This window comes from Phalacrocorax aristotelis, chromosome 11, assembly GCF_949628215.1.
Source record: "Phalacrocorax aristotelis chromosome 11, bGulAri2.1, whole genome shotgun sequence".
In the NCBI taxonomy this organism is placed as follows: Eukaryota; Metazoa; Chordata; class Aves; order Suliformes; family Phalacrocoracidae; genus Phalacrocorax; species Phalacrocorax aristotelis.
The window spans coordinates 11,226,439-11,434,779 of record NC_134286.1 but is presented as its reverse complement, the minus strand read 5'-3'; the positions used below and the strand labels follow the sequence as shown (position 1 = coordinate 11,434,779).

Genomic DNA, 208,341 nt, shown 5'->3' with positions numbered 1-208,341 from the left:
TGGGTGTGCAACAGTTTCTATTACCTTGGATAAGATAATGCATAAAAAAATAGTGATTATACATTACTGGGCAGGGACTAGCTGCTATTATTTGCATAATACAAACCCAATTTACAGACAGAATTTAACTTGTTTAATGGAATTACCTGCCCTAGCTGAGAGGTTTTTGGGGACAGATCAGAAATGGTTTTCATCTCTGGTCCTTTGTTAGGACCCTAAGAACAGGTTAGAGAGCATCAGCCATGATCTCCTTAAAATGGGAAGAAAGCCTATCATAAACACAGGGAAGGGATTTCCTGGTTTCTTCCTCTCTGAAGTGCTCACTGGGCCTTTGTTTTGCTTTATACACTCCTCTATGGAGCAGGTGACAGGAAAGGGAAAGTTCATCTAGAGGCTGCTGATATGAAACATAAGGACTCATCTTATTCAGAGCAGCCGTACACTTTATAAGCAACTTCCTTCTGACATCAGCCATCAGCTATTGCAAAATAGAAGAGGAGAAAAAGCCAGTACCAAGATGGAAGCTGAGAGAAACACGGTGAGTCTCGTGCCCCCTTTTAGTGTCAATCTTTGTGTTTGCGAGTGACAGCAGCTTTAAGGCACCAACAGGAGATGTTCCCCCCTAGTTTGTGTCATAGAGCAAGTGGTTTTGATGCACAAACTGCAACAGGTACAGGACGCACTGTTGTAGTGGGTTGACCTTGGCTCGATGCCAGGTGCCCACCAAGCTGCTCAGTCACTCCTCTCCTCAGCAGGGTGGGGGGAGAAAATAAGATGGAGAAGAACTTGTGGGTCAAAGGCAGTTTAATAAAGCAAAAGCAAGGCAATGTGTGGAAGCAAAGGAAAACAAAAGATTTATTCTCTATTTCTCATCAGCAGCTGATGTCCAGCCGCTTCCCGGGACATAGGACTTCAGTAGGTGTAGAGGTTGCTCCAGAAGTCAAACATTGTAATAATGAATACCACGCCCCACCCCTGCCCCTTCTCTTAGCTTTCATTGCTGAGCAGATGTCATATGGTATGGAATATCCCTTTGATCCGTTTGGGTCAGCTCTCCTGGCTCTGTCCACTCCCAAGATCTTGCTCCACCCCAGCCTACTGGGTAAGGAGGGGAAACTTTCGAGAGAGAGCCTATTCCATACCATTTGTGTCATGCTCAGGTCCCACATAATTTACTACATATATCTTCTAACCATCCCATTTTATTTAATTCTTATTTCTGAAATCCCTTCTTACCAACATTTACAACTTATACTATATACTTAAACCATCTTTATACTCAACATACAGATTTATGTACTCATTAACTACTATCCCCTGTCCTTTAACAAATAGGTATTATTCTCCCATTCCATGGGCTTCCTTCACTCCTCCAAATGTTCGTATCAACTTGGGCCCGTCTGTCAAGTTGGGTGCTCAGGACAGGAGAAGCAGTAGGCTTGATTGTTGGGCTCCAACACCCGTTTGGTTTGGGTCATCATTGCACTTGTCCAGTTCCTTGCAAAACCTACTCTTCATCACTTCAGGTCATTCCTGCTACATCACTTCCTACAACGTACAACTTGCACCACAGATTATTTTACCTCCAAGGTTAAATCTTGAGGCACACACTGAGTATCCCCATCCTTCTGCATTATCCACCAAGTACACCCAGGTCCTTGAGCAAAAACAATCCCACAAATGGGTTTGCCTTTTCCCATGGGAGGAGCAACCCACACTGCCTTCCCCAGCTGCTTCCTGATGTGCACTATGGGGATGTTATCTCTTCCCACAGTACGTAGGGGTTTTGTTTGGGCAGGACCAGGACAGTTAGCAGATCCTCTGGCGTTAACCAGCCAGGTGACTTCTGCTAAATTTATATTTCAGTGCTTCCATGCCCCATTGCCCAACGCTCTCAACATGGGCTTTAACAGTCCATTATATCTCTCAATCAATCCAGAGGCTTGAGGGTCATAGGGGATGTGATACACCCACTCAATGCCATGTTTCTTGGCCCAGGAATTTATGAGGTTATTTCAAAAATGAGTCCCATTGCCTGATTCAATTCTTTCTGGGGTACCATGTTGCCACAAAATTTGCTTTCAAGGCCTAAGATGGTGTTTCAGGCAGTGGCAAGGTTTACAGGGTATGTTTCTAGCCAACCAGGAGTTGCTTCCACTATGGTGACTATGTAGCACTTGCCTTGGCATCAGTCTAGCATAGTCAATTTGCCAGGCCTTGCCATATTGAAAACCCAGCCACTGCCCTCTGTTCCAGGGAGAACTTGTGTGGGCCACTTGATTGCAGCGCATTTCACATTCATGAGCCCTTGATCACTAGCCCATTTGTATGTTGCATCTCTCCCTAGATGTCCCCATGTTTTGTGGGCCTGCTGAGCTACAAATAGCTCACCCTTACACTCCCATCCAGGTCTGCCTGAGCTACTTCAATTTTAGCAGCCTTGTCTACCTGTTCATTGTTTTGATGTTCTTCAGTGGTGCAGTTTTTGGGCGTGTGAGCATCTACATGACATACCTTTAGAGCAATGTTTACTACCCGGGCAGCAATGTCCTGCCACAATGCAGCTGCCCAGATGGGTTTATCCCTGCACTGCCAATTGGTCTTCTTCCACTGCTGTAGCCACCCCCATAAGGCATTAGCCACCATCCTTGAATCAGTATAGAGACACAGTACTGGCCACTTTTCTTGTTTAGTAGTCTCTAGGACTAGTTGGATGACTTTCAATTCTGCAAACTGTCTTGACTCACCTTCTCCTTCAGTGGCTTCAATGACTTGTCGTGGGACTCAACACAGCAGCTTTCCACTTCTGATGGTTTCCTACAACACAACAGCATCCATCAATAAACAAAGCAAAATCATCTTCTGATAACTCATTATGTGGTGGTGCCTCTTGGGCACGAGCCACCTCCTCAGGCAGTTCTCCAAAATCTCTGCCTTCTGGCCAGTCCATGACCTCTTCCAGGATTCCTCTGTGGTTAGGTTTCCCCAGCTGAGCTCATTGCATGATCAATACTACTCACTTACTTCATGTAGCACTGGTTGCATGATGTTTAGAGGGGAAGTTTCCTTTGAACATCCAGTGTGGCACGGGCAATCGCAGTGCCAAGAGGAGATATGCTTCTGGACCAACAACTTCTGAAGTGACTTGACCCCCCTCGTATCCTGCTAGTATCTCTTTTTCAGCTGGGGTGTAATGGGGTTCTAATCCTCAATACCCCCAGCTCCAAAACCCTAATGGTCAGTCTCAGGTTTCTCCTGATGTTTTCTGCCAGAGTCTCCAGGTGAGACCATGCTCCCCAGCTGTAGTATAGAGTACATTTTGCACAGCTGGTCCTGCCTGGACAGGCCCAAGAGCTACTGCCTGAGCTATCTCCTGTTTGATATGCTCAAAGGCTTGTTGTTGCTCAAGGCCCCACTCAAAATAGTTCTTCTTTCAGGTTACTCGATAGAGAGGGCTGAATATAGCCTAGAATATGCATTCTCCACAATCCCACAAGGCCTAGGAAAGCTAGTGTTTCCTTTTATTAGCTAGTGGAGACATAGTTGCTATCTTGTTGATCACATCCATAGGGACATGATGACATCCATCCTGCCATTTTATTCCCAAGATTGAATCTCCTGTGCAGGTCCCTTGACCTTGCTTCTTTTTTTTTTTGGTGAAACAAGCTTTCAGAGGAATCTGAATTACTCTTTTTCCCTTTTTGAACACTTCTGCCTTTTTTCCCCACATGATGGTGTCATTGATGTATTGTAGATTTCAGGAGCATCACCCTTTTCCAGTGCAGTTTGGATTAGTCCATGACAAATGGTAGGGCTGTGCTTCCACCCCCTGGGGCAGTCGATTCCAGGTGTGTTGGACACCCCTCCACGTGAAAGCAAACCATGGCCTGCACCCTGCTGTCAAAGGAATTCAGAAAAACTCACTGACAATGTCAGTTGCAGCATACCACTTGGCTGCCTTTGACTCCAGTTCATACACGAGCTCTAACATGGCTGGTTACAGCAGCACTCAGTGCTGGTGTCGCTTTGTTCAGGCCTCAATAGCCTACTGTTAAACTCCACCCTCCATCACACTTTTGCACTCGCCATGTGGGACTACTAAAAGATGAGTGAGTCTTGCTGATGACTCCTTGGCTTTCCAGTTGATGAAGCAGCTCATGGATGGGAGCCAGGGAGTCTCAGTCCGTGCAATATTGCCACCAGCGCGCCATCCTGGTAGCAATTGGCACCTGCTGTTCTTCAACTCACTGCAATCCCACAATGAAGGGACCTTCTGAGAGGCCAGGCAGGGTAGATGATAGCTGTTTGATCTTCTCTGTGCTCACAGTAGCTGCACCAAAAGCTGATCGTACCCCTTTGGGTCCTTGAAGTACCCTCTCCTGAGGTAGTCTATGCCAAGAATACAAGGGGCCTCTGGGCTGGTCACAATGGTGTGCTTTTGCCACTTGTCCCGTTAAGCTCACCTCAGCCTCCAATATAGACAATTTTTGGCATCCCCCTGTCACTCCAGAGATCCAGGTGGGTTCCTTGCTCCTATAGCCTGATGGCACCAGCGTACACTGTGCACCAGTGTCTACCAAACCCTTATATTTCTGTGGTTCTGATGTGCCAGGCCATTGATTCCACACAGTCCAGTGTACCCGGTCAGCCCTGTCCTCCTCCTGGCTGAAGGCAGGGACCCTCTATTCCTGTTCCTGGTCAGAGTACTCACTGTCTGACCCTTGCAGTGCCAGACCAGAAGTCCTGTCACCAGGATCAAGGGAGGTGATCTCAGACCTTCGATGCCTGGGAGATCACTGGTTGCCTTCATGTGTTTCTGCAGCAACAAAGCTGACAGCCTTCTTGGGTGATCCCTTCTTAACAGCTATCTTCCCTCTAGTTTATGTACATGGGCTTCCAGCTTAAAGGTGGGTTCACCATCCCACTTCCTCATGTCCTCCCCCTGGTCACACAGGAAGAACCACTACGTGGCATGTGCCTGGGGGTCCTTTTCCCTCTGACTGGGCATGCAGGGACTGACTTCTTGGGGTGCCCCTGGCAGCGAAGGCACTGACCTGTAGGGATGAGGAGGGACAGAGATCTTCAAAGTTTTGGAGCAAATAGAAGACACTGTCTCCACAGTTGGTGTATACATATCTGGGCAAAACATCACTGCCAAGCTGTTAGTATGACACTGGGGCACTCTGAATCACCTTCATCCACATGGCCCATGCACAGGACATCCTCTGGATCTTTGGAGACCTCATAATTGTCTAGATCATTGTAGATGACTTCTAGCACTGCTAATTCTCTCAGGTACTGTATGCCTTCATCTGTGGTAGTCCACTTTCCTGGGAAGTTCACAAGATCTTCCTTGGACGGATATCTTGCCCTCACACTTGAGAGGAGCCATCTCCGGAGACCGCAAATTGCTGCCTTTTTTCCAGTTCCTGTCTCAATTCCCCAGTTTCTGGCAAGAGATCCCAGCTGTTGGGCTTCCCTACCTTCCAATTGCTGACTGTGGTCCTGTTAACCCAGTATCAGAGCAGCCAGGCAGCAATCTGCGTACCTGGCTGGTGGCTGTAATCTTTCCCCATGTCTCAAAGCTCTGATGAGATCAGGGGCCAGGTAGTTTCTGCTTCTTGGCTGAATTCTTTCACTCCTTCCTCCAATTTCTTTGCTGATGGACCAGCTTCTTGATCAAACCTTTCCTCTTCTTCATCCTCCCTTACTAATGGATGATATGGACCTATTGACCTTTGTCCACTGTTAGTTTTTCACTACTGGGGCAGTTGTTGTTGTTTGGGTCCCTACCTCTACTATCATGCCCTCAGATGTAGTTTGCACCTCACTCTCAGTCAAGGTATGTTCTCAGATGCAGTTTAGGTCCTTGCCTTAACCACAGTCCTTCGAGAGTACTGAACTGTGGCTCAGTAGGCACAGGCCAAGCCCCAGTACAGTGCTAGAAGCTGCTGGTTTTCACTGGGGCAGGCAAGGCACCCTTCTATCAGGTGGTGTGCCGGTTTGCCAGGGTTGCTTGCCTGTTCAGGTGTAAAGTCCCAGCCTACAGGAACGATAACCACCCTAGGCACCAGCCCAAACACTTCCACACATGCTGCCACCCAGGGACTGACTGCCTCAGGGCACATTTCAGCATTGCCTCACCCAAAAGTTGTCTTCTCGTACACCAGGAAGACACCAGATTCTACAAACCCCATAATATGCCAACACTATTAATTACTAGTATTAAACAGCTCACGTAAGGGTGAACAAGGACCTTGGGCACCTGCATAATAAAACCACCCACATCAATCCTGGGTGGAGAGGAGATGTATTCCCTCATCCTCTCCACAAGATAGCTCCCCCAGCACAGCAAGGCCATTAATGCCAGGGGAAAGCACACAGCCATTGTTTGTACTAGCATGTTCCCAAGCTCAGCAAAATAAAGAGATAAGCAGTACAGCTAACAAACTCCGTGACCTGCACAGAAGCTTGCTACTTAATAACTACTATAGCTATAGCACGCTTAATACAAAACTGCCATTGTCTCAGGCCCCATGTTGGCCGCCAAAAAGGACTGTAGTGGGTTGACCTTAACTAAATGCCAGGTGCCCACAAAACCACTCTATTACTCCCCTCCTTAGCAGGGCAGTGGGGGAGAAAATCAGATGGAAAAGAACTCATGGGTCAAAGGCAGTTTAATAAAGCAAAAGCAAAGGCTGCACATGGAAGCAAAGGAAAACAAAAGATTTATTCTCCAAATCCCATCAGCAGGTGATGTCCAGCCACTTCCTGGGAAGTAGGCCTTCAGTAGGCATAGCAGTTGCTCCAGAAGACAAACATCATACTAATCCCCACCCCCACCCTCCCCCCTTTCTCTTAGCTTTTACTGCTGAGCAGGCATCATATGGTATGGAATATCCCTTTGGTCAGTTTGGGTCAGCTGTCCTGGCTCTGTCTCCTCCCAAGATCTTGCCCACCCGCAGCCTACTGGGTGAGGGGTGGGGAAATGTTGGACAGAGGGCCTTGATGCTGTGGGAGCACAGCTGAGCAGAAGCCAAAACACCGGTGTGTTATCAACACCTTTCTAGCTACCAATACAAAGCACAGCACTATGAGGGCTGCTGCTAGGGGGAAAATTAACTCCATCTCAGCCAGACCCAATACAACTGTTTATTTAAAAAATTAAAAGAAACTTTTAACAAAACCACGCCAAACAGTGAGGATCTGAAAAGCCAGGCAGCACTGGGGCGTCATAAAGAGAAATGCTTTGCAGGCCCTGACCAATGGGTAGATGTGCAGACAAGCACCTCCAAGTGGATGATAAGATCTCGTTCCACTTTTCTCATCCAAACAGCGATACTGCTTTGTAAGCAGATGAGGTTGTAAATTAGAAACCTGAATCTCTTGTGCATTCCCACAAGGTGCCCAGGCACCTGGACGGTTCCAATGGTGGTAAGCTTTTTAGAAGTTCCATTTGAAAGCAGTCGCAGCTTGGGGGAAGCCATTTGCTTAGCTGCAACATGTAGAGTACGTCATAGCACAAGTGTGTGTGACATGCTGTGTTTCTTCTTACCCAGAATCCTGCAGAGCTGTCCATTTTTTTTTTCCCCCCTGTTGCCCTGTATCAGCACAGAACATCCTCTCAAGCCCAAAGGAAGGGGGAATGAATACATGTATATCCACAGTCTAAGGAGGGTCACCTTTTGCTGGAACATGGATCTCACTCCCTACCCCAATCCAAAATGTGAGAACAGGGCTAGCTCTGGAAGGACAGAGCCCTCTACGAGCTAGGATCCACAAGGCAATTAATAGATTGCAGGTTGATGATTTGCCTTCTGCATCTGAATGATCTTGCCAAATCCACCTCTTCCCACATCGTAGTCTGTCCGGTACTCATCTCGCACCTGTAGCACAGCAGTAACACAGATATTAGTACCCTGCACTGCCTGTCTCCTGCTAGACTTCAGAATCATCAGCCCCTCCTTGCTCAGTTGGTGGGGAACTAAGATTTAGGTTAGAATCATTTTGACTCATTTGAAATCTCTTCAAATAACCCACCAAAAAGGTGGTAATGGTGGTGAAAATAACAAATAAGGATACATCTGATGGCTGAGTTCTTTTTAGACAAGAAGCACAGACGACCCCAAATTACTTTCATTCCACTTTGCAGTCCAGCTTTCTGAATTGCTGGGCTTGGCCTCCAGAACATTTCTCCCCTCCACCCTGGAAATCTGCAAAGGAACCACAGCTTTGCACCAGGGCGAACTGCTGTGTTACGAGATTGGCCTAGCAGCTATGGTGTCCACCTCCATTCAAATTCTGCATCATTTTAAGAGTACTATTTTGGATTAGTAAACATTCTCGTTGCATTGCAGGAAGTTTGGAGTCCTAGACAGAAACGGCCTTAAGCTCTATTTCTAGCTTTCAACACCAGGCATCAGTTACCAAAACAACCTGGGAGAGGCTAAAGTTCATTATCAGGCCCCTACAGTCTACACATTGTTCTGCATGAGACAAAACTAGCAAAGCAGTTTACAGTCTTAGGGGGATCAAATTCAAGGTATGAACTAGTGTTGCCTTTACCTGTCCTCCAGTCTTTCCTCTTCCATACTGTCGCCCCTCCTTAAACCCTGCATCCCAGTCAGTTCGAATGATGCGGTCATCTAGTCGTGTGCCATTGATAAATCGCATTGCATGTTCAGCATCTGCTCTTGTGTAGTATCTGAAGCATACTATAAGGAGAAGTAAGTGTGCTATTTTGTTGGGTTTGCTGTATTTGAGAAGCAGAAAAAACCTGCCTTCCAGCCTTTTCTACTCTTCTTGCTCTTCTCTATAGGATCAAAAAATGTGCTTATATAAATCCAAACTAAAACCAGCTCCCACTCAGAAAGGATTCTGAACTTCAATGCTAGTACCTGCACAGACAAGAAGTAGCTTTGGATCACTTATTTCACAGGTAGTTGAAACAAACACATTAAAGCCTTGCTAAGGGCAAGAAATATGTAATATGTCTCTTCATAGTATGTGAAACTTGACTAAGTTTGAACAAGAGGGGCAGGCCTCACAGGAAAGCTTTGTAAAGACAGTTCTGGGTAAAACTTGTACAAGCGTGTACCTTGTGCTTGGGAATACTGCCATGGCTCATTCTGCTACTTCGTTCAGGTGTAAAGTTAAGGTGAGAAAGTGAACATATGCTCTGGCCGTGCAGGAGCTCAGACTGACGACTGTAACAGTTCTCATTTTGGCCCTAAAATCATTAAAGAAATTAATAAAAAGAAGCACTCTGCCACCTCCAGAAAGCACATCAGCAGTAGCACCTTTCACCTACAGCACCACTGTACAGTCTGTCTTGGTTAAGGTGGTGGTGGGGAAGTAGCAACGTTGGAAGGGAAGCACCTGGTAGAAAGCACCTGACTACCAAACTTCTCAGGTTTTCCACAGCAGTACAGCTAAGCTTGCTGTGCCGAGAGGAACTAGAGGTGGCAACCACCCACGGGCTGACAGTAGCAGGGAACCAGAAAGGATACTCGACAAAGCAAAAGCCACAGGGGGTTTTCTTGATCTTGTCCAGCCCCATGACAATCCTCTTGACATCTCCACACTTGGAGAAGAGCTCCTGGATCTGCTCCTCGGTGGTGTAGAAGGACAGGTTGCCAACATACAGCGTAGAGGAAATTTTCAGGGATTTTTCCTGCAGCTGCCTGCTACCCTGAGGGCAGAGGGGAGCACGCAGCGGGGTGAGCACGCCTGCCGCCCCCTCCCGCGCCAGACCCCCGCGAGCACCTCCCGCCGCCCCGCAGGTGCGGTGCCTTCCCTCTCGCAGGCTCCTCGCGCGGCCTTGCCCCGGAGCAGCCCGCCCTCCCCCGCAGGCGCTGCTCTACCCCATGTCCCGGCCGAGCCCGCCGCCGCCCCGGGCCCGCCGCCGCCCCCACCCCCGCGGCTCCGGCCCAGCAGCCGGGCGCACCCGGAAGTGCTGGTCGCGGTACTGGCTGATCTCGCAGTAGGAGTCGCTGTTGAGCCCGCTCAGCGTGGTGTGGAGCAACCCCGACATCTCGCCCGCTCCCGGCCGGACCCTGCGCCCGGGATCCTTCCAGAACCGCCACGGCGTCCACCGGACAGCTAAGCGGGGTAGCCGGTCCGCCGCGCCGTGCGATTGGCCCCGGCGCCTGTCGCTCGGGGCGGGGAAGCGGGGCGGTAGTGCAGGACAGCCAATCGGCGCGCGGAGTCACCGGAAGCGCTCTTTCGGCGCGGCTGTCGCGCCGGGCCCGGCATGCCTCGCGGCGGCGCGCGCCGGCGGGCGGTGGCTTTCCCTCCCCTCTGGTCTCCTGACGGGGCGCGGAGGGTACTGCGCGGCGGCTCCGGTCATGGCGGGAGCGCCGCTGGCGGCCGTGGAAGGTACCACCTGCTGCGGGGCGTGGGCTCCCGTCCCGGTGAGCGCCTGGGAGTCGCCGCCTGCTGCCGGGCTGTATCTCACGCCCCCCTACTGTCCTGTCTTACAGGGCTGGTGCGGGAGCTGCTGAGGGAGGAGGCTCCGTCCCGCATCGCCGCCCTCACCGAGGAGCTCTTCCAGGCGGCGGCGAGCGTCTCTGAGGCGGGTGGGAGCGCGGCCGAGGTAGCGCCCCGGCCTCCCGGCCCGGTGCCCCGCTCCAGCCCGCCTGAAGAGGCGCGGGTTGGTGGCTCGGGCTTCCCCGCGTTGCGGCGGCGCCGGGCGCTCATCTCCAGCGCTGCTGGGGTGTGAACGGACCGTTTGTTTTTTCACCTTTTAACCCAATAGCGTGGAAGTCCAGAATAAAGTGGAAAATGTTATATTTTAAAAGTCGCTGCAAAATGTTGATCCTAAATGTAAAAGTGTGCATCATAATAAGAAACGTCAGGGGTGTCTTAGTGATGTTAAGGTTTTTTTTTATTTCAACTTTCTAGTAGAATCTACTTGTAATTTCACATAAAAAGGCAAACATAGAGCGCTGGTGTATTACGAGTTGGTGGAGGGTCAGAGGAGAGGTCCTTCTCATCCTGTATGTGGAGTATGGTAGTCATAGCAGATACTTCAGGAAGAAGAAAGCAAGCATGTTAATTTACCTGCCAGGTGAACCCAGTACGTAACATTAGAGTGGGAAGTACTCATTTTCATACATTGAACTGGGTTGTTTATAATGTTTTAAATTTTGTTTTTGGTTTTGTTTTTTTTCCTTCTGTATATTTCTTCCAGAGGAGTATTTATAAAGTAGTAAATGTCTACTTGAAAAGACCTTTTTCAAAAAGAAGTCTGATGAGTGTTACACGAATCTGGAATGAAAACAAGATCAGCTGAGATATTGTCCAGCCTTTTCCTCCAAGGTTATATTTTGAACGGAGATTTAACTCAAAGTGATTATCATCTAAGGAGGACTGATTTTGAAAATCCTAATTTGTGACAAGGAGCAAGATAGTTTAGCAAGTGTCACAACAGAAAGTACGCTTAATGCAGTCTGTAAAGAAATAGAGGAGCGTAAAACTGGTATCCTTCCGTTCTTCCTCAGTCAGTTGGGCTAAATTATTTTTAAAGAAAGGAGAAGCCATTAATTTGTGATCAGTTCTCTTCAATAAAAGGGGCCATAAAATGTCTCCTAGTTAGACAAGAGCATATTTGTAGGCAAGATCTATGAAAACTAGGATTTGTAGTGGTGGAAAGTGCAGCCCTTCAAGTTTGGTTATTAAAGGAACTTCCTGCCTTTATGTAGGACTGCATCATCTTTTTAATAAGAGTATATAGTCGGTAGCCATTGCTTGCTAATATCAGAAGTTTCCCAATGTAGGTATTTAAAATAATTAAACTACTTAGTTTTCTTTTTGATAGGCAGAAAAGGTGAAGCCTTACTATGGATGTGTTTTCAAACCTGATACAATTCTTACAGCTCTCTTCCAATCCCTTCAATTTTTCCAACATCTGTTTAAAATGTATATAATGTATTCTGAAAGCTGCTAGTGAATCAGTTGTATTTTGGATGTTGTGAAGTGCTATTACCCAAATTTTGGTATCTATGAGTGTTTGTGAGAAAACTTAATCCCAGATGGATAGCGTAAGTGAAGTCATGTTATGCTAAGTTTGGAAAAGGACTTGTTAGAAACATAGATTAGGACGTTTCGGTAGTAATTAATAGGGTTTGTTTAGGAATGCATTTGAATGTTTCTGAAGTCCACCAGTTACAGAATTCGCTATTATGCATAATTTAAAATTGGTGCTGAAGGCAGTGGTGGATGATGTGACATATATGTGCTAATGGTCATGTGATTAATGAGTCGTTCGGTGCACCTGTTTTCGGGTCACTCTCCCAGGTCTCCTGTGGGATGATGTAACAGTTTCATGGAAAACACACCTTTGACTCCAATGTAAAAGGAAGTTACACAAACATGTGGACAGCTCATTACTGTGATACATGTGAAAGATGGTTCCTTTTCCAGCAGTAAATTTTAATGTGACCCAAATCTAGGACAAAATTAAATCTAATGGAACTCTCCTCCTTAGGTTGAAGAGGGTGCAATAAGCCTGTGGAACTGGGTTGTGACCAAACACACAGGTTCAGTTGTCAATGATGAGCAAAGAGCTAAACGTATGTATGTGTTCTATACCTTCCTAAATGTGTTTTGTGTAATGTAGCACAAAAAGGAAAAACTCTGCTGACAGGCATATATGTAATGCTATAGACTTGTTTGGATCTTTGCAGATAGGGTATAGATAGAGGGAAATGCACAGCCAGGCTTATAAACAGTGCAGGAAGGAGCATACTGGTGTAATAGTGATCTTATGACACAGAATCAGTGTAGGCATACTTATCACTCGCCCTTTCTGTGCCAGAGCATCAGTAAAGAGGTGATGTGACCAACAGAAACTGTAATATGCCTTCTAATGCTATGGTTTTAATCTAAAAGTGTATGGAAATAACATAGATGTAAATTTGAGACTGTTGGTCACTTAATTTATATCAAGTGAGATTGATGAGATACTTATATTAAAGAAACAACGATTACATACAGAAAACCTCTAAATCCTCTCTTTACTTCCCTGCTTTAGCCAGGTACACAGCTGGTGGGTTTGCTTGGAGCCAGGAGCAGGGCTGGGGGAAAGCAGAAGTGAGCTTTTGGTCTTTTCCCTCAACCTGCTCTTTATGTGGTTTGCAGGATTGCAATATCTGGCCTACTTTTTTGTCTTGAGGGATTGTAGTCAAAATTATCTGTAATCTGCATCATAGATATTACATCAGGTAAAGGGAAAAGGGTAAGTTTACACAAAATAAGTAGTAATTGTAGAGCATTATGTTCTCAGATCTTGTATTCAGCTGAAGGGCCAGGGAGAGGCTATTTTAAATACATTAAGTGGTGACTTTTCCATCCCTGATGTGTAAGGAAGGCCTGAAAATATTTTTGCTTTTTACTTTGAAAATGTAAAGATTATTAAACTTCATTTCCCTATTTTGCTGAAGGCTTTTCTGAGGCTTTCAAGACATGTTACTGTAAACACCTGTAAGGTAATTAAGTCTTTGAATACCATATTTTTAACTTAAACTCTCTCTAAAGTGTTTAATAGGTGTTTTGATGAGAATACTTGGTTTTTTTTCTTACTGCCTAAAAAGCAGTTTTAAGCAGCTTGGCTAAAATTCAGACTACTTTGACTCCTGAAGTTTTCAAAATTTTCTCTCTTGTAATTTAAAAGAGCAAGCAGTCTTTCAGGTACGGCAGGGCCAGACTTTCAAAATAAAAAAAGAGAGAGGGAAAAGGGAACTTACGAATGTCTGCACTGTTTTCTTGCAGTACGGTTTGTTGCTTGCAGACTGGTGTGCCTTTGTCAAGGCAGCGATCCTCCAGAGGGGACTATTCAAAGACAGATTTTGGTAAGGCTAATGGTGGGTGAGCAGTGAAGTACAGCTGATCACCAAGGGAAAGCTGATCACTTCAAACCGTACTACAGTTGCTTTGGAAAGGGAGTGAAATATCCCTGTAGTTCTGGGGAATCTACATGCTGAAGGGGGACCTCTGTTATCACAGGGATACTTTGCTGAGCCAGTGCAGTTAGGAATTTCTGGACAGTGTGGTTAGGATCACGTCTTTGTCGTATGGTAAAATGTTATATGAGAAGCATATTTATTTATTTCAGTATCTTATAACGTCTGGTAGGGCACTGTAACTCTTAAGCTGCATCTAAATGTTAAGGACTTCATTCAGATGTGAGGGGCTTGTCAGAAATTGAAGAGCTGAAATACCCCTCTCCTACATTAGATACATGAATCAACAAGATGAGATCTAACATTGCCTTTATTGAAAGTGACTGTACTTTCACAAAGCACTTATTTTCTCCTTCAGATGTCTATGAAAACTGGGAAAGTTTGGATAGATATCGGAAAAGCTGATCTTGCTGATGGATTTCTGGAGACTGCCATGAATGTAAGTTCTCTTCCAGTTTTAATTTCTTACAAACACACCTATTTGTAAGTTCCATGGGTGATTCCTATACTTTGTTTTCCAGGGGTTAGAAAAACTGTATGCGAAGTTACTTAAGGGAAGCAATGGTGAAGCAGACACTCATGTCTATAAAGCTGATGTAGAGAAGAACCTCTTCAAAGTACTCACTTACCAGGCTGAATCAGTATGTGCTCTTCCCAGTTTTCCTTATAAGTCACTAGGGGTATAGAGGGAAACTTTGACCCAGTTATTAGATGTATGAATACTTGGCATCGGAGGCTTGCTGAGGGATATATTTCCTTCACTTAGATGTAAGATAGCAGATCTTGTGTTTGCATTCTGTGTTGCAATCATTTAATGATTTTTAATTTGCCTCATTTATCGCAGTCATTTCTGCTGTGGTCTTTATATCTTCTAGTTCAGATTTGTTGTACTATGATTTGGCTGCCATGGCTGTTTATAAAACAAATGGCTGCCTTTCTGAATCATCAATGTGTCAGTTCCAAACATGTCCTGTGCTTGACTGAAGAAGTGGGGTAGGACTGGTGTAGAGCCTGGGTCCCCCAAACTGCATTCGTGTAACATGTACACAGCAAGACTAGTCACTTTAGAAAGCTCATCACACTGCACTAGTATTTGCAGCTAGGCTGACTGAAAGTATATGAAGGTAGTATTCATCATGGCTGCAGATAGCCAAGGTTCGTATCTACCGAGTAGATATTATCAGCCACGTGTACGAAGTATTCTGTAACTTTCAGCTTTCATGACTCTGCAAGCTCACAAACATCATGAAAGCTATTAATATAATATTCCATCAGACAGAGGTATTTCTGTACATGAATACTCTCTCTTCCATGACCTCGTACATGCTGCTTTCCACATAGAAAGGCTTTAAACAGTGGGAGAATTAATACAAAATTACAAGATCTGTAAATAGTGAGTTTCATGAGATTTTGTATTTTCTTTAAAGTTTCAACCTCTGGCATCGTACAATGAAGTAAGAATCATGGTGATAATTAAAAAAAATAAAAGCCTAGTGCAATATGAGAGAAGTCTGAAAAAGCACTAAAGGTTTTCTAGAGGATCAACAACACAAATTCCAATAATTCAGAGTCTGTAATTTAGAAATTCTGAGTTTTGCAAGGCATTGTTGTGCCTGACTGAAGTTCCTGAGTACGTTCTCAATGCTATAGAGTGTTACAGGTATATGAGGGTAAATATGAAAATGTAATTGCCTGCATTTGTTGATATGACGGTATCTAGACGGGGAGTACTATCTCCAAAACTCTCAAGAGCTTCCTTAAACAGGCCAAAGCAGTGGCCAAAATTTTTAATTTGATCATGGAGGCAAGAAAGGTCCTTAAATTATTGGAGAGGGGGTTTAAGAGTTGCTGAACTATTGTATCCTCTTAACATCTGAATGAACTTGTCCCATGCATCTGGCCTTTTCACACTACCTAAGGACTGCAGTGTTTTTCTGGATGTCTCTATCATCTAGGAGTATATAGAGATACACAGAGTTATTGTAGCTATGTAAGGACAGATATCCAATTCCAAACCTATCTTTACTGAATGTGAGAAACCCAAGCCTTCTTTTAGAGGATCAGTCTTTTAATGAATTTTGAAGTCAAGTTGCTCGCTAACAGTTTGTTGGCATGCTCTACTGCTTTCTTAGGCAGTTGCTCAAGGGGATTTTCAGAAAGCGGTGATGTGCGTGCAGCGCTGCAAAGATATGTTGATGAAATTGCCAAAAGAGGTAAATGAAATCATCCCTTCTTTATCATTCCAAACTTTGAAAATCTGCTTTCCTCTATATGTTAAAGAATGACATATGCCATATAACATTTTGAAAAGTACTCCGAACAGCATATCTCTTCTGTGGTTGGTTGCTTCTTTGAGATATTCTTCCTAAAAAATTTGCAAGAAAACAGCAGTTTTTTTCCTCAAAGTTCATTTTTTTTCCTTGTTTCTCATAGTTTATGATTCATAGTAGAATGATAAATCATAAGAACAGAGCTTCTCACTGCAAATCGTTGAAAATGCTCACTGGGATCTTTGCATTACTGTTCCTCATTTAATTTTAAATGAATTTCATGCTCTCTGCTTAAACTCCTCCATTAAATAATATTAAACTTCTCGTGATGAGCGCTTTTTGCAAACTAGGAGCATTGATTCAGACAAGGAGAAGGTTTCTGATCATGAGAGATACAATTTACTTCTGTTTTAGAGTGTTATTTAAATAATGAGAAAAAAGGAAAGAGCTAGTGATTGCTGAGTGACTTCGAAACTCTTGGACCACTAGGTGGCCATCAGTCCTTAACTCTTCCAGGCTCCCATTGTACCAGAGCGCACTTGCAGAGTATCACAAGGAGATTGCTGCATTATGGAGATATATGGTACCACAGAGGAGCTGGAGCGGATTTGCAGCTTGTGGATCATCAGTGGTCTGTGAACCATAACTGGGAACTCTTGCCCTACAGGGTGAAATGCCAGAATTGTTCCAAACACTTGTTTTTCAGAGAGGCGCAAGGTTTATGGGGATATTCAGTGTTACGTTTGATGCTTGGAACACAGTCATTAGCTGAAATAGTATTTTAATTATCCTTTGAAATACTTCTTTTCCAAGCATGCAAGTAAATGACTGGGGTATGCCACAGTATGCCCACAGTGTTATTCTAAAGACTTTGCATGAAACCCTCTCAATACAGTAAACTTTTCTGGAAAGAAAACGTTCACAAATGAACTTATGAAAAATAAGGGTTTATATCTGAAAGTGATTTTTCTTTTTTTGTTCATGCATGCTGAATCTGTGCTTTTGCCTCTGGATTGCAATGAGATGAACAATAAATTTGAGGCAAGATGTTGTGCTGCCTCTCTCATTCTTGCCTGAAGATTTGAAATCTGTAGTCACTTGCAAGAAACATCATTTATACTTGGAAGAGAAAGTTACCGCAGAGGCAAAATGGATGTAAATATTGGCAGCCTGTTAGCATATAAAATGACTTTCTGTCTCTTCTTTGGATGACATATGACAGCTGCAAATCATTTCAAAAGAAAGACAAGTTGTTATGAACAGACATTGTCAGGGCTGACTGATAAAGCAGAAGGCAGCAGTACTCTGAATAACCAAGCATTCAAAACTAGTTTTATCCTAAAACTTGTAATGTGGATGATCCTTTCTTAGCCCCAAAGAGACACGCTGGGCAGAAGCCTACCATGGAAGAGGTGGAGTCCTCTTAACTGTGTAAAACTTTTGTCATTTTTAAAAATGAAGTTGTGATATTCCAGTTTTTCCTCTCAAGTTTTTATTGTTTACTTTACACAGTTCTAGTGCTTTCAGTGTGATTTCTTGAAGAACTGTTCTACCTCATGTGTTCTAAGATTTCCGCTGTTTTGCATGTCCTGGACTGATTAATGATGCTTCACTTCCCCGCATAATGATGATTCCATTTTAGTCATGCTCAGTTATCCCCTTGTGTAAGGTCAGAAGTGAAAACAGTGGATATATCTTTAAAATAAAACACATTTTAAAGAACCTGAGACTGGAGTGCCATAGATCTAGTGATGTTTCTAGAAGAATATTATGGAAGCAAGAGTCTTTTATTGCAGGCCTGTTACCTGTCCATCCTCTGTTACAATTTTGGAGTGGAAACCTATGAACGGAAGAGGTATGAACAGAGCTCCTTCTGGCTCAGGTAATGTGTAAAGGCAAACAAAATAAAATCTGCTTTTGAGATGTAAACATATGTGTGAAGAAGGTGGGGAGCAAGGGAAAGAAGAGGTTTAATTAAAAATGTAAGAATCCAAGATTTTAGCTGAACCAAATTAGCTGGGCAGATACTTGGTGACTGTTACTCTGTTGCCGACCATCTGTGTCTGCTTTCTACTTTGGTTTTTCTGTCATTAAAATGAAAGTCTTCTTTCAATGGTTATTGTAAATTCTTTCCCTAATACTTCTTCCAAAGAGATTATTTTTATGAAGAGGCTGTTTCCAGTTCTTGTGCCATTCATAAAAGATAGTGAAGGGATTTTAAAGCTTTGGAAAAGAGTAGATTAATTATTCTGACTGGTTTTAAATGTATTTGTTTTAAACAGTATTTGAATTTCTTATAAAGGAGGTGCTACATTGAGAGCAAGCCCTTGACTGATGAAAGACACAAACATCAAGAAGAAGAAGGAATAGTTAGAGATGGTTTGTGTAGGATCCAAATAAGTAATATGGTACTAGTAAGGAAGAAAAAATATAGGCTATGGGGAAGAGTACCCTCATGCCAAGGTCACAGTCTCAGCTCAGAAATTTCTTTTTATTTATTCATGTTCTTTTTCTTTCAAATAGTTGGAAGAGAATGGATGGCAACATATCAAATTCAAAATAGTTATGGTCACATGTGTTGTCAAAGAGGATTTGTAGAAATGCTTAGGATTAATTACAGCTGGTGCTTTGGAGATTATTTTATATTTTACTCTTGTGGAAAATTGAATACCGAGTCCTGATGACAAAATTTGAGGAGGAAATAAGCCTTTGCAAAGTGCAAATAATAATCTGGAAAAAGAGAGGTAGCTCCATCTAGTGGGTTAAGGTTTCCCTGTACTGAGAATGTATTAGATTAGGAAACAAATGCCCAGTTACTGTTGTTTCTAACAGTTCTTCATTCACAGCATCTGCAGTCGAATCTGGTTTTGTGGAATTACCACTGCATTTTTTCCTAGATGGTCCTTTGTGCTGTCATTTAACTTTCAGAAAAAGAATAGGGAATCATCACTCCCAGGTTCTGTTTCTGTCTCTGCTATTGATTTGTTGTGATCCTGAGACCAGGTCGTGTATAACTTTTGTGTATTACTATATTATATGTCAGGTGAGAATGAGAACACTTGCTCCTTCAAAGCTCCTATGGTTGAAACTGATAAAGCCTACTGAAATGTTTGAATAGAAGATGTTACAATTTTTAATGTGAGGATTTAGAAAGAAAGCATTTTCTGTTCTGTAGGAAGAGTGAGTACTGAGATTAGTTTGTGTGATTTATATAGTTTCTAATTGCTTAAGAAGTGGGAAAGGATAGGAGTGTTGTGCCTATGAGGTTCAACAAGGCCAAGTGCAAGGTCCTGCACCTGGGTCAGGGCAACCCCAGTATCAGTACAGGCTGGGGGATGAAGGCATTGAGAGCAGCCCTGCGGAGAAGGACTTGGGGGTACCAGTGGATGAAAAGCTGGACATAACCCAGCAATGTGCACTCGCAGCCCAGAAAGCCAACCGTATCCTGGGCTGCATCACAAGCAGCACAGCCAGCAGGTCAGGGGAGGTGATTCTGCCCCTCTGCTCCGCTCTGGTGAGGCCCCACCTGGGGTGCTGTGTCCAGCTCTGGAGCCCTCAGCACAGGAGGGACACGGACCTGTTGGAGCAGGTCCAGAGGAGGCCACAAAAATGACCCGAGGGCTGGAGCAGCTCTGCTGCGAGGACAGGCTGAGAGAGTTGGGGTTGTTCAGCCTGGAGAAGGGAAGGCTGCGGGGAGACCTGATTGCGGCCTTTCAGTACTTAGAGGGGGACTAGAGGAAGGATGGGGGCAACCTCTTTAGCAAGGCCTGTTGTGACAGGACAAGGGGTGATGGTTTTAAACTAAAGGAGGGTAGATTTAGACTGGATATAAGGCAAAAAATTTTTACAATGAGGGTGGTGAAACCCTGGCCCAGGTTGCCCAGAGCGATAGTGGAGGCCTCAGCCCTAGAAACACTCCAGGTCAGGCTGGACGGGGCTCTGAGCAACCTGATGTAGCTGAAGATGTCCCTGCTCACTGCAGGGGATGACCTCTAAAGGTCTCCTCCAACCCAAAGCGTTCTATGATTCTGTGATATCAGAAGACTGGCTGAATTTATCTCTCTCATCCCATTTAATTCTTTCACTTATCATTGGTAGCCAGAGTTATGACATTGGGAAGATGGACATGAAATATTCTGTTGGCAAAGAAATGCAGGTAAGAAATAGAGAAGTTGTTTGTAAATGGGAGGATTTTGTTATCCTGACTCTACTGTGTCATCTGCCTCTGTTGTGCCAAACCTGACCAGTGTTCTTTGGCCTCCTCTTTAGTACTGTATGCTATGAAGTTTGGCAAAGTTGCAAGTTCATATGCTACGAGTGTCAGTCTGAGAGTTTAGTCACTGATGGGTGCCCTAAATCACATTTGAATCTATTTCACAGAAAGTAAGGCTGAAGTAGACCCTGAAAGGCCATCTCTTCTCTTCCCCTCTTCTTTCAAGGCATCATCAGTTTCATCTGTGTCATTTCCGATAGATGTTTGTCTGTCTCATTCCTTCCTCATTCCTTCATGTCCTCATTATTCCTTCTACTACCTACAGTGGATATGGAGAAGATTGTAATCTCTTCCTTTATATAAATTATTTATATATTTGAAGGCCATTATCCTGTATGTCTTTGTGTTTTTTTTTCTCCCATTGAAGTTTGTACCTCCTGTTCCTTCAATTTCTTCTTTCGTTCTATTTAATCCCAGATCTCTGATGTTCCTTGCTACCCTTCTGTTCTCCTCTGAACTCTAGTTGATTCACATCCTCTGTGAATTGCAGTACTGAAGAGTGAATATGCTTCAGAACTGAGCAATCACTTTTTATGTCTGATACCAGGCAGGCATTCTTTTGACTCCAAGAGCTTTTATTTTTCATGACCTTAAATTTTAAGTCTTTTGTATTCATATACACATTCATGTGTGGCCATTTTTTTATCAGATGGCATTTAAACTTCCAGTTTGTTTTTCTTTCTAGGCTAAAGTGCTGCGATTGTTAGCTACAACCTATTTTGAGTGGGATTGCAATCTGTATCTTGACAAGGCATTGAAAGCTATAAGCTTGGCAAATCAGGTAGTAATGTGTTACTGTATTTATTTATGGTGTGCAGTAGTCAAAACTCAAGCATTTATTAACATAATAATATGGACCACATTAATCATTGCTGTGTTATCCTTGACATCAGACAGAGGTGTGTTTTCTTTGCTTTGGCTGTTGTACTCATAAGTATGTTTTTGTGTTCCCAGCTTTTTTTATAGAGAAATACTTCTTTACATGTAGATGTTGAGCTGTCTTGCTGCTTCATATCTATTAATAGTGAGGTCCTTTGATAATGATATGACTAAAATTTCTCTGTCATGTATTCTTGAAAACTGTACAAACAGAATAAACTACAATGTGGTCCACGTGAGATTTATAGCAGCTGGCTTTTTATGCACCAGACTTTTTGCCTTGCTTTGGGTTATAGTGGGTATGTCCATATTACATTTTGAGTCCCCATCTCATTATCTGTACAAATATTTGAGGAAGCACCAAACAGAGTTCAGTTTTGAAAGCTGTGGAGTCATGCTACATCTTATTTCAAACAATTAATTTAGCTATTGCACTTCACTAACATGACTATTTATTCTGGAACCTGAAAAAAGAGCTGTATAAACATCTCAGCTACCTCGAATAAAGTTCATGTATCTCTAAGCAGTCTCTACAGTGAGGTCTTTTGCTCTTGTACAAATTCTGTTTCCCACATAAAGACTTGTATTAATTTTGTGCTTCTCTCTTTTCAGGTTAGAGTAACTTAAATTTGAAATACGTAGATTTGTCTTCTGTTGACAATTTTTAAATTTCCATTATCTGTTTCATACAAAACAAGTTTTAAGTATAAAATCTTGTTTAAATGAAAGCTCAAAATCAGTTTTCTGCATGCTGTTAAAACTTTTAGACAGATGATGGTACACGTGCTTGTGAGATCAGGATAAAAGGCAGTGTATTTCAATCATTCAAATAACATGCTACTACAGTACTTAAGCCCTTTGCAGTTTTTATTGTATTTACTTTCGCAAAACCTTTTGAGATGGAAAGTGTTTTTATCATAATTTTTGTTAATGTGTGTTTTGAGGGTATGGAAAACTAGAAGAAAATTTTTATTCTAGAGTCTGAAACATGCAGTGTTATAGTGAGAGCTGTAGTATACAGTCTTCATTATTTCCATTTGCTCCCATTGCTGTTCTCCTAAATTTCATATTATTATATGCTACTTCAAATTCTGCTCATATTAATTCTAGAGTAATCCAGCCAATTCACACAGAAAAGCAGGAAATGTTTCTATCATTCAGTATTGTTCAACTTCTATTTAAATGTATTGGAAATGGGCCACAGCAAAATGAGCATCATGGATCTCTTGCTTTCATTGTCCTCATGGTCTTTTGGCAGTATAAGAATAAATAATAAAGATGCACGTTGCATTTAAGAAGAAAATATTAGCAGTTGCCTACCTATTGCTTCAGTCATTAAAATGGAACTGAAGAATACAGAGGAGCGTATGTGATTTCCTGATATTTATCTGTGTTATGAATGTGCTGGACTCTCATGGGATCTGTGTTCTAGAAACAGCTGTCCAAGTAATGTATTGTTTTTCATTGTGCAGGAGGATTTGCATCCAGCAGGCGTTTTTTTGAAAGTTAAAATTCTTCTTAAAAGTGGAGCATCAGATGAAGATATCAACTCAGGTATCACAGCTCTGTATAAGTTTCATAATAAGGTCAGTCATACTACTCCGTATCCAAGAAGATGGCTTGAGTTGTAGATAAAAAAGAAAAAACATCCCTGTGTCGTGTGTTTTAGAATCTTCATTAGCTAAATGTCATTCTGGTTTTGGAGCGTGAGAATAGTAGGCAGTGTTCACAGGGGAGTTATCCAGGTGCTAATGTAAGTTTGAACTAAGCATGACTTTGTTTTTGTTGAGAATTTAAATAGACTTGCTGGAAATAGGGAAGGGGGAAGACTAAAGCCTGTTGGAATGAAGACAGTGAAAATATAGCAATGTAAAGATATGGTTTATTTTTGACTTAGGGCTAAGGTTACTCAAAAAGGGTGAAGGTGGATTGTCTCTTACAGTCAGGATGAAAGAAAGACTTGTGAAACACTGCTATTCTCTGCGTGTGATTTTGCAGATTTTGGCCAAGGGACATCAAGTGCTGATCAGTGTGTTGTGGTCTGGTAACCTGTGTTACCAGAGTTTATTTAGTTTATCTAGGGCATATAAACTTTTCTCCTTATTCCTCAAATTTGTCATTTGAAGAGAACTGATTTTTCTGTTGGCATGAGGGGAAAAGAAAGATTTTGTGGGGACTTCAATATAGAAAGGGGATGTTTCAGCGGAAATGTATTCCCATAAATAATGAAATCTTAAGGAAAAGAGGCTTTGTACTCTTCATGGGTGGAAAGCATCAGGTATGTAATGAATGCTCTGAGAAATAAATGTATGATGAGATGAGGAATTTCTTGCCTGGAGCTGAATGGTTTGAATGCTGCCAGACTAGCAGGAATGGAAACGCCACTTCAGGTTGCTCCTGGGGAATTTCAGCCAGCTTTCATGTGGACAGTTATTCAAAACTGACCGCTGCAGTTGCTGGCTTCTGTTCTGCAGTTCAAATTGTGAAGCCAGTGTTCCCTATCAAAACACACTCTGCCTATATTTAGTAGCACTAAGACTTCAGTAAGTTTTTCAAGCAAGTTTATTAATCAGTGGTTGTCTGTCTTTTCTTGCGTGGCTGGCATAAAAGAGTTGTTTCCATGCGTTGCAACTTCTCTTGCTTTTGAGTGAAGGTTCCTGCTAAGTTTTAGGTATTTGACTAAAATCTTTTATTGTGCACTTGTACACAGGTGCCTTAGAAATGCTTCCTTTAACAACTGTTACAGTCGTGTCCCTATGTGTTCCTTTTCTCATCCAAGCTACAAATGTATAAATATTGTTATTAACCATTCAGCACAGTCTAGCAATTTTTAAGCTTTATCTGAGTGGTCTAAAAATGATACCTACTTAACAGCACCAGCCAATTCAACAGCTGATGCTAAAGGCATTAGGCTTAAGTAGTTCCTGTTGCAATGTGATATCACACACAGCCTGAGCGCTGACCTCAGTCTTAAGTGGTTCCTGCTGGATAAGGATGAGACATTTTGATGGAAAGCAGCTTGAGGCAAAAGTTTGTGGTACTAATGCCTATGCTGTTCCTGTTGAAAGAGACACAGGGCTAGAATTCCAGAGCTATCAGTCTGTCACCTTTCTGTATTACTACATTAATTGTACAATGAAAGGAAAGTCAAAGCACAATAGACATGTTATAGTCTTCCTTTTGGTTTAGAACTATTATATTGGGGGTTTTTGGTTTTGCTTTGGGGTTCTTTTTTTTTGTTCTTACCCCCCCCCAATAAGCTCTGAGAGGCAAATGGTAAATTGAGCAGTTAAGTGTCTAAGTTGATTAAATAATCTCAACTGCTTTGTGTTTTGTCTAGCCGTTGCAGAATTCCTGCATCATGGGATGTCTTTAGACTTTTGTTTGAATACTGCCAAACTGCTGCTGGAGCATGGACGGTATGAAAGCATCACTAAGTGGGGTGAACACAATTTTTGGGCTTTGCAGGTGTTCTTTTATAAGCAAAGAACATCTATTATACAATGATGCTTTCTTTTAAATAAAAACTCAGAGGTAAGTAAACCGTTTTGAGAGGGGGCCTGTCTTTTCTGTAGCAAGGTGATACAGATTATGGCAGCAGCAGAACAGGATGTGAAATAATGCTAAGTGGCAATCTGCAGTGCTGTAGCCTTACTTTGGAATGATTAAGATTCTCCCTATGTAGTTTTGATATATATCTGGAATAACATATATATGAGTCTGGAATTACCTGACTGAAATCTTTCTTCTGTATTAACTAACCAGCCCTTAGAATGAAGGAGTTTGGAGTCCTAGAATCGTTCTTGCGAAAAACAGTATAAGGATGAACAAGTTACTGTAAAATAAATTGAGGCATGAAATTTCACACTGTTGAATGCTCCATCATGATTGCCTATGTATATGCTTCTATCCTGCAGTAAATTCTTACTCTTTCATTGTGAGGAGTAAACTCTCTTGTGAATACAGTGGAACAAGCATATGCTAATAGGAATTTATTACTGAATAGATGAACTGCAGTAAATTCATACCATGTCATGTGATGATACTCTGTCAGTGTGATTGTGTGCCAGTAGTATTCATGAGAAACATGCTGTATGGTGTGAATATGTTATTTTTTAGAATAGAAAATTAGCAGCTCTTCTTGTGCAGCCTCTTAAAAATGCATCTGTGTGAATAGGGAATCAGTTGGTTTTGATTTTCTGAAATCTGTTCCTGAACGATTTGAATCTTCACCTGACCTTGGAAAAATTGTCCTGCTCCACATTGAGTTCCTGTTGCAGAATAAGAGGGAGCTGCTTGCTAAGCAAAAGGTTGAAGAAATTATTATAGGTCTGTATCCATCTTCTGCTGCTGTTTTCTGAAAGCTGGATTTAGTTGGCTAAAATCTTGAATTCTGATTTTCACTTTTTTGCTTATTCTCATCTTTCTATTTGTGTCTATTTTCCCTGATGTTTCTTCTGCATGGCAACTCTCAACTTCCATAATGAATGACAGTCATGATAAAGCTCAGGGTTAAATTAACTTGCCAGAACAATTCCTTCTTGGTGTAGACTGTGTGACTGATATATGTAGGATTAGAAACAATTACCGTAAATTCTGTGGTTTTGTCTGTCAGTATTAAAACAGGTTGCATATCCATGTTTGAGCAGCTGAATAACAGTTTCTTTTTCAGGTCTGTTGCACCTGTACCACTGTAGGTTTTTTTTACTGTCAGATCTGCTGGAAATCAGACCATATTTTATGCAGCACCAAGCTAGGTGCAAGACCCACATTTTACATTGTTCAAGCATAAAAGTATTCTCTTACCCACTGTTTTTTTGGGGGCGGGGGTTGTTTGTTTCTTTGTTTTTATTTGGGTGTTGGTTTGTTGGTGTTTTGGTTTGGGTTTTTTTTTTCAGAAGCAGGATATGAAACACTGGGTCCTGGCTGAAATTATTGCTGTATTAGTGTTGTTTGTTGTAGGCTATGGGACAGTTTTTCTCAGATAGTTCTTAGGAGCTTCTCAGTGTGCTGCTTAAATTTCTTGTAAAGTGATGATTTGCAGTATCTTTTCAGGTCATTATACTGGGAAGCAGCTGTTGCCTGAAGCCTTGAACCACCTGCACATCATCTTGTGGGACAGAGCTGCCAAACATTATGAGGTCTGGGACCAAACAGTAGTGTTGTTATTTGTATCAGTGAAAATGAAGATCTGTTTCTTCTGACCTCTTTCATATGTCTATTTTGGTTAGAGTGCAAGTTGTCACTAAGATCCCTGTTCCAGTTGGCACTAGTTTTATTTTCATCCAGCTGGGCGCTGTTTTCCATTACAGCATCAAGTTTCAGGTAGCCTCACCTCAAGGTTTGTACATGGGAACAGTTATGGCCAGAACTGATCAGCCAAGGAACCTGTGCAGCCCATCATTCTGGTTCTGTCCTGGGCAGGGTACAAGAAACTGAAAATATTATTTACACTGAGCTGTTTATTTTACAGTATCTACCCTCTGATGGTCAGTTGTTGCTTTAAGGAACATGAAGTGTTATCATTTATACAGTGATTTTAGCCTGTACGAAGTAGCTTTGGATGCTTACATTGCATCTTAGTTCATATACATTTGTACTGTGAGCATATATAAGTTCTGTTATTCAAAACCAAGTACCTTCTTATTCTTTCAGTATTTGCAGAAGATGAGCTCATGTTCTATGCTTGTTTCTTGAATATATAAAGAAAAACACGTGCCATTTTACTACATCTCATCTGTGTAGTCAAGAAGGAATTTTGCTAATGACACAGCTTCCTTCCTCCTCATTTTAAAATAAATTCTGTGTCAGAATTGGAACTATAGTTGGGAATACCATCTTCAGCATAGTACAGTTTATGTTCTAAATGGGATAAACACTTTTGTCTTTTTCTCTTAGTTTCAGTTGCTTTATAATATGAAGAGAGAGGTTTTTTGAAATAGTATTTCTGTTTTGTATTTAGTCATAAGAATGTCCTTTCTGGGTCAGACGAAAGACAGACCTAGTCCAGTGTCCCGTCTTTGATAATGGTTGTAAGAATAAGGGAACAGTAGGAATAGGCAAAGTGTCAATTCTCCTAATGAGTTTTACCTGCATTGGGGGACCAATGATCGCTCTTTTGGGGGAAAGGTTACACTAGAATGTACTTGATTATCTAAATCTTTCCATTTCCTGTGACTTTTTTTTTTTAAGTTTGGGAAAACATAGGCAGTTTAATCACCCAAATAAAGGTGTGTTTGTTTTTTGGTTTGTCTATTTTTTTTTAATTCCTAGGCAAAAAACTATTCTGAGGCTCTTCACTGGTATAATTATTCTGTCAGCTTCTACACACCTGGGCAGATAGATCAGAACTTGGCTAAGCTGCAGAGGAACATGGCTTCTTGCTATCTTCACCTGAAGGAAGTTGACAAGGTATATATAATATATATACACACCTATTTATTTATTTGCATTGTTTTTATTTTTGTAGCTATGTCATTGGGAATTAATTGACATCTTTGTCACTGTACCTCTTTGCTTTGAGAGAGGGAACTGTCTTTGCCTACCTTGCATCATCTGACAGAGAGATGTTATTCATCATCTTAGCTGCTATGGGGCCTCTTGTATCACCTATCATTCTAATGGGAGACGCAGTCCATGAGTTGTGTGACCATGCGTCAGTATATCGGGTTTCTCGTCAGATTAGAGGTCCTTCTCTCTTGAAGACAGGTGGCAGACAGATGTTAGCCCTCACCTCTGCAGAGAAGTGTGCCTGCTTTACCTATGCCTTCTGGTTTGGGGTGTTAAACTTCACAGTTCAAAGTGGCAGAAAGGATTTTAATTTTTCAGCGTTCTCAGGGCTTCTTTTGCTTTCTGTAGCTCTAAATTTTGAGGAATTGTTTTTTCCATCAGTCTGGTTATTGTCAGCCTTTGGTGCCATCTTTTGCTCTCATTGCTTTTCTTACCAAACCAAACTTCTTGACTAATTATGCAAATATCAACAATGTAATCACTAGCATTTTATGTATCTTTTTAGCTCTCTGCTATTGCAAATTTTATTACTGATTTCAAGGTGTCATTGTACTGATTTCCTTTAATCTCTTGTATGAATAGGCTAAAGAGGCAGTTAAAGAAGCAGAGAGGTGTGATCCAAACAGCATCTTCACTAAATTCAGTGTCTATAAGATTGCAGTGATGGAGAAAGATACTGATAAAGGTAGAACTTGAAAGATAAAGGATCCACTACCAGGAGCAGAAGTACCAAATATATTAGAAAATACTAAGCAGATTTGGACTGCTCTTCCTGAGAAAGACACAATACAGAAGGGTCTATAAAGTCATTGAAACTGTCAGGCTGGAGATTTAAACTGTCAGTGTGGGATGCTTTTTGCACACAATATATAAGATGTGGAGTCCATTGCCATATCTGATATAGTCTGGATGAAGCCTCTGGCTTCTCATGGGCAGAAGCTATTGCAGCATCCCAGGGTGAGAATCGTTGTATACCTACTGTTTCTAATATTCTTTTGTATGCATACACAATATAAAAAAAAGGATACTGAGCTAAATTAACCTTAACAGAAGCATTATTGCTGCTCTTAATTTCTCTGGACAAGTAGAGCCTGAAGTTACCAGAAAGTACGTGAATTCCTGAGATGACTTACAGAATGACATATCTCTGTAGTCTCTTTCTTCTTTATAATCAGTTCTGCCATTTCATATTTTCATGAGAATCTTAGCTCAAGTAATGAAAATTGAGAAATACAGTCTATACTTACTTAGAATAGAGTAACATGCAGAGCTGCTTTTTCAATGAGTTCCATGCCAATTAATTGTTCTCTATACATCTTTTTAATGACAGCATAATTTGTTCACATGTTACAGAGTGGGAACCACAGCACAGTGTGAACATAAAAGCAGTAGCACCCTTAGCGTAAGCCAAGATGTGGGAGCTTGGAATCACGCCCAGACAATGTATTAGAGAAAGTCGTCTGTCTTCGGTGACAAACAGTTATTTAGTAGAACAAAATTAAGGATGTGAGATAGAGTTTAATTTGTATGGCATCCTTGTTTCCTTAGATTAGTAGCTTGGAAAGCCTTTTGGCACCTCTCTAGGAAGAAATGCATAATTGTGGAGAAGTGCTGGTGTATGGGCAGGTTTTCTTGTCTTGGTTTTTCATATTAAAAAAAAAATTATAGTCTTTAATAAGTTGTTTCTAAAGCCTCATTAAAACAGCATTACTTTCCACCTTCCAGTTCCTTCTGTGAAATAAATTTATTTTTCCCCTATGTATATTTCAGCTGTTGAAGCAGTTATTGAAATGGGGAAGCTAGCACAAAAGCCATCGCAACATGAAGACAAGCTGAGAGTGGATGAAGATACGGACACTAACCTCCTGAGTTTAGCTGCCCAAATTGCTTTAGAGGTAGAGCAGATAATGTCTTTACTTTGCTTTATTGATATAAGTAGGACAGTTGTAACCTCTGTAACCTGGCCTACTTTTAATATTTCTATACATTTCATGCATTTCTAAGTATTTCATACTTCTGTGACCAAGGTCTCACTCAAATGCGTTGTGTAATGCAAAGTAGAAATTGATTTCACATATTGTATTTTTTTTAGTATTTCTTCAGAAGAATAAAGGATTCTGAGTTACAAATGTTGGTATCTGGAAATGACATGGTGTATTTCTGTACAATTCTCCTTAGCAAAATGTTATGTCTTTTTCTGCTTCTGGGATTTGATCTTTGACATGCTAGGGGGAACCTGTGTACAAAACACACGTAGGTCAACGATGAAGGACTGAAAAGTCATTTGACCTTCCTGTTTGCCTCTTGGTTGGTGACTTGAGTGATGTCTGAACTGGCAGATTACATTGGCATAATTAGAAGAGGCTTTTAGGGCTTTGTTCATGGCACTGTAATGCATTAAAGCTTTGTCAACCTGTTCTGATCCTGTTCTTGCCATAGGCTCTTCGTGCAGAGTCCTTTGTTCTTTTTCCTGCTAGTAGACTGCATGGATTTTTGGAATATGCTGTTGCTTTGGGTTGGTGGTTTGTTGGTTTTTTTTTTTTTTTTTTGGTGGTAACTGAGGTAGTGCAGTTTATACAAAACATGTTTTAATTTTTTTTCAGAATAAACAACAAGTTGTGGCTATCAAAGCTTTGGAGTATTTGTCCAAACATTTACAAGACTGCCGACAATTATTTGCAGCTTTAAAGTAAGAATTCAATATATTTCAAGGAAGGAGAATTTTTTCTGGTTTCCTTTTCAAAAAGAATTTATTATATTGAGGAAGGTGTAAAACAGAGTAGGTGAAAGATTAGTTAGCAGTCTTTTTGGTCCTGCAGATGTCCTGAACTCTTGATATCTACAGATAGTATTAGTTGCTCTGAATTTTGTGATTACATTATGATTTGAACAGATGACCAACAGTGACTCTAATGAGACTGAAACAAAATATTTGGTGCAAATACCAGTTCGTATCCTCTGAAGCAGTATCTTCTCACTGAAATATTCCATCATGTTTATCAAAACAGATATTGTGAGACAGATGTATCTATTCCAATATTTGCTTAAAGTCATTGTTAAAGTTCACTTATTTTACTTACTATTACATGATTTAACAAAGTGATATACAAAATAAGGCAATATGGTGGGGAATAGTATAATCTTATTCTCAGTGTGACACTTTGAATTCTTCTGTGAGTTCCATGGGCTGATAGCATAAGGAAGAAAAGTGGGATCCTTTCTGGAAAATTAGGACAAAGTACACATTGGAAAAAAGTGTCATGTTTTTTCATTGCGTGTTTTTCTCATATTTAGATGTTTGGTTCGACTTACGTTGTCAAAGGTCATGGCAGAAAATGAAGAGAAAAGGTGAGTCCATTTGCAAAATAATTTTTTCTTGTGGTGGAGCTGTTGTGCAAATTGTGTAATATTTTCTTGCTGGGCTTATTTTCTTGCAGAGTAACCAAGAGATCAGCTTTTATGCTAGTAAGATGTCTGCCTAATGACATCACATAGGAACATCTTTTCTACTTGTATAACGTTTCATTTAAAGATTTGCTCTTTGCCTTCCTCTTTTGTTAATGCGTAAGACTGTCAAGTATTTCAGATCGGGGATGTGAGCTAAGCAACCTCTTTAACTTTGACGCTAGGATGTGGTAGCTTTCAGAAGTTCTGAGAACTTCAGAGTGGGACCTCCCTTGCTGAAGACTAGCCACTTCACAAATGGTGTGTTGGCATAGCAGAACTGTACTGCTGGATTTTGACTGTCAAGGAAACAGCATAGTGTCAGTGGAGTTTGAAGTTTAACCTACAGCCCCAACATATGAGAAAATCTCCCACTGCACTTCTACAACAACCTTCACTGCTGCAGATCAATAAAACTTTTTGCAGGCTTTCAGTACTCTTTCTGCATCTTCAAATGCTAGAAGTTTCTAATGCCTGAGATGTTTGCAAGGGGAAGAATGATTATATACATAATTACAGAGATGATGTATTCCAATATAAATAATGTGTTCTATTGTAAGAAAGCAAATTAAACACTTTCTAAAACTTAATTTTTCCTCCATTCTAGAGATGAAGATATCAACTCAATGCTAACTTACTTAACCTTGGGTATGCTGTTGTTTTATTTACTTTTTATGTAGTTCATCCATCTGTGAACATTTTATTATATGATTAAGCCCATATCAACCAAATGTTTAGACTCCTTATTTCAGTCTGGGTTCCCAACTTCCCACTGAAACCAATGAAAATTAAAACTGGAGATTCAACACTGTTGTGAAGTGGATCTCAGTGCTACAGGTTTTTGCTACAAAAGCTTGCAGATTAGTGTTGGAAAAACTGTTTCTAGTAAAGTCTGTACTTGGGAGTGTCTCCTAGACAAAGGGGCAGTTTCTTCTAGGCAGTTTCCCTTTAATCCTTCATGAGGCCAGGCATGCAAACAACAGATATTTGGGTACAAGCCACAGTCTGGGTGGCCTCAAGTGACAGTCTCCTGCTCTGACTGCATTGGCAGGAACAAAGTTAGTATCTTTAGTAACAGGACTGCAACAAAAGGAAGAAGTTTGGTTTTGTAAACTGAATTAACAGCATAACCACCTACTGGCATTAATTAAATTACAATAGTGGTCTTTGTTGTTGTAGCTGTTTAAAAGGTAGCATTTTTAAAATTAAGTTAATGTTATTTTTTTTGCCCTGGATGGCTTAGAAGACTGTAAGGAGTAACAGCAAATTGCTGAAAGACGGAAGAGGCTTGTCAAAATTGGTTCTCACTTTTAGGTTGTGCTGTCCTTTGGAAAAGAGTTGTCTTTTTTTGCATTGGAAAGGGGACAGGAGTTCTACAGAGGACTTTCCTCCATCTGAAGAAATACTTATTTTCACTAAATCGTTTTTTACCCGTCTGTTCCTACCTTGGACAAGAAAGTTAATGGGATTGTAGAACTTTTTCTACACTAGCCATTCTTACTGCAACTAGGAGATTAGAATGAAGACTAGAATGAAATTAATTAAAGTTTCCTTGAAAGGCCTCAAACCTGTTACTAAATTTTAAAACTCTCAACTTTTCGTGAATGTAAGCAAAACTGCTCTGCATTAGACTTCAGTGTCAATAAATTTGAAGAGGCAGTACTTGTTGGCAGCCTTATATATCTTATCTAAAATGCTGTTTGAAGCAGCTTTTGATGTTTTTTATAAGCCTCTCTGGACAAGCATATTAAATTTAAGTTGTGAGAATAACTCTTCATCAGGAATTATATGGGAGTTTTGGAAACCTCTGTTTTGTAGTGTAGTATAATTATTAGACTTGGGAATGTTTTTATTCTGCTCAGAAAGTTTTACTTATGTATTGAACAACACATTTTCTGCAGCTCACAAGAGACTTGCTGAGTCTTTCACAGATGAGAAATTTACAGGGGACGTGAGGATCCTTGAAGCTCACTGGTTTAGAAAAGTTGGTAGGTTGCACTCTCATAATCTAAACTGAAACCCTTCTACCTCCCCTTAGCCAGACCTTAAGGAAGAAAGAACTGTTTAAAGATGGTAGTAGATTTATAAAACTTGTCACCTTTGGCAGTAGCTGTCTTAACTAGTCTTAAAGTTCTCCTACTGCATTTTCTGTCTTCTGAGACTATCTGATATCACTCATCAAGAGAAATACTCACACATGGTCTGTTTGACTGATGGGATAGCTGATATGTTATTCCCTTCACCACAGGAATTGATGTATGTGTCCATGATACAACTCTTCAGAGTTCTCCATTTTTCTCTTAGTTAGCCCTTCACTACCAAGACTGTGTTACAGAAGTAAAATTTAAGATCAGGCAAATGGAAGGAATAACGGTGTTCTCCAGTGTCTGAAAAACAGTGCTGCTAAGAGCAATTAAAAAGCCTTCCTGCCAATCCTGAGTATGCATCGTATTCTGTAGGCAAAATATGAATTAGGAAGTCCAGGCGGGTGTACTGGTGTGACTGGCACAGGATGAGCTACCTCTGCCACCCAGATACACTGTCTTCCTTAGTCCCCTAAATCATCAGCCCTGGAGTTTGCCTTGAACTACAGTATAAGAAATCTAAACAGCAAACATTATCATAAAGTGTTTCATAGTGGGAAATACAGCTCCCATGGAGCTGTCCTAAGCACTGTCTGTAACATGTCTCTGGACCCTCATTTAGTAGTCTTTGTTACACTGTTTTGGTAAAGGAGTCAGTGCATTTGCTGTCTATAAATAAAAATATAAGCGTAGGATAAGGGGTTGAAGCAATTTTTCAGATTCTTGCTTCTGCTGGAGCGTACAGGAGAGAAAATAGTTGAAATCAGTAACAAAACATCTGCCGTGATGAGCTTTTGCACACATCCTTACAATGTAGCTAAGCTCCAATAAAGAGTAGCAAAGGAGGGAGAGAAGCGGCAGAGGTCAAATATAGGAACATGAATGTGAATGGAATCTGTGGTGACAATGACCTTTCCAAGGCAGCATTCTCACTCACAGAACAAACAATTCAGAGACTACAAAAACGTGTCCTAGGGAATAAATTAACATGAAAGTTAGAATCTGTGAAAGTCACTGTAGAATCTAAACATTTAATTGGGTCATAGTCTCATACATAAATCATTTGATTGTCTTTAGATGGCTCATCCATTTACTAATTGGAATTGTGTGTTTAATTGCCACGTACTTGATCCTGCTGCAGTAAAATGGAGAATGTTTCAAATGTGTTTTTTTCCCTTTTTTTTTTAATTTGTCTAGGGAATATTGTTCAACACTTTTATTCAGATACTAGTTTTGTTTACTAACATAAGAAGATGCTTCTTCTAATTCATGGTCTTGTGAATAGGGCATGTGGTAGAATGGATACTTGGTTATAATGAAATTAAGACAAAATTTGAAAACATGGATAAGCTATTTTAACAAATCACTAATAACTATTTCTTGCTCTTGTTAAATGAGCTGTTGATATTTTGATGAAGAAATTGAATTGTAGAATGTGAACTGCCTGTTACTAGAGTTTAGATGGGTGTAGCTGTAATGTTGAAGATTTTTATTTAGTCTCCATTTTTTATGTCTTTGTTAGCTTGGAACTTAGCTGTACAATTCAGGGGCTGCCCTGAAAAGATGAGGGATTTTTTTCTACTGTCTTTCAAGGTATGTACTCTTGCTAATAGTATCCCCGATTGAGGAATATTGACATCTCTCTAGTTCTGTTAGAAGTTACATGTATGTATCTGGTATCTCCTTGGAGATACACTTGTATGCTCTGAAGATGGAGCACTTTTGTCAGAAGGAGATTGACTTGTAATATGTAAGCATTATTGTCGTACCTTACATTCTGTTGCTTAAAAATGTCATAAGGAACTTAGACTTCAATGAGAACTTTCTTAAATAAATGGATTGTGATGTTTGGAAACTGTATAATTAGTAAAATATGTTAAGTACCTGAGTCCTAATCTCCGTACAGAACTTCTACCAACACTGTCAGTTTTGAATGTGTTTGTAGAGAGGGGACTCCAACACTGCTTTACACTTTATATTTAAATAATCTTCTTGTGTAATTGTACAAGTAAAATTGCAATATGAATATATACTATTCATGACTGATTACTAAAAGTGTCATAAGGGAGACTCAGCAGTCATCATCCGTCCATTAGCAAGTTGCTTTATATGGGCAGAATTCTCATCATGTTTTCCTATTTTTGGTGTCAGTTGTCCCAGTTTTGTCCTTCTGACAAAGCTATTCTAATGGCTCAGAAGACATGCCTGTTAATGGCAGCTGCAGTTGATCTGGAAATGGGGAGACAACAAGTAACACCTTCTGAACAGGTAGGGCATGACTCTATTAACTGATTCTGTATGTATCAGTGTACCATTTTTTTCTTTTGATTTTGAAGTCTTAGTTGTTTCTCTCAGAACAGGATATTGACAATGTAAGCATGGGAATCTTTCATAGTTAATTAGAATGAATGTGCCTAGTGCTTTCCAGGCAATTGTAAACATTGGATTTATCTAAATTAGTTCTGTTGACTTCAGTGGATTTGAACAGATTTATATCAGCAAAGGGTCATGGCAGTACCTTCTCTTAGAGGAATTTCAGTCAACCTTATATATTATGTAAGGAGTCTGCTGCTAAACATTGGTTGCTCAGGCAGATAATTACTGCATATTTAGGATTATGCCGCTGCTGAAAGTAGTTACCAGTATGGTTGTGATAAAGCTCACAAGCTTTTTGGGTTTTTTTGCATACATCTGTTTTTTTTGGGGGTACTGTACTTACTGTGGTAAGAAGATTAAGGAAAATGTACAGTGGTTATGAAGGAAGTATGGAAGTCTGCTGTGCAGTGATTGTTGTAGAAAATTACTTTCACGGAGAGCAATGCACAGTGATTTGTGCTGTCGTGTTTAGTGGTTTGTCAGTCTCAGTAACACTATTTTTTGCTTGGGAGCTAAAATAAATTATGTCCCATAGGTTCTTTCTGGACCAAAGGAACATTCAGTGTGAAGAGGCTTTGTCTGAGATGTGGAGGTCTTTGAAAAAGAGAGAAACTCCCCTCCCCCGCCCCCCAGTAATTGGTGTAGATGATGTACTAATTAGGCTGATTCTTAATTTCTTTTACAGTTAGGTGTAAAGATCCTCTTATTTGGGACACGTATATTCCTTTCACTTTTGAAACTATGACAAAAATAACTTCTTAAATTTTGTAAAATAGACAGAGCTTTTGACTCAGGCCCTTCAACATCTCCAGGCATGCAAAGAGATATGGAAAGTTCTGAAATTAACAGGTAAGCTATAAAGTGTGTCTGTTCAGTACATGTAACTCTTCGACTTAGTCACTGTATTAATGAAAAATACAGGGCATATGGAATTGCTGACTCAGCTGAAGAGTGTTGAAGCAGATATATGGCGTTATGATAAAAGAACTGGCAAAGCCAACTACTGTGTTTTTTATGTCATTGCAGGCTTTTTATTGTATAGGTGCTGTGAAGTATGGAACAATCTTTCAAAGTGAAGCTGGGTTGACTTTCTGTCTTAAATGTTAGGAAACCAAGCTTTTTGCTTGAGTGGAGTTGTTCTTGTACTGTTTTAACAGTTTTACTAGCCCCCTCCCATATAAGGCATTCCAGAATGCGGAAAGACCTGTTATCATACTTTGAAGCGCCAAAACCCATCCTCTGTTCCCTGACTATTCCATGCCAATTTAGATCAGATATTACTGGAGACTGGTGTGCTTTCCGCTGACAGCTGTGATGCTGAGGATGACTAGAGGATGTATGCTTTACTTTTTTGGTAGTATATTGGTAGAAAAAATCCATTAGGCATTCCTTTTTTGGCCTGTGGTCTGGTTTCTTTTCAGTTATAGGTTTGGGACACTGTGCAGTTTTCATTGTAAGATACATTAGTATTTAAGTTTTGTCAAGAAATCTACTTGCTGGTTTTTCTTCCACTTAACAATTCAGAATGAAAGGTTCATTATATGGCCTGTATCTGGGATTCTCTTTGTCCTTTTGCACTGAAGACAAGATAACTCAGGAAGACTTCTTCCCTTTTAATTTCCATCCTTTAAATCCCATGGGGCTGATCATCTCAGCACAGGGACATACTGATATTTCTCCTGCAGAGGTCTGTGTAATGGTAGCCTGGTGCTTCCTTCATTTCTTCCCTAGACCTCAACCAATGTGTGGACAATTCTGTTGCCCCGGAAGAAGCTCAGAGTGTCTTTTAGATGTAAAAACAAAGGTCTTTGTGGTAGTTCAGTATAGGATTGTTTGGCATTTCTGTCAGGTTTACACCTTCATAGCAGTTCTGTTGTTCTCCCACGCTTTTTCTGTGTTTAAGGATTTCCTGAGGGCTTTTCTACCAGAAAGGGGACAAGTCCTATAGAAAAATTTGAAGCAGATGATAACTTCTTTCATAAGCTGACCTCCTGAGCTGGTGGCTTTCTGTTATTTCTTTTACCTGTCTGTGAAAATGGCTTCCCTAGTAACTATTACCTTGCCTTGGAAGGTTGCATGAATTCAGCCAATTACAGGCGGGTTTTTTTTTGCCGGGGAGACATGGTGGTTGGTGGTGTTCTTCTTTGCACATGTGAGGTTTCTGGCCAAGACTGCTTCAGAGTTCCACTTGCTCTACTGTTATATCTGAGTACCTTAATGGTTTTCTTGCCTGTTGGAAGCAAAATTTATACCTTATGGTACACCATGTGGCTTTAAGAAAATGAATCATTACATACAGGCAATTCTGTCTCTTCTGTAGGAGATTTTGCTAAAGACCCAACAGACACATTGTTGCTGCTTTACGAATTTGAAGCAAGATCCAAACTGAATGATCCAACACTCCACAACCTTATGGAGTCAGTATGGGAGCAGCCACAAATAGAGGTCAAGACGCTAGAAATCATTGCATGTAAGGACTGCATTTGTACTATCACAGTCATGAATCAAGTCATGACAAACAGCTTTTGTTGCTCTTTCCTGTTCATTTGGGGTGACCAGGATTAATATGTATTGTACAGCATGCGGAAAATGGGTCTAACCGTGTATTTTTGTGTCCTGAAGCAAAGATGCTTAATATCTCATCAACATTAGATCTGTATTTTGAAATACTGTATTACGTGAATGATGAGTCAGAAATTTGTGACATCCTTCCACTTCTAGACCCTGAGACATTTATATAGGTTGTGAGTCTGGAAAAGGTTATTCAGATAAACTTTTGCAAACTCCAAACTGGCAAAGGCCAGAGAATGACCCCATGCCCCAACACAGAAGTTTTAGGATGTGGACTTCAATAGATATGCAGTTTCAACCTAAAGTTAGTGTAGTTCATTTGTAAATAGATCTCTATACTGTACCATACTTCTGTATGATACATCATGTACATATCATACAGTATGTATGATCTGTACATCACAAAACTCTAATCACGCCTCCTTGAGAATCTAGAGTAGGATCCAAGGAAGGTGAGTAAAATTTAATGCTACCAGATCTTGCAGATCTTGGGAGGGAATTCTGTAGGATTCTGTAAACACCTACTTACCTCCCTTGTCTTGAGGGAGTGTACACCTGGGCTTGAAAACCCAACACTGACATCTGGCTACTGCCTCATTTTTCCATACAAATTTTCATGTTCATGGAGACAAACAAAACAATAGTCCTCAATTTAGACACCCCTCAACCCCCTGCCCACAATATTTTTAGGTTACTGCACCAGGAGTAAACAGCAGTGAGAGTACTTGTAAGTTGTGAAATCTTCTGTGCTTCTGCCTTGTAGTTCTTGTTGATGATGTGCACAGTAAGAAAGCAGTAGAGAAGCACTAGCCTGTAATCAGCCTAGGCATTAAGCAAATCTCAGTTGTTTATCACAAGGGATCTGGCCACATGCAGTAGTTTATTTTAGTGATCAATGAGATTAAAGTCTGACTGCAGTAATTTCTTTCTTTTTCTCTATTTTCTTTTGCTTTTAAGCACTAGCAATGGAATCTCCAGCTCGGTATCCTGTACTGTGTAAGAAAGCTCTCAAGAGTGCACTAAACCTTCACAGAAAGGAGACTGTCATTGATACTGTGAAATTTAGGTTAGTGTTATCACATAGCTTTGCCATGAGCCTGTGACTGGAAATGCTAACAGGGAATAAAGCCTGCAATGTAAAAACAATGGATTTTAGCTTATGCACAAGGTTCCACTTCCTGCTGGCCAAGCAATGTACCTCTCAAGTATGACTGTCTAATAGATGTGTTAATTCCGATTTGTTTACTGGGCATATTTTCTGAAACAGCTCTATTTCCAATAAATGAATCTGTTGAGGAAGGAGGATGAAAATTGGATCCAGAAGCGGTCTCTGGCTGTTTCTTGTGAGGAAGGTGTTTATTTCAAATGTTACCCTGCAGTAGTGAAGTAGGCATTTCAAAAACAATGAAGTGAAAAGAAATTCAGGGCTGAGAAGAAAGCCATGAGTTCTAAGTTAGTGATATGATGCCATAGTACGTATGTGATTTATTGTGCTGGGTAACTGGATCTCTAACAGCTGTACCTTAAGGAATCTAAAAAACAACCTGGTGTGTCCTTCTGTCTCACTTGTATCCCATAAAATATTTTTTCCCTCCTTTCTGAGTTCCTTGCAGTAACCACTGGACAAAAGCAGCTGTTAATATTGCCTGTCTCACTTCACACGGAGAAATACAGACCTGGTTTCAGAAACCACGTATTTGTCACTGATTTTCTGAGGATGCTAACTGCTTAGTTCTTGCTGTCATGTGTAGCACCCTAGAAAATGTTATGTCTTTCCTTCTGTGTTACTTTAGAGCCCAGCAACAAAAATAATGAAGTACATGCTGCTCTTGCTCTCTTTTTGTGTAGTTTATATGAATGAGATCTGATACTTGGAAAATGGATATTTCTGTTGTAAGACTCTGAGTGTCATAAGCACCAAGGTGAATCTCTCTGTCTGACAATCATAGAGGCATAAGTTAGTGTGCTGCTGATACTAAAGAGTAGCTGTTTGTGCACATGGTATTTAATGTTTCCTCTTTTGCTCTGTTTCATTTCTCAGCAAATGTATACATAGTTTGATTAATCTTTCTTTGCCAACTGGATTAACAGACTTGGGTGCCTCTGTACTGCAGGAGGTGTGGGACTACTTTGAAGATGCTCTGAGCGTAGTCAGCAGCACAGTAAGTTGAACAGGAAAACAAGAGACTGGGAGATGATCCTGAGCACATTTAAAAAAAATTCTCATCAGACTGAGAGTAATTAGTGGACTGAACATTATATAGTGTTGTATGTGGAGCAGCTAAGAGTTCTTCAGTTAGAGATACACTGAAAATACGTCAAAAGAAAAGCCTATTGGATATTTAACACTGAATTATGAAATTCCCTGGGCTTTTTTAGAGACACTTAAGGTGAAATTTTTAGTGCCTATTTTAGAAACATTTTGAGCTAGAACATCCATCTTTCCTCCTCTTGCTTTCTACGTTCTTACGCTGAATATGTTTTTTTTAAATGCAGATTACTTTTCCAGATCAGTTTAAAGCGGGCTAAAATTTGGATACCGGTCTTTCTTTTTTCTCAGCTCTGTTTTGTTAAATGCATTTAGGAACTTATATGTTACTATTTTTTCCAAATGACCTTGAACTAGATTCTTGTGCTCTCAGTACTTGTGGTACCACGTGTCTTGTTTCTGTGAGGACAGGTATATGGAGAGTAAAATCTTTCTTTCACTTAGCATTTCTGCTGCTCCTTTCAGGCCTGAAGCATAATGCTGTACAGTGAAGGCAGTTGTACTGACGAAGTCAGACATTTCTACTTAGAATTTCATAGGTAAAAATCAGTTAAGGAGTATTCTTGTTTAGGACTAATGAAACCAATACTATGTTTCATAGCTTCATTCCATTGCATGGCTGTTTCTTTAGTCAGGTTTGAATGTCTCTGTTATAAAAGTGGCATAAAGATATGCTGTTACTGACTTCCCAAAAAAAGAATGTGTCCACATTTGTGCCTGCTTATCACTGAAGTTCTCATTATAACTTCAATAATGTTCTTGTTGAGGGATACAAATTAAATGTTGGTGTGGACTGATACTCATAACAGCAAAGTTTCACAGTACTAGAAGGCGACCTTTTGCGGTCTTGCTCATGGCAGCAGGTACTAATGGTACCACGCTAAGAGAATGTCACTGGCACAGCACATCAGTACATTATCAGTTGGAAAGCCTGGCACACCACTCATGATTTATACCTCCTGTTCCAAAATGGATGCTGCAGTTCAGAAATTTACTCTGAGCCCTCTTAGGATGAGAAGTATCTATCGAAATGGGGAAAATAAGTCCTTCCAGCCTCCCCTTAAAGATTGGCATGGCAAATAAGTAATTGCTTGTCCTTCCCTTCCCCAACTGAATCAGTTCCCCACCACATTCAAAGTACTGTTGGGTACTCTGGCTTCTCTTCTGCAGTTGTAAGGGCACTTTCACTCTGGCAAGCCATTGCCACAGTGCACAGAGAAATTCTGAAGACTGCTGCTTCTGATCTGTAGTGAGCAACTATGTCCTGCTGTCCAGTACTGTTTGGATAAACTGGAAATTACTGTGGCAGCAAGTGCGGCCTGTCTGCAGATAGGCTGTTGGAAAGCATGCTTCCATTCTAGCATCATTCCCAGCCTCAGAGAATTGTATTTTCTGACCTAACTTGGTAATTGCAACATGACTACCCATGTTGGAAACAAGCTGTTTGACAGTAGTGCAGATGAACTGTGAAGTAGAGGATGGCTCCGAAGGAATTGTCCTTTGCTTAGGAGAAAAAAAAACCAACCTGTTCTCCCACTCTAAAACTAAACTCTAATGCACGCTTGACTTCTCAGGTTTAAAGCGAAGAGTCTGTTTTCTGATGAGCTGCTGCTTCTTGTTTGCTACTCCAGGATGCTTACCCGGAGATGGAGATCCTCTGGTTGATGACAAGAGCCTGGAATACAGGAATATTTCAGTATACTGTTGGTAAATACAAGGAAGCTGAGCAGTGGTGTGGATTAGGAATGCGTTTCCTCAATCACTTAGGATCTCTGAAGAAAAGCTATGAAGGGCATGTAAGTGTAAGCAGATGGATTTGAGGATGTGGGATTGGATGTCTCGCCTGAATTTGTGATTCAAATATGGATCTGGGTGAAGAAACCACTACAGAGGATCTTTAAAGTTTCAGGAGAAGCGTGGTACCTAAATATTTTGGGGTAGCTTGATGCTAATTTTTTCAAAGTGAGGCCAGAGAAGTTTTGATAGACAATAGAAAGAGTAATGTAGTGTCCTTTTACTGGAAGGATTGTGTAAATGGCTGACTGGAAATCAACTTCTGACTCTTTGTGGCCATGGGGCAACTTTTATACCATTTTAAGTACATCAGTTAAGACAATGAGAATTGAGATCACTCCCTTCCAACCTCAACCGTTCTGTGATTCTGTGAATTGGTTTATTCAGTGAGGTAATACTCAGCTATAAACTATGCTTTAAGTCAGTATAAATAAACCCACCTTTCTTAGGTTGCACTGATATAACTATTTTTTTCTTAAATATCTGTATTTAGATCTGTGCCAAAATCTTTACATCAATCTGAAATTTTAGATTTAGAAGCTGATGGTGGTCTCCCACCTATTCACTTGCTTCTGTTCCTTGTCACTTTGTTGTATTATCTAGTTGAATGATATAACTTTATCCATCCTTGTTGACAACTGTGGTGCTTACATTCTCCAGATGATCGGTCTTTATAGTGAGGTTCTGGACAAACTGGACAGAGCAAAAGGGTTTCTTCCAAATGAAGAAGAATAATGGCAGCCGCAAGTGCAAAAAAGGAGGACAGCAGTCTGCTGGGAATATTCTCCTGAATGAAAGAGGCCGTTAGCTCTGCGAAGGCTTGGGGTCATGGGAGCAGTGGAAAAGAAACCAGGATCCCCTTGGAAAATAAATTACATACTTTTTAGGAAGTGTATATTGAATAAGCATAATTGTTTTCCTCTAGGGAATAATTTTCGTTCTCTGGAGCTATATAACAGAAATAAATACTTAACTTTTTCATTAGATCTGCCTGCTGTTGTATAATAGGTTGGTTTAAATACCTGATTTTAGTAGTAAGTGGCAGTGAGAACAATAAAAGTATTCCAAGACCAGGCATCTCCTGGTCATAGCTTCCATAAATATTTATCAGATTGTTTAGTTTTCAGTCCATTTCAGTATGGACAAGAATTCAGAGCTGTTTGGCAGTTTTGCAATTTAGAATAAAAAAGAGCAGGTACTATTTAGCTGACAGAAAAAGCTAAAGCTTTGACTAGGTACTGCTGCTTATAGACTGCTGTGACTGATACATTCCTCCTGTTTGAATTAACTGAACTTTGGTCCAGGCAGATCTCAGCAAGTTGGCCTAATCAAAGTTAATCCTATGTGTGAGGCTATCAGTGAGAACTCAGCACCAAACCTAAAAAAATTGGTTTGACTGGAGACTGGGCTGATAAGTGGCCAAAACTGTGTTAACACAGCAGAAAATATGACTACAAATCAACCACTTCACAGTATAAATATCTGCAGCCATCAGGGTCCCTTGAGCTCTCCCTCCATAGCAGCTGGCTGCACAGCGGTGATCTCCCCGTGAGCAGGGATGTCTCTCAAGGTTACCCCTCGAGGCTGAGAGATCCCTTACCTGACACGAGACATTGACTGGGTGGTAAGTGACATTTGTTGCATGCATGTAACATTTAAGATGTGTATAGTAAGCTTCAGCGATAATCTTTGTATCCTGTACTAACTTTAAGTGTAGTAAATAGTACTGACTGCCACTCCATCTGTACTTATTAAATATCTTACGTACCTAAATTTACTGATTAGAACTCAATAAACTAACTACTAGTTCAGATCTGTCTGAGTGGTCTCTGACTCTTCTCCTGCGACAACTACTAACTGTAACATACCAGTCACAGTTCAGCATGAAATTGCCCCAAATCCACATCAAACACAGGCTGGTAAACGGATGGATCTCGCTGCAGCTGAATTGAAGATACATCTCCCACCTGAAATTCAGTGTGGAGAGGTGGAGTGCGGTTAAGAAATGTAATTATTTCTATAAAACTGTTGCTGTTTCGCGGGCCTGAGTATTGTCTTCTGTGCTGTAGCACAGATGTGCTCCATGACACCTCCTGGTGTCCTAACTCTGAGTAACAAATTGTGGTTGCTTTTTGTGTGTACCAGGCACCACTTGGCATCCTACGGCTGAAGCTAGAAACCAGCCCTTAGCATAGCTGCCACAACCTCATGTCTGTTGTGTGGCTGGATACAGGGTCATTTCCTGAAGACAGGTAACACGCAGGCACAGAAGCCCATGTGGCATTTACAGCAACATTAAGTAGGAGTATATTATATTAGATGCTTTGGATACTGCACAGGTTAGTATCAGCTTCTGGATAATAGTGTGAGGATGGGAATCCCTGAAGGAGTGAATGATATTGAAGGTGGCAGCCAGGGAAGTTTGTAGGATCTGGTGCCTGTGATAGCAAGATACTGGATGCTATAGCTGAGGCTGGTGCTGCCTGAGCTGCGTCCCTGCTAGAGAGTTTGTTGTGAAGTGTCTTGTTGCTCTTCAGGCTCAGCGAGATAGACCGATGTATTGGTAGGAACAGGAAGGTACCTTTGTGGAAATAGTCAAGCAGGATGCAAGCAAAAAATAATTACGTTCAGCTGGAGGTTATGTACATGTTCTTATTCCTGAGGTCTATCACAGGGCCTTTATTCTTCAGGCTGAGGTAGTCTAAGCAGTGGATGCCACCTCCACTGAACTTCAGTGATGTTCTGGTTATGGTACCCAGACAAATCACCCAGGCTGCCTGATGCAGATGGCTCCTGTGAGACACACATAGGAGGATGGATCTATCTAAATTCCCCACCTAGTGTGCTCAGTTCATCAGGTCTGATTCAGATATCTGTGAGCCACTGCTTTCAGCTCTTTGTCTGTTTAACTAAGGAACACCTTTGAACCCATAAGAATCCAGGCCTCGAATGCCACAGAAAATTCCTTTAGAGTCACAGTTTTGGAGATGTATGCTGCATCACACTAATGCAGGGACTGTAGATGATGCCATAGAGTCAAAGGCAGCCATTGCTGCCTGTAGTAGCTCCTTGGTGCCTGCCGGGACGCCTTTAATTATTGTTCTCGGTGCTGACTTGCACAAAGATACAAACAGGTAAAGGTGTCACACTATACCACCTGAGAAGGTCATGTTTGCCCAGTAAGTGTAGCAGGTAATTACATACAGCCACAGAAGGCAGCAAGTGTTAAATGTGTCTTTGCCTACAGCTAGAATTGTTTGAACTTTTTTTCCTTGGAGATGCTCCATTTAATTTCTTTTATGCTACAGACTTCACTAAGGAGTCCAGATCGGACCACTTACAGACTCTGCTGATAGTACTTAACACCTCTTCTCTGCACATTTCTGCACTGTAAGTTTTATTCCAGGCTTAGTATTTACCATAGGCTGTAAGTAGGGCAAGAATTCCTCTCCTTCAGACCTTGATTAGCTAGATTTCCAGGCACTATTCCCAATAGGTAGTTTGCATGCAATCACTCTTTGCAGGTATTTGTGCACTGCATTTACTAGTGTAGATGCAGGCTGGTCCAGTGTTTATTTTTACTAGGCTAAATGTTGTTCAGTAGCCCAGCTAGGATTACTGTGGGATAGAAAACTTTTAAAGCCAGCAACAGCTGACCTGGGAAAAAAAAAAACCACCCCAAAAGCCACCCCAAAACAACAAAAAACCAAAACCCAACCAAACCAAAAAACCCCACCCCCCAAAAAAAAACAGTGCTGCTCGTTCCTTCCCCAGTCTTCTCTCTTTATGGATCACTGTATTGTTGCAGCATCGTTTCAGCTTAGAGTCTGCATACTCATCCCTGAGATGTTACCAGATTGCTCCAGAGGGTGGCATTGCAAGAGTAGTTTCTGACTCATAGATCATCGTGGAAGCTACAGCACATGCTGGACACTTACTCTGTATCTACAAAGTTCTTCCTTGCTTCTGAGAACACAAATGTATCCTCCAGGGCAGTAGTTCCCAAATTTCCTCCCTTTCCCCAGCCTGTATTTTATGCCCTGTGTTTTTTTCTTAACTACTTGGGGAGCAGCTACAGCCTGGAAGCACATGGGAACTGCAGTGTCAGTTAGAGAACAGGTCTGGGGAGAGGGTATTTTTACCACAGAGCCACTAGGACCGTGGCTGCCCAGGACAAAAAAGTCCTTGCTGAGAAGAGTTTGGGAATGGGGCAGGGCAGAGACGCTAGAGCCATTCTGCCACCTCTCACCCAGAGGCACCTGCAGTAGGAGCACGGCCTCTCCAGCAGCTTTCCACTTGGGGTGCCCCTTGGGCCACCTCCCACCATGCAGTCTGAGAAGCGCTTCGCTGCTGTTACAGTCATTGCTGCACTGAGCATGCTGGAGAGGCAGGAAGGAACACTAGCATGTAGACTTGACATGATCACAGTAATCAGAAATCAAGGTAATTGGAAGAGGGCTGAAGCTCATTAAAGGATTGGGCATAAGCTTTTGCCAAGTAGTGCACTGGAACTAAGGGAGGAACTACCACTGCCACCCCTGTGGTGGGCCAAGTGTGGCTCCGACAAAGTAGTGCTAGTGCCGCAGTGCTTCTGTGTGCTTGCGCCATTAACAGATGCTGCACTGACTGACCCAAACAACTTAATGAAAAAACTCCAGTCAAGCAACATGACCCTCGTTTTAGAGGCAAGGTCAGGGATCCCTAAGGACTCCTCAAGGAAAAAGACAACTTTAAGATGATGCTAACTTTACCTGCTTCACAGCAGCTGCTTTAGTGCCATGAAGCCTGCTGTGACAGCTTGAGGAAAGCGGAGAATAGCAGACCTCGAAGCTTATGCTGCCAAGCATCATTAGCAAGAAAAGCCACACCTAAGCCACCTGTCCAGGTGCATGCATCTCAGGCCCCAATGGGGAAAAATTTTTTGAGACGACTATTAGTAAATTTCTTTAAACCCCCTCTTCCAGCAGCCTCACGGACCCTGTGCCCCTCTGCCTAACGAGGACTAAGACAATCAGCCGCAGACAGAAGCATAGACATGTTGCTGTATAGCACAAGCAGCTTATGATCTAATTTTCTAGAAGTGTCTTAGGGCAGATTAGTTTCGTGCCTGTTGCAGGCATCTGTAGCAGGAAATCTCAGGCGAGAAAAGAACCAGCCCCTCCCCCATTTCACAATCAGACAGGACCTTTAACAGGACAATGCTCTGCTATTGTGAGGTCCAGAGGACTTTGCTAAGATCGTGACAGGCAGAGCAGTTTGTCCTTAGCTAGAAAATTAGCTTGTTCAAAAGCTTCAAAAGAGCAAATAGTGCTTCCCCTTCACGCCACCCTCATTCTCTTAGCATGTGGGTTCCTCTTCCAGTGGTTCTCACACCATACAGGAGTGGCATGATTTATTTGAGAACATATCCTCCCTTCCTCTCGCCTCTGGAACCTTAACGTGTCACTGTCAGAGCAGATCAAGATGACACATCAGCTCAGGACACATGGATTTTGTAGGGAGACTTATTTGCAGATCCACATACTGCAACTCTGAGTTACTGAAACTAACTCTACAGCCTGGACAGAGAAGCCTGGCAGCTACCATGGGAGCTGCCAATGGACAATGGTCCTGTGATGCTTTACATCAACTTCATCATTCCAAATCCATTGATTGATTTTTGGGAGCGGTAACACCAGCATGAGACTGGCTTAGCAATTGTTCAATCTTCCAGTGGTCTATGGACAGCCACCACCACAAGACTCTTGATCTGCTCAGTTAAAGGAATTTCTAAACTGTTCTATTTGTCCAATGAACTTCATAAACCATGACCTGTCTGCAAACTGTATGCCAGTGCTTTGTACAACACCCCGTTCCCCTGAAATCTCACTTTACTTCTCTTGTGTGCAGGCTGTACTCAAGATTTAAAAACCAAAGCCATCTCGCCTTTCAATTAGCTCAGCTAAATGACAAATCAGATTCAGGCAGGGATGTATAATGACAACCCTATTAACCACATTTGTCTTCCGGTGAACACTCCTGTTCTCTGCACTTAAAAGGTACTAGAAAGAAATACTAGTTGTGTTTACTTCTTTCTTCTTCTCTCTGATGTCTAAACAGCATGTTAAACTGTAAAAAAGATGCTCTATATTAGCTGGACTATATATTTACTTTGCTGTCTTTATATCCAATACAGGAACAATTATGTAGCAGCATACAAACCCTATAGTTGATCTGCATTTGTAAAGCAAACGCCCCACAATTCAAGCCGTGACCCAAAATACATTTATGATGTAAAGTCATCAGACCAGAGTCAACCTGTGTTACAACAACCCAGCCAAAAGAGCTTTTGGCCTGGTTATGGCTGTAAATAAGCCCACTTCCTTTTTTTTTAAAAATTTCTTATTTCCTTTTTCTTTTAGGCACAGTCTCAGTGACCACCTTATACTAAAAGAAGTTTTTTTTAGAAACCATTGTCACTGCTTAAGTTTGCCATGGAGAGACCATATCAATAGTTGCTGAGATCAGTGCCACGAACCAGCTCTGGCACACAATGAAGGACTCTACAAGAAGGTCTCAAAGGCAGAGTTCTTTGCAACTCTCTGTTTATTAAAAATATATGTCTCCTTGGAAGAAACACTGGTAACCAACTAGTGTTGTCATTATCTATTCGATACTGTCAGCTATGCCATGGAGTACATAATCTTTTTCTTCATATGACTCGATGAGAGGGAGACAGGCTAGTAGAAAAAAAAGAGAAAAAAAAAAAGAAAAAAGGCAGGAACAGTGTGACCAGCATCTTAAGGACTTCTGTTTCACTTACTCCACTTCTCCAGGGACCAATGTTTATAGCATCTGGAGCAGGATCAGCAGTGCAGGGGGCTAGATGCCAAACAGGAATCCACTGCCAAAGTTCACTCCTCTAGGGTCAGTCCCACTGACAGCAGACGCCTTCCTGCCTTCACCGCGCTAGCAGCTGCATCTCTTCTGCAGCACTGCTTTCTGTCGCAGGAAGCTGATCGGTCCCTGCAGGGCTTCTTGTGATGCAGGACAAGTACAGACAGCTTCTCACCAGACAGTACACGTACAGTCTTACAGTAGTTCTCATTCAGGCTAAAACCATGGCCTGTGCGCACCATGCACCAACTGACACGCCGATAACCATTACCTTCAGGAAAGAGGACAGGCGCCCTGTGATTTCACTTATCGCTATAAAAGAGGGGGAGGGCGAATGGGCCAAGACTTACCTGCTCGTGCTCATACGGCAACCTCCTTTGTTCTGGTGCTTGGCACTGTGTCTGAGAAACAGCATTCACCAGCTCTTTGTGAGGTGGGAGTGCTCTTCTACCTGTACTATGAGTACCCAGGAACATAGCTCCTTCTCAAAGGCTACACGAGTTTCCCACCAGCTTCACACAAGGCTCTGTTCCCATAATGGAGTCCCATTCAAGTGTGGAAGCCAAAGTGTCCTCAAAGACAGACGTTTCTCAGCTTAGGGCCAACTGCCTGGGCCCCAGCATTCACCTCACCTGAAAATTCCCAGGGCACAGCAGACTGGTGCAGCTCTGCATCCCCCTGCCCCACAGACATGTGAGCACCAGGCATCCAATTTGGTTTTTCTAAGGTGACCTTGTGAGAGGCAGCAGCGCCCAATTTCAGAAAGAAGATTTATGCAGAGGTGTCAGAGACAGAACCAGGTGACGCAGCCACGCATTCACCTGCCAAGCCCCAGCTCCCAGAGCAGCAGGCAAGGTCCCTGCTGTGCTGGAAGGGTGGTCCTTCCTCTGGGAAGGCCGCCACCGCCACCACCACCTGCATGCAGAAGAGCTGGGAATTTGGCATGGAGCAGGAAAGAGGGAGGAAGTTTTTAAATTCTGTTACCGAGTTGAAAAAGTGTGAGCGTCCACCCAAGGCACAGCTGGGTACTTTCCCTGCCAGTGGCTAATGCAGAAGGGAATGCCAGTGTGCTGCCGCAAACTAGAATGGGTCATTTCACCTGCACCCACAGGTACAGGGCCAGCCCAATGGCCCAGGTTTTCCACAGCAACACAGGACAGCGAGTACATTTGTTCCATGTGCCTGGTAGAGTATTTCCTAACTAAACACCACAGATCTAGATTCTATTTACAATAGAGCCAGCTTAAAAAATAAGTTAAAAAACCAGATTTTATACCCATTCAGTTCATTATTAACAAGAGAAAAATGGAATAATGAAAAAAAAAAAAGCCAACACAGCAACACAATATGGTTTTGGTTTAAAATCAGCTTAAAAAAATAGAACCAAAAGGAAACCTCTCATGCAAACACATAAGGTGGTGTGTAAAACAATGTGCAATTTAATATGTAGTATCATCCATTCTCTTGCTCTGCAGCCTCCTGCTCAGTCTCTGTCTCCCAGCCTCGCTCAGATCAGCTGCTGCTCCTTGCTGTGTTCTCTGGACCTTTGGTCCCTTCTGCACAGGCAGCATACCAGTCTCTGCTCTGCCTCATAGACCCGGGGCGGCTGGCAGGAGGCTGGCCCCGATGGGAGACCCTTCCGAAGCACCTGTTACTGTTTTGAGCTCTTCCTGCCCAAGTGGACTCCCTATGCCCAGCGGTTGGGACAGAGAAACTGAAAGATCTTTGCAATAATACAATACCTTTTAAGAGAGGTCCCTCAGGTTTCCTAGTCCACATACATATAATATATATATAATATATATAATATCTCTCTATATATTATATATAAATTACATATACAGATAAATAAAATGCTTTCTGCTGCCTTTCTGTTGCACTGTTCAGAGCTGCTAGACAGTCACACTTGGAAAAATGCCCCTGGAGCTCTGATACTAGCTCATGTGCTCAGAGTCCGTTGTTTCACTTGTTTCTTACATTAGTCCTTAGCTGCCGCCTCCCATCTTGATTCTTGGTTTAGTTAATAATAATAATAATAATAATAATAATAATAAAAAACAACCTTGAGTGGGTTCTCATCTGTCTCTAATGGAGCAGTGGGAAGGTCCATGCAGGAACAGTGGGAACAGTCACGTGATGAATGAGATGAATTCATCCCAACAGAAGAAACAGTACTAGAAAACTCAATTTTGCGACAATCTAAAAAAGGGGGCAGGAATAGTTTTCATATCCCCCCTCTTTGGGGCAGAGGGCTTGGGTGGGGTGGGACTTCAGAGATCTTCTGCTCACAGCAGGTGGGGACATCTTCAGAGTTTCTCTGGGGACGGGACCCAGATGTAGTGCCCAGACTGGTCCTCAATGATCTGTTTGATTTTGCTGTAAATCTCTTCAAGAGAGTCTCCTTGTACGATGGCTGGAAGAGGAGAGAACAAGTGAGACCTTGAGCATCAGGCAGCACTGTGCCTTCCCCGCCACGAGCTACAGGAAAGGCTTTCACTTTGCACCAAAGAGGCTGGTGTGGCATGGCCAACAATTAATGAACGAGACAACCCGTGTCAAAGGAGCTGTAGCAGGCACCTGACAACACAGAGGGTTAACCCAGTGTGTCCAAGGGGATCAGCAAGAGCTGATCCTATGCCAGCAGAGCTCCTCGTGCGTGTGAAGTGCTGGCCGGGTTCTCCACAACGGCCTGCTAATCAGCTTTGCAAACTGTGTCACGCCACTGCACTGAGACTGCGGGCAGCTCTGCAGCTACTCCATCATGGTGGATGGGTGGGCCTGGCGCAGATTAGCCGGTGCGCGCCAAGCACGTACCCCGAGGTGCCGGATTTGCCCATCTCCTCTGGTTGGCTGCCAAGGGCTCCTTGTATTTGTTGCTTCCTCTGCTGCAGGGTGGGAATAGCAGCACTGTCAGGCTGGAAAAGGCCAGCCTATGGCTGTTGCTCCCAGCAGTAACTCCCACCCAAAGACCAGCGACAGTCTCGCTGCTTGGTACAGACACAACACAAAGCACTCCACTGTGCTTCCTACATCAGAGGAGGAGGATGCACGTGGAGGGCCAAAGCTTTCTGGTAATTTAGCCTGCCTCTGTAGCTCAGCCAGGACCATCCTCCAGTGTCTCTGTTCCCTCATTATAAGCTCCTGGCACAGAATGTGCTTCAGTGACCATCTCTTTGCCCATTACCCACTTCTTTCAACAATGGGTTTCAGCCAAGAGCATTCCTTCACCAGGCCAACTTCAAACTGCTGTCCAAGCACACGATGGCATGCCAAGGGTCTGGCAAAACTACAGCGCATGCTTCCTTTGCGCTCTTCCTGGAAGAGCGGCTGTCAGCTCTGGAACTGCTGCCCGGGACAGGAGGTCTGGGGAAAGCTTTTACCCTGTTTGTATCCACACATTTGCTCAGCTGAGATCCATTTTTGGAAAGTGTTCTGCTTGGGGTTTTTCCTGGTAGCTGTTAGGTGGGTAATACAGGGTTTGGCAGGATTATCACTCCTCAACTTTAAAGGAAACAGTTACTGCACTGGAGGAAAGATGGAAGACCAGTTTCTCTGCCTCTTTGCCTGCCCGTGATTTTCCTGAATTAATCATGTTACAAACATTAGTTCCTTAATGCACAAGGATGCCTGTGTCATGAGCAGCTCATCTCTGCAGGCACAAAGTGCCAGGCAGCCCCCGACTGGCTCTTCAGCAAAGACTACTTAGGAAGCCAGCCAAACTTCCAGTCTTTTTTTAGGAGATATTTTGTAAAAACTCAGGACAGTGTCTACCATTTCGGTCACTAATTTTTTATCTCTCCTCTTTAAAATGACTCTATTTTTTTTGAACACAACCCCCTTTCCCCTGTGCAGGGAGTTTTATTTTCTGTAGCCTTGCAGCACCCTGAATATAGGCTGTGCTGCCCCTGCTTGGGGCTTTTTTTTTTCCTTTTTTTATTATTATTAAAGTTAGTGGTAAGTTTTCACGAACTCAGAAAATCCTGCCTGACAACTTGTGTCCTCCTCTAGACCTGGTTCAGTCTTATCCACTGATCTTGGAGCAGTCCCTTTGCAGAGCCCTGCTGGCAAAGTGCCATTTCTTTTTTTCTTTGATGAAGCTGGACATTTTCCCATGACCCTGCAGTGAGACAGTGCTGGTAGAGGGGTCACAGCTGCCAGCTGGAAAAATAACATAAATCAGATACAGGACACTCACCTGTAAAATACTCTCCAAACTCTTGCTCGAGTTTCATGGCTTTGTCAAAGACCTTGTTGGCCTGTTCGTACGTCTGTCTCCGGTTCATCTCCCTGCCATGCACAAAAAAAATAGAAAAACTTAGCTCTTTTTGTTAGCAATGAACAGAAGCAAAAATAGCCCACAGAGCCAGGGTGCCTGGGAAGCCTCTGCACACCAGGAATGGAAGCTGTGCAGGACCCAACTCTCAAAGGCAAGACCCTTCCCCGCACACTCTTCGCTGCCTTGGCACTTCAACTTCCAACAGTTCTTCCCATCGCCATGACCCCCCACTTTCACCATCACATAGAAGTGGACTAAAATCCAGGCAATCCCCCAAATTTGGAAGACCGCTGCAGGATTTTCCCTGCTCTTCCAGAGCCTGTCACCACCCTCCTTGCCCAGGTACCCTCAGCTTCATAAAACACCCAAAAAACCAATTCACCCCTCCTGGCTTGAGAAGGGGTTGTCCCAGTCACCTTGGTGCCAGCAGAATCTCTTCTGACCTCAGAGTCCATCTCTAGCTACTGAATCTCCTCACAGATAATAGTCTCTGCTGCTGCCTGGAAGAGTTGCAAGCTCAGCTCTTACTTCCTTTCCAGCCTGCACTCCACAGGACCAGGAGCAGCAGGACAAGCAGAAAGTCCCCCTTAGGTACACAGGAAACATATCTCTGCTCCCCAGGGCTGTCATGGCTCAGCCACTATCCAGCTGTGATCCACCACTACAGGCTGTTGGCAGCTGAACAGGTAACATCAGGCTCATTTGGAAGCATTTTTAGATTTCCCATGGATAATCCTTTTTGGGGTGAATGAATGCTTTAAGCCAGAGCAATCCATGGAGCACAGATGCACCATGGCAGTAGATGTGGAGGGACACCAAAGGGACAGCAGTGGGCCCTGCTCCTCTTAACAAGGGGCAAGTTTGGCACCAGTAGCAACCTCCGCTTTCTAAAAAGCAGAGGCAGCAGACATAAAAAGACCCAGCATGCCAGAGCTGCTCGCCCTGGAGAGGCGCAGAACATGGTGTTGCACTTACATGAGAGCTTCAATGGATTTTGGTTTGATGAAAATGGCAATGGGATAAAGTTGTGCTTGTTGCAACCTCTTGATAGCATTGCCAGACACATCCAGGATGCAGTGCTTCCCCTGGAAAGGAGACGATCGGGGTCAGACCTACCCACACAGTCTACTCCGTGCAGAAAACAGCTTGCTCATACAGGTGTGCTTACAAAAGAGAGGAGCCACAGAGATGAAACACCAGTCCTGAGACACAAGGCAACTCCCAGTGGCCTTACATTCCTGCCTGCTTAGGGCAGGACAGAAGTACTGCAATGGGACTGAATCCTTCTCTGAACACATGAAACTATTTACAAGCCATCAGTACACTCCAGTACTCTTGCCGAGGAAATGCTGCTGCTTCAAGGAGGGCAGCTGGGCACCTTTGCCCTGGGAGCTCCTGCGCACGAGGCTAGTGCTGCCAGTGCTGGGCTTTCAGGTGGAGTTTGGATGACAGAGATACGACACCAAGGTGGAGCGACGCGTCTGAGAAGAGCAGCTACGTGGCTTGGCAGGACTCCTGGGGGAGGAGAGGCTCGTGCCACACTTGATTAATGTGGTTACAGCCCTTCATTAGCAACACGGGGAGAGGAGGGGAACTGCCAATGCATCCAGGTTTGGGCTGGATATGTCCTGGTCCTGGGAACAGCAACCGACACTCACCCTCTCTGCCACTGCCCGCACTGACTGAATGCTGGTCCCGTAGAGATTGTCATTGAACTGCCCAGCCTCTATGAACTTGTTGTCCTGGATGTCTTTCTCCATCTGTTCACGGGATATGACGAAGTGGTAGTCTTGTCCATCCACCTCGTTCTCGCGCCGAGGCCTAGTAGTGTCTTGAGGAAAGCGGACATCATGAGCGAACCCGGAGTGATGCACACCAAACCTCCTGGGAGGGAGAAAACCCACCCATGCTCCCAACCCCCTCCTCACACCATAGGCTAGACCCTGCAAATAGCAGAGCTACCCCGTTCCCCTCCCTCCTGCAAGGGCAGCGAGCACCAGCTGGGACTTACGTGGCACACAGGAACCAAACTTGTGTGGGAATTCGGAGATGAGGTCATCGTTAATCCGGTCCTTTGTCGGCCCCAGGATTATCACCGGCCTCGCATAGTGAACTGCGAACAAGAGCCACAACCTGAGGCCCCATCTGTGCTGTGGACAGCTGACCCTACTGCCACTTTTGGCACCAACCTGCCTTCTCCTGCACGACCCTGGGGAAAGGTGCTGTGGGTCTCCAGGGTCACAGATGAGCAAAGCTGCTCTCTCACTCGGGGCAGGAGCCAGACAACCAGGACAGCTGGGCAAGGATGCACAGAGACTAACAGGAGCCTAAGAGTCTGACCCAGCTTCTGGCAAGGAGAGACCGCCAAGGCTGGGACCATTCAGCCTGCAAAAGGGTCTGCAGGGATTGAGCACTGGGGAGGCTGCTCTGCAGCAGGGACCTGGCCTGAGACAGGAAGGGATAATCCCATCCTCAGCTGGGGTCTAAAGCCCAGCTCAATTTTAGCTCTGGTTCTCTCCCTTGGTCTTGCCAAGGGACCAGGTCACAAGTCTTTTCTGTTGATTAAAAAGGGGCAATCAAGGCCAGGGAAGACCCCGCAAGGTGGCATGCATGCCTGCCTCCCCTGCTGCATGCAACAGACTAGAAATTCCACTTGTGTTCACCCGGTATTGTGCTGGTACGGCAGAAGAGGGGAGGAGGTCGCACTGGCTGCCCTGGCTGGGCCGGGGACACAGGTGTCCACGCTGGAACAGGCACAGGGCAGCTCAGCAGCAGGACTTACTTTCTTGCCGCGTCACTGGCTCATATGACAGGATGGTGTCCTCTTGTCCTTCTGCAACAGAGCCAGGGAGAGACAGGTGAGCACTCACAGCAGCTTTCCAGCACCTCTGTACCCACGAGGAACTGGTTCCTGCCCCTGCCACCTTCCCACAGACCCAGGGACACCTCCATGCTGCCCCTGTCATGCCACCAGCTGACACAGAGCATGACAGACATGCAGTTACCAGCCCTTGATCCATGTTAATTATGCATGTTCCAGCTCTAGGTCAAGCCTCCTCTTTCCCTCCCTGCTGCTGCAGGGCCTGCTGTGACACACCATCTGCCCTGTGGGGTGGGGGGTGGATGGGCTACAGATATTTAGAGGACCCGCTGGGGATAAAGGTAGCATTCACTGCAGCTGGACCCCCATGCTCCTGTACAGGCTTGGGCTCCAGGAACCACCTATGTTATAGATCTAGCTTCTGGCCATTACTTCCTGCAGCAGGCACTTGAGGATGGCAGAGCATTATGGACTGGGAACTCACCACCCAGCCTCGGAGCAGTGCCCTGCAGCCAGGAGGTAGCAGGGAAGCCTGCAGGCTTGCTCCTGCCCCCCAGCCGCTGCTTCCCCTGAGCCTGAGGAGGGAGGTGACTGCAGCACCTCGGTGTCACTGGCAGGAAGGACCAGCCTCTGAACAGGACCACCACCGGGAGAAGATGGAAGGGCACACACGTACAGACACACGCACACGTGCACAGGGGCAGGAGAGCGGGGGGACGCACACTTACTGGAACTGCTCTCGCTGTCACTGGTGTTTGATGTCACACCCTCTGCAAAGCAACCAGAGATATCACCTTCAGAAGCGGCACGGGCGGAAGAGACGGGCACCCCCGCTGCCACCCAATGCTACTGACCCAGGGCAGGGCAGCACCAGCCTCCTGAAAAAAATGCGCCCCAGCACACGCTGGGACCAACCTGCACCACATGGGCAGGGCAGCACCTCTCGCCCTTTGCTGGGAATCTGAGGACATGCAGGGGGACGTCTGGCTATCCTGGGAGAAGGCAGGGATGCCAGGAAGGGGCTGCTTGGCAGACGCGGGCAGGCATGTGCAGGGGCTGGGCTTCCCAAGGTGAGAGAGGGAAGGTGGAGTGCATGGGGAGGAGGGTGCTAGTGGGGGCAGTGGGGGCAGCATGCACATGGAGGGCAGGGGAGGGCATGGCTCCACGCCAGCATGGGGATGGGGCTAGGACTCACAGAGACAGGACAGCAACAGGATGGGACAGAGTTTGGGACTTTGCTTGCTCAGGCTGATCCCAGTGCTGCAATTGCCCCACAGAGGCCTGCTGGCCACTGCATGCCCCCAGTCGGGCTCTGCACCAGTCAGGGGTTGCAGAGCTCAGTAGGGGACTGATGCCCAGCCGGGAAGGCCGAGGGATTCCACCGTTGTTTTGTGACTCTGAGTACATGCTGCTCCAGAGGAAAGTGGCAACACTTTAAAATGCTGTCACCCACTCACTCAGAGGGGACCTGTCATGGTCACGGCCACCTCCTGCCCACACTGGCAGTGGCTCTGAGCATCCAAGTGCTAAACCAGTAGCCAGCCCAGCAGGAAGAAAAGGATGAGGAGGTGCAGCTCATCCCTGGTGCAGCAGGCAGCCCTCAGCTGGTCATGCTTAGGACACAGTCAACATCCCCAACCAAACCACCCCACCCCTCCCACATGCAGCAGCAGCACCTCCTCAAGACCAGCAGCCTCCACCAGCAGATGTGGCAGGAGCGGCACCCACCGGGCTCCTCCTTCCCCACACCCAGAGAAGCACAGCTGCCCCAGCCGGAGCCCGGCTGTTCCCCAGGCACCAGCAGGCATGCCAGCAATGGAAGGTGAATGATGCACATCGAAATTTGACTTACTCAGGTTCTTTGCTCCATAATAATCATCACTTAACCCAGGGAAGTCCTGATTTCACAGACAGAGAGAAGGAGGAGAGGGGGAGAGAAGAGAGCACAGGAGAGGGCAGTCAGAGGGATGAGGGAGACAGAGCCAGACCAGCATTAGTGACAGGAGTGCAGAACGGCCCAGAGCTGCAACTGCAAGTGAGGTTAAATGTTTTCAGAGCTGACGCCATCAGCCTGCTGCCAGCGTCTTGCCTTGTGTGGCTGGACCCCCCCACCAAGCTCATCTTCTCTGCCAAAGAGCCCCAAGGGCCACCGTGGGTCTGGGGAGAGCAGAGCAGCCACAGCAGCACCTGCTGGCGCCGAGCAGTTGCAGCTTCAAGCTGCTCCGAGCTCCCCTGGAACAGCCTGGCTGCTCTGGGGGCAGACGCAGCACAGCCAGTCCTCCAACACACGGCAGGGGGGCATGGCTTTCCCCACCTGCATGCATTAGTTGCCCACACCCGTGCTTGCATGGGCTACGGAAACATGGGGGAAGGACCCCACTGCCAGCTGGGATGGAGAGTGGCAGAGCAGGGGGAGGGGGCTGGCTGCACGTCTGTGACATGGGCTGGCAAAGGGTGTTGCCTGCCCCATCCCTGTGCCGTACATCACTGCACTGCAGGGCTGGCTGAGAGCAATGCCCCAGAGAGCCCCCAGCTCCAGCACAGACCTGACTGGAGCCCAGTCGCTGAGAGAGATATCCAGACAGACAACCTTCGCCTCAGGCCAGAGGCTCATGCTGGCCGCTAAGCTCAGTGGAAGCTGGTGCCAGCCTGGCATGGGCAGCAGAGGGATGCAGGCAGCTCCCAGAGCATCCCAGCATCAACCGCCTGCCTCTGCATCACACCAGGAGAGCCACCAGAGGGGAGGGGCCACATTCACGGCTCTGCCTTGCCCACCTCCTCCCCCGAGGAAGGACCCGGGCTGGGCACTGGCTGAAGGAGTGGATGCAGTTTAGCATCTGGAAGGAGGAGAGGCTGGGTTCAGCAAGCAGCTCCAGTGCTTCTTACATCAGGATTTGGGGCAACAAGCTGAATGCCCTGCCTTCACTGGGAGCCCCAGGGTGCTGCCAGGTGAGCTGGGGACCCCCTGTCTGCAGCCAGCTACCAAAGATATGCCTCAGTCATATCAGCTCCTCCACCAGTCAGGGCATGGCTCCCCCACGCCCACAGGGTTTAACCTGTGGGAAGGGGTCTGAGACGGGAGTAAGTAGCTGCGAGTCACTTCTAAGGAAGATGGGGAGCACAGCCAGGACCCCGTCAGCCCTGACAGGGATGGGAGAAGCTCTGCAGGAGGTGGCCAGCCCCTCGCTTGGAGGGGAGTGGCTCTTGGCAGGCAGAGGGAGGGAGCAGAGCCCACAGCAGAGGGGTGGAAAGCAGGGGGAGGCAGAGCAGGGGGTCAGGCAGGTGTAAAGTTGGATGAAAGGATGAAGACGTTGAACATGAGACAGAGAGAAAGAGAATGCCAGCCCACAGCCATTGCTTTTGTTTCAAGCTCCAGTTTCTCCCTAGCTACTGGCACAACTGGGGAGCACAGACCCGAACATGGGCAGACAACAGGACCTCTGGCTATGGAAATGTGCTGAATCTCTCCTCCCAAGGCAGGGGACTGAGAGTCACACACTTGCCCTCTCTGGCCAGCTGCTACTTACGTTCCTGTCCGCCGCTCTCCTGGGCCAGGTTCTCTTTGCTCTTGTAAAATGGAAACTTTCGAGAGAGGCGGAAACTCTTTTTACGTTTCGTTTTGATCGACTGAAGAACATGGAGATGGAAGGGAGGACAGAAAAAACAATGGTGTTTAACACATGTGGGAAAAATTAAAATGAAGAGACAATGAGGAGCTGTGTCAGGGCAGTTACTGTCAAATGAAATCATGGAGATTACATGAAAACTGTAATGCAGGAAAAAATTAAGCAGGGAGAAAAACATGTGGTAAGGATGCTGGGAAGCTGATAGAGCAATCAGCAGCTCTGCAGTGGTAGTCAGGCCATTCTCCCTTCCCTGTCCGCTTGCTAAGCGCTCCACGTGAGGACAGCTACCTTCACCTGCATGAGCTGCCTGCAGTCAGCTCCCAGCCATAGAGCATGATGGGACAGGCTCTGCTCCCAACCACTCCAACCAGGGGTCCTTCGCCAGCACTTTCACACATCCCAGGCTCCTGCTCACCCCTGCACAGTCACAGAGGATTCGTGCCGAGCAGATGCAGGCCTGGAGCAGGTCCAGTCATGCTGCTCTTTGCTTTGGGATTGCTCCAACTGCCCCACCGGGAGCTCTGGCTGCTGGGACTCATCCTGCCCATGCTAGCTACCGGCTCCAGGCGCCCCACTGAGCCCCAGCTCAGCACTTACCCTGTTGGACTCAATCATGCCAGTCCTGGCGTGGAACTTCACCGTTTTCAACCGTGCTCTCTCCTTCTTTTCCACCCTGATTGGAATTTAAAGGGGAGAAAGAGCCACTAGTCCCATGCATGTGCCCTCCGTGGTACCTGCTTGGTTCCCTAGGTGGCTCTGTGCACCCTTGGGTGCAATGGGGTGGTGGCCCCACTGGTGAAGGGCAGCTCCTTCCCAGAGGAGGGACAGAGGTGGAGCCACCTGCAGTAGGAGAGGGGACAAGCGAGCCTTCCCTAGAGGGAGGGATGGAGGACAGAGATGGGCTGGTTCTGCAGACCTGAAGGCAGTGGCAGCCAGCTCCTCTGCTCCCTGCAACTTCCCATCTCATGGGACCTGGCTCACAGACCTGAGCAGGTTGTCAAAGGACACAACGAGCAGCCCACAGTCACTACTGTGACTCTGATTTCACTTGGAGCCCCAGACTGGCTAATGCCAGCTCCCCATCCTCACGGTGACCACAGAGCAGACTGAGCCCTCCCTTCCTCACCTGGAATCTCACCAAGATTTGGAGAACATCTCCCCAGAGTCCTGTACACAGCCCCAGCTTGCAACCAGGGTGCCCTTCACATTGCATCTCCACAGAGGGGCAGGTGGGCTGGGATCACAAGGAGATCCTACCCTGAGCAGACCCCCCAAGGGCTCCAGGGCTCGCAGAGGCTGGGGAGCTTCATGAGGCACCATGCGTGACAGCTCCTGCTGACACTCACCTCTTCTTGCTGGGGATAACCCCGATCTGCTCACTCTCGCCGTGGGGTGTGACAAGCCTGGCTTGCCACCACTCATCGTCGGAGGCGTTGATGACATGCAGGATGTCCCCGTAGGAGAAGCTGAGCCCCTGGCTGGGCAAGCAACTGTCCCGGGTCCGGTCATAGTCAAACAGGGCTCTGCGGAGGAGCAGAGAGAGCAATGCCTTTTCCGAACACAGTCAGGCAGTGAGGGCAGCAGCACTGCCGACCGCCTGGGGCACTGTGACCTTCATACCTTAAAGGATTTAAACCCAAACTTCAGGGAAGCCTCCTGCCGAGGACAGCGGTGCCATGCAGCCACCAGTCCACCCGTCCCACTAGGAGGCTCAGCACAAGCCCCAAACCATGCAACACAGGAATAACAGTGCTGAACCAAAACAACTCGTTCTTGACCTTAGTGTGCTTAGAGGCATGTGAACCACAGATGCACTGAGGCAGCTATGGTTAGCAACCAGGCTACGCTCACGCAACCTCAAGAAAGCAGCAGCGTGCAGGAGGGCAGCAGGGAGGCGGGGTGCAGGGCTGCTCCCCACCATCCCTTCCCAGCAGTTGCAGGGCCAAGGAGCAGGATGGGGAACATCAGACCCCACTGCTGGTGGGTGGTTGCACAGGCAGAGACCAAGGGCACTTTGAGAATGCACTTTATTTATGTACAGGCATACATTGGTCCAGAGCCTGTGAATTAAGAACACATCTGAGGGTATATATCTGCTTCCACAACCAATCCCTTTAAGACTCCTAAATACTTCCCCCGAGAACAGTTTATTTAGTTTAAAATTATCTTCAATATTAAACGAAGCAGCTACAGAAAAGATTTTTGTTTTTTAAACTAGAGGAACACTAGAACCCTTGTGTGTACACTTTATCACGCAGCACTGCAGCCCGTACCCACAAGCTGCTCTCAGTGGCTTCACATGCAACTCACACTACTAATGTCAGATCTCAAACCACATCTGCTTTGGTAAATCCACTTTGCAACAAACCAAACCAAGGGAACAGTCACTAAGAGTACCACCGCCAGCAGCACAACCTGTGTTCACTCTTGGGACATCAGCCTGCTTGCTCCCCAGACTGACAAGAGCCCAGGCACCACAAACACTGGCTGGCTGCTAGTTTAATCCTGGCACTAACAAGCCTTCCTCAACTAGGAGAGACACCCTTTGCCCTGCTCATTACCCCCTTCCACTGTGAGGACTCCTAAGGGGGTCTGAAATCACACAGTGCAAATGGGAAGACCGAGGGACAATGCAGCAGGTCCCCATGGAGCAGCAGAGCTGGGAGGGCACTTCTTCAGCAGGATCCCAGCTCCAGCACTGTGTTGGGCAATGAAACCTTTCAGGTCATTTGGGACTGGGTCAAGGTCTCAAACAGGGAAGAGAAGAGAGGCTGCCCTGTGGCTGGGCAGGGCTCTTTGAGACAAGACCCACTGCAGCCCCCTACATGTCCAGGTACATCCAGCACGCAGGTTGCTTCCCCTTTCCCAGCTTGCTCAGGGTTGGGGCAGCTCTTGTGCTTGGTCCCTCTGCACCCAAGCTCAGCCCCCCACACACTGGAGAGGGCAGCAAAGTGCCACAGGGTGCTTTGGCTGGAGGCAAGCAGCCCTCACAGGCAGCTCCAGGCCAAAAGATAAGGCTGTATATGGCCAGCAGGCCCCTGCAAGGCCAGTGCCCTCGGGAGCAAAGCACTAGCCAAGGCCCCAGGGAACTAGTAAGGCCAGTTCCAGAATGGAGGAGCGCTACAGGGCACCCTGCCCACACCCTGCCCTGCAGAGCAGCGCTGGCCCTGCAGCTCCCTGCCTCCTCCTGCAGCAGCCACTGGCATCCCAGGGCAGGCACAGCAAGATTTGTGCAAGGGCCAGACACCTGCAAATCACAGGCACAAGGCATTTGCTTCCCCACAGCGTGATGCTCCTGGAGACCAGCCTCTGGCTGCATCAGCACCCAGGACCCACTGTGGCTGGGCACTCCCCAGGGCACACAGCGTGCACCGGCCAGATGGCAGCATGGTCACTCTGCTCTGCCCCCCATCCGGCTTGTCACACAAGCAGCCAGGAAAGCAGATGGTTTGGCCTGAGGGCAAGGGAGCAGTGCCTGGGACTTGGCACAGCCTCCTCCGGTACCCAGGCACAACGCCCACCTGACCCCCATCCCCGCCCAGCACAGCCCCGGTGCCCGCGGACTTTGCCCTGCGGCAGCACAGGCAAGTGGCAGGCAATGCATGAATCTGCCTTGCCCCTGCTGCGCAGCTGCAGCTCTGACACACGTGGCAAGCATTGGCACCACCAAATCAGCTCCAGCAGGCATTTGGGTGCCCAGCTCCAGCCCTGCTGACAGCACACGGGGTGCAACAAAGCCTCACAGGGCTGACTCAAGCAGTTGGGTAGCAAGTCCTGTAATTGATGTCCTGTCTGCAGCACAGCAGCTCAGCTGGTTTCGGGTAAACTGTGCTCGAAACTACCCCGCCCAGAAGAGTTGGGGCAGCCCAGGCACCCAGCAGCTCTCTCAAGCACATTTGTGGGGTGCACAGCCATCAGAGCCAGGGAGGATCAGAAAGGGCCGTGCTGGGGGAAAGCTTTCCCCTGGGACCACCCCCTCAGCAAAGTTCTGCCCAGCTCCCATCTGAAGCCATCAGGGTGTATGTGAGGGGACACAGCACTGCAGAGGCCACCAAAGCCATGTGGAGGGATAAATCAAGGGATGCGAGATGTTATAGGCAGCCCAGAGTCAGCAGGAGCTCTCTGGCTTGCAGGCATGCCCCAGTATGTGCAGCACCTATCCAGGCAGGGAACAGGAGACTCACAGGCTCAACTCAAGCTGGACCCAGCCTAAACCCTGCTCGACCCACGAGGGTGTCCATGGGACAGCAGGGGAGCAAGGGCAGGACTATCACAATGATGTTTATTCAACAAGGCACCCAGCTTGTTGCACACCCCCAGCACAGAGCTCTGAGATGCTAAATCAAGCAAGATGCCTGTAAAGCCTCATGGGAAGGCATGAATTGCAGGAACCCAGAGCTACAGCTCTCCCCTCCTGCCAGGCTGCGCTTGCACCAGGTCCAGCAACAGCCTGAAGCCCCTCTACATGGAGCAGCCACACAGTGGGAGATGGAGGCTGATGGAGGCTTGGCCCTTGTCATCCTTCCCACAGGGAAGGAGAAGCATCCCCTGCTCCTGCTAGCCTGCACCCGCAACAGGTTGTGCAGGATGAGGATTTACAGGGTCATTTTAATTACCAAGTTAAAATTACTCATTAGCTGTCACTTCACTGGGGCTGTGGCAGGAGGCAGGCAGTGAGCAGGGGCTGCCCTGGCGGCGCAGGACTTGCAGCAGTTAGAGCTGCATGGCTGCTTAACCCCTGCCTGCCCCATGCCTGGCTCTGGACGAAAAAGTGCATCGAGGGCTCAGAGCAATAATCCTCCTAAAAGCTCATCTCCCCTCCAGCCAGATCCTGCTGCAGAAGTGGCGGGAGGAAATGGGGAGCCTGTTAGCAGGGAGTGGTTCAAGGAGAGCACACTGAATGGTAACCCAAGCTGCCTGGGGCAGAAGTGGTGCTGGATGCTTAGCCCTTCCCTGTTTCCCAGTGTGTTGGCCAGGCCAGCAGCCACCTAGGGCTCTGTAGGGAGACCAGAGCTTTCCAAAGTGGAGCAGGCCTTGGAAGAGGCACTCGAGTGCAAAGCAGCCAGCCCTGGCAAACCAGCGCAAAAGCACTGCTCTCTCTGCTGCATCCTCTGGACTTCATGATGCATCTATCACACTTGCCTCCCTGGCCTCTGAAACACCTGTCCACAGAGGTGCTGCATGGCCCAGGCTGAACCATCCCACTCTGCATCCTGCACTGCGGGGATATACCCATCCTACCCACCCCCACCTGCCTGGAGCAAGGGGGCAGGCAAGGCGGGGCTGAGCCTTACCGAACATAGAGGGATCTCTTTTCGCTTGTCCGGAGGGAGCCGGAGCCAGAGCTCATGCTGCTGTTCATCATCTGCTCTCTCAGGTCGTGGATCTTGGACTCGAAGCGGCTGTACTCTGTGGGGAGAGAGGTGGTCAGTGCAGGCAGAAGCTGCCCCCGAGCCACCCCTCCACACCAAGTGGGGTACAACTGGTAAGCACTGAGAGAGGCAACGACAGCCTGTCTGTGGGGCATCTTGCCCATGAACCCCCCTGTCCCTGAACACGAGGGAGGATGAAGCCGAAGAAGCTGCAGCACCCTGCAGGAAACCTAGGCAGGGCATCTGGAGCAGGCAAGGCACCAGCTGCTCCCAAACCCACCCCAAGCCCCTGCACAGGCAGCTTGGGCAAGGGCTGCTGAGACCTCCAGTGCTACTGAGCTGCAGCTCAGCAAGGCAGGGATCAGCAAGCTGCTGACCTACAGAGCAATTCCTATGCAGGGAAAGAGAGCCCCTCCAGGAGACCATCACCCACTGGCTGGAGCAACAAAACACAGCTGCAGCCATCAGGGGTACCCACCGCTCTGCCAGCAGCAGAGCCCCTCTCCCCACCAGGCATGGGGAGAAGGGAGGCAAAGCACAGGTCCTGCCCATGAAAGGGGAGTGGGGAGGAAGAATTCACCTTTCCCTCATACATCCTGGTGGCAGAGACCCGCAGGAGGAGCCAGGGGACCCTCCAGAAGCCACGGCTGCCACCTCCCTGCCAGGCAGTTGGACAGGAGCAGCCGCCACCCCGGCACCTGCTGCCACGCCAGCCTGACCTTCAGCTGGGTGTAAAGGTCAGGCTGGCAAGCAGAGGGTGGAGGCACCAGTCCTGCTTAACCAGGGCTGACTGGGGAAGGTTTGCCAGGCGGTGAGCAACTGCGGCACCAAGGAAGCTGCCGGTACCACCACAGCCAACCCCAGCAGCTCTCACCTGGTACCCTTGATTTTGTCCCCTGGGCATACCCTGCAGTTCCATCCCCATGTCCCAGAGAGAGGGAACCAGCCTCATCTCTGCTGTAAGACTTGCCTAGTAAGCCTCCTCCACAACCCAGCTGTTTAGATGTGGCTTGGGTTATTTTTTCTTTGTCAGTCAGAGCACAGCAGCTCAGCAGCGGAGGCAAGCTCGTGCTGCAGAGCAGAGCCGAGCCCCAGCAGCGCGGGGGATCGCGCAGGCTGCTGCCTGGCCTGCAGAGCTGCGTTGCACAGGGGTAGCAGGAACAACAGACTTCTAAGAAATACAGTGCAGGCTGCACTTGAGAGCCAGCCCCTCACCGTGCAAGGGGAGAGGTGATTCTCAGTGCAGACACATGTGGGGCTGGGATTACGGGGTTATGCAGCTGCAGCTTAGCATTTCCTGACCCTCCAGCCCTTCACTCTGCAGCCAGAGGTGCCTGGGCATCCTCCTCCTGCACCCAGTTGCCAAAGATACATTTTACTTAAAGACTGAAAAAAAGGTGATACACACAAAACCCACCAAGCAGCACACAGAAACTCCACATGAAGCCCCTTCCACTGCCACAGGGCATCAAGAGGTGCCACACACCAAGCAAGGTCAGCCCACTTAACCTGGAGGTCACCAGAGCCCCGCCGAACCCAACTGTCCCACACAAAGGGGTGCCCACTGCCCCCACCTGCCTTCCTGCTAGCAGAGGGAAATGCAGAAGCAGCCAGGCATGGGTAGGCAAAGCTTGTTTTATAACAAAACTGAATTCTGACAGCAAAGCAGCACCTTTGCACTTCCCGACCTGCACCACGGTTTTACAGCGCTCCTGGCAGAGCTTCATCCTGCTCTGTACCTCTTGCCCCACACCAGGGTGGACGACAGCATCTACAGCACAGCTCATTCTGCCCCAGGATGCCCTGAGCTCATATATCCCAGCAAAGCATCAGTCAGAAGCAGGTACAGCTGCTCTGTAAACCCTCCTTGGTACAGAAGGGCTATTTCCCCCAGAAAGCTGCTTGACTGGGCACTACAACCCAGCCTAAACCCTGCCAGGGGCACAGACTCTCTGCACACTGTGCACTGAGAGGGCCACTGCTCCCTGCCATGCGGGCTCACATCCCTCCCGTGACACACTTCTCCATGAGAAGCCCAGCCCAGAGTATCACTGCCCAGGAAGGGGCAGGCAGCAAAGGGTAAAAGCAGGTTTAGCCACCACCAGCATCAGGGCGGGGATGTCAGGAGGCCAAACTTTGGGTGCTGCTGCCCTGCCAGCAACTGAGTCCCTTTGTGCAACCCAAGGGCAGAGCTCTCAAACACCCCCACCTCGGCGAGAGCACTCCATGGAAAAGGACTTTCCAAATTTTGCTGGAGAGGCCATGCTGCTTGGAGGGATTGGGAAAAGCCCACTGGCATGACAAGAAGCACCAGCCAGGCTGGATGCAGCAAACTGAATAAGGATGTGGGCTGCTCTGGCTTTATGCCCTGGAGAACAAATGAAATCCCATCCTAGGAAGGGTCTCCCAAGGAGCCACAAACCTATATTTGCTCTGACTGCGGGAGGACACAGAGGCAGCCAGCTCCAAAAGCAAACCCACCACCTCTTCCCAGCACAGGGGAGGCAACGTTAACCCAGGAGTGAGCATGGGCCGCTCCCAGCTGCCACCGGCTGCCCTTTATCTGCACACTGGAGCACCCTCCGAGACAATCACTGGCAGATAACCTCCAGCAAACAGCGCTCCTGCCTTTGCTCCCTGGCTCATGGCCACTTTGCCTCCTTATCCTGGAAGAAAATGAAACTCGCTCCAGAAGCCTGACTGTGGCGTGGCAGGGAGGTAAGCCACGGCTGATCCCCACCTCCCTGGCATTCCCACGAGACCCAGGTGCCAGCTGTGTTCAGGACACACTTATTAACACTGAAAAATATGCAACAGGTGACCCAGCACCTCTTGCTGCAAGTGCCACACTCCAGGAGGCGCAGGACTTTTGCTTTTCCCACTCAGCAACTCAAAAACATCGCTCCACCCTCCCACCATTCTTCCCTCCCCAGGGTGCAGGTGCCCCAGGAGCTGGGCCTGATCCTGCACTTTGGGTGAGCTCAGCACCGGGAGCAGGATGTGGCCCTGCATGCCCAAAAGCGTGCAGGTTGCAGACCATTAAGATCAGGCAGGAATCGCCTGCCTGCACCGAGAATCCCCAGCACTGGTACACACCCCTGGGGTGCAGCTGCAAATAGACTCAGCGGAGCCAACAAGACAGTGGGTCTGCAGGTGATTTCTGGGCACCAGGAGACAGTGCAAGGAGAGAAGGTGCTGGTAGAGAGGGGAGCTGCATTGGAAAGCAATCCCCAAGCATGCATAAAGCCTCATGCAGGTGCTCTGCTATCTCTGGCATAGAAACCTGCCTGCCCAGGGGCAGGTCAGGGCTATCAGCAGAGCCCAGGGATGCTTGGCCACAGGCTCCAGCCCAGCCACCTGCAAAAACTACCCCCAGCTCCATCCTGGCATTTTATTGCCCTGACATCTTCCAGCTGCAGGGTTGAAGTGCAGACACCTCCCTGCACACGTGCGGCAGGCCAAGGCAAGCAGAGGGAAGTACAGCCATGGGGGAAGCTTGGAGACTTTTAAAAAAGTCACCATGTGGCTCTGGCAATTCCATTTGAGTGGCCAGCTCAGAGAAATGCTGTCATGCAATTTTTTTTTTTTTTTTTGCATTTTCAGGTGAGGAATACCAAGGCTTCATTGCATGGGGAGTGAGGAGGGGGAAATGCCAAACCCAAGTGCTAGTGACAGCAGCAGGCAAAGGTCAGGGAGAGAAGTGCTCAAAGGGAAGGGACATCACAAACAGCTCAGAGGCACCATCACAGGGAGCAGCCTCCGCCTCCTCCTCCTCCTTTACGGCATGCAGCAGTGGTCAGAGGCACTGTGCCAGGCACAGGTGCTCAGAAGAAAGGCAAGACAGAAGCTCCTCTTTCTATCCTTCCCTGGTTTTGTTTGCTTCTTTCCACTCCTAGTGCCTGGCAGGACCCCCCAGCGAGGGCACGCCACCCCCAGAGACCTGTGCAAGCAGCCATTCTGCTCCCTCAGAACCTCAGTGAGGTTGGATGCAGAGCACATGTGCACTCATCCAGCAACCCATTGGCAAGCCCTACCTGCGGTCATGTATGAGACACAGGTGCCATCCTAGCAGAGAGGAACTGCTCAAAGCCCCCTTCCACCAGCAAGTTCTCCTCTGGGCATCCTACAGTCCGCCTCTCCCGCTCTTTCCAGAGCCATGATGCACATAGAAAAGGCAAACATTTAGGAGCACATGTTTTCCTGAGGGGACCCAGCCTTACCCACAGCTGGGGCTCACACCAGGGAGACCTTTCTCTTTGGCTCCCAGGCTTTCAGGCCTCTGGAGCACTGAGGTCAACTCCCAGGACACAACAGCCTGTGTTTCACAGCAGCAACACTGCCTCCCAGGATGGCTGTGGCCCGTGTGCCGGGTGCTGCTGCCCACACGTGCCAGGAGCCATTGCAGACCCAGAAAGCCACCGGCTACAAAGCACTGACATTTCAGCCTTGGTCTAAAGGGGTTTCAAAACATTTTGTCCTGTTTGACATTTAGGAATCACTCTTGGTTGGCGTCTTTGCCAAATCTCAAGTGGCAAAGGGAGCCAGGAATATGAGAACATTAAGTGCTTCCTGGAAAGAAAGAAAGAAAAAAAAAGCCAAAACAAACAAACCCCACACCCACAGCACACCCGTGAGTGGCACTAACGGCTCTACGCCCTCTGCCATGGGATGGAGGAGGAACAGCAGGAAGAGCAGGGACAGGGACCCACAGGGCACTGGCCAGCGATGCCACCGAGGAGGCACCAGGCAAAGGGCAGGCAAGGGGCAACACGTTGGCCTTGGTGGCGAGGACCAGAGTTGCTGGAGAGGAAACCAGAGGGGCCCAGGAGAGACACCCTGATTAGGGTACGTGAATTGCTGCATGCTGGCACTGGCACGGTGCTGCTCGGGACAGGGTAACAGCGCGGCAGCAGCCCCAGGCGCAGCCCCCAGCCCCTGCCCGCCGGCGGGACGCCCTCCCAGCGCTCGCCCGCCCAGCCCGGGGAGCGTTTGGGCAGGCAGCGGCCGCTCCCCTCGCGCCGCGACCAGCCCCTGGCCGCCCCACGCAGGGCCCAGCCGCCCCACGCAGGACCACCGGACCCCGACGCCTTTGCCGACGGAATTAAAAGCCACCACTAATAAAAGGCAGTAGCTGGGTTAGTGCAGCAGGCGGGATGCTCAGAGCCCCCACCCAGCACCGAGGCCCCGGTTCCAGCTCCGCCGGCCCGCTGGTCGCAGGGGGACTCCCGGAGCCCACTGCGCTGGGGGGGAGGGGGCGGGGGAAGGGAGCCGCCCCCCTGGACGAGGGGCGGCCGCCGCAGCCGCGAGCCCCGCCGCAGCCCCCCCTCGGCCCCGGGCCCCACCAAGGCCCACGGAGCGGGGTCTCGCGGCGACGCCCGCCGACAAACAGACACCCTCCCGCCCCCCACACGACCCCCCTCCCGGCGAGGCCCCTCGGCGGCCCAGGCCCGGAGGGGGCGGCGCGGCCCGTGCCGCAGAGCCAGCCGCGGGGCCGGGGAGGCGCAGGCGAGGCCGGCGGAGCGCCGCTCACCTGCAGGCCGGAGGGGGGCGGCGGCGCCGCCGGCAGCAGCCCCGGAGCCGCCCGGCCCGCACACAAAGCCGCGCAGGCACCGCCGGCGGGACGCCGCCGCCCCGCCCCCCCGCGCCGCGCCGGCCAACCGGCGCCCGCACCTCCCCCCCTGCCCCGCCCCGCACCAATCGGCGCCTCGCATGCCGCCCCCCGCCCCGACCTCCCGGCCCGCCCCATCCGCGCGCCAGCCGGCGCCCCGCCCCCGGGTCCCGGCCCCCGGCGGCTGTACCTTCGGGCCGGTACTGGGCGATGATGGTCACCGTCTGCCCCGCCCGCTTCAGCGCCGCCGCTGCCTGCTCGTGGGTGGCGTTGCGGAGGTTCACGCCGTTCACCTGCCGGGACAGAGAGGCTCCGCTGGACCGGACCGACCGGGGCTCGCACCGACCGGGTCTGCCGCCCGCCCCGGCCCTCGGCACCGCTGCCCACCCCCCGGTACCGGCGCCCGCGGTACCCACACTCTCAGCGCCTCGTCTCCCAGCCGCCAGTACCGCTCTCACTACCGGCAGCTCTAGTGCCGGCATCGCCGGTACCTGCCCCCGGCCGGCCGGGGCACCGGGGTGCCCTCCGCTGGCGGGCGGGCGAGGAGCTGGCCAGCCGCTGCTCCGCCGCAGGGCAGATCCCGGGCAGGCTGCTGCTCCGACCCCCCGCACCCGAGGGACCACTGGGGATGAACCCTGCCGAACCGCGCCCTGGGTGGCAGGGACAGGTGTCCCGCGCACGCCTCGCGGGGCTGGGGCGGCCATGGAGTGGCAACGGGTGGCCCCGCCGACTCACCGAGAGGATCCGGTCTCCCCTCCGCAGCTCCCCACTGAGGTCGGCTGGGCCTCCGGCCAGGATGAAGGACACAAAGATCCCCTCGCCATCTTCCCCCCCGACGATGTTGAAGCCCAGGCCGGTGGAGCCTTTGTGCAGGATGATTTTCCGGGGCTCCCTGGAAGGACAGACACGGGACAGAGAGACATCAGGGTGAGGACAGTGAAGCTGGCAACAGGGTCGGCCATGCCCAGGCTTTCCGGCACACTGGCAGGGCTGGAGTCACCCTGAGTGTAACCCGGTGTGACTCAGCCCCCGGCACCAAGGAGGCTGATAAACCAGGAGGGGTGCGGGAAGTTACATGAGCAACATGAGACAGAGCATCTGCCATGAAATCACACAGAAACATTGGACTGCAAAGTGGCATTGGATGCCACGAGCCTGGGCATTGAGGACAGCATGGCTGTGCCGGGTGAGGGGGATCAAGCCTCTCTGCACCCGTGCAGCACATCAAGAGTGCCTGCAACCCCACGCACCCCTATGCCACAGGCCCTGCATGGCCCAACATAAGTCCTAAATTTTTTGATGATGACTTAATTCTTTTGCAGCTCAAACAATAGGCAGGCAAAGGCAGAAAGGCTGCCTGGCATCATAAAAATCCTGCGAGATTTTTTGTCTAGGAAAAAGCCCCAAGTCTGATGGGAACCATGGCAGCTCCCAGCTCAAGCACTGTATTGAAATAAGACGGAATAAATTATGCCAGACAATTAGCACAGGCTGGCAGTGATTATCAGCCAACACGACACTGAGGACCATCAGCGCATCCACTGTGGTGACCAGCTGGATCACGGGTGCTTCAGTGGGTACTGCAAGGACTGAGGACCTGCCACTGTGCTCAGCAGCATGACCAATCCCACACCTGCCAGGACGCAGAGGGAGACCTCTGGAACATAGTAGGAGAGATGCTGGAGCCCCAGACATACCACTGGCCGAGGGCATCCACAGTGGACCCTAAAATGCTGGCAGACTTGTGCTAAGGGGATCTTGGGGCATCGGTGGGGCTGGCCCAGTGGTCCCCCTGTCTGCTGGCGACAGCCAGGGACAGAGTGGGGCTCAGGCAGTATAAGCAGAGCGGGGACCCAGGGAATAGTTTGGCTGAGCAGACAACACAAAGCCCTGCAGCCTGGCAGCATGCTCCCAGGCCACTCTTGCAAGAAAACATCTTTTTCAGCCCCCCTGGGCCAGGGTGAAGCATCAGTGCTGGATGGGGGAAGGTTTTGGTGCTTTCAGGGATGCAGGTGGCAGGATTTACCTCCAGACACATGTGCCAGCACCCCAGGAAAAGTCTCCCACCATCCTTCCCTGTGGGGTGGGGGAGTTCTGATGGTTGAATGTCACTTAGCTCCAGACAACCACCTTATAAGGAGCAATAAGAGCAGAAGACAGACAGACAGAAGTGTAGGACACCTTGCAAGGTATTGGTGGGCTCCTGCCCTGCTCACATGCCGGCTTAGCAAAGCCTGACCCTCTGGCTCTCCCAGCCACTCCTCTCCTGGTCCCCACGCCTCACACCAGGCAGAGCAGCATCCTGATCCCCTACCTCTGGTCATGCTTGCTCCTGTGGCCTCGTTGCTGCCTGGAAGGGGACAGGGATGGCTGTCTCCTGTGGGACACGGACGAGACATTGACGGTGAACACTGCAGTGTGACAGGCTTTGCTGGTGGTGCCGACCAGGAGGCACAAGGGGCAGGAATGCTCTGAACGCTCCACGCCACAGCCGCCCCTTGCTGCCCGTCTCTGTCTCTTGCCAGCCGTGGGGCCAGTGGCTTCCCTCACCCACACACAGGGTTTTTTATGGAAGTGCTGAAAGGATGCAGCCTTCACTCTGCTAGACCCTACAGACTTAACTCCTTCCTGCCCCTGCACGCATGGACAGCATGGCCCCAACAGGGGGAGCACCCAAGCGAGGGCAAATTCGCATCCCAGCTCCCTGTGCCTACAGCTCCACACACACCACACACTGCCACGGTCCATTGCCTTCAAATGCAGAGGTACAGCAGAGTTGTAACTCCAGCTACTCATTTCTGATAGGGCAGAGGCTGAATCTGCCTCGTGACCTCCAGGAAATACCTGCTTTATCCTTATGGCCTTTGGATGCGTTCGAGCTCTGAGCTAAGCAGGGCTCAGGACTTGGCTGGACCATAGTGTGGGGCTGGGATGTACCAGGACCAGGAGGAGACCAAGGAAACACTGTGGAAACACCATCAGGGTCAAAAGATGCTCAACCCCAAGTCCTCAGGATGCCACCAGTGCTTGGCTCAGGGTTGGGTGGGAGGGGACAGGGAGGGCTACAGCCATCAGTCCCTCTGCAGCAAAGCTATGCTTGGGGCTAGAGTTCTCCCAGGGGAAGAAATAGGTCAGATTTCTGGGTCTGCAAAACCTGCCTCCAACCAGCTGATGAACTTGCTCTGCCCCTTGGGTTTTGCTGCTGCCTGAGCAGAGTGCAGGCACCACCACCCCAACTTGGTCCAGTGGGAAGCATCCCAGCACCCATTTGGTTTGGTGGAAGGCAGAGAGAGGCTACAGGAACTGAGGAGAGGAAATAAAGCCCCAGACAGGTACATCTCAGGTCTCAGTCGTGACACGCACTCTCCGCTTCCATCCTTATCGAAGGAGGCAGGACATGGATTCTCTGGGCAGATCCCACACGGGACGTTGCAGCGTTACCCTGGGACTTCTGCACAGTGACTGTGGGGATCCTGTGGGGCTGTGCCAGGTCTGGGTTGCAGTGGTGGAGCTCAGTGGAAAACAGATGCTCCAGTCCCCAGCCCTGGGTGCTGCAGGACATGAGGGTCACTGGAGCCATGTCCACGTCTGCAGCAGCGGGAGGGGAAGAGGCTTGGTACTGATCCAGGCCAGGACCTCTGCTTCTCCTGGGGAATGGCTGGCAGGAGCCTCCTGGGAGACAGCTGCTTTTTCAGGGGAGTCACTGCCTTTCCCCACACCAGTCAGATGCATTTGGACCACACTGGTCCCAATGCACAACCTTGGTGATGCACAAGCCAACAGACCAGTGGCGATGAAGCTGTCCTGGGGGGGTCAGTGATGCACATGAGGTTTTCAGCACTGCCCTAGGATGGATGAGGGAGGTGCTGGGCCCACCACAGGCTGCACGTCTGGCAGGAAGCAGGAGGCTGTGGCTAGGGGCAGTGGCTGAGCGGTGCCAGCCTGTCTGCAGCGGGGCCCTTCACAAGGCAGCACCATCCTCTAGCGGCCACCGGCACGTGCTGCACCGGGTCCACTGCCAAGGCCCTGCTGAGCCTCTGTGAGCCATCACTGTGCCATTGCCACTGGGAAGTGTCCAGCCTGGGCTGGGCTGCTCTCCGCTCTCAAGGATGATTGGTGCATGTAGGAAGGGACACCCTGGTGGGATCGGGGTCCCTGGCGAGAGACAGATGGTGCGTTTTCCAAGCGCTGGGACTCAGTCTCTTCTGTGGTGCAATCTAGTGGCAGAAAGCACTGCTCCTGTGTGTGGCGTTGTCCCCCAGTGCCCTGACAGCAGAGGACTTGCTACACCCAGCGAGGATGCAGCACCGGGAACAGGCTGGCATCGTTGCCAGGGACTGGCATCATTGGTGCCAAGACCAGATGGGAGAGATGGGCCACAGGCAGAGGCCAGTGCTGCACAGGTCATAGAGCACAGAGACACCTGGCTGTGGACGAGCACCAAGAAGTGAGAAATCCCTATGACAAAGGTGAGCGCAGCCGCTCTCCGGGACAACAGCAGACCTGACACTGGATGGCAAGTCAGGATCTCCCACTCCAACATCCACCAGTGCCCCGCAGATGGGACAATCCCAGCTGAGGCTGTGGCATCTTCCACTGCAAATGCAAACCTAAAACCAGCCTGCGACCTTGCTCCTAACTGCGGAGCCTGCCCTAACCCTAACCTGAGTGTCAGTCCTAAGCCTGAGCCCTACAGCCCTGTCCCTGGGTATACCAAACCCAGAGCAGGCTCAGCACTGGCCCCAAGGCTGCTGCAAGTAGAGGAAAAGCTGTGAGCCTGGGCAAGCAGAGCAGGACCAACTAGGTCTTGCTCTCCCATCATCAGCATGAGGCTTTGGAGAAGTTTTACACCGTGTTTAGGCTCAGAGCAACGTCTCCTTTGTGCTCCTCTTTATTTCCTGAGTTCAGGAAACAAACCTGCTCGTGCAGCATAAATGATGCTAGTGGGGAAAAGGGGGCTGTGCCAGGGCTTTGCAGGAGGCTGTCAAGCCTGAGGCTGTCAGTCAGTGAAATGGCACTGGGGTGCAGGTGGTTTGGGATGCCAGGCTTGGGGAGCACGGGAGGAGAAGCCCTACTTGTATCTACAGCTATGCCCCCATTGGCCCTCAGCCCCAACACAGCTCCGCTTGGGGACAGCCTGCTTGCAGCCTGGAGCCTGCAGCGCTGCCAGTACCAATGGCACCGTAAGGGCAGGGAACATCTTGTATTCCAGGTATTGTAAAACAAGTAAGATAACGAAGCTGAAATGCAGACATGTAAGGCTCGGGGAGGAGCAGGAGGGCAAAGGGGAAGGGAGGGATGCAGTGAGCCAGGGAGTGACACAGCAGGGCTGGTCTCAGGGTCAGTGAGCATGGAGCTTCCTGCAGGGGCCCCAAGCTTTGCACCATACATGCACAAACAGGCTTTCGGCCAAGGCTCTGCACTGGCAGCGGCGATGAGGTCAAGCAGCCAGGGAGGGAAAGAGAGGGAAGGAGAAGGAGCAGGCATTAGGGATTCTCATGCCTGGTACTCACCTGGTGAAGTCATCGTCCCCGATCATGTGCCGAGGGATGGGTGAGTACCGGGATGGAGTCACCTGGGGAGGGACGGGGTAACCAGGCTTGCTCTCAACACTACCCAGGTAGCCCAGACTGGAGTTATGGCTTATGTGGTTGTCAGCCAAGGCTGAGAAGGCTGCAGGGGACGAGAAGGGCATCAGGAGCAGAAATCGATTAGCAACATGGATGTGGAGACCAGCCCAGCATTGCCCGCCACCCCAGCCTGCTCCACCCGCCTTAGCCCCGCGGTGCCCAGGCCGCTGCGCCAGCAGCTGGCAGCGTACGTACTGCTGGCATAGTCGGGGGGCGCATACATGTCGTTGAGGTGGATATTGCCGGGCTTGGCCACTTTTAGGTACACCATGTCAGAGGTGTTCTTCAGGGCGGCCACTGCTTCCTCATGTCGCACATCCTGCAGGTTCGTGTTATTCACCTGCCGGAGAAGAGGGCTGGGTGACACGGCTGCAGGCAGGAGGGTAGGGGCTGCTGCAGCCCTGCGGGAGCGGAGTGGTTTCCCACAGGGTAGATGCTGCAGTAAGTAGCTCCAAAGACAGGGTCCCATCTCCATACATTTGGCCCTCCCACCTGCAGCCAGTGCTGCACCTGCCCCTCCGGCAGCACCGTCCCAGCAGGGACCCCCAGGGAAGGGGCATGGGGCTGCCAGCAGGAGGGGTGCTGGCATTCAGGATTGGCACTATGGCATGGCAGAGACTGCCTGGCTTCATCTCACAGCCAGCTGTGGGTATGGGCCTTACCGCAAGCAGCCGGTCCCCGATCTGCAGGCGCCCGTCCTTCTGGGCAGCACCCCCCTCAATGATCTTGGTGATGTAGATGCTGTTGTCCCCAGGGATGTGCTGATTCCCGATGCCCCCTGCGATGCTGAACCCCAGGCCTGAGGGGGAGTGAGAGGGCAGGTGAGGGGTGAGGGACAGACTGATAGACGGAGCCCTGGGCTGGCACCACAGCCACTCTGCCTCACTGAGCTTCCCACCCTGCCCCAAACCCAGCAGGCAATGGGGCACCCCGCTGCTGTGTGGGGACAGCCCAGACACCATGCACTGCATGATGGGGCTGTCCCACACCCCATGCCCCATAGCATCTCATGCTGCTGGGCCACCCTGTGGCATCCTGCACCAGTGGTGATGCCACCTCACATCCCACATCCCCCTTGCACCCCATGGCATGCCACGCCAAGGGTTAACCCCACATCATCCCGTGGCACACCGGTCCTGCAAGCAGAGTGAGAGGTTCACCTTTGGGGCCCTTCATCAGGTTGACCTCCATGATGGTCTCTGGCGGGGGCTGCCGGCGGCGCACCACGAGCCTCACCACAGGGCCCGCTTCCTTCAGGGCCTCCACGGCTTTGCTGTGCACCACCTCAGAGACATCCACGTCATTCACCCGCAGCACGCAGTCGTTCACCCTGCAGGCACAGGGTGGCCCTGAGCTCCCCCGGGGAACCACCAGCCCATACCACCATCTGTTGGACACCTCTGCCACCCTCCTCCAGCTGCGCAGACCCTTGTGTGAAGGAGGGCTGCTCAAGCTGGCCAGATTCTGCCCTGCCAGGGTGAGAGTGGGGTGCCTCTCAAAAGGGGAGGCAGTGGGGCTGGTCCCCATGGTGCTACCCTGGTGGAGATGGGAGATGAGGGGAGAGGCTGGATCCTGCCCCAGGCTGCAGGGGGAAGGATGGGAGCTGGAGCTGGTGGAGGGAGGGGAGCAGGCATGGCTGTAGACGGGACGTGGGTGGCAGGGGACTGCGGGCATCCCTGCACTGAGGGGACCTGGTTGTGGGGAAGGGACTGGAGGGGTCAGGGACCGGAGGGGTCAGGGACCATGGCAAAGGAGGGGGTCAGGAGCTGCCTAGAGGGCCCTTGGGGAGATCCTGGGTGACACCCTGATGGGGCTGCTCCCCTGGCCCTGTACACTCACCCCAGACGGCCGTCCATGGCTGCTGCTCCCCCTGGGATGATTTTGGTGATGAAGATACCTGGGTCATCTGGAACGTGGGGGTTGTCGATTCCTCCTGCTATGCTGAAGCCAAGGCCAGAGTTACCCTGCAGGAAATCAAACACCATGTCTTTCCCCCGTGGGCAACTGCTTGCTGACAGCCTTCCCAAAGCGGTTCCCTGCCAGCTACGGCTGCCCGGGGTGCAGGAGCCCTTACAGCATCTGTTGTGCCCCAGGATGTCTGGCTCAGGGGGCAGAGAGCTGCGTGGCTGGAGGGGAGGCCAGTGCTCATCAGCCGAGGCGCTCGATGCAACAGCACAGAGCACCGAACAGATGGAGCGGGAGAGTGGGAGCCGCCGAGGACCTCGCTCACTGCCGCGTCTCCGCTGAGAGACTCTGAGGCAGGCGGTGAGCTGGGGGAAGAGGGGGTGGTCCTTGGCGGAGAAAACCTCCCCTTGCTGGCTGCTCCCCAGGAGGAGACACCGAGCCTGCACAGAGCAGTGGGGCTCGTGCCAGTCATCAGCATCCCACCCCCTGCCCCCTGGGATGCAGCCCCAGCAGAGAGCCAACCCAGGGACCAGCAGTGCTGATGCCAAAATTTGCAGGATTGGGTGGAGGGGGCTGTCAGGATGGAGTGGGATCTCCAGTTCTGACTCCTCTTCTTCCTGGTCATGCTTGGAGCATCACTTGAGCTTTGTCCTGCTGAAGTCTGCCTGGGAGGAATGCAGGGGCCATGCTGTGTCTCCAGCCTCATCCCATCAGCATCCCAGTACGAGCAGCCATGGTCCTGCGCCACCTCTACCGCTTACAGGATCCCTATCAATGACACACTCACAGGCACTGCTTCCAGCTCCATGCTTGATGCAAGTGGACAATTTCTGTGTTTTCTGCTCTGCCTTGAAAATCAGATGGCTCCTTGCCTTGTTTTCTCATGCGGAAGAGCTGACACTTAGTCACATCCTATTGTGCCCGCCTCGCAGGCACAAACAGGCTTGGGCCAAGCACTCTCCTGGCTGCCCACAGTGCCAGTGCTCTGTGTTAGGCAATGGGGAACTCTGCCCTTCTGGGGTACCTGTGTCCAGGAGGGCCACACCAGAGCTCAGGATCCTGGGATCATCTAGCACCAGCAGCTGGCTGGGGCTCATGCTTCTCCCCAGCAATCTGGGCTCAGTATCAGCTCTTGCGGTGATGCACAGGTATCCGCTCTGACTTTACACCACTCATGACACAACACGTGGCCAACATCTCCAGGAGCCAACAGTGCCTCTCGCTATTCAACACTCCTAGATGCTCTCCTGCCAGTTGGGATTTGGTTGGCACGTGATGAGGAGGCACTCAACAGTGAAAGGTCTGAGGCCACTCGCCTTCCTCTAAGCTGGGTTCTGGTTACCCTGTGCCCAGCTCAGAAAAGCTGCTTATGGTCACTGGAGACCCAGCCTGGCCCCAGCAAGGCAGGTGAGACTGTGCAAAACCGTCTCCAGCCGTTCGTCGTGCCTGTGTGAAGGGTGTGCTCTGATGCTAGCTACAAAACCTGGAAATGATCCCGGAGGTGTTGAAATAGAGTTCAATGGATTTCTTAGCTGGCATCGGGGTTGATGTAGACACAGGGGCAGCTGCTACTGCGGACACATGTGTGGTGGGTATATCCAAAGCCACATCACTCTGCAAACGGCATTTCCTCAGTTGTTCCCCACAAAACATTGCTGCATTTGCCCTTGTCGTTCCAACAAGAACAAGGATTAATAACAATGACATACAGCAATTTTGGGGTACACTGGGGTACATCTCTGGGAGCCAAACACCCCCGCATGGGGACAGCCTCACCCGCAGGCGCCAGAGTGCTTCTCCTGCAGTAAGACGAGGCTGTTGGATCCCACTGGGGACCAGGTGAAGGGGAAGGACCTGGGTATGGTCCATGCTGGCCCTGGCTGCTAAGCACTGAAATTCCCTCATAGTTTCTCTTTGCTGGAGAGGGAGTTGCTGCCTGGGGCTTTGAAATGAGGGCAGCTATGAGTGCTGCCTCTCCATGTGACCCTGCCAGCCCCTCGACTGCTCCTGCTGTGGGCTGAGGACAGAGGATGCTCTGAAGAATCCATGAAAACAAGGCTTTTGCCTCTAAATTGGGTCCAGAGCGAGAAGCACTCAGCTCAGAAAGGAAGCATCCCCTGGGCTGGTTTTGTCAGGCACGCCGGGGAAGCGGTGGGTGAGGCGGCAGCCCCAGATAACCTTCTGTCCACCCACCTCCATGATGCAGAGCCAAGGGGAGGAGGGAGATGACTAAAGGCAGAGAAGAACAGAATAATGAGTGATGCGTGCGTCTTCCCCTGCGATGCCGGCCACACGGCAAGGCCGAGCCACCCGGCGCGGCAGCGAGGAGGAGGCAAGATGTGTTGTGGAGTGCTGGGGGCAGCTGCCTGCCCCAGCCATCCCCACTCAGCAGGGCTGTGCCCACCTCTTGGAGCAAACCTTGGGCCAGCTTTTCCTGCTCCGTCCCCATCCCTCCATCCCTGCCGCTCCCTGGTGCCAGGGGAAAGCCCTCCCTGCCCTGCAGTGTCAGCTCACCCCTTGATAAGCCCCAACCACAGGGGGAGCTAATTTTAGCCATGGCCAGCGTGGTGCACGTCATCAGCTCTGAGTTACCAACAGACAATAAAAGGCTTGAGCAGAAAATACCTCCACTGTGGTCCGGTTTACTAGAAAACCTGTCTTTGCCACTGAGTATCCCTGGGCCGCATACCCCAGAGTGATGGGGAGGTATCAGTCCTCTGTGCCCGGCTGTGGGGTGTGCCTGCACGAGCAGAGCTTCCTGCACCTCCATTTTCTGGCAAAGGCAGTGACAAAGAGTCTCCCCCTCCAGCTCCACACTGGCGGGTTTGTGGGGGCGAGGGTGTGAATGAGGGAGGCGAGGGAGAAGCCCTCCTCCCTCCCTTCTGGAGGGGTCTGTGGCGGGGGAGCAGCAAACCCACCTCTCTCCATACCACAGGGGCCATGTGGGGAAAGCAAGCACAACACCCCCAAAAGCCTCCAGAAAGAGCAGGGAGTGGAGACCGACCTCTCCCCATCAGCTGGCACAGGGATGCAGGGGGTGCTAGCTCCTCCGGTGGGAGGGCAAGTGGGAAGACGCAGCAAAGGCTGCCGGCGGGCGAGTGAAGAGCACTTACCCTTTCCAAGACGATCTCCTCATATTTGAACATTCCATCGCTACCATTCACCTGGGGAGAGGGAGACAGTGCGTTACAGCTCTGTGCCAGTCCCTGGGGGATTCGCTTTTCCCCTCTGATAGCTGAATATCAAGAATCCAACCTAAAAGCTGTGCCATCATGGCTGAAAAAACCTTAAATGCAGTTGCTCAAGTCTGCCCTGCAATTAAATTGTGTGCTGCTTTTCTTTCTGGGCATGAGCGAAAGCCCACTGACTCTAAAGTACTTCAGCGCAAAGCCTTTATTCTCCTGGCTCATTTCTCCAGCCATGAAAAGGAACACAACTGAAGGCACAAAAAGAAATAATGCCTTTGTTACACAGCATGTAATTAACCTCGGGAATTCACTGCTGCAGGAAAGAAAGAAAGGGGGTCGGTCCTTTTAGAGGAAAAAAAAATAGTGTCGGTACATAAGAACATGATAAACACGTTTAGCAACTCATATATTTAAAATCTTTTAGTATCATGACTGTTTTAAGGGGGAATTAATAATAATTTATTCTATTTAATTAGTTGGGTGCAAAGGAAACAAGGTGTGAGTGTGGGGCACAGTCAGAGGGGAGAATATTGCAATGTCCTTATATAAAAATCTGATGTAGTCTGTCTCTCTACTGTACACCATACTGATCCCCAGGCTTAAAAATCTCCCACACCCAGAGTGTCAAAGCAGGGCTCTGGGAATTGTAATGGCTTGAAACAAAAGGGATGCAACTGTAGGCTCTAAAATAACAAACGGTAAAGGTACAGATCAAAACCTTCCATTTCCCCCATAGCAACAATGCACAGGAAAATAAGGCAGCAGTTTTACTCCAGGTCATCAGGATCAGACCATAAACAGCTGCCATAAACAGCTGTCTAAAATTCTGCAAGATTTGCAAAGCAATTGGCTATTGGAACATCCAGAGCTGTTATGCTCAACAGCAACAGTTTTGGAGGGGGACTGGACTCAACCTCACAATTTGAGTCACTCTGGGAAACAGGACGGGATGCAGGCAGGTCTGCACGGCACGGCAGAGGCAGCAGGACCCGGGGCTCAGCAGGCAGATGCCTCTCCTGTCAGGCAGCCCTGCCTCTACCTGCTGCCCCTGGACAACATGCAGGCTTCCTCATGTGGATTTTACATCCACCATTAATTGATGCCTTGTAGATTTTATGGAGCCACTTTCTGTACGTGCTCCATATCCCACACCGGAGCTGCTGTGCCTTTGTTTGGACACAGGTCCCCTTATCTGGCACCAGCGCACTGGCTGTGTCCTGCTTGCCCAGCTCCCTGCTATCTGACCCTGCGGAGGTACAGCCTGGGCCATCCTCCAAAACCCCGCAGTGCTGGGCCATTAGATGGAGGAGACAGCAGTCACCATTTATGCTAAAGTCATCTGACACCATGGGAGGAAACCCAGCGAGGTGGCTGTGAGGCCTTATTTATAGGTAGGAAGAGGAAACAGGAATTTTTCTACGTGGGAATAATCAGGTGCCCAAGTGGAAGAGCAGTTCTGCATGCCAGGATCTGGGATGGGGCTGTGCCGCCTGTGACACAGAGTCCCTCATCCCCTGCCTGGCTCAGCCCTGGTGAGGCCAAAGCAATCCCACACCCTGTTGTAGGTACCATGCTTCGAGAAGGATGAGGCTGGGGAGAGTCTGGAGTGGACAGATGGATGGGGGCTCCAGGGAACACAGGCTGAGAGGGTTGTCCCTCCTTGGGTGTGCTTCATGCCTGGTGCCTCTCAGCCATGAGAAGATTCCGGTGCAGGGTTCAGGGTTGGGACATCCAGATACTTTAATATTAGGATGGTCTGATCCTCCCAGCACATTGAGAAAGGCTTTGGCCAGCTCCTGAATAGGACCCCTCTGCAGAAGAGCACCAGGAGTGGGATTAACCCGCAGCAGGATCCCCAAGAGCCTCAGAGGGACAGGGACACATGGTCGGTGCCACCTTCTCCCACAGCACTACCCTGGGCCGTGCTTCCACAGGCAGGGGGGCATCACTTCCCTTGTCACAGGCTCCCCCTCTGCCATGGGTTGCCTTTCCCTCCTTGCGTTCCACCTTACTGACTAATCCTGAGCGGAGCCGGCTCGCTGGCCCGCGCCACCCTCACAGCCTCCCTCGCGGCAGCCTTCGGGCTCATCGCATCTCCGCAGTTGGCAGCCTGGCGCGTGGGGCGCGGCGTCGCCTCTCCCCGGCTTTCCAGCAACTCGGATTCCTGGCACCTTTCACTACTACACACATTGTCCTCTCTGCTTTGGCATTCAACACAGTTGCCACACAGCCAGCCATATGCACACCCACGGCCGCAGAGGAACAGCACATACATACCTACAGGATGGGGATGTGCAGAAAACTTTGACAATCTGTGAGCCGCAGGGAGAGCCAGGAGCGCGCGAGCCCCGCCAAGCGAGAGGCCGCTGCCTGCATGTGCTCGGGGTGCAGATACACCCCAGCATGCAACCCCGTCAGGCACCCCGCTGCCAGGCAGGTGAGTTTGGGGCAACCTGCTTCCCAGGTCTCAGGGCTGCCAATGCTGAGCAGTGTTTCGCATCGCTCCCTGAAAGCAATTGGTGCTGGTGCCCACCCAGCATGGCACATGCTGGGAGCAGCCTTCTCTGGCTGGGCATGCCAGGGTCAGCCAGGCCTGACCATGAAGTTTTATCTCTGATTATGTTTCCAAAATCCATGCAACAGAATGCCAGTTAATTGCATAAGGAAACCAAATGGAGAACTTAATATATACCATGTAACCAAGGGAACGAGCCAACAAAGCAAACGTTCCAGCGTTGGAAAATTGAATACCAGTCACTCACTGATGGCAAAACCTCCCTGTGGCACCCACTGGAGCTGCCACGACCTGGCTCTGCTGCAGGCTGTTCCCTCTCTCCTTCGCCGGTGCCCTGCACTTCACCCCAGCTTCCATTTGGAGCCATCTCAGTGCTACAAGCTCAGTGCGGAGATGCCCAGCTCCATCACCCCCAGGTAGGGAGAGTACACCCCACCCTACTCCCTTCTCACCATCGAACACCTGCAGAGCTGACGGGGGTGTCGGGAGCTAATTAGCTGTTCCCAGCGTATCCCAATCCTAAGCACCATCTGATTTCTCATGGAAAAGAGTAAGGGTACTTTTTTCCCAGCCCTTCCCATGCAGCAAGCCCACCTGAGGGCTCAGGAAGAGGCCCCCTTTGCTGGCCTGCGTTTCCCTTTCATGTCTTGAGCAGCAGGGAAATAGTTAGTGATGATGACATTTAAATCATCAACAGAAGGCTGCAGAGTTAACACTCATTCGATAAACAGAAGAGCACACACCTTCCAGAGCTACTGCAAGCTGTCTGCAGGCTCAGCCGGCCAACACTGCACCAGCGCATGTGGAACACGCTTTTCAATTTGCTGGAGAGTTAGGATTTGTTTTGTGGAGTTTTTTTGAAATAAAAAAAGGAGGCCAAATTTAGAAGACTAAGATGGGTTTCCTCAAACCCAACCCAAATAGCCCACCAGGCTGCAGGAGGAAATAACCTGCAGGGAATAACCTGTCCACAGCCACTTTTGGAGCAGGATCTAGCCCCTATCTTGTGGTTAGGATGGGGTGGGGACAGGCACTGGGATGTGGTGTTGGAGCAGCTGTGTACCAACAAAATGAAGAGAGTCTGAAGGCTGGAGGCTCAGCCCTCAGTGGTGCCAGCTGGACTCAGGGGTGGAGGGTGCCTGGCGATGCCCCAAACCCGCCCGGGTGAGGGGAAAGGAGAGCAGCCCCGTGCCAGGGGAGCAGGTGCAATGGGCACCAGCAGCGCAGGCGAGGGACAGCTCTCCCTGCTTGCACATGGCAGGGGCCCCGAGAAAACAGGTCAAGAGCTTCCTCTCTTCACCTCCCCACATCCACGCATCCTGCCGCAGCACTGAGACCTACTGACTTGCTTCCAGCTTACCCCTGGCCTCAACCCCCTTGTGTGTGTTGCCCACGATGTTGGCCTTGCGCACAGAGTAAATAAACACCGCATTGCTGGTCAGCTTTTTGTCAGAGGGCCATGGGGAGGAGCCAGCTGAGCTCAGGCGGAGGGAAGGGGTTTGAAGCCTGACAGCCCCAGCACACAGCTGGGAGGGCTCCACAGCCACACTGCCTGTGGGAACTGGCAGCGGAACGTGCCACCACCACAGCTTGGGACCAAATTGTGAGGATGGCAGATTAGTTTTGATTTTTTCTGTTTTTTTCAGGCTTACAAGCAAGTTTTGCCCTGTTCAAAGGCACTGGACCGTGGTGGCCATCTCTGCTGCCCCCCACCCTGCTGTGACCGCAGCTGGGGATCCTGGCAGCAGAGTCAGCACTGCACAAGGAGGTTGTCTCTGTGCTCACCTGTGGCAGAGCCCAGTGCTCCCATGGGACTCACTGGCCAGGATCAGGCCTGGGAAGCACTTGGCTTCCTCAGACCTGGCTTTTAGAGGTTAAGGAGGTGGTGGCACCTCACTGCTGGGCAGTGGGGCACCAAAGGAGGGCTCCAAGGACCCAGGATATGAAACCTTCAGCTCTTCAAAGGGCTTTGGAGTGGCCTTCCCTGCTCACTTTGGGACTGCCTGGCAGCAGTTGTCATGCACCCTGAGCAGCAAGAAGTTGTTTCAGCTTCAGAGAGGCAGCTCTGAAACCCAGAGACCCTGTCCACCATAGGAACTGGGCTTCTGATGCTCCATGCCCCTGCTATGGACATGCTGGGCAAAATACACCAAGGGGTTAAACTGTGAGCTACAATCTGGAGCTGGCACGGGTGATCCCCCATGGCACCCATCCTTATCCTTCAAGAGATGCTTTTAATACAGCAGGAATGTTATAAGGATTTATTTGGGTTTTTACACCCTGGGGGTGCTGGGCTCTGCACAAGCCACAGGCAGCAGAGCTTAGCCCTGGCCCTGGTGGTGAGTAGGACCCGGTGCTGCAGCTTGTACCTTACCGTGCTGCTGGTGCCACATGCTCTTGGGGATGGAGGTGGGTGGACAGAGAGATTGAAATGTGGAGCAGACTTCTTGATAAACAGCCGGGGCCAAATTCAGCCCAGCAGCTAGTCCAATACAATCAATGGAGCTAGAACAGGAAGGAACTAGAATACATCCATCTGTTTATCATTAAGGAAAGCACTGAATAGTTAAGTAATTAAAGACTGGAAGATGTGACTTTAACTCTTCCAAATACATACTGTACCAACAGGCTTCAGCTTTTGGGTTTGTATAAAAACATGCTTCCAAATTTGCCAATGTGGTGTGCTCTTCTGCAGCAAGCCCCTGGTGTGGCTCCTTTGCTGACCTGGGAAACTGCCAAACAGGAGGTTTTGGGGTGTGTTTTCCCTGGAGCCTGAGGAGCCCAGCACCCCAGAGGAGGAAAGGATGGAGCAGGGCTCATTTCTGTGCTGGTATGACATGAAGTAGAAAGCAAGAGGGTTTCCAGGCTGGAGGCTGAGAGGAATCGAAGTGAGGTGTCTCCCCTGCGCTGGGCACAGGCTCCTGTGGTTGCCCTGCAGGTGGCACATGCCTGGGCATGGGGCTGGTGGTCCCTGCTTTGCCCAGCAGATGACAGCCACAACTTGCCCCTTCCTTTTGACCACCACAGGGCAGTTCCCCCCGGCATGTGCTGCTAGGGTTGGATGGATGGGTTAGGTGACTGCCATCCCCAGGGTGATGCTGGTGCCTGACAGGGGTGCAGAGCAGCCCCCCAAACCCATCCAAACCCACCCCAGGGGCTGCAGGAAGAGAGCTCCTATCCAGCATGGCAAGAAGAACCTGCAGCCAAGGTGCAGGAAGGAGCGGATGGGGATATGGAGCTAACAAGATGGAGAGAGAAGGGGTGGGAGGGATATGGCATTAATGAGATGGAGTTGGGGGAGGCAGCCAGGAGGGCAGGAAAGTGGAGTGCGCTGCAGTGGGAGAAGGCAGCTGCTGGCCCCACAGGTGGGCTCCCTGCTTCTGGCTTCTGCAGGGCTCAGGAGACTGCCTGGGGTGACAGAGCCTGTCCTTGGCCCTTGGGCTTACCCCTCACTGCCCTTGGGCCCACAAGCAGGGAGGAGGAACAGGCATGGCTGGAGCCTGGTGAAGAATGTGGTGCTGGTGGTTGCAATGGTGAGTAGGCGATGTTCCTCCAAGGGAGGGAGGGTACAAAACAGATGAAAGTAGACTTTCCCTCCAGGAATACCTCCCTGCCCTGCCCACAGCACACCCCTCACTTGCCCCAGTCCAACCTTACTGTCTGTCCTTCCCCTCCAGGAGACATTGCCCTTTTTCCAGTTCCCTGTAGAACAGCACCAGCTGGGTAAGTGCAGAGAACAGACTGCAACACAGCACGGCCCTGCAGCCAGGGTGCCCAGCATGCAGTGAGAAGCCTCCAACCCCACGAACACCCTGCCATGCCATGCGTTTGGAGAAGGAAACCTTTGGGGACAGCAACTCTCTCCTGCCATGTTCATATAAGGCTGCTGGACCCAGGACCACCACGCTGAGAGGCACCATCACCTTCCTCTCCAGTGCCAGGTGGCTTTGGTTCAGCACCTGAGGCAAAATTAAACCATACAGCCAGGATTGCAGAGGTCTCAGCTGCGCTTTCCTTCCTTTTCATAGCCTTGCCCAACCAGCCCAGCACAAGTCTGATGTACACTGACCCCACCACAGGCTGTGGGCTGAGATCTGAAGTTCTTTACAAGGAAGGTTCAACCACCAGAAGTTACCTGCAGCCTTCCACTGTGACTCCAAAGACAAACCAACCCCAGCTCTGAGTCCTGGTGCCGCTTCATTAATGTGGAAGGCAGCTGAAATTTGCTGCATCAGAAGCAAACCACGTGCAAACCACCCAGCCCTGGCAAGCTGTCAACTGAGTTTTTCCTGGAAACATTCAAAACCCACCTGGACGCAGTCCTGTGCACCCTGCTCTAGGTGTACCTGCTCAAGCAAGAGGGTGGGACAAGATGATCTCCAGAGGTCCCTTCCAACCCCCTACTGTTCTGTGATTCTGTGGGTTCCCTTTGGGGAAAAAAAGGGGAGCACCCCATGAGCATAGAGCTCGTGCTACAGAAATCCATGGTGGTCACCCTGCTCCCTCCATCCCCCTGGCAGGAATGATTTGCAAATGTTCTGGGAAGGGATGCAGCAGCACACAAACCCTCTCTGCAACAAACTGAGGATTATCTTTGTACTACGCCAAGTGCACTGTGGCTGCAAACACTCACAGTCACCAAGCACTGCTCAGCTGCTGGCAGCCTTCACTGGGAGAGGAGTAGCATCTGGTGGGTCCTGCTGTCCTGAGGACCAGCAGGTGCGATGCCAGCAAGCACCGAGAGAGCCCTGCATCCCTCCTGAGGGGCTCAGGTGGCCAAAGGGGGCTGAGGCAGTGCAGGAAGGTAAGGGATGCCCCAGCAGAGCCTCATGGCCACCCTGCATGGGATGTTCAGGAAATGGCTGTGTAGGTAACCCTTAATGCAGCCAGCCCAGCTCCCCCTGCTCCACTGATGCCTGCTTACCCAACAATGTGCCCCTCTGAGTGCCTCCTGCCTTGTACCCTCCCTGTGCTGGAGTCCCCAGCATCGCTTGCTGCCAGCCTTGGCTCTGCTAAGCATCACCCACCCCCAGCAAGGTTTGGGGGCGAGATGTGCTGTGGGGACATGGTGCAGGTACCAGGCTGCCACCTCACTGGGGCCTCCTTGGGTTGCAGGGGTCTTTCTTGCCCTGCCAAGCGGGGAAAATGCATCACTTGTTCAAAGGAAGTGAAACAAAACCAGGAGACTTACAGAGAGCCCTTGTTCCAGCGAGTCTGTGTTCACGATAATGGGAGCAGGGTTGGCCTGTGAGGAGACAAAAGCGGGATGTCACTGAGCTGAGCGATGAACCCAGCCCTTCGCAGTGCACTGCCTCTCTGCTGGCTGTGCCACCACAGGCAGAAGAGAGCAGTTCAGGAAGGGCTCTGCTCTTGTCCCTCCTCCAGGTGCCCAACAGCCCTGGGACAGGAGCAGGGCCACAGCATGGCTCTGGGCATCAGTCCCCTTCTCAGGCCTGGTCTGTCACCAACATCCCATGGCCTTGGCTACTGGGAAGGAGACAGGAAAGACTGGAAACTCTCCCAGACTCAGGGCAGAATCCCACCAGTACCAAAATTTACTTGAAATTCACATTACTGAGGGATTAGGAAATAGGAGGAGCAGGGAGGAAGTCCTTCTGAAGGAGGGATATATTGTCGGCAGACCAGCTCCGAGGCCTTCACACACCTTCCAGCAGCTGCTGCTGCCTCTCCTAAGCACAGGGCCACCATGCTCTGGGAGAGTGGCAGCATTTGGTCCCTCATCCTCGTTACCCCTGGTGTTAACCCTCTGCTCAGCAGCCTCAGCTCATCCCCCACCACCACCACATGCATCCTCCCTCTCTTGCAGAGCTCCCCATAAACGTCTCTCTGGGTCCCCTTCCTCCTGGGCTGCCCTCTGTGCATTAGCTCGTTGAACATCGTAGGAAGGACACAGGCGCAGCGGGCAAGTGCAGGCAGGAGAAGGCAGGGACGAGGCCCCAAGGGGAGGAGGGCTCTCCCGGGCTCTCTCCCTACTCTGCACAGGGGAAGCTGCAGCGCTGGCGGCCGGAGGGACGGGGGTGGCCGGGGAAAATGGGGTGGCCGGGGGCAGCCGGAGGCACGGGGGTGGCCGGGGGAAATGGGGTGGCCGGGGGCAGCCGGAGGCACGGGGGTGGCCGGGGGAAATGGGGTGGCCGGGGGCAGCCGGAGGCACGGGGGTGGCCGGGGGAAATGGGGTGGCCGGGGGCAGCCGGAGGCACGGGGGTGGCCGGGGACAGGGGGCGGCCAGAGGCGGCCGGGGGCAGGGGCCGCGCCGGAGCTGTCCAGCGCCGCAACCTCCTGAAGGCGCGGTGCCCCGCGGAGCCACAGCGCAGCCCCTTCCCCCGGGAGCAAGCCCTGCCGGCGCGGCTGCTGGGGCAAGGCAGCTGAGGAAGGCGTCTGTCTCTGAGCGGGACCGTGAGGGAGAAGTGGCAACAAGTGAGAAATTTAAAATTAATTACAGGGCCGACATTCCTCGCCAGCACGCAACAGCAAGTGGTGCAAAATCTGGAAGGTCAGGGGTGAGTCAGGATTCACATCATCATTCCAAGGCTCATGAGAAGAACAACAGCCAGAGCGAGATGGGGAAACGCTAAGAGACATGATCTACAAGGGGAAGTGAACCCTCTGCCTTAGGGCATCAGAAACATCAGTCAGGGTCAGGAGGAAGAAAGCCAAGGTTTGGGCTAGCGCAGCAATTAACAGGAACCACCGTCTGGTTGGATTGCACAGCCCAATGGCCTCTGTGAACCTGTGTTATTTTTGCAGGAGCAGGCTACCTCCTCATTGCCCTCCTCTGGGTTTATACATCCCCGACAGAGACCAACCTCCTCACACAACCCAGCATGGCAGTCCCCACCATTTCCTGTTTCAGTCAATCATATTTCTGGACTTTTCACTCTCCTCATTTTGTAGGTGGGAGAGTTAGGGGATTGTGGTTTAAATCTTGCCCTGAAAGGTTCTGCTCTCATATGGATGGAGCAGGAGATAGTTAATTTGATTTATTCAGATGCTTTCTGATCTTTCCTGCAGCTGTAACTATTGGTTACAAAACCAGAGTTTTTATGGCAATTAATTCTCTAGCTCAGGCAAATATGACCACTTCCAAGCACTTCTGCCAAACCCCTCCCACACACATAAGAGAATTGCAATTTTCAGGTCCAGTGTCTTGGGATCTCCATGGCCCAGAAGCAACGTTAAGCTGGGAATATCCCCTCTCTGGCAGTACACAGCCATTGTATTTAATCCAGATAATTTGTGAGATAGCATATATTAAACCTGGCACTGGCTTTTATTAGTCCCCAGTGCAATTCTAGGACGGGATTCCACATTTCAAGGCAAAAAAAGAAGCATTTCTACTGCCAGCAATTAACAAACGATGGATGTTTGAGCCTTTATGTGCCAGAGGCCAGCTCTTATTAGATGAGTTTCCAGGAAGGATGCAGAAGAGGCAGCCTAAGTGAATGTAGCCCATCATGTGCCCCATGATTTATGACATGAATTCAGCTCCACAAATGATGCCTTGGATCCTTCCCAGGGAGAAGTACTCTGTATGATAATGTTATAGAGGCTTTTGCAGGTCCAGCCTGAGTCCTCCACTGAGCCCCACTGCAGTCTCTTTGTTGAATTACTAATAGCCCACAAATCACACATCACATTGCCTTGCTCACACAGTGGTGAGCCCTAAGGACATATTTTGTCTAGCCTGCTCACTGCACACTGAGCATCCTTCGCAGCCATTCCACACTAGTGATTTTTACATCTCAAAATACTGCTAGGAGCACAATTTCCCACTCAGGCTCCAGATGGGACCCAGGAGATGCTGACTGTGAGTGGCTGCATAAAATAAAGTCACACATGGTCAGGAGGAATTCAGACCAGGAAATCCCCACTTGCCTCCTGTGGCCAGCTATTCCAGATACTACAATAAAGGTGTTTGGACATGAGCTCTGACTTCCACTTGCAAATATTCCGACATTTGCATCTTGCCTGTTCTACTGCAGAGTCAGACAAGACCTAAGACCCAGAAATAAGCAGAGGGCCTGAAAATGAAAAGCATCTGCCTCCCTCCATCAGACAGGCACCTATACAGAGGCCTTTACTAGCCAGGGTAGAAGAGAACATCATTTTTTGCTGGGCAGCGGGAACGTGCTGGTGAATTAACCATGCCTTCAGTTCTACAAGGAATGGTAAGAAATTTATGCCCTAAGGAGTAGGGGGTTGATGCATGCAGAAAGGAGAGGGAACAGGGCTGTGCATTCAGGTCACATTCAATGGGGGCTGTCAGATCTCTTCCACCTAAACCACTTCATCACACTATTATTATTTACTAAACCCTGTTTGTGCTTGGGGGTTTACAAATGGAAAGAGAAGAGGTCCGAGACTTATAGTATTCATCCCATGGCAGCAGGACCACCAAAGCCCAGTGGGGCTGGGGGTGCCTCATATTCCCTCCATCAGACAGAGGCACAGGGGGCTTCACAGATGCTTGGGCTCAGGGGCTGGAGGCTGCAGGGAAGGTGGGACTCAAGGAGGACCTTGGGGAGCGAGTGGGGGTCATTGCACAGATGCAAAGAGATTGATCTAGGCATAAAGCCAGTGAGGCAGAGGACAGCTGTTGGGAAAATCTGGGCAGCAACATGAGTCAAAGGGAATAGCAGTGAAGGGGGATGAGGTTTGAAGGTCAGGATTCAAGAGCTCTCTGATCTCATGGGGCTGTGAGAAGCAGAGCCTTGCATTCACCTGTGTCAAGGCATCAGTGCTCAAGAACTACATGACGGTCCCAGTGGCAGCCACAGCCCAGGTGCTAACAAAGGGAGCAGCAACCTGCCCTGTGCAGCCCCCAGCGAGAGGCTGGCTCCCTGCAGAGGCCCCGGGAGAGCCCAGAGCCTGTATGGAGGCAGATGCCTCCATGGCTAAAGCCAGGAGGAGGCTGCGGATCTGCAAGCAGGGCAGGAGGGATGCCTCCTCTCCAACAGCCCTCAGCCCTCTGGGGCTGGAGCGATTCCACTGCAGCATGTACAGGGAGCAGCAAGACAATCGGCAGCACTCGGACACACCTCAGGTGCAAGATGCAGCCTTTCAGAAACACCTTTAGATATCACCTCTGGGCAGTCATCTGAGAGGGACTACTGCTGTTTGGGCTGTATTTCCAATGGGTGACTGGCCTTGGCAGCCCAGGGGCACTAACACAGTCATCTGGGGGCAGCCAAGACCCAAATGCCTATAGGTATCACCCTTCACCTCCATTTCTATTGCTGTTATCTGCTGGGGCAAAGGTAGGAATTGCAAAACATGATGATTTTTTCCAAAACTTCCAGCCAAAAGAAAAGCTGCAATTAAATGCAAATGGAGGAGGTTCATTAGCTTGCTTCTGAGGACCGAGGCTTGCCCTGTGGCATTTCCCCAAGGACTGTTCTCGGGGCTGGCACAGGGGAGCCAAGCAGGGAGACTCTGAACTGAAAGTTCAGTATATTCTCTCTGGAGCTGAAAACCTGAAGCTTTGCAATAGCTTCACGTCCTCCACAGAGCTGGCACGGGGGCCAGCCCACAGAGGTCAGGAATTACATACCTTCCCCAGACAGAATAAATGTGCTGCAGACATCCCAGGCCAACAGCAACTGAATTGTGCCCACATATAAACGCATTTCCATCTTAATCAGCAACAGGACTCAAACGGGAGCCTCCAGAACTGACAAACACCAAGCCTAACACACAGAGCTGGTCTCCGCAGGAGGCCAATGTGCCCCATGTATCTTGCACAGAGGGATGCACAGGACAGGGTGACTATTTGTGATGCTGGGCTAGTGCATGAGGAGCAAAGTACTAACTTCTTTATTTCTGCAACTTTCCTGGATTGGATCAGGGTGAAAAGTCAATCTGCCTTATAATATCCTTTGCTTCACACCATCTGAGGTACAATGGTAACACTCAAAAGGAAATGGCTCTGGAGATAAGTGAAATTCAATATTTACATCCTTTTAAAAGCTCTCAAGGACAGAGGCCAAGTGGGGAGATGCCCAACAGAAGCACCTAAACAGGGTGGACACGCTGGGCTGTTTGTAGCCCAGCTCCATCTCCTCTGATTTTTTTTTCTTAAGGGCGTTAAACCATGGAGAAAGCTATACATTTACAGCTATGAAAGCAGCTGCCCTGTGACAAGACCCCACAGTGCTGGGTGCTAGCTGTGAACACACAGGTACTGGCTCGGGGATGCCAAGGAGTGGTGCAACGCTGCTGTGGCAGCAGGGCTGGCTGCAGAATGTCCAGGCACCGACAGGCTCCTGCTGCCAGGGGGAGCGGGTTCACACAAGCTAATGCATTAATTTCACAGGAGCGAGCCCAGGTCCTGCCGGCGCAGCACGCATGGTGAGCCTGCGCTCACTGCCACTCACCCTGATAAGCACCGACACACTCATCTGCTTCGCACCAGACTTCCCTGCTCTTTGCACAGACGCGGGTTTTCCCAGCGCCAGGGCTGCCTCCTGCACCAACCCAGAGCCCAACATGTAGCTGCCAAAAGCATCACCTCCTAAAGCACCTGAGATGACACAGCTCCTCCACAGTAACCTGGGGCACTTCTGAGGTCGAAGCAGGACAGAAACCTGCTGGAGGCTCCCCGTGCCCAAGGCTGGTGAGTGGAGCTGAGAGGTGCTGGCACTGTCCCTCCAGGCTCGTCCAACCCGCCCACTCCCCCCCCACACCCTACCCCACCGCCCAATGCCTGCATGCCTAGAGACCCCCTCAGGTTTCAGCTGACCGTGCCACATCACAGACCTCATGTTAAGAAATAATGCCTGGTACATCCCTTCCCAGGCTGAAGCCTGGCTCCCAGCTGGCCCATGAGATGTAGGGCATTTCCTACATCTCAATAACAAATCCATGCTTTGGCCTTCATATGCCTTCCCTTCTCACGGGAAGAGGTACCACACTGCTGCCAGAGGCTGGTCCCCTTCTTACAGATCCCTGTGCTTGTTTTACCTTCACAGGCTCTTTACATGGTGGCCAGAGCCAAGGGCACTTGGGAGCATCAGAGGTCTGTAGAGCCCCGAGGGAGAGCTGCATCCCTCAGCGCTCCCACAGGCTGGGACGGGGAAAGAGAACAAAAGAAAATGGAGGCTGGAAACTTCTGGAGGTTGAAGAATTTCTTGACCAGAGATAAGTCTCCCTTCCTTTTAACTGGGCTGGACAAAATAACCCTTTGCATTTTTTTCTCCATACTGCAAAAGCAACCTGTTGGTTGACACCATCTGGCAGGGAGAGGCACACACCACCCGACAGTGTGCCTACACAAAGGGGAGTGACAGGCTGAGCCTGACCCCATGCCCTCCTTCTGCACAACTCAAAACGTGGCATAAATGATGTAGGAGACGATGCCAGGGCTGACCATGGAGCTTGCGGGTGCCCAGACCTCCTGTGTCGGTCCCGGCTAGCCAGGCACCAGCGCTGCCCGCGACCCTGTGCTTGGCTCCCAGCCAGCGTGGCAGCCCATGGGTGAGAGCAGCCCTCCTCTACAGACTGCCTTGGGGAAACATCGGAGCTGGGCCATTTCAGTGGCATGAGCAGGCTCTGCAGCCACGGCAGCAGAGCCCCTGCCCTGCGGCTGCACCTCGGCACCAGCTCAAAGCACCGTGGCCATCTGGAAACGGAGAACGTGGGACTTGAAAGGACCTTGGTCACAAGGATCTTTGGCAAAGCTGCTGAAGTGCCCAAAGTGTAATGTGAACACAAGCAGCTACTGAGGGTTTAATCTTTGTTTTGGTCCCTCTTTTTTTTTTTTTTTTTTCTTAAGAGTAAGCTTAAATAGGGACTGGAAAAAGCCTTCACTCAGCAGGGAAGGAAGAAAGCTTCCCCAAACAGAAGCTCTGTGGAGTCTAAGTTTCCATTTAGAAACCATTAAGGCCAGCGTGCTCATACTTGAAAGTTAGACATCCTGTTCCAGGCTCAGCCCACTAAAATAAGTGACCCAATTTGCAGAGGTGCTGGGCTCCGGTAGCTTCCCTCTGACCTGGCAGTACCAAATAAAATTGACTCAATTCTTTTTTTCACAGGAAGACTTATTATCATCTGAAAGACTCACGTGCTTTTTTCCTCCTCTCAGACAAATATGTACGGGGGGAAAAAGAAAAAAAAGAAAAAGAGAGTGAATAAGGGACAGTGTTAAAATAAAGATTTCTTTTGTCCCTGGGATTCAAATATCCTGTTTTCTTCTCTTCAGTAAGTTCCAGTGCATGCCTAGTTACAAAGTGTTAAGAAACACATGTTTCTGTGGGACAAAAGCAAACCAAGATCCATCAACAGAGCCTCAAACTAAATTCCAGTTAATACGAAGGTGATGAAAGGGTATTTAGGGACTGGTCCAGGATGCTCTGAAGCACCACATGTCCCCAAAAATAATTACACCCTCTGACCAGTCCTTCAGCAAGCCCCATCCAAGTGAGTTTCTGCAGACTAAACTGAACTTAATTTCTAATTCAGGTATTCTGAACTTGTTAAATGCTGTACTAAAAGTTTTCATCTTCAACTCCCTATGTTCATAGCATATTGTTGGGTCTGCAATGAAGGCCCTTGAGGGATCCCTGTATCATTCCATCTTTGCGTTTGTTAAAACCAGCTGCGAGCATTAGCACAGCCCATTGAACCCGCAGCACTGGCACGACCTTACAGCGAGGGTTATGCCCATTCCCGAATCACAGCTGCGATGCTGAGCCACAGACACACCACTCCTCCTGCCACCATGCAGGGTTTGGGATGGCAGGCAGAGCCCTCACACCTCAAGCACACCAAGTTCCTTGTGCCCCAGTGCAGAGGCCCTGGGACCCAGAGAGCATGGTCCCCTTGGAAAGCATCCTGCATGGGGGTGTGCGCTGCGGGCACGCGGCACACCACCACGGACACAGCTGATCGTGGCCTGGTTAGTCTTAATGACTTCCTCTCTCTAAATGAGCATCCGCAGCTACAGAAGGAGCGGAAGCTCCTCTCCTCCAATCACAGCATATTACATACCAAGGGGCTTACCCAAACAAGGCAACTCTCCGGTGATGGCTTCTGCTTTGCTTCCACCTCCCACCCACCTCCACTCACAGGGTATCTGGACAGGGCCTCTGGTACAGCCATCCCCTGGGTTTCCCTCTCATGCAACTCACTGTGGGACCCTACTTCCCTGAGCACACCCTGAGGACAGCTGGCAGATCCCCACCGAATCCCCAGCACTGGTCAGGGACTGGGCTCAGGCAGGTCCCAGCCATGTAACATCCAAAACCATGGGGGAAGAGCCAGGTGGAAAGCACAGCCATGGGGAGCATCCCTCCAGCAGTGGTGAGGGCAAGTGCTGCCGTGGCTGGGGCTGAAGGTCTTCCTGCCACCCCCAGGTTCTTCACAAGGAGCCACCTCCTCCATATTGGCTACATCCCTGCTGAAACCTGCCCGCGCGTGGCCCTGGCTGCCTCACCACTGCACTTTCCTCTTCCTCCAGCAACATGGCAGGGCCACAGACTCCCATTTTCAACAGGTACTTTCCTCTTCTTCCACATGTTGCACTATGGGGTCTCTCCCACCTCTGTGGCTTCAGACGCTGCCTTTACAGCAGCAGCTACGTCTCTCTACTATGGCCAGTTTGGACACCAGCTCCAGTGCCTCTCCCTGTGCTACTCCCGGGGTCCCTCCAGCAGCTCAACACCCCAAAACCAGCAGCAGGCTGCAGCTCCAGGGCTGCAGGCTGTGCATCTGGGCTGGCTGGCAGGCAACGGTTGGTAATCCAGCTGGAGAGAAGCCAAGCTCAGTCCTTCAACTCCCCTCTCTAATTCCACTGTTATCCCTTACCATATTAATGGGATGTGTCGGAAGGGTCAGCAAACACAAGTGCACAGCCCCTGTCTGAGGGATTCACGTGCTTAAGAGAAAGGGGAAAAGTCTTACAGGTGAATAAAGAAACCAAGTAGACAAACGTCCTCAGCTGTCCACTCCTAAATGAACTCAATACGTTTTGGGAAGGAGCAATGAGAACATCTGACCCTCCTCAGCCTAGTCCAGGGGATGGGTGACAGCAGGACATGGGATGCTCTGGGGTGGGCGAGGGGAACTGGCTCACCCGGCATCTGGGTGTTAAGGCATAAGTTTCCCCAGGAGACGCACCAGCTGGGAGGCAGAAAGGAAGGTAAAGACCATCAGAAATATCGGCTGCCTCCCAGGTTTGTGGGGCAAGGGGCTGAGGGTGGGCACGAGGCTGGGTTTGGGGGAAGAAGAGCAGCTGAGCCCCTGGTTATAGCAACTCAGCTGGGTGATGACGGCAGGATCACCAGACGGAGATGCCCAAGAAACAAGCTGAGAGGTGAAATCAGATGGAGGGAGATATATTAGGAACAGACACGCAGATTTACACATCGTGAGTGAGGAGGTGACAAACAGGTCTGTGGGATGGAAATCAAACTCTCACAATGAGGGAGTGGAGTGCAATAAGGAGTGGTGGAGAGGGAAGACTCTCCTGGGACTCCAGCTGGTGGGAGGACACACTGGAAGAGATGCTGGAGGTGGAGGGAGGGCAGGGGGATCACCAGCGACCGCAGAGCAGGGGCCAAGCAGAAAGGCAGGGTCAGGAACAGACAAGCACCGTGTTCAGCAATGGAGCCAGACGTGAAGGGCAAGTTTCACTACAGTTGTATCTACATTTAGGTTGCCAAAAATACCTTTCACAGATTGGCTGTCTTTAATTAAAAGGATGTCTCCTGTGCTCCTGGCACGATGCAGAGCTCGTCCTGCCACACAGGGCTTGCATGGATGCTCTGCAGGGGGGGCTTTCCCATGGGGCATCTCCTCTCTGCCTGCGTCCTCCCATGCCCTGCCAGTGCTGGGCAGGGCCAGCAGTGGCACTTCCCCAAATGCCCCTCCACAGCGCAGGCACAGAGCAAAGGAGAAAAACCTCACCCCCTTCCTGTTTTGGCTTCTCTCCTTCCCTCCAAACGCAGAGAACGCCTTCCTCCTCTCTCCTCCTCCACCTTCCAGTGCAAAGATTTAGCTAATTTCTTCTATGAATAGCACAGGAGTAGCCATAGCAACATCACCCTGCCAACCTCACCACCTCCACTGCCTCCGTGTCGCCAGCACCCCGTTCCTCTCACACTCCCTCGCACCTCCCCAGGGAACATCTGGGGCTTCAGCCATTTCCCACAAAGCAACCCGCATTTGGCTTCTGGCCTGCCCCCTCAGCGCTCTCCCTCCTTCCTCCAGCCATGCCTGCCCATCGCTCAGAAACCCAGCCTGGACCCCCATGGCCTCCCCAAGGCTCTTTCCTCCCACCACCACCCATGCCCCAAAAGCCAGGAGCCCCAAATCCAGCAGCATCTGAAGGCTTGGTGAATGCTGGTTCTTCCACCAAGACATGCTGCCCTGTGCCCATCTACTCCAGGTAATTCCCCAGTGCACGGGAGGAATTATAACAAGCAACGTCTGTGCATGGAAAAACAACGCCCTCAGTGAAACACTCACTGCCAAGGACAGGCAGGGAGGACCTGACCCCCTCCTCCACCTGCATGGCCATGAAATGCCTCTGCCAGGGTAAGCAGGGGCCACGCAAGCCGATGTGCTCCAGGCACTTGCAGGTGGTCAGGGACTCATTGTGATGCTGCTCTCACCGCTCCTCTGCATCCTCCTGACCCCACAAGAGGGAGAAAGGGGCCAGAGGAAGGGCGGCAAGCAGGACATTGCATTTCTGGCCAAGCAGGGCCAGCAAACCTCCGCCCCAGTGGCGGAGGGCATTTCCCAACCACATGCCAGGGAACTGCACTGCCCCAGGCCCCTTCCCCAGCCATGAGAGGAGGTGGCCGTGCCCCAGTCACCCCAAATGCACATGAAAATACTGGTGAGACCCTTGGGAGCCTCACAGGGGCTCCACTCTGGCCACGGCATTAGGGACCTCGGGGTGAACTAAGCCACAGGGCTGGACATTCCCTGCGGGAAGGAAAGGTGCCGGCTGCTACTGGACCCCCAGCGCAGGCAGCAGTGCCAGAGAAGGGGCTCAGGCAGGGCTGGCCAGCTCAGTGCTCCTCTCCTGAGAGCCCACGGGCGTCACTGTGCAGGGAAGAGGAGGGGTTTCAGCAGTCTGCTCCTCTAGTGCTGCGCATCAGGGATGCTTCCCTGGATCGTGCTGCCGTTCCTCCCCCAAAGCCGGGAGTCCTCCTCTCACCCCAGTCTGGCACGGGAGGACTCAAGCCCCCCACCAGCAAGTGAGGAGGGATGAGGAGGGCACATGGACAGCCGGAGGGACGCCAATGGGAACAATGGAGGACAGCAATGACAGCAAGCGCAGGGAGCAGGATCTAATGAACAGGGAACATGGATAGATAAGGGAGAAGAAATGGAAGACACCTCAGAGGGGAGAAGAAAAGCAAAACCAAAAGAAATGAGAAACCTAGAGCTCAGAGATTTCCTCCCTCCAGTCAGGATTAGGGGTTCTCAGTTACTGACATTGCCTGAGCAAGCTAATTTGTGTCCTAGAGAAGGGAAGACGCAGGAGGAGAGAACTGACAGGGTACTGGGGGTGGGAGGAGGTACGGGTTGACGTTGGGACCGTGCCGTGTGTTGGGGAGCACATGTGGGCACGTCTCACATGCCGCGGAGGTGCGCACAGGATCTGCGAGTATGCATGATGTCAGAGAACATACATCACCATATGGAACCGTAAGCAGGTTTCCGATGTCAGAGCATCCGCGCACGTGGCCGCACCAGCGCACACAGGCGGTGTGCACTTTGCTCTCCTTGCGTGAAGAAGCAAGGGGAGAAAAAGGCTTACATGAGAGGTGGTGAAGCTCCCCGGGAAGTGAACAGATCCCTGCTTTCCCGGGGAAGCCTCCTGGCACGCACACCCCTTCCCACCTCTGCTGCTGGAAGTGCTTCCAGGGACAGGGAGCTCATTTAAAGGGGCAGCCCTGAAAAATGGCAGCCCCGCCTCTAGCCGAGGCTCTCGAGGACGCAGAGGCTGCCTCCTCAGCACCTGCAAAGGAGACCAGCTTCACATCTGCAGCACCTGGCCAAATCTACCCAGAGCCCAACATCTCCCAGCCTCCCAAAGCCTAACCTGCCTTGCCTGGGTACAAGCCATGCCCAGCTGTTTCCATTTTACCACTTTTTGTCCCTCTGCCCATCACTGGACAGGGAAGAACATGTATTCCTGATAGCCTAGGCACTTTGCACCCTCAGATCAGAACGGGAGCATTTCTGAGGTATTTTCTGCAAAGCTTTACTCATTGCATACATTTGCTACACACCAGGGAGCAATCCTGCCTGCTCTGATACAGGCAGCACACATACCACACACGTCATATTCTACATGCAGACCCCACTACGCTCACATAGCCTCACACACTGGCATCCTCTGTCACTTGCAATGCCACGAGGAGCTTTTGATATTTTTTTTTCCCTCGCCTTCAGAAATGCTAAGGCTGAGCAGAGATTCCCAACGTGGACTTTCAGAGCAGCCCAAGCCCTGGGGCTCTGTGGCAGCACCACAAAGAGACAATGACTTCTCTTCTACCATTGCAAAAACATGAAAGGCCCCCTTGCCCAGCCTGCCACGGCAGCAATGCAGCTGGCATCGCTTCCTTCCCAGCCTGCTTGCAATCATCTTACCAGGAACCCTGGGCTGGACCTTTCATGCAAGCAGGAATGGAAAGGAGAGGGCAGACATGCTTCAATTCCCTGCTCCTACCCAGCTCCCCGAGCTTGCTGCTCTGGATGGAGAGAAGGAAAGAGATGGCAAAGGAAAGATGGAAGAATGCTTGCCAGGAATCAGCAGGCGAAACAGAGCCAAGGCTGATTTTGATGCAAAGAGTGGCAGAGAAAGAGACAGAAAGCAGGACCAGGCTGACAGGAAGGTGGCTGGGGTTTTGGGTGCTTTCTGTGAACATCATCCGAGCATATCAGCATTGAATCTAATTATTTCAACCAGAGCTACAGACTGAGACAGTAATAAAAATAATAATTAAAAAAAAACCAGGGGAAGGGAAGAAAAGGGTTGTGTTTTCTGAGAGGAAAGGAGGAGAGAATTCCCACTGATTCCCGTGTGTCTGCCTGCTACAGCGTCTTGAAATAATAATTAGAAGGATCAATAAGAAATCATGTGAGGTTTGAAGATAATGAATGAAAGAGGCAGAAGCAGCAAATCGAAATGCCTTTCTCTAAAGCAGGTTAAATTGTTTTTCAGGCAAGGTCTATCCTCCATTTTAATGCTTTCCAAACAGCTCCAACCATTTTCTAAGCTGGCTTGTGGGTTCAAAATAAGACTGGTCTCTCCATTTAGGGGAGAAAGAGAGACACAGCCTAAGAATGGGTCCTGGAGGAGAACACTAATAAAACGAATGTGTGTGGGAAGAAATGGAGGCAGTGAAATGGGGCAGAATGCACACAGCACGCCAGCGACCAGAGCAGGGTTACGTAATAATCTCGGGGAGCAGGGACGTAACAGCAGAGTGTGGAAACCACAACTCAATGGAGAGCGGATGCCAGTTTGGGAGCGATGGCAAGCGGCACCGTGAGCCCACGAGGTTGCCCACTCAACACTGCTGGGACTTCAGGCAATGGCATCGTAAGCAGCAAGGACCTCAGGTGGGGTGTCCGAAGAACATCATGCCCCGATGCCCACCTTGTGCCGAGCAAGACCCGGCTGGCCCAGCCCAGCACGGGGGAAGCAGAGCTCCTACGCCGGGCAGGACCGCGGCGGCCAGCCTGAGCAACAGCGATGCCAACCTGAGCAACGCCGGCGGCCGGCCCGAGCGACAATGACGGCCCACCGCCACAGCACCGGTGGCCCGTCCCGACAACGCCAGCATCCAACCCGGCCGCCGGTGACGCCCCAGGGGCGACGCTGCACCCCGCCGCGACCCCGCCACTCTCCATCGGCCTCCCGCCCCATCCCACCCTGTCCCGCACCGGGGAGCCGCTGCCGGGGGCTGGCCCGTACCTGCTCGTACCAGTCGCGGCTCGAACACGTGCACTCGGGCCACCAGCCCGGGCCGCTCCCGTTCACCTTGGGCGCGCTCTTCCCCGGCGGCGGCGGCGGCGGCGGCTTCAGCGCGGCGGGATCGCGGGCGGGGGGCCCCAGCTTGGCCTTGCCGCGGGCGGCGGGCGCTGCCCCCCCGGCGCGGGCAGGGTCTGCGAGCCGTACCCGCCGTAGCCGTACTGCTCGTGCTGCCACTCGCCGTAGGAGGGGGGCTCCATGCGCCGCAGGGCCGCCATCCGCGTCACCTCGTAGCACTCGGGGCACTTGCAGCAGTGGTGGTGCTTGTGCATCGCTGCCCTCACACCATAGGCAGGAAGGGAGGGAGGGGGGCGGCGCGGAGGGAGGGAAGGAGGGAGGGATGCTCGGGGGGCGGCAGCGGCCCCCGCCCCGCGCACGGCGCGCCTGCCGCCTCCTCGCCCGCTCGGCGCCCCGGCCCCCGCGGGCGGGAACGGGAGGGGGAGGAAGAGGAGAAGGAGGAGGAGGAGATGGGGAATGTTACAACAGAGGTGATCTCCGCGGGGGCGCGCCGCGGCATCGCCCGCAGCGCCGCTCGGTCCCGCGGCCGGTCCCGGCGCGGGGCAGCGGCAGCCGCTCCGCCCCGCCCCGCCCCGCCCCGCCGCACGGGGCGGCTCAGCCCGCTCCGCCGCGGCTCGGGAGCGCAGGGCGCCGCACCTGCGGCGGCGCGAGCCGGACCCCGCCCCCTCGGCGGCGGCCAATCCGCGGCGGCGGCGCCCCCGCGCCCCGCCCCGCCCCGGCGATGCGCGCCGGGGCCGGGGGGGCGCCGCTCGCCCGCGCCGGACGGGGCAGCTCCGGGCGGCGGGTCCGAAGGGCCCCTGCGCGCAGCGGCCCCGCGGCAGCGCCCCGCTGCTCCCCGGCAGCCTGCGCGGGCCGCATCCAGAAGGAACGGAAATCCTCCCTCGACAGCCTCACGCATCACCTGCGGCTGCCCCGGCCCCGGCCCCGGCCCCAGACGGCAGCTCCATTCCCCAAGACCCAGCACGGCGGCGGGCAGCCCTGCCAGCTTTGTGGTTGACACCAAGAGGGGCTCAGGTCACACCAGCTGTGATCCCACCAGAGTATGAAAGCGTTTTTCCAGACCTGAACCATGGTCGCTAGCCCAGCAGCGGCATTTCAGTTGCATCTGCACGTCAGCTGTCGCCCTGCTTTGCTGGAAATGTTACTGCACGGTCCAGCGCAGCACCCTGGGGATGCTGCCATTGCCCAGTGAGCTACAGGTGCGTTGGGGGTGTGGAAACACCAAGGGCCTTTGCTGGGCCTTCTACTTACTGCCACCAGGGAATGGTAAAAGCAGAGCAGAAATGCCCACTGGTGCAGCAGGGCAAGGGTGCTGCTTCCAGTGCAGCTCAGGCAGCCCCTCGCCTCTTGCACAGAAGTGCCAGACTGGAAGAGAAGTTTGGAAGAGTCACCCAGAAAAATTGTAAGGTAGAAAGAAAAAACATTACAAAAAAATACATCTGACCAGTTAGAACATGAACCTGGCCTCCTAATGCTTACGGGTTGTAATAAACACTAGGGCGGGTGAAGAATCATTTGAAGAAATGGTACATAAATATGTAGAAGAGCAATGAAAAGTGCACAATACAGCTCCCGCAGGATCCGGGTGAAGGAATGAGGCAAAAGTGGGAGGGGGCCACAAGTTGAGCCACACGACATGATGGTTCAACGCCCCAATTCAGGCTGTGAGATCTGCAGGCTCCCACTGGCCTCACGCAGCCAGCACAATATGGCCCAGCTCACAAGCAGGGCTGTGGGAGGAGGAAGCATGTGATGGCTGGTCAGACGAATGCCCCTGCCCAGCCCAGTCCTTGTTTCTTTAGCTCTTTAAACTGCAACACAAAACTACTTCTGTACTTCACCACAGAGACAGAGGTGCCTCTGCAGTGTTTTCTCCCAAGTGGTCAAGAGAAATGGTTGCTTCTGGGTGAAGGGGAGGGGGCAGCAGACACCCCATAATCAGGATCTGCGTCGCCCCGTGCCCCACAGTCCCCACTGCGTCGTGGTGCAGAGCCTGTCCTCTCCAGCACTGCCTGCACTTCATTGCCCCTAGGCTGCTCAGGTTACCCGTCACAGGACAGATGTTACAATCAGGTGCTGCTCCGTGCTTAATGCCAGGGCGCGGTGTTGTGGCTCAGACATGTTACACTGACATTTCCCCAGCTCCAAGCTTAGGACAGTCATGGTGTTCCTGGACAAGCAAGTCTAGGGAGCCTGTCCCCACCACGCTGGCCTCGAGCAGCTGAGCACAGCGCTGCTGCTGAGCCCTTGGAAAGCTCCACAGGTGACCCTCTCCCGGCTGCTCCCAGGGCCTCTCGCTGATGAACAGTGATGGGACTTGGGTGCACTGTGACATTGACCCAAAGACCAAGAGCTGCAGCAAGATGAAGCCAATGGCTGCACATAAGAAAGTACTTCTACCCTGCAGAGCTCAGTGCCACATGACACTGCAGACCCCAGGAGCTCACTAAGGCAAGAAAGGATTGGATGTCTGCATGCAAAGCAAGCTTGTTCAGAGTTATTTTAATCAATGAAAAACTGTGTTTGTGTGCATGGAAGGAAAGCATGCAGTGTTGGCCTTAACAAACAACTTTACACTTTAGACTTTAAAAAATTAGGATCATCTCCACATCTTCTACTGCTCCTTGTGCCATCTCCCAGAGCACTGCAGGAGGTTGCTGGGCTGACAAGCCCTGTGCTCTGGGGAGATGCTGTACCTCCTCAACAGTCTGGGTGGACCAGCAGGCTGGGGGATATCATCCACGGGGAGAGGGCATCCTGCAGCAGTGAGGGCAGAGGTGGGAACAAGGGGAAGGACTGGGGCAGGAATGAATTGATATAGGGGATTGCTGCACCAAAGCAGAACAATAAGCCTTGTAGAAACAGGTGGGTGGCCAGTGCCTCCTGCATGAGAGTAAAAGGACATGAAGTCCATCTTGGCTACCCACTGCAGCACCCCTGAGATCTGAGTCACTTCAGCAATGAGATACGCCCAGAACCTGTAACAGAACCATAACTAATTACTGCTCCAGCCCAGCTGCAAACCTCCCTCCCGTCATAGTTCCCACCCTAGGATGACACAGTTTGGCTGCAGGGACCAGGCAGTGTGCAGAGCCCCACTGGCTACCCAGTGAGGCCCCCTCCACTACCATGAGCCATCTCTGGGCCAAGGTCAGGCAAGAAACCCATGTCTGGAAGAGGCTGACTTGGGTGGGAGGACAGCACCGGGGAAGGGCACATGAGGAGTTTGTATCCCGACTGCTTGTACCTGCCCTGCTCCAGACACGTCTCCTCCTTTCACTCCTGTGGTTGGAGCAGGCAGGGACATGGGCATTCACTTGGGGGGTGAAGTGCAAAAGCAAAGGACAAGACCTGCTAGGGAAAAACGCTTTAATAAGGAGCTGAGTGAATAATTAAGACAATTAAGAGAAGCATTTGATTCCTGCCTCCCCACCCAGCAGACTGGAGTGTGCCCTCCACAGGGAAGGTCTCCGGTCCTCTCCCTGCTCGGTTTCTGGCAGCCCCGCAGATCACAGAATCACAGGTTGGAAGGGACCTCAGGGATCATCTAGTCCAATCTTGATGGACTAGATGATCACCATGCATGGGGCAGCCATGAATGCAATGGGCATCCCCGCATGGGAGACACCCTCACTGCCAGCCCTGGAGTGCCAGCATCACTGCCCCCACCCCACTCCGCTTGCCAGCTCACAAACTCAGGGATGGCTCCACAATCTAAAACCTTCTGCTGCTTCCCCCAGCTCTCTTATCTGTTAGCGCCTCATCACCACCTGCAAACAGAGGGCCCTTGAGCTTCAGCCACTGCAGCTCTGACAGAGCCCTTCCCTACCTGCTTGCAGCTCCCCCCTGAAAACCTGCAATTCCCATTTTAGCTGCCACGAGAGTTGTTTAATTCCCACTCATTTGTAGTGAACTGCATGCGCCACCTGCTAGCCCTGATTAAAAGGAAAAAAATATCCCTGGTTGTTGCCGCCTGCTTGCAATGCTCCCTAACGCTGTGCAGGACTCAGGACACGTTACTGAGCCCAAGAGGAGGCCAAGACTGGCTGGCCAGGGGCATCTGCATCCTGCGCTTCTCCAGTTTGCTTCAGTGAGTAGTGGTGTTTTAGCTACCAGGAATGGCACTGCTGGAGCCTGAACAGTGTGGACACCTGCACGGGGGTGCCCAGAGCTGCATCTGGCAGGCGCAGTGCCCAGTGCCTTCAGGCAGCTGAGGCATCTCATCTCAGTGATGTGGGCATTGAGCAGGGCTAAAGGAGCTGATTTCCAGGCAGGTGCCTTCATGGAGGGAAGCAATGCAAGGAAACGAAGAGCTCTCTCATCCTCTACCCTCTTCCTACTAGAAGCCTGCCTGTCTTATTTAAATTCAGCTTTGGCAGCTGCTTTTTTTTACAGGTGCTAATTTCAGCAAAGTGTCAAGAAATCCCCGGAGATGGTGCTATTTACACGGCACAAAGGCAACACACAGCTAGGTTTTATCTGGTGGTGCCGGCATTTCAGACCCTGTTGTCTCTTCCTTCCTCTCACATGAAGTCCTGCAGGAAGAGGAAGGCAAGTATGAGGGACCAGGAGCTGGGGGTTTGTTGCCCCTACAGCCTTTCTAGGAGCGAAAGACAGAGCAGGCTAAAGGCAGCCAGCCTCTTCCAGAGATGACAGTCACACAAGTGCTGCCACACTGCTCCTTGCCTTTAGCCCAAGCAGGATCTGGGTCCTGCCAGGGGAACTGATCCCAAGCATTAGCTCTGAGCCTGGGTGCAGATGAGGAAGGTGTTGCCTTCGTAATTCTGGGGGAGGAGGTGGGGGACAGTTTTGCATGGGGGAGGTACCTTTCTCCACCAAAATCACCTGCAAAAAGCTGCCAAACGTCCAAAGTGCAGGGGAGGCAGTGGGGTCTGCAGCCAGCCAGCTGAGAACAGGGGGAGGGGAGAGGGCAAACAGCACCAGGAGGTAAATGTGCGAGGGTGGAGCTGGCCACGGAGAGATGAGCTGTAATGGGAGGAACAACCGAATTCGGCTCAGTCCATCAGTTGGTTCCTTAGCTCTACCACAGACCCCCATCCAGCAGGGGCTTGCAATTGGCTGTCTGGGGCTTGTCAAATGAAACTTGGACAGGCGCTCTGCAGAGTCAGCTGCACAGCTAGTGGGGGCCGGCGGTTTCCGTGAGTGTCAGAGGGTTTGCACAGTCATGGGTGAGTGCGAAGGGGCAGGATAATGAACATCTCATGCTAAGACTGTTCCTCCCTGCAACCAGCAACTATTCGCATCAGGAAATGTGCAGCTGAGGTAACAGTAACCAGGCATACCAAGGGACCGATAGCTTACAGCACTCTCAGGGCAATTCCCAAAGAAATTATTCTCCTCCGGGCCAAAACCATTTTCATTCTATTAAAGATCCTTGATATGTTGCCCGGTGTCACTACGCAGTTCCCATATCCTCACTTGTGGCAGCAACGGTGCCAGGGTCTTCAATAAACACCACTGGCTGCTTTCTGCAATTGAAATTATGGCCAATGAAATGTCTTCCATGGCTGCACTGGCAGAGGAGAGGAGCAATGGAGACCTGTGGCAGGTCCCTGCAGCAGAGCCCAAGCTCCCTCCCTGTAAAGGAGAGCCCAGAGGCTCTATTTAATAGCAATCAACTGCAGCAGGCTTTATGGATTTCCTGACAGCCTCACAACGCCCACAGCTGCTCTCCCCGTCACCTGGCAGAGGCTCCTGCCTTGTGCTGGGGCACATGAAACATGGGCTGGCTGTGGGCTGCCTTCCCACTGTACCTCCCTGGGTGCAACGGGAGAGCCTTGCTGCTGCGTGGGCATGGCAATTAGAGCACTGCTGTGTCTTGTGGTCTGTGGGTGCCCAGTCCTTGTGTGTGCCTCATTTCCTTTAGAATAAAGCACATTTCCAGCCTGAAGGAGAAGAGAGAAGTTTGAAAATGTGACTGGGGCACAACTGCACCGCTCCAAGCCAGCATCAGAGTGAAGTATTTCAAAGACTCATGTCTTTAAGGAATAGGTTAATTTTTGGTCCTGTACCTTGATCCCCAGCTGGTTGTGCCGAGTGTGTCCCCACCAAACATCCTGTTTCCCTGCATCACTAGTCCCAGGCTGTCCCCAGGTGTGCTTACACAGTCAGACTTAGCAGCAGCCAAACACATCCTGCTCATGCTGTACAAGGCTGTTGGAGGTCTCCAGGCCAGCCCTGGCCTAGGCTGATGTGTCCTTGGGGCCAGAAAGCCCTACAAGTTGGCTCTTGTGGGCTCCCCACCCAGAATCAACCCTGCAGAAACCAGCCTCATCCTCAGAGTGGGTCAATGTGTGGCTCTGAAAGTGCTGCAAGGGCTCTGCACCACTCTGCTCAGATCTGGGTCTGCCTTGAGCAGCACAGACCTGCCCAGAGGGACCTTTCATAGAATCGTAGAATGCTTTAGGTTAGAAAAGACCTATAAGATCACCAAGTCCAACCGTTATCATGCATTGCACAAAATAAGATAAATGAAAAAAAGAATCTCACCATGGCTGTAACATTATTCTGATTCAAAGTGCAATTACTTGCACTTTGGTTGTATTGGAATCTTGCTGGGGTACTTTTAAGTGCAATTTCTTGCAAGCAAAACTTAAAAGTACCCTAGCAAGATTCCAATACAACCAGTTTCAAAGCTGAAACAGAACACTGAAATGGGAACGATCTTCACTGAAACAGATTAGTATCACACACAATACAGCGTATTTAAATGACATTACAAACTCAATCTTACTCCCATGGTAAATAATGGCATTTTAGATAGTGACTGAATGGAAAACGCTTTCCTCACATCCAGGACCCAGAGATGCCCTTTCCTCGATTATTCCCACCCTGCATGGGGGATAAGAAGGGGAGGTCTGGGGGTTCACTCTTTCTCTCTTTTGCCTGGCCAGCCCTGCTCCAGTCTGCCCCTTCCAGACAGAGCAAAACCCATTCAGCAGCTCCCACTGCCCCCAGCCAGTGGCTTGTGGGGATACAGGCACCTCGTCTGGTCTGTGCTGCCCCGGAACGTGCTTTCCGGTGTGGGAACCTGCCCAGGCTCGGCGACAAAAATGAATGCTGGTGTTTCTGGGAGCCCCGGGCGCCCGGCTGCCCCTGCACCTCCCTGCCGCCACTGCCCTGTCCCCTTTAAGGGAGAAAGTGCTGCTCGGAAATTTGTGAATGGCTGTCCCCGCCCCCGGCCCGCCTGCCCGCCGCTCGGCCAATCAGCGCGCGTGCCGCAGGGCCGCAGCCGGCTCACGGGCCTCTCTTAAAGGCGCACTGTCACCACCCTCCCGGCCCCTCTGCCGCCTGCACAAGACAAGACCGTTTCGTCCGCCCTGAGGTGACCTTCAAAGCGGGTCCCAGCCGTGGGGTGACGGGGTGTTCCCGAGGCGCAGGCACACCTGCACACATGTGCTCCTCAGAAGCGACACGCAGCAACACGAGCCCCGGATGACGGATGACGTTGAGGGATGACATGCTGCTTCCCTAACCTGGATTCTGGGCTTGGTTTGGACAGGGGACGGTCGGGTCCCAGGGACTGGGCATCCACAGGGCCGGAGCTCACGGCTCTGTTGAGTTGCAACCCAAAGGAGGCCAGGCCACGAGCTCTGCCACTGAGCCACGGTGCGGTGAGAGCAGGCAGCTGGAAGCGCGCTTTCATCACCATGCTCTTGTTCTGAACCAGAGTAGTAACGCAGGAGTGTTCCCACAGCAGCAGAGCCCCAAAGCTTACAAAACCTCCCTGCAAAGCACCCCGTGAGGCTCAGCTATGCAAAATCTACCACTGCACAGAGGGGAAATAGCTGCATAGTATGTGCCAAGGGAGCAGGAACAAACAGTGCAGCAATGGGACTGCAACATGCTCGCAAAGCAGTGGGCAGAGCTTGCTCCTGCCCTCAGCAATGAATCCAGCTCCAGGACCAGCCTGGGTCTCACCCTTGCACCGCAGTGCAGTGCCCCCTTGCTTGCTCTGCCACAGCTCCTCCTGCAGTCTGCTATAGCCTGGGCTGTGAAATTATCTGGTCTAAAAATACCTCTTAAAAGGGTGGGACAGCCTGGCAGGACATTGCCACATTTCCTGGACACGCACAGGTGGGAAGCTGGTGGTGAGGCTGGAGAAGCGACGCTGGCCAGGCATGATGCTTTGGGCACAGTTGCTGGTGAGCCTGAGCGGTGCCAGCCCCAAGAGCTATCTAGGCCACAAACTTCAGGAGGCCTTTGCCTGAGTCTCAATACTTGGAATAATTTTTATGTGCAATGCCAACGAGGCTCCTGCGAGGTGCTCTGTACCTGCGGGACTCTGGCAAGTGCTGTCCTGGAGCAAACCCTCGCTTCCTGCAGTAGGGCACAGGGTTGGCTTGAAACACTTGCAGTGCTGCAGCCATGCATGGTCTGACCCTCCAGAGCAGGAAAAGCAAAGCAAGAGGAGGCGGCACACAGCAGAGAGCACCTTTCAGAAGGCTCACACACTTGGATTCACAACAGGGACGATTCCCAAACCTGCACTCATCTGCTGTCCTTCCCCTGCAATTCCCTCAGCTCCTACCAATGCCAAGGATATTGGCGCTCTCAGCATCGCTTGATACTGATCCTCCAAATCCAAGAGACTAAAAACCTTCCTGAGCAGTTATTGTGGCTGCTCTATTTATAACAGTACCAGTATTGCCTCTGCCACCGGAATCCTGATTTCCGTCCAGCCCGATGCCATTAAAATGCAGTGACGTTCCCGCAGCTCCAGCGCTCCAGATAGAAAGCAGCTGGCCTGCCAGGCTCTGCCCTCAAGCTTGGCTTGTTCCTTTAAAAAATGGTGAGGAGAGCCTGTTTGTTTTGCAGAAATGCACCCAGGAGGTTTGTTCTCAGCCTCCTGAGATGCTGGGGTGGCTGCGAGGAGGAGCAAAGTGTGGATGGGTGGACGTCAGGGCAGCACATCTTATGCTGTGGGCATGAATGCTCTGCACTTTAAGAGCCCCTGGTTCATTTGTGCCACAGGAGAAGGGCGTCAGTGCTTCACTTTGGTTGCAGAAGGAATGTGGTCAGTCACCTGACAAGGCAAAGCAGGAAAAGAGGTACCTGGGTGCTGCTGGAGGAACCCTGCACCGAGGCTGCACCAGCTCATGTTGGAAACCTGATGAGCAAAGCAGACACCCAGTGGGGACAGTGCGGTGGCTCATGGAGCTCCTGGCCAAGGCACTGATGGGGCTGGCCCCTGTTCAGTCCCCAACCTGCTGAGATGCCTGTGAAAGGTCTCAGTCCTCGCTTTCAGAGTTATGCATGAAACCCATCAGTGTGAATCTCAATGTGTGTTGCCCCAGCAGCTGTGCTCCCGGGGGATGGGCAGACACGCGCACTAGACAGAGGCAAATGAACATGGAGCATGAATCTGGAGGGAGGATTGATGGATTCCAGGCTCGTCTGGATGACTCAGGACCGTGGTCATCCATGGGACACTCCCAAGGCCTCCTCCTCACTGTCCCCTTTCTGCCACTGCACTGGGAGCGCTGCAGACACTCACACCATCACAAAATAACTTCAAAACAGTAACAATGACTTGGATGAACGGACGGACCAACAGCCCTATGTCTGGCAGAGCTTTCCTACGCCATGCAGCCAGAAAAGCCTTGGGGTCTGCTGAGGATCTTCCTTTTGCCACTGGTTTTATACAGAAAGTCCCTAAATAGAGCAGGAACAGGTGGCCATGCATGAGCCTTCGGTTTGACAGCCTGGTGGCTCTACTGACTTCATCCTTTGCTGAAGCTGTATATTGAGCTGAGAGACCTGAGGTCTAAGCATCTCCTTGTTCATCTCTACAGCAGGAATAGCAAGAGCTTCTAGTACAGCTGAGGCCAATCAACCCAAAAATGTCCACTGAAGTGACAGCCCGTGCTGACCCCCGCTTTCACCAGCAGCAGCATCCTTGGGACAAAAGCAGCCAGCTGCCCAGTCGGGTCCCATGCTGTGCAGGGCTGATGTATGGTTCAGTCTGAGCATGTTACCGCAGACAGACACTCTCTTGGCTTTAGCGCTTTGGCTTTCAAGCCTGTGTCTGCAATGTTGAAACACAAAACTGCTGGAGAGCATCCGAGTGCAGAGCCCCGAAGCAACCTCCAGGCACAAAGCAGCTCAAGCGATACCAGGGCAACAGCCGGGGCCTCCAGGCTCTGGGTTGCTGCTTTTCTTCTCTGCTTCTCCTAAAATTAAACATGTTCTCAAAGGTGCATGGAGATGAAATGGGGAAGGGGTGTCCCTCTGGGAGCTGGTTGCTCCTCTGCTCCCATTGCTTGAGCATTAGCCAGTTCTCAGCATTTTGGGGTTGCAAGGCTGATGCTGCTGGGCTTGAGCTGAGATAAAGCAGTGGCTGGTCTGGCCTGCAGTGATGGCTTCGGCTGCCTGCCCAACCAGACCACAGAGAGGATATGGGGTGATGGGGAGAGCAGGACATATGCAACAAAGCAACCTCAAGGGGGACTTCTTGGGGAGCTTCCTGGGGGCTTCTTGGCATTCATTGTCAGACATTCACCCACAGCAGGGACCTGCCTAACTTCCCTGACACTCCTTGGAATAGGGAACAGCTACTTGGTGCTACCCCTCTCATGCACCTTGCAGAGAAAATGAAGAGCGGTGGGGCTGCAGCCAGGGCAAGGGGGAGCAGGGAGCTCACAGGGGGCATTTCTGCAGCTGCAGCATCTGCCACACACCAGTCTCATCCTGACCCGCTGTGGGTGCCTAGAGACGCTCCCACCAGGCAAAGGCACAGAGCACGGGAATGCCCTTCTCTTTGGCCAAAGGCAAATCAGGAAAGAGGAAAAAGCACTCGATAGAATAACGGGAGAAGCAGACAGCCGGTCGCCATGCTGGCGGCACAGCTTGCTTTTCTCTGCCAAATCCCCTGGGGAGCTCCACGAACCTTTTTGGCACTTGAGCCGTGGGTTATAGGGCAGATGGACGCACCTTCTTCAGCGGCAGGTGCAGCAGAGAGGGCTCCTAACACCCTGCCAGGGTGTTTCTGCAGAGCTGGGCCATGCCCTCCCTGAGGTGCAGGGAGGGAAGGGGACATTTTTGGCCTCAGCTCAGCAGGGCTAAAGCACAGCCTGCACCTGGCACACTGTGAGCACACTCAGCAGCATCCCACGCAGCCACAGCCTGCGAAAGCGGCAGCACCCCCTGCCAGTGAGGTTTCCTATTCACCGGCGATTTCAGAGCACGCACAGAAAGTGTCCTCTGAAGCAGTTTTTCTTGCTCTCTCCATCACGTGAAGACCTGCTGTTGCTCAGTGTCAGCTGCTGGGCTGAGCAAGGACAGAGCCACGGCGTTGGTGTCAGAGGGCTAAGCAACGAAACCCTTGGCAGGCAGGAGGGAGGGAGGGATGCATGGGCAGAGGACTCGGGAGGGGCAGCACTGCACTGGTGCGATGACAGGGATGAAGTCAGAGAGGCTGCAGAGCTGTGCTGGGAGGCAGGAGAGGGTGGCAGGGGAAGAGCAGTGCTTCCTTGCAGGCGCAGGGTTTCTGCTCATCAGCGGCATTGTTCCTCTTTCATTTATCTTTACAGCTGGCTGCTCTCTGCTTCCCGCATAGAGGATGAGAACAGCGTTTACTGAGAGAAGCAGCCTTCCTGCCAGCCTGTGAGCACAGTCAAGTGGCACTGGCCATGGGAGCATCCTCATGGATCTTCTCGCTGTGGATGCACACAAGCCCTGAGCAGCCCTTCTAAGGTAACCAGGGGGCTCAGGGAGTGGTTGAAATGGAGGATTTGGCAAACAAAATGCCACAAACCCCAGAGTTCAAACAGCATTGTCCCTCTGAGTGTCTCAACACGGCATTTCAGCTGGCTGAGTGCCTTTGCTCTTGCGCTGTTGAGGGCTGAACACCCACTTTCCCATGGAAGGATTGTTTCAGCCCACTGAGCATCACTGTCAGGAAGCACATGTTGCTGGTGCATTTACCGGTCCCACTTCCTTTGCAGCAGCCATTTGCACACTGCAGGGCTACTTGGAGTGCACACACATCCTTGCCAGCAGACAGAAAATTTCCTGTTCCTGGAAGCATTTGTGCAGAGAGGCAATTTATTTCTCATGCGTCTTCCTGGCTAAAACAGGTTATGGTGGCTTTTGCTCTGCTATCACTGCCGGGGAGAGCTGCAGGCACGGGAGAGGACAAAGCCAGGACAACAGAAAACTTATTTACATTGACGGATGTGATAAGAGAATTGCACTTACTTTATGCAGGACAAGCCAGTTCATCATCTTGCCTTTTATCAGTGGCAGGGTGTCCGCTAGAGCTCTTGTTCCTGGACTGATACCACCAGGGGGGCAGCTGCTCTGCCCTGCAGCTGGTGCCCTCCTGCCCTAGCATTAAATATCGCCTATTATAAAAGCTTCCCTGTTTTTTCCAAGTGCCATTTGCCATCTCAAGTGTCTTCCTGAAAACCACTTTGGAAACTCCTGTGGGAAAAAGCATGCACTGAAAGCTGGGGAGCAAGAAGTCACAGTGGAGGTGGGCAGGAGCTGGGTGTGTAGGTGTTATCCAGCTCTGATGCTGTCCTGCATGCTGGGACTATTGAGAACCGGCACGGGAGGTGGTGCTGGGCAGGAGCTGAGGTGTCCTCAGTGCCTTTGTGCAAGAGTGAGAGATATGAAGCAGGGCCTATGCTGCGGTCCATTGGCTCAGCCTGCCCCCAGGCATGGCCGATCCCAGGTCATGGTCCAAATCACTGACAGGGGGAACGGCTGGAAATGCTCCCGCTCCACCAGGGCAAGGCCCGTATCCAGTGATGAAGATGACATCTTGGGGAAGAGGCTCACTGCCTTGTCAAAGGCCCCTGTATCCCAGCACAGGGGCTGCTGCAGAGGAGCAGCGCTCGAGCCTGCAGCTCGTCAGCATTGCTTGGTCCCAATTTCCAGAAAAGCTGCTGGGTCTCCCCAGAAAGCTGAGTTTCAGGCAGACCTACGGGCATGGATAAGCCCAGCACTGCACATTACTATCCTGATGGTTTTTCGCCTCCAGGTCCCTGCTCTGCCTGCAGCCAGGCTGTGAAGTGGCCGTCCTCTGGGATGAAAGAGGCTGCAGATGAGAGAGCCCTTCCGAGCACAGCCCTCCCAGAGCCCTGTCCCACCATCCAGGTCCCCACCACCCCCTCCCTCCCAGGGCAGTGACCCCCTGCTGCGTGCCAGCAGCTGCAGTCCCCATGGATGGGTGACCCCAAAAGCACCACCGCATGGCACCGAGGACCAGCTCCTGACCCGTATCGACACAGGGTAGGAAAGGAGGAGGCTGAAAATAAAAAACCTTCAGAAAAGCATGGCAGGAATTATTTCAGGGCTGGAACAACCTGCCTCACACTGAGTGAGTGAAGAAGCCAATCTGTTTAGTTTATCTCTGGGAAAGTTAAGAGGGAACTCAGACGCATCTATAAATACCTACATGTTGGGAACATTTCTGATTGCCACGGTCCTTTATCCTCGCAAACAAAGGCAGCAAAATTTCCTGGGGCTGGGAGCTAAAGCGAGAGAAAACCAGGCTAACAGCAAAGTGCAGATTTTTAATGGGAAAGATAAATAGCCATCAGGCCAGCCAGACTAGGGACACAGCAGATTCCCCATCACATGAACTCTTAAAACCAAAGCTAGGCAGCTGCTGGAGACACTGCAAGTCAGCTGGACATTTGGAGCTGGATGCAAGAGCTGCTGCACTCCACAGCCTGGGACAATTAGGAAGAAAATCCCTTAAAATCTGACTGTTCCTGGCTGACCAGCTCTCACCCCTCGTGGGTTTTGCCCCGTGACTCCCCCATCTGCGGTCATGGTTCCCTCCCACTGGCAAACGGAGACCAGCAGCCGCGCTCATCCTCCTGTCGTGTTCAGAAAACCACTGTCCTGCCCTTCCAAAGCTGGTAAAGATTTGGTGAATGTTTGAAAACAGAGAGAGTAGCAAGAGGAAAAGGAGAAATTAAACAGTAAGGCAAAAAAATGGGGCATCACCCATTTTATTGCAGTCCAGATTAAGAGGGAAACATTTAAAAAGGAGAGAAAAGAACCAGTGCAATTTTCGTATTTAAAATATTTCAGAAGATGACTTTGACTTAGCAAGCAAGCATTATTTCAAACTATACCAAGAAAACAAACATTTTCATATAATTTTAAATCTGTGGTGAGCTCCAACCATCCTGGCCACTTCATCCTTCCCAAAAGTGCATTTTGCCCTTTCCTCATCCCTAAAACTCCCCTCAAATGCATAGCCCAAATGATGCACTCGCACCAGGAGGAAGCTGAGATTTACGATGCACATCCAAATAAACGATGTTTCCAAGTAAATAAGACAGCAGAGAAAAGCTCCTGGTAAGCTGAGGAATGAACCTGCCATTTAAGAGCTCAGAGAAAAAAATACAGAAATCTGCAACGTGGGAGTGTTCCAGCGCTGGGGGTGAGAGGGACGGGGCTGGAATGATTTCCAGCTCCACGCAGCCTCTTTATTTCTGCGCCATATCCACCTTCCCTCCAAGCCCTGAGGGCTGACACTGGGCCATGGTAAATGCTAATGCAAGGGGATGATTTTGCTGTTGTCCAGCCCCTGGCACAGGTGACTGCTAGGTTTCCTAGCCTGAGCATCACCAGAATAGCCATGAGGAAACACTGCCAGCCTCAGGGGGGCAAAATGCCTCCCCAGCACCATGCCCTATGGGCGTGTGGCCCCGATGCTGTCCCGGCAGTGCCCGCTGCCCGCCAGGCTGGCAGGGTGGGACGTGGTGTGGGGCGCACGGAGGCTCACCTGCGGGAGGGCGCTGTGAGAGCTGAGCACCAGGCTGCAGACGCTGGCCGGTGCCTCTGTCCTCCGTGCTGTCACCCTCACCAGCCGTGGTGGTGTCCCTGGCACGCTGTCCCCAGCCCCTGTGGGAAGCCGCCGCTCTCCATCCTGGGATGGATCCTGAAACGAGATGGGGGGTACATGTGGGCAGGGCAGGCCAGCTGCCTTCAGTGCCCGCCCCGCCACTTCTAGAAGGGCCAAAATGAGCTTTCCTCCATGCAGGGAGCTCATACTGCTGTTGGTGAGCAACCACCGCCTGTGACACCCCCCCCGGCGCTGGCCCACGGGCAGCAGGGTCACTGCAGGCCACAGTGGAGACTTGCAGGCAGGGGACTCCAGGGCAGCTCTCTGTTGCATTTCATGTTTCAGCAACCCAAGATGCCTCAAACACATTTTTTTGGAGAAAGGAGGGATTTGATGGTGTTGATGGGCTTGGGCTGTGTTTGGTGCAGGGAATCCCCAAGACTGTCTGCTTTTCTTGTCCCCCCTGTGCACAGGGCACTGCGGGGGGAGCAGAAACGCCCCGCACTCCAGCTGTGCCAGGCCCACGGCTGCTTCCCCACTTGTTTCCACACTGATTTTTAAATGCCTTGACTGTCACATCTCCTCTGAGCCTCACAGACTGGCCTGGCCACAGAGGCGCCAGCAGAGCCCTCCGGTGGGTGGATCAAGGTTACAGGAGACCCAAAAAACCAAAGAGGGATCCTACTGCCTATGGTATAACATCACAAAAAATTTGTTCATAAACACAGACTAGGTCTGCAGGTTTGCCTTTAACTAGAGGGGCTGTCAATGTGAAGGGCGTCAAGGAAAAATGGGACTAAAATAGTTCCTGAGACAGAGGGGCACAGATGTCTCCTGCACTGATTGTGGGCAGTTTTGTCCCCCTGTTCTTGATCATTAAACCCCTTTAAATCATTCCTCCTTAGAAGACATTGTTCAGCTCCATTGTCCCTGTGTGCCACGCAAATTTGGTGTCCCCACAGGTATAGGATAGGAAGCCAGTTCAGTTCATGAGGCAGAAATATGGTGTTTATCTGATAGGACTATTTCACTGAAAGGACGAAGCCCTGAATTTTTGCATTTCTGCACAAATGTTCCTCTATATCCAGTTCAGGGGTACCCTACAGCATCCCCTGGCAGGGCACGAGGCAGTGAGAGGGGGACGGGAAGAGGGCCTGCAAAGGCATGAGGCAATTTTATTTACCTTGGTGCCTTTGAGATAACTGAGACCCTACCGCTCAATCCTGCCTCCCCAGCTGGTGCGGTATCTTTTAAAAGGCTGTGAAAATTAAAGGGAATGCAAATAAGAGAGACAGAAGTTATCTGAGAGCTGGAAAAAAAATCCTGAAAAGGGAAGCTTAAAAGACTCAACCTACTTCACTTATCAAAAGCAGCCTGCGAGGTGGCTAGATCAGAGAGCTGAAACGCCTCTGTGGGAGACAGCGTCAGACGGGAGCAACTAATCCAGCTGCAACAGCAGAGCAGGAATCAGAGCTAGAGATGAAGCTATTTGCATTAGGAGTAATTCAATTAACACTTGTGAACCAAAGAAGTTGCCTCATTAATGAGACAAGCTATGGCAGAGGAGGTGTGGAAGCACCCTGGGTGTAAGCTGGCTGGGCTGTGGTGGCCAGCAGCCTCCCATGCCCCTTGCCTCCCCCTTGGTGCAGGAGCGTGCAGGGTCTGGCCCCGCAGCATCATGCCGGAGTGGCTCTTACCTTGGGGAGATTTTGGGGCTCTCCAGGTGTGACTATAGAGCTGGGCTCTCTGGACCCATGCTGCTGCCCGGCTGTGCCGTGACGTGCATCTGGGCTGGGAGGCTGATGGGGTGCAGAGCGCAGTGTGAAATCATAGAATTCATGGATATCTGCAAAACAGCATGAGAAACATCCACAGGACCAGGGAGACAGCCCAATGCCAGCGTCCTGTGTGGGGTGCAGCACCTGGGCCCACCCGCTGTGCACCCAGAGCACCGTAAGTCTGGGCTCTCTGTGAGAGGCTAGCACCTGGGTGATGGGCTGGGACAGGGCTCTGCTGGCTCCCCACCCTTGCCACGCTGCCCACCATGCCCTGCCCTGCAAGGCAAGAGGTGCAATGGGGTGCCTGCCTTAGCATGCAGTGCCCCATGGCTGTGGAAGGCACAGGCATTTCTACAGGGCAATGACCACATGCTTTCACGGGGACTAAAAGCAAACTGTGCTAAGCAACACCAATGATAAATCCACCCCATCCTGCTCTCCTCCAGGCCCTGCCAGTCCCATGCATGGTCCCATGCTCCAGGAAGCCGCCTGTACCAGGCAGACCCAGCCTGCCCTGATGCTGCCAGGCTTCTCCCTCCCCATCACTGCTCCCCAGCTCCCCTGGCCCATGGAGGGGCTCTCTTCCCATGGGGACGGACAGAGAGGGTACAGGGCACCAGGACAGCACGCTTATGGCTACAGCTGTGTTATCTCCAGCTCCTTCCCCGGTAAATTCCCTCTTGCCACCTGACACGATACTACATGTGCACTGCCACAAGCAGATGCTAGATATCCTCACTCTGGGCTCCAAGGACCTGAGTCTGCTGCTGTAAATCATAGTGGCTCCAGAGAGAGGCATAAGAATGGGGTGTCCCAGCCCTTGCTGCTTCAGAGACAGTTATGGGCTGACAGTAGGACCTGGTGGCAGCTGTTGCCCGGGTGTAGCTCTAGTGGGGCCGTGGGAGGCCAGACCCTCACCTACCCCTGCCAGGAGCATTTTACCCTCTCCCAGTCACACGTGGAGGACTGCAGGGACCAGCAGGGCTGCAGTGGGCGTCGCTCTTCCCTAAGGAAGCCCCCACTGCCATGCACTCAGGCAGCTGCCGGCCCCCAGCTCATCTTCAGAGCCAGGTCAGATACAGACCTTCAGATCCAGCACCTCTGTAGGTGCAACTAAAGCCAATACACTCATTGCAGAAGTGTTTAATTTCAGAAATGGAACCACATCAAAACTGAGAAGCTTTTTTATGAAGAAACTGAGAGGGGTAACAAAGAGGATAAAAGATTCGTGGGAGGCACTGAGCCTTTGCAGAGAGACCCCCAGTGGAACATCAGAGCAATGCACAGTGCCTGGCTGGAGGACATCGTAAAGGCAAAAGGGAGGAAAGCAAGGCTGGACTGCAGGGGAGGGGAGGCTATTAAAAGCGAGAAGACATTCATCGAAACAGCTGAAACTGTGTCCAAATGAGAAAACCAGAAAGGATGGTAAATGCTGCCAGGTTAAAGGTAAAGCTCCAAAAGGTCGGCCAAAAGAGTTTGGTAAATTCCTTGCAAAAGGCATAAAAAAAGTAATAAATCCCTTCAAGCACCTGGGAAACAGGAAGCCTGGTGGAGCCAGCAGGGCCAAAAAGTCACGGTAGCATAAATAAGCACTTGGAGCAGCGAAAGCTGCAGCAGGACCCTGAGTTCATTTTCTGTACCTGTGTCAGCTGCAGAGGAGGCTGGAGAGCCCCTCTTCTGTGAGCGTCCCCAAGGGCAAGTGCTGGGTCTCAGCTCAAGGGGGCTGCGGCCATTCCCCTGGTGCTCCCTGGAAGCTCAGGGATGAAGCGGCTGCACCAGCCCTTCAGGGTGCAATTTCTCACCTGAAACTATGCCACATTGAGGCACCATGGGGTATTAAATGCCCGCTTTATATGGATTTCCAAAGAAAATCTGGTGAGCACTGGGCACTGTACGCAGGGACACGCTCAGCACTGCCTGAGGCTATTTCCCAGGGAGGCTTTCACAAAGCAGCATTGCACCCCCAGAAGCAAGTCCCTATCATCTCCCTGTGCTTAACCACATGCCCATGCACTACAGCAGCACGTCCATGTGGCTGACGGGACATGCAGCAGCATCACCCCCCATCACGCAGCTCTTCCACCTGTGCCTGCTGACCTCCCAGCCACAGGGGAAAAAGCTGCTATAAAACTTGGCTTCTGGCAGAGTGGCTTTGTGCCCATGGGGAGCCCAGCCAGGCTGTGCGGCTGCCCGAGTCCAAGGAGCACTGTGCCACTGCCCAGCGTCGATGCTGCTTTTGGAGCTGCTGCTTTGCATTGCATCACCGCCAGGCTCTGTCCTGCTCCCCAGGAGAAATGGGGCAGCCAGCAATGATGAGAGGAGTGGGAGTCCCCAGATCCACCCACCGCACCTGGGGCATACCCTCCACAGCCTCCCAGGTGCTGAGAGTGCTGCTGGCAACCTCCGAAGTGCTCCCAAACCAGGCATGAGGTGACGGCAAGCAGTCGTCACAGAGCCAGACAAACGGGACTTTGTTTTCATGCAAAAACATCTCTCCCTCTGGTTATAAAAATAGTCATTGTGTAACGGGATAGCAGGGGCTCCTGGCTGGGCAGATTACGCTTGGAATGCACAAAACTTCGCAAAAATAAAAACAGGATTTGAACAGCCCTGTCGTGGGGTGCACTGCTGCCGGCGTCCCTGTTTGTCACCCATCTGCTGCAGGAACACAGCCTTGGGCAGCCAAGCTGGCAAGGTGCCTGCGGAGCAGGAAGCTTGTCCTCTGAAGCAGCCGCTCTCCACCTCTGAAACCCTCGGCCCATTTTAGACACTTGCCAGGAGAGGGAATTGTTGCTGGCACCAGGGATTAGAGGAGTTTCAGGCTTGTGGTATGGGGTTCAGGCAGCAAAGGGCGCGACTGTGACAGGAGTACATTTTAGGACACGTATGCATAAGGCATTAAAGGTAATTTAAATACAAGCTGGTTTCCTTCATTACTTATGGGCATCACAAGTTGCACACAAGTCTGCCTCACCTGCACACGTTAAGAGCAGCACTTCCTGAAAAGCCTCAGTAAGAGGATGCTGCGGTAGCAAAAGGTGATGCTGCATGTTATATCTTACAGCCCGATTTCTGTTTGATAACAGTGTAAATCCACTCTGGATCTAATAAGGAGTAACTCAAGGTTTACAGAGATCAGAATTTGTCTAACAATTTCCTCCTGGGGTCACTGTGTCAAATATCATTAAATATTTCTATAGCAGCAGCATCCAAGGGCTAATGCAGCGCCCTCACGCCAGCCGGCACGCACACTTCCAGAAAACGACATTTCTTCCCCGGTGCGTGCACAGTCAGCTGCATCATCACAGTTTTACCCCAAGCAGAAAATCCAGCCTCCCAGCAGCCTCCCAGCCATGACCCTGCTGCCACAGGGAGAATTCACTCCTACGGCCGCCACAGCACAGCTTTCAAGCAAGCTATGAGTTTCCGTCCTTGGCTATGGGCTAATTTGCATGAGGAGGAGTCCTCAGGGCTAGGAATCCTCCACATTCCTCCAGTTTTCCACCCTGGCTCCTGCAGCCACCCAGTGAAGCTGCAACCACCATCCCCAGGAGCTCTGCTGGAGTTCCCAGCTGGAGTTTTGCAGCCAGAGAAGCATCACAGGTCAGCAACAGTCTGCCTCTCCTCATGCCTCCGCAGCAGCAGGGCTCTCTGGGAGGAACTTTTTTTGGGGGTAAAAGGAGCCACAGGGGAGGGCTGGGGGCCCGAGCAGCCACCAGGATCTCACTGGGGTCTGCACCAGCCACCACTCGGGCACAGGAGAGGAGCTGAGCCCCAGAGGGCTTTCGGGAGGAGCTCTGCCCTTTGGGCTGCTGGCAGCCAGGGTGGCCAAGCACACACAAACCCTGCCTGTCTGTCCAGCTTCAGCCGCTGCAAGGGGTACAACGGCCCCTTTCAGCCCCGGCTCTGGGAAGGAAAGGTCAGGGAACTGCTTCTGTGTGCAAGCCCTGTCCTCCCCAGTGACATGAGACAAGGCCAAGCATCTCCCTGAGGGGCTCTGGGAAGCAGAGGGAAAGCAGGGCCACAACTGCCCCAGCCCAGCCACAGCATCTCCGAGCCCAGGCTCCTCCAGCACCCTTTCGCTGGGCTGTTTCCCTGCAAGTCATGCGCTTGGCTCCGTGGCCTCAGACGCAGGGAAAGAGGGGCCAGGAGGAGGAAGCCAGCACAGCCTGTTTTCCCTCTGCGTTGCCAAGGAATTTCTTTTGTGTGGAGCAGGGGTTGGTGCATTCTAGCGTGGAGCAGCTCCTGCATCACTGCGCTGAGCCAGCTGCCGTGAGACCTGCAGGGGCAAGGGGCAGGAGCTGTCCTGGCAGAGTCAGCAAGCCCTGGGGCACAGGTAGCTCCTGGGAGAGGGAGTTGAGTCTGACACAGTGGTCACAGGATTTAAGGGGCTGTGCTGTGCTCAGAGAAGTCTGGCAGAAAATGGTGCATATGTGCAGAGCAACACTGGACACGTTCATGGTGACAGATACATCCAGCTCTGGACACCACACAGACTTTATCTGAACATCCCAGCAGATCCTCCCCCCGGATCTGGGCAAACCAGGGCTTCTGAAGTCCACAAAGTAGCTTACTCTTAAAAAAACCTATATGGTAAGCCATATCTCTGGCATTTTTCCATGTGGACCAACTTGGAAAACTCAATAATGTTTGGCACTTCTGGTAGCTCCACTACGGCATAATGCATTTTGGTGTTCAAACACAAGCTGGCCAATCCACATCTTAGGAGAGCATTACCTGTCTGAGGACAGGGATGTATCACGCTCATGTATTCACATATCCTAGGGGCTGAAAAAAAGCAGGCCCACATTTCTGAATGGCTGTAAGAGAAGGGACCTCTGCAGGCTAAGACCTCTCCGGAGCCAGAAGCATCTGGCACAGCGCAGAACAGTGCGATGGGAGACGCTGTGCTGGGAGGCGTACCTGCGGCTCTCCTGCAAATCCACCTCCCTCAGATAAACCCCAAATTAGCTCTGACTCTGAAAAAGCTTCAGACAGAGACACAGCGGCCCACTGGAAAAAGTGGGGGGTGAAAAGCAAGTAATATAGAAATGCTCCACCACCCTCCCAGGCCTGTCGGTACGCTCCAGCGGGTCTGGACTGTGGACACCAAGTGACTCCAGTTGTGCAGGCACAGCAAGCACGCAGCCGGACACAGCGTTACACGTGTCCACTCAGGGTCGGAGGAATTCACAAACCCAAGCTCCAGGGGGTGTGGGGGGTGGAAGTAATTAATGCAAATTCCTAGTTAGGTAAACACTTCTAGAGAAAGCTCACTCTGGCACGGGATCTAATATCCTGTTAAAGTAGTTGAAAAGGTCACCAGCAATCAAGCGACACTCCCTTGTGCCAGTGTTGACAGGACACCAAGACAGACGGCTTAGAGCAGGGAGCTGGGAAGTCCGTGCGGTGTCCGCGTGCCAGTGTGCAAACGGCAGCCAGCTCGGCATGCGTGCAGACGTGCTCTCTCCAGCTACGCTCTCTCCACAACACTTTTGCACTAATACGAACAGCCCTGGCCTTTGGGAAAGCTGCTTTGCTGGCTTCACACAGCCCTAGGGTGGGCTGGCGGAGCACAGAAAAGCAGCCAGGGGTGTTGGGCTCGTGTCAGGTTTGCCAAGGCAATCACAGCCCTGCTGGGGACCACTGCCTCCAGCATGGGGCTAACCGTGGGCTGGGGACCCTTTTGAAAGCGGGTTGTATAGATGAAGAGGCAAGAAACGAGATGCATGTGTCTCTGCTGCCAACGGCACGGGCATCCCAGTGCAAGCCCTGCACAAGGACACACTGGGGCTGAAAGCCTCCAGGTGATGCTCCAACAGCAAGGACAAGGAAATGAGAGAATAAAATACCTCATGACACAATGCTCATCCCATGATTGTATTTAATTTCAAGGGATAACCTGAGGCACAGAGGAGCTGCTGGCAACCTGGGGCTCTGTGGGTACAGAAATGGGTCTCTGGCCACAGAGGTGCCAAGAAAAGGTGAGAGCTGCTGAGAGAGGAGAGTGATGGCGAGGGAGAGTGCCAGGGCTGAGACAGCCTTAGGTCAGAACACACCGAGAATGAGGCACAGACCACATGTGGAGCTCTGCACCCCACGGCTCAGGTCCTCTTCTGGGATACAGAGGTTCTGGGGTGCTTTCCATTCCTTCCCAACCCGGGAAACTCAGCTTCTTTCCCATGAGACCCAGGAACAGAAACCACCAGGGCTGTGTGCACTTCCCTGAGGCCCACAGCAAGCAGGACTTAAGGAGAGGAGCTGAGCGGGAGCTCCTGCCCCTCTCAGCACACTGCAGCTTCTCCAGAATTAGTGGCCTAAGTGAAACTGCACAGCCAGGGTCTGGTCTGCTCTGGCCAGGAATAGAGCCAAGCAACTTCAGAGTCCAAAACTATTGAATGTTGTTTTTCTAAAAAAAAAAAACTTTGCAAAGAAAGTGCATTTTCAAATTACCTTGTTCAGCGAGATAGCTGTGCATCTTGCATGAAGAAGCTGCATTGTCCCATGAAACTCCAGCTGTGTTTATCTAAGTTCACATGGAGAACTTTATGCTGTGTTCAAAATGGCATTTCTTGGTGTCCAGCCCCAACACAAGCCTTGCTACCAAGTTTGTTTCTCACATGAAATGGAACCAATTGCACAGCGTGTTACTTGCAAGTGCTCATGGGTCTAAGCGCAAAAAAGGCCGGCATACCCCAAAAGGAGCTGGGTATACATGGATTCTTTATCAAAAGATAGAAAAATCTAGTTTCCCGTTGGGTTGGCAGCAAGAATGGAAAGTAGCAGGTTGTGATGAGGATGAGGGGTGTCGGGAGAAGCGAAGCCCTGTGGCAGGGTGCTCTTGGTATGGCAACAGAAGTGGAAACTCGGGAGTGGCTGTGGCCACACCACACCTGCACTGTGCAGAGGGTGCTCACAGCTCAGCAGCATCCTTTAGCGGGTGCTGGAAAGATCTGATGTGGCCTGATGAAGAAGGCTTTACCCCTTGTCCACAGTCACCGGACTGAGAAATCCTGTTCACATTGCAAACACCCAGCAACTGTAGCCCCAAACCCTGGTATCTCCTGCCCAAACACTGGAAGGGAAAGACAGCCCAGCTCCCTGGAGTTACAGGCACCCCTGTGTTTGCACAGGATGCACCCAGCCTGGTCAGTGCTAGGCACCTGTACAAGATCAGGCTCCCCGGAGAGCCCATTGACCACAAAGCCCCAGGGATTTCAAGGCAGGGGCTTACCCAGCAGAGCCTGGAATAGTTCACTTTGGAAGATGTGGGAGACTTTTCCAATAGAGGCTTTCAGCTCCTGCTCTTCTGGGGACTGCAGGGTGCTTTGGTATCTGGTCAGAATTTCCACTGCCCGTTCAGTGTCTGCAGAGATGACACAGGAGTAACAAGGCATTAACACTGGAGGATGGACAGACATTGTCAGGGAAGGCTTCAGTGCAGCCTTGGAGCAGTGCAAAGGGCTCACCTGGATAATGCCTCAAGTTGCCTTCTAGCTATGGATTTTTATGAGTCAGACAGCCACAAAAGTAGCCTCTTGACACACACCCTGCCGCGAGGTGCAGAGGGGCCACAGCAGAGAGCCAGCAGGAGATGGAGGGGAGGTGGCTCTGCCTGCTGTCCCTCCTCGACCCTGAAAATCTGGGGCTAAACCCAGGTTGACTCACCTCCAAACCCCATTGCACTGGGAAGCCTGAGCACCTCTGCCACCTCCCAGGCTGAGACGCCATTCATGAGCTGGACACGTCCCAGTTGCACAGGGCTACGAGTACTACCGCAGGAGCTGCAGTCTCCCACGTGGGGCCAGATGGCTGCAGCAAAGCTGAGCATAGCCCCACTCACGCGCTGCAGGATACTGCAAACAGCACAGCTACATGACTGGCAAGACTTGGGTTTCTACAGGGTGAAGCATAAGAATTGCTCCACACAGCAAGCAGCCTTGGGTCAGCAGGAGACACAGTGGGAAAGGAACAAGATACCTTGAGGTCAGGGAAGGAGGGATGCTGGCCAGGAGGGGAGCTGGAGGCTGCCACGAAGCAGTGCCAGGGTTAAAGACTAGGCTCACCATAGCTATGAGACAACTTTGGACCTACAATAATGGAGCTGTGATCCCTCTGTGCCAGGAAACCTCCGCACTTCTCTGGGCACATGCCTGGAGCTGCCAGTCCAGCTCCAGCCCCAGCTGTGACCCGTCTCTCAGGCGGGTGGGGAGCTCCCCTGGACCTTGCACCCGCCCCAGCGCTATCAGTGAATATTTCCCTTTGTCACCCAGGCAGCCCACAGACAAAGGGCATGTGTGTGCGGAAGCAGGGGAGCCATTCCGCCACTGTTGGGGACTCATCTTTTAACCTAAGAACTCATGCAGAAAGGATGACCCTGCTCATCCCAGGGCTCTCAGCAGGGAATTCAGGTCATCGAACAAGGGGGCCTGTGTCTGCTAGGGTGTGTGCCACCTGCTGTCCCAGCTCGCCTGGCTGGCTCCCCTCCTGGCTGCTCCTCAGCTGAAAGGGGAAGGGGGTCCTGCCTGTGTCACCGGCCCACACTGACTCATTGTGGGAACAGAACAGAGAAAGGTGCCTGGGGAAGCGTGAATAGCTCCTGCTCAGAGCTGGGCTCTCCACTGCCTCCAGGAAAACCAGGGACTTCCCTAAGCTCCAGATTTACTGGGCTCTATGGGCATCCCAGCCCTGTGTTATCACTAAGGGCTTCCTTTTCTGCAAGATCAGACAATAGCTTCAGACACTACCCAGCATCCTGTGAGCAGGGTTGAGTCATCTTCGCCTGGTCATTCCTGACCTTATCAGCAGAAGCTAAAGAAGCAGGTGGAGAACCTGGGCCACAACACCAGGACACAAAGACTACAAACCTGGTGTGAACATCCCACCCCAGCCTAGGCTGCACAGAAAGACCGGCACGCACCCTGCGCTGACCCCTGCACTGCTGGCCACCAGCACCGGCTGACAGCCAGCTGGAGCAGGGGAGTGCTGGCCCTGGACCACCAAACCCAGCATGTGCTGTACCCCCAGCACAGAGGGGAGACCGGAGCACCCTTCCTGTGGCACCCAAGAGCACATGGTGTCCGCGGCCCATCTCACTGTGCCTCAACGTGCAAGTCCAATTTACAGGAGATCCTTCCTCGCAGGGCCTGCACCCCCATAGCCGCCCTCCCCACAGCACCCAAGGGTGCTGCAAGCACAGCATCCCACGGCCACCCGCTCTAAGCCACAGTGGCACGAGGACGTGTCCCACAGCCCGGGAAGGGTACGAAGCTGGGGCACCCGGTGCTCAGGTCTCAAGCCCGGGGGTGCACTAGGCAGGGCAGCCCGGCCCTCCCCAGTGGCGCGGAGGGAGGGCGGCCGGGCGGGCGCTGCCCGGCGGGAGCGCGGGGTACCGCGCACACTCCCGGTGCCGGTGCCGGTACCGGCGGGGCAGACACTTGTTGAGCGCGGCGGGCAGCAGCGCCCGGCGCCGCGGGCAGAGCAAGGCAGGGCGCTCCTTACCTTCCCGGCGGATCATCGCTCCGCCGCGGCCGACGGCCGCTCCGCTCGGTGCCAGCCCACGAGCGGCCGAGCCACCGCCCGCCCCGCGGGAACCGGCCGAGGAGCCGCCCCCCGCCCACCCCCACCCCCCCCAACCCCGCCGGCACCGCCTCCGGGAGCGCACCCGCACCCGGGCGCTCCCGCTGCTCTAACCCGGGCGCGGCGGCTCGGCGTGCGCACCCCGCCCCGGGAGCCCCGGCCTCCGCTCCCTCCCCGCTGCGGAGGGCCCGGCCCGGAGGAGCCGCTCGGCGCCCGGCCCCGCTTCCCCGCGCTGGCACTAGATGGCACGGGCGCGCCGCGGATCCCCGCCTGCCCCCGGCCCCCCCCGCCGCGGGCCGGTACCGGCTGGCTGCGGCTGCCCCGGGGCCGCGGCGCTCCGTGCAGCCCGGACCTGCGGGGAAAGGTAGGGGGGGCGCAGGGGAGCGGGAAAAGGGGAGGAAGCAGCTATAGCTAACTCACCCCTTCGGGGTCTGCGTACCGCTCCTCTGATTTATTGACATAAATAGGTAGGAACATGTAAAACTGACCCGATCCACCTTTCCAAGTTCAAGGCCCAGCTGCAAAGCGACCGACGCCGAGACCCACCACTCCCCGCCCTCGCACACCTCTGTAGCCTTGCAGCAGCAGGAGCCCGGCTGTGGTCTCACCAGCCCCAGACACCCTCCATCCCCAGCCCCGGCTCCCTCTCCCCCGGAGCAAGAGGCACTAACTGCTGCATCGGGTGCCAACACCCACGAAGCATGAAGCCAGCAGGGGCAGGACTCGTGTGCAGCATGAGGACAGGAAGAGCCCAGCTCCCCCTCCATCTTGTGAAAAGCCACCCCCCCCTCCCCTTCCTACTCCTCAAGCCATGGGGCAGGGCAGGGCCTAGGGCAGCAGCACTTCAAACAAGGTTTCCCAGCACGGGCTGCAGAGCTGCTGATGACAGGCAGAGGCTGCCCTTTCCCTGCACCAAACAGCAACTCAAATCCCTACTAGTCTCCAAACTGCAAGGCAGAGGTCTTATCCAGCAGTGCTGGGGCTAAGTACTCAAGTAAGGCTCTGGTTTCTTGCTGCCAGTGGGAACTGGGAACCCAGTTCCAGGTCCTTTCAGCTGAGGGCAGTTGTACACCACGCAAGGAGCCAGGAAGGCTAGGGGGAACAGGAAGCTCAGGAAGGAGTCTGCAAAGGAAAGGAGCCTCAAAGCTGGCCTGCACTTGAGCTGTGCAGGGCTCTGGCTGCCCCTCCCCAAGGCTGATGCAGGCCGGAGGGGTCACTCGTGCATCAAGCTGTTGATCTTCGTGAGCAGCACATCTGTCTCAGACTCTGAGGAGACAGAGAGAAAAAACAGCTATTGCAGGCTGCCACCATCCCTCAGCATCAGGCGGAACAGCCTGAAAAGCAGGTTTGAGGAGACCTGGGGAATGTGGGATTCCCTAGCACTGTCCTGCAGGACTGTTTGCTAAGAGCAGGACAGGAACTTCCTGGGCTGGGATTCCCTTCCCTCCCCCAGCCATCCCAAACTGCACTGTCACGTTCGGCTGAAGAAAGCTGAAGCACAGCCTGGCTCCAAGGGAGGGGAGCTCACATCCATGCACACTCACCCGCTGACTGTCTTCTCTGGGAGCATTTCCTAGGAGATGGAATAGGATCAATGTTAGCATGTCAGTCTGGCCTCCCCCTTCCCTCCACGCGGCTCCCAGCTGGAGACTGTGGGGGCCCTGCAGGACACACAGTCCCACAGGGATCTGCTCTTGGTGCCTGCAGCACTGGTAGAGGAGCAGGGCTGAGGTCCCCCAGCCTTAGCCTACCAAGCTCTGGAGTGCAGAGCAAGCTAGTAAATGTGAAGTAAGGCATCCAGCAGCTCAAGGAAGGGTCAGGCCAGATTTCTGGGTGCAGCCTGGTGATAAAAGCTGCCTCCACACACTGCTGTCTCACTTAGCCAGACAGCAGAGGATGCTCCAGGATGTAAGCCCAGAGAGGAATGGCAGCAGATGCGACTGGATTTGGGTATGTACCAGCCACCCAGGGCACACTACAGCCTCCCCCAACAGACCTGCCCCAGGAGGGGGAAAGGGATCAAATGTACTTCAGCAAGAGGAAGGCCCAGAGGATGACAAGGAAGGAAGTGCAGTCTGCAACAATCCAGATCATGAGGTATGTGCTGCTGGGCTGCAAGGCAACAAGACAAGCCATTAACACCGGCCAGGGGTGGTGTGCTGGTGGCACAGCCCAGCCTGCTGTGCCGGCAGTCCCTTCTGTAGGGTCACATGTTCCTGTGCCAGCACAGTGCTGAGCAAAAGCCACCCCCCAGGCAGCTAGCTGCCAGGGCTGCTGCAGGAAGGGACCCACAAGTGCCTGGGCACAGGGCTATGGGGCAGGGTGAAGAATGGAGGGGTCACTTACGAGCAGCCAGATGGGGCGTTTCATCTCCTTCAGTACCTGGCAGGCATTGGTGGTGACAGAGGTCACCCCAGAGCACCACAGCACAGAGAAGAGCCAGGGCTGGTTCACCACATACAAGTTGACAGAGATGTTGTCCTGGCGGTACTGCCTGCATAAGAACAGCCGTAATCAGAGCAGCAGACAGCAGGGTGCTGGTACACAGAGCATACAACCAGAGAGGACTGTACATCTGGGATGTGATCCAGCATTTGCAGCTACATGGAGCAAGTGTCTGGAGAGCCAGACCCAGGGCAGATTTGTTGGCAAGGCAGAGGACTGCAGCCAGCACCATCCCCTGCACCAGCCCTGCCTCATAAGACATGCTTGTCTGCAAGGCTGTAGCGTACACCTTGCCTTTCCCAGCAGTGTGCCAGCACTCAGCCTCAGCTGGTTCTCACCTCTGCTGGCCCCTGGGACAGAGTAGGATAGTGCCCAGGCCCCACAGCTCCCAGGCTCCTGGGCACAGGACTCTCACCTGATCTCCTCAGAGCTCATGTTCTGGTAGGGTAGATTGACATGCAGCAGTGGCTCCTCATTCTGGAGTCTCTTCCGGCCATAAATTTGCTGAATGTCTGGGGCTTGCTGTTTGACCTGTTCCCTGAACCTATCCGGCAGCCAGAGGACCTAGGCAAGAGCCAGAAAGCACATGCAGAGAAGTGCTCCAGAGGGTTTGCTCTTGTCTGATATTTCCCTGCAGGCCCAGCCACACGTGGCCTGCTCAGACAGCTGCTTCCTGCTCCCCACCCCTGCTCAGCTCCTCCATGAGGGCCTCAGGCAGGACAGTCTTCTAAGAGCTTGTCCCAGCCAAGTAAGCACAGACCCCACTGAGAGGAGAAAGCAGTTCCAGCCTAAGAAAGCTGCAGCAGTTATGTCCTTTCTAGGTCCTTGAATGGATCAAGCAGTGCATCCTTTTGGCCCCAACCCTGCAGCAAGAATACACCTTGGACCAGCACTACAGTACAGGTCTTTTCTGTGTCCCTCCTGCTCTGCATTCCCAAAAAGCCAAGAAGGGAAAGTAATTTGGGTGCTAATTCATCCCCTCAGGGCAGCATGTGTCCTGTACTGCAGAGGTTGGATGAAGTGCAAAGGCAAGACAGGAGGCCGCAGCAGGAGTCCAAGAGCTGCAGGGAGAGGTGTGGTGCAGCACTGGGAGGTGGAAGCCTGAGCACTGTTTTTCTGCTCTTGCTGTTGGTCCCCTCCCTAGACTGAGTCACTGTTTACACACCAGGGTGGCCAGTGCTGGGGAACCAGAGTATTTGGAGGTGTCAAGCTGCAGGCATTAACCGCTAATTATTGGCAACTTCTCCCAGCTAGAGAACCCCAGGCTTGGACAGGGTTCCCCAGCAGGGATCACGTATGGGGATGTGGTGTATGGGGTGGCAGGGATATTTGGTGGGGTTGGCAGGGCAGCTCCTACCACAGCAGGGATGTGACAGCAGGGCCCACCAGTGGTGGGGTGGTGGCCAACTTACCCGCTGTAATGGGATGCCTGACTGTAAGATCACTTCCAGGGTAGCATTGACAAAGCTCTGGTAGTCACTGTGGTTCTCAGGCCGGAGGTCAAACATGATGGAGATATTGCTCTGCTTGGCTGCCTCTAGCACCTGTTCCAGTGATGGGATCCTCTGTTCAGTCACCTGGTCACGATCTTCAGCAGAAAGACTCTGCACAGTGGGAAATGGCCTCCGCTGCAAGGGTGAGAGTTAGTCATTATAGGCAGACCCCCAGAGCTTCCACCTCCTAAACTGGTGCTCATCTCTGGCTCTCAGTTTCCTACACTGGCCTTTCTACACACTCTCCAGCACACACAGGCACGGGGATCCTTCCCCTGCACATCCACAGGGCACCTCTACCCTTCCCACTAACAGCATAGCTCAAGCAGCCCCAACACCTGTGGGCATTCAGAGAAGCTCAGCAGTTGGTTAGTCACCTTTTGGGAAGAGCCTTGCCACAGCTGCCTCCAAGCCCAGGCAGGCTGTGCAGCTCAGAGCTAATGCATGAAGCATCTCCCCTCAAATCAGCCTCCTCTGTGACTCAGCTGAGGAGTCAGAACAAACCCCAGCTTGGGGCATAACTGCACCCAAGGGATTCGTGCAGGCACAGAAGTGTTTCTGCACCCTGTCCAGGTGTCTGCCAGGACGAGTGCGGCAGAGGGAACCTTCCCCAAGGCAGGGCTCATGCTTCACCCACAAATGCACCACTCATCCCTGACCAGCCACCCCAGGGGCATCCTGACCTCCAGGAACCAGCTGCCAGCATCCAGCTGCTGGAGGTCTGTCCAGTTGAAGGCGGTGCTGTTCAGGGCGGCCCTCTCGGGGAACACATCCTGCACGTTGGTGGTCCTGGTGAGTTCCTCATCATGCATTAGGAACGGGACCCCATCAGTACTGGCAAAGGAGCAGAGAGGGAAGCTCTGTGTTGCAAGCTGTTTGTCTCCTATCCCTGCCCTGGCATTTCTGCCCCCTCCCAGCCACCCTGCCAGGGTAACCCCCACCCTTATGCCTACTTGTGGTCCTCTACACAAAAAGGTGAGTGTCTGGAAAGCACAGAGCAACTAGAGACCAAGCCAGGAACCAAGTAGCTCCTTGCTCACTGCTGTCCCCATAGCAGGATTGCATGAGATGAACTAGAGCCAGGGTCTGTTTTCAAAGCAGCACCCCTTCTCTGATGGTGTCTCCCTCCTAATGCCCTGGAAGACAACCTGCGTGGGGAAGACAGAAACCCAGTACCTCTCCCAGATCATTGGGACACCAAGCTGGAGCCAGTCCCATACTGGGAAGGTGGGAATGGCAGAGCCTTTTGAACAGGGCTGCCTCAAAATGCAGGCTATATCAGTCCTCCAGGTGTGTTCCAGAATGCCCGATGTGGGAGGTGACATCCCAGGATACACAGGCCCCTTTCTCCCTCTGGATGCCCTGCTGCCCCTTTACCTCACCATGACGTCTGTTTCAAAGACTTGCACATCACAGTCCACCGCCTTGCGCAGTGACATGAGGGTGTTTTCGGGGGCCAGCTGGAAAAGGAACAGTGTTAGTGCAGGGGGCATGGGCAGGAAGGGGCAGGAGGCAGGCGCTTACCCTGCCTGGCTGCATCCAGCAGCTTGGCTAGGCTCTAGGGCAAGCACAATGAGACTGGGGTGACCCTGGTAGGGTGGGGAATGGAAAAGGGCTGGCCACAGACAGCTGGAGCCTACCTTAATCCCTGCTTTCCAGCCAAGCTTTCTGCCGAGAGTTGCCTGCTCCTGGTCTATCAGCACTCAGCAAACAACTCTGCCCTGCTGTGCCCACCCTCCTCACCCTGTGCTCACCCATCCTCCAGTTCTGTGCTGCCCTGGAAGCCTCTCTGCTGCGCTGGCCAGAGCTCATCCAGGCCTGCAGCGGCAAGGGTTTGATGCTGGTGCCCCATGGCCAGGCAGAGCCTGGCTTTCACTGGCAGAGCAGCCTGCCCCATCCACCGACCCCTGTGCCAGGACGCTGCTGGTGCTGGTCACTCACCATGGGGGCTCCCCGGTGGCCAACGAGGGCTGGCTTGGGGGGCAGCTGGTTCTCCTCCATGATGCAAGGGGAGGTGATTCCCAGAGGAGCCAGATACAGTGCAATCATGACCATGCAGTACACAAGCAGTAGAAACACCTTGAGACCTGCAGGCAGAGACAGAGAAGACAGAGGGGTGAGGAAGTATTTTGTAGGCCATTAGGAATAAGACAAGGCTGCTTCACTTGGCATTAACTTCTGGTTGCCCTAGGCCAGGCATTGCACCCCTGGCCTCAGGAAGACTGCAGATTTATTCTTGGCCTGCTAAATGCCCTTGCACCCCAACCCAGCACTTCTGCAGGACTCTGCTGTCCATAACACTCCTTCAGCTGCAAAGCAGTGAGAGCTGAAGCTGTACCAGGGGCTGGGCATGAGAAGCAGTAACCAAGAACAGGCATTACTACCAGACTGAGTCCTGGGGACCTGTTCCCACCTCACTGACACTCTGTGCACCACCCTGGCACCAGTGCCATTTGGTTGTGTGGTAGCAAGCAGGGCACCAGCTGAGGGGGCAAGTGGAGACCTTGGAGGGAGATTACCTGTATTGCGGGTGCGGTAGATGAAGCTGGCCAGGGGCCAGGCAAGGAGCGTCATTCCCCCCACGATTCCAATGTGCAGGAAGGGACCTGTTGCCTGGGGAGGCAAAGCAGGGTGTCAGCCGGCACCAGCCCATCCCATCCCAAAAATCCACATGCTCCAACACCAGGGATCTGCCACTGCAGCCAGGACTGCTGAAAGAGCCACAGTGCCAGGGGCGGAAGGACAGGCTCCTGGGGGAACTGAACAGACTCCCTGCTCTGATCCAGCCACTGTTCATCACCCTGACTGCAGCTGCTCCAGGGAATGCTGCAAGAGCAGGAGCAGCACCTTGCCTGGCCAGACAGCTGAAGTCAAGGACAGGGAGTTAACCCCCATGGCACACAGCCATGCTAGGCGCTCACCACCCTTCAGCTCATCCCCACAGGCCAGGTACTGGGTACAGCGGGGGAGTCTCTGGTATCGAGGTGACTCACCTGCAGGGAGATATGTGCACTTCTCCACTCCTCCGCCCACTTTATTCCCAGCCCTGTGAAGGCTGCAGCCACCACCAGGGCAGTTAAGATCAGCAGGGTCTGTGGGGCAGGACACAGGGCAGTTAGGGGAGCACATAGCATCCTGCAGGCCATCTGGGCTCTGCTCTGGCAGGGCAGAGTCCTCCTCATCCCTTCCTCCTGAGCCCCTACACTTCCCCCATCTGGGCTTGCAGCTAAAGCTCTGTTCCCCATGCTTTGAGCAAGGATAATATTCCCATCCCAGAGACACGTGGCTGCGGGACTAACAGCTGCAGCCCAGCTCAGCAGAGACACACAGCCACTCACTGGGGTCACAACAGCCTTATGCAGCCCAGTAGGCTGGTCCTAGCTTCCCAAATGCAAAGGCAGTCAGGACAGGCACCATCTCCCTGCATCCCCAGTCTCTCACCTTGTGCAGCCAGTGTAGCTTCAAAGGCTGGCCGCAGAGCTGCAAGCACAAAGCAAGGACCTGTCAGAAGAGCAAGGAGATGTCAGAGCTGGGTTGTACCCCACACCTCAGCCCTCTAAGGGCACAGGACTCAGCCACAGGAGCTCTGGACTCCTGACCCAGGGCAGGTCTCTGGCCATGCTCAGGCTGACACAGCTCCAGCAGGCTGGATGCTGCAGGCTCCACCTGGCTCTGCACCGGGCACGGCAGCCAGCCTGTGCTCAGCACAGCTTCGTACCCCCGCTAGCCCAGGTAGGATCAGTGGGGCTCACCAGCAGCACAGCCGAGTAGGTGATCAGCACAGCTGTACCTATGAGCAGGACCAGGGACCAGTCTAGCCACAACTTCCTCTGCTTGAAGACGAACCTGCCAGCAAAGGGGATGGTCAGAGGGGCAGGGGGGACATGGTGAGCGAGGCTGGATGTGGGATCCTACTCACTCATTGAAGTTGTGGAAATCATTGAGGATGATGATGGTGAAGTAGAGCCACACCAGTGTAAAGAGGAAGACGCAGAAAAGGAAAAGGAACCAGCTGCAGTCGCACTGAAAGCCAGAGATGACAGCTATGCACACTCCTGCAGGGCACCTAGCCCCTAGGCCAGATTGCTGAGACCCCTGAGGAACACCCAGCCTGCAGCAGGGTGCACAGGGGGTCACAGCAGGCACTGGCCTTACAGGTCCGGGCACTGAGCTGTTCCATTGAGAGGAAATGTTGTGCACCAGGAGGGCTTTTTTGGCCGGACCCATGCTACAGGAAGATGGACCAGCATCTCCTACAACAAACTAAAAAGCTGCCTATGCCAGGCTGGGGAGGACAGCCCCTATGGCAGGACTGCCTCCTTTCCCATGCAGTAACCCGTGGGAGCAGGCTGGGACTTTGGACATGGGAACGGGCAGGGAGCCAGATCTTGTTCCCTTCTAGCTGGGTAATCTGTGGGCTGGGCAGAGAGGGATGCTGTGCCTCAGAGCTGCCATTGCAGCAGTGAGCCTGCAGACTGCTCCTGCCTGCCCAGCCAAAGCCAGGTCCAGTTTCAGGGTCTACAGCCTCCAGCACCACACACACAGGGAGGTGAGGGGTGCCACAGGTGCTGAATGGGGCACCTGGCAGCCTGGACCAGCTCTCACATTCCAGGCAAGACATGACAAGGAGTGGCACAGCCACACCCATGGGAGTGGGAGACCTCAGAGAATCCCAGGGCCTCACCCCTCCCAGTTTACAAATTGCTGGGGACATCCCCTTCCAGCACCCCATGGCAGGGGCCGCACCCAGCCCAGGAACCGTGCCTCCCACATGTCTTGCCAGGTACTCAGCGCTCTAGGACCTGCCTGCCACGCTCAGCCCTCGGGGAGTGCAGCGCTCTGCTCCAGACATGCATGAGCCCTGCCACAGATGCATGCTCGGCCAGGCAAGGGACAGCCACAGCTCAGCCTTGCTGCTGCCAGCATGCTGCTCTACCCTTCTTGTCACCCAGCGGGAACAGACAGATCACCCTCTCACCTCCTCACTGCTTCAGGCTAGGGCAGTCCCTGGACAGCAAGGGTACCAAGTAGCACCCCAGCTCGCTTGGGGCTCACGACCACTGGTGAGGGGTCAGCAGCCCTATGTCTGGGCTGAGCCCCCCAGCCAGAGCCCTTCCCCACCCCAGCCACCGCTCTGAGACTCCCATGCAGGGGCTGGCCAGCCTCAGCTCAGCATCACCTTGGTGGTTCTCAAGCCCTTCCTCTTCTCCTTCTTGGCAGTGATCCACTGGCAGCTGTAGAGGCAGAGCAGGCAGGTGGCACAGGGGCGGCAGCAGCCATGCAGGTCTGCCATAGCACCGGGCTGTCCCAGCCCCAAGGTCAGATGTCCTGTGGGGGATGCACAGAGTGTGTTAGCACAGACCTCCCAACACACACCAGCCCCCGCCCCATGGAGATGGGGCATTGCATCCTGGATCCCAATACTGTGGCAAGTGGCACACACCTGGGACATAGCGGCACTACTGGCCATGTCCCCAGGCAAGGCTTGGTGCCAAGGAAAGTGGGAGCACAGCGTGCAGCTCAACCTGTTCAGCAGGCTGCCCTGGGACTCTGCTCAGCCATCTGGAGCGAGCCTGGAGCTGGCAAGGAGCAGAACCTGCTCCCCAGCCCAGGGTTCAGTGCTCCGCCTGGGGGTCAGGGACACCATTCAGGCTCCAGGGGCCGGCAGCCTTGCTGGCCAGCTTGACACAACTTGCACCCAGGGTCTCTGGGAGTAGCCCAGCTGCAAGGACCACGCAGCCCCATGCTGCAGCCTGGAGCTCCTGCTGTACGGCTGGGGGTACATGTGACAGCCTGGGAAATACCCGTCCTCCTCCCTAAGCCCAGGTCCCTGCTGAGACAGCACCATCCTGGGAGCCCTCTCTAGCTCAGCTTGCACAGCAAGGGATCCCAAGGGGGTGCTGGAGGAGCTGCACCCGGGCAGGCGCCAGGTGGTTGTCAGTCCAAGCACTATGGGGAGCTGGGGAAAACCCCATTGCCACAGTTGTGGACACCCAAGTTGGGTGCAGGGCTACCACTGGGTTCCCCATGCACTGAAAAGGAGAGAGGGCCAGGATGCTTTGCTGTGGTCCCCAAATTCCTGGTGCTTAGCTGGAGGAAGCAGGGAGCCCCAAACAAGGTCTCCCTTTATTCACCCTAAGAAACCCATGTTTATTATTGCCTATCCTGCTGTGGAGCTGTTCCCCCTCCTCATCCCAACCTCCCCAACAGGCCAGACAGCCCACACAACACTATCACCCTGCAGATTAAGCCAGACTCTCATTTCACTACGACCACTAAGCCAGGCATGGGAGCCAGCCAACCACATCCTCTCCAATGTTGGGGCAAGGGCCATGGAGAGGGGGAACAGAGCCAGCCCAGGCCCCGCCAGCCACACCAGAGTGGCTCTGCCACACCGTGACTATGGCCAAGGTCATCACGGTCTTCCTCTGTGACATAGCAGCACCCCAGCATGACACCTTGCTCCCAAATACCACCAGTGTTTTGGTCTCCAGGGCTGGGGTGCAGAATCTCCCCCAGGACCCACACAGAGCAGTGGCTGCTGGGGCACACACAGCCAGCTACCAACCCAAGAGCATGACCCCTAACCTGCCTAGCTGGCTTCTGCTGACTGCAGGAGGTCTGGGGGCTGCCATCAGCAGGTCCAGCCAGCCAAGGTGCAGGGGAAGCTGAGCAGCACAGCAGTGCCCACATCTACTGCCCCCTCTGTCTTCTAGGGACTAGATCAGCAGCCTTAGTGATCTACTTAGTGATCACACTAAAGAAGCCAGCCGTAACACAAGTGCAGGAAGCCATGGGACCCGGCTAATTCCTGCCCTGATGTGCAGGGGCTCTGGCTGCACGATCATGCCCCTGCTGTCACCAGAAGCAGAGGCACCACTGCCACCAGGGAACAGCAAGCTCAGCCAGCATCCCCTGGGACTCTCCTGGTGCCGCGTCCCCCTCCACTGCTGTTCACACAGGCATAGCAGTGGTGCCAGCAGCTGCTCAGGGAAGCCCTGCCACCCCCCCCAGCTGGCTCCCACACAGAGTACAAAGTACAGTAGGAGTGGCACCAGCTGAACTTCAGCGCTCAGCTGCTCTGAGAAGTTGTTCCTGCCAGGACTGGAGCTTGGCAGAGCAGTGGCACAGAACCAGCCGCAAATCCATGCCAGAGGTGCTATCTGGAGGGTTCAGAGGGAAAATACCACCCTGTTCCCCAGCTCAGAGTGGGACTGCAGCAGCGGCACCAGTAACTATTCTGCAACACCACCCCTGCACAGGGCACTGGTTCCAAAGAGAGCTGGGCTGGGCACGCAGCAGACCCTGCTCAGCTTCTGCTCTGGCTCCAAGGGGAAAGTTGCACAGAAGGAGCTGGGGGTCCGTCAGGGCCAGAAGGAACCCTCCTTCAGCTCCCCCAAACCAACCCCCATGGCACACCCCCAGCCCTAGTGTGGGTGGCACAGGAGGCTTGAAGGGGTGACAAAACCATTGCTACAGTCACCAATACGGCAGCATATGCTCACAGCCCTGCAGGGACCTTTGTGCCCCAGGGTTGCTGACACAGGACAACCAGGTGACCATAGGCAGGGCCTTGCCCTTGCAGAGCCAAGCCAGCCCAGGCTGCGTGCCACCAGGCAGGTTAACAGGAGCTGACACCCAGCCCCACTGTCCCCTGACCTCTCAGAAGGGAGGTGAGAGCTCCCAGGTCAGTGTGGGGGACAGAGTGACCCCAAAACAGCAAAAGCAGCACAGCCTGGCCCAGACCCACCCCACACGCCACATCTCCCCCATGCAGTCAGCCCTGGGATCCACATCCCTGCTCTCCAGAGCATGGGAACAGCATGGGCAGCCTCTTTCCTTCTTCCTCTCAGCTGCATGCAGGGCCAGGATGATTACCCCCCCTTGCTGCTCTGCCAGCTCTCCTGCCAGCTCCTGTGGCAGCATGGGACAGCATCCCCATGGCATGGGCTGTCACCCCGGGGCACCAAGCCAAGTGGGCAAAATACCTGCTCCCTGCGGATGTTGGGTTCTTGCAGCTGGGATGCCGGCAGGCCAGGTGAGTGCTGGGGCTGGGCTTTCAGCTGGGCGTCCCTGTGCAGTAGAGCCCTGCTCTGTTCCTCTGCTGCTTGCTCACACCCTCCTGGGTGTGTTTGTGTCCCGGCAGCGCTGCCAATGCCGCCTGCAGGTCTGCACAGGCCGGCGGAGGCTGGCTGCCCACAGTGGGCATAGTGGGCAGGGCCAGGGGTCAGGTCAGGCCCCCACCAGCGGCTTTGTGCCCCGCTGACCCCAGTGCGGCCTCTGGAAAAGCAGAGAAGGGACCAACGGGGGCATCACAGACTGCTGCACAGAGGAGTTTGCAGGCAGCCCATGCTCCAGACTGATCAAGGCTCCAGGGAGAGCTCCGGGAGCAGGGAAGGCAGATGGAGGCAGAGCTTTGTGCATGGCCAGGACTTTGACCAAGGGGCTATGGGAGCCCCTCTGTCAAAGGGAGACTTTTTCCTTCCTTCCTTGCAGAGGAAGCCTGGGACAGACACATCCAGGACCACCACAGCTGGCCCAGCTAACTCTCACTGTCAGGTAGAAACACAGAAGTAAAATTGTTTTGAGCCAAGAGAAATGCTTCAGAGCCAACACATCTGAACTTTGCTAAAGGAGCAGATGAAAGGAGGCTCCAAGACAGGGGCCTGATGCCACCTGCAGATGGACAAGGCGATGCCCTCTATCTCCCTGCTCCCTCCCTGTGGCATGGCACAGCTGCATCCCCCCACCCTCCACTCCAGGTCTCAGCAGAGGTACAGCCCCTGGTGAGTCAGGGTGCAGGATGCACCCTTAGACCTTTCCGTGTCAGTAACTTGCTCCGTCATCGCCTGGGATCTCAGGAGACCTCTGATCTCCTGCCACTTGGAAAGGAGTCAAGAAAGCAGATGAAAGGGAGGTGATGGCATCCTGCAGTGACACAGCAACTGCCAGGCTAAGAAGAAGCCTCAGCACTCATCCTCACAGCTGACCCTATTCCACACCATTATTAACTGCTTTGGCACAAATTATTAAATGGCTCTATGAAACGTGCTGCTCAACTGCATCAGTGGAGGGTCTGGGGCACTGCAGGAGGGGTGGTGTAACCCATTGCTCTGCACACGAGGGAGTAAGCTGACAGCATTGCAATGGCCAGGAATGCCCCTGGGATGAGCAAGCAGCCCTGCACCCCAAATCTTGTCAGCTGTGAGCAGCTAGCAGCGAGGTTGAAGTTCACCTTCCGCATCTGCGTTCTCTGGTGGCTCTGGCAAAGGCCAAGCACAGTGCCACAGGGCAGAGCAAACCTGTGGGTGGGGGTCTTCCCAGTGGGACTGTGCCCTGGGAGAGCCCCTGGGATGCAGGGAGCATGTTTTACCACATTAAAGATATGTAGTGTTGGGGATAGAGGTGCAGATAAGGAGCTGAAGTAGTGAGCCCTGCGGAGGGGTGAAGGACCACTTAAGCCAAGAAACAGTTTAGGTAGTGGGGAAGGGAAAACTGAGCATGAATAAAGAGACTGAGGTGATCCTGGAAGAGGGAAGGCTGGAGCAGAGCTCCTGGAGACCCAAAAGCCGTGGGTTTTAGGGGTGCGAGGCAAAGCTGACGGGAGAGGTGCCCCTCAACCACGGGCGGATGGAGCAGCAGGACCAGCGGCTCCCCCAGAGATGCCCCCCGCTATTGCCCGCGTCTGACCGCGCCGGGCGGGCGTCCCCTTCTCCCTCGAAGGGCAGCCTTCAGCGCCGCGGAGGGCGCGAGGCTGCGGGGGAGCACCGGGCCCTCGCCAGGGAGTCCCGCCACGGACGGGCCCGCAGACCCCGCCGCCTGCAGTGGCCGCCCCTGCCCACCAGAGGGCGCCGCCGGCGGCGAGGTGGCCCTGCCGCCCCGCAGCACCGCCCGCACTCTATGGTCCTGCAGCCCCTCTCGCCGCGCTGGCGGCGCGGTCCTGCCCGGACACGGGCAGCTACAGAGAAGAGGAGCGGCGGCAGGGCCGCTATTCCCATGAGAGTCCCCGGCTTCAGCCCCGTGGGGAGCCATTTTTAATGCCCGCCGCTTAACGGGAGGAGGCAGCCATATTGAGCGAGGGCAGTGGCGTCGTATTGGAGCCTGTAGGGGCAGAAGCCATGTTGAGTACTGGCACGGGCGGCGGGCGACGACGCCTCCCGGGCTCCGCCGGTCAGTGCCAGCGCGCAGCCGCCAGGGCGCGCGCTCGGCCCGCGCTGCTCCCGCCTCAGCAGCCCATTCCGCGCAGTCCCCCGCGCTCTGCCCCCGCCAGCCGCTCCCTCACACGGCCCGGCCCCCGGAGCTGCGGGAGGGTGCTCGGGGGGCTCTTCGGGCTCCCCCTTCCACTGAGGCGGGCCTCGGCCGGGGGCTCACACAGGTGCAGGCCCCCAGAGCGCAGCCCTCGCCAGGAGCCTCCTCGGAGGACTCTGGCTCAGATCGTTTTGATGTGAAAGGCCAATGGAGGTGACGTACAGTGACATCTAGTTTGCTTCTGTCTGCGTTTTAGGTCTTCCCGTAGTTCAAACAAGGGGAGCCAGCAGCTCACCGAGCTGAAGTGGCAAGGGAGATCCGCCTTGCGGCACCTCCACTCGAGGTGAGCCCCACCCGAGGAGCGGGGCCGGCGGCCCGAGCCCAGCGCGGGAGCGCAGGTCAGGGTTTCACCAAAAGGAAGGAGCGGAATTTAGGGGCACTTCACGGCCGAGTCCACACCGCCATGAACAGGGGCATCCTAGGCATACACTGCTCTGCCAACTCAGATGCTCGTCTGATCTCTAGGAGCCAAGGCACAATTGAACAGTTAAAGCTAACAACCAGAACGTGTAGTCAAGCTAGCTTAGCTCTACAGCTGTCTCACCATGAAGTCAAGTGCCAGAATTAGTTGGGAAGAAGACAGAAAATAACATCCCTGTCAGCACAGCTGAATCGGCTCGTGCACAACTTCAAGCATTGCACTGCCCTAAGTAGGGTTGTGCCCTGCCTTCACTTGTGAACAGTCACATCTGTAAGTGTTCTTTTAAATTCTAGTAAAGATATAAAAACAAATGGTCAGAGGAATAGTCTAAGTGAGCAGGGAAACTTATGTTGCCATATTACAGTTCAGCTGGAGTTATCTCCCTAGACTTTTAACTTTTCAAAAGACTGAATGGCTTTATGTTAGGTTCATTGTTTGTCAACTGAACTGATCACAAAACAGTCTTTTCAGAAAAAGATCTAAGCCACTGTTTCATATACTTCTGTTTTTCACTGTACTGTGTGTCATCTACAAAAAACATGGCTTTTAAGTTTGCTTTAGGGAATGCTTTGCCTTCATGTAATCTCCCATAGGACTCAAGACCTGGGACAAAAGGGTAACAAGGCAACACGTGTTTCTGTAACCATTATTTCACACTCTCTCAGCTTGTAATGGACAACCAAAATTCAGTGTAATACCGTTCTTCTGCTGTCAATGCTTTAAAAACCAGTGGCACAAACTGTGCTTCCACCCCAGCTAGTAGCTGACCTACATAAACTGATAGGCCAAGACAATGTCTCTCCATCATGAATTTAAAAGTCCCTCCTTGCTGATAATCTGCAGTAGTATAGAACATGCTACCTTTTGAAGCTATCTTGCATAGGCACATTATGAAATTGTTAGAACTACTCAGAAGGTAAAATACCTACTTAAGGGAGGGTATATGGATCATGGCACTAGTCTCATTGGTTAAGTTTACTTTTTTCTAAAGGCCAGAAGCTTATAAGTCTGTGATGAACAAACTTTGGGTCAGAAACTATTTTCCCCCCAGAAGTAGACCAGTTAAGATCAGGTATGCAGATTGTGAGAGCGTTATTCAGAATGAGAAAAACCTCTGGAGACTCTATTTCCGCTCTTACCACTGAGTTTCTATGAAATGAAGCAAATCACTTGACCCAAACTTTTCACGGGTGGTCCTTATAGTTTTCATTTCCTAATTACTTGAAAACAGCATGGGGCTGATTTTCAGGAGTGCTCATCATTCATTGTGGTAATTGAGATGAATGATAGGAGCTCTGAGGATCAAATGCTAACAAGTGTTAGGAGTTCAAGCTGCACAGTAACAGATCTCAGACTGGGCACTGTACCAGTACAGCGTTTAGCCCACTGTTTTCACAGGAATCTAACACCTCTCAAGGGTTTATGGAGATGCATTTATTAATGCATGGAGAACACAGTAGAAAAGCAGAAGATAATCTGTTCAGTAAGCATTATTCTGTATACATACGGTTAGGGAATGGATTTTTAGGCATAGTGTCATGGCGTATCTAAAGTTCATAAAAGGCAAACAAGACTTTTCTTAGGCTCCCTGAAAAAAAAAGGGGAATTCAAACAGGCAGTTCTTGCCTTCATTTAAAAAAATAGTTACAATATTATGATATTTCTGTCAGAGATCTGTTCTGCAAGATTTACATGCTATACTTCATTGATGATTTCAAGGACTGAAATAATTGTTTTTGTTCAGATGTAGCTTTTTCTTTTTGGAGCTTGAACTAGTTTAGAATTTGAAGATGTTTATCACTTGCCATTTCCTAATTGCCTTATTGCATACTTAACTGAAGCCAAATCTTAAGTATTACATTGAAGATACAATAAAAGGGATGTTCACAGGGAATACTTGCGTGCAAGTTTGCATCTTAAACTACATATTTTTGGTTTTTGTATTATCTACAAAGGAAGCTGAGCAATTTAATTATAGAAGAACTGTTTTTCTAGTTGGTCTGTTTCCTTTATAGGGATAATTAGCTTTACTAGAAGTTAAATTGTAGGCATAGCTTACGGAATGGGGCAACACTGATCACTCTGCAGATCAGGTTCTACTTTCTCTGCATTAAAAACATATTTGAGTAGTATCAGTGGTTTGTGTTATTTTCTGACCAATGTTTTTATTTTTCCAGAAAAAAATTAATACTTCCCTTGTCAATAAGCATAAAACATTTATCTACCACTTCTGTTGTTCTAAATCAGAAACTTCTGTATCCAGCCTTTTTTTTGTTTACTAGTTTTTAAGACATAATTTTTGCACTACAGTAAGCCTTTGCTATGGAGTATTTGCTTCTGACACATCTCTAATTTCTGTTCAGAGTTATAGTTACTGTAGAACAGCATTTTTCCCTGCTTTTAGGATACAAAAGCAGCTGCAAGATCACTACGCTAAGGCATGCTATGGAACACAGATCTGTTTGTTGCTTAAGCTGCCTTTCTTTCCCTCATTGTTTCAGAAGCCTTTATGAAGTCATTACTGCTCCCTGATGTACCGTTAAGCCACATACTTTGTTAGAGCATTACTGAGGAGCTAATAGCAGTTTAGACAGTATAAGACTCTGGATCAGCATTCATGTCAAAAAGGAGCTTAAGTACTTGACAAAGAAAAGCTCAATTCTTAAACTACACCAGCCCCTATTAGGATGCAGCCCAGGCTCCCAAGCACCTGACTTGTAGGTGCTTGCTTTGTGTTCAGGTACCAACGGAGATAGTGGTTCAAGTCAGTCCTTGCTCAAGCAATACCACTTCTGATCCCCTACTAGCTTTATTACTCAGGGATTCTATCCTTTCTACAAATCTAGGCAGAAAGAACACAGCCATCTCATATATTTATTTTAGGATCATTTCCTTATTGTCAGATAGGTTATTTGAGGACAAATAACACTTCTGAGAGTCATGATGTGCTGCAGCCAGTAATACCCACATTATACTTACAGCACTACTACATTTTTCCTCCTAATAACTACAAGCTGTTGTTATCAGATACCTTCACAGAACTATTGAACCCTTTTCTATTGTCTTAAGGGGGACAATTAATTTATTAGATACTTCTATAAAAGCAACTTTCTTACACATGTAACTTATCTGCATCCCATATTTTACAACTGCTATAAGCTGTTAATTTAAAACCTTAAAAAAAAAAATCAAAAAACCCCAAGAAGAGCCCCAAAGCTAGCACACTTACCAGACAGAAGCAGCTTCTTGTTTCAAACTCTCTAGCATGTATAAGCAGCAGCTGTTTGCCATTGCCAAATTTATAGGACCAGCCTCCAGAGCACTGTGCTGAGGGTAGGTTTATGTGAAGGGCCTGTATTAGGGAGTGGTGAATAATCTGGTGGGGAGGTGGTATCTGTGTGTTATTGGGTGACTGGGGTGGGGTATAGCTGTGTTGTAGTGAAGACAGTATGTAGAATTATTAATAGAGGGATAGTTTTTATTTTAAAAAAATAGCACTTTGGTTCTAGAATAGTTGACTTAACATTTTTTGTTCCCTATAATTTCCTGGATGTGTTTGTTTATGGCTTATTTTCTTGTATCTATTGATGGCTTTTTTCAGTTCTAAATATTTCTTTATTTCTTAGGTAGAGACTGTACTGAATTGTTCAATGTAACTAAAATATTATAGTAGGTAAAGAAAAAAAGGCTTTGGTGTTCTCTACCATCTGTTTTCTTACTTGACTGTTACAGATGCCTACTGTGGGTATCTATAAAGGCTCTGTTTTGGTAACTTCTATGTGATTTTTTTTTTCTGAGCCTTTAACTAGTGTAAAGGGCTTTGGGGGATTTCTAGCTGGTGGCCTGCATTTGTATTTTTTTCTCTGTATTTTTTCAGAGCTACTGTGTCATCAGTATCTCTAGGACTTGGGGTCTAGCTGCCTGTGGTTTCTCATGTACATTGTTTATGGACAAAATGCTTACATTTGGGGATAAAGTATCTGCCTCTTAGACTGCAGAAGACGTTTATGCAATTGTGAAGATAACACTTTCTTGCCATCACATGTTGGCTGGGGAAAAAAATAGGCTCTTTTTGCATTGAAGTTAGGAAAGTGCAAATATAACCTCTTTTGTCTTGCCTCCTGTGAGACCTTCTTTTCTGGAACCTAGGCTGCAAGAAGCACTTGCTGCTTTCTCAGATGAGTGGTTGGGAGCATGGAGGGGTTTAACATTGTAACTGAGCTGCTCTGATGAAGAGTTGTTACTAGAAAGTATAGCAGAAAGCTATTTGTTGTTTTGTTGTTAGTTTTCTGACAAAGACTGAATTTCCTCTGATGGTGGAGATGCTCAGCTGTAAGGCAGAATTTCAGAATGTAAAAACCTTAGTCAGCCAAAGCCCCTTCCACAACAGGGCTTTTGCCTCTACCTGAGGGACCTGCTGCAAACCACTTGTTCTGGCAAATTAGGACAGTGTCTTGTAGCTTGTGCAGGTAAATACTGTCCAGAATCACTGTTTCTCTGCTGTCAGCTTGAAGTGGCTATGCCTGTTTGAACCTTTAGAATAGCTAGATACCCTTTCCAGTGAGCAAAGAGAACGTACTGTGGAAATGTATTAACAGCTTAAATGACTTGTAGTACCTTGAATCTGTGTATGTATGGGCTATCTCTATTGGAGGTGCATTCTTAGTTGTGTGGGAAATGATTTTCAAGTATGCATGTATGCGATCATTGCTTTTAAGCTTATTAGCTCTCAGCTCATCTGGAAGCCCACTAGCTTGTTCCTGCTAAGTTTTAATTGATGATTGGAAATAATGCTAGAATAAAATCCATACTTCTAGGTTGTTCTGCTTCTGAGCCAGTAAAAGCATCAAAGCTTCAAATGTTACTAAGACCAGATAAATAGTAACTTTGGAGGCAGTGGAACTTAAAACAGCATGTGTGTATCTTTGGGACTCAGTGGATTCAGGTGGGTAGGATATATAGGCAGGAATATGACACTAATGCCTACCTATAATGACCCTTATGCTTATTTTTTTTCTTAGTTGCTTCAACAGATTGGAGTATTATAAACAACTAATTTACCATTTGCATATCTCTTAAAGCTTTGAGCTTTTTGAAGTATCAGTAGCTTTTAGTTGTGCATTGGATAGCTGTCTGGTTATTAGGTGGTCATTTGCCTAACTGGTTTTGCTTTCTTTTGTTAGTGTTAATAGTTGGCTTGCCGTGGATCGGCTTGCATCCAGGCATGGATTCGAATAACTTGTAGGTGGTTTCCAAACAACTACTCCCTTGTACCTCTTGAATGATGGTTGTTACTTTGTCTGGTCCTTTTTCCCCCAGCTTTCTTATATTTCACTCAAATGCAAAGCTCATGCAGTTAACTAGCTTGTACAGTTAAGATGTGCCAATTGCTTTCCGTCACAATGTAGCTTATGATAAAATCTTAACTAATTTTTATGTCTTTTGCTAAGTTATTCTTGGGTTTTGCTGTTAAATCAAGTATTAGATTCTGTGTCTAGAACAGAACGTAATTTTCATTAGTAAATGAAAACAGACTTGTAATTCTTGTATCCTGTTTGCAGCAGACATGCAATAATACTTGCTAAGAGCTTCTAGGCATCCCCGTGAAGTGCTCACTAGATAAGATACTTATAGAGAGGTCTAATGTCTATTCACAGTACTTACCTGTATTTTAAGAAGGTGCCTGGGTGCTCAGAAAAGCTTCTGTTCTTGTTTGGCAGAGCTGGGCTGGTCCATGACTTAAAGGTGTGTGGTGGGTTTAGAATTTGTGAAGCTCATGAAGGGGGTACTCTGCCCTCTTGATTGCTGCAGCGTGATGCTGATATGGGAGGATTTGTTGCCTAAAGTCCTTATCTTCAGCGCTGGGAAGAAAAGAAGCACATCTGGAAAAAAGTCTTAAGAGCAAGACCTGAGAGGACCTTCAATGGTTGAAATGGATATTGAGATGAAAAATGCCACTTTCTAAGTTTGCAGCTGTCATACTCAGAGCTACCATCACAGATTCTATCGCATTGCATTAGACATTGCACAGCTATAGAATGAAGGTGATTCTTGCCTCAGGTACTTGCACTTGCTTGCCTTGTCAGATATAGTTACAGACAGATGGTTATGAGGAACTGAGAATATGCATAGCTCAGCATGAAGGGCATTTGTCTTGGCACTCTAGCTGTTTTGTCATTGTCAAGCTTTGTTTCTAGATTCTGCAGAATTATACAGAAGCTGAGTACTGCATGTATTTGAGACAGTCCCCACATGTAAAGGCTAGCATGGGAGAAAACAGAACATGCTTGTTTGCAAAACAAAAGCACTGGTGAGGGGACTATAGGAGAATGCATTCAGGATGAATATGAATGGAACAAGCTCAAAACAGGGATGCAGCCGTTACTGAAGCTTAAGCTGAGAGTTCTAATGTTAGGTTCTAATGTTCTAATAAAATGGTAGGAATAAAACTGCAAAATAGAGATGGATATTTCTGGGGCCTTGTGTCCAGACCAAGTTGTGTGTGACACCGGCATTCTGGTCCTGAATGCTGTTGGTAATCAGTGGTTTGAAAAAAATAATGGAAAGCTTGTAGGAAGCTTTTGGGGTACTTTACAGTCCTCTTGGGGACTTTTGAAAATCCAGGATTAGGTGCAGCTGTGATCTAGTCTGTGGGGAGCAGAGGCTATTCTATGGTTCCCACTACAGTATAGTCCAAACTGTCCCTCCTATGCTTTGTGGTGCTACAGGGGTGCTTGCTAGGTTCTCCTTATCTTCATCCACTTTTGTGATCAGGAATTGCTACGTTTGAACTGGACAGCTGAATAAACTTTAGGGAGTGTTAGACAGATTAGCTAAGAATCACTTAAACAGTGCTAACTGCAAGCTCTGACTTACTCCTGTTCTGCTCTGTTGTAGTGCAAATACTTGTGCAATATATAAATTACTCTTTCAGATGTCTAATTAAATACTACAAGTTTCCTGACTAGGAATGCTTTAATCTAATAAGAATAGTACTTGAGGTTACTGCTACCAGAAATGTATTTCCTTGAGTTATTCAATAACTCTAGGCTAATGACATAAACAGCCAGACTGCTAAATGCTGTTAATGAAACCTTTTTTTCTAACTGCAAGCATGTTGTCACATCAGTCCTACTCTAAATATTGAGAAACAGACTTTGCAAAAACTGTAGCAGGTGAGAAATTCAACCTGTGTTAAATTCCAATAGACATTACCAAAACTCAACAGCATTATTTGAGAGAATTGATTTTCCTGTAAAAAGCACAAGTCAAAGTATTTAAAGATAAAAAATGAGGGACAGAAGAGGCTTTTCAAAAGAGCACTACTTGGCACAGGAACAGTCAATTCACTGGAACAAAAAGATTGGAGGAGTGAGTGGAAGTGATCAACAGCTCATTTCCCAGACTGCCAGTATAATTTCTTTGGGAAGCAGTACTGTCATATCCTTGCTGGTGGTGAAGCTACTCTTTACCTGATTATGGAGTCTTGCAGTATCATTATGAAGGATGTAAGTCTTAATTGTGATTAAACTGCCATAAATGGCTATGCTCTCCAAAGAAAAAACCTTAAGATCCTGCACTTAGGAGGGATAAGTGATGTAGATATTAACTATTAATGGCAGTGTGAAATAAGAATTGCAGAATTCTTGCAGGAAGGCATTTGGGTTGTGTGGTTAGATTATGGCTAGCTGTACACAGCAGCAGATCCAGCAGGTTAAACAAGCAAGGTCAGCAGATCAGGAAGTGGCTAGAGGCCTCTCAGTAATCCACACATGTAGTGAAGAAGGAGGGGTAAGGGCCATTGGACTTGTCTGAGCTGCTGTAAGAAAGGAATCTTAATGTCCATGATCCAGAGAGTAATCCATTCTTGGGTGACAGCAGGCTGTTTGTCAACAGGCTGATTTGAGTAACTGATCTTGGTTGTCCTAATCCCGTGCTTGTTTTCTTCAATTATTTGCTTTGACAGATAGCTGATAATCAGGTCTCTATCCTAGCTGAAAGCATCATGCCTAAACTCCCAGCGGGGAATAGCAAGGCTGCTGTGTACTCAGAAAAAAATATAAAGGTTTTTCTCTAAATCATCTGTTCAGATGTGTAGTGTTTCAAAGTGAAGCTTTTCATACGCACTAGAGCAATGAATAAGTTTTGGTTTTAATGCCCGTAAATGCAACTCACTTCCCCTAACTTTGCTGTCACTGAAATTGCCAAAGGTATAAATCAAGAGTTCTGAAGAGCAGACAAGTTCTATTGCTAATATTAGAAATAAATAACTCTAAGTGCGCTAACAACTACTAGTCTGTACTAAGCTTTACTGCACAAAAATAACCATCCCAGTTGCATCTTTCTTGTTTCTCTAATAAGGTTAAGTGATAATTAAAAAAAGATTCTGTAAGAATGCCAGATTTCTCATCCTTTCTGTGTGTGTATACACACACATATACAGGGAAGGAAGAAACTGTTTGAAGGAAAGCCCTTTCTGTAGCAAATATTCGATTTATCTGGGAGAGAGTTTACCTTGAAGGGCTGCCCAGAACAATGGACTATGCAGCAATGTGATGTTCTTTTTGCATGACACATTCTTTGTTTTAAGATTATTTGGCACACTTGTTTGAATTAAGCAAAAAATGGCAGTCCCATCCCATCTGGCATGATGCATTAATTTTCAGCATGCTGAAGGCAACTCACTGGTTATATGCAGATTTCCTTGTACCTCTCTTGTGCTTTGGGAAAGCATGTTGAGTATGAAATTGAGTTAGACTGAATAGCTCCCAGCTGAGACCATCTATAGAGTGTCCAAAAGCTGTTGATACTCTGCTCTTTTAGGCTGATATTAACTAACACAGGAAGTGGTAGTGAATGTGCACAGACTTTAAATAACCTGAGCATTTCCTCAGCCTACAAAGCTGCTCATCCACAGAGGTGATGCCACTGAAGGTTTTGCTCCTACCCCTGAAGTACAAAATGGAGAACTGCAAGCCAGCATTCTTGGGTTCTCTTCCTTGCTCTGCTCTCTTTCTGGCAGAAGACATCTAGTTTATTTCCTCTGTAACCTCTGTGGGAGATGGATTTTACATGGCCTAAGTACTCACCTTCAAACATGGCCAAGCCACCTGGAAAGTGGTTTTGACTGGATAAGGAACAAAGCTAAAGTGTTGCTTTTCATCTCAGGGACTCCATCAAACTAAAAATACGTCTTTGCAGAAGTTCCTGCAGTGTGTGAATCCAGCCCTGTACTGCTGAAGTCCAAGCTGCAAGATGTTTTGCATTATAATATTCTGCTGCTACAGTGGTGTCTTACTATAGCTGAAAATTTCTGTGCATCATTTAATGGAAGGAGGAGTCTTGACAGGCTTCTTTCATGGGGTTGTTCTTACTATATATGACATTTACTATACCTATGAAGTAGTTTATAATGCTGTCTGAAATTATTTATTAATGTAGCTTTTATGCAAGAAGCAAAAATGTGCCAGAATTCTCTAAATAGGTTTGATTCCACTATGTTGATGAATACCATGTATCTTGTCGATTTATTTTTTGTTTAAACCTTCCCACATCATGCTGGAAGCCTGAAATGTTATTCATTAGGGAATAGTCTCACATGATCTAATAAAAAAAGTAGCAAGGTAATATTTACAGTAAAAGGTTCCAATGTGTTTTTCCAACATATGTAGAAAAAACTGTAGTGTCTCTAATGCTAAAGTATATTTCTTCTGGGGAGCAAAGTAGTTATTGCCTTGATTTGAAAGTGTCTACATTTAGAGCAGGAAAGAGTCCAATATTCAAATTCTCCCAGAACGTGCTATCAACAAGGTGAAATCCCATTTGTTTTAGTGTTGCCAATTGACTTAGACTCAGGGCATTACAGTGCGAAAGCTTTGTGGCTAGAAATGATGGATGGTTGTGCAGTTGGATAAATCATTTTCCTTTTGAGCTAAATAAAATGCAGTGCTTGTTAATCGAAACAGGTAATACCCATATGCTAAATAGGATTCTGTCCCTTCTTCTTTCCTGATGGCAGAGGTTGCGGGAGAAAAACTAAATGACATAGGCAACTTAGGCAGGCAGAGATGCAGCAAGTTTTAGGTTAACCTCATTTTTAGTGGACTTGCTTGACTTTCAGTGTAGTAATAAAATCCTTCAGAACTGGCCAATCTGTTGAACAGTCTGAATCCAGTGGTACAGAGGCACATCTGGCACTGATAAATGTGGCTACATCAGCATGAAGAGGTATGTTTCTGTCCCATGGCTGGGGAAGGTAGTTATCCATTAATTTAAACACAGCAGTAATATCAGTTTGGTTATTCAGGCTCTGGGTACTGATGTGATTTATTATTTTCTTCTCTTCCTTTGTTCTAATCCCTGATCTGAAGTTCAAATTAGTTTGCTGTTGATATAAATGGTAAAGAAATTACTAACATGGAACTAGGACTTCAGTGTTAAGGGAATGATGGAAATAGAAGAATATTCTATATATACTTGCTTATGAAATCTTATCTTAAAGAAAATTCAGATGAAGACCTGTGAATGATTCAATGCCTTGTGTCAGCTGTGATTGTGTGGATTAATTCAAATGGTTGAGATGGTTCTGGAGCTTCTCCTTTGCCTTCAGTCAGCTGAAATACTTGTAAAAGTGTGTGGTGTTTAGCGTCTTCCAAACTTAAATATTTGAAAAAAATCCTCTTTATATTGGTTTTGTCATTTGAGGCAATTTGGCAAACCTTTCACTGAAATACCTCTGCCAGAGCCAGTGTGTTAATGCTGTACATGATCTAGGACACGTGGCTGTATCTCACAGGGAAAGCTGTTCTTGATGTGGCTAGAGAAAGTATGATGGTTCTTGGATGCTAGGAGGTAAGCATATATGCTATGGAATTAATTTGCAATTCCAATGTCCCTGGAGTAAAGATAACACACAACATGAATCTATTCAGCTGATACAGGATTTCAAGTACATGCAAATGTCAGCATTTAGCAATTACTGTAGCCTGTAAATTACCCTAACTGAAGGGAGGTGTATAAAATGATTGGAGGCTATTTCTGCCTTGACTTCTTTAAGGGTAGGAGACACCATGTAAGAGGTGAAGATATAGATAGGGCCCTCTTAATTCCAGAGACCAGAGATTACAGAACATGCTTGATCTTTGAGCCAGTCCATGGAGCTTTGCTCATCCATAATGTTCTGTAGATTGTCATGTTGAAGGAGTTAAAGATCATAAATATTTAGGTACTGTGACTTATGGGCAATGCTATTTATTTTGAATATGTACTCTTTATGGTATGCCTTATGTAAAGTGCTTTGGAAGTTCACTTAAAATTTATCCAAATTTGAAAGAAAGGATTAGGATTCCAACTGAGGTGAACTGTTGGAAATTCAGCTCTGTGTTGGTTATTACCAGCCAATTATCTCTTGATGCTTAGAAAAGATATACTGGGCCAATCTTGAATACAGTTTCCTACAATTGAGGGAGCAAATCTGTTCCTGTCTCTGCCTACTCTAGAATACCTCTGAGAATGAAAGGACTGAAAATAATTAAAAAAAAAAATCTCCTTCCCTATCCATTGTGCTTTGAGTTCCTTCCTCCTATGTTTATGAAATGGAAGGGTTAATTGCAAATGTACAAAGGAGTCTGCTGAATCCAGCAAAGTTGTGTTTTAGTGTTGGGGGTGTTTGCCAAGGAATGCTTTAACTTTTCAGATCAAGACTTTTGGCTAATGCACATATTTTTAGCTGTTCAGGGGGATTTACTTACTTTATTAATAAGGTATGTTTTACTACTCTGTGTGTATTATGTAGGTGTTATGTATGATGTTAAATTCTGAATGAGCCTCCCAGGATGTTAGTCACTTAGCAGAGCTGGTTAAAGTTAACGTGACCTTTAATTCTGTGAAACAATCTAATGACTTGTTTCTGAAGGATTGTTATTTTGTGAGGCCTAGATAATTGTGTTGCACTTTCTGTTTAAAAAAAAATCTCCAGATGGATGTTGTTAATAGGAATGAGTATATCCTATATTTCAGTGTCCTTATACCTATGTTTTTGTGATAAGCAGATGGGAGAATGTGTTGTGAAGAAATAGGGTATAACCAGAGTTATTTCAAAATGCATGCTAAGCTTTTGTTTAATCTGTTATAGCATCGCTGCCAATGAAAGATTGTTAATGTTGATTTTATATTGCCAATTGGCTGTAATATTAAAACTTCTAATCAGTAAGCTGAGGTCATGATAGCCTTTTATTTACGTTAAATCATTTATAATCAGCAATCCATTTTTCTTGCAGGAAGAGCAAGGCTTCTGTGAGCATATTGTGTCTATATGTATGTGGGAAAGAAAATACAAAAGAGTAAAAACTTGGAAATTCCTATGCTAGGGTCTTGCTCTAAATCTGTTGTGACTTAAGCAGAGGTGGCAGGTAACAGTCCGACTGAAAATGCTACATCAGGTGGGTCTTTTGTTTGTTTCAAGAACATAGCTGTGTTCAGTCAGAGGGATGACGCATTTGGAGTAGCGTCCTAAATAGCAGGGCACTGGTAACCCAGATGGCTCTTTCTGGCTCTTTATTTCCTACCCCAGTGTCTTGTGTTAACGCAGTACCAGAGTTGCCCATTCCTGTTCCCTTTGGAAAAGGGACTGGCTATCCCTTTTACAGACCTTGAAGGGGACCTTATGAGGAGCGCAAATGGGATTGTTGAGAACAGAGGTGCCTTTTTGTGCAAGAGCGTAGGCCTTTCCTGGTGGTGTTCCAAGTCAAGGGAGTGTTTTTGCCAATCTGTGTTGGCAGTGACTGCATTCATCTTCCCTTGTAACCTCTTGAAGTGCGTGGTATGGATCCTGTTTGTGCAATAGGCACCTCGGATCTGTTAGGCAGTTGGTTTTCACCTCTGTGTGTATAAAGTTGCGTGTGTGCTTGAAGGCCGGGGCCCTAAATAGCAATGACATCTGCATACTAAACGTCAATCTGTTTGAGCATATTGGAAGAAACTCACATCAGATTAAATGGAATGTGAAATAATGTTTAGCCGGGAAGTATATGGATTTACTGCTGGTGACAAGAATGAAAACAGTTTCTGATAATAAAAACAAAGCATCATGTTGAGGAAACTTAGATACTTAGTGATGCTTCTGTATGCAATGTAATACATGCAAATGAGGTTGCCAGATGGCACCAGGCAAACTTGCATAGGTCCTAGCAAAATAAATGACACTTCTTGCAGTGAAAGTCACCAACAAGCAGAAACACTTATAATGCATTCTTTTACAGTAATAAAATATTCATAAACAAATAATAGATGCTAGGCTAATCTATCACTGCCAGAGGGAGGTGCCAACGTCTCAAGTCTTGATAAAACTTTTGTCCTTGGTTGTTTAATTTTTCAATTCATCATTAAGCAATAAGAATAATAACTTAATAAGTTAATACTTAAAGGAAGTTGTAACTCCAGTCTACAGTACTTGAATAGAAGCTCTCTAAACAAACATGGATAGAAAATTTCAGATGTACATAACTAGAAAGAAGTATAAGTAATTTTGGAAAAGAGCTAGGGCCTTAAATTAAAGAAATTAAGTATCTCAGTCTTAGCTCTTTGTTCCCTAGATGTCTATACAGCATCAAAAGGCAGATTATATTAATTCTTCCGAATTTAAGAAAACATTTGTTCTTAATGGTGAATTTTTTTTATTCAAAAGTTGTGTACTTCAAGGAGCTGCTTGCATTATTGCATGATTATACTTGCCTGGATATTAACAGGATGAAACCATTTAAAAATATTCATACTAAGGAGAATACTTGCTCAGCTCAGTTATTAATCGGTGAAGAAATGGAGTATTTTATATTAAAAATAAACCTATATCAAATTAACATTTTTTTCACACAATGTATGATAGGCTGGTGATTTCAACTGCTTATTGGTGTGGCTTTTTTAAATGAAATAAACATGAGTAATTGCAGAGGCTTTTGGTAGTCTCCTCACAAAAATTAAAATCTTCCATATGCAGGGATGGGACGAGAAGGTATAGGATGTGTTGTGCCATTTGAGTTGGCAGGTCAGGCCTGGTGGAAAGCAACACTGTACATGTGTGTCCCAGCCAATGCTGCTGGAGAAGCAGAAGTTGGGTGAGACTGAAACTGTCTCCAAAAGGCTGGAGTGGCCTTCCTGCAAGAAAAAGCAGGCTCCTGGGGAAAAATAAGAATGAGATTGTTTGGCTGATACCCCCAAGACCAGGGAGGCAGGAGTAGGAGCTCAGATGGACTCTTCTTCAGTCAACCTCTAGGTGGTCCTGATACTCCTATGTACTTCTTAGCAACTTTGAGATGCAACCTCTTCTGACTCATGGGGAATCATCATCACATTGGGGATTAACTGTCACGCTTCCTGAAAATATTCATGGCAGTAAGTGCACCTTAAGATCCTTAAATTTGAGTAATTTTAATGGAAGGACCCCAAACTGGAAATAGATTTTGTGGTAGGGAGCTGCTGCATTGGAGACTCGTCAGCCAGTTTTTCTATGCCAGAGCCTGGTGTCTTAACACAAAGTCAGTGCATGGTCTTTACTGAAAGCAGGTAGCTACCTTTTTCCTGTGATAAGCAAGTATCATTGCATGAAGACTTTAGGTGATATAAGCCTCAGCAACATGTAAGTAAACAAGTGTGCAGGCAATCTAGAGGCTTCTGGACTGCAGAGACCTATTTGGGAGTACAAGCTACTGCTGGTAGTATGTCTGTATAGGAACTGCAGTGCCAGGGGGTGGCTTTTGGGAAGGATACTACTAGCAGGTGTAGCCAAGTGTCCTGCTGCAATGGGCAGATGGTAGTGATTCACTTCACAGCTCAGAGTAACCATTGGGGATGCAAGCTTTATCTGGGATTTATGTGCCAGCAAATGACCAAGCATCTGATCTTTAAATCTGTTTAAATACCTAAAGATCAAGTCTCTCTAATGGGATTTTAAAAAAGGATTTAAGAACAGTGGGAATTTCTTAGTCACTGAAACTAATGAGACCAGTACCTTTTGGTATCTTAGTCTAGTCACTAGGCTGTGCTTTTAGCACAGTACTGTGCTCCTTTCCCTTGATCACTCTTTAAAACAAAGTGGTGCTTCTTGGTACTGTTCTCCTTGTCAAGGGCTGTCATTCTCTTTCTCCCACCAGAATGGTGTGAGTGTGGAAACCCAGAGTGAGCCAGAATGAGGGTACCAGCTGAATGTTGCACTAGTGCCAATCTGACTAGCTAGCATTGCAGCATCTCTGAAAGTATTAGCGCAGCTCACTGTGAGTCGTCCTCTTCTGCGTGTGCTGTGACAGCCAAAGCCATAGAATGATCACGCCTGGCTGGGCTCTTGCATCAGGCATGGAAAGTTTCCCTGCTGAATATCTCCATCCACACTATCTAGGAGCTACACCCTGCTGTGGAAACTGACCCTGAGATAGCAAAAGTCTGAAGCTGTTTCACACTGTTTATGGGAAATGTGAAGACACAGGGCCTGAAATAGAAGCTGAAGGGTATGCTGCCTGGAGGGTGGCTGAGTTTTCCTGTTTGGCTCTACTTCTCTCATTAGCTGTTACTTTTCCATTTTCCCTGGTTCCTGTAGGTAGCATGGTCCTAGAAGCATGTCCCTAGGAACAGGACTCTGTAGCTGGCCTCTTTCCCATTGGGTGAGTAAAGGTCCTTAAGATCATCTGTATCATCCACTAGAGTGGAGATAGCTGCCAGCACGATGTAGTGGCTTTCATAGTAAAAGAGCACCTTCCTAATACATGTATATCTTATGTACCAAGTAGCATTGCTTTCTGTATAGATATGACAGTGTTGAGGGTGATAATACCTCTCATCATCTTAAGTTCCCTGTATATCCCTATTCCCTGAGTGTACCTAGTAGGCAAACCAGCTATGCATAAGTTTTCCTGCAACACGGGCCCCATTCCTGGAGCACATAGTTCATCCGTCATTAATTTATTTATAATTTATAATGTATAATTTAATTATGTTTATTTATTAATGACATAGACTACTTTGAAACTAGCTGAGCCCTGAACCCAGTGCAACAGTTGCTGTATAACACTGGGGTCAGAACATAGTGGTGAAATACGCTGTGCATTAAAGTGATGACGGTATAAAGGCTAAAAGTACCTGCAGTGTAAAAGGCTAAAAGTACCTGCAGTGTACTAAAGCTCATAAAGAGGCAGCAGAGGAAAGGTAATAAACATGAAAAGGAGCAGGCCCTGCTTGTTCCTCTCCTTGGATTTGCTGTCAGGGTTGTGATGAAGCAGCAGAGCTGGTAGTTACTGTGTTGCCAGAGACATCAGGCCCATCGGAGATTCCCCACTGTTTTATTTTCCTTTCTTTCGCTTTTAGTTGCTTTGCCTCTTAACCTTACCCATTACACCTGCTATTATGCACTGTTGCTAAACTGCTGTTCAGTTTACCTAATTTTCTGCAAAATGTTTTGAATTACATTGAAACTATTCAGCAAAAACCCTGTGTTGTTTCTTAGCTTTTCAGTAGTGCAAGCTGCTCTCTGGCAAGCAATGGGGAGCCACATTGAGGGCAGTATTGATATGTTTTTCCCTGTTTGTAGGGCAGAGAATACACAGCCAGAGATTTTAACCTCTGTTGTATTAGGCCATTGTAAAATATCATAAATAGACAATCTTCAAACACCACTGGTAAAAGTGTCTCGGGAGTTTCTGAATATATAGTTGTTGCAGGAGTCTCTTGAGTAAATTGTTGAATAAACTGCATTCTTATACCGTACTGCTGTGCTACTGAATAAACAACCCATAACTATGTGCTACTTTGATATTTTTTTATTAGGATTAGCAGGAGATTTGGGAGCATTTACTTGTTTGTCCTTCTTTCTACTTTATTTTATGTTTGTACTGCACCGTACTGTGCTAATTCAAGAATCCCAGTGAGTAAAAAATAATGTACTACTGCTAGAAGAGTCATTACATTAGGTACTGGACTGCCCCCACCTGAGATGGTGAGTGGCTCTGAGTCATGAAATAATGGAAATTTGCTGAAAGGTGCTAAATTTACAGAACTAGTTATATGGTAACACCATAATTTACAAGCCAGACTTTTTTTTTCCTCTCGAAACGTATGATAACAAATGGAACGGTTTCCTTCAGCTCTTCTAACAACCAGTGATTAAATTTACAGAACTGCTTTTACATTTCTCAGCTCTAGCTTCTATAATAAAACATTTTATCACTGACTGAGTGGTCTCCCATGATACTGAGCTGTATGACAGTTTTGAGCATCAGGTCAGCTGTTGTTTGTATCTCAGAGTGCATCTTCCCGAGGTGAGTAGCATGAAAAATTAACCATCTCTTTTAAGGGAATTTTGGAAGACTGCATAGGTTTTTATTTTAGTCCTAGGGCAATATATAACTTGGAGTAGCTAGCCTGAGCACATAGTGATGGACTACCATGATTGATTATAGCTCTACATAAAGAAGTCTAACAGCTGGTAGAGAATGTGCATACCCTGAAAGAGAAGCTACTGTGTGCTATTAGATTGGATAAGTAGGGATTTCCAGCGTGCATTTTATTTGTGTTTGAAACATTGCCCTTCATAGTTTGCTGTTACAAAGAGGCATCTTCCAGAGGTTCAAGATACCCCTCAGGATTAAAAAAAAGAAAGTCCTATTAACCTTATTTTTTCTCTAAATAAATTCTTGTTAATGAAAACTTCTTCCACCTCACTGTCATGCACAAAAGATGGAGCTTCTGAAGCGAGTGTCTAGAAGCTGGTGGTAGTGGAGTATAACGTAGCATAGTGTGTAGCATAGCTCATTCTTATGCCGCAGTGCGTGGATGCTTGGGGGAATGGCTGAATGAGCAGTTGCTCACATGACACAGTAGGGGAATGGCACTTTCTGGAGCGTGCAGGGGAGATGGCCATCCTTACACTTGTTTATTCTAGCTTTTTCACTTGTATAAATTCTATTCAATAAAAAAGCTGGAGTGAAGGGTAGCTGTAGGAGGAGGTCAAAGCAAGGGCAGTTGTTGTGGCCTGTCTAGCAACCTCTAAGCAATTAGCCTATGCTTTGCTTCTTCTAACTGCTTTGCTCTAACCTGTACACAATGCTTCAGGTGCCTGGGCTGTACCAGAACACCAGAGATCTGGTATGCCACATCATGCTGTACAGATACAGCCATGACTAGGCTAGAGCTGCTCTCCCTTGAATCCTTGCAGGCACTACTGAACAAGCTCTGCTTCTTACAAGGTAAAATACCAGTGACTGGTCAACTATTAAACAATATCCTGCCTCTGGCTTACAGCTACATCTGGATGTGAACTCAGCAGAACCTTTGTGTCTCAGAGGATCTTGTTTCTGTGAGAAGCAGTGGCTTCTTGCTGGATATGTCTGCCTAGAGAAACTGAGCAGATACCTATTTCTATAAGAAGTGTCTGTAAACAAGTAATTCTCAGTCTTTGCAGAGGGTTGAGAAAGGTGAACAGGATTATGAGAAACTATGAACTTGAGCAATGCCTTTGTCCTGAAAAAGAACCAGAAACTTCTTAGGACTGAGATATCCTTTCAGTTACTTTATTTGGTGCTCAATGTTTCTCTCCCCTGCTAACCTAAGGCAGCAAGTTCTATAACCAGGTTATAAAAATCCTTCTTTCAAACACAAAAAAAGAAAAAAAAAACTAAACTCCAATAAACAACAAAAATCCTCTGCTGTCCTTTAAGGCAAAAATGCCCTTCTGTCACCCTGGGGTAGTCTCCATTGCCCACCAGAAATTGGTCTGTAGCTAGTCCATGTGACATCTGTGCTTTGTCTGTCCTCTCAGATGCTGGAGTGAGCTAGGAGCTGGACCCCTGGCTGGTCCCTTGCCCCTCTGCATTGCTGTATTACAGAGCAGGGCAGATTGTCTGCCAGCTCCTTTGAGGGTCCCTAAGCCCCTCTACACACCTGGGGAACCCAGAGTGGGGTGAGGAACAGAATAGCCTCCTAAAGAACATAACATCAGTCAAGCTGGAGCATAGTCCTTGTAACTGCTGCACTGGGTAATCCTGGTAGACATGTGCCTTCTCAGTGTGAAAGATGCAGTGCAATGTCCAGGAAACTGTGTAGGCGTTTGCTGTTAGTACTATGTGGGGGGAAAAGTGAGAAAGTTAAGTTGGTCCAAGTGTGTCTTTACCTACATAGTGATGACAGCTTTCTGTTTTGTTCAGAAGTGTGTAATTTCTAACCCACATTAACTGGGGTCTGAAAAAAAAATGGCTAAGGCCAGGGAGGAAAGCAGTTAGCTAATCTACGGCTTTAGTGGGAAGTTAAGGGAAAACGTGGTTTGGGCATTGCTCCAGGTAGATTCACTGGAGACAAAAAAAACGTTTTCTTTCTGTAGCTAAGGCTAACGTATGTTTCAACAGAAGACATATCTCACAAAAGATAATACATCTCTCTGGTATAAACAGCAGTTTTGCCCATTACAGCTTGGAACACTTTTCTCTTTGGGAACCCAGTTTTCTCTATGAAAATTTTTGTACTGCATATCACCTGAAAGATTAATTCTTTTACAATTTTTCATGCAAAACTTGTAAATCACATAAGCAAGAGGAAAAAAAATGCAGACCCCATCCAGGAAATTAAAAGAAAATACAAATGACCCACATCAATCTCTAGGGAAAATGCTCTGATCCAGTGGACCAGTGGCTAGGGGACATGTCGGCTCAGCTTATGTGTGCACTGAGGTTGCAACTTGAAGGATGTTAAGGTTCGAGGGCTGTAACATAGGTAAAATCAAGGAAGACTTTTGAGCCCTGGGTGAGCAAGTGAAAAACATTGGTCGCCAAGTTATCTTCTCCATTTTGCCATTTTGAGGGAAGAGGGCAGCCAGGAATAGGAGCATATAATGTATATCAACTCCTGGCTACGTGGCTGGTGCTATCGTGAGGGGTTTGGCTTCTATGACAATGGGGTGTTCTTCAAAGACTACAACATGCTGTAACAACAAATATGGCGGAGCAAGATTGCAGCTGGCAAACTTCCTAGTTAAACATTCACCAAACATATTAGGCTATAGTCAATGATAAAGCTGGTGTCAGTTTTCATTTGTAGTAAAAACATGGTTGCAAACATGCTTACTCAGTGCTTAACTTAATAGCAGCAATCATGTTGGCTGTGACCTCACAGCGAGAGCTTCATGGGCAGATTCTTGCTTACTTGAAACCTGGTATAAAATTAGGGACATATTAGTAAAGCTCTTACTTCTCAAAGCATTTGAGCACGTGCTTTGCGCTAGTCATGTGCATGACTCCGTTTTTATTTAGCGTGGTGTGTGCCTGAGGGATACATTTCAAAAGCAGAGAGCACAGGCTGCTTAACTGCCCCTTATACCTGTGGAAATTCCCCAAGTGATACGCTGAACAGGATAGTGAGGTCTAGGAGCATTGATCAAGAACAAGCTTTCTTTACTTAGCATGAAGTGGCTATGCAAGTAAGCAGCTACAGTCCATCAGGTGAGGTATTTCCACTACACTGTACACAAGAACAATGAACTCTGAACTTTAACAGGTACAGAGAAAGATAACCAAGAGAATGGATTGCCTGTTCCATAAGTGACTGGAAAAACTTGGCTGTAAAACTTAGCAAAAAGAAAGGTGAGGAATATAGTTGCTTTCCCTGGTACATTAAGGAGTTAAGTACCAGAAAGAGAAAAAGGTCAAATTAGAAGACTGCATTTGTACAAGTAAATAAGGCATGATTAAAGCTTCTTCCCCCAATAATCAGCCTAAAAGTAAATTAGCCCATGAAGCTCTGGAAAAGGCTTCTACTAAAGGCCATGGGGACATGAATTTTAACTGCTTTTGAAATGGTATTTGGATAGTTCATGAAAAGGAGGATATGATATGGTGTCTGCAACAGCAGGGGCTGATTCTCAATGTCTGGGAATTTCTGCAGCTCTCCTGTGACAGCCAGTATCTGCTGGGGATCCGTAAGCTAAAATGCTCTCTACTATTTCTTGATCTTTGGATCAGAGCTGAACTAAACTCTTCAGCTGGGGGCTGGGAGAAAAACTTGAAGATTTAAGTGTCTTGCAAATGCTTCAGTTACTATTAAAAGTAAAAGAGGCAGTAAGATTATTGTCAACCACATCTGGCCACAACAACTGTGGGAGATGCTAATATTTTTCTGATTTCCAGTATTCTTTGAAATGCCAGCACAGAATAACACTACTTGGAGCCACATTATTCCTCCCTCATTAAGCACAGCTGGAACCAGCTGAAGAATTGCTTTGGTGCCAATAAGGCTTGTTGTGTGATGGCCCTTTCTGAAGTTTTGGCGAAGAGATACAGATTCTATTATGCTCCCCAGGCTTGCATGTGCTCTCTGAGCATCTGACACCAGCACTGCGTGGGCTGTGAGGATGAAGGGAAACGTGGTGACTTGGCTAAGTGTGCTTACTGCAGCCTGGGGACAACCATGCTGTCATTGACTGTTCAGGGGCTGTGATGTTGCATTTGAGTGCATTTGAGTAAGAGGTTGCCCCCAAAATTTTATGGCTGGATGTTGAAATGATCACAAAAAAAAATTGGCCCTAGTGCATGCAGCAAAGGAAGGCCAGGAGTCCAAGGGAGGAAGGATTCACAGACTGCATGTATGCTGGCAATGTGCACAGAGGCAAAGGGAAATGGCCCAATTGCCAACAGCTCTGGATTGGAAATGGCTAACAATGTTTTCTCAGAGCAGTGTGTTAAGGGTGAAACATCCAGTAGCTTCTGACCCACATGGTTGTGCTCTCCAAGGACATGGCTTCCGGCATGGAGAGCTGAAATGTTGAAAATTTTAGCTTTTGTTAGCCAGGATGAGGAAACCATACTTCCTTAAAAGTGGTTTTGGGTGCTCCCTACTCACCCATTTGTGCATGGCTTTTAGACAAATAAGTACTGTTGGGGAATGTCCTTCTTTGTGGATTTCCTGGCTGGCTCTGCAGCAATCACCTTTCAGCCATGTTTGCCACTGCCTAATTAACTAATTCTTCAGAAGACAAGATTCTCACTCCTAGCCCACATCTCTGAATTTCCTTATGTAACCAAAATCAAGCAGGGACAGATGTAATTGAAGATATCAAGCAGGAAGTAATTTAAGAGTGAAGGGAAAGTATTGATCTACAAGCTAGCAAACTTTATACTGGATCCTTCTTGTAATGATAAAAACCAGTTGGCCCGATCCTGTGGTTTGAAGTGGAGAAGCATCTTCATCCTAAAGTGCCTTGCTGTGCTTGAGTTCAGTTTAGTCTGTAGCTGTACTGGCACCTGCAATGCTGATGGGAAGGCAGGATTATTGGAAGATGGCTGTGGTGCGCAGTGCAGGGCCATGATTATTCAGCAGAAGTTGGCTAGGGGGTGCCAGTGTGTAACGCATGTCCCACTTACTCAGTGACAAAAAGGCAGATGCAAAGACTTTGGTTAGCTTAGCTACTTAATTAAAAAGTGTGAGTTTTACAGTGGGAAGAGATATAATCAATATAAAAAGCTAAAAAGCATTCCTATGGTCCAAGCAGTGACTTCTGCACAGAGTGGATACAAGAACATGGCTACACTGAATGTGCTGCATGGTCTTAGAGGAAAATATCTTTCAGCTACTTTTGGCCCTGGTGATTTTAGAAGCTGAATTTTTTGCTTCTCATACTATGGCAGTACCAGTAAAGATGCTTCATGTAATAGGAATGTTGTTCACACCTGAAGACTATTTGGGCTTACACACTCCTGTCTTGGCAGGTACACCACTTGTGTTAAGAACACTTCAAAATGCTTTGCCAGGATTTGTGTACAATGCCAAGGATGCGAGCTTTCAGTTTTTCTTCATCCAATTTTTGTTTCAAATGTGGCTAACGTTTTTCTAATAGAAGTGTGTTCTTATTGAATTTTGTGCTAAAGGAATCACAGTTTGAAAGCTACCGTGTATTTTTGTGCATTCTGACAACTCTAGCTTTCTCACTGAAAATAGCAGAAAATAATTAGTGATCAGCAGTGGGAGTCTAACATTGTAATTCTCCAGCTGTTGTGCAAAATAACTTTGTACATATCTGAATGATAGAAACAATTAGTGAAATAACAAGGAATAAACATAATGCACCACAATTGCAGAATTTGTGAACAGAACAGTAGGTAGAAATTGATGGATTCTTTTAGGTTTTTTGCCACTTGTAAATGAAAATCTAAAAAACCTGTCAACAAAAGAATTGTGATTATTAGCCTGAGAGCTGTGACAGACTAAGTATAATAGGGGAGCTAGCTGCTGAAATGTAAGTGGAAAGAACATTTTCATGGGGTTGGTACAAGGTGGGCAGTTTTAGAAGCTTTAAGCCATTGTACAAGGGCTGGATTCATTTGGTTGAAGAGATCCTAATGCTTTGAGCTGCCAGGTATGTGCTGTGCAAGATCGCGCTGTGATATGGTGCTCTGTCGTAGTTCCTAGTAATGGTATACCCCTTGGGCAGCAGATGGTTCTGTTTCCAACTCTTATTGGATATCTTTTGATTTAGAAAACCAGCCTCACTAGCAACATAATGTGGTGCTTTTTGATCAGGGTACTGGAGGGTGGTTATTGCTTACATAGATTAAGATACTGTACTACAGAGCTCCTAAAAACAGCAGTTCTCTCTTAACACTAAGCTTGTGTATATTGCAGATCTCTAGTCCTCTAGTTTCATGGGAACACAGCTGAAACTATTTCAACATAGCTGGTAATAGTTAAAACCATTGCATGTGTCAAAGGAAATGGGATCAACAAATGAAGTGAAAAATATGTAATTTGTAAACAGAATTGTGAAAAAGGAACTTGCCTTATAGCTCATCTAGATTGTGCCATGTGGGACCATATGTCATTTGACCTTTATTTCCTTTGGCTAAACAGGTTCAGTTATGATGAAAACAAGTTCCAAAAATGGAACGGATTGCAACACAGCTTTGGTTAGAAAAATCAACAAATTTTTTGGTTATTCTCTGAAACATTCTTGTAACTGTATTTGTGCTTTTTGCAATACCTTCTCTTCTATAGCAACATCTTTCTGCTTCACATACATGGAAATTTGAGGTTATAGGTGCACGCTGGGCTACTTTGTTAGGTAACTTAGGTTTTGTTTGGACAAAGTGGTTGAGCAGCAGCCCAAGGTTAGAATCAATGTATTTAATACTCAGATTTTATTAAATATATTTTGTATGGGATTTTATGGTTCAAACACATAGTCCTGGAACTGGGGAAAAGCTCATCTTTTACGGAAACATTGCTTAAAATGTGTTTTAGTCTGTGATGTGGTTTGTGAGAGCTCACTGAAAACCATGCAGAATTCTTAGAGTGCTCCTGACAATTTTGCCTATGGATAATGAATTGTGTGGCATCTCAGCCAGGGTGTGCCCTGATGCATGTTTTGTTCTTTGTGCTTCTGTGCAGGAATCGTTCAGTTGTGTTCCAACAGTTCCTTAATTGAGTATGTAAGTCGCTGACTGCCCAAAGCAATGAGTGCGAAATGTGCTGGAGCTGTGGCTTATCTCCTGAATTGTAAAAATAGTAGAAAAATAGGCAGACTTTCCTGGGTTTTGCTGTTGCTTTTTTTTTCCCCCCCAACTAAACTGCTTGTTTTCTATCTGTATGTTTTTAATCCTGCTTCATTCCACTTTGCTATCAAACCAATGCTTGTCATAAGAAAACCTGATGCTGTATTAATACAATTTAAGTCTCCCAAAGGGGACTGCATAATTCTGAGCTCCTGACTAGGCAGACAAGTCCTAATCAGTTTTGCCTAGTAGGAGAAAAAGTCTTGTGGTTTTCAGTCAGGGAACGTACTGGATAAGATGAAACAATGAAATTCCACAGAAATATCCACAGAGACTGTATTGCCTCTGGATGTGCTCCTTCCTGTCTGTATGAAGCTGCTGGTGAATTTCTCACTGTTCCTTGGAGCACTGCTGAGTGCAGAGGATTGCACGGATTCTGAGGGGCTGAATCCATCTCTTATATGCTGTGCATGAGTGTCATTACCTGTCATTAACAACCCACGGATTCTGCACTGAACTGCTGTGCCTGGATAATTATGTTCATGGGACAGAAGCTGTCACCAGTCATAAATACCAGGTGTTTTCATGAAATAGATGATACAGGTTCTTATGCTAGAGCAGCTTAAAGCTGTCTGATGCTTATGGGTTGCTTCTTAACTGCTGGGAAGCAATTGGAATGTCAACAGAACTGTAGTTAGTAGTGCTGCCTTGACTCAGCATTTGTGAGGCTGGTGTACGAGGTGAAACTCATTTGTCACCTGCCTTGCTGAAAACTTAGTGCCTTTCAAAAAGTGAACAAAGTGGTTTGCAATGGAGGCAGAACTGCTGGTCTGAAAGAGTCGTGATGAGCAGCAGAAAGTCCCGCTGGAGGCAAGTTACTAGTGGTGTATCCCAGGGGTCAATAATGGGACCAGTAGAGTTTGGTATCTTCCTGAATGACCTGGATAATATGACTGAGTGCACCCTCAGCAATTGAGAGAAGTGGCTGGTACACCAGATGATTGTGCTGCCATTCAGAGGGACCAGGACAGGCTGGAGAAATGGGCTGACAGGAATCTCATAAAATGCAACAAAGGGAAATGCAAAGTCGTGTACCTGGGCAGGAATGACCCCATGTGCCAGTATCAGCTGGAAAGCAGATTGCAGGTAAAAGACCCAGGGTTCCTGGTAGACACCAAGTTGACTGTGTGAGCAAGCGATGTGTCTTTGTGGGAAAGAAGGCCAACAGCCTCCTGGGCTACACTGGGAAAAGCATTGCCAGCAGACCAAGGGAGGTGGCCCTTCTCCTTTACTCAGCCCTGGTGAGGCCGCAGATGGAGCATTGTGTCCAGGACTAGGCTCCCCGGTACAAAAGAGACATGGAGATACCGGAGCAAGTCTGGTGAAGGGCCATGAAAATGATGAAGGTGTTGAAGCATCTGACATACAGGGAGAGGCTGAGAGAGCTGGGACTGTTCAGCCTGGAAAAGAGAAGGCTCAGAGGGATCTTATCCATTTGCACAATGAATGCCTGATGTGGGGAAGTAAGGATGATGGAGGCAGACTCTTCTCAGTGGTGCCCAGTAAAGGACAAGAGGCAATAAACACAAATTGAAATACAGGAAATTATGTTTAAGCCTAAGTGTTTGTTTTTTGTGGTTTTTTTTTTTTCATGTGAGGGTAATTGAGCACAAGAGCTGGTTGCTCAAAGCAGCTGTGGAGTCTCCAACCTTGGAGATATTCAAAACCTGCCTGTGCAAAGTCATGAGCCATCTGCTCTGGTTGGCTCTGCTCTGTGCAGGGGGTCCAGAGGTCCCTCAGCCATTCTGTGCTTCTGTGATCCTGTCTGCCTGGATACAACCATGTGCCTAAACTTGCCTGTGAGAGGTAGCTATTGAGTAGGTGCACCAACAGCTCTAATAATCCTGTGTTACAGTGAGTAATTATCTCCACTTAAATTTGTAGCCCTTTATGTTCCTGAGTGACATTAGCCTATTATCCTATTGCTAATCATTTCCACTTGGTAGGAAGCTATGAAACTTATTGGATTGGTTACCAGTTAATGAGCATTGCAGTTAGAACACTTCTAGCAGAAAGGAGCATAGCTTCATTATACACAATTGCAGTAAGCATGCGAAATAAGAATTTCCTGAGATAGGCATGGCATGGAGGGAACTGTAGCTGAAACCTGACCGCTGTGAATTACTGTGTTAATGAATCCTGGAATTGCATTTATTCTTCTTGTTTTCCTTTAGAATAAAGTAATAAGTTATTAAACTGCTGGTTTATACAACCCCCTCTACTTTTTTTATTAGTAATGTGGATGGTGAGAAAGGAACTACCACATGTTCCTGGTCCTCTGGTTGTAGTTGTAATTGCCTGTGTGGGAGCACAGACTCTTGGAGCAGGCTGGATGTGATGAATCTGCAGCACTTTCTACTAGGTGCCTGAAGTCTATTGAGAAGCCCAAAGAGGAGCAAGCACTTATGTACTAATAAGTTATTTCTTCTTAAATTAGGCTCAAGTGTTGCTGGAGCACTACATTAGATGAGATCTCTTGGATTACGTAGCTAAAGCTTCTGCAGGACTTAGCACCTGTGCTGCCAAGCAGCTTTGTAGAATGTGTGTGTTGCTATTGTGAAGCTCTTTGGTCCTCTGGCACCTCCACTGCAGGTGTCTGGGGAACTCTGCAACTTTCAGGCTAAATCGGGTTAGTCTGTATTTGCATAGTTGTCTTCTGTGCTGTTCATTAGCAGAACACTGTGTAACCGTGACATTTTCTTTCCTTGTGCTTATCTCCTGATAAATTTAGAGGGAGAAGTGTATTTGGTTTACATGGCAAGCTTTTGTTAGACTGAACAGATTGGTGTACACTCTTCCAGAAGAGGTCTTGTGGGGAATCTATACAAAGGTTGCCTTTAATCCCTCTTCCATTATCTTAATTTCTTCCATTTCTTAATTTGACCTACAATTTAGTATGTTACTGGGGCTGGACTAGTGCCCCTATCATTTCTCTTGAATAATCACTGTGGGTTTAGTATGAGATTTTAATACTTCTGTGCTTTCCTCTGCCTTTGTCTCTGGAGTTGTGGTGCAGAGATGAACTGGTCCCAGTGCTGAGCCCCATAGGATTTTGAGCTCTGCTTACATGATGGATGTAGTTGCTCTCCCTTCAACATTTGCCTGTAGCCTTTTCCCTTGTGCCTGTGTATTGTCCTCTGCTGAAAACAGGACTGGACACAATGCCAGGTGTTTGTGTGCGTACGTCTGTGTGCACACATATTATCAAGCTGTGACTATGATTTTTGCTGCAGTCATGAGGCACTGCTGGTGGTAATGGCTCTGGTGCCTGTTGTGGTTCTGGGATTTTAACTGAGCAGTTAAGGCAAAAATTAAGTATTCATTCTTAAAGATCATATACGTTCCCACTGTGCCTTTCCTTTTTTTTTTTAAATCGCAAATCTGTGTTGTTATTGTATCTTTTCTTTTAAAATATGATATATGCATTGTGTATTGAAAGTGAAAAGTGATTATTAATCTTGAAATTATTACTCTAGCTTTTCCATATATTATACTGGTTTTCCTTGGCTCAGGAGCTACTTGTTATTGTCTGTCTACTTTCAGCACTGGATTTGCGGAACATCTGATAATTGTATCTTATGGATTTACTCAGCAGCGTGTATTAACTTAAAATGCTGAGTTCACTGTTCATTTGTTGACTTCTGATCTTTATATTAAATGAGTCAAGAGTAGAAAAAAACCCTCTTCCTAGTCTTAAATGCCAAGTTTGAATACAATAATTCAGTTTTAGTATTTAAATGTGCTAGATGCAGTCTTTGTTATCTCTAAATTATCTAGTAAAACATCTAACTCTCCATCACTACTCAGGCATTCACAGTCATCTCTGAGCTATTAATTTCATCTGGAAATTGCCTCCTCAATACAGGTTTTTAAGTAGTTCTAATTAAATTGTTTTTGCTGTGTGCTAAATATCATTACAGATTTGAAGCATGGGTCTGAACTTTCCTTCTGCACTACCCCCATTAAAAAGGACCTTTTAGTCTCTCTCATATGAGGTACATTGCCACCATCTAAATTACATTGGCCTTTAAAACTTATTTTTTAATATAGTGACTGGATGAAGAGGGTGTTTTACTGCATGTAATAAACAATCAGGAAATACATCAGATGTACATTTTGAGTGTGTTCAGAAGTTTTCAGAGTCTGTAAGATTACATAGTTTGTGTATTGTGAGTAAATACATATGCTCACCTTTTTCGGTGGAATTGATTTTAACCCAGATTTTTATTAATCTTTGTTGTTATTCACAGCAAAGGCTCAAACAATTGAAGAGTCAGTGAACTTTAGTTAGTGAAAAAGTCTGCTAAATGCCTCAAAAAGAGAAGAAAGCTCCCATCCAACTTAGAAAGTTGGAGTTAATGGTGACACGAGAGAAAACTCTTAACATTGAAAAATGTAATAGTAAGCTTATCTGATCAATAACTTCCAAAAAAGTTTTGAATTTGTTTTCAAAAACTTCCAAAAGAGAGGCATTTAACTATTCTAACCTAGTAGCAAATCTTAAACCTAGATTCCTTAGGCAGAATTTGGTGTGTAGCTGAGTGATGCATCATCTACTGTACTTTGTCACCCTGGAAAAAAAATTAGGAAATGAGCTTGGTGAGGAAACATATGTCACATCATCTTCGTGCTCCTTTGTTTTTCTGCAGGTGCCGGACCTGGGCGCTGCTCCACTACAGTCCATCTGAGTCATCTGAATGATCACACAGGTGTTGTAACAGCCAGAAGCACATTCACTGGGAGAGGATTTAGGGATGCATTAACATGCTCACAAGACAACTACAATCCCTCCTCACAGCCTTGGAGAATTGGCCTCAGTAAGGCCCGAGTTAATGCTGGACGTGCAGATCTTCCTTCTAACCCGGGATGTAACCTGGTACTGTCTGATGATAAAACACATCAGGAAAGCCTGGTTTTGGTCACTCCTTCAGTTGGGATACAGATCTTGTCATATGTTACAAGACTTGGCTATCTGTTCAGTTGCATGTGCCTCCAAACTAGGCTTAACAGTACTTCTTTCAGTATTCCCTGAAGCACAAGGAGCTGAGATGGAGAATGCAGCACAGAGTAGCCCAAATCTGGAAAGCAAAATGGGGCAGGAAAAGGGAAAGTGCTACAGCAAGCAGGGAATAGCACTTTCCACTTAGCTGAGTTGTATTAGGATCTGAGGCTCTTCCTATGCTTTTCTACAGCTGGGTGGCAGCATTTCTGCAGATTCTTGTGTATGGTAAGTTAGTTCCTCAAAGGTGGTGGGGTTTTTTTTTGAGGGATCAGGTGTTATGTGCTTATTTCTCTCAGCTGTGATTATCCTTTTTAGAGCAATATAAAACTCACCAAATCTCTTTGTTAGATGTTTATAATAGTGAGTACTAACAATGCTACTGCAAATATTAATAGGTACAAAATTTTACAAAATGAGCAAGAGTTTATAAAACTGTAGTGCAGAGGCTTGTCTACTGTCCATCCTGGCATTTGGTGTCTTCTCTTACATTCACAGTCTGTGTGCAGAATTCCCCAACTCAAACATCAGTTTGCTTCATTTACGTACATCTGAAGTGAATTCAAATGAACTGACTGCCTCAAAGATCTAAACTGATATAGTTTCCTCCACTGTATTTCCCATTTATCTATGCCACCGTTCACCTTTTGTATTAGCGAATTAAATCTTAACTTCAAGGCTGAATTTTGCAAGCTTAAATTTTAAGCCATTGGATTTTGTTGTTATTTGCATCAGAAGGAAGAATTCGTCACCATTATATTTACTTAATTGTGAAATTATCATAGGGAAATCCCATATCCTTTTTACATCTCTTAAGGTGTTTTGCCCCTCACCTTGAAATTTGCTTTTCTGGGTAATTTTTATGTCTGTCCTTTGAACTCATTCCTGTGTTCCTCTGTCCTTCATGTAACTAATTTTTTTTTTTTAATGGATGTGGTTTTCTAGCAACATTTTACCAGTGCTGTATACATAATTGCTGTCATTACCCACCTTTTAATGGTCTTTTTCCATTTTATGAAGGGTGTTTCATGCATACCCTGAGATAAGGCTGAGCCAGTTACTGTGTATGTGTGCTGTAATCCTACCACTATCACCTGGTGCTTGGCTGTGCTAAAACAGATTTGGTTGGATTGTGACTACTGAGTAGGCAACTGAGATGGTCCTGTGTCAGTGACCTGTCTTCTTTTATTACACTACTGAACTTTGTGTTAACTGCAAACTTAATCAGCAAAGTTTTTATATCACTCAGAACAATGTTGAACACCACTTGACTGAGCACTTATCTCTGGGACAACCACCAGTGATGTTCATGTTAACTAAAGTTTTTCCATTAGCAACTCAATTAAAGACCTGATACTAAGGCAATTTTTAATGTATTTTATGTATTCTTTTAGTACTACTCAGTGTCTTTGGAAAAAAAGCCCCAAACCCCCAAACAAAAAAACTTGCATTACATGGAATTACGTCTAACAGCTTGAAGAAATTCAAATATAATATGTCAAAATAGCTACCTTGATCTACCAGATGAGTAACCTTGTAGCAGGCTTGTTCAAGGAGACCTAGAAAGGCGTGGAAAGACTATGAAGCCATACTGACTGTCATTAATTGCATTTTAGCTTCTAATTATTTTTTTGTTATGAAACTCACAGTAACTGTTCTATGGGAGTAATATCATGTTGTCCAGACTGTAGCTCCCTGGGTGTCCGTCTTGCCATTTTCATATCTTGAAACTACCCGGGGAGTCCTTTAAAACTTGTGAAATTCCTCAGTTTACAGGATTTATTAAACATAGGATTTTAGAAGGCTTCTCTGTTCATCTAAGTGGTGCTTTACAGATTCATAGATGCAAATCTTTTGGATGCACAAACTTGAAAATGCTTAGTCTGAGTAGGTACTTCTGTTACAGGCAGTAATCTTAGTATTGCATGGGTGATAGGCAGGCAGGATACATGTGTGTCTGTTTAAGAAAAAAAAATAGTTCACAAGTATCTGCTGTACTTTTCCTTAGTCTATTTCCCTGTTTAGGCTTTTATCAATTGCATTTATCAATAAGCTGTGTTTGACTTGATATTCCTTTTGTTCTCACTGGATTTTAAAATGCTTTATTTCCCTTAACTGTACCCGTTTCATTTTCTCTAATGATATTGGCTATTGATATCTTATTGATTTGCTTTTATTTCCCATATTGGTTACATATATTTGAACTCATAATTTTCATTTGGCACCATTAGCTTTCCTGTTCTACCATGCTTGATGGATTTTTCTGCTTTCTTTGCCATTTTAACATTGTCTGTCAACAGAAAGATTGAGTTGCCAGTTTATCTCTTTTTACATTGGTGTGTTCATGGCTTTCTGACCTGTATTCTGTTTTTGGGGTGTCCTTTTAAGGCAAATAAATGACTATTAACGCACTGCAGAAAAATACTGAATACCCACCTCAGAACTGCTCAGCTGTCCTAAAAAAAATTTTATCTTACACATGGGCATATGATTTATTTTTCCTTTTACTAGCCCAGCAGGCTAGGATTGTGCTTTCAATTAAAATGGCTTAGTTGAAGGAATTAGGATTTGTTGCACTCAGCAAGGGTAAACTTGATAAAGAAGACTAAATTATTTCATAGGGTTTTGTCTTGTCTGTGTTTTTGTTAGCAAATCTAGCTAAATAGCTTGCAGCCATTATTGCTGTAAAGCCAGTTAGTGGCTTCATCAAGTTACAACTGAATACTGGCACCATTTGTACAATAATATGCTACAAAATACTGTCTTCTCTGTGATACACTGGTCATCCCACAGCCTGTGGCTCAGTACAAGGTATTTTGAATAATTATTGAATTAAATATATGTTTTAGAGTGAACCTTTTGCTCTGTTCTCAGGCTGTGAATATGATTCGTTCTGTCTTGACAAGCTCAAATTTCTGTTGCTTTTTCTTCCTTCATGCTGGCTGCTCAGGAATGCCCTCTGCTCCAGCTGCTTGCCAGTCATTCCACCGAAGAGCAGCTTTCCTTTGTGAAACGGCTAACTCATTTAACTCTTCTAGGCCCTTGCCTTTAACTGCAGCATCTGCAGGGCTTGCTGTATCCATAAATGCACCCAGCTCTGTGAGTGTGGTGGGACTTCACCACGGCTGTGCATTGGCAGCTGGGGGTTTCCCTGGGTGGGTTGTGCGGTTCTACCGGGTGGCATAAAAATCATGGCATTGCAGGCCATCAGGAAGATGCCTGGCACAGACTTGGAAAGGTCTGTGTAGGCTGTGGTGATGGCTCCTGTGGACTTCCTAGGTACGTAGCTGGTTGGCATGGTACAGAATGGGCAAGAGTCCTGTGGGAACACTGGGCATGGCGACTAGTTTGTGTTTGGAAGCCAGTGGGAACAGATATGCAGTGTGAAATAACTGCTGCTCAGGCCTTGATGTCCATGCTATGTGCATTTCAGGTTGGGGTTGGGTTTTGGTTTTCTTTTTTTTTATTTTAAACTTCAGATTAGCTCTAGCCTGGGTTTGTGTTGCAGCTGGAGAGGATTTCTAGGCGATGTTCAGCGGGGAGGGAGTCAGTTCTCATACTCTGAGATGCCACAGTGTGCATCAGAGCACCCTAAGTGGGGATGTGTGCGAGGATGAGTTCAAAAGTGCACTCCTGAGCCAAAAGAAGCACAAAGGTATGTTCAGTGAAGTTCCTTAGCACTGCTGCAGTGTGAGTGATTACTCAGACTAATTTCTCAGGCTTTAATAGATATCTCTAGTACCCCTGTGTGGCAGTTACAGTGCAGCACTGAGACCGCTCTGAAGGTTTTTCTGCCAGGGCTGAGTTAAATTGTGTTTGTATTTGGTTGCTTTTGCTTGAGTTCATAAAACCAAATTGCAGGAACATAAGTATTTGGGCATTGGGTGAAAGTTCCTCCAGTTTATAACATTCTAAACCCATGACAATTAATCTGCTTAAAAATGTATTTGCTTCATAGATACCTTGTATATATATTATTCTCAGTCCTACTCCTATGGAGCATCATATCTAACATTCTCCTTTTATAGTATACCTTAGCTCGCAGCCACGCACACTAAGTAATGCATTATTCACACATAGAATAGTTATGTAAGAGTATATAACTGAGGATGTGATGGATCGTTTACACAGATATTTTTTTTTTCTGTTTCCATCACAAATGAGTCCTTGCTTTGAAGAAATGCAAAATGCAACCAGTTGTATCTGTGCAATAAATTGGAGAATAATAGAGGCCTTAATTCAAGACCGCCTCATCCCTATGCTTCATTGTCACAACTGCCATCCTGCTATAAACATGCCATGACACCTGGATTATGATGGTGTGGTGGATTAACCTTGGCTGGCTGCCAGACACTCACCCAGCCGCTCTCTTGCTCACCCTCCTCAAGCGGCCATGGGGAGGAAATAAGATGAAGCAGCTCATGGGTTGAGATAAGGACAGGGAGATCACTCACCAATTACCATCACAGGGAAAATGGACTTGACTTGGGGAAAATTAATTTAATTTATTTCCAATTAAAAATACAGTAGGATAGTGAGAAACAAATACAGAACTAAAAATATGTGCCTCCTACTCCCCACACCCTCCCAGGCTCAGCTTCTGTCCTTCATTCGTGACTCTTCTCATCCCAACCCAAGTGGCACAGTGGGATAGGAAAGAGGGTTGCAGTCAGTTCATAATGCTTCGTCTCTGCCACTTCTTCCTCTTCATGCCATTCCCCTGCTCCAGCACTGGATCCATTCCATAGGATACAGTCCTTCACAAACTTCTCCAACATGGGTCCTTCCCATGGACTGCATTTCTTCAAGACCTGCTCCAGCGTGGGTCCTTCCCATGAGGTGCAGTCCTTCAGACACAGACTGTGCTCCAGCAAGGGTCCCCCATGGGCCACAGGTCCTGCTAGAAAGCCTGTGCCTGCCTGGGCTTCTGTCCATGGGCTGCAGCTGTTGCTGGGAGTCTGCTCCAGCACAGTGGGGCTGCAGGGAGGATATCTGCTCCAATGTGGTCTTGCATGGGCTGCAGGGGGACAACCTGTGTCACCATGGTCTCCTCCATGGGCTACAGGGGAGCCTCTGCTCTGGTGCCTGGAGCACCTCCTCCCCTCCTTCTTCACTGACCTTGGTGTCTGCAGAGCTCGTGCTCTCACATTTTTTTCCTCACTTATCTCTCTCACAGCTGCTGCACAGAATTTTTTACCCTTTCTTAAATACGTTATCGGGGAGGTGCCACCAGCTTTGCTGATGGGCTCAGCTTTGGCCAGTGGCGGGTCCTTCTTGGAGCCTATTGGAACTGTCCATCATGTGGGCAGCCCCGATCTCTACTTACAGAGGCCACCCCTGCACCCACCTGCTACCAAAACCTCGCAATGTAAACCCAATACAGATGAGAAATATCTGTGGTGATTGGAGAAACCCCTTGGGGAAAAGAGCATCTTGCACTTCTGCTGACGCAGGGTTTACTGTTCTAATCACATCTATCCTCAGGGCTCACTAAACCCATGTGCTTTTTGTTTTATTTTTAACACTGCGCTTGAACTCCTTACTCCCCAAGAACATGCCTCATGGACCTGCCTAAATCTTCATACAAATACTCCTCAAATGAGGCTGTGTTTCTCTCTCTCCTAACTCTTTGCAGGGCTTGGTTTGTGAATTCCTAAATCTCATGGGCAGATGAGAGGAATACTGATTTGTGTTTATTTTTGATGAGCTAAGGATAAGTTATGCTTACTTGTGATGTTGTCTCTCTGCTCATAAGGTGCAGTCTCTCTTTTAAGTTAATATTTTACGGTAGTGAAATATAGCATGGTAGTAAGTGTTGGTTGTTTTTTTTTTTTCTGTGAAATGTTAGATTTTTTGAAATAATGTGCTTCTGACTCTTTCAGAAGAACCTGGTAGCCTTAGTATGAAGTCCATCTTGAATATTAATTTCCTCCCTACCTAATTCCCCAGCTTTCAGTCTCAGCTGGATGTGACGGTTTCTTCACTTTCTGCTAAAGTTATTGTGCAGTGTTACTGGATTGTTAAATACCCATTTCTGCCTCAAAGGTGGCTGGGTTTCAATATTAGGATGTCTGTAGTAGGATGTTTTTTTTCTGAAATATTTCTCTTTAATGGTGCTTATGCACCTAAGTCATTGTGTTAAATAAAAATGTAGCAGGCATTTATAATATAATTAGCTTTAGTGATAATGAAAGTTATCTGTATTTTGATGGGAGATGAGATCTAGTTCCCCCCCTCTTTAATTTCTGTAAAATGTAGAACTACCCTGGCTGGCTAGGGAACTGCTTAACAAGGAAAGATTTATGGAATACGAGTGCTGATAGAATTATCCCACTTGGCTAACTTTTAAGAGTCAGTTTAGTTTCTGTAGGAGTGTCAGCTTTGTCAAAATGTTGTATCAGGAATTGATATGTCTTTTTTGAATGAGGCTTAATAAAAATGAACTGAACTTCCAATTTTCTGCAGTTCATTGCAGAAGTTGGATTGTGCCACAGACAGCTTTAAATTCCTGTGGGATTTTATAGGGAAAACAGAAAACATCCTTTGCCAGAGAAGACTAAATTCAGTATCTCTGCCAGCATCCTGACTTATTTTCAGATATTGTCGTGTATCTTCAATATTAAAAAAATATAATCAACATGTTGCTATAGTCATCCCAAACAGCTTACTTTTAAAGAACTAAACAAATGTGCAGTTGGTGTAGCATGAACAATGTAATTATGTTGCAAATTTATAAGGCAAAAAAAAAAATTGAAAGAGAAATGCAAAAGAAACAAGTGAGGTCAGTGACAGCAAAATTAGGACTGGTTGAAACTAGCTCTACTAAATTATAACATGGATTTAAATAATAAAAACTAAGATCTGTTGCTACCTATTAAAAAAAAAAATAGGTGTATTTTGCAAATCTTTGCGATTATATTGGATAGGATGCCTGGCGAGTTGTTGAAATACTCATTCCCATTGGTTGCAAAACCAGCAATGAAAACAAAAATAATGAAGTAAGGACTTTCCTTCTATAAGGCTCTAACAAATTTTTTGTTTAATCCATGCTTCTTCATTGATTGAAGTGATGGAACAGTTATAGAATATTTTACTGAAGAATTGGAGGCTGAACCTATCAACATTCTCAATGGTTTGCAAATGTTTCAATTAACTACATCACATAATCCTAACCCAAATATGAAAAATCCGAAGTCCTTTACCCAATATAAATAACAGGGCAGAATCTTCTTTCCCGAAAATGTCCAATAGCTTGGCTGTTGTGTAGTTTTAAGTCAGGTTTATTACCATGTTGGTACTTCCAGCACCCTTTAAGCAAGGGAGAATCTCCCTGGGGAAAGGGTTTTGAATTAGTGATGCTGTTTTTCCTTTCACAGATGCTCAGTCATGGATTTTTGAAAACTTTTTTCAGGTAAATGTTTTTCGTGTTTAAACTTTTTGTTGTACTTTTGATGATACACCTTTCACTGTTGTCACAGGTTCTTCATCCACTATCTTCTGCTATAAGAGATCTCTTAGTGAAGCCTCAGAGCTGATCCTGTAAGCCGACCCTTTCAGCTCAATGGGAGATGCACTTTAACTTGTTGACTTTCCAAACTTGTCTCAAGTTTGACAGCTACAGGATATCCTTGCATCGCCATATGATTAGGATTTATTTCAAAGAAGTAAAAGTGTGTAGGTGTTCCTCTTGCTGACAATTTAAAATCAAAGTGGTAGATTTTATTCTAGTGAAGTGGTTACAAAACTGGAATAAATTTACAGGGGGGAAAAAAGATACGAAATAAAAGCAGCAGTTCTGCAGAGAATATGCCTGGTATTAAGCTGTTGCCTTGCATTGTGTTTCTCTGCAGTGTCTTTTGGCAGTATCTCAGTCCTCTGCCTCTGTGGCTCTGTCTTTCAAAATGTATTCTGCTGTGGTACCCCTCTCTAATTGCACTTGAACGTTATCAGGATGCTGTTGAGCACTAATGAGTCTTCAAAGCAGTGTGTAGGGACTTCCACTTCCCTTTTGTTCATGCTAATTAAGTTAGGGAAATTTTATATTGTGCCTTGATTAATTCTGGGAATTTGTAAGAATGCAAATGAAACATGGTTTATCTGGGGCTGAGTTATCTTTTGATACGCAAACGCACTTTGATATGCTGATTTTCATTACCATGATTGCCTTCCTCTTTGGGAAGGCAGTTGAGTTACAATTCCATCCGACTCCACCCTGCACAGAAGGTGCAACTTCTCTTGCTCATGTTTTTCATGGTTTCATAATTGTATACAAATTCCATGTTGTAGCAGTTATGTGAACAATGTTCCTGTTAGCCTAGCAATATCAGGAATTCCTCTTATTTTCTGTAAGTCTGTCTATGATCTACCTTAATAAAACAGATGACCAATGTGGTCCTGGATTCTTCTTAAACACAGAGTACATTTATGTAACTGGGAAGTTAACTGATGAATGGTACTACATGGTCTTTACTTATAATATTACTTCTTGGACACCTTTGAGACTAAGGTAGCTATGTTCTATGTGCTAAAATGTTCTGAAACAGTAATGAATTATTAAATTAACAAAGTAGAGATGTTGGGAAGAATTCAATATGCAACAATTTTTTCAGGTTTATACCTCTGAGGGACATCTCTTGTGGGACAGAGGTGTCCACTTTGTTGACTGACTGGGAGGTTATTTTTTATGCAGCTTTCTGCAGCTCCAAGGTAGCGTACCCCAAACCATGCACTAAGTTCAGAGTATTTTTGTGTCTTTGGTCCTCATGGTTGTGTGTAGCTCATGCTTTTATTTACTGACTTACTGGAATCATGATCTGAATTTTTATTATGACCTCAGGAAACAGTACTTGAAGATGTCATGTATAGGTTTCCTTAGCACCGATTTTAACTGCAATTCTGCTGAATCAATATGGCAGGCTTTCTTCCTAATGGCAGCTATTTTTTCATTCATTAAAATACTGCTGTGCCATTTTTGGCCCAATATCCATCTTGCTGCTGTTAGACGAATATACCTCTTTCCCTTTTTGAAGTCTCTTGCATTTTTTCAAAACTGTGCTCTGGTGCACTGTTTTGGTGACAGACACAGCTAATAGGGACACAGATTTTCACACTTCCCTTGGGGCACTCTTGCTTATTAAAGGAGTCTCCCATTCAGCACTCACTTAAGGCAAAGCCAATTTAACTTAAACTTCCGTGTTTTGCCCTGGAGCCAGAAACTGCTGGCCAAGGCCAGCACTGGTGCAGCAGAGAAGTGCCTTGCACTGACAGTGATTTGAGTTTGTCTGTGGAAGTCTGCAAGCCTGAAGAGGTGAAAGGCTCCCATACAATGAACTGAGAGATGATGCTTTTCAAATAGCCCCTCAGGCTGCATATCCGTGAATTGGAGCCTCGAGCAATTCCTTCTGCCACTGCACAAGTTGCAACGGTGGATTGAGTGTCAGTGCATTTTCTTCAGCTGCCTAACTGGGTAAAAAGTTAAGTACCTACCTTTAATGCAAGTGTATGGATGCGCCTTGAGGTCTTGGCATAGCAAGACAGTAAGATGTAGGTTTGTCTAGAAAACCTTTTTAAAAATTTCTGCAGAGCATCTGCTACTGTCAGACCTGAGTATTTTCTTTCAGGTATTTGCCCTCCCTTTCCTCCCCCCCCAGCTATCACGGTCCCAGGATATATAGGCATGGTCTGCATTCTTCAGGCCTTCATCTTGACTGGCTTGGCTCAGTTATGCCTAACTCTTAACTCATTTTCTAGGGAGTCTTTGAGTAAAATAGTCTATAAACCTATATTTAGTGAATAAACAGTTTTATAAATGCTATATTTAGCATATATTTGTTTATTTTTCATGAGCAAGATGCTGTTGGGAGCTCCTAAGGGACCTGTTTAATGTTTTTTCTAAACAGATGAGACTTTATATATGCAAAATATGCACTCATTTGGTTTCTTTGTGGCTGACTTGCCTTTGCATGGTGCTTCTCACTGGAAACACATATGGAGGACTGTTCGTGATGCTATTTTAATTCTTGGTTTGTCTTTTAGTATATGTTGAGTGTTCTATTATAGGGTACAGAGCTAGATAATGTGTTCAGTGCTGTGGATATAATAAAGAAGGATCTTGTAAAGCTTTTGCTTTCTAATTATATTCTATCTTAGCCCACAATGTGTCCATACATCTCTTCCTTATCCTGAAAGACACCCTAAACACTAGCAAGTGCCAAGACAAATTAAAGCACCCCATCTCAGTAAACAACCACATGGCAGAGTCCATATGTTCTAAAATTAGGCTTAGCTATGTTTATAACAATATATTACTTCTGCATCTAGAAAGGGAAATCAAACCAATTCCCCTGTGTGGAAAGAATCCTATTGCAATTTGAATGGCTATTAGCATATTAATCACTTCCTGTGATATTTTTTAATTTAGTCTTTTGAAGTCATCCCTGGAAGAGGATTTGCTCTAAAATAATAGTATCGTAGACTTTAAATGCATACTGCTTTCAGTCATGATGATGTACCTTTTAAACTGTCTCTTAAGTTAATGCGGTGCCCCAAAACGAACACTGCATTTTGTATGAGAAACTGGGATCCAGGCATTGCGTACTTTATGGAGGTGACCTGCTATGGAGTGTGCTTTGTGACGTGAGTGACTCCCCATACATTTTTCTCTGCCACCCTTCAGTCCTGCTGTGCTGTATCATTGCTGGTTCCAGAAAGGGTTTTGTGCATTTATTGGGGGCAAAACTGATGACAAAGAGACATAAGGCAGAAGTTGATTCTCCTTGTGTCTCTGGGTTTTTGTGACAAGGCACACAAAATGATGTCACTGTGTGTTCTGAGGAATATGCTGCAACTTGGAAGCATTAGGGCTTAGTTACATCTGAGACATGGACGTTTCCCAGAGGATGAATCTGTGCTAAACTTCACTGATTGCTTCTGTAATCTTTCTCTGTGGGGTTAGGAACCCCAATTGCTGTGCTAGTGCTGTATTGATAATAGCAGAAGGCAGCAAAGTTGGTGTTTTGTCGGTGGGAATGTTGGATGTATGTTGGTTTGGACTCTAGAAGAACAAAACTGAACGTTGCTGAGAATTCTAATACTCCTCCTTGGATGCCAAGGACCTGCGTGCATCTGGACTGATAGTAGCTAGTTGTGGTAGGGTAGAAAACTCAAGGCAATGAGAAGTATGAACTTGGCTAATTATTTTGACAAGTTTTGGGGTTAAGAAGGCTGTCCTATTTGGATTTAGTTTGCTTATTTTAATTTCTCTAGGAAAGCAGTTCTGGCTGTAGGACAGACTAATCCACTGAAGAGCAAGACAAATTTGGTCAGAACAGCTGATTCCAGTGAACAAGTTGAACATTCTGAGATTTATAGAGATCTGCCCAATACACTTAAACCTAAACATGTACCTGCCTGTAAGCCTTAGCAAAATGTATGGAAAATCGTTTGTGACTACTTTCCTTTTTTGACCAGTTCTATTGCTGTGACTTCAATGTACAGCATCTACCTTTCATAAGCAGGCTTTTTGCTGCCTGGTGCCCCTTGTCCTGTCTTGCATTATATTAAACTTTTAGGTAGCAAAAGTCTTGAAAGGCATCAGTTTTTCAAAACACACATACCCTGGAAGTGAAATAACATATATATATATATCTATCTTATTGTCTGTCTCAGTGAAAAGTTCTCATCCTGAACCATGACTCTGTTCTCACGTTGCTGGCCAAGGTCAGAGAGTGATAACTGCCATGCTAAGGTCTTCCCTCTGGTAGCTTTTTAGTTTTGGTAGCAAGTTTGACATTCTGAGCAGACGCAGCTGCTGGGCAGAAACCTCAACTAGCAGGGCAGTGTTTTATGCTGGGAGAATAGAATTCAGAGAAGTGGTTAACTGAAGTCTCCACTTGGAAATGGGAAAGGAAAGGTATTGCAATTTGTCTTCTGATGGCACTTAATAAAGCCAGACTGAAAGCTGTGCTCCTTTTCCTGAGCTGCTTGTATGTTTGTTTAAAACTTGTTTTCTCTGAGATGTGTTTACTAATGGGTAAGAAAGTGTTACCTTGTGGGACTCCTGCTTTTCCCTGTGCATGGCAGTAGTCTCAGTAGGAGTCTGTTATAAAAGCCTTTCATATCCAAGTTATCAGTTTTTCTTAAGACTGGAGAATTTGGGCCTGGAAATGTAATGAAAGATAAAGTTTGCGGGTCCTAGGTGGCAACTTTTGCATTTGGATGAATTACAATTTCTTAACAGTGTCTCAGGTGCACACAAGGTTTTCCATAAAAAAGTAAGGGTTAAGAGTGATGTTTTAGTTCTCCCATTTTTTCCATGCTCTGCTCTGTGTATTAAGTCAGCGGAAGTGAGGAATAACCCACTGGTGGGTTACTGAGTCTTACTTCTGTGAGTAACTCCTGCCTTCACGAGTCTTTGGAAAGGAATTGAGAGCCCTGTGCTTGGCAGGAGGCAAATAGGAAAACGACGACTGCTCTGCTCTCTCAAAGACGTGAAGCTGTCATGCAAAATGCATGACAGGAAGACTGTTGTGGTCATGCTCTAACACAGCTTCCTTCAGAAGTGTCTCAATTTCTAAGATCATGATTCACAAAGAGTGCTACAGGCTTGAAGTTCAAGTGTATCTTCTAAAAATAATTTGTTTCTGCAAACAAACTCCTTAAAATGTTGTTAAGACATCATATGTAACCCGATACACGTTCACTGAGATGGCAGGGCAGCCACTGCGAGAGCAGCACTGAGGCAGTCCAGTGTACAACTTGCTCCCAGTCACTTGGATCACGCTGAGGTAAAACAGGAAAGAATCGCTTGAAATAGGTGGAGCTGTTTTTCAAAAAGCAATTAATCCTACAACCAAATACTTCTCAAAATGTCCTTTTGCAAAGCAATAGCATAATACAAAACAAGAAATACTCACTAGAAAGTGATAAACTTTTGATGTTACTTTATTTTGAGCATGCATTTCAGCTTCTGCTAAATATGTCTAAAATGAGGGATTGTTTACTTCTGTTTGATGTATGGTATTTTTAGTTTTGTTTGCTTTGTAGCACAGTGTTGTAAATGCAATGAATGACTCAGTCAACCTATACCTGAATTTAATCTCTGTCTATTCGGAGGTAGCTTAATTTATGTGCTAAAATGCTTGTGTTGTAATATAAATTATGCTAAGAGGAAAAGTACAGTGGTTGAAGCAATCAGACTAAAAGTTGGTCTGTGTAATGAGTACTCTGCAGAAAGTCAAAAACCTGTTTGTTGAATATTTATGTGATCAGATCGAGATGATTCTTTGCCTTCTTGCTGAGGGCAGCCAGCAGTACAATTGACTTAATTACTTATGAGGTGATCTTCCAAGTGCCCAACAGAGATGATCAAAACTGAAATCTAGCTACTTTTTTCACCTCCTCATTCTTCCTGTGTATTTTGTTTCCTACTTAAAAGGAAGGCAAAGTATAGGAATTATCAGTGCTAGTGATAACAGTTGGATTTACCAGTTAAAGCCAGACAGGCAGAACTGAGTTTCCAAGCTTGAGTAGTAGGTGAGTAAAGTATGCACAGATGTTTCTGGCTCCACTGCTGCCCTGGCAAGAGGGAGTTACTCTGACCACTCTTTTTCTTCCCCATATTTTAAGCTGCTGCAGCAAAGTGAACGCACCGTTACTATGTGAGTAAAATCCCTGGGAGGACTGGGTTTTCTTGCCTTGTGTCCCTGTTATCTCTTATAACATGTGCCAGGCAATCGGAGTTTAATCTAAGATTTCTCTCATCTCTTCATCTACTCATTCCTTAATTGGTCTAGCCTGCCAACTGGATACTCAGCCACGCTGGCAGCCTGTGTGACATGCATGATTATCCACCAAGAACTAGGCAGAAATTGCCAAATCATTTAATAGAGTTTGCTGATTAGCCACCTGCTTAACATGGTTTTCCTCATGATTGAAATTATTGTGGTACTGGCGGTAGTATAACATCTTCTGTGGAACAGCAGAGAACACTGCCAGGACTGCTTAGATTTGATCTGCTGAGCTGTAGATACAGCACTGAACTAAAAAATATTTTCTTCATCAATAGCACGTACATACTTTTTTGCCACATAATGTTTGCCACTTGTTTAACTTCAGCTGAAAGATGTCAGCAAAATCTGAAGTGGAGAGAAAGAAATGTTTGAATTTAGCCCCAGTTCTAAAGCTACTGTAGGTGCTTCTGGGTTTGAATGAGTAATCCCTCTTGGTTGGCAAGGATTTATGTAGTTATGGAGGAAAAAGCATGTTCATAGTCAAACATAGTGTTATAGTGAGCAATATAATAAAATATAAACTCCAACCTCATTTTCTTCTCGTTTATCTACATCCCAAGACAATCTTTAAGGATAATCATCCAGAAGTGTTTGTGCACAGTATTTACAAAAACATAACATCGTTATGTCTGCAGTGAGTAAAGAAATGGAAATAGATTCTCTTTTTATATTATGTTGAAGAAAGTTAAGCAAAATGGTTGTGCTAGTCGGTATACCAAATGATGCAATTTTAAAAAATGTTGTGATGATTTGAGGAGTAGCTCAGTGATACCACTTACACGTTTATATCAGGGGATACAGGTGAGAATAAGATTTGTGAGAACTGGCAGGCTGAAATGGACTCAAGGAATATCACACCTGATTGCACCACATCACACACCCATTGAGTAAAGTACAGGGTAGAAGTGTTTATTCATTTCTCCTCTAATGAGAGGCCGCTGATGGGGTGCACTGGTGGTTGCTGGGTTGGGTTGGGTTTTTTTTGTCTTCACTTCTGAAAACTCTTCCTAGAGCCTTTCTGTAGGTTTGTGAGAGCAGTTAGTGGCTTTAGATGTTTATGTGTGATCTCCCTGCACATTAGTGAGCCACAGTGTGTTGTTTGTTCCTAATACCTCCCATCTACATTCAGGACCCAATGCTGTTATCACTGAAATCAAAGCAAAAAATGGCATTTACTTTCAAGGAAACAGAATATGGTTCTGCTTTGTTTGGTTTTTAGTAATACACAATGTATAAAGCTAAATGCATATGAAGTATCTTCACATAGGCAAATAAGATTCAAATATAGATTGTGCTACAAATAGGACAGCTTTGATTGAGATGAAATACAGGTAATCCTTCCTGGCTTCCTCTGAAAACTGAAAATGATTGTTCCCTACTTGAAAAGCGTCAGCTGACAAGCAACCAGAACAAAAGAGTTGTTATTCCTGTCTAAAATAGAGAATCATTGTCAGGCTTTTGTGATCATCATGAAAATCTGTTTTATAAAATGGTACAGCTGTCTAGATGATACACTAAGATCTCTGGCTTTGGCACTTTTTTTTAAGCAAATAATTATTTCCCTTTTCCTTTTTTTTTTTTTTTTCCCCAGACAATAAATGTATTTATTTTGTTTTTTGCTTTTTTCCTGTATTGGAGATGTTAGTGGTTTAATTATGACCTTAATCTGATTTTACACAATATTGAGTAGATTTGGTCTCAGTTTACACCTGAGACCAGAAACCCATTGTTTCTCTAGGTAAGAATGTGTGTGTTGATCTGTGACTGAGCCTATTGAGAAATCTGAATACTGAACCAGCCATGAAAGCAGCTGCAAAATTCATTTACCTTAATCTGACAGAAGGCCTGTCAGAGGCTTCAGCAGTCACTGAACTTGTTTGAATCATATCATTGTATCAGAAAGTCAGAAGGCTTTCTGACTGAATACTGTGGCATACTTACTCTGTGATAGAAGCGCTGCTCTTGAACCAGTTTCTCTAACGTGGCAACAAAGCTGTAACAAAACCAATCCACAACTGCATTTTGCTTCCTCATCAAAACTTTTTTGATGTTTTATGTGAGCATCTTGTTGCTGGAAATTTGGCTTAAGGTACACAGTGAGTTGCAGTTGGGCTCCTTGGGGGAATCTGATGTTCTACACGTGAATGGTAAAAATATTTTCAGAGAGTGTATATGCCAGCACTGGAACTTCAATAGTTTATGCAGTCCTGGAAACAGGAGGAAACTACTGACACACGCAGTCATGTTCTCTGGTGCAATATTTCACAGGAAAGCAAAAGCTTCTGTTATCTGCTATATGTGAAGTAGTTTAAATGTGAAAGAACTATGACAACCGTGTCTGCAAAACATCCCTTTAACTTCATCCAGTTTCAGGAAAGGGAACGCTGCCACCTGTTCCCACTTTGTGCATTTTGGTTGAAAAGAAAATATTCTGTAAGTCTCCATAAGAGCCCAAAACCTGCTTGTCCTCCCTGTGCAAAGAGAGGAGGATTAATTGCTACTGACTCTACTCCTGATGTGGCTAAATATTAGTTCTTGAAGTCTTGATGAGTTGTCTTAAGACTCTTGATCTGCTGTTCGAGTCCCAGTGTTGCAGGCAAGCCTATCTTTCCCTTCCCTTTTCCTCTGCCCTAGTGTTTGCTCCCCAAGTTTAGTCCTCGTGCCTTTTTCTCTAAGAATAAATTATTGCAATTCACGTACTCTTAGTGAGACAAGGACCTTGATAGCCTGTATTGCAGGTAGGAGTTCAGCCAAATCTTGCCTCCCCTGCTTTATATCTTTCAAAAAGATTTGTCTAGTAGAGAATATCTGATCCTCTCAAAAGCCATAAATGCAAGGTATTGTGGATTTTTCATTACCTTTTAAGAATTATGAGCAACATATGATGTTTCTGTATCTGAAGCCTTGCCTGATGATCACTTGCAAACTCAGGTTCTTAGGCACTCATGCTACATTTCTCGTGCCAGTTTCATCTTTCCTCACACTGCTGCCAACTTTTTCTTGATGATAAAAAGTCCTTTGAAACTGGGCAACAAATCTACTCTGTTCCTCTTTCTGAGCTTTTATCAAACTCGGAAAGGTACGCTAACTTTTTTTCTCATTGTTGCCTTGGCATTAGTCTTTAAAAATTAACCTGTTAAGGAGTGGTTTATCTTGAACCTGATCTTTTCCTCCTTGTTTTCTTCCCATGGACTTCTGTTGAGGCAAACCATTCTTGTAATAAACATCCCATCATTGAGGATAATACAGAGTATACAGGAATTGTTAAAGAATATACCAAAACTTGCCAGTCGTCTTAGTCCTGCAACAGTGTAGATTTATGTAGAACAAAACTTTGTCTAGCATCTTAAAATTAATGACTTACTATTTTTTCATAAATGTACCTGAGTTTGAGGGTTAGATTTTCTAGGTTAGTTTCATGTCATGTCAGTGTAACACTATGAAACCTACATAATGCAATATGAACTAAAAATTATCCCTTGAAAAGAAGACAGAACTCTGTGTCTCTATATGGGCAGTTTGGCAGGTCCATAGAAATCTGAATGTCTGGGAAAGTTTCTAGATATATTTTAGATTTTATTTCTGGGATGGTAAGTTTAAGTTTGTTAAATCACTTTTGGAAAATTGAAAGATGGAGAATAGATTTCCCCCAGGAATTTCGTGAGTGTTAATGAACCATGCTATAAAACAAGGATGGAGTTCACATCCCATGTTAAACCAACATAATAAGGGTAATTTAACTGTAACTGTAAACTGTTGGTAGGTGATTTTGCCTTAAGACAGAAAATAAAAACTGAAGCAGGACTACCGATCTTTGTTTGCTAGAAAGGGTCTGCCTGCATGGACTGCAAGACAGGTGACCAAAACCAAACGATTGCAAAGTTATTTTGTAGAATGAATTGTTTCACCACATACTATAAAGCCTGTTTTAAGCTGCTCTTGTGTGTTTTGCTTTTTATGCCATCTGAAATTTTACAGGCACATTTCCTACTGCACAGTAATATTGCTACGTACTGTAGGCTTGTTGTTAGAGAGCACAGCAGTGGCAACATGGGAAGGCAGTACTGCCGGAAGGTGGGGTGATGTATGGAGCTGTATTAAAAGTGGGGTGTGCACATGGAGCTGTTGACCTCCTCGTAGTTCCCCTGGGGAGGGTGAGACAGGCTGTAGATGTCTGGTCCTGTGTGAAGCTTCCTAGAATTCAGCAAGCCTGTGTTGCTCGGGCTCCTGCAGAAGTTTCTGTCTGGGTCACCTTCCAGTGGATTTACACTTTTTTTTTCAGTTGTGAATTTCATTTCCTCCCCTATCAGTGTAGCTTTTCTGTAGAGGATGACAGTGTTTAACTGGGCTTGAAAAGCAAAAGGAAACATACCCTTTTACTGTGTTACAAGCTTGTGTTACCCTGATGTCACTTGAAATGTTCGTGCCTCTCAATAAAATTTTGATGGATGTCTTTGGATGTCCAATTTAGCAACTTTGCATTAGGTTATTAGTCTTCAGGTTTTGACAGGACTGTGAATATATTTTGCAGTTCTCATCTGTGCTGAGGTCTCTAGGGTCCACAGACATCAATAAAAAGTCTTTTGTTAATGCTTCCTGTTGGATTTGGATCCTTACATTTGAGCATACACAGATTTTTAGGCCCATGATTCCTTGTTTATAGGATTTTATAGTATAGGAGTTGTCACGTAAGATAAAAACAAGGTCCCCTTATCTCTGCACTCTGTCTCTGGTGATAATCAGGACCAGCTTTCTGAAGGGAGAGTGTGAGAAACGTTGAAGGAGCAATGCAAGAATAGCTCGCCCTAGAGGATTTTGCTTCCTCCTTACATCAGTGAGAAGCTGAATAAAGACTTGAAGCAGGAGAACTTACACTCATCAAAGTTTTAAATGTTCTTATTACTAAAAGTAGTTTTTGCTCATCTAATTGGGGATAGTTTTCCCTCCACTCTTCCCCGATGCTAATTAAATCCCCTTCATCTGACAATAACAGAATGTGAGTTTTTCTTAGTATCCTACATAAACTGGTTAAATTCTATTTGTTTTTTACAATGTCCTGACTTGTGCAGCATCATTTGCATTTATATCTAACTTGGTTTGTTCTGCATACTTTCCTTAATTACTTTTTGGGCTATGTATTTTTTCATAAGCACATTTTTAATACTACTTAGCTTATATTTACAGAGATTTGCAAATGACAACATGTTTCATGCAATCTGTCTCTGCTTCTGTTGAAGAACAGCTACTGATTTGATAAGAAGCCAGCACTTTTAAAGTGGGTGGTAAAGTCAGGCTCTTAAACCTCTATATAAACAGGTGAATATAGGTTGGCTAATTTCTAAGGTTGTGCTCTCCTGTTGGTTTAGTGGCAGCTCTGTATGTATGGGGGTGGAAGGACTTCTCGTCCTCTTGTGGGTTACGGAGCTTAATTTAGAGCACCAGAACAAAAATGGCTTACACGTGGCTTACGCATGTTGAGAAGACAACATTGTGCATTCTCACAAGCAGCTGTGAGAGAAAACTTGCAGCTCAGTCTATGTGCCGGTGCAATAGCTCTTGTGCATGAACACCAATTAATCAATTAGTGTCCTGCGCTGAAAAGAAGAAATTTAATTATGCTGTTTTGTATTGCCAATAACTGAACTTTGAGGGTGATCTGAATCCCCCATGTGCTTAATGGCTCAGTTCACTGATGAACCCAGTGAAACCTGGCAAAGGTATGATTCATAACTGTAATATTTATGCAGTAGAGGATGCTGATGGGAACCTAGTGGTGGCCCTGAGAGAAGTGAACAATACATAAGTCACTGTTGTGGCTGCTGTGGTATGTTTCAACAGGAATCTCCCTGATTTCCATCTCCCAGCGTACTGTTGCCCTTTGCACAGGCCATCTACTATCAGATGCTCTAGCAATGGGCATGTGCTGCTCATCCCTTTCCCTCCATCCTTGCTGTCTGTAGACACCTCCTGTGTTGCACTTACTGCCTGTGCTGCCATCTAGCAAGCAGCAGCCTAGCGATGAGCCAGATTTTACAATACTGCAGGCTGTTTTACGTTCTGGATATATCCACTTCAGGTCTGCTCTGTCTGGTAAGTGCACATCAAGGCAGAGAAATATTTTAATTTTTATGTAAATTAAATAATGTATGTGGATTAAGACTTAAAAAATATTTCCTAATCACATAAGAATTGACCACACATGGTTGAATTGAAGGTTGATCTAGCCCAGCATCCTGGGTTTTTCTGATGGTATCCAAAAAAGGATGCTTGGGGAAGAGTCTAAGAACAGGGCAGTGGTGGGGGCGAGACACCCTCAAGGATACCTTCCTTGTCCCTAGAGATCTGGGGCAACTGAGACTGCTAATTAATGAGTAGCCTCTTATTTCTATTTTGTTGATGGTTAAGTTGGTGCTGTGCTACCCACAGAGGTTAGAGGAGCGTGGTTTAGCAGGAAGCCTCATCACTGAGACTGATTACATGTACATCGATGTATTGGTATTTCTTACTATCAAAGGAAGACCCTGGCTGATAAAACAAGGTGTGGTTGTTTGCTTGTTCTACAGAAAATTGATTTCTGCTTCAGAGAAACCTTGGATTGTGTATTTTTCAGCTTGTTCAGAACAGATACATCATTGTTCTCTTAAATCTTGTTGTTATAGGCCGTGCAATTCAAAATATGTGGGAATTTCTAAAGGATGAAAAAGTTGATCATAAGAGCCTGACAGTACAGTTACAAGACAGAGGACTATGCTCTGATCATGTTTTGTCTCTTTTCACATTTGGACATTGCCTTTATGAGCCACCTGACTTTTTCTTCTCAATCAGAACTAAGGATTTTTCTGTTCAATTAAAATAATGTCTTGGAGCTACATGGCTTCTAAATGGTCATGCTGTAGAGCCTTATGCAGAAAAATCCTCAGGTGGTTCTCTATTCATTAATTCTGTAGAAGCACTTTTTTTTTTAAGACAGGATGGAAGACATTTTTTACAGCCTCACATCACTGACAGCTGGTGTCCTGTGGAATCAAGAGTGGGGTCATGGAGTGGATGGGCAGTGCCCAGTTTTCACTGCCAGTGGCACAAAGTTGTTCCTCTTCTCTTCTGGTTCCAAATTTGTTTTGCACATAGTATGCAGCTCCTAGCTTTTTCTACATGAGATCTGTGTGGTATGTTCATTTTTCTTCTGTTTTCTGCTAAGAAAACTTTTTTGGTGAGGCTCGGTCATCTCTATCGCAAACGTTTCTCCTTCAGTCTAGAAGTTTTTCTAGAGTTCATGTGCACTTCAGCGTCATCCAGGGTGCGTTCCTGGATTGTCTCTCACTTTACACTACTCAGATGCCAGTTGATAACCTTCTTCAGCCAAGCTCTGCTTCTCTTCTGCTGATTTTCAGTCTGCTAGCATTCCAGCGAAGTCTGAAGAGACTTCTGGATTGATCTGTTTCTGGTTTTTGGGATTTTCTTTCTTCCTTCTCAGCTTATCCTTTACTCTGCCTATTAAGAAGCTGTAATTCAGTCCAGTGTGCTCATGCAAAGGGTCAGGCTGCCACCCTGGTATGAGTTTCCCACCAGAGGTTTCAGGAGCAGCGATCCCACCCCACTTGCCTTTCCATGCCCAGATTTCCTGCAGAGGTTGCTCGACGCTGGGTAACTTGCATTTCTGCCAGAGGTACAACCAGGGGATGCGAGGATGGCTCAGGGGTGTATTGCTTCTGGGCATCATACACTGCTCTGGGCAGGAGTGCAGCACTGCAAAGCAGCCCCAGCCTTTGGGCCGCTAAACCTCTGCTGGCTGCTCTTAATTAACCTGTGCCAGAGCTGCCAGGTAACCTGCAGTGCCTCTCCAGGGTAAAAAATTGGCTTACAGAAAAATAAAATATTTACCTGATAATGCTTGAATGGTTAAGCTGTTGATGTAACGTTTGGATTTTTTTTTTCATTTGTTTCTTCCAATTTCTTTTGCAGAAGCACCATCTGACTGCAAGTGAATGGGGATTTCTGTCAGGAGCTATTCTTTCACCAGCTGTCTGTGGCATTTTAATTTAGAGCTCAGCCTCATTCAGTCCTAGCTATGAGAGTCCTTTTAGGAAACACTTATCCTTTATTTGCTTTGAGTATATTAAAATTATTATGTCTACTGCTTTGTGTAAATCCATGGAAACTGTTAGACTTAAGAAGATGAACAAGGGCCAAATATTGGGCCTGTTGCCTTGTCATAAGCAGGTTTTTAAAATTTGTTTTTACTTTATTGGGGTTTTCCGCTGGAATATGAAACTTGACTTTTGCTTTTGAACTTTGTTAGTCAGAGTTTTTTATTATTAGACTAAATAACTTTAGAATTTTATGGCAAAATAATGTTTGAGTAATTTATTCAGTTATCAAGTTTAACTCTCATAGGGAATTAATGAGTAAAGTCCTCTGCAGAGCTGTGAATCTGTTTATTTTTGCAAGGTAATAGGGAGAACAGTCAATATCTTTTCCATGCTTGAGCGATTTTGATTAGCAGCTTTCAGATGTGGATTATCTGCACTTGACAATAACAGTTTCTGCCTTTTGCCAAGTTTTTGCCCAGGTTTGTTGGGCCCTACTTCTCTAATCCAAAGCAAATGGAAAATTTCAAATGCAAAATGATAGGTCAGAGATCAAATCTCTGAGAAAAATGTAATTTTAGCAAGAAGGAAATACCTGTTGTGTCAAAAATTTTTGGTAAAAACAGTATGCTGAGGATAAAATTGTGTCAATATGTGAAATAACAGCACATGGTATAATTTAGTAACAGCAACTGGTTGATATTCTGTGCTTGATCACAAATATATTTCATAATATTTCCCTTGTTTCATTGCAATGAGAGTGTATTTGACTAGACTGCACATGTTGTTTATCACACTTATTTACCATTTCTGGCCGCCGAAGATATCAGTGACGTTAAACTGACATGGGTAAGTCAACGCAAAATATATCATCCTCCAAGCAAATTTACACAATCTAGCATAAAATAAAATCCTATGGAGTCTGAGTTGTTAATTCACTTTATTTACCCCAGAGCTTTAAGGAAATTCCTGGTAAACTTACAGGTGTGAAATTATGGACCACTGTAGAATAGCAGGTTTACTTTAATTTCCTGACTTGTTATGCAGATGACTTAGAGCTGTACATGCGGGTCTGCAGCCATTCTGTGGACTGTATGTCATATAACTTTTGAATAGAAAATGTTTGCACGATGAGTTCAAAGGAATTGAAAAATATTACTATATATCAGTGTATTATAATTAAATTCATTATCCCAGCTTATTCCAGTCAAGAAAAATTCAATTTCAAGGAAAAAAAGGCATGCAGTAATAAAAGTACCATAAATACATAAAGTGCTGAAAAGTCAAAGTGATTAAGGAGAAACATTGACAAATAACTTAGTTTTCTGTTTTCACAATTTTTCTTGCAGCTTCTTTCTTAAATAGTCAGAGATGGAGAAAAGTTCAGTGGCTATAGTGGAATATTTATTTGTAAGAAAAAAGTTGTTAATGTAGAGATATATGAATTTAGCAGCCTTAGAACACTGTGTAAACTGTAAAGGTGACACCAGCTGATGTACTTAAATTTGACATCGCATGTGAGAAACTTACCAGGAAGTGTTTTGGTAGCTTTCTTACACACTGTGATTAAAAAGTTTAAGATTTTTTTTTTTTTTTATTCAATTGGTGCATAAAAGCAGTTAATCTCTCCAAGATTTGTGTATGGAAAAGAAGAAAATTTTCCAGTGAAGAAGCTGAATTATTATTGACTATGGTCTCATACCTGGTTAAGGGGAGCCAGCATTAATCTGCTGAGAGAGGCTAGTAGCTTGGCCTGTGTATTAATTTGTATCTTCCAGAGAGTTATTTCTTGTCCATTATTCTTCTAGGGCAATGCAAAACACCTAGCACAGGCCTGTGCTTAAGAATGGTCTGTCCTTCAGTAAGAATTACTATAAAATAGGAATAGATTCACTCCTCTGCTCTCCTCTTGGTTGTTTTTTTTTTTAAAATTATTTTTCGTTTTATGTCATTTGGCAAGTAACTGAGAAATGCTAGATACCAAAAGTGTCTGAGAAGGAGCAAGCTAGGATAGATCTGAGGACAGACATTCATCTAGAGACTCTGACCCTGTGAGTCCTGAGGGGCTGATCACTTAAAATGCCTTCCTGTGCTCCCCCTCCCGCTGCCCAGTTCTGCTTGTGGTCTGCGAGATGTCTCAGTGGCAGCATCTAATCTCCAGTGAACACCTTGCAAGCTCTGCAGCCTGGTGAAAGGTGCTGCTTTTGTTTTGGTGACGGTACTATGAATCCTGGGTTTGATTAGCTTCTGCCCCGTTGGGAGGACAGAGCTGGCAGCTGCTCGGAGCTGGCAATACTGTCAGCTGCATGAAGTGTGCGCTGCAGTGAACTCACCCGTTCTTTGGGAAGGGGAAGCAAGAGGAAAATGGATGCTGCTCAGAGAAGCATAGTTGGGATAAAGAATCATTTCCATGTGCCAGCTTCCTTTTGAAGGGGGATTTCTAAATTTCCCTTTCAAGGGGTTAATGAGGTAGGTGTGAACAATTCACAGCCAGAAGACCAGCTCACTTCCAGCATCACCTCTGCAGTGGAAGCTGGGATATGTCTCCACAGGGAAGTGGTTTGATACCTCATGTGTGACTAGTCAGATTTCTGAGGTGCGGGTTTGGACAAAGTTGAAAAAAGATGAGTCTGCTGGTCACCTCCAAGCAAGTCTGGAAATGAGGGGAAGGAGTGCTGCGGCACGGTGGGACTTCACTGTACAAGGCAGAATCTGTGTTATAGGTTGTGTCTGCGAGCCCAGCCACTCACCTGGCGTTTGCTCAGTGCACAGAGCTCCAGAATTTCTCTCCTTCCATTGCTCCCAGTACAGGGAGGAACTGGAGCCAGAGAAACACCTGCACTGACTTCTATGAGCTCCCCTTTGCCCTAACGCACGGTGAGGACAGGGGCGTGATTTTGACTTCATGAAGGAAATCTCGCCCCCCATTCTAGCTGTGGCCCATAATGGTACAGAACAGGGACGTGGCCTTTTAAACATTTTGGTTTTGTTGAATTGACATTTTCTTATGGAAACTCGGACATTTCTGACTCACTGTAGGTCCCTACTGCAAGCTCGGTTTGCTAACATTGTGCAAAACAAGTAGGAAATGTGGTATCCAATGCAAACGACTTAGCCTTAAATTTAATGCAGTGTACAGTGGCATGAGTTCATCTCTTAATGTGCTCCGCAGTGCTGAAAAATACTTCAGATGCCTGAATATAGCATTGCAGCAAGTTTTGCTGACAAAAACATGTCGTTATTCTCATATTTAGTGTAATACTTCCTCTGTGTCAGAAGGTTGCTATTCCAAGCTGTGAACCCTCCTGGTCTGGAAGATACAAAAATAATGTTTTTACTGGAATGAGGTCTCCAGGGCCTTCCAATAAATCAATCAGAAATAGTAATTGGATTTTTTTTTTCTAATTCATTTGATCAATGAAGACGAAAAATTCGCTAAGTTTCTGTTTAGAATAAATCATCTTTTCAAAAGCTTGACCTCTCTGATGAGAAGATATTTTATCCTATCAGAACTTTCTGTGTAGGTGCAGTCCAAGTGCTCTCAATCAATTGCAGTAGTTTTCTAATTTAATAGACCATTGCTGGGTCAATGTCACATTTATAACCATTGCCTGAAGATGTTTCTTCCTCTTGTCATCACAGGAAGAAGTTAACTTCATATCATTTACATGATTTAACCTTTTAATTTTTGTTGTAGTAACCCTGGACCTCTTACTCTGGAAAAATCTGGGAACAGGACTAGAGTTGATAAAATGTTTGAAAATTTTGTGCTAGTTGATACATTCTGCCTTGAAGTTTTGTTTGTTCTAGCAGTCTCTTTGTTTTAATAAATTGGATAAGACTTTCTAGAGCACGGCTGGTAGAGTAGCTCAGTCTCCTATGTATCTTGAATTACCATTGCCCCAGGTGTCCTGCGTGTCCTAAACAACCTCCTAACAAGCACCCGCTGGTGCATTATTGCCAACTTTTCTGGTTTTGTTCTCCTGATTATAGGTTTGCTGCATAGTAATCACAGCTCCTCATTGAAATTCTAGCAACTTTGAATAGCAGCGGGAAAATTTCTAGCACTGTCTAGTACAGATCGCTGGTGGCTTTCTGACGCCAAAAGAGTTGTCTTTGGAAAGAGAAACTTAATACCTATCTTTAATGAATGCTTGCATTACTTTTCCATATCTCATTTTTAAAAAAAACTCAGAACGTGTTTAACAGTCCTTCCTAGTGGTTTGTGGTGTTAATTATTGGAAGAGCTATGGTTTATTGTAAATCTCTAGAATGTTTCATCGTATTCTGTGTTTTTGCTGGTAGAGTCCAACAGAGCATGCCACTGTGTACCCTGTGGCCATTCCTTGTACCGCAAAGCCATGTGAACATGGTGGTATGCTGCAGATGAAATACTATGGCTGTCACCAAGCACACTAGCTCAGGTTAGCGTGGCAAAACATCTTCCAGCTTGGAGCAGGCTCCTGTCCTGCTGATTCAGAGGATTGATGTGGCCCCAAATAGCTTCAGTCTATGTTTGCTATCAAGAAATCTGATTGCAGATTTTTTGGGGTAAGGGAATATGAGTGAACAGGAAAGCATGTAAAGATGTGCAACATGTAGGCAGGTGGTGTATGAGTTATTTCTACCCCAAGGCAGGGAAAAGCCATATTTCCAAGCATTTCAGGGTGCGTAGAAGAAAGTCATGGCTATTCATTGCCAGAAAAGTAGACACTATTTGAAATGTAAACCCATTCTTCCCCTGTATTCATCAGCCATGCAAATGTCACTGTCAGACCAAGATGCCTCAGTGAAGTAGATGAACAGATAAAACCAAATGAAGAACAAACATCCATGTAGCTGGAGGATGCGGAAGCTCCTGACATCCTGGAAGGAGGAGGGACAGCGTGATATAAAGTAGGGTGTGATCAGTCCTTGCAGACAGGATCCAGCTAAGACAGAGGAGTCACCTGCTGCAAGCTGACAGACTGCCACCTCGGTAGTTGGATTCCTAAAAGTCTTCCAGTCAGTATGAGGTGCCAGATGGTTTTAAACTTGGGGAATTAAGAGTCCAACTTGATTTATATCTTCTGTTCTCTGTTTCTGAGGACTTTGTGGGGTCAAAGGACATAATTTTAACAGGAGATGAAAAAAAAAGTAGTAAGATTAATATTCAACACCCATATTCACAGTATTTAATAGTAGACGATAGATGCTACGTGCATGTGTGAGAGCTGATGTCAAGGACTCATGAATTTAAACTTCAGAACGTCAAAGCTTCGTTCAAGCACGTTTGGTTCAGCTTTTTCCTCTGTGCTGAAGTAGTTGGGAGCAGACAACAATGAGGACTGGCGAGTCTCTCCTCCCTCGAATTAGCGAAAAATGAGGGAGAGCAGCTTCCACCTCTCAGGTTTGTGCTGAGAATTTAACTAGCCCTGAAGCATTGTTGGGAAAGCATATAAAGGAAAAATGCTATTTCTAGTTGTGGAAAACTGCTTTCAGCAACAGCTTTCCATCCTAGAAGGTGTAAAGAGTCAGTGTGGGGTGGATACTTATTATGGTGGGGATCACACTGGTACTTGTCAGGGGAAGTACCCTAAAAAAGCTGGACTTGGACAGGGGTGAGATTGCTGGTGGCTCAGGAAAGGTTCCTGCAACTTGCTTTGTCTGCAGTGTCTGTGGTGCCTCAAAGGGCTGTGGGTTTGGCTGCATGTGGAGCTTTGGGGAGCAGGAGACACGTGCCTCAGGTTTGAAGTTGTGTGGAGAAGGAATAGACACTAAAAGCAAATTTTGGGGGCCTATTTTGCTGCTGAGGAGCTGTTGAGTTTCTTGTGAATAGGGGAAACGACTGTGTGTGGCTGGGTGGGCTGAGATGAATTACTGGATTGTTTATGGGCAGATTTAGGCACCAGTAGAGAACTTGTGTGCTCAATATCCTGATGTATAACCAGGAAAAGTATTGAAAGCACCTGATATATTAATTGAAAAGCAGCTTGCATTAACCAAGCATATATGTAATAGGTATTTAGTGAGCTGCTGTATTTCTTGTTTAGCTGATTCCAATAAGTTAACCAGATAATTTAAAAGAGTCAGCAGGAGAGAGCTCATACCTATATTTTTGATGTTGACTTCTATAAGATGAAGTGTAATGATGGTAATTAACTTAAAGTTGCCCATTCTGCTTTGCTGGAAGGCTGTGCTCTAGGACAGGCTATTGCACTGCTTGTGTTAATAAACCAGAGCAGAAACAGCTGTACTCTACAGCTCTATTAAGGAATGGGATTTCATAGGGGACTCAAGATTTGATACCTCTAACAGCTGCTTTTACTTATGCCTTAAAAGAAAGTGGGAAATGAAGCGTGGAATGTCTCATTACTGTGCCTCATCATCATCTTCAACATGTGATGTAGCTATGATCTCAATCCCCTGAGTGTGAGCAGACATCTAGCATGGAGTAAGTGACTCCATGTTTGTGGAGGAGTGTATCCATAGATGCTTCTTGTCCAAGGTCTTTTGGACCTTCTGTGGTTATGGATCATAGATAACTGGATAGATAATGTGGATCATAGATAATTGGAGAAATTGCTGGGGCTGGGAGAAGTAGAAAAGAGAATCACCAGGGTCTCTCTCCAAGAACTAAAGTGTCTGAGAAGTTTGTGATAAGCCAAGAGATACAGCATGAACTCTTTTTGGGGGAAGGGATATGTTTTCAGACTTCACCTAAGACCCTTCTTAGAAAACAAACTGCCTCTATGCAAGAGAGATGTGGAACACCTTATTTTCTAGGCTGGCTTTGTCAGCTTGTAAAGCTGCAATACACGTGTCTATGAGCCATTTGCACTTTTCTTGTGTGGAATACTGGGTTAAAGACTGCACTTTTCCTCTAGGAAACCATGGATGCCTCCTATGTCTTGCCATAATTGTAGCAGCCAGTTCTGCTGCTGTTAATCCAGCCTTTTCCTGCTTGTTCATAGCTTCAGACATTTCTATCTGAATTAACATTTTTGAGTGAATTTTTTTCTATAAATAGTGGCTTTATGGTCAGCAAAAACATGGTCTGGTCTGCAGGTGTATTAGTTCAATGCCAGAACTGGGCCATGGAACTTTTGAAAGCTAAGCATTGCACTTAGAATCATAGAATCGTTAAGGTTGGAAGAGACCCTTAAGATCATCCAGTATGTTTTCATTTTTAAGTATTTTGAATATGTGAAACTAGGTATTGCCTTTTGTTTGGGTTTTTTGTTTGCTTGTTTTAAAGTAAAGAAGTATATTTTAAGTTGTTAATTTAAACTTTTTAGTACCTCATACCATACCACACAACTTTGTCTTGTGGGGTGTGTATGTCTGTCCCCTTTGCTAACTTCTTGCCTCTTCAAAATTTTGAATGAAAACAGTAGGAAAAATAGGAATGTTCTGAAAACTATGGTTCTGCCTTTTATTTAAAGGGAGCAAACTTTATTCATATGCCCTAGGCATTTACCATTGGTACGTGTAAGCTCAGTGTAGATATCTCTGCAGAGTGTGTAATGAGACCCTTCTCCCACTTTAAGTCCAGAGCAGTGTAATGGCTTTAATACTACTTAGAAAATAATGTGAGCCGTGATTCTTTCAATTGAATTTTAGATGTTAACTTTATTTCTAACTTTTTAGTCTACTTTACGAACCCTGTTCTGTTGTACATGAAAGATGCTTGATTTTTTTTTTTAAATATTTTTTTCTTTTAGTTTCCAGGCTTACAAAAACCAGAGAATTCATTGCTACCCCTTTTAAGCTTTGTTCAGCTCTGTGATAAAGAGGTGGAACAGGGCTTCATGATTGAAGACAGTAGTCTTAGCAATAAGACAGTGGAAAGTTGGAGGGGGGAAGAAAAAGCATCTTTATTTAAAAGCATGAACTGGAAGGCAGCAGCTGTTCACTGTCCTCTTCGTGCATTCCTGCTTGCTATAGGTCATGAACTCCAGTGTGTACAGCTTTTGCTAAGCCTTTAACCTTGCCAGGTTGCTATAACAAATGCAGCTATTTCTTTAAAATTATATATATATAAAAAAGCTGTTTTGCTACAGCACACAAGCAGTAGCATAAGTATATATTTCAATGAACTTAAAATTTCAGTGGCATAGTAAGTTGAGGTCAAATTCATTCAAATTCTGCTCTTGACTTCAAAAGGACACTCAGTCCATAAGGTTGTCAGGGGCGTGTCAGCTCTCTGTGCACTTTCTATTTTGAGTGTCACTGATCCCCAAACGCCTTTAGGATTGTGGGTCTTTTACCCACGGTGGCACCATGCAAAGCTCAGAGGAGGCTCAGTGCTGTGTGACCCAAAGGGTGGCCAGGTTTTGCTATTTGTCCTTGCATCCAGAAAACATGTTTGTTTTGGTTAGCTGTACGGATGGGTTAGCTATTAATGCTGAAGAGCGTTATCTTGGATTTATAACGAATAATGATATGAAAATGTCAGTAGCACCCAAAAAACCAAACTGTATGCTAGGATTTGTAAGGAAAGGGACAGAAAACAAAACAGGAAATATTATGGTATTAGTGTACCTGTGTCTTGAATACTGTGCCTTGTACTGGTCCCATCATTGTAAAAAGGATATTGTAAAGAATCTGTTACCGGGAGGTTTTCTCTAAAGAGGAGACTAGACAATACCTGTCAGGAATGTTATAGGCTTGGGAAATGACAAGGGAAGAGCTATCATGGTGTAATTTTTCAAAGTGTCTTTCTACATGGATCCATGATATATATTACCCTTGCAGACACTTCCCTTAGTCCACTTAGTAACTGTGGTTTTGCTTACAGCATGCAATTATGTGCTAGTATGTTCCCATTTTAAATCTTCCAGGTTGCCTTCCTGCTGCAATTTACTCTGCTTCTGTTCTCCAGCCTCAGGATTCCCCTTAAAAATCCATTTCCTCTTTAGATTTTGGTAATCCATTGGTTCAGTTATGCTTTTCTGCATAAGCAAATCTCACGCAGGACATTACCTAGAAAGAATTGGCAGGATATACCAGTGTGAAATACAATGACCCATTATGTAATTAGTTAAGACTTCTTTTGCATCTGATTTATTACATTTTTACTGAATGGTAAACTTTTAAATGGAATGAGTCCCTTGCTGGTAAAAATGTTGCTTATCAGACATTGTATGTGTTATTTTATATCAAGTTTTGAATTTAATGTAATATGGGACTAATGCTCAGACAAATGCTTTTTTTTATATGAACTTCTCACTTTAGTTTCTCTTCCTGTGTGTGAAAAGGATCCATGTTATCTTTTCACTACCAAATATGTATCAAGAGCTCCATTACCTGTTTTACTGTTAGATGATGTGTGGTATACCATCAATATAAACCCAAATATAGGGTTAAGGGCTTCTCCTGCTATAAAAAGGGGAAATAAGAGTATGCAAATATATGCAAGATATGCAAATACAACGCAAGTGAAGAATGTTGGAAGAGCTGTGATAGCTCTATGGTAGGCTACAGCATATCGTACAGCTGTTACTGCCAGGGAGCCCATCTTCATTCCTGAGATCCTGTTGGCAGCCACCTTATGGTCTGCGGTGTTGGTAACTTGCAGTACCCTGAACCTATTACAAAAACTTTCTGTCTGTAATAGTTCTGAGAAAAATGTGGGAACTTCTTTAGGAAGCTGGCAGCTGATTTCTGAGCTCCAGACTGGACTTCAAAGAACTGGCCAGCGTGACAAAGTCAATGGGAGAGTTGCAGACCCTAGAAGTCTCTTAGGCTGGAGTATGCAAAGATATATTAAGCGAAGCTCTGCTTCACGTAGGCTACAGTAAAGAAGAGCTCACTGTTGCTTCTGTGAAAATGAAGCCATGATATGGATGTAATAGGAAACCTGTCACCAGCCACTGCAGAATGCAACTTCCTACCTTTGTGGAGCGTGCAGAGCTCTCTGCTTTTGTGCTGCTAGCATCCCACTTCTCTAGGGGCTGTTTTTGTCTCTGCCTTTGAGTCTCTGTCCTCTTATTTTTGCCTTTGATGCAGTCCTTTTGGACCTATATTGTCACATATTTCAGTATAAATCCAGCCGCAGAGCCTTCCTGGTAACATGGTGTTTCAGGAAAGCCCATTTTCAAAGTTGTAGCTATGTATCTTACAGCAAATACTGTGATGCAGCAAGCTGCAATTTGTGATTCTTTGGCAGTAGTAATAAGAAAGGAAGAAGTAGCAATAAAGGGATGGAGCTGTAATAATCCTCATTGCCTCCAAAATGTGAAAGAATCTAATTTTTTTTCTTTTTACTCCATTCTTGATATTTTTGTGTCTGGCAGTAAATGGTCACTGCTGATAACCACATCTCTTACTGTATATCAGTTATAAGAAACCTGGACCTGAAAGAAGAGTGATTCTGGAGCGTTGGAGTGATCCAACTGCAGAATGCGACTGCACTCCTGGTTCTCCCTTCTGCAGTCAAAATTAATAGGTTTGTGTGATGTCTTGAGTTATTACACAGACATTAAAGCCTTTTCCCACAATTTGAAAACCTTCCTCCTTTAGCATGGCTTGGACACTTGCAGTGCCCAGGAATAGTTTAGAAATGGTTGCTGAGTGGGCTTTATCTCCTCTAACCTAGACATTTAGAAGTGAAGTGTGTGAAGTGTGTATGTTCTGGATCCTGTCAGAGAAACAGATTAATCTCGTTGTGGGTTGTTTGGGTTGTGTGTGGGTTTTTTTGTTGTGGTGGTGGGGTTTTTTGTCTTTTTTTTCAGATATACATCCATACATCCACTAGAGGATGGGATAAACCACCCTCTGGAGATTTCCTTTCAGCAAATATGTTGTTGCACCAGTTTATATGAATGTATGAGTCACATGTACAACATTTTCAAGGATTTTCCTTTGAGTAAGCTCTTTATAAACAATACAGACAACTACTTTCGTTGAAAGGGGCTCTTTATGCTGAGTCAGGCAGAAGCTTCAACTGCTGTCTCTAAACCATTGTGAGTGATGGAAGCCCTTTCAGGCAGCATGGAGTTTAGAGGGCTATAACAAAGTCTGCTCTTGACCCAGCTATGATATATTCATATCAGAGTTTACTGAAGGTGGTATTCTGTTACAGTGATTACTTGTGAAGTTTTTGCTATCAGCTCTTTTGGGTGACGAGGAAAAGTAAGCTTTTACTAAAGACTTAATTTAAAAAATTCTATTCCTACTTTAATTATTGACAAACTAAATTCCTCTGAAGGTGGAGGTCAAAGTGTTTGACAACAGGGAATGAAATAATGGAAATAAATTTTGAGTGGAGCTTCATTGCAGCAAGATGCTGCTTTCCAACTTGTTTTGTACATTGCATCTTGAACTGATACATGAAGCATGCAGTCTGCTCTGATTTAAGCTCCTAAACTGTCTTTTAAGTGGTGCTGATGGGAAATGTGAAGGACAAACAGAATGATTCTTTCCTACAGAAGTGCTATAAAATGTTTAGAGCTTTGTTGTACTTCTGCTCTTTGTGCTCGCAAAAACTTGTTTGGAGACTCCTGTGCAAAACTCAAAACCAAGTTGCAGATTGGCATCCGAATTCTCTGTTCCTCATCACAAGGTATTCCCGTGCATGCTTCCTCCTGACAGAGGCACACGATACTCCTGGGATCCCACTAGCTGTAATTTCTTACAACAAGAGTAAGAAAGAAGAAGAAAATCCTATTACTACTGCAAACTGTCACCCCCGTGTGTGGGGAACTGTAGTGTCTCTTGGTTGGAATCACCTTTTGGTACAGGCGAGCGCCCTGCCTCTGTGGAAGAGATCATAGCTCAAATTGTTTCTTGGCTCCATCAAAATTAATATGTTTCTATGACAAGGTTACCCACCTAGTTGGCCAAGGGAAGCCAGTCGATGTAACCTTTTTGGATTAAACTTTGGAGTAAAGCTTTCTATACCGCCTCTAACAGTATCCTCCTGGACAAAATGCCCAGCACACAGCTGGATAAACACAAAATGCAGTGGGTGAGCAATTGGCTGGTGGGTCGGGATCAAAAAGTCATAGTAAATGGGGTTACATCGGGCTGGTGGCCAGTCACTAGCAGGTTTCCGCAGGGATCCATCTTGGGGCCAGTGCTCTGTAATGCCTTCATAAACGACTTGGATGCAGGACTGGAAGGAAAACTAATTAAGTTGGGAGGAGCTGTTGACACTCTGAAGGGCAGGGAGGCCCCGCAGAGAGATCTAGACAAATTAGAGAGCTGGGCAATCACCAACCGTACGAAGTTGAACAAGGGCAAGTGCCAGATCTTGCCCCCGGGGCTCGGCAAGCCTGGATGTACAGACAGGCTGGGGAACGAGAGGCTGGAGAGCAGCTCTGCAGGGAGGGACCCGGGGGTTCTGGTCGACGGCAAGTTGAACATGAGCCAACAGTGTGCCCTGGCAGCCGAGAGGGCCAACCATGCCCTGGGGGGCATCAAGCCCTGCATCGCAGCTGGGCGAGGGAGGGGATTGTCCCGCTCTGCTCTGTGCTGGGACGGCCTCACCTCGAGTGCTGGGGGCAGGTTTGGGCACCACAGGACATTAAGGATATAAAGCTACTGGAGAGTGTCCAGAGGAGGGATGCAAAGTTGGTGAAGGGCTTAGAGGGGAAACTGTACGAGGAGCAGCTGAAGTCACCTGGTTTGTTCAGCCTGGAGCAGAGGAGGCTGAGGGCAGCCCTCATCATGGTCTGCAGCTTCCTCCCAAGGGGAGGAGGAGGAGGGGCAGGTGCTGATCTGAACAAGCTGGAGAGGTGGGCCTGTGAGAACCTCATGGGGTTCAACAAGGCCAAGTGCAAGGTCCT

General features: G+C 47.9%; 4 protein-coding genes across 19 annotated transcripts; 1 reads left to right on the top strand and 3 right to left on the bottom strand.

The window, feature by feature from the left end:
* Positions 1 to 6,705: 6,705 nt before the first annotated feature.
* Positions 6,706 to 10,152, bottom strand: LOC142063295 (nuclear cap-binding protein subunit 2). The gene is made up of 4 exons (XM_075106883.1): positions 9,947 to 10,152; positions 9,510 to 9,691; positions 8,566 to 8,704; positions 6,706 to 7,886 (listed from the first exon to the last, which is right to left on the bottom strand). Exons 1-4 carry the CDS (start codon positions 10,031 to 10,033, stop codon positions 7,788 to 7,790), a joined length of 507 nt encoding a protein of 168 aa, XP_074962984.1. The 5' UTR covers positions 10,034 to 10,152; the 3' UTR covers positions 6,706 to 7,787.
* Positions 10,153 to 10,223: 71 nt separating this feature from the next.
* TEX11 (testis expressed 11) lies at positions 10,224 to 44,242 on the top strand. 10 transcript variants are annotated; one of them, XR_012662731.1, is made up of 29 exons: positions 10,224 to 10,377; positions 10,482 to 10,594; positions 12,488 to 12,572; positions 13,771 to 13,850; positions 14,320 to 14,400; positions 14,483 to 14,602; positions 16,094 to 16,174; positions 18,028 to 18,113; positions 20,330 to 20,387; positions 21,190 to 21,285; positions 22,856 to 22,937; positions 24,724 to 24,802; positions 25,561 to 25,712; positions 26,439 to 26,524; positions 27,657 to 27,794; positions 28,476 to 28,578; positions 29,664 to 29,788; positions 30,497 to 30,582; positions 31,188 to 31,241; positions 31,945 to 31,985; positions 33,239 to 33,325; positions 34,944 to 35,014; positions 35,573 to 35,689; positions 36,574 to 36,646; positions 38,118 to 38,267; positions 39,326 to 39,434; positions 40,460 to 40,530; positions 42,269 to 42,433; positions 43,092 to 44,242. XR_012662731.1 is itself a non-coding variant. In XM_075106874.1 (29 exons), exons 1-29 carry the CDS (start codon positions 10,347 to 10,349, stop codon positions 43,164 to 43,166), a joined length of 2,700 nt encoding a protein of 899 aa, XP_074962975.1. In that variant the 5' UTR covers positions 10,224 to 10,346; the 3' UTR covers positions 43,167 to 44,242. The 10 variants fall into 10 exon arrangements, 6 of the variants coding, with proteins under 6 accessions (XP_074962975.1, XP_074962974.1, XP_074962980.1 ...); XM_075106874.1 differs by having other exon boundaries at positions 35,618 to 35,689; positions 40,410 to 40,530; XM_075106873.1 differs by having other exon boundaries at positions 40,410 to 40,530.
* A 6,316-nt stretch (positions 44,243 to 50,558) lies between these two features.
* On the bottom strand, positions 50,559 to 129,578 carry DLG3 (discs large MAGUK scaffold protein 3). Of its 3 annotated transcripts, none has more exons than XM_075106881.1 (24): positions 129,379 to 129,578; positions 127,112 to 127,243; positions 119,797 to 119,945; positions 118,040 to 118,195; positions 89,440 to 89,493; positions 81,659 to 81,709; positions 78,480 to 78,604; positions 77,801 to 77,970; positions 77,303 to 77,439; positions 76,836 to 76,980; positions 76,524 to 76,683; positions 71,746 to 71,902; positions 71,201 to 71,303; positions 65,325 to 65,439; positions 61,377 to 61,553; positions 60,628 to 60,703; positions 58,257 to 58,302; positions 57,133 to 57,174; positions 56,366 to 56,416; positions 55,595 to 55,696; positions 55,242 to 55,414; positions 54,559 to 54,668; positions 53,503 to 53,594; positions 50,559 to 51,720 (listed from the first exon to the last, which is right to left on the bottom strand). In XM_075106881.1, exons 1-24 carry the CDS (start codon positions 129,392 to 129,394, stop codon positions 51,614 to 51,616), a joined length of 2,646 nt encoding a protein of 881 aa, XP_074962982.1. In that variant the 5' UTR covers positions 129,395 to 129,578; the 3' UTR covers positions 50,559 to 51,613. The 3 variants fall into 3 exon arrangements, with proteins under 3 accessions (XP_074962982.1, XP_074962981.1, XP_074962983.1); XM_075106880.1 differs by lacking the exon at positions 58,257 to 58,302 and adding an exon at positions 59,932 to 60,031 and having other exon boundaries at positions 129,379 to 129,574; XM_075106882.1 differs by lacking the exons at positions 58,257 to 58,302; positions 71,201 to 71,303; positions 71,746 to 71,902; ... (9 more) ...; positions 127,112 to 127,243; positions 129,379 to 129,578 and adding exons at positions 59,932 to 60,031; positions 70,933 to 71,037.
* Positions 129,579 to 129,838: 260 nt separating this feature from the next.
* GDPD2 (glycerophosphodiester phosphodiesterase domain containing 2) lies at positions 129,839 to 147,439 on the bottom strand. 5 transcript variants are annotated; one of them, XR_012662728.1, is made up of 17 exons: positions 141,383 to 141,530; positions 138,574 to 138,722; positions 137,314 to 137,417; positions 137,147 to 137,240; positions 136,836 to 136,895; positions 136,388 to 136,486; positions 135,914 to 136,007; positions 135,336 to 135,481; positions 134,772 to 134,854; positions 134,078 to 134,228; positions 133,314 to 133,529; positions 132,317 to 132,465; positions 131,803 to 131,950; positions 131,486 to 131,568; positions 131,001 to 131,029; positions 130,115 to 130,722; positions 129,866 to 130,052 (listed from the first exon to the last, which is right to left on the bottom strand). XR_012662728.1 is itself a non-coding variant. In XM_075106870.1 (16 exons), the coding sequence occupies exons 2-16, from the start codon at positions 138,685 to 138,687 to the stop codon at positions 130,670 to 130,672; spliced, it is 1,623 nt and encodes a 540-aa protein (XP_074962971.1). In that variant the 5' UTR covers positions 138,688 to 138,722; positions 147,353 to 147,439; the 3' UTR covers positions 129,839 to 130,669. The 5 variants fall into 5 exon arrangements, 3 of the variants coding, with proteins under 3 accessions (XP_074962971.1, XP_074962970.1, XP_074962972.1); XM_075106870.1 differs by lacking the exon at positions 141,383 to 141,530 and adding an exon at positions 147,353 to 147,439 and having other exon boundaries at positions 129,839 to 130,722; XM_075106869.1 differs by having other exon boundaries at positions 129,839 to 130,722.
* Between the last annotated feature and the right edge of the window lie 60,902 nt (positions 147,440 to 208,341).

Excerpts from the sequence above, each read along its gene's own strand:
- GDPD2 (XM_075106870.1), bottom strand. The coding sequence starts at position 138,687 with ATGGCAGACCTGCATGGCTGCTGCCGCCCCTGTGCCACCTGCCTGCTC. Across the intron at positions 135,482-135,913 it reads CTACCGCACCCGCAATACAG|GTCTCAAGGTGTTTCTACTG; the intron begins GTAATCTCCCTC and ends CTCTGCCTGCAG. Across the intron at positions 134,855-135,335 it reads GCCACCGGGGAGCCCCCATG|CTGGCCCCCGAAAACACCCT; the intron begins GTGAGTGACCAG and ends TTCCTTTTCCAG.
- TEX11 (XM_075106873.1), top strand. The coding sequence starts at position 10,347 with ATGGCGGGAGCGCCGCTGGCGGCCGTGGAAG. Across the intron at positions 14,603-16,093 it reads TCACTTACCAGGCTGAATCA|GCAGTTGCTCAAGGGGATTT; the intron begins GTATGTGCTCTT and ends CTGCTTTCTTAG. Across the intron at positions 39,435-40,409 it reads ATTGATACTGTGAAATTTAG|CAAATGTATACATAGTTTGA; the intron begins GTTAGTGTTATC and ends TTCATTTCTCAG.
- LOC142063295 (XM_075106883.1), bottom strand. The coding sequence starts at position 10,033 with ATGTCGGGGTTGCTCCACACCACGCTGAGCGGGCTCAACAGCGACTCC. Across the intron at positions 9,692-9,946 it reads ACCGCGACCAGCACTTCCGG|GGTAGCAGGCAGCTGCAGGA; the intron begins GTGCGCCCGGCT and ends CTCTGCCCTCAG. Across the intron at positions 8,705-9,509 it reads TGTGGCTTTTGCTTTGTCGA|ATACTACACAAGAGCAGATG; the intron begins GTATCCTTTCTG and ends AGTATGCTTCAG.
- DLG3 (XM_075106880.1), bottom strand. Across the intron at positions 119,946-127,111 it reads ACTATTCCAGGCTCTGCTGG|ATATCCATGAATTCTATGAT; the intron begins GTAAGCCCCTGC and ends GCTGTTTTGCAG. Across the intron at positions 118,196-119,796 it reads AGCCCCAAAATCTCCCCAAG|GATCCATCCCAGGATGGAGA; the intron begins GTAAGAGCCACT and ends ATCTCGTTTCAG.